This window comes from Neopsephotus bourkii, unplaced genomic scaffold, assembly GCF_033783945.1.
Source record: "Neopsephotus bourkii isolate Nb327-2 ecotype Australia unplaced genomic scaffold, CSIRO-AGI_Nbou_v1 NB_1820, whole genome shotgun sequence".
Classification (NCBI taxonomy): Eukaryota; Metazoa; Chordata; class Aves; order Psittaciformes; family Psittacidae; genus Neopsephotus; species Neopsephotus bourkii.
Window position 1 is genome coordinate 7,955,836 of NW_026902293.1, and position 288,358 is coordinate 8,244,193.

General features: G+C 39.2%; 1 protein-coding gene across 1 annotated transcript; it reads right to left on the reverse strand.

The window, feature by feature from the left end:
* Positions 1-39,558: 39,558 nt before the first annotated feature.
* EYA1 (EYA transcriptional coactivator and phosphatase 1) lies at positions 39,559-192,376 on the reverse strand. Its single transcript, XM_061342775.1, has 19 exons — positions 192,276-192,376; positions 124,002-124,051; positions 122,490-122,617; positions 120,507-120,569; positions 110,485-110,565; positions 108,504-108,573; positions 107,987-108,132; positions 103,666-103,803; positions 97,161-97,243; positions 96,571-96,757; positions 85,406-85,548; positions 84,167-84,250; positions 78,040-78,129; positions 53,115-53,173; positions 52,769-52,929; positions 52,450-52,564; positions 52,009-52,130; positions 49,946-50,046; positions 39,559-41,820 (listed from the first exon to the last, which is right to left on the reverse strand). Exons 1-19 carry the CDS (start codon positions 192,306-192,308, stop codon positions 41,740-41,742), a joined length of 1,935 nt encoding a protein of 644 aa, XP_061198759.1. The 5' UTR covers positions 192,309-192,376; the 3' UTR covers positions 39,559-41,739.
* Between the last annotated feature and the right edge of the window lie 95,982 nt (positions 192,377-288,358).

The window sequence follows — 288,358 nt, forward strand, 5'->3', positions numbered from 1 at the left end:
GGTAGGATGTCAGATGAATATAGATTGTATAAATGAAATCTTATAAAGAAGAGTTGTCTCCAACAGCCGTAAAATCTGCCTTTGATGGGGATGCCCCAGGCAGAAAATTAATAGCTCTGAGCAAGATGACTTGTAGAAGCTTTTGTTTTACGTAGCCCTTTTGTTAAATTTTCAGCTGAAAAGCAACTGTCATGAAGGCAAAATTTACTCTTATGTTTCAGTTTGTGCTTTTCTTTTCCCCTCTGAGGTTTAGCAATTGAAAGCCAAATCACATATATTTAGGGGTAAACATTTTGTGAGTTTACAGTCACATTTTGGTCTGAATTCCTAAGTATGGTCTAACTTACATGAACAGAATTGTATCTCTTGCTGCAAACTCACCACCCAAAAGCACAAACTGGGCAGGATGTTTCATGACCTTGGCCTTCACCTCCAAATTCACTTTACCAGTCTGCAGAACCAAACCCCAAAATACATGCACTCAGACTCGCTTGGCCTTTATAGCTCACACCCTGTGCCCTACACAGTCCATTTTGCATCAGTCTTCTTCCTCTTGCTTAATCCAGATTATTCATGAGAGCTGTAGGAATCCACTCATCCTTAACGTAGAGGAATGTGTCAAACTATTTTGACAAAGGTGTCAGGTTTTTAAATGCAGTGGACCAAAAATCATACACGGTATTTATGACTGATGAATTGAAACAGTTCCTTTTGTAAAAATCATTTGCTTATGGGTAAAACAGCAACTTATAGAAAGACCATCCTCTGAAAAAAAAGAAACCATAAGTGAAGATGTGGTGCATTGCTTTTCACATATCATAGGTCACGTACCAGTTTTGCACAGTTATATGAATTTGTGAAGGAAAATAAATTTGGGAAGCAAACATTACGTGTAATATGATTTCTGTGTGTGCTTTCCTGGATTCTCTTCCTCTCTTCAATTACAATATCTTGGAGGGAACTGCAAGAGATTCCCAGTTCAAAAGGCAGCTACAGAAGGTACAACAATTCCCCTGGAAGCCAGATTTCCATTTTTTTTGCTGGTGTGTACATCAGGCAGAGTTTTATAATCTGGACTGCAGCTGATAAAAATAGGAATCTTCTCTTCCTTATAAAATGTGAAAGTATTTGCTAGCATTTCTTATGATTTTCCCCAAAAGATTATTCTTGTACGAACTTGCAATAAAAGGTCCCAAATCTCTAATTACATATGGGGGTATGAAGCCTGAAACTCAACAGGGTTCTGCACAAACTACAGCCCTGTATCCATCCCACAATGTCTCAGATTTCAGGATCAATGCTCTAATTATCCCAAACTTGAAAAGTATGCTAAAAAAAAAAAAAAATGGTTTTTGCCAAATAGAGGAGAAGGAAACGGAAAAGCCATTTCCAGTGTGAAAAGACATGTCTATGCCAGAAAGACAATTGGGGTTAGTTTCAACAGAGTTGTCAACTGTCACTGTCAACCCTGGGAGTGTTTAATCACTGCGGTAGTGATATATCCTTCAGTATGGGAGGTGCTATTAAGGTGTTGTATTTCCTTCTAAAAGCTTCTAACAACCTCTTTTTATGGAATGACTGCCCTGGTGGGATCCATCTGGTAGTTAGGAGCAAGCAGAGTATTTAGATTTTCAGTGGGTATTTTTTGCTACTTGAGTCATGGAAAGGTTTGACACAAGGGCTGTGTGTTCCCAGTTTTGCCCTTGCTTTTCTTCTTGACTTGCTTTCCCGGTCTCGGTTGTTTCTCCAAATTCTGCTGCCCAAATGCCAAACATTTCCACTCCATGCACATAGATGAGCTTTACAGCATGTGCACAGTAAATCTAATACTTCTATGTCACATTAGACCTATTGCACATGTGCACATATTATGTGTATGATGCTTATTTAAAGCAGTATGCTCCTTCACGAAGTACTTAACAGCCTATGCACACATATTTCTTCATGGTCAATTCTTGGCTGCAGTATGCCTTCCTCCTTCTCCTATCCTGCTATCCACAGGGAGACAATATTCAATAAAGTAGTTTCCATTCTGGATCCCCAAGGAAGAGGGTGTGTTATATACTGAGTTCATGTGGCAGCCCAACTGCAAACATGGTATGGCAGGGCTATAGGCTTTTTTGAGCTTTTGTAAAAACCTGTGTGTCTGAACATGAGTTTTCGCATCCAGCAGCAGATCCTGAAACAGCTGAAAATATGGATCAGTGTGTGTTCTTGCATCTGCTCAGCAATATGCTTTGAACAGAAAATTAACAGTATTGGAAAGAAGACTAATTTCAGGTCATGTTTCAGCTCTTCAGTAGCACCAGCCGAGCAGGCGGCTAGCATGGCCAGTGTCTCCCTCTTGGGAGAGGTGACTCCCCTCACCCCACCACACTCTGCTGCAGCTGCTGGGAGCCAGAAGAGCCCCATGGGGGCTGCGTGCCACCCGCTGTCCCAGGGCAAGTGATGCTGCATAACTGGAGATCTTCTGCTGCACCCCACCCTGCTGCTGCAAGTGACTGTTGCATGGCAGCGGCAGCTTCATGGAAAAACCTACAGTAGCACTCTACTCATCTTTTCAGGTCTGCTTATCTCTGGCGGTTTACCTGTAATGCCTCAAAACCCGATGTATTTAAATAATTTATACATATATATATATATGTATATATATATATAAAACTCAGTCTGTTCAGTAACTATGCAGAGGATGCGAGAAATGGACACCAAACTGACTAGTGCCACAAACCTTAAATCTCTGTTCAATAAAGTTGGAAAAGATTTGACTACAGGGTGATTTCAGAACTGCACTCACTGTGTTACTTTTCAGTACAAGGCACACAAAGGTTCACACTTCTGCATCAAATAACTCAGGTCTTGCAATCACGTGCTGAAAAGTGGGCCAGGATACTGACAGCGTAATTTGACTGTAGCCATAAATATTCCAACACAGTTTCTTATACGAGGCAGTTTACTATCCAGAACACATGTATAAATTACAGATATGCGTATTTTTCAATCATTCTATGAATCTAGAGTAGCCAGGATTGAGGATTGAATACTGAGTACTGATACTCAGTTACTGTAAATCATATGTACTTCTTAATCTTGTGAAAAGAGGAAGACTTCTCTCCCTCCCCAAGTTTTGGGGGGTATTTTCTAGCTAGTTACTGCTGTGGTAGTGGTAACATAAAATTCTGTCTATGTATATACTTGTATATTTGGAGAGAGAGCCTCAATTATTCAGTAGCTTTCTCATTTAGATTTGCACTGGTGAATATTCTGAATATTAACTTTTACGTGCATGTGAAGGGTGAGTACTAAGATAAGTCAAGGGACTTGGAGTTTTATATTTGAGAACTTTTAAGTGTTTCTTTATAACTTCAATAAGCTAGAAAGTTTTACAAACCTTCCATCCTCCCACTATACCCCAGATTTGACAGCATCTTGTACTATTCATTACTCATCGTAATTCACTTCCAGTGAAGAAGATGGATTTCGAACTCAGAGGAAGCCTATGTCACAGTTTTGTGATAGAATAACAGTCTTCCAGTTTTCAGAAAAACAGGGGTGAGCTCACACAAATTGGTGAGCTTTATGTCTGTAGTGGTTGTTTAATAACGCAGTGGCTCTCCAGCTCATTTTTCTTGTGGTATAACCTAGCTCCATTGAAAAAGTTTTCAATCATAGAATCATAGAATAGTTAGGGTTGGAAAGGACCTTCAGATCACCAAGTTCCAACCCCCCTGCCATGGGCAGGGACACCTCACACTAAACCATATCACCCAAGGCCTCGTCCAAACTGGCCTTGAACACGTCCAGGGATGGAGCATTCACAACTTCCCTGGGCAGCCCATTCCAGCGCCTCACCACCCTTGCAGTAAAGAACTTCCTCCTTATATCCAATCTAAACTTACCCTGTTTAAGTTTTAACCCATTACCCCTTGTCCTATCACTACAGTCCCTAATGAAGAGCCCCTCCCCAGCATCCCTATAGGCCCCCTTCAGATACTGGAAGGCTGCTATGAGGTCTCCATGCAGCCTTCTCTTCTCCAGGCTGAACAGTCCCAACTTTCTCAGCCTGTCTTCATATGGGAAGTGCTCCTGTCCCCTGATCATTCTCATGGCCCTCCTCTGGACCTGTTCTTACAGTTCCATGTCCTTTTTATGTTGAGGACACCAGAGCTGCACACAATACTCCAAGTGAGGTCTCACAAGAGCAGGGTAAAGGGGCAGGATCACCTCCTTTGACCTGCTGATCATGCTCCTTTTGATGCAGCCCAGGATACAGTTGGCTTTCTGGGCTGCAAGCGCACACTGCCAGCTCAAGTTCATTTTCTCATCGACCAGCACCCCCAAGCCCTTCTCCACAGGGCTTCTCTGAATCTCTTCTCTGCCCAGCCTGTAGCTGTGCCTGGGATTGCTCCAACTCAGGTGTAGGACCTTGCACTTGGCATGGTTAAACTTCATGAGGTTGGCATCAGCCCACCTCACAAGCGTGTCAGTATCCCTCTGGATGGCACTCCTTCCCTCCAGTGTATCAACCGAACCACACAGCTTGGTGTCATCAGCAAACTTCTGAGGGTGCACTCAATCCCACTGTCCATGTCAGTGACAAAGATGTTGAACAAGACCGGTCCCAACACTGATCCCTAAGGGACACCCCTCGTTACTGGTCTCCAGCTGGACATTGAGCCATTGACCAGAGCTCTTTGTGTGTGGCCATCCAGCCAGTTCTTTATCCATCGAGTGCTCCATCCATCAAATTGATGTCCCTCCAATTTAGAGACAAGGATGTCTTGTGGGACAGTGTCGAATGCTTTACACAAGTCCAGGTAGATGACATCAACTGCTCTACCCCTGTCCATCAGTTCTGTAGCCCCATCATAGAAGGCCACCAAATTGGTCAGGCAGGATTTCCCCTTAGTGAAGCCATGCTGGCTGTCACCAAGCACCTTGTTGTTTTTCATGTGCCTTAGCATGCCTTGCAAGAGAATCTGCTCCAAGATTTTGCCAGGCACAGAGGTGAGACTGACTGGTCTATAATTTCCCGGGTCATCCATTTTCCCCTTCTTGAAAATGGGGGTTATATTTCCCTTTTTCCAGTCATCGGGAGCTTCACCTGACTGCCATGATTTTTCAGGTATGACAGCCAGCGGCTTAGCAACTTCATTTGCCAGCTCCTTCAGGACCCGCGGATGGATTTCATCAGGACCCATGAACTGAATCAACTGAAGCTGACTTACAGACTTACAGTTATAGCAAATTTCTGATTAACAATCTGTACTATTCCCTTTTTTTTCCATCCCTCTCTTTTAATCATTCCTCAGCAACAGAAAAATGGGATATTTGTGTTTAAGCTAAATTTTCAAACCCATCATGTTTGAATTGGTTTGAATTTGGGGAAAATGAGTTGATACAGGCCAGCAAACATGACTGCCCTGCAGAAGTGCCTGAAATTACCCATGATAATTGTTTTCATATTATCCCCACTGTAACTCTACAGTGATATATTTACTGCCTCTTCAGGCAGAGATACAAGAGTGCTATGTGGGCAAGTACATGTCAGACATTCCTGTGTTTGTAATTATGGTTCCTTGCACATACCAGATGAACTGAAGCATGGCACAAGTGCCTGTGTGTTTCTTCAGTCTAAATCCATACACTTGCTCTAAGCTTTCAGCCGTCTGGCAGAGGAATCTCTTGTCTTCAGCCTTTTCTTTTCAGCATATAGAAAATTTTATTAAATGACAAGAGTGAAGAAAAGTTGAGGTCATCTTCTGCACATCTGACACAAATCTGGAGGCCAAATTTTTACTCATATGAGCAGTTCAATTAATTTCAATGAGATAATTTTTATAGGCATAATGGACAAATATTAGCAAAAATTGAGACTTGAGTTTTTATTAGATTTGTTATGAATGTATGTGACATGCTGCAAAACTGGGAAGTGAACTTAGTGAAACTGGCTAAGTACCACAAATGGTGCTACCGGGGAAATCCTGGTTCCAATGAAATTAATGGGAAACCTGGTGTATAGGACAAGCATCAGAAATATGGTGTATAACCACAAGAATTCTCAGGCATATGCTCTTAGTTAAACAGTTTAGAAATTTTACTTCTTACATAAAATCTAATACTGAGAATATTTGTGTTAGTTTAGAACTCAAACAGTTTGAAGAGATATTCATTTCAACAGATCACCTTTCACATGGTGGGTTTTCTTATTTGCAGTAGAAGACTAAAATTTGTTTCCACTGCAGAACATAATTTTGTTCTTTGTGAAGTATTGTAGGTGAATTGGGAGTATGTGATATTTTTTCTAATTAGAGCTGGGATTTTGTCTAATTACATCTGAGTAAAGGTTTGAAAACCGGTCTGACAGATTTTGTGTGTGTGATAATGTTGTTGTGGCAAATAAATTAGATTCGGTCCTATGAAGCTGCATTCATTACAAGATGGGAAAAGAGGACCAGGCCAAGACAACTTCATCCTCACAACTGCTGGAAATTCCTTATATAACTTACTCTCCGGAATATGTTGAAATAACCCCTGTGTGCCTGTGTCCAGACTGAGCTGGAAGCTGGAATGGTGGATCAGAGTTGCTCACAGATTTTCCAGCTATATCTTTTGTCTTCAACTGGGGCTTCTACAGAAAAGCCCTGGAGGTTTGGTTTACAAAAAGCGTATGATATTCATATATATTGGAGCCTGTAGAAAAGAAAAAATAAAGACTGCTATTATTTTTGTATATCAATGCAGAAAAGTATTCGAGTTCTTTAAATATCCAGCCAGAAAATATTTATAATTATTTTAAGTTCCCATAGTCTAAACAAATTTACTCATTATAAACAACTGAGTAGCAAAAACAAATATATCCAATCATGTAAACCAAATGCAAAATTCTGCTAGTCATTTGTTAAAATGGTTTTGATTTGACTATATCTAAATTGGTGGGGGTATTACTTTCCCTCAGTACCACTGATGTGTTTTTACATAAAGGACTTATTAAAATAGGTGGCATTAGTGAGATGCAAAAAAAAATATATCAGGAATGTTATTTTCAGCTAAAAATATTGAGAGGAAAAAGCAATAGGCACCATGGATTTTTTTGGAATTAAATATACTCTGTACCATCTTTTATGAGAGGAAATCCAAAACTACAGTGATAAATGCTCAGTTACTTGTAGAAATAAGTAACATAAACCGTGCTCTAATGCTCTACTTTTCCTATAGTACACATGCAGCTTGCTTGGATTCTGAGCATGCCACGACCAGAGTGTTGACAGGTGATTTTTACCTGTTTGTTACAACAGCTTAATTAGTGATATCTCATTATTTGTTGCTGGACAATAAGTACCTGAAGTGTTTAATGGTATGAAAAGTGCTGGACAATATGGTCTCCTGACTGTTTTGTCTACCTACAAGAAATCTGTAGAGAGACATTTTCCGAGGACATGAAGGAGTAAGACAAGGGGGAATGCCTTTAAGCTGACAGAGGGGACATTTATATTAGATATTAGGAAGTTCTTCACTGTGATGGTGGTGAGGCACTGGCACAGGCTGCTCAGAGAAGCTGTGGATGCCCCACCGCTGGAAGTGTTCAAGACCAGGTTGGACGAGGCTTTAAGGAGCTTGGTCTAGTAGAAGGTGTCCCTGCCCATGGCAGAGGGTCTGAACTAGATGATCTTTAAGGTCCCTTCCAACACAAGCCGGTCAATTTTCTGTGATATACAAATGTCACATCTCAAATTTATATTAAGACCACATTTTGGTTAGCATCAGTTTAAAATATTGTAATTCAAACCTTTAGTTGCAAACAGAACATATTGTCTTGAATTTGCTCTGTAAAAACACAATTTAAACATTATGGGTTTCAATATTTCCTAGTAAATTTCATTTTCCTAGTATTTTTCATTTCAGCAAAGCACTGTATTCTGTGGAGCAAATGTATTGGCTGAAAACTTTGCATTTAGCACATTTACCACAAAATGAGATGCCAATTTGGGCTTATTCTGTGCCTAGTAACTGCATTTCTATAACTGTGGCTAGCTTTCATTAATTTTCCAGCATGGTATGTTACTCAAACTAGAACAATATTTGATTAAATACATTAAGAAGCATAGTGGGACAAGCCTGCACAAGTCTGGAACAAGATTCACTGACTTCCAGGGAGTTCATACAGATTTACACTATTACTAAGAAAGAGAAACACTTGCCTGAGCTTCTTTGCATATCCCCATACATAAGTTATAAATCTCAAATCTGAACTCTTCCAGCCTCCCCACGTATTAATTTATCAGATCATGTAACATGTCTAAACCACCTCACTTACGACACAGGGAGATCTCTGCTGCCACAGGTTCAGAACCCCTTTGGGTTTTGCTTACACCTGAACCCTTCAGAGAATGGGAGGAGCATTGCTGCGGTTTTGCAGCCACAGTTCATCTGCAAAGGGCCTGAAAACCTGTATCTGTTCTGCTGTACAGTCTCTTTGTGTAACCATCTCTGTCCTTGGACAGAATCGTCACCCACCTCCTCTCCAACACCACACCACTGGGGTTATTGTGCAAGCAGCTGACATCGTGATCATTAGAGCTCTCCTGCACCTCTAAGACATGTGCAGGGCAATGGGAAGGCATTTTAGCGGGGGTCACAAGGCACTTTGTTGTCCTGATTTGTTCATTTCTCAGCCATTTTCAGTGTTAAATTATTAACTGCAGACAAGGGACCACTTCTTTTCCTCCCTGTACCTCCCTTGCACAGTGCTGGGGACCTCATAAAGGAGCTGGTGATGGTGTCACTGAAACTGGCACAACTTCACAGAGGTAGAGAACTGCCAGCTCATTCACAAACTTTTGCCTTCCCTGGGCAAACACATGTCCTCTCTTTCAGAGTAGCTTCTCTCCCAGGGACAGAAGGGAAAAGAAAGCACCAGAGCTCACTATTTGCTCTAACATCTTGATCCAAAATAAAATCACAGGTGAAGGGATAGCCTCCAACTACCCCTTTTTAGGCTAGAATGAATAGCCAGAGTTATGTTTACTGTGGTTTTTAAGAAGATTTACATATGGTTTTCTGCTATGAAAATATATGTTGGAAAATGTGTAAAATACCACAGCCTGTGGTACAAGGAAATCCTTTCTCCTTCAATGGCATCAATGAATTCCAGCCAAGTTAGTGCCCAGCTGCATATACCTGCAGTAAATCTTCACCTTCTTCAACACCTCCACGTGATTTGCTGTCTTTAGGTATACTGACACCTTTTCTCATGTGAGAACTTTATGGCTTGGTAACCATAAAGGGACAGCTGGCTCAGCAGAGTGGTTACTGCTTACTCTCACCTCCTAGTTAGCAGGAATTTAAATATATAGAAAAGCATGTACAATTTGCAATTGTAACCTGATGTATGGGAAATGTTCCTTTATGTATAAGCTTATAACTGTGGGTATACATGTCTTATACCAGCTGTGGCTTTGTAAGTACCTTTGTAATACTAAAGCTATTACCAATGGGATCAGTCTGAGCACCCCCAAACTCTGAAAGAGCCTGGATCCAGTCATCAGTCTAAGCCAATAGGTCAGGCCTATTTCCATCTTTGTCTGCCTCTGTGCATGCTGTATGGAAAAATCAAGGGCATAGGTAGGTGTTGTTTAGAAAAAAATAAACTAAATTGCCTGTGTTGAAAGAAAATGTGTTTTTCTGAATGAGGAAAAATATCAAGGCATTATAATGTTTCCCCTTATTTCTCCCTCATCCATTCTCAGTGTTGCCCTGATAATGTTTAATTTTGTAGGTGATGCTTTAAAAGCCCCATTTGCAGGAGGCTGGGATTCCCTGTTATTTCCCATTTGCAGGAGCAGCAGACTGTCCCATACTTCGCAAATCAGGGAGACCTGCAAGGACAGTGACGAATTACCTTCATTTATCATGCCTTCAGGCATCCTTTAAGGTAATCTGATTAAGTTCTCCTACTTGACAGTGCCTCAGGAGTCATCAGTTCACAGGATCACCACAGAAAATTACTGAGGTTTGGTATCCATTATTACTCTGTCTGGCAAGGCACTTAATTACTATAACACAATGAGAATAATTTGCACATGTGTCAATTGCTAATAAAACTTAAGTCTTCAACATTGCCTTCAGAAATCCTAAATTCAACAATAATTTTAGATTTGCAGTTTCTGTTCCCTCATCTCACTGGGATGGGAAAGAACAAAAAGTACAGCAGAACTGTTGTTTCTGGGTGGCCAGGAAACTAGAGATAAGTCTTGGAAGGCAGACACAGGGACTGTGAGAATGAAAACCTTAGGACCACTGTAGGAGAGGAACTGGTTTGAGACCATCTTAAGAACCCGAATGTCCACAAGTCCATGAGACCTGATGAAATCCATCCGTGGGTCCTGAAGGAGCTGGCAAATGAAGTTGCTAAGGCACTAGCCATCATATTTGAAGAAACATGGCAGTCAAGTGAAGTTCCCGATGACTGGAAAAAGGAAAATATAACCCCCATTTTCAAGAAGGGGAAAATGGATGACCCGGGAAATTATAGACCAGTCAGTCTCACTTCTGTGTCTGGCAAAATCTTGGAGCAGATTCTCTTGCAAGGCATGCTAAGGCACATGAAAAACAACAAGGTGCTTGGTGACAGCCAGCGTGGCTTCACTAAGGGGAAATCCTGCCTGACCAATTTGGTGGCCTTTTATGATGGGGCTACAGAACTGATGGACAGGGGTAGAGCAGTTGATGTCATCTACCTGGACTTGTGTAAAGCATTTGACACTGTCCCGCATGAGATCCTTGTTTAAATTGGAGAGACATCAATTTGATGGATGGAGCACTCGGTGGATAAAGACCTGGCTGGATGGCCACACGCAAAGAGTTGTGGTCAATGGCTCAATGTCCAGCTGGAGACCAGTAATGAGTGGTGTCCCTTAGGGATCAGTGTTGGGACCGGTCTTGTTCAACATCTTTGTCACTGACATGGACAGTGGGATTGAGTGTGCCCTCAGCAAGTTTGCCAATGACACCAAGCTGTGTGGTTCGGTTGATACGCTGGAGGGAAGGAATGCCATCCAGAGGGACCTTGACACGCTTGTGAGGTGGGCTGATGCCAACCTCATGAAGTTTAACCATGCCAAGTGCAGGGTCCTACACCTGAGTTGGAGCAATCCCAGGCTCAGCTACAGGTTGGGCAGAGAAGAGATTCAAAGCAGCCCTGCAGGGAAGGATTCGGGGTGTTGGTTGATGAGAAAATGAACATGAGCCAGCTCCAGTGTGCATTCGCAGCTCAGAAAACAACCGTATCCTGGGCTGCATCAAAAGGAGTGTGACCAGCAGGTCGAAGGAGGTGATCCTGCCCCTTTATTCTGCTCTCGTGAGACTTCACTTGGAGTATTGTGTGCAGTTCTGGTGTCCTCAACATGAAAAGGACATGGAACTGTTGGAAGAAGTCCAGAGGAGGGCCACAAGGATGAGCAGGGGACTGGAGCACCTCCCATATGAAGACAGGCTGAGAAAGTTGGGACTGTTCATCCTGGAGAAGAGAAGTCTGTGTGGAGACCTCATAGCAGCCTTCCAGTATCTGAAGGGGGCCTACAAGGATGCTGGGGAGGGACTCTTCGCTAGAGACTGTAGTGATAGGACAAGAGGTAATGTTAGAACTTAAACAGGATAAGTTTAGATTGGACACAAGGAGGAAGTTCTTTACTTGAAGGGTGGTGAGGCACTGGAATAGGTTGTCCAGGGAAGTTCTGAATGGTTCATTCCTGGCAGTGTTCAAGGGCAGGCTGGACAGAGCCTTGGGTGTCATGGTTTAGTGTGAGGTGTCCCTGCCTATGTCAGGGAAGTTGGAACTGGACGATCTGAAGGTCCTTTCCAACCCTAACTATTCTATGATTCTATGATTCTGACTAGACCAGTAGCAGTTTATGGTTTTGCAAGTCATATGCTGTATGGTATTTTGTTACCTTAATGATACATTTTAAATCCCATACACCCTTTTACTGAACAATAGGCAAGTGCTTTCCTTTTAGTTATGGACTCTTAAATATTTCTTTACATTTGACAGACATCTTCAAATACTTATTCTGTTTGTTAGATACATGGTTATAATTTAAAAATACATTCCAAGAATGATTCCTGAAAGCATCAGGTACTTGGAAAATACGCAGAGCAAAGCCAGTGCATACTTGTACACATTTCATGACAATTTGCCAACATATATTGTATTTTCTTTGACCCATTCCTTGCTTTTGCAGCTTAAAACAGAGCTCTCCTGAAATAAATATTTCTTTTTAGGATCACTTCATAATTTGGAATGTAATCGCTTGGACTACAGATATTGGTTATGTCTTATTCAAATTCTGCACCTACTGTCAGAACTTGAGTCCAGTCAAGTATCAGAGCTCATGACAGTTTCCCAGCCTACTTAGGTCTCATACCCTGCCTTGCCACTTTTCGATTCACTGAATATTTGTGTCAATACTGTCCTACATCCCCTAGCTATTACTGTAACGCAATACAATTTATATTAAGGCTCTAGAGTTCCTGAGCTTTTATATAGGAAAGAAAAATTACATTATTCTCACTGCTGATATACCTCAGAACTTTTCTTGAATGTCACTGGTATATCTACAGTCACTGGACTGTGTATGTATAATAGTTTGTTACCACCCCAGCCATTCCAGAAACTGCGCAACAGTTGTGTGACATCCCATGCACAGTGTTATGCCAGATGTTCAGTGGGAGCAGAGGGCTTATGCCTATGTCTCTACACCAGAAAGCTCAGCTCTGAAGGGGAAAGGAGAGATGCCTCTTTTGGCTACTCAATCATTCTTGTACATCAAAAAGTTTGTTTGAAATTTCTCAGATTTATAGGTGATAACACCTTAAACCTGAATCACTTCTTCTGCATGTGGATATGACTCTGAAAATAAATCCATTTGACCAGATTCCAGAGTCCTGTTAAACAGAAAGGGAAGACAAACTCATGGCTTTCATGTAAGTAAATGCCTGTAGTAGTACTAGTCGGGGTTTGGGTGGAGGTGAGGCAGGTGGGGCTGGGTTTTCATTTTTATTTTTGTAACAGAGGTCCAGCGTAATTCTCCTGAAGGATGCTCAGAAGGAAATGTGCGTCTATCCCAGCTAGGCTGAGCCTGGAAAGCACTGCGTTTTTGTTTTTCTGGAAAGAAGCGGTGGTGGCTCACACATCTCCTGCCCCAGAAGGCGTAAGATTTGGTAAAAAGGTAAGGTTGCGCTGTGGAAAGGTGGGAAGCAGCATGTGCTTAGGACCAGGATGCAACAACCTGGGTATCCCACCCAGGGACTGCTGACTACGCGGCAGCAAGGTCAGAGATCCTGCAGACACAGACCACCACTGACGGTTTGATTTAAATTCATCCATCGGGGCAACTTCTTAGGTAAGTAGCTGTGCCTTGTGGGTAACCCACAGATATATCCTTATGACACAACTGGCTGAGATTAAAAAGTATAAAATGACTTCTTCAGGCAGTGAATATCAGCAGAGGTTGTGTTTCAGGGCACAGATTATGTCAGTAATAATTAATGTACTACCTTTAGGTATTGCATGAAAACTTTCCACTGTAGAGAAAAATTAGCAAGGTTAGGTTTTTAGTGCTGGGAAATTATCAAGAGAAAAATAAATTGGCAAATACCTGTAAACATTCCTAGTCTGCAGGTGAGATATCCCCAAACTCACCTTTTGGTTGAATAAAAGCACAGCTATGGAGACCTTCACTCAAATTACAGTGTAAAAATTAAAGAATGAGTCTGTGTGACTCCTGTACCTCTTTAGCGTTGCCAGACAGCCTCAGAAAATTAAATCAGTTTGACCTGACTGTATCACTGTGTTATTTTTCAATCATATCTTTTTTGCTGAAAACAGTTTTTCAAGAGTTTATTCATCAAATTGCAAATTTTTTAACATTTAACACCACTAGGTTAATGACAGATTTATTACTGTGATAAGCAAGTAAATCAAGAGCATCAGCTTCCAGTGGATTCTGCTATCCCTGGAACTGGTTTGCATCCAGGATGCTCCCTTCACTACAGTGGAGTAATGCCACAACAAACCATCTCCTGTTGCTTGACCTCTGTGCCTATGTGGGTCCCTACTGATGTAGTAGGGCTCCATGGCAGTGGGTCAATCCCAGTGAGTTTCTTCTTCAGGAAGGAGACTTCCTACAAGAGCAAGCACATTCTGAGCAATTCCTTGTGAGAGATTCTTAGCATTGCTTCAGCTTCTTTCAGATTTTTTTTTTTAAAGGTTCAAAAATAGCTGAGGTTGGAAGGGTCCTCTCTGGAGATTGCCAAGTTATAGAATCATAGGATCTTTTAGGTTGGAAAAGACCTGTAAAATCATTTAGTTCAACTGTTAACCTAGCACTGCCAAGTCCACCATTAAACCATGTGCCTAAGCACCACATCTACACATCTACATGCCTCCAGAGATGGTGGCTCAACCACTTCCCTATTCCAATGCTTGACAACTCTTTTGGTGAAGAAGTTTTTCCTAATGTCCAATCTGACTCTCCCCTGCTGTAACTTGAGGCTGTTTCCTCTTGCCTTATTGCTTGTTACTTAGGAGAGGAGACTGACATCCACCTCACGACAATCTCCTTTCAGGTAGCTGTAGGGAGCAAAAGTCCAGCCTCCCCTGCAAGTCAGACTTCACTGTCCCTTTCTGTAAATATCTGCTTTGAGATGCTTTGATTCACCAGCTAAACAGCTCACTGACTGTAAACAAGTGACAATTGAGTAAACATTCTGGGAACTTGGGATGATGTGAATGACTTAACTTTTGGCTTGTGCAGGCATGAAGAACATATTTACTCAAAAGGGGGAAGACTGGCTTCTCTCATGAAGGAAGGTCATTGAGGCCTGAGGCAAAGGTGCATCAAAGCATGGGCAGGATATCAACTACCTGAGGAGAGCCATTGACTTCAGAGGTACTGCTCCCGAGCTGAGGGTGAAACCAACAGTTAAATGCTTTCCTGGATTTTGTGCATAGATTTTTAAGGCATGATTTTAAGGCAGATTTTTAAGGCAGAGATATGGTTCAACTTTTTATATACTAAGCAATACTTCATGCTATTGCAGGCTAATATAACAAGACAGGTTCACTATATACACAAAATAAAAGATAAATCTGTCCTCAGTTTTCATCTGAATTTGACATTTCCCTTGCTCTCTTTGTGTATAAATTGCAAAGTGGTAGCCTAAGGGAAGGTGTTTGAAGAATTCTGTGTTTATAAATGGTCTATATTATATTTTATATATGTAGGCAGCAGCTACAGTCTCCACTTTTAGGCCTAAGGGGAAGGCAATGGTTTCCTGCATTACAGAGCCGCAGCTCCTCTTTGTAGGCAGGTACACAAAGCTCCCTTTAACTGGCTCGAAAAGAGCGGTGAGATGAAACATGCCCACTGATAGTTAACAGATCTGTCCCTCAAGACTGCTTTTCGCTGAACATGGCATTTGTTTACACTCAGCTAAAGCTTTTAGCATTTTCGGGCCTGTAAGAGGATTTGGCTGGTAGCCCTGCTGTTGATTGTCATATTCCCTAGCTAGAAATGTCAGTTACCACTTCTCTTTCTTCTTCCGTTCATTAAACTTTTTGTATATTTTCTCTGTCATTCCCTGGAATTAGTGATGACATGTGCCATTTGCATATTACTATAGTTCTTCCAGGGGATGTGATTGCACAGAGATTACAGCTTTTAATCCACTAGGGATTCCGGGGACCAGGAGCAACATAATATCATCTGAATATTACTTGTAGCATCTTGTGTATGGAAGGACCTAGTAAGAAAATAACAGCTGGTCAGCTGAAGATGAATATGCACACATACTGCTTTTCTTTCATGACCTACCACTGAGCATTTTCTCTACAGATGACAGGAAGATATTTCTGGAAATCTGTCACCACACAACTAGCTGGAATTTAAAATTGTTTAGCCCACCCTTTTGTTACCGTGTTGTGCAGAGTCATCAGTATGGCCACACAACTGATTTCTCAGATTTGCCATTGAAGAACCCTTGTGGGGTCATTGTTTCCTGCTGCCAGCCTGAGAAGCTATCACCAGTTTTCTCTACTTCTCTTGTGCACTAGCATGCAGGAGAGAAATGTCCTCCCCCTTTCCTTAGAAAAGAAGACCCCCACAATATACAAAATACTACTTGGCCATGCAGGGCTGAGGCTCAAGCCCACAGAATTAAAGCTTCAGTAACGGACAGATGATGTAGCCCAGCTGCTGCTGATTCGCATTGTGTGGTTTGCGCTCCAGGTCACTCTGTTCAGCCAGTTTTACCCCTGGTTCTTTCACGAACCCTAGGTTCACTGACAGCTAGTAACAGTAGAACTGGGGAGGCAATAGCATCAGGGAGGAGGGTAAGAGCAAGCAGCTGGGCATCAGTAGTAGTTGACTTAATTTGCCTACCACAACTGGCTTTAGCTTGTTGCAACAATGAACTGGAGGTGTTTAATTACGCTGGAATGAGTTCACATACATCTACCCAGCTAAATGTTATGAGGTTTTCCTAGCTCATGAGCTAAGGTCCCTTTGGTGTATAGAAAAGCAACAAGCACCTCGAGAAAGAAGTTCTCTTAGGTACTTTCAGAGCTGCTCATCTGAATCTGTCTCTCTGGATGATGGTGAAAACACAGATTAGGGCAACCAGGCTATAGGGGTTGGTCTGGGATATCCAGGGATCCGAGAAAGCTTTTATCTTGCCCAGAATCTGGTAACACTAGTGAATACCCTGCAAGGGATTCACATGGGATATGTCTTCCTCCTTGGTATGAATCTTAGACCCCCTTATTAATTTCAAACTTGCAGCAGGACAGGAGACTTTCTGCCCACCATGATCCCTGCCATATTTGCCATTAAGCCTCTGTTTAGAGTCAAGCTGCCCTACCCCAGATGGCTAGATTAAACGATCTGACATCAGATGGTTAAAATCTAAGGAAAGTAATCGGGTTTTTAAGGAAAATCTAGTACAAAAATGGCTACACTGGCTTTTAAAAAGGAAATGTGGCATAAACATGGCCACATTGTCTTTAAACTAGTGAGAGAACATCAGCAAGTAGCTACAGCAGAAGGGAGCTCAGCTGAAGCTGAAAAACCTGTCTTAGTAAAGAAAAAGTAACAAATTCTCAAGCCAGCACTCCATTCAAATAGGGCTGCACCCACAGCAGTATCCAGTAGCTGCTCAAAACCTAAGGCTGTAACACACAAGTTACCTATGTAGTAATGAAATGTGCATGATCTTTCTCCCTGTCAGCCCCAAATGAGACTCCAGATAGCCTTTGACAAAGACTTTGCCCTAGAAAGGCTGTAGTTTATTAAAAGACCCTCAGTAATCCCAGCTCAATTTGTGGCCAGCGCTTGGCTTTTATGTATGATGAATTAGAAAGTGGAATGGTTGCTCTTTACACTACAGGTTTCATTTTACTTTTCTTTGTGAAAAATTCCTCCTTTTCAACCCACAGACCTGGAAACCATTTCAAAGTCTATCCTGTTCACGTGATAGTTTGGTAACTCTCAAGAACTGGTCAGTTTTGAAAGTCACACTGTTCCCCACTTTTAGTTCCTGAAGTATACCTCAGATTGTTTTCACCACTTCTGGAATTCCAAAGATAACTTATTTGGTCTTAGCTGGTAAAATAATGTAACTACATTTCTCATAATTCAACCATACCAGCTGAACATCATCTGTGTCAGCATGAATACTGAGAGGGGAAACCCTTCTGAAAAGATCTTTATTGAAAATGCCCTACCAAAACTTGCACAGATTGCAAGTAGATGCTTACTTTTTTCAAACAAACCTTGTCACCTTGTTTTTTTTGGTTTGTTTGTTTGTTGCTTTGGGTTTGTTTGTTGTTTTTTTTTTTTTCTATTTTTGTTTTCAGTGGAGTAGTCCCTTTAAGAAAAGTTCTGTAACTGCTTTTTAATGACAAACTGTAATGTGCATGCCAGGGTGTACATCCTATTATGTTCTGGACAGTCCAGTGAAATCTCTGCTAGACACCGTATGCAACGCAGCACAGCTGCTGTTGGATTAGGTTTCATTAGCCACTTCCTGCAGCTTTCTGCTGTTGCTGGGACTCCCAGCTATCCTCCTTCCCTTCTTTACTCCCCCTTCATTTATTCTCAATAGAGTCATATACTGTAAGGTACATCAGCTCCGGTGTCTTTTCTGAGCAGTTTTCAAAAGAACTGGTACTCTTAGAGCATGCACAGATGAATGTATCGAGTTTCACAAAAGTATACATAAATTGATTGAAAAGAGCAAAGACTCAGGCAACGGCCTCAGGGCCAGCAGGTAGCAGGGCTGCATTTGTAGCTTTCACATCGGCAAATTATTTATACTGCCTGAAAGTGTAATGAGAGAATTGATGGAGAAGGGAAGCCATAATTTTAGAACAAGGACACTGTTTCTGTGAAAATTTGAAAATGAGGCCATATGCTGAAACTGGTCATATTCTGCTCCCTGAGGTGCTCTGCAAAGAGGAAGTTGTACAGGTTTCAGAGCACGCAGTTTGGCTCGTTGTGTATCCTACAGTAAGTTGTTTGCACGGATTTGCTACCTTTGAAGAAAGATGATTCACTTGATCTGTTTAGAATGGAGGGTCTTCATTGCAGATGGGCTTTCTTCATGATTTCACAGTTGTAACCCTACGAAGTGGGTGTCTTGTCAATGCTATATGATAAGAACAGTAATGCTAGCCTGATTTAACAGGCCCTCACAGCTGCCTAGGAATTTTCTCCTTTTTCTTTTCACCTTCCAAGCTGGATTAGACTCCTGAAGGGCTGCTTTGCTTTGGTTTTTTTGTTTTTTTTGTTTTTTTTTGTTTTTTTTTCCCCAGCCATTAATTTATCCTTTTTCTGTTATTTTACCAAACATCCTTTATTAATTTTTAAGTGCACAATTTTTTATTTTATAAGAAATGTTAACCCTTTTTTTTGTTTGGTTTTTTTTTTTGCTGCAGTATCTGTAGCTTCTAAGTACTTTGGGGGCAAAGATTTAAATTTGGCACACAGATAGTTCCATGGTCTGAAATCTTTCAATATTTCAACAGCCTGGCAAAAGTCTATTTTCTTTTGTCCAAATTATCACAGTTAAGTATATGTGGCTTTTGTAGAAAGCACAATTGTTTTCCTAACTATCTGCCTCTCAATTTTCTTCTGCCTCTGTGCATGCTTGTGTAAGTAACCTGAGAAGAGTGTTCAGCCTCTGAGGCTACAACTATTCTAGTAAATTAAAAAAGTGGCAAGGAATGTTCCCAGGCACAGGGCTTCAATTGCCTGTACTCCTAAATTTTTAAGAGGATCCCAGGGATGATTTTGGCTCATGTCAGATAACAGTCTCCTGAACAATAGACAGGCATGGTCTGAGTGTGAGCAGGGGACAGAAAGTCTTCCCAGTGGTCAAGCTGAATGCACGGACCCTGCTTAGGAGGCCAAAAGTGTGACAATGTGAACCCATGTGCCAGTTGTGTTCACTGCCAGAGAGTGGTTCCAAGCATGTTTAGTTTATTAGTTCAGACACAATTTGAGTGGTATTGGGGGACCTCTATGTCTTTGATATTTGAAGGACCTATAAAATACCCCTCTCATTTCAAGGGAACTGTTAATGGACCTACAGACACTTTGATGTATCAGGACACTTAATCAAGTAAGTAGTTCTGTGACAGTCAGCAGTGTAACTCATACGCTTGAGGTCAGCTCCATCTTTGTCACATCTCTGGGTTGGAGCCTAAAGTGTGTAAGCTTTGAACTGTCTGGCCTTACTGACTTTGGTTCTTCACAGGATGGTCTCTTGTTACATCGTGAAAAGTATCTGAGGAAAACCAAGATAAATTTAACCCAAATTCAGAAATGAGGCCTTTTGTAGTACAACTGCTCTCTCTATAGTGAAAAATTTGGTTTCTGGCCACTTGTACTGTTACTCTAGATCTAACTTGCACAGTGTGGATGCAAAAGAAGGCATCAGGAGGTGCCTTGCTATCACCTGTCCCAGCAGACTGATGAGAGCACCCATGATGTCATCCAAATTAGCATCTTCAAAACTGCACAGTTTAGGGACAGGGCCCATATAGATGAAGACTAACATGGCTGACTCGAAACTGACAGTTGTTATTTCCCTCTTAAATGGTAAACCAGAAGAGTTAGTACATTTGCACTGATAAAAAGAGAGAAAATTTGTTTCACTTCATTTTAACCATCTGAAAAATTGATCTCTAATCTAACCTAGCTTAGGTTTCATTTGAGAAACAAAGTACACTTAAGGGAAGCCTTAATAACTCAAAAAGTGGTCTTAAAATGAAAAGCTACTGAGTATACCTTGAGGTTGTTGTACAATACGGATCTGACTTTTACATAGATAGAAGTGAATTCTACTTTAAATCCTTATGTGAGGGTTTGAATATCTTTCTGAAAACAGTTGCTGTTTCACTTAGATATAATGAGTCTGGAGATATTCAGTGAAACTGTGTGGTTCATAGTAGTGGAACTTAACAGTACCTCTGGATTTCTAAGCTACTGGTCAATGAAATTTTGCAGAGATGACATGAACTGAATGAAACAAGAAAGACACGTAAGCAGGCATACTATACACACATATTTGCATGTTTGTTTCTACCAGAATCCAAAGTTACATATTCAGCATCAGTATATGACATGGTATCATTTGGTATTAAACAGCATTTGTGCCAAACATCTTAAACAACAATATTGTTTTCAGTGTGGGTCTTGGTTCCCTTTGTCACTGCTTGCAACAAGTGTTAGCAGAAACTTTGCCATAACACAAAGGGATTTCCAGGTATATAACAGAGCTTTGATGATTAGTTATTGACATGAAACTCTGGATGTGGTGACAATTCTAGCAGACTTGGGGTAAACAAGCACTAACTGAAATAACTATGTAATACAGCTCTGACCAAGAAAGAGGCATTTTCTGCTAGGATGGATTAGAAGGCATTTGAGAAAGCTGACAGGACATTAAGAAAAGATAAACACTTTCTTACCACCTTTGCCACCATTTATCAACAATGACAAACCTCCAACAAGTGAACCGTAAATCTTGAGTCCTAAAAGTGGAGAAACAAAATCCAGGGAAATAAGTTCTGTATAACCTCTAGGGAAATCTGTTGGTCAGATCCAGAGGCAAAAGGCTGCTAGGAAGGGAGAACAGACAGTAAACCAATGCCAAGAAAAAGACACTGAGAAAATGAGAGTCTGGCTATTTATTCAGATCAGAGTAAACCCAGCATCCTGTGTGGCATCCTTGTGAGGACCAGGCTGGTGGCTAGACTCAGTAACATGCAGCTTGTCTGGGTGGGTTCTTCCATGGTGTGTGCCTGTAACAGTTCCCATAACACCAGTTACAACAGGGACAGATTGGGTAGGATGCACAGATTGCTGGGACTACCTATCAGAGAAACAGGATAATCAGTCCAGCCTGATATAGTAACAAATAGACGGCAAAGAGTCTGGGTGTGAAAGAACAACCCTGCCAGTGCTGTATAGCTTGATTATAAATAGCTGGGAATGTGGACTTCTAGCGCATGTTAAAGATATTTTACCTCTCCTGCAGTCCTGGATTAAAACTGGCAACTTTTTAGAAGAAAGACCAGCAACTCAGTCAGATGAGGATTTTCTAAGACCAGAGAGCACAACAGCCTCAAAGTGGGAAACACAAAAAGTTAATTGCTGCTTCTCTTCTCCTACCCCTTCCCCTTGAACAATTTTTCATATCTGATTGAGCCTGGCTGATTTTATAGTGCAGATGACAGGACTAAGCAGGCAGTGCTGCTTGTACAGTAGGACTAGGAGGGAAACCCATGCAAATCTGTGCCAGCTCATGAAGTTAAAACAATTTTGCATGTAAAAAGGAAACCATAACTAATTAACACGAGGCAGGTGGCCTAGCTGGAAAACTAAAATCCAAACTAGGTCACAAGGGAATATGGGACTTGGCAGATGAAACTGTAACTGAAATCATCTCCCAGGACCAGCCAAGTGAGAGCAGAGCCAACTACCCTTATGAAAAAATGTGACTGTGCCAGCCATTTCTGGGAAAAACAAGCCAAGGACAAATGACTGCAGCTCTCAGAATGAGCATGATTGCATTTAGTCTTGAGGGTTTAGTTTCTAAAAGAGTTTTTTATTAAATGCTAATCTTATTTGGTCAGATCCACAGCAAGATCAAAATCAGCCTTCATGGTTCTTTAAGAAAATCAGCAGGGAAGACCATTTTGAGGAGTATCAAATACTAAAACAAAGAAGAGGTGTGAAAATTCATGTTAAGTTTAGGTTGAGCTAAGAGGATCCAGTAGACCCTGCTGAGTTACAAAAGCAAAAGCAGATACCAGCTAAATGCAGAGCTGGCTATCGATCAGCTTCAGTATTGGGGTTTGCTACTGGAATGGGGGGAGGAGGTTTTGTTTGGAGGAGAGAAACAGAGAAAGTGAGACTTGTGAGGTGAAAGGCTCTGCTCTTATATTGAAAATAAGGACTGATCAAGTACAAGTACAGTGTCTTAAAAATTACCATGAGTAGCGTATGAGCTTTCAGAACCTGAACACCCAGATCACATTTTCAATTGGTGTCCCTTAGGGATACAGAAATTATTCCCTCCCCTCAAACTCCTGAAATGTAATCCTATGACATACCTAAATGAGAAAGCAGAGTGACAGGGACTTATCCACAAGCTAAATAGTTGATAGATTTGGACTTTTAAAAGCACATGCATGCTCATAAATGTGTAATATAACAGTATGTACAAAACCTCAACTATTTCTGCTGTTGTAGGTAGATTATTCCACTCATGTCACTATACTTGTGGTCAGAGTATGTGTAGTTCTCCATGTGAAAAATTCAGCTGTACATTCAAAGCATACTAAAAATACAGCCTGTAAGGTCAATTGACTGTAGTTTAATGGAGTCCTTTGGCAAGCAAGTCAGCGAAGAGCTAATTGTAATCAGCAAGCAGGAAAAGTAGCTCTTTAGCTTTAATCAGCCTCATGGTACCATTTATACCTACTACTATAAACACTATTATGGTAATTCTATAACAATCCATGTTCATATTTTACTAAGGTTATGATTGCTCCCCTTTACACTGCAGTGTTCACATGTAGTCAGTAACATATGTATAGCATCACACACGTCTAAATTACAAAAGGCCAAGCTCTTACTTGGTTAATACTGGTGTAACTGATGCCACGTGGAGCTCATGTACTTACATGAGATCCCTGCCTTGCAGTTATTTTAGGCCACACTTAAATATATACAAGATGAGGCATAAAATACTAAGGGATCAAGGTTTGCTTGTAAAGTTAAGTTTGGGGCATGGAACAGTGTCTTCTGCCAGATCAAACCAGAGCACCCAAAGACCTAACCATCCTCATTTCTCCATTGCCAGATCACTGGGCTTTCTCCTAGCCTTCATCTCCATGTTATCCAGGTTGCTCAGGGCACATGTGGCCAGATAAACTTCAAAACTCATTAGTATAGTTTGAGCTAATCCACTAACCCTGTGTTGAAATAGACCAGAAAACATGTGCCATGATTACTGCTAAGGCTGTGTTGGCATGGAAAACATCTGTCATGGTGAATAACATCTTCTGGCACCACAAGGTTTGCAAGGTAAATGCGTCGTACATAAGAGAAATGGACCCCACCATAACAAGTAGTTCTTCCCTTAGGGATACAGAAAGGAGAAGTGATTTTGACACAAAAGGCATAAGAACTATTTAATCTAGAAAATAGCAGCATGGAGGCGAAAGAAAGCTAAGATTGGGAGGACATTAAAAAGGTAAAGTTAATGCCAGAAATTGGAGGGGCAGCATGAGAAGAGCTGTCAAGCTTCTGCAGTAGGCTGGGAATAGACCATGCAGGAGCTAGCATCTATTCCATCAAGAAAAAGAGAGAGTTCAATCCCCCTTTCGTGTTATGTTCTCACTAACTAACTGGTCCCAAGGCATTGCCCTAAGCTAACTTCTTTTCTGGTGTCCCTCCAAATATCCTCAGTTTGTAAAAATTAGCCTATTTAAAAAGAAAAAAACAAGAAAAGCAATCAGACAGCTGTGCAGCTGGCATCTCTTTTCTTTCCGTGTTCTACTTTAAGCAACATATTGCCCTTCCAAGAGGCAAAAATCCTCTCTGAATGGGAGCTAAACCAGATGAGTACCATTGTTTTACAGCTCCATGTCATTACTGACCTGCTGCAGTAAACTGTCCATTCAAATGATTTGGGAGCCTTAGTTTGTGCTCAGAAGAATGATGGACTAATTTATACTGTAATCGTAATCTCTATAGAAACACTTCTCATGTCTTAAGGGAAGCATCTGAATCTCTGAGAAACTTTATTGCTTATATTAAAATTATTCTCTTGGACAATTATATACCTGTTGATTTGGGCATTCAATTGAAACCTAGCTATTAAAAAAACATCCAGAGGTGATCTTTGTAAAACTTTTAATTATTGAGTTAAATAAAACATCAGTTGTTTTAATGAAGTAAGTTGCTGCATTCAGCCTTTCCTTTGGGTTTACCAGGTGTGTTCAAATAAACACTTAGAGAAAGCTCTGTTAATATCATTGTTACATTTATAGTGCCAGATAAGTGTCTGTTGTATTCTAAAGAGAGACAGATAGTTGTCTGTGTATGCTTGGACTATTTAGCAACATAAACGAAAATCACAGCAAGAAGGGATCTAGCAGAATGAAATAGAAGAAGGTCAGAGTTTAGCTCCCATACAGAAAAGCTGATAGTCTTTATTGCAACTAACACTGCATGGCTACTGAAAAAGTCAGGCACTTTAACAAGAATGTTAATTAATGTGTTCAGTAAGGGTGACCTAGCCAAATCTTATTCTCTGACCAATTTCATGAAGGTGCCAGACCTGAAATACTCCCAAAGTACAGAAAAGCAATGCCCAGGGCTATACTACTCCTTTGCCAGGATACAGGCGCTGTTCATATGGCACTGAGCCCAGGCACACTGAGAATCCCATTATGGCTTTGTTGTGCATGAAGTCCAAGGGAAAAGAGTGTCCAAAATGGTCTGGGAATCACATCATGGAACTTCATGAGGTTTGCCCGGAGGCCTTAGATGCTCCCATCCCTGTTGAGGCACATGCTGTCTGTGTACGTTCATGCCCCTGACCTGGATACAGCCCCTGCTTTGCAAAGCAGGAGTGGTCCTTGACAGGATAAAGCGCTTCACTGATATAAAGCATCTTCTCTAACCAGCAGCATAGTGACAGGGTAACATTTTTGTTATCAGAGTGCTGCTGTTTCGTAACCACGTAAACTTTAAATAATGGTTACCCTGCAAGGGAAGCAATATACACTTAGGCAATACATATACTACTGCTGGACTCGACCCAAAGCACATTTTGGGTGAAATCAGACTCATCCCATTGACCTCCCTAGGATTTGAATGATGCCAGTTTGGCTCCCTGACCACCAGGCACAGTTTGTATTGTTCATGCAGATTATATTGTTACCCTTTTCAACTTGATTAGCTATGCCAAAAAAAACCTGGAGACTTGAAGGTTATTCTCCTTAAGAAGAGACATTTATGGGGGAGTCTTGTATATAGTTCTCTCTGGCTACAAGACCTGTGTTCTTGAACTCAGGTAATATTAAGCAATGGGCAAATCTGGTTTAAGCAGCAAAATTTTTAGGGCAGCTTCTCCACAGAAGCTCTTTTTCCTCTTGATAACTCTACTGGATCACGCCATTCTTCCTTTTGGCTTTTGACCTTACTGCCTAGGCACAGCCCTTTTTACAAGGAGCACACACACACAAGTCCATGTGTGTGTCCAATGACACCCCGCTTAATGCTGGGCCAAAGTCTTTCTGTCCAAACGGTTTACACTTTTTGAGCAGGACTTTACATCTCTTTGACTGAAGGCACAGGCTTGTGTTGCGGTTTAGGAGGCTGTTATCGTTTCAGCTACATTCTTCCACAGAGGAACTTAATAGTTTTTTCAGCCTTTTTAAATGAAGGGTGGCAGCTTAGTCCACTTCCTTCAGTGAATTCATGCTCAGCCTGTTTCAGACTGCCCGTTTCACTGTATCCATTCCTTAGGCTGCATGATTCCCTCTATGCATAGCTCTTTCATTTCATATCGGATTTTCTGCACATTTTGTGTATTTTATGCACTATGAAAATCAATAAAACAGATTGAACAATGAAATGTTAATGAATAACAACTGAGAGACTGCAGCTGTTTCATTTTAAGATGCTTTTAATCTCCATTACCATAGCCAACAGCATGCTCTTGAGCAACAATAGTTACCAAGACAGACATACTGTCCTCATCACCAAGGATAAATTGCTGAAAAACCTATTCAGCTGCAATGTTGCCATGAGCCTTGCGAGTCTGTCCAGTGAAGCTACTCCACCAAAATCAAGGAGTCTCCATGCAGGATTGCTTTCAAACACACAGATCCATGCAATCATTCCATGAAGTGACTGAACCAGCACAGCCCAGGCTCTTTCCATGTCTGCTTATCTGGCTAAGAACACAGGGGAAAGTTAAAGCAAGCTGGGAAGTCACTGCACATAAATTACAGCATGCTAATCCCTTCCACAGATGCTCTCATTTAGGTGTAAAATGGTTTAAGGTTATTGAAGTTCCATGCCACCCTTGGCAGGATTTATTTACATTTCCTGTAGGAGGCTGTGGTTTGAAGTTGCAAAATGGTCAACAGTGATGCCAGCTTTATAGAATTTTCCCCAGCTAAACGAAAGAATACACAAAATGGCAAAAAATATTTTTTTTGTATCTTATTTTGCACTCAAATGGGTAAACCAATCTTATCCACAATGAAATCACACAAGTAACATGTTAGAAAGTCTCGTTTTTTTCAGATAAGGTTTGTTCTGGATACGCTGACGCATTATGTCCAGCAGTTAAGGCTAGTTCCATTGTAATCAATCTTCCTGAATTCTGCCCTACTTACAAGCATAGCTGTTGCAAAAAAGAATCGCAAATGAATGTCCTAATTAGCTAAATATGTACATGCATAGTTAAGGCAAAAACAAAAGGTGTCCATTCACCAGTTTTCCTCATCAACCCATTCTTGAAATCCTTTTAAGTACTTGCACAGTTGCAGCGAACCTCAATGCAGAATCAAAGAATAATGTGAAGGTGGCACAGTCTCCCTGGTTAGTAAAGTATAGTTCAAGAAGTATAAAGCTCACCTAAGATTGGCACGTTTGGTCAGTAGGTACCTTAGACTTTTAACACCTCAGAAAACACCTGGGATGGCAAGTTTCTGTAACTGGTGTTCTAGCTCAGAGATCCGTATGGAGGTAAGAAAGTTAGGGACAGGAAGACAAAAGTTGGAACCAGAGTGTGTGTACAAAGTGGAAGGAAAGTGTGTGAGAGACCACTCTGGGTTGGTAGCACTTTAAAACCCTTTGTGAGCTCCATGAAATGGGCCAGGGTTTGGTACATCTCAGGAATTAAACCTGGAGGTGATCTTTGACATGGGGATGCACTGGAGCTTCTTCCTGTAGTAGGGAAGACCTTATTAACCTTTTAACAGCACAGCAGGAACTACTGAGGTCGTGCTGCCTGACCAAAGAAGACAGAATGACCTTTGTTTTGCATTTTGCTGTGGTTGGACAAGCTGGATAAATACTGGGAGATCTGCTGTTCAGGTATGTATTCAGGAGTATTAATCTCCATTGCTAAAGAATGAGTTGACATGATTCCAGTACATTTGAAAATGTTTGAAACTATTTAAAAGTTTCCTTTCACTAAACCTATTATCTGTTAAGGATTATTTCAACATTAGTCAGTAACATTCTTTGAATAATAGACTAGTGTCCAGCTCCCTGGCAAAACTCACTTTGATCTGTATTATCATTTAGACTCCACCTGAAAACATCATTAATTTAAATAAGCAGTAGAGACTGAAATAAAATTCCATTCATGCTCAACTCTCCAATGTGGTTTTGAAAAACCTTTCTTCTTTAGCCAGTCTTATGTTACATGCTGGATGGTCTTTGCTTTGACCACCTCATAAAAAAAGGCTCATAAATATTTTTCATGTGTTATTTAAACTAGCGGTACTCCCTGAGGTACCATGCTTTTATTTTTAAAAATCCTTTGTGTATTCCTAAAGCATTTCTAAACCAGTAGCAGAGGTAAATGTGTATTTTAACCCAGGAAAGCCATGTTCTGTCAACATCAGGCCACAAATTTTCTTACTTCATGCTGATAAGAATAAAACATTTCTAGCAACTTCCACCTGATTTATGTGTTTTCCTTCTAAAAATCATCAATTTCTGAGTATAAATTAAAATAGCTGACATGATTTAGCTTGACTAGATGCTTTCCAAAACCAGGAATGCATTCCTAGTACCCTACCATAGGTGCAAACAACAGACCAAGAGCTTCTCCCCTTGCTGCTGCTTGGGAATGCTCTGAAAGAAGGAGGGATGCACCAAAGCAGCACCTGGGGTGGGCAAGAGCTTGCCTAGAGAAAAGTGGGACTAGTACAGGTATGATGGGCAGTGACTGCAGGCATCTAGAGCAGGTGAGTAGATGGGAGTGCAAAATTTCACCAAGTATAGGAGGTGTTTCTTTTTCCCCAGCTGAAAAGTGTAGATACCAGTAGAATTAAGTTCTACAGCAAGCAGAAGAACTTGGACTCCTGAAGTGTAAGAAGCAAAATAGTGTAGGAATAGCATAGCAATATTACATTTAACAAAATCTAATTAAATGTGTGATTTAAATTGAAATTATTAGAAATTACATAGGCAGAATAGGCATTAGACAATTGGATAAACATAGATATTCCAGAAAAATTAGAGTGGTTCTTCCATGTTCCAGTTCTGCTTCCCATTTATACATCAGCAGGGAAAGAAATCCCCAGTAAAAATCATTGTTTGCTTTTGTGTTTTTTGATTTTTTTATTTTTTTTTTGGCGCACATCCTGAGCATATTCTTCTTGGCAATTTATAACAGGTGAGCTTTTTTGTCTGGTCATGAATCAGGGCAGAAATGACATCATCCTTAGTGAGAGAGGTATTGTCATCCCAGCCTCCTTGAAAGACCCAGGTTGTGGTGCACACACAAATATGCTGACGATGAAACCAAGAGAGAGAAGGATTTCTAAACTAAATCTTTTCATTAGACACTGCTGCTCTGGCAGCTTATCCTTCAACACATGGAGGTCAGCTGGTGGAAGGGATAACGTCTTCCCTTTTGCTCATGGTGTTTGTAATCTCTGCTGGCTCCTGACCAGTCTTTAAAGGTTTACATTTATTTAATGAATAAATCCCTTTTAAGCAATTTTGCATCATTCAGAAGAACCTCCAAAACACTAGCTTTTGCTGATATACATCACTAAGACTCACAGCTTTGGAAGTAGATGACTTGTTAGATACTATATTTTAGAGCAAATATTACGGAAAACTGTTTACATATTATTTCTAACAATTGTTTCATCAAATGCTCATATTGTCAAGGCTTCCTTCCCACTTAACCTCATGGTTTGTAAAATAGCAAATACTGTGTGTGTGTGTGTGTGTGTGTGTGTGTGTGTGTGAATCAGCTCCACCACTCCTTGTCCAGCAATCCTAATTACTGGGTAGCCAATCAGGCATGAAAAATATGAGGAAGAAAAAGACATTTATGTAGAGTTAAGGAATATATTTAGTAAGGGAGAGAGAAAAGTGGCATCAGGACTGGTCTAATGATAGTGGAATTGAAGCAGCTTTCTGTATAACTATTTTTTAATTTGTCCCTCACACTCAGGTCATTTTCTTCAGACAAAAGCAAACCTTTCACAACACCCTTACATTTAGCTGGCACAGTAACTCTAGGATTCAATTCCACTTCAAATTTCATAAAATGTGAAAAGCCACTGGGCTGTAATTATCTGGCACACACACCTTGACTAGCCAACATGGGAACCACAGCCAGGGGCAGAGGTGGAATTACGAGCTTTGTCTGTAGGAGGATTTTTCCTGTGATTATCTTACCAAATTCAACGAGAGATGAAGTTCCTCCCTGCAGAGCCACTACCCTTGAATTTAGACAGGTGGGTGAGCAGGAAATCTCATGTCCATGTTGTATTTTTCCTGTGTGGTCACCAAGGGTGACCATTTTCACTACCTATTACTGCACCCTAAACACAACACGGCAAGACAGATCCAGGCCACAATGGCACATGCTCAAGGAACTCAAAAATTCAGCAGGAGGAGGAAGAGAAGGAAGTGGACTGTCTCATAAACTTTAAGACATCTGATTGATCCAGTGGGATCTGTGGGTAGTAAAGAAAACAAAACAATCGAAATAGAAAAAAACACTACCATTAAAATGGAAATGTACATACAATAAAATACTGACATCACTAAAAACATTTGGCTTTTTTTGTATGTCAGAGAAGGACACAAGGCTTCACAATTGTGCCAGCGTTCCCGCAATTATTTTGTGTATGGTATTTTCTTTACTAAGAGGTAAGAAATGTTAGTGTTAGTAAGTCACTTAGTATGACATGGGGAATCAGAGGATATAACCCAGCCATCCTGGATACTGGATCTGCATCAGTCCTTGTTCTCCTTCCAATAAACTCCTGTTGGCTCATGAAAGATGTCAACCTGGAAAATGTAGTTCCATTATGTGCATTGGTTGGAAGACAACAGTTGACAAGGATAGGGCCTTTTTGCTGCTGGGCATATTCATGCTTTGCTTTCCTATGGGATGTAAGGCAGTGTCTGGAGGATGCACATGCTGTAGAACCCTTCACAGTGCTCAGTATCATAGCTGTAGCTCTGAAGGGGCTCAGCTGTCCCTACAAGTGCGACAAAGGCACAAGTGAAGATCTGTGATCAGGAGAGGGTCATATGTGGCTCAGCTGCTCCCACTGTGGAGCACTTCCTGCTCTCCTTCCCACTCTGGAAAGAGGTGGGTTAAGCCCCAGCCAAACTATTAAAAGATATTTCAGCTAACATGAACTCTAAAATTAACCACAGGTGCTGGCATGTCATGCAGCATGCTCTCCAAGCCAAATAATTTCTCCTAGCCTGGCTTATCATTTCTCCCAAATTGCTGCCTGTCTTTTAGTTTCTGGGAGAGAAATAATTACTGGTTTTCCATCAGTTGTGTTATTCAATCAAAACTATTTATTTATTTTTCGGTTTTAATCCTATTCTAACCTTTTATTTTTAAAGATCCAGAATGGTTGTTATCTATCAAGCTTCCTCATCAGCTCTTAAATGAAGGAATAGTACAGTATTTGCAGGAATAGCAGATAATTTGCAGACTGATGCAGTCAGCATCTGGTAAGCTGAAATGCTGTGGAAAAGTTGCAGAGACCACAAGCTAGGTTTGTGGGCAGAGGCTTTTACCATTATCCTATTTGGTTTTTTTTGGTCTTTGGTCTTTTCAGCAGCTGTGCCAATTAGTGCTACTAAAACATGGTTCTTTAGGATTTACAAGTGAGGATTTTGGGAGTTCTGGCACAACACAACATAAGTGCTGATGGATAAATAAAATGATACAGTTGCATAGGCTCAACTTTTGACTGAGTAATTTCAAATCATAGCAGTGCTTTTTGGTTTATATTTGTTTGTCTTCCTCTTTGCAGCAAAGAAAACTATAAACCACTGTAGGTTTACAAGAATATGTAAGGATGACAGACTTGGCTATAGTCTGACCACTACGGCTCCATAGTTTATTTTTTCATGGGCTATATCACAGCATGTGTAATCTATGTTTTGGAAAACCAGTGATCAATTTTATTTATGCAATTAATGCAGTAGTTTCCTCCTGGCATTTTTTAGATAGGCTTACATTTTGCTCACGGATGTTAAGGAGTGTTGTGATGAGTTTGAAACAAAGCCTTTCTTCTAGCTACAGAGATAAACACCTGGTATTTTGTTTATTTTAAACAGGCCTTCTTTGGAAAACCCTAAACTTAAAGATGAAACAGAAAATTCTCTTTCAAGTGAAGGTATGAGTGAGACACGAGGACCTGACATGTGACTCAGTGACTTGACTTGAATATAATAAACAGGAATCCAACCTGTACAGAAGAGCCAATATTCCATGACAACAAGTCACAGCTCTCCCATTTCACAACTCACATTCTTGCAGCATTACCATACTAAATGGGAACACAGGAAATTACTACTATGTAATACTAAAAGACCAAGGCCAAAGCAGCTAAAGAATGTATACTGTAGATACATGAAATGGGGTTGTATATGGAATAGCTTGAACCTAGCCATGGCAGACCAGTCCTTGCATATCCAGTATCAAGGCTGTTAAAGTGTAAGATGGGCATAGACCCATAAGCTGCTGCCTCTGCTTTCTGATTCGTGGTGTCACACAAATGGTAGAAGAAGGTGTTTGGTGGCTAAAATACTGGTTTCTGCGTAAATGCAGATTAACAGCAGTCTTTCTGAAGATGCATGGGAAGGACACATGGTGGCCCTGGATCCACTTGGGAACTCTGCATACCCACACTAACTCTGTAATTGATGCTGGACGTGAAATCTAAGTGACTGGGAATGGAAACACATGGATTAGAGATCTAGGGCATACTCGTTGCATGTGTTTAAGCATGTTCATGAACCAGTTCAGCCACAGTCATACTGCATCTTAGTTAGCTTTTCTCACTTACCTTGTTATAAATTAAAAGCAATGTCATTTGGCTATTGAGGTGAATTGTAAATCAAAGGGATGAAATCCAAATCTCAATCTCTACTGAATTGCAGGAATAATTTGATTTAACCTCAGACTGCAGTTGTCCCTCATTTTTGATTCAAAGTATGATTGAAGGGGATCTACTTTCCATTTCCAGTTAGACAGGAGTGGATTAAATTATTTTTTTTCCATATATGAGAGCCAAAATCTCGCTATATTTTATGCCTTTGAATGAACAGCATCCCCTGAATCTCACCTACAAGTTTAATAAAGTGCAATTAACAGATTGATTTGAAAGCAGCATTCATAACTCATCTTTAGATTTATGTTACACAATGAAGCATTTACAATGGTCTATTCTTTTCAATAACAATTAGGTCATAATTTTAAATACGATTTTTATTTCTACAAAATTACTGTCAATTAGTTTGTCATCTGGATAGTAAAACCATCTGTCCAGAACTATTCCCACCAGGAAACTGAGGGTTTAGAAATCCCATGTACTTCCACACTTTAGAATGATGCCACAAATATTCAGCAGAAAGCCACTGTCTAAGAATTAAACCAGTGTCTTGTGGAACAGACTCCTTTTGCCAGCATGTTTTCAGAATTACTAGAATGGTTTTAGAAACCTGACCAGAGACAACATAAGCGTTCAAAGTCCTGCCAGAGCTCTACACAAGGTTTGAGCATCAGTCTATATTTGATACAGATGAAAGAGTAATTAGAAGCCTGTGGAAAATATTAGCATCTGAACTGTAACTTTTCTGCACATTTCAGGTATGGTATCCTCCATCTCGGAACAGAAGGAAATGTATTACATACGATTATGGAAGCATTAAATAGCTTCTGTCTCAGATGTCAATGTTTAAAACATTGGGTTATCATACTATATGGAGGAGGATATTGCACCCAGTAAGAAGAAGTTAAAATGGCAAGAACAGGATCATAGAAGATCAGTTCTTTACAGACAAATGTGGGAGAAAAGATGGCTCATAACAAAAATAAATAAATAAAAAGGAGCATGAGGTCAGCGGCTTCTCTCATCACCCAGCAGCCCAGCTCAGGATTTGGACTGCTCAGCAGGAAGGAGGAAATAACATCAAACCACATTCCCAAGGAAAACAAGGTTCAAGAACCAAATAAAAGTCTTCAGAAAAATCTCTGGCTCGGGGTTGCCACAGCAATCATCAGGTTTGTCTCGTTTCTATTCCTAGTGGAAAAAAGAGCAAATATTAAGCAAAAATACCAATAAGCTTCCAGGGTCTGCTGCAGTTACAGATCTGTACAGATGCCCATAACTTTTATAGAAACCAATGGGTGACCCAATGTCTGGGATTTGTAATAGTCAGTTATGTTCAGGTTTTGATGGAAATTCAGTCTTTGACTTCAATGGAAGTAAATTTATAGGCATTATATATGAATTCCAATTCTGCTTATCTGTAAGAAACAAATCACAAAAAACTGTTCGGAAGCTGAACTACTCAGATGGTATCTAATGTGCAAATATATTAGCTTGTTGCCTATGGTAAGCAAGAACGGCCAATGGTAATAAGATCACCTTCCCTCCCAAGAAGACATTACCATTGACTCTATTACCTGCTGTGCATGCATCTCCTGGTTTTGGTCTTCTGCAGGGAAATGCCCAAAGACACTCAGCAAAATCCTCTGGTTCACACAGCAACTGAAGCAATAGGGAGAGAATTCAAGTGGCACAAGAGCAAGTGTTTGAGAATGATGGACCAGAAGTTTACAGAAAGGTGGATTTCAACTGGACTGTAGGAACACAAAAAAGAATTGCTAACAACCACATAATTATTTTTTTCTATGCATTTGCCATTTAAAAGGGATATTGCACTCTTGGTTACTTCTGGTTTCCTTTTATTTTCCTTGTCTTTTGGAGAACTAACTGTACAGTTTAGGTTTTATTTTCAACTCCTATTCAAATACTTTCTGTCTTAAAACAAAAATGCTTCAGGAAGGCTGTTACAGAGGATAAATCTGTGCCTGTTTAATTGAACTTCAAACTCTCATTTTATAAGAAAACATCAGGAGCAGTCCTAGAGTGTGTCTCGGTGTAGCGTAGTGGAGTGCTGTGTAGCTGAGATATTACTGGACTAACCTCCTGTGACCCCAAATTAATGACAGGCACCAAGTGACATGTAAGTAGACCTCTCATATTTTTGACAGATGCTCTACTGAATGTTTAGTGAGTCACATATAAATAATGACTGCATAGATAGACTTAGGAGCTGGAACATAAATTTAATGCAAAATTAATAATCCCTTCTGGAATGACAGCATTTACTGAGGTAAAAGGGAATGTCATGATTTTGTTTCTATTCAGTTGCTCATCTTTGTAATGAGAACTGCATTTGTTTACTCTGGAGAGGTGGTGTGCAGGTTTTGGCTGGGGTAGAGTTCATTTTATTCATAGTAGCTGGTGTGGGGCTAGGTTTTGGATGTGTGCTGAAAACAGTATTGATAACACAGGGAGGTGTTCGGTACTGCTGAGCAGTGCTTACACAGAGTCAAAGCTTTTTCTGCCCCCCAAACCACCTCAATAGCAAGTAGGCTGGAGGTGTACAAGGAGTTGGGAGGGAACACAGCTGGGACAGCTGACCAAACTGACCACTGTATTCTATACCTGCGGTGGTGGGAAGTGGTGGATGAATTAATTTTCTTTGCTTGCATGTGGGGCTTTTGCTTTATCAGTTTAACTGTCTTTATCTCAACCCTTGAGTTTTCTCACTTTTACCTTTCCAGTTCTCTCCTTGTCCTGACACAGGGGAAGTAAGGAAGTGGCTGTGTGATGCATAGTTGCCAGCTGGCGCTAAACCACAACAGGAGGGAAAATAGGTATCGTTTCTCTCTCCTGCTGAATCTGTTTCAGTCCACTCAGCAGATTTTGCTGAGCTAAGTAAAGTGTACCACTGTAATTCAGCAGTGTGAGTGATGCCTCAGGGTCAGGAGCCCAGATTTCAGTGCCAGCTCCCAGAACCTTCTCTATTTTGCATTTAGCAGCTATACAGAGGCAAAATATTCTTGCTCTGCAAACACAATCCCTCTCTACCATCTTCTGCTCCCACAAAATTTCTCTGACCCTCTGAGAGTATTAACAGGCAGATTCCCAAGAGTGGAACGTATACATCTGGATAAGGTTGAAAACCAACTTGGCTTAATGTCACCTGTATCCTGTGCGAGTGGTCACTAATCAGAGTGAGTGAGCAGCGGGGGCCGAGCAGGACATGGGGCACCTCCCGCCATGTGTCTTAGCACAGGCAGCCTCTGCTCCCGCATGTGAAAGCACTCACAGTTGTCAGCCAAAGGGTGAGAGGTGGTACCCAGGCTCTTGGTGAGGGCAGGATATCATGCACAGCTCTGGTGTTGGCAGCTGGCTCAGCAGCTACTCTCTTAGGCTCCCAGCTCTCTTCATTGAGAGCACACATGAGCAGCTGAATCTCTGGATGGTGGCCAGCCACTGGGACACAGCTTTGCTGAGCCCAAGCCTTTTGCTGGATGTGGCCCTAGCAATGTACCTGGGTCATTCTGTGGCAGAGCCAAGAAGTGAAATTTGGTTTCCTAAACATAAAGCCAATTCCCTCTATGCCGGACAACTCATCATTCTTCCTTACTCCTCACTTTGTATTATTTTACCCCAGATTTTTTTATCCCATATTTTTCAAACCAAATTATATTTTTTCTTTCTCTTTCTAACCACTCTCTACCTCCTCTGCATTATCTTTCCTGTCTCTGCACTCCCAGCTACTCAGTTTAATGCAATCTTTAAATCTCACCTCACTTCCATGTCAATTCTGACATGTGCTGGCAATGAAGAAAATGAAGCAGGCTGGGGCTTCCTTTGCAAATGGTTCAATTCCCACTCTGGAAAATAATGCTGCATCTACACATGAGACTGGAAATAGCACAGTGTCAAAGGCCAGCCCTTCAGGGAGCAGTAGACAGCAGTCCATGCAAAATATTTCAAGGAGTGGGTGAGAAACAAAGCCACAAACGCTTCTTCCCAGCAAAAAACCTGCCAGTGGCGGTGAAGCAATGGAAAGGGCAGATCACTAATAACATACATACTTGTGCCTTGGGCTGACTTCCACAAGGTGTTAGCTGGCAGTATCGTGTGGCTTCCACAGGAGCTGGCAGAGCTGTATTTTCCTTTGGATAAATCCAAATCTTTTGTTTTCCTTCTGCTGTTATTCTAACACCATTAGTAGGAACTAATAGCCACTTAAAATCCAGAAATGGCAATGTAAAATATTAGTAAAATATTGAAAATATGGTTTTCTCTAATATACCAGAACGTGAAAGTTTATTTGCACTGACACACAAAAAAAATGCTGCCAAACAGTTATAGAGACGGATGATTTGAGTAGTCAAATGTCAAAGTTTTATGTATCCCTGCTCTGCTGGAGAATGAGAGTAAGGGGCATTTTCTATTGCAAACCATTTGCTTTAGTCAGGCAACAGGCTCAGTAACACACCATTTAAATTCTGGTGTCATAACCAAGCTTGGCAACGTATATATATGTGTGTGTGTATAGATATGTATTACAGGGAGGTTCACACAGTTAACAGGCTGTGGAGGGACTCCAGGAGAAGTACCCCACAGATTTCCATTTTCTACTGTGGTGTTCCTGGCACACAGAGAAGCTGCACCCCAACTGTGCAGAGGTAATGGGGACAGCCCAAGATTTTCAGAGGGAGTCAGGAAAGGGATTGTGACCAGCCCCTTCTTGATTTATACCATCCTCACCTGAGGCCCACACTGTTACAGCACACTGTTGTCCTCCTTGCTGTGGCCGTGCTGGCCATCCACACTATGGAGATGGTGGGATGGAGTAGCCAAGAGACTGGGGGGTCTCTCACCAGTCCCTTGCCCCATCACATGCCTGGGCAGAGCACTAGGTAGATGCTGGGAGGTCATCTGGGAGTGCTGGATGATCTGCCGTGCCTCTCCCTCATTACCTACAGATCCTCTTTGGAGAGTTGCAACCCTCACACTTCTCCCCTTTTTTTTTCAGCCTGGGACCTTACTGTTTTCCTCTTCATTTTCCCTTTTTCTTCTGGCCCTTTTTCTACAGAGAAGAACTGGATGGTTTTGTTAGAGCCAGTCCCTGGCTAAGAGGAGAACAACAAAAGTGACAGCTGTGCATCCTTGCCATTGTCAAAGAACAGAGGAAGACTGGTGCAGGACTGTGCCTCTCCCTTGACATATGACACAAAGCAACATGCCTCTTGGCACCCATCCTCTATTCATGTTGCAGGGAAGAATTCAAGAATCACAACACTGAGAAAAGCAAAAATTTGAAGGAAAAGGCAAAGGACAATTTCTAACAATATTTTATTGGCTTGCATTGCAAGCATTTTTGAGGCAAAATACCACTCACTGAGAGTGTTTTCCAGTCATGAAAGACATGAATAATAATTATTAATTTCACTTTCTTGTCACTACCTCAAAGTTACATAGGTCTAATGATTTTGATGCATTATATTCTTAGAACTAAAGCTATTACAGCTGAACATTACTATAAGTGAGCATCTAAGAAATGGAGACTTCAAGGAGTACTGATACGTTCCAAAAAGCAGACCCCAAGCTTATGAGGTATATACATCATAACATGATGCCCTTCATTCTGCAGGGATCCCTGTTTTCTTAAAAGATTTCAATTTAAGTAGGGTCTTCATATGAAGTTCCTTAAAAAATAACTAGTTTTCTGAGCCTTGAGAGGTTTCAGAAGGGATTTAAGTGACTACTTCACTGGATTAATTCCCAGCATCATTGGTGCTGTACTAAAAACTTATAGACATAATTTTAACTCTGAGCATCCAACTTCAATGGTGGTGTTACATACATAAAACCAGTTTCTTGGTCTTGTTTGCATCCATTTGTTAGGTGGTCAGCTTTAAAAGAAAGGGATGGAAATACAAACAGAAAGCTCAATTTCATCTTCACAGTATAAGCAAAAGTTTGTAAAGCTGTAATTGTGATTTGCCACTGTAAACTCAATGCTCTAATGGATTACAGCAGAATAATATAGAGCATCTGGCTTCTTTTACCTCAAAAACATCCACAGTACTGTACATATAATCATTTTAAGATGCAAAAGTTTAAAATAAACGAGGGACTGGAGGCAACTTTTTTTAAAACAGGTTCACGTATCAAAGTAGCTGATTTACAGTGCAGCATATTTAGGCTACATGCCTAATATAAGCATAAGATAATGTTTAGCTACAGGCCTGCCAGTGTTCTGGAAGCAAATGTTTGGAGCTAAGAAAAGCTTGCACTTTCTTGTTCTTGGTTTGAGACTGCTCTGAGATCAGAAGCAATGATGAAAGAGGATGTCTCTAAATCCTGGTCATCATCCACCAAAACCTCCAAAATTATTTCAATAGAAGAATCAGTGTTTCTTTATGGGCAGCCCAGGAACATACCTCAGCACTGCAGTCAGTGCATCAGTACCCAGAGGTGTGCAAGCCTGTTGGTCCTCAGAGGATGAGAGAATTCATATAGCCCAGAGAATGATGGACTCATCCATTCAGCACATGGATTGGCTTGCACGACATTCAGAGGGACCTAACTTTCAGGCATTTACTTCTGAGTCACTTAGGCACACGTTTGTAGGACACTATGCACCCAGTCCTTATTCTGCACTGATCTCACCCAGCTCCTGCTGATAAGCAAAACAACTGCTGCCCATCGAACTGGGCCTTCTGTAATCTAGACACAAACTAGATATACTTTTTATCCTATTGAATGTCTCAGCTGAGCACAAGCAGGTGAACAACTGCCTCGGAACAGCACAGAGATGAGAGATGTCTCCTTGTTCCTGACCTAGAGAGCAGAAATATCACAGACTTGCATACAAGACAAGATTTAATATGTTCACAAATCAGTTTTATTAATTTAAAACAAAATTACTGAAGAATTCTGTACACAACTGTGGACACAACACACTTTTGTACAATAAGGCCCAGATAAACTGTTTTATTTTTCAGTCCGCAAGTGACTAAAAATTGAAAAGAGCCAAAAAAAAAAAAAAGACAAAAAAAAAAAAAAGACAACCAACCCCCCATCACTGTCTACTTCATTTGAGGAAACAAAGGCTAATCTTACTCTCACTTCTAAAAACTACCCACAATGTGCTTTATGCACGTATGTGAGTACTGCGTGAACTCCAGCACTCATACAGGGTAAAGTAAAGCACATGTGCAAGTCTTGGTAGGGCAGAAACCTCTCTGTTGGTAATAAAGCAAATCCACAAACATTGAATTCTAGCAGCAATATCATTCCTCCAATAGAGAGGGGTGTTGTTTTGTAGCTACATTGGTGCTTTGTAGCTTTGCAGGTAGCTGTTTCAAGGCTGGTGTTCTTAGCAAAAGAAAGCAAGAAGAAAAGCTGGAGAATGATTCAACAAAGCTGAGGCTTCTTTATAAGGAAGAGATTTAAATCAGGCAAAGGGAATTGGTACAATTCAAACAAAAAAGTCAGACTAACAGTTTATCTGACCAAGTAGCTCATGGCCTTGAAGACTAGAAAAGTCACAAGACACAGACAGACAGAGTCTAGGTTTGTCCTGTAAATAGGTATAAACAAAAGCAAATTTTAACTCCTTGGAGATAAGTATTTCAGTATTTCCATTGCCGGCAATGGATGTTATATCTTAGGAAAATCTGACTCCTGGTGGAAGAGGATTAAAAAACTTAAATTTATGTAAGTATTTTTGTTCAATTTCTTCAAAACATGTTCACTTTTAATTTCTAAAAATAATGATGATGATAGTTCTCTTCATTTTTGATGAGACAAAAACTAATCAGTACCAAGATTCCAGTTTAAGTCACATTTTAAAATATATCTGTGCTCTTTCTCTTTTTCTTTATGGACTGAATATTCTAATTCACTTTTCAATACTCTAAAAAAGGGTTAATATGTTAACTTTAAAAGAGGAAACAGAAGACAGCAAGGGACTTCTCTTCAGCTGTGTTTTATCTGTCTTTCCTTTGTGCTGCGGGGGGGGTAAGGTTAAGGGGGGAGAAATCAATCTTTTAATAATCAGAGTAGGTGAGAAAAAGGTAGAGAAACAGCTGAAAGAACAAAACCCAATTCCGATTGACACTTGACATCCATGCTTTTGGTCTTGACAAATTTATCTAAAAAAATCCATTATCTACATATTTATATCCAACACATTGATAAGGCACCGCACAACAGTTTGCGCACATGTGGCCTCATTCTTCACCAACAAGGCATTACTATCTTTCAATAGCATTTACCTTAACAACATGTAAAAGAATCATTCATTATTACAAATTTACACAAAAAATTCTTCCTGTACATGATTGTCTCAGTGATGTACCTATTAGTTTAAATTAGACATATTTTAAACTACTCTGTAATGTGCTAAAATCAAAAGTAGTTGTTGTACCATAAGGCAAAGGCTTATAATAGCCTTCAATCCTATTATACATATCCTCAGTTATATGATGTCAAAATATAGTCTGTTCATAAATAAGTAAAGATGTACAGAGTACCCTGGGTATGAGAAACCATAAAGTAAACCTTCTTTACAAGAAAACTACTCCACTGGTATTTCTGAGAAATCTCAGTCTTCATTGTGCAATCAAGTTTGCTGTGTTGAAGAATCGGTGTGTGTCACATTGGAGAATCTAAAAGTTAGAAGGTATTTGCAGATCTTTTTTTTTTTTTTTCTTCACAGGTATGAACCTTTTATTTCCTTTCTTTTTTTTCTTTTTTTTTTTTTCTTTCCTTCTCTATTTCTTTTTGGTAGCAAATACGATAAAGATGAGTTGTTCAAACACTCGCATGGCTTATTTTCGTTGGACTCACAGTACCAGAGTCAACAGCTGGTCTGAAGAACAAGACATGCTCCTCCATTTACTGAAAGGGCAAGGGTTAAGACCAATTGCAGCTGTACGTCAACATGTTGAAATCACAAAGTTCTGCAGTCCAATGCTGACACAAGACACAGGCATCCCATCCATGGGCAGAAGGAGGCTCTGAGGTTTGAAAGTGCTGCTGAGCTGCTACAAGTACTCCAGTTCCAAGGCATGGTGAAGGGCCATAAGGTCAGAGTGGCTCGAGATCCTCCAAAATGGCATAGCATGCTGCGAACAGCACAGACAACATGTAAAAATAACCCCAAGCATTCTGGTATTTAGACCCACCCATTGTCTTTCACAAGTATAAGGGAATGCTGCAAGGAGAGAAAAAGAGCTCTTAAAACCCTCAAGCCCTTAACATTTATCTCTGATTACTCTGACCCACCCCCTCAGCATAAATTCTCAGTAACAGCAAATCTATTTACCAACAGGAACAATGGCAAACATGAAGAAATCATAAGGAAGGGAGGGGGTTCTCATCTCTTTATAGGAAAAACAGATTTTAGCATATTGCAGAAGAAAATACTGTTTCTAGAAAAAAAAAAAAAAAGAAAAACAACCTATACATGAAGCATGTGGGTAGTTTGAGGAAGGGAACAAAACCTGATAAAAAAAAACAGAGGAAGTGAAAGTTTTATTTACTATCAAAATGTGTTTGTTCCTTGTGGAACTATCCCTGGCAGGTGAGTCAGGAACATAGCCACGGTGATTCAGAATAGCTCATGTGTTGCTCACATCACTTTGAAAGGAATTTTACCCAAATGGTTTGTATAACATTGCTCATTGTTAGCACTGATCTTAAAATATATTTTCCATATGGGACAATTTTAAAATAAATGCATTTTTTACCCTAATAGCTGTAATAAAATATATCTGGAGTACAAAGATGTTTGTAAAGAACCTGAATAAACCAAAAACACAAATACTGGGAAAGAGCACAAATCACCTCATCCATGAAGGGTAAAAGTCTGATTAAGAACCTTTTTTATATTCTAAACCAGGAATTATAGTGTCAGCAAGAACTTCTGCATAAATAATAATAATAAAAAAGATAACCATCAACTTCCATCAGTAAAATATTCTATAAATCCCATGGGAAAACAGTTTCAATTCAACAATGTTCTGAAGGATAGCACTATCATGTTAATCTTTTCATTGGGTCAGCTTGTGTCCTGGCATCTTCAGGAGGCAAACCACAAGCAGTATTACCACAGTAGCTTCTGAGTTCCCCAGACATTTTATCTACAACTTCTCAGTGAGGCTTTCTTCATCCTGCTTCAGTACCTCCTGGGTAAATTCCTAATTCTATTAAAACTGGTGGCAAAACTCCATCTCTTCCAATTATCACTTCAACATTGACCTCCTTTTTTCATTCATGTCTTCTCAAATTTTGAGTTAGAGAACAAATCTGAAAACAATGTGAAACTCCCTCTTTCCAGCTGCATTATTTACTGTAAGCCCTGTAATATGACCTTATATTTACTACAGAAGGCAGACACCTTAGCACAGAGCCTATCATAAATTTGTCTTTAGAAGCTCAGGTAAACAACTGTCTGTCAGTTTATAAAGAACTATTATTTTAGAAGAATGCTGCTTCCATCCAATAATGGTGTAATGATGAATTTGATTTAATTTATAGAATAAAGAAGAGATTTTTAAAAGAAATGCAACCATTTAGTAATTGCCACGTCTCTCTGAAGTCAAATGGCAACTGTGCAACAATCAACCATTGCTCTTGTGAGAGTCAGAGCAGATATTACTGAATTGATTATTAATAAGCAAGACAAAAGAGTCACACATGATCAGCAAATGAGCACTGTAAGGAATCTGGAAAATGTGCACCCAGTGAAGGACAAGTGTTAGCAAGTAGAGTTGCACAATTAGAAGGATGGCAGAGTGAAGGAAGTGGCTTTCACTTCAGTATATCTCTAGTCTGCCAACATAGAAAAAAGTTTGCATTAGCAGCTGGAGAGCATCTGATGAGCACCTGGACAGTATGCTGTTCTTTAGTTCTATCCAAAAGAAATCTGTGTTTTCGTTTGTTTTTCCCCTAAAACCAGTTCAGGATGTTAATCAAAGGATAATGAGGGGGAATGACTAGAAGGTCCACTTTGATATGACACTCCTGATCTAAATTACAATGCAACACTGATGCATCAACAGATGCCCACATTCAGAGTACGCCAAGCTTTCAGACCAAAGAAATTTCTTTAGGAATAAAATAAAATGACCACAAGGAAGCATCTCTGGAAGAGTTTCTGTGCTGCTTCACTTGACTCTGGATTGTTACAAAGCCTTAAGAAACAGATGACTAAATCTCAGCTTGACGATAAATGTATGAGCAATAGCTGCTTATGGAGAGAACAAAACGAATTCGGAGGCAATTCAGATGTTGTTGGAAAAAAACGTTTACATTTCCAAAACACTTTTACAGATTAATCTTTTCCTTAAGAAGGAAGTGTTACAACACTGACTATGACACCAACAATTTCTACAGACTTCCATTGTACTGTCTCTATACTTCACCAGCAAAAGAAACTAGATGCAATTACCTCATTCACAACTCTATGTCCCAGTGTCTCTTCCCTGCTACATTATAGATAGTCTATCCTCTGTGCTCTGTCAGGTCAGGAACTGCTGCTTTCCAACTCAAATCTTTCTTAAGATTAATTTCTCTCACCATGATCAGGAAATGAAACAGCAAGAGCAAAACAAAATAAAAATACCTCACGTTCTCTGGACTTTCCAAAAGCTTTTACGCACCTATCTCTTATTTAGGCTGTGAGAGCTCTCTGGCATAATTTATAGCACCTGATAGGGGTATTACATCAAGGACAAACAGGCACAGGTTTGTGCTTGCAGCAGGCCCGTGCAGTGTTTGTCAGCCAACTGCACTTGGCCAGCAGTGCTTGGCACTGCTGCCTCCCTTCCTTGCACACTGCAGTTTCCTTCTCTCACAAGCACCCAGCCAGGTAGGACCTAGCTGTTCTTCCTTGCCAGCCAACCATAGCTCCCTGCTTCTCCTAGTCAGCTTGGCACCAGCTCTGCCACAACCACTGGGTTAGAGAGGTGTATTCAGCCTAAGACATGGTGTGGTCAAGAGGTTGGTGGACACCTGCCATTGCATAATGTGTCTGCAGAAGCCAGGAGCCAATGACATGGATGCCCTCCAAGGTCAAACGGCAAACTAATGAATAGGGAGAATTGTAGTAATAAATTCTTGGCTTCCGGTTCCCACTTCATGCAGCTCCAGCATTATTATACTGCTTCCCTAGTAACAACCTCAGCATCACAGAGCATACACACACCAGGCAGCTACGACAGTTAAAGACCCTGATTGATTTAACAGAAGGTTTAGCTTCTGCTAAATCAAACTACAGTGACTCTTGCTAGATGCCCATATGCAATATCGAGTTTTGGATTACCTTCAGCTGTTTATGGTCAGATTTTAAACCAAAACTTTAAGTGATCATTATTTTGGCTGTATCTTTCTATCCCAAATTCACTTAAGTGACCTCTGCTTTACTTATGCCCATCTGTGAAAGGAGCATACTTCCATTTACTCCATATAGTTACAGGGGTGAGGTATGGAATGATTCTGGAGAGTTCCATGAAAACAAAGAGGTTGTGTAAAACTCAGGATCGTAATTATTTTCAGTTCTCCTGCATATAGGTCAAAAGACAAGCAGCTCACTCCCGAGAAATAAAGCACGGCAGGAACGCGGCGGCTGCACAGGGCTGGAATCTGCACTGGTGCTCTGTGCATGGCTGAACACAGCCAATTCAGATCTCTATCAGTCTGACCCTATAGCACAGTCTTCATATCTGAAAGGAACTTCAGAGCTAAAAACCTTGTACAGATCTATATATATATCTTTATGTATATGTTTGTGTATGTGTGTGCAGTCTCACACACCCATATGTCCACATACATGCATATATGTTCACAGGGCATATAAGGTAATTTTCACCTTATCTAAATGATTGTACAAAACTAAAACATTTAAAGTAACAAAGCTATCATACTAAACCTTACACATTACTCTTGTATTAACACACTCCATGTATCCACAAGTATTCAGCCCTCTCAAAAGTGGCAATACACCCATGAGACAGAAGGACAGAAGTACATTTTTTCTTACAGAGTGACTGGGCAAGAGTTCCTTTGTATATATATTTAATATTGCCTTTAGAAAGCCATGCCTGCCAGCACTTAGCACGCATGTCATGTACAACGTGTGTCTTCTGAGCACACTGAAAAATGCTAATATCATCTCAGTTGCTGCTGTGGGAGAATGGATGACAAATGCTAACCACTAATAAATAGGTGGTGTAACTGGATGCTATGCTATCTAATGAAACTGTAAGAAAGCTTTTTTTATTGCATATTGGAATATGTATCTAGACTGGTATTGTGCACTATTTCAATATCTTCCAAGTAAATATGAAGCTTTTGTCTTTAAAAAAAGATTAATTGCTTTGTAGATGATACTTGGTAATAAATATATTTATGAAATTTTTAATGATTTAATTGTGATGGCATTTTGAAATGAAATATAGTGGCAAAAGACTGAATTTGGGTTTGGTGTAAAAGACATGAAGACTGAAATTGTTAATTTTGTAAATCTAATAATTGCAATATTATTAAGTAACTCAGAAAATAAGCTATTTTATTTCTGACATAGAAGCAATATTATTTTTCAGTGTGTATTTACTAAAAGAACCAAACTTCAACTATTTTCCTCAACAAAATAAAGTGTTCCTATAATTACACATGCAAAATAATGCCATTTTTTGACAGCAACTTCAGAAAGTGCAGACCATACTCCTTCCCTTAAATGAATACATATTTGTACAAAAATTCTACTCCTGAGATTTGGGATGGATTTGAATAGAAAACTCATCATTTTCTGTCATCTTTCACAGTATTTTTGTTGTTTTCCTGCCAGATTTGCTGAGCGGTCGTCTTTACTTCCTACCCTAAACCTGACCAGCACAGTATGACTGTGAGCTTAAAAGCAGTGGCATATTGGATACCCATTTATATTCTATTTATTGCTCCACAAAGATTTATGATTTTTCCTTCCAATTTCCCTCCGAGGCAGCGGGACCATTTTGGAGACAAAGGGAGAAGCCGATTTGCCCAGGCTGTCCTGAATCACCTGATGTAAAATCCAGCTTCTCAGTGCAAAGAGCCTCCTTCTTTGTCTCCTCTTGCAAATTAGAAATCCTTTGGAGTATTCTCTTAAGTAGAAAAACTCAGGAGTTGAGGTTCTTTTTTCTGCCTTATGAGTATTTCCCTACTGTGTCTCCGAAGGCAAAGGCAAAAGATGAGCTCAAACAAAGCAAAGCAAAATAAAACAAAACAAAACACAACTAAACAAAACAAAACACAACTAAACAAAACAAAAAAATCACAAAACACAAACCAAAGCAAGGCAAAACAAAATGCCAAGACAATGGAGTCTCTGACAGAAAACCCCAGAAACTTATTCTGCTAATAGCTGTGTGTCACCACAGTGGCACTCAGACGTAGTGGCTCTGACCCACACAGCACCCACAGGGATGTCGGCAGCCATCCCAAGCACCCCTTGGCTCCCACACCAGTTTCTCTCCCCTCCTCTCCCTCTTTTCCCAGGGAAGCTCATTGAAAGGTAGCAACCTCCGTGTGAACCCTGGCATTACAGCCAAGCTGGCTGGTTGCTGAACGGATCCAGATTGTTCCTCAGTCTGCAGCGCAAACGTCCTGACAATTTTAATTGTCTTATAAAATATTTTGCTGGAGGTGAACAGCTAAAACAAAGGTGTTGATACCATGGCCTGTCCCATGGTATGTGAAATGTAAGAGCATGTGGTTTCCTCAGTGGATTGTACTTGTTTTTGTCAATCAAAAGGGGCATTCTGTGACAAAACCCCAGTCTATCATGAAAATGTTTCTCAAAACATCAATGAGATATTAAACGCTATTAAAAAGTTTCTACTATTGATTTTTACAATAATGCCAATAAAAAAGGAGATTTTAAACGTGTTCTTTATTTTTCCTACTGTTGCATTGATCAGGACTTTCTCTGAATGAAGGACATAAATGAAAATCTTTTTATGATGAAGCAATTGATAAATAATTGGTAAATATCAAACCTTAACTTTCTTACCTCCTAAACTGGAAGTTCAGCTCATTTTATTACACAAACACAGAATTAAAAAATATCTCAAATTAAATACACTTGAATTTACATGCTCAATTAAAAATAGTCATTATAGTTTACATGTTATCAATGAAATGCTATTTAAAGAAGGGTGTATTGTTTACTAAGTAGTACAAAGAAACGTACATATACTTAGAGCTTTACCTCAGGCCAAATCCTTTCAGCAAAGTGCTTATCAGGAGATAAGCAATGCAATGGATATGTACATCATGCCACTTTGGATGGCTGGGGTTTGCGTGTTTTTTGGGAGGGAAATTTCCTGTTTTGTTTGCACACTCTCCACAGAAGGTCTAGGTTTTTACTGTTTTCTAATACACCGATACAATTTATTCCTAAAACAGGGCATACATCTTTAAACTGAAGCACAGCCTACACTAAGGAGCATTCCCATGCTGACTCCTCCTAATAACTCTAAAAATAACCTGAGGGGGTGACAACCAAAAAGGCATCATCTGAGTTGGGAGCAGTTCCTAGCAATGCAGGGCACCGTGTGGCTCTTGCTCTTGCCCAAATTTAAGATGCAAATACTACTTTCGCAGTGTGATAGGGTGGCTTCTTTTTCAGTGGAGTAATGAGCAGGACAAGAATCAAATAAGCATTTTCCTTAATCAAATTAATAGTTTCTGCAGGAAGGCAGGGCTGCTGGTCTACTTATTGACTTCTCTGGCATTGCTGCGGCAGATAATTTAATCCAGAGCATCTAACATGCTTTGAATCTGAAAATTCCTTCCACTAAGTAAGAATACACAGAACTAATGGCACAAAGGAACTTTCTATACTGCTACTTGTCTTAGCAACTGGAAAGGCTTTTCTGAATCACGTTTCCTGTTGAAAAAGAGCACTGAATTAGATAATGTTACTGAAAGGACTACTCCTGCCGTTATCATATACAACACTATTTCACCGACCACCAGAAAAGGAACAAAGAGAAAAATTTTCCCCCCTCCCTGATCTTAAATGCAGCTTTTAAAATGCAATCATTTACAGCGGGAAAACATTTCTCCGCAAAGATGAAAGGCATTTCTGAAGGGGAAAGAAGCAAACTGTTCCCCTCAATCTGCCAAAGGGACATATGAAACTGAGACTCTACGGAGTGCTGGGACGAGCCGGGAACCTAATCACAATGCTTCGGAGGCACAAACCCCAGATTTCATGAAGCAAAACCAGTCAATGGTTGTTAAAACACCACGCAGACTAATTAGTTTCACTTCTCCAATTTAGGAAGTTATAGTGGAAACAGATATAGAAGCACCGCAGAGAGTTTCATTGTAAAAAAAGCAGCTGTGTGAAAGCAATACCTGTAAAAGGAAGCAAGAACAGAAATGCCCATTTTCTTTCTCTTACTGTTCACATAGCCAGTATTATGCCTCATTCTTCCAAGCAGAGTCTGTATCTGCTGTACTTGGGTAGAAAAGCAAGACCAGGAATACTGCCTATTTGTAAGTGGAAAGTACTGGAGTTTACTGGAGCTTTTTATGAAGCTTACACCATACTGGGAGAAAAAAGTGAACTTTTTCCTTCTTACAGGAGGAAAGCAAAAAATAAAGAAGACATAGTCAAAGAGTATCCTCTGCTCAGTTAAATGAGGTTATGAACAGGACAAACCACAAGTAGTTACCTCAATGCAGAATCCAAATTATTGACCCACTTGGGGGCTGGAACTAGATGATCCAAAGGTCTTTTCCAACCCTAACTACTCTTTCATTCTAAGAAAACTGAAATTTAGGTATACCTACTCCAGGCCTACATATCTTTTCAAGGTGTGACATATAAGTATTTCATAATAGTCAATTTGCACACTGCCTTTGACCAGTAAGAACTGCAATTTTTTGCTTATACTCATCCTATATGGTACTTGGGATGCCAATGAAAACAGAATTACTAGTTCTTGGCACAAAAGCTGGGGTCCATTTTCTGGCTCCTTTTCGAAACGTATCAAACATATATAGCTAGCTTAATGTGTCTTTCAGAGAACAGCAGGGCACATCATCATCTACAGTTTTATGCTGCTTTCTACCAGTCAAAACATATTTCATAAAGCAAAGATACAAAACCCAAATCAATGAATACTGTCCCATATCAAACAAAAGACAATTTTGCTTTCAGACTCTTCATATCAACCCACACTGAAAAAGGGCTGTTACCTTTTTTGCGCCTTGTTCTTCTTCGACACCATCCCCTATAACAACATACACTACTTTTCTTCCAAATCTTTGAATTATTCGCTCAAAACAACTTTCCTTTCCTGAAAGAAAAAGATCAGGTTATTTAGGGTAGGTGGTGATGGGAGGACATCAAATAAATCACTTTTTAGTATGATCTCCCCAGCACTTTGAATATACAAGCAGAGCTACTGGGAGAGAAGAGCCTCTCCCATGGGATGGTGTATCAAGGCTGATTGAAGCTTTCCTGCTGCCACAGCAACTGATAAGCATCCTTAAAAACTTCTCCGTGAGGCCCTTTAGTACACACGCCATGGTAGACATAGCATACTAGAGGTCTACAGTATCACCTTTCTTGTCTCCTTCCCTAATCTGAGACAGGTTTCTGGAATTTCCATACCCGGAGAATTCTGTACTGGCTGTTTACGGCCAGTATCCCAAACTGAGCAATTTGATTGAATCTGAGTTGAAATTCTAGCTTTTTCTCCACAGCCTGTGACAAGATTAATCACAGCTCCTGAAACAGTAGTATCCTGACTTAGAATGTCACCCCAAAAATTTAGATTTAAATGCCTGTAATCCAATACGTGGGCACTGCACTGGGATCCATTAATGCGGTTTGTTGCTTCACTGCACAGACCTAGTGAAATGATCCCAGTCCTCCAGTTCTACACACAGGTACTGATACTGGTAAGCTTCAGGTATTGGTAAGCCAGAAGGAAAGTAAGTGCTTACAGTTGAATTTTCTCTAATGTCCTCATTCTGAAAGATCACTTCAGTGTAGTCACGGTACAGGCTTACCTGTGTGCCTACAGCAACCGATGGGAAAAACTGCATTTTTCAAAATAGTTATTTCAGCTACAGAACAACACCAGTGTAAGGGCAAATAGGCTGGAAATTAAAGGTTTTGATCCAGCAGAGAAGCCAAACTACTAAATGACAACCTTTAATAACAGTGCCAGCCATAAGAAACCTCAAACACTAAGTAGGTTGAAAAGGTGCTTGACAATTATGAATCATGTCATGTTACAAAATTCTCATGATTTCCTGGAAGGTTAGTGATTGAATGCATTTTTTTTTTTTTTTTAAACAAACCTGCCATCCTGTCACAAGTGAATATTTATTAAAATACATTTTAATTAAAATGTGTATTTAGAGTGTTATAATTCAAAGTTTTAATTTACTTTAAAGTTTTGACAGACAGTACCATAATATTTCTATCCAGGGTACAGTTTTAAATCTTTTATACTATTGCTTTCAAATTTCTACATAAAACTCTCAACCAAGTTTTGTTGGCATTTTTTTCAAACAAAACCAAACAAAATAACCAACCATTTTTTCTCAGCCATTTAAGCTTCCTGTATGTGGACACTTAAGAACACATGAAAAATGTTTTCATGCAGCCCACAATTTTGAGGGAATCTGAGAGCAGATTTGTCATAATCACGTTAAAAACTACAAGCACCATTGCCATCTGGTCCTATGTACTTGTACATACTCAGAATAACATCTTTTATATTGAACCAGAAAACAGAAATAAACATTTGCCTGGCTGAAGCCTGTTAGAGCCAGTATGAATGAACTTAATCACATTCTGCAGCAAAACATTCTTGCTTCTGGTAAATTGTTTACTAAAATTTGTACCAGAGCCCATGACAACAAATGGAGTAAGGGCTTACCTTTATAGAATTTCTTCTGCTAATACAGGCAGACTTTAGTGTTCTGTACTTACAGCCTACTAAAAAGCCTTCTCAACTGCTACATAGCCTCCCAGTTTTGAGAGATGATGACACAAATCAATTATACTTCCTCTTAACACATGTTGCATCGGTGTTAATAGAGCTACAGAAGCTTTCTGTGCTGGATCATGACAGACATTTGAAAAGCACTTTTAGGATGCTTCAGCATGAAAAGTGTTTCTTAAGATCAGGTATTACTAATGTCAGTAACTCTTAATGAATGAACGTAATAAATAAACATACACTACAATATATTTTTATTTAGAATTATAGCTTCAAGTGTATCACATTATAAAAATAGCTCACCTATTTTAGTTGCACTGTAAATATTCTCTATGGGAAATACAACCCCTAGTCCATATAACAAGACTTTTGCCAGAGCTGGAATTAGCTGAGTAGTTGTCACAAGAATGTTCACACAGTTTGTCCTATGGAAGAGAAAATGCGAACATCCTTTTTTAACAAAGCAACACAGAAAAAAACCCAAACCAAGCCAAACCAAAAACAGAAAAAGGAAAACCTTATGCCTCCCATCAGAAATCCTCACTATTATTACTTCCATTTTCAAAGAAGGTTATTTTTCTTTTTCTATCTTACAGGAAAGCAAGGTAGCAGCATGATCACACTAGAACAAGGAGTTAGGAGGTCCTTCAGGTTCAGCATTTTGTCCACCTGGCCAGGCACTTTTGCTAGTTCATCAGCAGACATCCTACAGTTTCCTAACTACCCCGTACACTTTGTACTCACCTAGAATGAATAAGAGTGAGTGCTTTCAATGCAAGTGTTAACCAAGAATCCGTCAAAGCTTCAATTTCTGCTCTTAGTTGTAACCAAGCCTCTCTTTTTGCTGGACCAAGAAGACCTGTAGAGTAGATAAGGGCATGTCTGCGCTGAAATTAAGTAACATTCTGTCATTTTCCTTTGCTTTCATTAGCTCATACACAGTTTTCCATACACTGCAAACTAAACAGCTTGCTGAATACTACCATGTTAAAAAAGGAACAGGAAGCAGAAGTTCTTCCCTTTTACTACTTCTATATTTGTTAGATACTCCAGAGTCACTTGCCTCCAACATTATTTTTGTAGGTATTATATATTTCTTTTACTCGTCTGTAGCGGAAAGCCAGTTTTCGCATCCAGTCCACTCCTCCGCGCACCCCTGTTGCAAGGCACAAATTTGCACTTGTGGCAGCTGCGGGAAAGCCATCTGTTCCAAAGTTGTAGGTGCTAGTCAGAGATAAGAAAACCCCCAGATTAACAAAAGGCAACAGGCTACATGCAACCACCACTTTGCTGGGTTGCAAAGGCTAGGACAGCTAAAAGGAGAGAGGGCTACTGTGTTACAGCAGTTCATCACTTTCCCAGGAAAGAGCTTGCAAAGCAATGTTTTATCTTGTTCAGTTCTCTTGTACCTTAAATCTTGACCGTTGTCATCTGAAGACACGTCATCAATGTGAACCTGGTCACATTCCTAAGGCAAAAGAAAGACTTTATAATTTTCTTGATCTTGCAAATCACAAAAGTAAAGCTATAAAACACTGTGAACAATCTACTCATCAGGAATATTTTTAATTGTGGAAATCAGTAGATGGCAGTCTTGCTAAAACAACTATTTTACCTGTTCCTTGTGCTCACTTCTTGGAATAAATGCACACCATCATTAGCTACTACTGTTAAATGCCTTTCCAAAAACACATTTTTGTGTTTAGAAAGGAAAGTGGTTAAAAACAATTAGCATATGTGTTCCATAAACGTTCTTGTAGCCTTTCAGGTACCTTAAAACATCACGCTGCTCAAAGCTGATTCAGTCAGTGCATAAGTGTAACTGAAACCAGACATTTTGGTAAATGTAACATATTAGAAAAATTAAACCTGATGCTAACCGCCAATGAAATTATGACCTCTGATTGCTGTTGAGCCACACACCAACACAGCCTGAGGCCAGTGTTTCAGAGGAGCACAGATGAAAAATCTGTTCCTAGTTTGCCATTCATTTGAGAGTTGTGAGTTTCCTTCTCTCTCTTTGGTCTTAGTGCATGAAAGCAGCATGCCAAGATGAAGAAAATCTGAACAGAAATAGCCAAATCAAACCCTCTTCCTTCAGTGACTATATGCAGTCTAACACAGCACACTCATAATTAGCTTTGTCCGTCATTAAATTAAAAATTGTAATGCACAGTTTATCCACGAAAAAAGAAAAATCCCATTAGAACATTACTATTAACAATTTAACTTTTGGCAGGAAAACAAATAAACCTCTGGCACTCCAGATCAATCTCAATTCAGTCCTTGAAACAATAATGGATTTCAATTATTTTAATAATTTCCTCTTCTCTCTTTTAACGTGAAGTCCTATAACAAACATGATGTATTTTAAACATGAAAATACTGCAATCCTTTATTTTTGTGTTACTGCTTTCCTCTGAACAAATTTTTCTCTCTCCATGGATTTGTGAGGAAGGGAGGGAAGACAGAAGTGGAAAGAAACTCAAACCAGCTGTTCCCAAACAGAATTAAAATCATGACCCTCAACCCTTTTTCTAAAACATCTATTTTCCAGCCAACCCTCTCCCAGCAAGCAGCAAGCTCCAAGGAGGAAAAGACTTTGACCCTGTAACCTTCTCCTCCTCTCCTGAGGTCAACAACCTCAGATAAGAAAAAAGCTGAAGAAGTCTCTTTGGCCTCACATGATGGCTGTGGATTCTAGCTTTTTAAAAGCATAGGTCTATAAAAACCACCTCAGAAACTTTTCTAGTACTTTAAGTAATTATGTATGGTCTTTTGCACATATAGTTCTTCTTACTGTAATATGTACTCTTTTCTGTTTTATGCATAGGAAGCTTATGCTGGAAAGAGATGTAACAGTGACAACCAGCACAGGAAAGACAATACTACATTTGCTCATATTTAACTACCATATAGTGAATTTCCTCCACAGGCAGACAAAATGTATTAGATGTACAGACACAGCTGAAACTACAAGTGTGAACACATGTTGCCAGGCTTTGAAAATCAACTTACCTAAAAAAAAAGAAAGAAGGAATTAAAAAAAAAGAAAAAAAGACAGAAGCTTCTTCAGTAAGTTATCAAATTCACAGAAACTTTTTCTTTTTGTTTAAAACTGAAAGCAACTGTCCACCTAAATGCCTACAAAATTAACAATTCAAATATGAACTGAGTGTAAGCTAATGAAGGTACACCCTCCTGAACCCATGAGTTTCCCACTTTAGTTATTTTTTCCACTGCTCAGTGACTTCTGAAATTCTTCATGGATAGAAAACTTAAGCTAGAGTTGTCAATATAGCAGTGAAAATTATCAAGTCAATAGACTTCTCCCCAGCTTGGAAACTAGGAATGACAACTGGAAAAAATGTTTCAGAAGAGGATTCAAAATAGAAATCTGGGAAAAAGAAACGATTTGTTTTGTAACCACAAAACTAGAGGAAGAAATAGAAGCTGATCTTCCCAAAGAGCAGAAGCTCACCTTCTGAACAAACTTCCAAATTTAACTCTTTCAGGCAAAAGACAGAGGCAGGGAGGATGAGACCACTACATTTTAGATCCCACAGTTCAAGACAACCTGAGGGCTTAGAACTTTAATTTACAGTGTAAGGTCTTAGGACTGTCACAAGCCCTGGGACATCACAGACGTCCTCCCCGTCTGTCTAACCATCTGCTTGGTGGGTAGAAAGCCAGAACTGAAATGATACACTAGAAATAGAAATCATGGTAGTGAAAGAAAGAGGGATTTTGGAGACAAAAACCCAGAAATCAGAGACTAAATACTGGTGGGTAAAGGTATAGAAACAGAGTAAAGGAAGCAAGCAAAGTGAAGAAAAGGTCACGAACATCACAAATCTCAGGTGAAATACTGAATATAATGGAAAGAGATAGTATCCCCTTTTGTCAGGAATAAAAGAACTAAAAATCAAGTGAAGAGGGGAATGAAGTAAAATTAAAGTATAAGAGATACATGTTATAATTCGGAAAGGATTAAAGACCAATGTGATTGACACTATGTTACAACTAAAGGAAGGTCACAAACAGTGCAGGACTGTTTTGTGCTTCTTGAGTGGCAGGACACAGCTTTCAGGCTAAATATGAGCTTTGAGCGCCAGGTATTTTTCACACTGTCTAGCTGACTCAGACTTTGGGCTAATGAGTGACGGGTGCATTTTTCAATCCTGAACACAGGAAAGAAAACCACTCATTTAGCAATTGCTCTTTTAGCAGTAAAGTCATTAAGAAATAACTCTTCAAAGAAGCCAGTTACCTGTCCACCACTAATTGATGTGGTCCAATGTTCCTTCAGAACACCTTATATTTGTTTTTACCTGCTTGCTTTTTGTGTAGCGTTTTGTTCATGAGCAGACTACCTGAGACACTGTTCAGCCCCCTGATTAGCTATAAGCAAGCACCCAATGTGTTCAACATTTCAAAATTGCAGTTAACTCAATATGCACCATAATGAGGGATATTCTAAAATGAAATCTGACCAACAAATAAAGTATGCAATTCCAACAAGTACATTTTTGAAAAGATGTATTTTAATAAAATATAAAGACTCATAAAGTCTTCAAGTACTTCCCTAAAAAGCTGTGACAAGAGCCAATTTAGAGCTAAACAGCAGGTTTACCAGATATATTTGACATTTTTGTAAAATTTTCATAGGAAATGCAGTACTGGTATCTTCCCCCTAATTTCTTTGATAAAGCAATTCCTGAAATTAATACTGAAAATCCATGTAGAAGCACTATAAATAAATGTTATTTATGCTTGTGTATTTTGTTATGATAGAATTGTTCAACACTCAGCTCCAAAGAACATTAGAATTGCTGGATTCTTTTTTAAAATAGGCTGAACTGGCAAGTAAGAAGCAAAATATCCTGTAGTTTATGTATAAAGATTATGCAGCTAGCTGTGTTTTGCTCTTAAAGGTGTTGACTTTGCAGCTTTGGTATATCCAGTTTGAAATCTTCATGAGGGGCTACAAGTGATGACATGTTTCTACTGAAGGTTTGGATTTCAGTCAGACAGGCTAAGATGCAGCTCTGCACTTTGGGATCAATCCCTGGAAAGCAAAATGCACTTGATAGCTCAGAAACAGTACTTTCAGAAGGGCAAAGCATCTTAGATGTCTAAATTCTGTTCTCATACAGGTCTACCTAATTTGCACTGATTTTAACGAAACCATTGCCAGAGTGATTAATTTTAATTTGAAAATGAGAGTTAGGCTACTAAAACATACAGAAGTTTTAAAAGGCCTTACCCATGGTGTCATGTGCACGTTCTGTATATGGGGCCACACATAGGATAGGGCAAGTATTCACAAAGGGCAATTTAGTGTGGGGAAGTGGCGCTGCTCTGTTTCAGATCTCTGCTGCAGATCTCTTGCATCCATGGTCAGATACCATGGGGCACGTTGGTCAGAAACCTGAATCAATTGGGTTTTCCTACAATCAGCACACTAGCTTGATGGGTGCTATGGAAAATGGCAGGAGAATGCAGCTGGGAAGTGGGAGTGGGACTGGTTCTCCTGGCAGTAGCCTGGCAGCTGCCCAAGGCAACACCCCTAAAGCTATGTCAAATAAGTGGTGTCTGGAAGCTGGGGAGGTTCGTTCAAAAGTTTTCATGAGGATTTACATTTTAAGAAAGAATTCGAGGCAGAGAGAAAATTCATGTTCTGCAAAGGGAGAGAGCGAGTCTTGGAACAGCAGCATGGAAAAGAGCAATCTGTGAAATGCAGGAGGATTTAAAAGCTGGGAGACCCCAGCAAAAACTACTGTCAAGGGAGAGAAAGGTGACATTTCCTATATAATTTTAAATGACAAGTTTGGATGAGGCAGGACACTACATAGGTGATATAAATTACTAGTAATATGCCCAAAGCATACTTAGAGCAACATTATTAATGGTGATATTGGAGGGTTGTCTGTGGAGTTACCAATTTGCCTCAGGGAAAATGAGAGCGTCGGCACGTACAACTCAGCAAGCCTACCTACAATAGTTTAAGAAGTTACTGTCCATGCTGTTCTTTGCAGATCTGTCACATCTGGCTTTCATGGATCCATGTGTTTGTGTCCCTCAGACCTTCCAGTGCCACAATTGGTAGCTTAGCTTGAAACAAATCTCCTGCAGCAGCTCAATTAAACCAACAGACATTGCATGGATTAACTGAGACTTGTTGCTCTGTTCCCTCCCATCAGCTCTGCTCTGGGGCCTTGAGGAAGCACAAGATACATGCTTGCAGGAGCTCCTTAAAACTTAAAAATTAAGCAAAAATATGTCTCCAGTGAAATGCAGTAAGCCAAAGAAAAACAGCAATCAAAAATGAATGACTAGATGAGTCTAGCTTAAGACTTGTAGACGGAAAGCTTGTGTCTTCTCCCTTCTCCATTCCCAAAGCATCTGCTAGCTCCTTCCTGCTAACTTTTCCTCCTTCTCATTTCTGTTTTTGTGTAATGAGCCAAAAACTCCCAGAGATGCTACACAGTCATCATCCACAGCTCCTAAAATGGCTGGACCTATGTAGTCTTCTGGAATAATTCTTTTAAACTAACTTAAGATCTCTATAAAGACTCATATGCAAAGCATTAAGTTATGGAAGAAAAGTTCTACAAATATTTATATTACTTTGCTCCTTCACTACCACCCGTCAAGTTGTGCACTTCTGCCATAATTATGTAAAATATGCCTCACTACTCAATTTACTGTAGGAAAATTAATAATAATAAAAAAAGATATTAAGGCTGCTACAAGAGTTCCTCTTATCTGTGCCAATACTACGTGCCAAGTGGAGTGACGCAATGGCTAGCGTGCTGATCCTCTACATTTCATGTTACAAACCCAACAAAAATAAATCTAATAATTCTGCCGTCTTTGAATAATCACTGACTGTAAGATAACTCTGGACAAGTTTGCACATTATGAAAAGGAATAACGTGAATAATATTATGATCATAACCTCAGAGGATGCCAAAGGAATACAGTCCCAAATCTGCTGACTACAGCTAAAATACATTTCCACATTTGGTTAATCATCCTAATTTACCGTGAGAAAACTAACACTACACTGTCAACTAATTGTTTCAATACCTTAGTCTGCAAAGCCAAATGGGAGTGAAACCCACCCCCAACCAACAACCACCCTTTAGAAGAAGTTAATTTCATTTTGCCTTTACATCAGCATGCCCATTGAGACAGCCTGGAAGCTGGCCAACTCACAGGAAATGGTTGCTGGGATTCTCTGTTCCTCTCATATCTGTCATTATGCAATTATATCCACTGCTTCATTTTCCCTACTGAACAGTAGAGAAATTTGGTCATGTACATGTGAGAACAGATCTGGCATAACAAGTCAAAGCTGCAGTCCTTTATAAATGTGATGTATCTGAAAAAAAAAAACATAACTAAAAAAATATATAAATATCCTGAAGTGTACACTGCTGTGCTTTTAATGCAGTTTTATGACAGCAGTACCTCTGTTTATGTCTTTTCCAGAAATAAGATATACACCCTTTAAGATAAATACTCCACAAATACTCATCACTTCTATAAGCCACCGCAGAGTGCTTTTTCAGAAGGCATGTGCTTACAGATTGTCAGAGATTGGTTTTCCAAGCAAAAATTGTATATTCCAAAGCTGGAATGACCATTTATGAATGACTGTTTTTGATTATAAATCTGTTGGTTTCTACATATTTTTACTTACAGTTGGGATTATCTTCCTGCAAAATAAAAAGCAGACTGCTCCAGCTATTCACTATTCTAATTGCAGAAAAATAACATACAAGGATCCCAACATTATTTAACAGTAGTCATTAAGCTTGACAAATAAATCTCTGTTTTTCACTTGACTAGAAGGATATCAAAATCTGTGGTATGTGTACAGGTTAGAAAATTGAACTACACAGAACAACAGCCCATCTATATCCTGTGTATGTATATAGACATACATGTATGGCCTGTGCCAAATGCTCTTCTACTGTACTTCTGTACTTGCTAAAAATACAAAACCCACTGCACTTCCTTTCAAGCCAAGAAAACAAAGGCTGAAGTGATGAACTTCCTAGCCCATCATCACACAGTGCCTGTTAACATACAACACAAATCCATGTGAAAGAGCAGAGACCACGGTTCGCAGGTTCTCAGCACTGGCACTCAATTGGCAGGACCTGTCATCTCTGTCTAGCCTGCACTTTGTGACCCTAACATTTTCTCTTCTTTCCCACCACAATTATTCAGCACTGAAGAAAAAAGGTGCAGATTACCTGTGGGTCAGGCACAGGATATGAAGAACAAAGAGTTCTTGAAATCCACTTCATTCTGTCTGACAATTTGTGGATGAACAGTCAAGGAATTAAATCGGGCTGTGAAGGCTTTCAAAACACTCCCTTTTTAAACTTAAGACTATAAAGCGAAGCTTATAGTCTAAAAAAAATTCCACCCCCCACAAAACAAGAAAAAACCACCCCCAAAATCAAACCCCACCTTTTACTGTTAAAATAGCACATCAAAACTAAAAAAGCAATTTAAAGCTATTAGCTATATATACTATTAGCTATTATAAACACTGAGAACTAAGAACTGAATTTATTTAACAAACTCATTTTCATAGCAAATGACTCTGGAGTGCTCTCTTGCACTGAACACATAACTCTTAGAATGCTCAGTGGATGCCACTCTTTTCTCATAGAAAAAGTGATTAAAATCCTATTTTGCTTGGTCACACGAACAAGTGCATTTGGATTAAACATGATACTACTAAAGTAAACAGTGTTTGTTCCAAAATAAACACAGCTCTTATTCTGCAACTTCTGTTTATTGAAGTAGCTGCACCAAAATCAAGGTTTACATTTTCATTTCAGTTGCACCTTGTAAGAATCCAATTTAAAACATGACTTAAAAAAGTACCTATATAGCAAATGTAACATGCCAGTTACATTCCCACAGCAAAAGAAAACTCTCTTTTGCTACTTTTCGTCGGGTCATGAAGCAGATATTTCAAGGACCGATAGTGTCTCCGTATATTTTACTCGACACATCCAAATCTTTCTATTGAAAAGGAAGAGGAAAATGTAAAACTCTGCCGCTAGAAAAGTGTCAGAAAAGCTCAGGATAATCACAGTTAAGTGCAGTGCTCCAAACCTCAGAGCCTTCTTGCTTGATTTAGGATGTAAATTAGTTATTCAGGTTCCAGTTCAGAGATACTCACTGTGGTTCTGAATACACTCATTACATTCCAGTTGTTCAGAAAAGATAAAAAATGGAACTATTCTATTTCAGTAAGGTATAAGCTTACTCAGGGAAGTGTTAGAGAGTGCCCCTCTAACAAACAATTCTTGCTATAACTCTGACAGAATAATTTGTTGCTCTATTTCTGTATAGTTTCCAGAAAAAGAGAATGGAAGAGGAGGGTGTCAGAGAAAGAATTTTGCCCATAGGTAGAAATGGCTAAATAAGACTCAAATTTATCTGTTTAAAGAGTCTGTGTCACTCCTGGAAAGGACAGTGTTAAGTTCAAAATGTCAAATTCACTTTAGTTTAAAAGTTCAGCACTTCACATTGTAAATACCTTCTTTACAACATGATTCATGTTACCTGTGGATATATACTTTTGTAAAAAGAAAAAAATTCTATGAGTAATGAAAGCCAGTGAAAATAAAATATGAATGTGTTTAAAGAAGTAACAAAAGCCATGAACCTGGTCAGCATGTAATTAATTATTCCCAAATGTATTAACTTGAAAGTATACTTTTAGAACATACACATTTTATTAAAACTATATACCAAAGGTTGTTCAAATACATTTAAATATTAAACAATTTCAAAATTAAACTTATAAAAAGAATGATTTTTCCATAAAAGCCTGAAAACAACATCTCACATCTCAGGAAATGAGAAGTTCACATGGAAATTTTCACAAGAAGATGTGAACTCTGTATTTCAGTCCTGTGCAACCAATTAATTAAAACTTGCTTTGTCTTGGTGCTGTTGATGATTTCCTAAATGTATGTGTTTAAATGAAAACTACAATGCTTTGGGCTAGCAAGTCTCCCATCCTTGTAATTATTTGCTAATGGGGTGCAGACAAGGATTAAAATTCTCTCTGCTAACCTCAGCAATGCAGGCATCTAAAATGTTTGCTTCTATGGGTAGCCTGAAGACCTTTGCACAACTCTGCATTTTTCTCCTTCCTTTCCTTTCCCCCCTCAGTGTTGTGGGGTGGTTGTTGACCCCTTTTCCACTTCACAGTAGCAGAAGTAGGGAGTGAGCTGAGGCACCACTGCCCTGCGCAGATGGAGCAGAGAATGACTGCCTGCTTTGCCGGAGCTCTGGGAACTGAAACCAGGACAGAGTGCCAGCTGGATAGGCAAGAGTTTTTGTGCCTTACAGCCTGACATTTAGAGAAAGAGAGGAGCAACAGGAAGGTAAATAAAGTGTGAGCTTGGTAGGCTCCCATGTGCTTCATCTGAGCTGCACGTGTACAAAGAACTACTCCATCTGATTTTGTTGAGAAAGGAAATCACACAGGATCTATTTTCAGAAGCACCTAGTTTGAAGGTACTCATGACTGACAACGTGAAAGAAGTTCAATGGCTAATAAGTTGCATAAGCCTATAGAATTATAGAATCATAGAATCATAGAATAGCTAGGGTTGGAAAGGACTTTAAGATCATCAAGTTCCAACCCCCCTGCCATGGGTAGGGACACCTTGCTCTAAACCATATCACCCAAGGCCTCGTCCAACCTGGCCTTGAACACTGCCAGGGATGGAGCATCCACAACCTCCCTGGGCAACCCATTCCAGTGCCTCACCACCCTAACAGGAAAGAATTTCCTCCTTATATCCAATCTAAACTTCCCCTGTTTAAGTTTTAACCCATTACCCCTTATCCTATCACTACAGTCCCTAATGAAGAGTCCCTCCCCAGCATGATCTCAAATAAACTAAGGAGGTATTTGTTATTTTTTGTATCTCTAAGACTTATGGAACCACAGTAGCACATTCCGCAACAGTCAGGCATCATGCATTTTGGATGGGTCAAAGCTTTTAGCTGGGTTTTGTGCAGACCAGCAAAGCCACGGTTCTGCCTATGAATGAAGACTTTGTTTTGCATTTCTGTTCATATACCTACAACTTATATGTACCGCAATTTAGTCTCACATTCATGAAGTGGAACTGCATGGGCTTTCTGCAAGTCACCCATGGTTGTAGTATCATGTAGATGAGAAACTATTTCCAGTCATTCCATCATGTACATATAGGGGAAAATTCCTTACCATGATTTGTATTTCCTTTCCTTTCTTTCCTTTCTTCCTGCAGTGAACTGAGCTGTTCCTGGATTGCTACTGTGGAAAATGAAATGTAAATAGATGGGCTTTGTGTCTCAGTCTGAATGTGCTAAGATGATTGCTGCAATGCCTGGTGGGAGTCCACATTTGTTGATGGGTCATTATAAACTGAACTCTTCATAGGATTTAAAGTACCTTAAAAGTTAGGTATACATCTACAAATAAATGAGTGCTGTAGAAAAAAGGCTCTACTGATGCTTTTGGAATAATCATGTTCAGCTTTCCAAGAACTCTCTGTTGCTGAAGGTGAACTATCAGAAGTTGAACCACAGGCTCTTCCTAAAGCACACTTAGCCACAGTCTGGTCAGGAGGTTCTCATTACAGACATTACAAACATCAATAGCAGGGGACCTCTTATTTTAGCCAAATGAGAAAAGGCATTTTTTAATAGATGTTGGGCCGCGGACGACTCTAGTCTGGGTGACCGGGGATTAGCTGAGCTGCCATACTTACGATATTTGGAAGTGGGTTGGAGATACTTATTCAACAAGCTTATTCAGCAGTGTTTCACGTAATTGTTTTTTTGGGTTGTTTTGTTTTGTTTTTCAGTTTGACTGCCCATAAATCTACTTTCAGCATGTTCGACAGCCCTTTCTACGTGTTTTTGCAGTAACTGACTACAGTTATTTCTCATTTGATGTCGAGCTAACCAAATAGGATGCAGAGGGCCAAAGGTTCACTAAGACCTTCCAGGATCCATCCTCCAAACACAGCCAAATCTTATACTCTTATATTTTATATATTCTAATTTTTTATACTACCAGCAATAAACATTCACATGGCTAAAATGAATGATTACATTCAACAGTTACTGAGAATTGATTCTGCTTTAGTTGCACCTTTAAGTATCACGCTCTTCTGAAAATTATTTTCAAACAAACCCCATTTATTTAATATATTGTTCTTTAAATATTTCTAGCAAAGAAATATCATTTAGAATATCAAAGAATGCACATGGTATGTTTCTGGTTTGAGAGAATATAAAATGTAGTGTTCTTAAGAATTTTGTTTTCTTTGGCATCATCTTAGTCAATATTTATTTTGGGGTCAGTAAAGCTACCACTTTACCTCAAGAGAGCTTAATCACCTATCAACAACACTGTTGCTATGATCTGGACAAACAGCGTTTTTTTCCTGACATTGACACAGCTAGGTTGATTTTCTTCCTTGCTGGTACATCAGTGGTGATCCCACCACAACAAAGGAAATTGATGCCACAAGGCTACACCGAGGTCTTTGCAGTGCTATGAGACAAGTTTGCAAATGCAGTGTTTTAAATAGAGCTGGGTTAATTGTGCATGAGGAAAACAAAGAGCAGGAAGCACTCAAACCTTCTGTGTTTACCGCTTAAATAGCCACTAGGTATTGCTTAAAAAAGAAATCCCAACCAAAATCCTAAGAAACCTCTTCCTCCTCCAACAACTTTCTTTATGAAAGATCAAACAGTTAAACACCTTAAAGCTGCTGTATGGTTTGGGGATAATCATTAAATTCTATGCAATTTTTCTCCTCATCTTGAGTGGAAGATAATACCATCTCTAATGGCAGTGCTACAGATTTAATCAATAGTTTAATCTTTAAAGCATTCTGACAGCTTATCACAAACCAAACCTAAATGGAATAACTGTTAATAACAACTAATTTCATTGATATCTTAATGCTTTCTCCTCCACATTTTCCTTCTAAAAATATTACTTCAAAAAACATAAAGTAAAAAATAGACAAGTGATACTAAGAAATAAAAATTTTATAAAGATTGCAATTACAACTAGTATATATGTTATTTAAATAATATTTAAATCTAATAAAAGGACAAATTTTTTCTCCTGAATTATTTTCATTCATACCTATCAGTGTTTTATGTTCTCTCAAGGACAATGGCATACCTTTGCAGCAATTATACTGATTTCTGAAGCATTATTTCACACCCCTGCAACTGAAAGCCTAGAAGTATCACTTGCTTTATGGACAAGAGAAATGGAAGCTATTAAATGATACACACAATCACAAGTAACTTGTTTTGGAACATCAGTACTTGGAGGAGCAAGACTCTGATTTACTGTTGCCTGATTTCTTCTTTTTCAATGGGTTATCCCATCATTTTGTAAACATAATTTGTCACCAACACCAGCCAGAGTTCCCTGTAACTACTTTTTCCCTTTCTTTCAGATCTGTTATCCCTGCTGAGAGAATCTACTAAAGAAGAATTTTTCATACTGACACCAACTGTAGTCTTGCTGTGAATAACCACATTCCCATAAAAATCATTCCATTTATTGCAAAGTTGTTGGCAGACTATAGGAATAATAGTCAACTCAGGAAACCTTTTATCCTGAAATCATGTAGCTTAACCCTTTGCATGACCATATGAAGTTTATACATAAAACTTGCATTACCACACAGATGATTTAATGCTTTAGCAAAAGCATTTTTGTTATTGGTAAGTTTTTAGATTTATTTCTTCACAGTACTTCTTTAAACTAAAAAGAAAAGAAAAAAGACTGAATTGGAATCAATCAAGCAATATGTGGTTGTTTGGGTTTTTTTTCCTACAATTTTTTTCCTTATAATTTAGAATGCTCTATTTAAAATTACAGACTCTTTCCAATATATACAATAATACATTAGTACAGATGGTTGAGTGTGGCTTTCATTATAAACTAAAAATTAAAAGTCATATGAAAGATTTTTCCTCTCTATTTTTCCTACCTTCCTAAGATAAAGAAAGGTGTATAAATTTATAATGTAAAAGAACAATTAGAAAAATCCTTTTTGCTTTATGATGCTTTGTGGAAGATACTTCTGTTAGTCATTATATTTGCTTTGTTAAAGACCAAACTAGTGGAGATTAGATTCAGGAAAGAGACATTAGTTTTGTTAGTCAGGCCTCTTGACAGTTAGGGAGTCAGAGGTTGCTTGAATTCAAATTTCTGTCTGAATTTATTAAAGTGATGAAACAAAAAAGTCAGGGTACGTTTTCTCTGCCATTTTTGTTCTGCTCATCAACTTTTACTTGTGGGCAATTATGGCTTGATTTATGCCTTATTCATTTGACCAAGGCCATAATGGAAGTTTTGGACTTGTAAACACACCTTTTAAGAAAATAAATTAGTTGTATTTGACTTGTATTTTTAAACTTTTCTGTCAAAGAAAATTCTTAGCCTCTTACTTGAGTCATAACTGCTGCTACAATTGGTTCTCCCTCTGCCTACTAATGTTAGGGAAGGCGTTATTCCCCTGGGTATCCATGCTTCACATTTGCAATGTGAGTTATACAAATATGCAGAAGAAAAAGAGGAGCTCTTTCAACTGATTGAAATTATTTTCTACAGTTCAGAAAAGATCACTTGCTCAGTTATTGCTCATCTTTCCTGTGACAATATTTCAGCTGAGCTCAGCACTCATGTCAGCAGCCTATACTTTGCTGTCACTGAACGTGTAGGAACTATCATCTTTTGACTATACAGTACTGCAGGTAACATTCAGGAAGTGCCTGTACTGCTGTATTCTGACAGAACAAGAATACTGGGGAGGGAGGGAAAATAAATAAATTAAAACAAATACTCCATTCCTTCAACATTTCCTTTTTTTTTTTTTTTGTTACATTTTTAATTTACTTTAAAAAAAAACCTCATTAAAACCTCATGTTTTAACAGCACACATTAAGATCACTTTAGTCCTCTATAGAAACACGCAGATTCTTGACTGTATCTAAAGTAAAATTTAAAAAATACAACTAACAGCAGTCAAATTTTACTTTAAACCACACAAAAATAAAAGTGATGCGGCAATGAATAAAAGGCATTATCCCCTCCCCCTTTCTTTACAGTTTCATTAGACCATTGAACTGGATGAAATTCAGATAGAGGCCTTATTGTAACCAGACTGAAACAGTAGAAATCTCCCGAGACCGTGAAACTCAAACATTTTGGGAACCAACTTCAAGCACTCCTTCCGTGCTTTTAAAAGAAAATGAATGAAAGACACTTCTTAATTTTTCTCCCTGTAGCAACATTTTAATATAATTCCTACAAAAATAAAAAAAAAAACCCAAACCAAACCAACTAAACAACCCAGCTTAAACATATTTGTTTAAAATACATGCATATGCATATTTTCTTAAAATTTAAGCTACAATCATAGCACTCAACCACAACAGCACAAGCTGCATGGTGGCTCTGAAGATAGCAGACAACTTGTAAATACTAACATTGTAAATTCATGCTAAAATGTAACCTAGGTTGAAGTGGCTGACAGAAATTACCTACCATGCATATTGCTAAGATACTGTGGTTTAAAATCTTCGTACTTGCCCAAGGACTAGCTAATGTGCTCCCATCCTACAAAATGGCATGTAAGGATGACACTTAGTTTCACTTGCTTTTCTAAAATAGAAGTATATTATTTTCAGACACTAATCCACTTAAAACACCAACCTGAATAATGCAAATCTGAGTTTAAGGTGGTACCCAAACCAACAAGGAGAGTACTGTTTAAAAGTGACTATTATGTTCTCTTCAGTTTTCATCGTAAGAGTCCACTGAGAAAAAATATTGTTTTACTCGAAGCAGTGGAATTAGCACAAAATAACTGCATTGTGTGAACAGAAAGGATGGGTTGGGAAAGATATTTGAGTGTAAATTAATGTTGATCTTAGCTGGAATAACTTACACTCTTCCCCACTTGGAGCTGCACCACAGACTTGACTGGCTGTATGAGAATTTAGACATCTCTCAGCTTAACCAGAGACTAAAACTCAAAAGCTACAGCTCGGGAATGCTGTTTGAATTTGTGAAACTTTTCAGATTTTTAGGTTATAAACTAATAATGGGCTGCTTAGGAAGCTTATGAACGTGTTAGGAACAAGTCATAACTACACTATTGACATCTGTAGCAGTAAATAGGCTTTTGTTCAGTGGCAATCATAATATTTAAAGAAAATATAAAAAAATATTTCTTCACATCAGTTCTGTGAAATATCAAAAGTCAAAGAGAAGCCTCTATATGCAAGAATAAATGGAAAGCAGTATATTAATTAACAGCAATATTAATGGCTTTTACCATTACTATTTATTCAATTATTTGGCATCACTGTTCTATTATTTAAGACTTCTTGGATGATTTAAATAATAAAAAAGGCCTATTCATATCTGAAATGACAATTCTGGCACTAAGAGGCCTTCAAGATGAATCACATCATTACCTAGTTTTGGACCTTACACACTAAACTATCAAGCAGTGTATCGCACCTGTGCTTAGGACATGACCCGCATGGGTGAAAGAGCTCTGTAGTACATATATGAACTTTGCAAACCCTCATAAGTAAAAATTCATTAAGGGCAGGTGTTTATCAGCAATATAATGCAAGTCAGGATTTTAAAATCTGTTAATGGATTGACAGGAAAAGCATGAAAATAGACTGCAAACTTTTCAGTCTATTTCTTACAGTTTTGCAACTCTTAATTTCCATCAAGCCTTAGACAATATTTTTAGAACTGTATTGGTTCATTATTGTTTATAAAAGAATTTTCAAAGTGCTGTCTCATGTCATTCATTGTATAACAGTCTTTATGGTACCCTTCAGAGGCTGCCATTGCATCACAACACTGAGGCTTCTGTTGCAATTAAAGCTGCCATACCTGGGGTAGATCTGTGATTCCAGTAACAGACCCTGTCTATACACTGCTTTAGTGCAGATATTACATTGGCTTCCAGGTACAAGCTGCCCTTCAATACACTATCTTCTGTACTGGCCAATCCTTAAATCTGTTTTTTCAGGATCTGCAGAACCTAGGGGTAACGGGCAGGTACAATTGTTACAGTGAAAAGTATGTAAGCATTTGGCATTTTATCTCCTGGGAAGGAGACAAGAACTTTAATTCTGTCACTGGAAGGAATACCTTTGAATGTGCAATTTGAGAGAGTATGTAGACAAAATATGTTTGTAACTGATAGAAATTACTTTTAGGGCACCATCTTTGAGATGGGTTTAATACCACTAACAGCTTGCTTTCTATGACAAACCTTTTTTGGCTAGCATGCATGCCCCTGACAAATGGGATACCATCCAGAGGGACCTTGACAGGCTTGAGGAGTAGCCAGTGGGAACCTCATAAAGTTCAATAAAGCCAAGTGCAAGGTTCTGCACCTGGGTTTGGACAATCACCCTTATCAGTACAGGCTGGGTGGTGAATTGATTGCAAGCAGCCCTGCCAAGAAGGACTTGGGGGTACTGGTGGATAAATAATTGGACATGAGCCAGCAATGCACTCTTCCAGCCCAAAATGCCAACCGCATCCTGGGCTGCGTCAAAAGAAGCGTGACCAGCAGGTTGAAGGAAGTGATCCCACCCCTCTACTCTGCTCCCTTGAGACCCGACCTCGAGTTCTGCATCTAGCATTGGGGTCACCGGAACAAGAAAGGTTTGTATCTGCCAGAGCAGCTCCAGAGGGCCACAGAAATTCTCAGAGAGTTGGAAAATTCCTGTGAGGAAAGGCTGAGAGAGTTGAGGTTGCTCAGCCTGAAGAAGAGAAGACTCTGGGAAGACCTTATTGTGACTTTTCAATATATAAAGAGGGTTTAGAAGAAAGATGGGGACAGACTTTTTACTAAGGCCTGTATAGGTAGGACAACTGGTAATGGTTCTGAACTAAAAGATTTACATTAGATAAGAGGAAGAAATTCTTTATTGTGAGGTTGGTGAGACACTAAACAGGTTGCCCAGGAAACCTGTGGATGCTCCATCCCTGGCAATGTTCAAGGCCAGGTTGGATGAAGCTTTGAGCAACCTGGTCTGGTGGAAGGATTCCCTGCCCATGGCAGGGGGGGTGGAACTGGATGATGTTTTAGGTCCCTTCCAAGCCAAACCACTCTATGATTCTATGAAGTGCTCTTTACTACACTGGGCAGCTTGTGTGTCATAGAATCATAGAACCATAGAATAGTTAGGGTTGGAAAGGACCTTAAGATCATCAAGTTCCAACACCCCTGTCAATGTATTTCTTCATAAATCATTCCAGCCTACTCTTTAGCCCACCTGTACTAAAGCAAAATACAGACATCCCAAACAGAAGCCCTGGTACCAAACAGCAAAATAGTGTGTGGAGTTCATGCTGGTTATTAGTTCACAAGCACAGACACTGCCATGATTTGTGACGACTGATAATGTCCTTGTGCTCTAAATGCTAGGTTGTTTTTTTACCCTGTGGTTTTAAAAAATTGACTTGACTTGAAATGTATGAGTAACTCAAACTGGAATAATTACAACTTACTTACAAAAATAATAGAAAACAAAAACCAATAGAAAACAAAGTAACAAATACAATGGAAAACTGGAAAGTATTCTTGGATGACTGTTTGCAATGGTTTTCATGTCCTATTTTTTTTTTTAAAGTTGTCTGAATACACACATTTTCTAATTGTATCATCAGGGAGAACATTCATGCCAGGGTGTTCCTGAGCACTAGGACATTCAAGAGACCAAGCTGAAGCATTGTTAAAAAGCCAACTACAGCTGTACACAATAACAACTACTACAGTCACAGGACTTGGCTGTCTCTTTTCCCTCTTGAGTACTTTATGATAGAATTATCAGCCTTGTATCTGTAGATACCATCCTTATCTGTAGATAAGGGGACTAAGGCAAGTGATCAGGAATTACAAAGTAGCATCAATCACAAAAATGGGCCATTACATCATTTTGTCAACATAAATATGTATGTAAAATACATGCATTAGAAAAGTGATTCATACATAATGCCAGCAAAGGCTTACCCTGTAAATGTTCAAAGTTTGAAGCAGGGTTCAGACACAAAATAATCCGATTTTTAGTATGCAGAGAAGTTGAGCAAGCTTTTCTCTCTGGTGATTTTATTTTCACAGTTTTCCTCCTCTGCCTCCTTGGTCTGCCTGGCTGTGCCTCTGCAGCTCCCCCAACATCCATCACTGACTGGACCTTCATGCAACTTAACTAAGTTTAAATCTAGGCAACATCATACCTGTCACACCTGCCTAAAGCTGGCTCCACGACATTTCCACAAGGTATGAGAATAAATGGTGGACTTCCACATTGCTAAGAGTGGGCAACCTGCTCTCCCAGCTTGCTCTGGAGCTTGCTTGAAGCCTGCACTTAAGGGCTGGCTTGCATCCAAACACTTCATTTGTTAGATTACTTGACTCTAGGACCAGATGTGCTGTAGTGCTTTCAGAAAGAGAAGCATTTTACCCTACAGTGGTCATGGTTCTTTGAGATGTGCAGTAACCTGCACACAATAAGTCTGCTGAATGTTATTATTCAATAATGTGTATTATCATAATGCCCATGATCCCAAATCATGCTTCAGAGTGCTACTGTGCTAAAAGTTACAAGCCTGAGTCTGTGGCATATTAAAGTACTAAGGTCTGAAGGGAAATAGTTTCCCTTTCTCCTTCAGATTAAAGAAACAGAACATATGGCTGTATTGCTTCAAAGGCATTCCTAAAGGGCACTGCATGGTTCGCTGGGGCCATAGCTGTGTGCACGGTCACTGAAGGACCTGGGAGGAAAGTCACTTAGTCTCCTGTGGTGTTACTGATACCTACAAAGAAGAAAATTTTCAGGCTGATGAAAAGAAGAATATATGTGTCCCTGTCATGAAGAAAAGCACTCCTTGAGGCCTAGAAGTGATTTATATGGTGCATTTGCTTCCAGCAGCAGGGAGGCAGCCTAGTTTCACCTGTAAGAACTGAAGGCAAAGGCCAAAAAGGGACTAATGTTAAGGAAGTGTTGCTCTGCGATCAGGCTTCACAGTTGCTGTGCTGGACTTTAGTTGCTCCTTTTCTTAGGCCTGAGCTTTCACTATGAAGGAGCACCTCTTCTTGGAGCATTCCCTTTAGTGCCTGGTGTTAGTACAGAAGGTATAAGTAAATGCCTTAGTGCCATGAGGCTGCACTGCAATGTGGATCTTAGAGGTCCTTTATATTTCCTCAGAGAGCAGAAAGGTTCTGCACACTGCTGGATGTCAGACATCCTGGTCACATTTCAAGAAGAAAAGCTGCCCTCAACACAGCCCTGAGCTTGCAAGGGAATACGAGGGAGACATAGTGTTGATAAATACTGATGGTCCAGTGACTGGGAGATACAAACCAGGAGAGCAGGCACACCCACATAGTAAATGATGCAGGAAACAACCCACAAAACTCAGTTTTCATAAAAAATACCCGGCAGTTAATTCCTCCCTATCAACTTCTAGATCTGAGTATATCCAAGCAAGCAGTTACAGAAGTTACAGACTTGTAGGAATCCTGGAAAGATTTATTGCCGTATGGGTGAAGGAAGGAGGTTTACAGGGCAAACATGGAGTGTGAGAGTGCAAGGATGTAAAGGCTGTTTATTCTTTGGTTTAAACTGTGAACAGATGCATACAGGTAAGTCAGTATCTTCATGCCTCATGAGAGCCAGGTATGCTCCTATATGTGTAAAGTGTGGGATTTGTAAAATGTTTTCTATTCTAACTTAACGGAGTAAAGAGGCAGGAGAATTTGAGCAACACAGACAGCTGCTCTTGTGCTGCTCCTCAGCATGGGAGGCCTGATCCCAATACCAGCCCCTGAGGAACACCACTCGTCACTGGTCTCCTCTTGGACATTGAGCTGTTGGCTGCAGTTCTTGAAGTGTGACCACCCAGTCAATTCTTTATCCACCAGGTGGTCTGTGTCAAATCTATACTCCTCCAAATTAGAGACAAAGATGTGCAAAGCATTTAACACTGTCCTACATGACAAGTCCAGGTAGATGATGTCAGTCGCTCTTCCCTTTCCACCAATGCTGTAACTCCATCATAGAAGGACACCAAGTTTGTCAGGCATGAATTGCTCTTAGTGAAGTCATACTGGCTGTCACCAATAACTTCCTTTTTCCTCACGTGCCTCAGCACAGTTTCCAGGAAGATCTGCTCCATGATCTTGCCAGGCAGAGAGGTGAGACTGACTGGCCTGTAGTTCCTCAGGTCTTCCTTTTTTTCCTTTTTAAAAATGGGTATTATGTTTCCCTTTTTGCAGTTAATGGGAACTTTAATGGACTGTCATGACTTCTCAAATATGATGGATGGTGGCTTAGCCACTCCATCCACCCCCAGGCAGAGCTCCATGCACTCCAGATGGTCACTGACACAGAGGGCAACACCTCCTCCTCAACTCTCCTGCCTCTCCTAAAGAGCCTGTATCCTTCCATTCCAAAGCTCCGCTCATAGGAGGCGTTCCACCAGTCTCCCTGATGTCAGTTGGATCATAGCCCTGCAGACATGTACAAACTAACTCCTCTTGTTTATCCCCATGCTATGTTTGTTTCCATAGAGGCATTTAAGTTGGGCCCCTGATGAAGCCTGGAATTAATTTGTGCTGCTCCTCAGATGCTCTCCTCCTGACCTGCAATCCCTCTCCAGGCTCTGGGCAACTCTTGCTGGTACTGGCATAAAACTGGTAGGAGCTGGATGGATTGAGGTTCCCTTCCCCCTGCAACTTTAGTTTAAAGCTCTCTTCACCACCGTGGCTGCTTGAGGTCTGGACTGCAGCCTCTCCGTTCAGCACCTCTGTCTGAGCAGAAGCATTAGCCACTGCTGGGGTAGATGGTGCAGACTCCCCAGCTGGAGCTGCAGCCTTTGCTCTCAGACGAGTGTCCAACATTCAGACTTAGGGTCAGGTAGGACGAGTGCCCTTGACCTATGGAGATGGTTACAGAATGGTGCCCAGTTGCTAGGTTACTGGACTTCCAGTCTCTCCACTTGCCTGGTGGAACCCCCCCCTTTGAAGAGGTGCCCTCCTGCGCTGACTGCTGTGCCATGCCACGTTTGTCCATCCTGGTCACAATGCTCCTAGTCGCGAGTCCCTAGGGCTGCCTTTGTGGCTACCGTTACTCATGGCCTTGCTCATCCTCTCATGAGAACTGCTGGCTCCTGGTGGGTCCCAGTGCTCCCCTGGGGTTTCCCTGGTTCACGAATGACCCGCATACACTGCAATCCGCCGCTGTGCTCTGGAATGCACCTGCACTGGAGCTGATTGCCTTGGCAAGTGATGAGATAGGTAAATGTCATGTTTCAGTCACATCATCAAGTTGCTAATTTTCCTAAAACACTGGGGCATACATCCTAAAATACCTAATACATGTAATTGCTCCATATATACCATTAAAATATTATACCTTATTATCCCTATCACAACATAATCAGCATGCAAAATCACACATTCTTTTCTGATGAGATAACTCTGTCTCTCTTGAGAGCGTTACATCAGCGTAGTTATTCCCTCCTGCATGCAATTAAATTTCTACCATAGAACACAGTATGAGATATTTAAAGGAAGATTTTCAATACTGAAAACCTATACTTCCTAATTTGAAGTTAGATTTTGGAATCTAAATTTTGAGATCACTGCACTATTTTCTATTGTTTGTCTTAGTGTACTTCTATAATTTCATTATGAAATTACTAACACAAAATATTCTTTATGATGGCACTTAGATAAAATTATACGTTAGTAAACATTAATATTTTCTTTTCAGGATTTTAAAAAACCTGCCAAACTTTAACATGATGTTTAAGAAGTGCTCCTTCAAGATCTGATATTTGCTATTACATTAGTTTGGAATTAATTACTTCAAATAAATCTGTGTAAAGTGAAGGAAATGAGGCATCTCTTCTAGTTTTTCTCAAAACAATAAACTAAAAATTAGTACAAACTGAGGGTGCAGTAACTAATTGTAAATATAAGTGGAGTTCACACATTCAGAGCTAGACAGTAAGACCTGACTGATTTTTTTTCATTGAATTTGAACAATGTCTATTACAAATAGCACTACTATTATTAATAGTAATAGTAGTATTAATACATAAAGAGCAACAAATAGAAAATTAGATGATTCATTTACCTGGCTGTGTCCCCAACTAAATTAGCACGGTTAAACTAGTTTGCAACTGATATGCATTGGCATCGATTCACTTTCTACAGACTAAAAAATGACTGCTGAAATTTAGAATTTAACCTAATAGCATTCAACTCTAGGTTGAGCTCAAGCAGTGCTTCAGTGATCACTGTTGCAGCTCTGCCCTTTGCATTCAAAATGTTAAACCAGTCTTCAGCAGTTTAAAAGAGGACAAAATACTTTCTCCCTAACTTGGGTAGCACGAGCGCTGTTCTGATTAGAGCTTTCTGGAACACATCTGATGAAAAGATTTTTCTTAAAAATCATTAACTTGAGGTATCTCGAAAAATGTGCATCATAAGCCAAAGTTACATCAGACGACTGCCTGCCCATAAATCCAGCCTCTTTCTATGCCAGGAAGGGTTCCCCCTGAGCCGGGGTGAGCCAGAGAGCATCAGCTTTCAGTTTCCCGCTTTAAATTGTGCCTAGACCCAAAGACATGTCTATACTGCAGGTATAGAGCTCCAAGTCCAGCTTTGCCCGTCTTCATGCTATTTCTGGGCAAGAATGCCCAAGCTCTGTGGCTCACTGGAAATGTTGCACACAAACTTTATGATTCCTTACAGCTCAGATGTTTGTGCACATGAACTGGAAAGATGAGTGAGCAGGGTCACCACTAGATCTTCCAGACTCAGTCCTTCTTCGGCAAGAACAGATGCTTTAAGCCTCAGTTATAGCCAAGCCAAATTGCCCACAGTTTTCATGGAAGTCTGTCAAGCTGCAGGGCAGCCTGATCTTCCAAACCACCAAGCAAGAACTTTAGGTTTCTGAGATGGATGCAAGGAGTCTGCCCTGAGGTTGCAGCCTTGGGAACCAGGCAGGCCCTGCTAATAATGGTGATGCTCACAAGAAAAACTGCATGTCCAGGATGGCATATTCTTTCAAAAACAGTATGTGTCTGTGACATGTTTCAAAACCCCTGACATTTCTGGTGAACTGAAAGATCAGCCTGTGGCCAAGTCAAGTCCCTGCATGCTTCTTCCCACAGGTACAGGCTCTCTTATGCCCCTTTCCTGTGTACTTCTCTGAAGATTTCACTGGCAATCCACAAGCACAAACCTACTCCTTGGCACACTGAACATGCTCTTCACTCCCTTGGACAGGGCAAGATCTTTCAGATTTGAGCTTGGGTTCCTCAGAAATAAGGACTCAAAGCTCATGCAAAACATGAACACAACTGCTCACTTCTAAATGCCTGTGTATGAAGACTACAACTAGGGTACAGACACATACCATGACACTTGAGTTTGAAGACACAAGACAAACCGGCTTGTTATGGGGGAATGCAAAGAACCAGGCTAATCCAGTGAGCTACTGTGATTCATAAACCATGTGAATCAGTATTTCTTTCATACACAGCATCAAAGTTCTTCAGTGAATAAACTGCTATGCTGTATTGTTAAGGCTGTAACATGACAATTAGCAGAAGATAATCTACTACCCCTAAAATGCGGTCAATTGTTTAACTTCCATTAAAGTCAGTGACGCTTACAAACGTACAAAGAAGTAGCAACAAGTCTACTGGCTACACACAGCAAATGAAGCACTCTGTTGAATATGCTGGTAAGATACAGTAGTACTTTCTCTTTCTGCTTGGGAGAAAATGAAATAAAACCAGAAATCAGAAACAGATTTGGAAAATAACTAGCATTGCTGTACTTTTCTAAAATCTGAAAAATCAGTTATATACATGAAACTCACTAATGGTGCTTCTTACATCCCAAACAATGATATCTTTACATATAGCTACCTTAATAAAAGAAACTGCTGCTTTAAAATGTAAAGAAATATTCTGTTTGATTTTAAGCATAAAAAATAAATACTCCACTAAGGAATGGAAGAAAAAAATAAAGCACATTAAATAATTTCATTACATTCTAAGATGCCAAATCATCTGTGAGTGGTTTCTTTTTAGATGAAAAGAAATCAAAATATAGGACAGATGTTGGACAAACCACATTTGAGGTCTATCACACACTGGCATTTTTCAAATGATTTTGGCTCATCTATTAAATAAGGTGTATTTTGCTTGATTTTGAAAAGGGAAACATCAGGAAATATTTAAAGGCCAATTGCTGCCAATTAACTTTGATCAGCAAAAGTTGTATTTGAATCTTTTAGATTCTTTTGCCTGTCTGGAATAACACACTATTCTAAAATCCAGCAAAACAACAACTTGATGATTAATGTGTGTTGGCAGCCCCACCACAAGCTTGCTTAACAGCTGGATTTTAAATAAACAGCTGTCTTCACTATGATGGGAAAGAAATCTGACTGTTTTCATGTTTTTGCGCTGTTAAAATATGATCAGAAAATGCTTTTTTCCCTTTTAAGATGAAACAGCCAGGCATTATGGTGACAGTCTCTTTCAGCAGTTTGGATAGTTTTGGAACTATCTCACAAGCATTACCAAACTAGAGCCTGCATAGGCTGAAAAAATCTTTGGCATGACGACACCAGCTCCTTGCCACATGCCGCAGGGTTGAGGCACGCACAGCAGAGAAACCCTAGCACATAACAAATAGTACGTGCCCCCAAGAAAGGCAGAGGACCCCCAGTAAATAGCCCATGGAGACAGACAGCATATACGATACTAATGATTTCCCTCAGGGTTAAGGTAATACTTGCCCACAGCGTGATGTGGGTGAGAAATCTGTACCCAGACATTAACTGTTTATAGAAGCTGAGGATTAATATTTAATGGCCTGTGCAGACTATTGAATTCTAAAGTTTACAGATGCATTTGGTGCATCCACTTCTCAAACTTGTGTACTGTGGTCATGAAAACTAAGACCTGTGAGGACAAAACTCCACCATTTAAACTACTGTAACCTTTGAATGCCAGTGCGGCCATTTATTGTAAATATTATTATATATCCTAATGACAAAACAACACAGATATTTTTCTAAATGTTTTCGTATTAAAACTGTGAAACCAAAAATAACTGCCAAGCCATCTAACAACACATAAAAAGAGACAAACATTAAATCACCTTTATATGTTTCAAAAGAATGAACACTTACTTCTAAATCATTAAAGAATAGATGAGTGTCTGCCAAATTGAAAATCATCTCTTCCATTCGGAGTCCAAGAGACACAGAAGTGGGTGGGTCCTTAAAAAAGAAATTAAGTGAGTACACCATCAATACCATGCCTAACATACATACCAGAATATAAACTGAAGGAACTATTTTTCAAGGTAGATTACATGACGTATTAAATGCAACATCCACCTCTTCAGTTTAACATCAGTAACTCTCTAATCCTGTACTATAACACTTACCAGTAACACTCAAAACTACGAATTTAACTTGAGTGATACCATGATTCTGCAGTAGGACCTCTGTGGTCACACTTGTGCACCCCTGGCATGGGCTCTCTGCCCTCTGTGCAGAAAGGTCAAATCAATTTCACTTAAAATTTCTGCAGATTTTACACTGTTTACAAATTTTACGATCAACCAAGGGCATGATAATGCTATTGTTACTCAAACTCTCCCTTGTCACAAGTGAAAGGATTCAGTCCTGGGAATACCTAGTGACTTGAAAGCAAATCACCGTTAATGTTTTCTTTGCAAATGGCAATTATATTAAAAACCACTCCTTGATTCTCCACAAAAAGATGTTTTAATTATGCTTTCAGCTTGGCCCACCCATGCAGAGTGAACAAATCTATTGTTTGTTATTAATACATAACACACTTTAACTTCTCTACAGAAATTACTATAACAACTTATTCCTTACTGAGCTAATAAACTCAAAAAGCATGTTCGGCATTGTGGTTATGAAATGCATTGCAGATGTTTGCCTTGTTGTGAGTTTTTTGTGTTTTATATATTTTCAATCTGAAAAATTGAAATGAAAGCCTGATATATACACTTGATATAGAGTTTCTCCTTTATAATGCCAAGTATATGCAAGTGCACAGAAACATCAGTTTGAAAGAACATGTTACATCATCTCATGACACCCTCTATTAACAATGTTAACTTGTTAGGAATTATATTTTAAATAGAACTGCAGAAGTGACAATTCATATTTTACCTAAAATAAGTTAATATTCTAAACCTGATGACAACTCAAAGTTTAAAAACAAGAGATTTAGTCCCTAGTTTCTTTTTCCACCTCTCAATCAAATTAATAGGTGTTTCAACATGATCTCTGAACTCTGAAACATTTTTTTTCTGTAACTACTAGCTAAAAACCAAAATGTGTCAGTAGCAAAGAGCTCAAAAAGAATGGTGATTTGGCAGCCTGTTTGCTTTCTGGAAATGCAAAAAACCAAGTAAAACTAACCAGAAAAAGTATTTTGGAAAGAAGCATTTAGAAACAAAGCTACATAGAACGGACAAAACATCTTTTCTTGCACTCACATACATTTAAAAGCAAATAAGTAATGAAGTATATAAAAGAGAAAAAAAAAAAGCCTTAATAAATGGGAAAAAAAAATTGCATCATACTATTTTGATAAACTTTGCCCTCAAAAATAAGCTTTCTATTTAAACTGGCATTGCCAAAAAAAGAATAGTTGGCTTCCTAATTCAAATGGAAAGACTTCAAAATATGAACAGAAGTATTCTGTCCGTTTTAATATTAGTCTATTTGTAGACTTATGTCTTCCCTTCTTTTACTTTAGCAGGCATGTGAGGTGGAAAGCAGGTGATTTTCTCTCCAGCTAGACCTGAGGCTACTTTTCCCTCTGACATTCCTGTTGATCTTTGTTCCCAGTTTCCACCCCACCATCCTTCATAGCTCATTGGTCTTTTTGTTTTAAACCAGACAATGGTTTCTCTTGTGCCTGAGCCCTAACAGGAGTCACCCCACAAAAGTCTCTGCTTTAGTTATTAAAAGGAGTTAGACAGACTAAGGGTCTAAGATGTAAATGAAGATCACTAGCTACATCTTGACTATCAACTGCTAATGTAACAGCAGAACTAATCCCATTCTGAGTTTCCACCCATAAATAGGAACATCATTTTCAAAAGCAGAATAAATGGACAGATGGAGCATGATATTGGTTATGACTCAAATGGTTACTTTTAAAGAGATGGCTGTGAATATATATTTTAAGTTTCAAAGTACACACAACTTAAATATCTTTATTAAACTTTTAATCACATTTCTGAGTCTGAAAAAATGTTTTGTTTTTTTTTGTAGAGCTTGCTGTGAACCATCTCACTCCAAGGTATTTTTTTAAATGGCAGACAAAACTGAATGGGTATTTCTCTGAAGTAATGCTAAAATAATGCCATTTATTAGCTTAATTTAATTGGGAGAAAAACAAATAAGAAAATCATTGGCACCTACTGCAAATGTCAGATTAAATGCCACAGGAGCTAAGAGAAGAAACAAAACAGGTAGCTTTTTAATTCCTTGACTTAACTGACTTGACTTAAACCAACCTTTTTCTATAGAAAGTTCCACATAGCACAGAAACCATGTTAAGCCACAGTTCTGGATACCCACATGTTTAACAGAGGCAAAAGTCTTATCTGCATTACTGTTATAAATAGCTGCATAGTCACAAACTTGCAACTGCCTTAGTAAAAAGCACAAGAGCTTGGGTTTAAGGCACTGCAGCAGATGAAACCCTGATGTCAGACATTACAAGGGGGTTGAAAACTTTAAAAAAAAGACAAGGCTAGAATAAGGTTTTTTTTTAAAATAATCCCATCGTGAACCTTCTTTTGCAATTTTAAGCCACTAATTGCTAACTAATTATTGTGAGGTGTCACACAATGAGGCGGAAAGCTAACAATCTCTCCTTGTTGAATGGGATTTGCAGGTTCAGTTGGAGTGTCTTTTCAGGTATGGTCAAAATTAGGTACAAATCTCTGAGGGAGGTACAGTTTAGCTAAAGAAAAGAAATACCAATGTCAAACTGCTTAAGCGGGCCTTTGTTTTGAATACTGGTACTGGAGCCAAAACATTGTCTGTATGTCATTTCCAAATTCTAGCCACTTGATTTCTTTGTTTTGTGGAGAAACAAGAAGCTGAAAAACAGGAAAGTTCACTTTGGGTACAAGGCTTATTTTCCACTTAAGCCTACAGGTCACAAATGAAGGGTTAAGTGAAACCAGGCTTTGTTTTTCTCAATCTCTAAAATATATTAAACCACATTAAAATAGCTTATAATTTAAAGGAAAATTCCTTTAAAGCCTCTGAATATAAATGCTTTCGTGGAGAATGGAAATGTACATAAGGACCACAGTATTCTAGTGCCAATATTGAGACATATTTCCACCTGCTCTAAGAGACTAAAGAAGGGCTCCAACTTTTTCCAAATTCCAAAGCTTAATCATTTGTTATCTGTCTCAAAACATAATTTTTGAGGTCTTAGAAGCCTTAATGCCAATTAAAGTAACAGATAACTTTATATTTGATCAATTGATCTCTCACTGTATGTAAATAATAAAAAAATCCAAATGCAAATGGAAATATTTAGTTTTGTTTCTTGTTTTTTTCTCTTCTGGAAAGACATATCATATTCCTATACTAGTTGCATACATTTCCTATTCACAAAAATGAAATCACCCTTAAATAAAAATGTAGCGGTTTATACCATGACTGTGCAAAAGGAAAAGCAGAGGCACGATTTTGTTCCAACAATGCTGAGTGACAAAAGCAGGGAGAAAGCAGAGCACAATAACAGCAAAAGGAGAGCAGGTGATAAAAACAGATGAGAAAGTAAGAATATACAGAAAAGGGTGACACAAGCAAGAAATTATGAGGAGAAAGACAGAGAATAAGGAAAAGAAAATCTCTTCAGCAGGAGGACTGCTCATCATTCATAGTCATTCACCATGAAACTCACTCAAGCATTATGAAAAGAGATGAATACCAAGTTGCCAAATCCTCTATTATTTAATGAGGATATTTTTGCTTGTTTGAAGATTCAACTTTTGTATTTTAATAATTATGTGAGGAACTTAGATGTAATTTTTTAAAAGGGCATTTCTAGCCCTCATCACAGTGCAGAAACGTATGAGAAGGTGGTGTCAGATTGCTCAGAAAGCAGAATACAGGTGAAATGAACAGAAATTCCCCACAACTATTTTTTATTTTTTTTACAGATTAGCTTATGATCTAGATTTCTGATTTTAAAGGCAAGAAATCATTAAAAAACATTCCTTTGAAAAATGTCACCTCCCATTGCTGCAAATAAACCCTAAAATTATCATATGTCAGATGCAGGTTTTAGCATGTTTGCTTTGAACATTTGACACTATCTTTCTCTAATGTCTCTGAAAATTGCTAACTGTTGTCTGAGGCTACCAATAAACCAAGAGAAATTGTGATATGAATGAATTTTTAAGAAAATAAAGCAAAAATGGCACATTACCATGACTTTCAGAGCCAAAGACATGCGCATTGCTACCCCTCACCAAAAAGATCTAATATTTATCCAGAGAATAAGCAGTAATGCCGTCATTCCTCTTAAGAGCAACGGCTGATTGTCATTTAGCAATGAAGAAGTATCCTGCCACATGCCATGCAAGGAAAGCCAGCTGGGTGAAAGATACATCTCAAGTAAACAGTGTCTGCAGTGATGGAGCTGCCATCAGGAGTCACCCACCTCCTGGCAGCATACATATTTATATCTCCGTGCAGCTCAGTAGTAGCCACTTGCCTCAAGCATCCAGCAAGAAAGGTGTTTATATTCAGGCCTCAATTAATGAAACCATTTTAGGGAACTAGTAACAAATGGAAAAAAATATGCTCACACAAGTACTTCTACAGCAATGACTAATTAGGTTTTTCCAGCGGGGTTCTGCTGCCCAAAAGCAAGTGGTGAGATTTGTCAACACTGAGTTCTTTTTGTCAGCACTGGGATTTGTTCTCATTCTGAACTGAACCATCATAGATTTGGTCATTTTGGGGTGCCATGCAAAAGCAGGTTTTGGCCCAAAAAATGGGAAATAACTTTCAGTGAATGTTTAATACTCTATAAAGCTGTCATCTATATTATCCATAGAATAATTGTTGGAGCATTTAAAGTTCTAATATCTTTTTACATGGTATATATAAACTAATAACACCAAGGAAACCAAGGTTGCTGAATTAACTTGCTTTTCTATCACATAATGAAGAAAAGCTAATTATAGTCCTCAAACAGGTAACCTGCTATTACAGCAAACACTTCTGAAAACAAACTGCACCTAAACAAGCATGAAATATTGCAAGCAGTACTGCTTTAGACTTTCACAATGCATAAAGCTGTTACGAGGAATTCAGAACCTGACTCAGGCATGGACTGAATCAGTAGCAGCTTTGCTCTTCACTTAACTGGGCATGGGATAAAAGCTTTTAGTGATAAATATAAGCTTTACAAGAAAACAGAGTGATTACATAAAGCCAGACAAAACTACCTGGTTAATCTTTATATGTAGACTTTTTTTAAGGTTACCAAAACCTCACATTCTAGTTATGCCTCACATGAGGTGAACATGAAACGGCATGACAGATTTTAGCACAAGCCGAGACATTAGCTTTCAAATACAATCCTGGAAAAACAAAGTTTGATCTCACAAGGGCATTCCATTCATAAACTATTCTTATTCACCTAAGTCTGTGTTTTTCTTCTGAGAGTTACTGAGGAAACCCACAGCCTGTAGATACATTCATTAGTTCAGTTATGATTTACAGACTGTGCATAATATTTGACTCACAGACAGACTTTCAAAAACTTCAGTCAATATGTAGATTTAAAAAAAGTTAAGATAAAAGAATTTAGACTAATCTGTCTGTGTCCAAAAAGTATGCTTCCTCTTGCCTTCTCAATACAGAGCACAGCTCATTGCTGATCGCTCAGAACTAAAATGTTATTTTAGCAATCACTCCTGGAAGTTCTTCACTCTCTGAGGGGACGTAAACCTTTGCAGAGTTTGATGATATCAACAGGTTTCAGACACTCTGTACCTACAAACCAAACCTCAAGTGGTCAACGTATTTAATTTAATTATTTACTGAATATAGGAGCTGAGTAAGCGCAAAGAATGGACACGTGAAACAGCTTTACTCCTTGACTTTTTGTCTTGAAACACCAGTACCAGTTTGCCTCTACAAAATCAACTAATGTTCTGTTTCTTTGTGCATCAACTGAAAACCAGCAAATATTATTGAGAAATTCCATCATTTTCTTGACACTTACCCTTCCATATCTGTTAGCATAGGACCCTGTAAGCAAGGAATGGAAAATGATGATTGTCTCATCCAAATCCCAAATGAATACTCTCTGTAAAAAGAGAATCAAATCAATGTGTTCTTCTGTGAAGCCAATACTTGAATGGAAAGTTAAAATTTGAATCGGTAAGTGCACAAATGAGAAAATTGTATTGAAATGGTTATGTATTAAAACCTTTGTTTCCTCGTTATTTTTTTTTTTTAGAACTAACAAGTTTTTTCCAGAATAAGGTAATACAATCTGTTAGGCTTGTACTACAGCTGCTATTATATCAAATTATTTTTTTAGAATAGAATTATAGCTATTTTAAATACACACAGAAAATGAGATTGTACAATGCATTATTTTAATGCCAGATGTGAGATAGAAACAGAAATAAAAGAGAGGCCTCTGAAAATTAAATCTTTGGAGTTTGAATTCTATATTTCTGCAAGTCTTATAAAACATAGTTTATATAACTGCTCTTGGAAATTACCTCTAAAACCAAAATAAACCAAATTGCTGCTAAGCACTTAAATCCCCTTAATCTATCTATGTTCATTTTTAATGGATTTTTAGGCACCTGAAGAATGAAAATTACAAACTTAGATGCTGCATGTGTAAGAATTTATGGCATCAGTAAATAATTCTTTCACTTACAACCAGTGAAAAATATGTGTTTTATATTTGTCCTCTGACCACACACAAAATGATATTTTACTGAAAAACAAAGTGTTCAAATAGAAGTATTTTAATTTCTGGTGAGATTATATTTCCCATGATGACAAATGGGCTAAGACACTGGAAAGGAAAAGTAATGAAGTGTGGACACTCATGGGTGTGCTGTGTCACTGAAGATGCGCTCTCAACATAAAGCATAGGCCACTGGGAGGAATGTGAACATAGCTTGAGAGAACAAAACCCACTATTGTGCTAGAAGTGTCTCCTGTTCAAACGCAAACTGTCCTTTGACATGGGAAAAGCTTGCCTTTTCATACCTTTTTTGACTAAAAAAGGGAAAGAACCTCCCAGTATTTTTCAGACAAAGTATGTGCTCTTCATGAAGAAGATTCTTTAGAAGAAAAACTCTATCTTCTACAAAAATGCTGTTAGAAAATAAAACAGAGTTCCAATGCTACTTTATTTTTTATGTGTAAATATTATTTCTCTGTGCAAAAAAAAAAAAATACAGTCTGTAACAGGTCAAAGACATCTAATATAATATACCTCTAGATCAGAGTCAGGTGGTGGTGAAGGATTGTTGTTTCTTCTGCCACGGCCACGTGATTTCCCGTCTGAACTACGACGCAGTCTATCTGAATCTGAATCCTTAATGGGTGTTGATGGACTGTGGATTGTACTGTATTCTGCTGTGGTAAAGAAACGACATCTTTAACTTCCAGCTTACACTTACAAATGTTCAACTTACTTGCTTTTTATGTGAAATGTGACACTAAACCCAGGATGTTCACTAAAGAGTCCTAACTAAAATAATTAAATCTACATGATAACTTGAAATACTGATACAGAAATTAATTCAATCAAGATATATGCAAAAACAGAGATATAAACTATTTCAGTAAACAAATAAAAAGAAGTAAAAAAAAACCTTTCATTCTTTCAAATCATAGTGTATCACTCTACATGTATTCCTTCATATCATACAGTGTATCACTTCATAGAGAAACAAACTCTAAATGAATAATTTTAAGGTATACCAGCTCTTTTTTAAAGAACATTGGTCTAATTCTAAGTTTTTGAGCATGATTTAAGATAACCACTGTGGTGGCTGGTAAGAAAAAAACATCCAAGTGTGAAAAAAACCCCAAACACACAGAAACTGTAAACTTTTCTAAATTGCCTCGTTTCAGGCAGTTTCCCTAGATCTCTACATTTAAGCCAGATTAACAGAAGTTCTAAATATGGCATAAAATAGAGTCCTTATTTTCCCAGGGTAAGTTCAATTAATAAGTTTTAAATATGCATTAACTATGAAGAATAAATATATAGTATCCTTCAAAGACCTACTCAACACTGAATTCTTCCAATGTACAACTTCCAGACAAGATACGATTCTTCATAAAAAACACTGCAGGCTAATTATTAGGCTTCAGTAAAATTTATTTACAAAGATATTTACAGTTGAATAGGTAAAAAAGAACAATGATTTATGTATGCAGGAACAACAAAGTTTTCCCAAAAACATGATAGTTGGAAGATGTTTTGCTATTCTTAACATTCATAGGCCTAGTTAACAGTTAAGTGCGTGAACATTAACAAAGCAGACACTGAGCAGAGAATATCCTCCCTAACTCATTTAACTAGAAGTACCATACTCCTCAGAAATGCAACACATTTTATAATCTCTTTTCAAGATTTCCTTTCACAATCTGAAGTTCACAGAGAAAAGACTTTTATTTTGATGGCTACTGTTGATTTTTTTCTTTAAAAAAACCCAACCAACCCTTATTTTTGTGAAGGCCACCAAAATTTTCAGGATACAATGTATTTATCAATTTCGCTTCTCAGTTAACATTAGAATCATAGAATTCTAACTGGGCCTTAGCTTTCCTAACCTGGTCCCTAGCTTCACGGACAACATCCCTGTATTCTTCCCAGGCCGCCTGTCCTTGCTTCCATCAAAATTAACTGCTGTTTAGAGTTCAGTAGATGTGGATATTTGTTATCAATATTAATTTTCTTTTTAATCAGCCTAGACTGTGGCATTCCAGTTTCAACAGACAGGTATAGTTCTCACACAAGTGATTCTTTCTCCTAAAAATAACATCCTGTAGAGGTCAAAGGTTAGATTAAGAAGGAGACTCTGGACATCTGTGTAACACCATATATGCACAATTACTCAAAATAATAAGGTTGTTTGTGCTGAATGAAAGAAAAATGCCGTAAAATTCTCATGTTCAGCATCTAAATCTACACTTCATGGAAATCAGTATTTATTATATATTTCACATTATATTTTTACCTAAGTGTCTCAGGCTACATTAAGCAAAGCAGAATAACAAGTAAAATAAAGGTAAAATAAAGAATCTTCAAAAGAGACTCAACTGATACACAAAAGAGTGATTCTGTGTATGTGCCAAACAACAAAAACCACTCAGCCACATCAATCTACATAGCTAAAGAGAGAATTTTAAATGTTGATGATCATGTACATTCCAATAATATGTATTTTTCCTATGAAAATGTATTCTTCAGAATATGTATCTAAACTATTTAAACTTTGAATGCATATTGCTCTTTCACCTACTGTACTTAAACATAGATAAGAAATCATAACTCAACTAGTACTAATTTCCTAATCTTTTAAATGAGTTTATCTGCTATACATTATTTAATTATTAAAGCCATTAAAAAACCCCCAACTAACCAAACAAAGAAAAAAAAAACAACAAAAAAGGAACATGAAAAGAAAGCAAAACACACAAAAGCGTTGAAATAAATTATAACTCGGAAAATAAACAGACCAGAATTTCTTCAACTGGTATACTGCCCAATGATGTTTCAAGTATGTGCTCTAAAATTCAGATGTAATGAAAAATTGCATTTCCTATCAACTAGTTTAAATTAGGGTTATTCTTGATGCCTGACAAGATTTTACAAGTTTAGTTTCAGATACCAGTTTTTAAAATTCTTCCCACAGAAATGATATGCCTAAAAAGTTTAAGTATTAAACTTGAGACAGTAATAATAATGCTGAGTGAAATAGGGAACAGAGAGCATGGAAAAAGTATAAAGAAAACTTAATGATGAATAAAACCAGGTAAACGTAAAAGAGTGAGCACACAGGGCAGATCATGGTGAGAGCAGGGAAGAAAGTCTGTTTGTAAGAGCCATCCAGCTTTCCATTTTTGGAAGCACCTTCATTAAGCATCCTGCATTTGAAATTTCAAACACAGGGCTGCAAGTTTGAGTGGAGGCTAATTTCCGTCTCTCCTTCAAGTGTGCAAACCATCTACTTGGATAGGCCAGACCCTCACCTGACAGAAAGACTCCCAACCCCACTTTGGGACCCCAAGGTTGGCTGGGCAACACCTTAGCCCACCCTTTTTGGGACCACTGCACCTGCATCATTCCCAGATTTGTCTGTAGTGCTTTTCAGGAAATCTACTCTGCTGTTTTAACAGCCATGACATTAGAAACAGAACATACAACTTCAGCATTCATTACAGCAATATAACTTAAATCTGTGAAAGTGAAGGACAAAAATATTCCCTTCATTGTATCTGCATGCATTAGAAGACTGTTCTTAGATACTCTTTGTTGCTAGGTTAACCCTCCCTGTTAATCTTGCTTTCTAGGTTATGGTTAACTACGCTCTGTAGTCTCTCTGAACTGTACACAGTAATACAAAGCAAAGTTGAGCAAAGCTTTAATTCCCACGCCCCACAGCCTACTCTCCCCTGGCTACCACTTGGCAGAAGACAATCTCCATTTTCACAATCCTTTCAGTAAATGTTAGTTTCAGAATCCCTAGGCCATCTTCTGAGGAGGAAACAACACCTAAGTGGTAATTTCTCAAAGACCTGGACAAATATTGCACATGGATATACAACATTGCTAACACCTGGAGCTTCTGAGCCTACCTGGAGCTTCAGAGTCTCCTCAGGAGAGCAGTCAGTTATGAACAGTGTGACAGATGGCAACAACCAATGGGGAAAAACATGACATCGTGTGCAAGAAACTCACTCCATGTATGTAAAGGGAAACCATAGCATGTACTCTTTGGATTAAGGCTCTGTGTGCACAGCTGGGCTACCAGCTCCCTGCCCAATGGTCGCTCTCAGGTCCTCATAAGGAAACCTAACTAAAGAATCCAGTATCCAGCTGAGCCCTGCGCCTCGACAAGCCCAAGCCCTGACAAATTCTGAAGCAAGATAAACAACAGCGGCTGAGGGTACTCAGTGTGCCACTAATATCTGTAGTACTCAGAGCAGTTTGCAGGGAAAGGTAAAGCCTGGAAGGAGCTGCCAACATTCCCCATCCCACATTTGTGCAGTTCATCATTCCTGCCTAAATCTATACCTCACACCTGCTCCTATTCAGATCACATCTCCATTTTTTGAGTTCTCATCCTGTCTCCAAAGAACTCACAGCCCCTCTTAGCATGGTGTCATCTACATATTTAATAGGCAAACACATTCTGTTCCGTCATCTAAATGATTAATGAAAATGCAGTCTGGTGCTAGGCCCAAGACAGACACTGAGGAATGTTTCTGTAGCCATCCTTCTATTTTAACAGTGAGCTCTCACTAACTTCTCTCTGGGCATGGTTTCCTAAACACTTTTATATCATTCTGCTGTAGTTTCTGCTAGGCTGCTTTAGCCTAGTTTGTTTATCAGTTGTTAAGTGAAAAGGTTTCACTTTCAGGGCAGCAAAAGCCTTGCCGAAGTCAAGCTATATATCCACAAAACATACTATTGCTCTACCCATTATTCTACATTCATTGATAGGAGGAGGTCAATTTGTTCAACCTCAGCTGGCTTCATAGTACCAGATATATTGTAGTATTAGGCAAGGGAAATTATTGTTTCTAAATCACTGAATTTATTTTCATCCTGTTCTTGAGCATCACAAACACAGGAAAGCACAGGAGAAACCCCAGCCCTCCACAAAACTGTAAGTGGAAAAGGGGGTGAGGATAAGCTCCCCACTGCTTGTCCCAGTATTACAGCAAGATCACCAAAGGAAATCTGGCAGTAGCCAGAGTAAACATACGAAGGAAGAGTTAGATAAAACCTAGAAGAATTGTGGCACATTTTGCCAGAAAATGCCAGGCTTTCAAAGGATTACAAAGGTTCAAGAAGATCCTGAAGACATTGCTGGAAGAGAAGCATCAGGAGTGCTACAGCCCTGCCACGTTGGCAAGTTGGTTCTGTGGGAATGAACAAGTGGTAGCAACGACCCCAGACTTCTCTGCCTGTTTCTGGGAGGTCATTTCAGTGCAGGTCCAGCCTGATCTAGTCTCTTGATCTTCCCTAATGGGGGCTGGAACAACTAGGAGCTATCCTGGAGGACAGTTTTGACTGGAAGGATTCCAGCCAGGTGCTCTTGGACCACTCTGCTGAGCCAAAGCTTCCTGAAGACTCCTGCTCCAAATTAAAATGTTAATGCAACATACAAACATACAAACAACATCAGCTTTGGAAATCACCTGAGATGAAAATATCTGAAAACTGGAAAAGTGCTTAGGGCAAGTCTTATCCAAACTTAGCCTGCTCCTGAGGTGTCTGCTGATAGCCACTGTGGAGGCAGGATACAAGGCCAGTTGATCCATCAACTGCATATGCCTTCATAAAATTAAATTAATGTAGCAACAGTTATTTTTTGACATTCGTTAAAAAACAGAATTTTTGATCTCTCTGCTATGACACCTTTCTGCACTCTGCCCCAGGCAAACAATAAATGGCACTGCTTGCTTCTGCTTCACACACTCTGAGCAACTTCTTCAAACCTTGACCAAGCATAAGAGACTCAATCATCAGAAAAACATTTTGAATCCAGATTCTATAATTTTATGCCTCCTTCATCAGGTGTGACTGGTACCTCCTGCTCCTGACCCCTGGTAGTATCCCTGTAGTGTATGGTAACACCAAGACAGACAAAAATTACACAAAACTGCGAGGAATAAAATATGTTTACATTCTGGTTTACCTAAAATACATGAACCATACTGTAGCAGACCTTCCCCCTGTGCTTCAAGGCACTGTATTACTGGAACTTGACACAATTTTGTGAGCATATGCTTCCCTCTTACATTATTGTGGGCAGTTCCCATGCTTTTGTCACAGTGGACAATTTTTAATCATCTCATAAAAAAAAATACTTTGATTACTTATGAATAGACAACAAAGCTACAGATATATCATTTGCAACACTATATTCTGTAATTATTTTTGGTTTGTTATGGAATTCCTCCCTAAGTAGTTACTGAATTTTCTTACTATAGATTTCAATGTACTATACAGCAGCAGTATCAAATGACAAATCTGGGGAAAACTAGCTACTCCAGAAATCCCCAGATCACGTCTGTTTCCAGGTAAATCCAACTGGTAAGTGGAGGGTAAACCTCTTGCTGTTGACAAAGGCATTGCAAATTTCAACAGACTTTTTCCATACTACGCTGAAGGAGTATGCAAAAAAGAGTAAACACATATGAGCAAAGTAATCATATCTCATGTCACAATGTAAATCACATGGATGAGATGGGCTGAGGATGAACAGTGTAGTCAAATGTCTGTTCAAGTAGGTATGTAGAAATATTTTCCATTTAGCTTGTGCCAAGAGCAATGGTTTCCCCTCAAATCTTATACTTAAGTTTGAATAAAGACCTTAAATCCTCAGGCCAGTGTTATTTCAACTCGTGTATACTAAAATAAAAATATAAGATACAAGTAGTTTGAATATGTCAGTCTCATGCTATAATTTTCTTACTTTTGCATAAAGTTTACTTTTGCATAAATAAAGCTAAACACAAAATTCCATGAGCAATATGCAAACATCCCTTTAGTGCTTACATAAAACTGGCCCATGATTAAACAATGCAGTAGAATAACTTAGGTATTTGAAGATTTATTTTTTTCTTTACGTTCCCATAAAAATAGTATGACTACACCATTAGTAGTAAGTAAAAGTGCTAAATAAATATTTCAAGAAGTACAACAATGCCAGCTGACAGGATCATAGATGGATGTCTTTAGTGCTGTTTTGACAAAATGTCAAAATCTTCACAGGAAAAATGAAGCCAGTGTTTGTCTATACAGGACCACAACCATATTATTATAAGCAGAAACCCTCAACAGTCTGTTAAAAATATTGGCAAAAATACCTATTTATTTCAAGGCTTAGGTGACTTTTTGATTCAGGACTGTATACTCAAAATAATGACAAAATGTCATACTAACAGTATATCTTACATATAACAGTATACATTAACTATGTATGGCAACAACTATATTAATAAGCCCTGCAGTGGTTGATTTTTTTTTCTCCAGCTTTCAATGTGGTCTGATTTATTGTTATGAAATATGATAAGGAGTAACTGTGAAAGTGGCTTTGCCTTTTGCAATACTACATGTGATACAGTGTTCAAGGAAAAAGAAGTTTAGTCTTTAAGACCAAATGGTGACCCATGGCTGAGAACAATTTTTTTTTGGCTAGCATGGTCCTTGTGGGGTTTTTAATCTGCATTGTGAAGTATATGAGTAATATAAAAAAATCTCTTCCAGTAATATTTTAAACATACTTATTGCAGAAACCAAGAAAACTGAAAGAGATCAAATCTCAAGAACAATGCAAGTCTCTCTTGTGAGAAACACTGCTTAATAAATTATAAATACAGCATCTTATGAAATAGAAGGATAAATTCAACTCTGCTGACTGAATTTCTAAACAAAAGTCTGCACAAATCAAGACTTTATTTTCAGCTGTGATGATGGAATTGGTATATTGCAAGAGAAAATTAATAAAGTTTTAGAAAAAGCAGTCCTTTTCTACATTAACTCCAAGAAATACATTATGACTGTTCCTTTAATTATTTTAGAACAACAGAGTAGGCCTAATGAACTGGGGCAAAACTCCTTCTGTCCAGGATAAATTTCAGTACTGGCCAACAGCAGGTGACTAGCTGAGAGAGTGTAAAAAGGACACCTACGCACAGTGCTAAGTCATCCACTGTCTCCAGTGATTTTTTTAATGTCAAGAATTTCTTGAGCTGACATTGGTGTCTGTGTAAATCCACTCTTTGAGATTGTCTAGGCAGTGCGTGAACTGGCATAAACTTTTCGCATCCACAACATCCTGAAGCAAGGAGCTGCACGGCTTACCTAGAGGCAACATGAAGTATTTCCTTTTGTTCACTCTGAACCTGCTTCAATGAATTGGAATATTGGAGGTTAGAATAAGTTTTTGCTCACTAGTCAACTTTTTTATTTTTTATAATTTTAATTATTATTTCTTCTCTTACACAATACAGCTCACAAAAATCAGCTACTAGCTGTTCATACCCGGAATACCTACTCATGTATGGGCTGAAAACTCATCTCAGAAGGAACCTAATATTCTACTGTTATTTTGATGAAAAACATTGTCTTCTGTAAAGTAAATGTTAGAATCCTACAAGTGGGGAAAAAAAACAAACAAAACCAAACTTCAAAAATTCTTACTTTTGAATTGAAACAAAATTTCCAATGAAATCTGAAGCAAAGCACATTAAAAATTAAAATATCATACTGACTTTTTTTGTTTAATAATTTTCTCATTATGTCACTAGGAAAAGTACAGCCTTCTATTAATGAGAAAATAACATTGATTTGTAGGTCTGTTTTATGGAAACTGGGACTATCAACCTCTGTCCAATCAAAAGGTTTTGTCAGACTGTTACAAGAAATTTTTCAGATCCATGAAAGGAAGAGAAAGAAGAAACACTGAGCATGGAAATTCTTAGCTTCTTCTGCAAGAATCCCTGGATGTCCTGGATTGCATGACAAAAACTTGCCTATGTAACTAGGAACTGCGGGAAACCATAAGAGGGTTATGTTATATTTAGACAAGAATTAAACATTTTTAAAGTGGAATTATTTGAGCTTTTTAAGTCTGCAAAACTCTACTAAAAATGTTACAAGAGCACTTTTTTTTCACACGTTTCTTACCAGACTCTTCTGCTTCACTTACTGGTCCAAATTCTTAGGAACCACCTATAGCTTTCAAATTATTCTGGTGCCTCTGTAAAGTCTGAATGTTCTTCTGTGCTTGTCCTGGCATAGTTCAGAACCACATGGATTACAAGAGGTTTTTAAATATAGAAGATATGCAGGGATATGAACATCCAAGTAAGAACAGCTGCAATTCAGCAGCTGGAGCCCATCCTGCTAAAGGGGTACAGTAGCCTAATACGATGGCTCTGCACTGCTCCTGACCATCCCTCATATGCAAAGTTCCTCTTGTGGTAGAGAATCAGCAGCCTAATTTGCCCAGATGTGGCAAAACACCTACAGAAATTTGACTACTCGCAATTAAAATTTGGTTAATTTGCACCTTTGTTCCATGTTTTTGACACAGCTATGAATTTCCTTCTCTCTAATATGCCTTTCATTTGTCCACACTCCACCAGAATTCCCTTCTTCCATGCTGATCCCTCTTTGCTTTGACCCCAACCTTGCTTTGTCTTCCAAGCATACTGTGTATGAGCTCAACTGAGGCTCTGCAATAACCCTCAGCAAGAAGAAAGTAAAAAAAAATTTACACTGTCCAAGGGGAAATGGCAAGCAGGATTAAGGCTGTAGTTAAACTGAACACTAAATAGAGGTACTCATCCTTCTCCACTCAATATAGGGGGAGTCTAAATGGGCTTGATCCTAACTTCAATGCATAAAGACAAATGCATAAAGATAAATGGAGAAATCTAGGTCTAGCCCTATACCTTCTGCCAACTGCAACCTTGCTGGTGAAAGGGAACAGAAAGATGGCTTCCTTCTAATAAAGAGTGGCCCACAGTAGGTACTTTCCCAAAAGTGTCCCTGCCTGCAGTACAAGCAGCCAGCCTAAGATAACCCCACAGCCACACTGAATTCTTATTCGCAAACCATTTGAATTAACTTTTTCAAAACTGTTAAATCAGTAACATAAAAATCTAATGGAAAGAGCCAACTATCCCAGCAATGCCAGAGGAGGACATGTCAAAGGAATGGCTAAGAAAGAGAACCATGTATGTATAGCTTTCAATACATAAAAGCATAAACTAGAAGAGGGCTTAGTGCAGGACAAATTCTTAGGTGCCTACTTAACTCTTTCAAATGTTTAGACAAAACTTTGTAAATAAGAGTGTGGAAGATTTGAAGGAAAAAAAAAAAAAAAAGAGTTCTTTAAAAGGAACTGATAGAAACGTTTTGTCCAGGCTTATAGAGCACAGAAAACTAAATAGGAAAGCAGTCTTTAAGCCGTTCAGTTTGAGCTTGGGAAAAATATACCTTCTCTTCTTTGTATGTGTGTTTACTATTGCTGTTAGAAAGTACCAACTACTTTTAAAAAATACACACAGAGATTTTGCAAAAGATCAAGACCCAGATGATACAACAATTCAACTTCCATATCTTCATAAAAGCTAACACTTGATCACATTTAGTTTTGGGGGTAAGAGGAACTTAGTGTTTCCAACTTAAAAAGAAAAGCAAACAAGCCCACAAGAAAACAAACAAAAGAAGAATTAACAACAAAGTGAAAAGCAGAGTGATTATGTAGACTCCAATATGCATCCATATATTCTAAAAGCTGCACACCAATATTCATTTACATATTTAGAAAGATTCATTTCTCAAATACATTGCACACACATGTGATCTTCTGCATATAAACACACACACCAACTGTATTTTTTTCCCTACTTACTTTCAGCGAATGTATCAAAAGAGATAACATTTTCTTTAGGTATAAACATGCAGAAAAACAAGAATCCTAGCACATTTAAACTCACATTGCACATGCAAGACTGGTCCCATCAAGTACATTAAGAAAACTGAAAACGACCTTCCCCAACAAAACTTCGAAACAAAACCTCCTGATAACATTGCCAAGCCATAGCTGTTTTTTACTGCATTACTGAAAAACATATCTGCAACATTGGATTTTCTGTCTGACAGATTTCAAACTTCTGCCATCTACTAACTACTGACATGCTTGAACTGTTAAAAAATGTTTTGTTTTTTTTTTAATAATAGGAAAAGTATTTTTCATCCCTCATTTCCAAAACCAGCTGGAGCAGTTTGGCATAAATGTTCAAAAAATATCTCAACTTGTAAAGGACTGCCAAATTCCAGCAAGAAAGGTAAAATTAAAGGTAAAATTAAGGGTAAAAAAAAAAAAAACGGGAAAAAGGACAAGCCACTGAAAATCTTTCCTCAAAATGGAAACACTTGTGCCATTTCAGCTCCCTATTACAAGCATTATTATGTCCCCTGAAAGTGAAAAGCACCGAAGTTCTCTTTCAAGTGGACAGTTGCGCTCTGGTCTGAAGGCTGCCTGATTTTAGCCTTACTTCGGAAGTTTATCTTAATAATGACAGAGCTTAAAAGCACCAGGTTTTCAGTTTAGTGTAAAGACTTTCCCATATCTTGCAATTTTTAACCCAAGCATTTTACAACAAAATACAAACAATATGTATTTCACACAAGCTTTAAAACTGGGACTGATCCTGGTTTTTCTTTAGTCTATTTTCTGTTAGAATCTGTGCAAGATGTGCCACAGGCTCAGGATTAAGAAATAATAATTAAAAAAAAAATAATCAATGACTACACCAAAAAAAAAGAAAAATCCAATTCAATCCCCTTTTAACTTACAAAAACGTGCCTCACAGGGACCATAAAATCTATGTAATTACCTGCTGCAGGATCTGTAACCGCTTGACTGGTGATGCCAGATGGTGGTTCTTGAAGCTGGTATGTTGCATTTGTGGAGGGTGTCGTTGGGCTGGTGTTGCTGTTTGTCATGTAATGTGAAGGATATGGTGAGCTATTATAATACTGTGCATATTGGCCCTGGCCAAAACTGGGATAAGAGGGATATTCCTGCAAGAATGAAAAAAAAAAAAGGCAAAAAAACCAACTGAATAGTCCATCAAAGATTTGCTACTTTTTAGTACAAATTCCAAAATATAACTACAAACACATGTCAGACTTTCAGCACGTATGCTTCCTGGACTAGATGCTGTAGGCCCTAAAACTGTGAGGCACAAAAATGAAATCTAAATTACATGTAATCTTCTCATGCAAATAGTTTATTAGATACATTGCGGAAGGTACATAAATAAGAACATCAACCCCAGACAATTAGTTCTTCTACTGGAAGATGACAAATTGAAGAAAAACATTTATAAACATTAGTTAAACTTTTCAAAAAGCTATTTAAGGGCTTAATTTTTTTCAGTGTTTGAGAATTTTAAGTTTCCTCAACTCATATTTACAAATTTACCTGCTGTGAACTATTAAATCCAGTAGAATTTGTGAGTGAATTATTTCCTGCATATATTCCTGATGATGTTGTAAAACTGCTGCCTGAAATGAAATGAAAAATTATGTGAATTGCTAAAACACAGTATCAGAAAATAACTTCCATCATGTGATTATATCATAAGGATATGGCATATTTGTAATTTTTCCCATATGTTGACCGATTTGGTTGTCAACATCTCTGTAACATGTTAATATACAGAAAGTGGTAATTCATCGCTGCTATACCCTGTGCTTCATTATTGCAATAAAAAGAGAAACTTGAAATTTAGACAGGAATTTGGAGCCAACTCAGATCTGATTATTAGGCTATCCCAACCCTCAAAATAATACCCATCACTGGAATTAATGAGTGTTTCTTTACTTTCTGCTTCTGTTGAACAGTAACTGTGAGCTTTGTCTTGAGAATGCCATCTCCCCTCACTGAAGCCCACTGGATCCATTTCTCCTACCACCTTTGAGAATTGGGTCCTCTCCTCTCCCCGAGCCTGCTCCTCACAGGAACAGCAAAAGCCACAGCTCCCTGCTCCGAAGCTCGGCAAGACTGCCAAGCTATTAGGATTCACTAATCGATCATAGACAGCCTTGAGCTGCAAACCTTTTTCTTTTTTGATAGAGTCTACCAGTCATGACACAAGGGAAAAAAGTACCTCTCTGAGAAGGGAGACCCAAGATAGATTGAATTTAGCCCAGGGACTGAATTACCACCTTCACCTCCCTCCCTCCTCCCTTCATGAGCCACCAAAAATAGATAGATGGGGCTCTTGTTTAATACCTAACCTGAGAAGCTGTTCCACTAAAAGGGCAGCAACCCCCTTTCAGCTGTTTTTCCCTTGCTGCTTATAACCCAGGAGTGACACAGCCACCAGCTGAGACATATGGATGCACCAGGGTGAAGCTACATAAGCCACCAGAAAGTCTGTAATGAGGCAACCTATTGAACTCATCCAGCGGGAGAGCACCAGCGCGCAGGTTGTTTACAGCCTCCCTCATCACTGAAACCTGCGTCGGTGCAAAGACAGACCCAGACCTTGGGAGCAGAAGCTTGCAGGTGAGCAGAGGAGGCAAGAAGGGATGGAAATCAACAGGGAGCTCGGTGCAGATGCACTGATCCTCTGATATCCCCAACATGACCCAATTAACAACCAAATCCTATGCAGTGGCTACTCTTTGTAAAAAGTGACTTTTCTTGCAGCTCCAAACAGTGAGGAATGCAGGCAGGGCTGCATGCTTAGTACAACCCCTCAAGGGCATTTGTGAGCTATTTACATCTTTAAACAAAAAACCCCAAACCAAGTTATCCTAGCCATAAGAAGTCAGAAGGAAAAATATTTAAATGCTTTGATTGCAAAAGATACTAAAACCACATAGAAGTTAAGCCTAAAAGTAGGAGATGTAAAGTCCAACAGCAGTGGGAGCAAAAAGATGAAGCTTAAACTTAACGTGTGATAATGACTGTAAACATTTCCCTTGTATTTGCTATTAGTGCAAAAGCACTGTGATTGTTGATAGATGCCACTAATCCTGCGAACTAAAATAAGATTACTTCAGCAGAAGAGTTGACATCCAAGTTTAGCAGATAGTACAGATAAACAGTACTAATGAGAAAAGCATGTTGTTTTAAGTTTAATTTAAAATTGGAAAACAGATGTTATTTTTTATTATAAGAAACCCCAGAGCCAAAATACAGCTGAAAAATATTTTAAATTGCAAAACTTTGAAATACTATTTTATTTCTAATAGTGCTTTGGCTGGAAGAATGCAAGTCGCTGTGTCTATTTCTATAGTTATTTCTGACTGATGCACTAATGCATTCAAACACAGGTTTTATAGGTGCACGGTTTGAGCCATTCTAAAGAGATATAAAAGGCCTCTTGTAAGAAGAAATAAAAAACTAACAAAAAAAACCCAACTTTTTTTTTTTGAGGAATACATTATCTTTCCACAGAAAGTTTGGCAAACAATTTGCAAGAGCAAATGAGAAAAGTAATTACATGCCAGCCAGCATCTCTCCCTCTCAGACAAAGACACACACATACTAACATGCAGATCTCTCTCTTTCATCTCATGGTCAGCACTGGCTCCTATGGAGGAGGGGTAGGGGTCTCCTAGACCGTAACAAACATGAAGCACGTTTCTCAGGAACAGCTCTGTGGGCCACCCAGAACTACTGGCCTAAAGCTGTTTTTAAAATACTCCTATTTTGCCATTTGTTTTTTAAATACTCATCCGCAGCACAGCATAGGGCTGCTGTTCTGCCTTAGCTGAGTGAACACAAAAATAAGAACCTCTACAAAATGCACGAGATTTATTGCCCCAAGTTGGCCAGCTACGTAGCTTTAAAATGTGATAAAAGCTGTAAATTGCAGGTCAAAGGTCTATTTTGCAAAGAGTGCAGACTCACATTAAAGCTGGGAATCCCAGTCAGTGTCGGAAGATGGCCGGACCCTGCTGGGACCAGGGCGCAGGGCTTGCCCCCTTGCTGCTGCAAGGAGCGGGATGCGGTCCTCCCCTGAGTATTTGCCACAAGAGTCCATTTGCTTTTCTAGCTCAGACTCCTTGCCATGGGCTATGTCTATCATCAGGGTACAATGTATGTGGCAGAAGTTTAGTGCAGCTCTCCTGGGAAAGCCTAAGATGGCCAGATGGGCTATTTAAGCTCAAGGTTTCTTCCGTTTACTTACAGTGTTTAAAAATCCTTGGCAAACTCCCCCTTGTTGTCCTAGTAACTGCTTAGCCATCCAGCACAATGTTTTTATACTGTATAATAATAACCAAATACCTTAACATTTACTTTTTAATGGTAGAATTCCCAAACGAATTGGTTAGTATATTCTCAAACATCAGAGTCGTGGTAACCAAAACAATGCTGGTGCTCATCACAGGTCTAGCACCTTTCCAGTGGTGGGTGCAGGGTAAAAGCCACACTTCCATCACAATCAAAGGATACCCAAGAAGAGAGTTGCAAACGGAGATCATCTATTGGCATTTCCCCAAGCCCTTCTCCACTTCATTTATCCTCCCTGAGCAATCCTTACATCTCTGCCAATATAGGAACAACGGCCCATTCCCACAGCCGTTAGTCATGTAAGTGGTCTTTCAACATCTATGAGGCAACTTATATGAAAAACAGCTTAAGGAACATATTACAGTAAGGGGGGAGGGAGTATGAAGATGGGGTGGCAGAACCACCTAGGTCCTCTTCCCACCCTCTCCCCTCAACACCCCCTGTTATAGGAATTATAAATTTGTAACAAACAAAAATCCAATTACCAGAATAACCTTAGCAAGGAGTCACAGGCAGCAATTTTCCTCATCAGTTTCAGAAGTTGGCAGTTTCTTCCTCCGCTATTGTTTCGTGACTAATCACACTGTAATTTTAGCAGGGTCAGAAAAAGCACTGGGTTTAATTGGCTGCACACGCACTGCAAGGCAGCGCCTTTACATTGCAGAGAGACATTCACCCCAGGGAGAGGAACCTGAAGAACTAGGCTTTGGAGCACAAGGTAACCCCACTCAGGAAGTACAGCCATGGCAACTGCAAGGCTGCTAGGAAATCCCCTTTACTGCAGGCAGGAACACCAGCAGGGCCCCAAGCACACTGTCATGTAACACTTGGTTGTGAAGGAGGTTGTGGGATCCATTATCCCCATTTAGCAGCTCAGCAGCCGCACGTGGGAGATGAAGAACGGCTATTGCAGGCTGTGACAAGGCTGAGGCTGCAGCCTGCCCATCTAGTGCTAGAGGGGAAAGGGAGAGTAAACTCATTTCCCTCTGGAGGTTTCTGCACAAACAACTGAACAGCGAACAGCAGCAGCACTACCTCCGTCTTCTGTCAAGAGAATCAATTTCATCCTTAAATAATAGTTGAAACTATTAATAGGTTCTCCTTCCAAAACTGAATGAGGAAAGGGAAACAAATGTTCCTGTTTACTTTTAACAGCTGTTCAATCCAATGGAAGAATTAAGTTAATTTAAAGTTGTTTCAAATTCAAAATTTAGCCCAATGAACACATTAAAAACATATATATTCTCATGTACAGTATAGATATATACTGTTAACATTCGACTGCAAGAAGTTCAGCAATGTGATTATTTTCTACTTAGCTTCTAACAACTTTGCCAAGTTTTGAATTTGAAATATTCTCCTTATTTCCATACTTATGGCCTCTAAGGTTTCTGTAGGAGACCAATCCTTCCCTCATCCACACGACATACTGTTTCTGAGCACAACAAAAATGACATAGCCACCACAGAGACTCCCAAACTCTATGCCTCTTCTGCCCAAGCACAGCTCTTCTGCTGCCTTCCATGGGAGGGCTTCTGCCTAAGCACAGCACAGCTGGAGCAGAACGCAGGCTCAGAACCCCCCCTCTCTCAACCCTGTAGACAATACTGTTGTGAAATCAATGCCTCTGACCCTTCTCTCATTAGAGCTTCACAACTGGGTCATCTTTAACACATTTCTTTCGCAGAATATTTTTAGATCTTTGCCTTTCAGTGTGCAGCTGAGATGCTTTCCAAGATCTTACTGTTCCATTTCTTGACAACTGCCACCCTTTCATGACCTTGACAATTCCAGTCTTATACACATTTTGCATATTGCAGAAAAAAAGCAACAACCTTTATGACAGACCTCTGTGTAGTCCATTGACCAAGCCCTAGTTTTGCTCTACTAATACCAGAATTCACTTAAATTTTCTAACAAGCACTCTTTCACATTACCCCATGCTGCCTGCCCTTTCCTCCTTCCATTAAATGAGTTTCCCATAGACAAATGCAAAACTACTTCATTGTCCTCCCTAAAATCACTTTTTATTGATATCTCTCTGCTCCATATCTTACAAAACCCCCACCTTTGGAGCTGCTAGATAACCAGTATGGGGTGACGACTGTTTATTATGCCTACAGTGTCAGCTTTATTGTTACATTAGGCTTTCTTAGCCCATGTGTTTTATTTTAGCCTCCAACTTCTGTGGGAACTGTATTTTCATTTGGCTGTATAAATTGGCACAACAAGATCCTGATACATGACTGTGGCATGAAGGCACTACTGCAGTAGAAATTATAGGCAACATAGATACGATTTTTTTAATAACCCTATTTCCTAGCAACCATGAATTATCTGTTCCTGAAAAGCTGGAATGTTGATTCAGGAGCTACTCATAGCTGCTGCTCCTGGCAAGCATTCTGAGCTCTGTCCTACAGACAGGTAGTGTTTTACAGGGGGATATGTGTGTTTAGTTTTTCTTAGTGTGGCTATCTGCAGAAAGCAAAACCAATAACCTGATTATGGATATATTTACTCTGATGAGTAGATCACCGCTACTCAGCATGTAGATGAAAGTTTGCATACTACTAATTCTATCTTCCTCTCACTTGTCAGAACACACTACAAGTAAGCAATACTTCAGGTGTCAGACGGTAGCTTCTGCCCTGCGGAACTACTCAACACATAGTTCAAAAAGGGATTAAAACAATCCCCAAACAAACCCAAGCAAAAATATCTGAGCAAAGAACTGGATCAATATTACCTCTAAAGCCACGTAACAAAAGCAAAACCTCATTCATTTGGTCTCTGAAAGCACTTCTGCCTCAAGACATACCATGGAGCATTTACATGACGGTGCACAGTTTAAATGGAACATGGTAATAATAAAGAGAAGCACCAAACTTTTAAAAAAATGTGGTCTGATTCTGTGAGTGATCATGTATTTCAATAGTCCTAAAATCTGAAATACACCCGATTTCAACTGCCAAATTCAGGGGTGAAAGTCCTGCAGCAGACACCCAAAATTAGCTATTTGTAGTAAACAAAGATTTTTTTAAAATATCCCTTAAAGTGGTGGAAAGCCAGAACCAGGTACACCCAGTGACTTCCCGATACAGAAGGGGAAAAAGGAATTGGGAGAACAAGGTGAAAAGATATTAAGTGAACTAAACAGGCAAGTAAGGCTACAAAATATAATTGATAATAATAGCCCGCACATACAGAGGCTTACAGCTTTTAAATAGACTTCAAAGAGACAGACTTCAATCATTACTTAGCTACCTCCACAGCTGCAGTAAGTATTTTTATCTTCCTCTCCCTCCCCAAACACACTCAGGTGTCAAATTATATTTGGCACTTCCTCAATTCATAATCCTGACACGTTTTCCAGGACTTGCTTTGTCACATTCATTTGTTGAACTATTATTATTCGGAGATACATTTTTACTGTAATAACACTACAACACTTCACTATTTAAAAACTAATGAAGTGAGTGATCTTTGAAATTACTGAGAGCTGGCCCGTTGCTGCTCTCAGTAAAGGTAATAATCATTGCAACTCCACCTGCAATAACATCCAAGGTAAGAGCTCAAGCAAACGTTCACTTTTATCCTAGGAATGTAAAGAAATAAGGGAAAAAAACCCAAACATCACATTAACTACATCTAATTAATGGTAATATCTTTTTATACAGACCTTGCATCTGGTAGCTATAGGGAGCCTGTCCAGGTTGAGGTGTGCTAAAGCTGGCACCATAGCTTAGAAATCCTGTCTGTCCAGGTGACTGTGATTGTGCCAATCCACCTTCTGTCTTGATGCCTGCCCACAATGCACCTAAATCAGTTAGTGACAGCAAATCTATTTGTTCATATTCAAACAGGGATGGAAAATAAAATCACTTAACAGCATTTTTAACATGTAAGTATTATTGCATGCATGAGAGAACAAATATTGAGAACATATACAAAAGAACAGCGTAAGGGCAGTCTAAAAGCACACATAAAACTGAAGTTCACCAGGGAGAGGTTAAATTCAAAACTGTGTTTCCAATAACTGCAAAAGAAATTTATACATGAACAGGAAGTTGCATTATTCCTTTTTTCCTTTCCTGCCAGAGGCTAACTTTTCCATATATTCATGACATTTCACAGAGGCAGATCAGCAACTTTATAAGATTTTAATGAAGCATAGCATAGCCAAGCCCTCCTGCCATCTACCCATTACTGATATAACTGAGATTTGCATTGTGTAATATTCCTACATGAAAATTACATGGCTGTGAGCGCAAAAGCTTTCTAAGGAATTGGAAGTGGATAAAGAGAACTAGCAGTCTTAAGTACAACAATGATTTTCAAAGCTAATTGAACACTATAGGAGACATTCAGTCTTTTAACAAATAAACACCTAATAGAGAGGAACTATTCCTGAAGCGATCTCCTGAACTGGGAAAAACATAGCAGAGAGTCATTAATCTGCACTGACAGGGAAATCCATTACACATCACATTACCCTCTCATTTCCAAATTTTGTAATAAAAGAATCCAAAGTCCGACTAAATGAATGACTTGCCTCCCAACTTCGGTGATTCTTCCCCCAGTTTGTAAGGCAACAAGCAAGTAAACATCAGCAAGCGAAACACTGAGGAAACGCATACAATTCAGCCTCTGTCTCTTAGTTTTAATTATAAGGTTGTCCCAACATGAACCACCGTTTAAAAATAATTACAGCCAAAGCAATGGAAAAGTAATACAATACTCTTAGGTTTCACTGTGGCGTTCAGTGATATCTCATTGTTCAGAAACCACTGCTATTTGAACTGAATTAACTAAGTGTGAATTAGTAACATTCCTTTGAAAATTACTGTTAACCTAAGTCCGTTTCCTGGCTGTTTTTTTTTTTTTTTTAAACAATATTCAATCCTTGAAGGTAGGAGAGGTCTGAGAAGTCGCTGTGTTTGCAGAGCTTCAATATCTCCCTATATACAATTGGCAGCATGTTTTCTTCTGCCATTTAAATCATTATTTTTCAACCGCTGTCATTAATTACCCTTAATTCCTTCTGCCAGACCTGCTAACTGCCAGACTGACCCTGCTTGCTTGCTTCTTCTGTTTCATGTTACAATTAAACAATCCCAGTGACGAATCTGACACCTCGTTTCCAAGGGGAAACTCCTGGTATGGATGTTTTGGTATCAATGTTCTGTTTGTCCTGTTTAAGGACTTCTGAAATGCTGATTAAATATTGCTTAGAGAACGTTTAACTAAATCAAGCATTAAATTTCTAGTCCAGTTTTAACAGCCTGATTCAACTCTCCATCTCAGACAAAGTGGGAAGAGGCAATCAAAGGCAGCAGCAGGAGGATGCCACTTGCGTGAAGACAACTTGGCACCAACATGCCCGTTTGCAAACCTCCATGCTATGAAGAGCCTTTTATCTCCTGGGACTTACTCCTCCCACCTGCTCTCATCCAGAAGCCCTTCACTCATCATACCCTGATGCTCCCTTCTTCTTCTCCCAAGTCTAATTTATGCAAGGATGTGGAAAGGGACAGTGAGAAAACATAAGGGGACTGCCAAAATCTGGGAACTAAAAAGTTGGTAAGCGAAGTTTTTGCTAGATGCTGGTACCGGAGCAGGCAGGAAGAAAGAGCTTCAGGAAATTCTCCAGCCTCCTCAGGGGCTTTGCAGATGAACCAGAGCCAGGAGCCCCTGGGAGGCAGCTGTCAGTGGCATTCCCTTCCACCCCCCTTCCTGCCTGCACGGCTGCACCACAGTGGAGCTGGGGAAGTGGAAAAACGAAAAGGCTAGAGGAGCATTCGAGACAGCATCCTTCCAAACTCTGCCCTAGAGAGAAAACTTGAGGAAGGTTGATACAGGAATTCATGAATATTTTCTCTTCCAGTGAGCTCCAGAGTAAAGAAACAAAAAGAAAGAAGTTCCCTACTCCACCTCATTTTTTCCTTTCACATATGTCACAAGCCTCCTCTCATTATACCTGCTGGAAGCTTTCTGCCTAGATGAGAGAAAGGAGAGGCAGATGGAACATGGGGTCTAAGATTCAGACTAGAGATGAGAATTTTGGCTCTAAACAGGCTTGACTGTGGCAAATGAGCATCCCAGTGTTCCCCATGTAATTTATTATGGGAGCACAGATTGTATTATGTACCTTAACTATATAAAAATATATATGGTGTTAGGTCCCAAAACTTTTTAATAGCTATTTACTTTTAAATATGACTCCTATAAAGTACATCAGCAAGGAGCACCCTAGCCCCAGTCATCAAGCACTGCCTGAAAAGAACAAAACTTGTTAAAATCCACTTAGCTTAGGAGCTAGGGGTTTCAGTGGTCAAAATCAGCTCAAAATCAGTAAAAAGTTAGGCAAAAATTACCTGAGGTCCTAGGCACAGGGATGGACTGGGCAAGAAAACAAAACAAAACAAAAGAGGAGGCAGGCATGTTAACCCCCAGTGAGCAGTTGCCAAGTAAAACAACTCTCAATTATAGCTCAGACAGTGAGACAGCTGAACTCAAGTACTGAAATCTTGAAATCAAGGCCTTGCTGAAGTCAGTGGGAATTTTATAGTTGACTTCACTGAGGTCAGGATTTCATCCAGAGGAACCAAGCAAAAAACAAAAAGTCACTGTTTGGGCTGCCCAAGCCACCACAGCCAGCCAAGTATGAGCATGAGGTGTCCACAGGAGAAATAGGTCAAGAAAACCGTGGTGGGGAAAGGAGTTGTCTGTTATCACACCAACTGATCCAGCAGGAAAGAGCAGAGAAGCTCTCATCAGCAGCATGAGCTTGTGGGGGAGGGTGTGGGCAAGAATCTCCATTTTGTAGCATTGAAAATGTAGTTTGAATATCCTTAAAGTATTTTCTACGTCTAAAATATGTGGATTTGAAGTGAAACTGAAACATGCAATTCATGTTTATAAGCATAGTTTTGGCAGTAAACAATCAAGGCTGTAGCCACAGAAAGAATGTTTCCTTGGATTGTAATTATTGATGATATACTAATGAAACACTTTTTTTAAAGTAAGGGGTAATAATAACCTATTTCTTGTACCTACTGCTCACAATAGCCTGCTGTAGGATATACTTGAGACCCATTGGTTTCAACTGCAGATTTCATGATGAAAGATTCACCAGTTTTGCACTTGGAAAGTCTTAATGATTTTTAGGGGTATAGCTTGTACCGTAAGTTCTGTTCTTTTGGTATAAAACTTACATTACCTGAATGTAGCTTTACAAAATATACTGCTAAAAGCATGTGGATTGTATATTTTTAATATGTTCCACTAGAGGAATATAAGACCTATTTTCTAATAATGCATCCTTGCTGCCGAACTGCTCTGTGGTCTGCCAGCAGACAGTCTGGCAGCAAAATGGTCTCACCCACAGCCACTTGGTTTTAAATTAAATTTTTTTTTAAATCTTTCTACTTAGTGCTATCTCCTTCATCAGGCAGACTGGGCTTTAGTGGCGATTTACCTCAATTTTCACCTCCAGGGAGTTTCAAAACACTGGAAGTCAGATTTATTTTCTCTTGTGAGGGGGTCTTTTTGAATCAGTTTTTCACCTGCTGAAAATCAGCACAGCTTCACTGGTTCATTTGGGTTTCAGTAATCTGGATCAGCTGACATTCAGTGCTTTATGTATCAATGTACCCTACTGCGTTGCTGGAGAGCAGAGCTCCTCAGCAAGTCACCAGGAGCTGTGCCTGTGTAAAGGAAGTCCCTAGACCTCTTTTCCCATTATGTTTTTTAAACATCATCATTAAAATCCTAATGAATCTCTCCCCTTGATCCCAAAACAGAGTCATCCTCCTGAGTAGCTTCTTAGCTCTTTAATACATGAAATAAGCATTACTCTCTCTAATGGGGAAATTACCAGTCTTCCACAAGAAACACTAGAGAGCACAGCTGTCCCACTAAGCAGTAATGCAACGATCACATAATCTTAATCTAAAAAACATTTAACTCAGGAATAAAATAACACGGATGTGATTTCTTACCATATGAAGGGATTCCATAGGGTTGGCCTGGCTGGGGGTAAGTGGCATAAGCCGTAGCTTGTTGCATCCCTGTTGTAAACTGTGTCTGCCCATACGCAGCCATCGTTTGTGAAGAAGGGGTAGGAAGAATATGTGGGTATGGTCTGCTATTGATTACAAGTGACAGAAAATAAGACAGACACTGCATTAGACAGACATTTGTTTACTTATTTTTAGCCTTATTATAATCCCGCTACTTCATTAACACTTAATTATAGCCTGTGCTAAACAACAGAACCTCTCAAAGACAAACCAACAAGAAATCAATAATAAAAGAATAAGTAAAATAAGAACTTTCCAAATATTTTTCAAATACATTCTTAGCGTTAAAGAAAAAATATTTTTTCCCCAGAAGCTGCTGCAGTTTAAATTATGACTTAACAGATGGACCCAATTATTGTTTTAAATGAGGTTAAAATCCGCTTATTTCTGTTATTATTATTATTACTACTAGTATTATTTTTAAAAGATATCATACTTGGAAGGGTAAATCTGTGGTGGGGAGAACTGGTGTGTTTGTCTTGGGCTGAAACCACTGCTTCCAATTGCTGCACCAAGGAGAAAAGAAAGCACACAGAAGTGTAAATACACACACCAAAGATAAATATTATTTTTCCTAATAGAATTCCAGAGTATTAACAAGATTTTAATTAAATTTAAATATCATTGATACCTTAGATAGAAAATAATATTTTATCAGGAACTATGCAAGAATGCTTAACGTTAAAATCTTGATTACAAATCTCAATACTAAATTGCCCCTTTGTACAGCTCCTGAGCAATAGTTTATTCTTTGCTCAAACACAGACAACATTTTCAATGCAAACAACCTATTTCCGAATGGAAACATTTCCCTTCATATTTTCAAAGGATTGTTGATATCTCAAATGCAACATTTTATTAACTTTTAGAATTTTTAAGACCTACATTTTATGAAGGAGCTTCATGCATGCCTCAATTGAAAACATATGGCCAGCTTCAGAGCACATGCTCCCTTTTTTTTAATAATCCATAATACAGATGATGTATTACCATATTACACTTCCTTCTCTTTTGCCCCACCTTATCTGCTTTCTAAAATGCTTTCAGACCATCAAAACAGTCAGTATTGCATAAAGATGTCCAACGTGCAAACGTTCTTAGTGAAACAACGAAGCCTAGGAGGCTAAATAGTGAGCTTCTCCCCTGCAGCCCAGCCACTGTTAACACAGAGCTTTAAGCCAATCCATACCAATTTCTTTCAGTATTTTTGGGTGCTGCTGAGAGCGTGGCAGATGTGCTGGCATGCTCTGCTCTAGGGGTTATGTTCGGGAGCTCTTCCCTCTCTGGTTACCGTTTGGGTGCCACTTCTTCTCTACGTCCCAAGGTGGGTTTTGAAGCCTCTGCCAGGAAGGGGTCAGCAGCAGGTTATGAGACTACTGTAAAATCAGACAGCCAGAGAAACAACAGGCCCTATTGCTAAGTACTTGGAAATAAACAAGGCACGGATAATTACCCTTCGCCAGCTACCCTTTTCCTGGCCAACTACAGGGAAAATCCATCATCTTTACACTCCAGGAGCACTTGTGAAGCGTGGAAGAAAGCCGGGAATCTCTTTCCATGCCTTCCACACCTGATAAATTTTTCTTTCCTGTGGCCCGTGAGGCTGCAGATATATCAAATACTACAGTCTGACTTTTAGTTAGACCACAACAGACATACGAAGCTCCTATTAAACACACTACCTTTTCTTCTTTCAGAGATCTAAAATATTCTAGAAACTCTTTGGCTTTCAAGTTTGATACTTTCATACCCAACAGCATGTGCAGAAAACGGAGGATGTGACAAGACCAGAAAAGGGTCACCTACTTGGAGCCTGACTGGTTGCGAGATGTCGAATTTTGCTACTCTGAAAATATAATCCCACGACATGGCATAGATCCTTTTTTATTTGATTTGCGCCATAAAAACCATGTGCTGGAAATACCACAGTTAACCCATAGGTATGCAAAACTGTGCAGACATACTAGGATTTTTTTCAGTGTTTGTCTCCTGTATGTTAAAAGCTGTGTTTGGCTTCCAGAAAGAAAAAAAAAAAGAAAGCTGACAAAAGAATGCATACCTTGATAATAATAAATTATAATAAATGAGGAAGACCTACCCCTCAATTGCAACACTAATCACAGAGGCAGGTATGTTTACTCACAGAAAACAAAACAGTAATTACTCTGGGCCCGAATACTCCCCAGTGAGACTCCCACTGAAGACATCAATGGCCATTAATAAGCCTGATGCTGTAATTCTCCCTACTTGGGGAAAATGCCTATTGACTTACACTGTCTGCATCAGATGAACAGAAAGAGGCATAAACTGCGAAGTGCACAAGGCTTTTTTACAGCTGTGCACAGGTTTAGACCACGTGGGATAAGAAAATAGCAAATGAAAAAATGCTGAGCTTTAAATCATTGTTTTTTCCTTACCTGATCCTGAGAAATTGTCTAAAGACCCGTCTGTGGTAGTAGTAGTAGCAATCTCACTGCTGTTCATTGGTTCTGTCTTAACTACAGAAATATAAACAAAATATAGTCTATATGCACCTAATATTCTGGCACACACATGCACACACTCACTACAGCCACAAAGTCAATAAAACAAAAGTCTTCCAAAAATGTTTTAAATCATGGCTATCAACATTTTGCATTTATGTATTTTTGTATACAAACAATGCAAAGTACTGGCAGCTATGATTTACACATACATATGAAATGATGGGGAGGGTTATTTCTGTCCCCAGGGAATAAGAGCCACTGTAACAAACCAGAAGTCCCCATGCAACTTGCTGCACCTGTCCTGATTCCTCTTAATCCTGCAGACCCAACAATAAGGGTCCACATTTAGATTAGGTCATGCAGACATTTAAAGGCTTGAAAGACAGCAATTTGAGTAAGACAAAAAAGGAAATTTTCAAATGGGTTTCTCTGAGTGCTGTTAGATATTTTTTTTATTATCCAAATAATTTTTCAGAGGAAAAATGAGAATTTGTGATGAAGTAAAACACCTTCCTTGTGGTGAATTTCTCCTCTCAAAATGGAAACCAACTTCATACTCAGCAACCCTGAATAAACAAAGGGGAAACAGCCCGAACCAGATCCATCAGAGAAGGTTTTTACATTTTATTTCCTCTGCAACCCAACAAGGCTGTCAGAGAGTGAAAAAGAATGAGAGATTCTCTCTTGGCTCATACTGCTTCATAATCGATTATTAATTAATGACTTTTAATAAAGCCTGAAGTAAATAAACAGATTTCCCTTTCTTACTCCAGCACAATGTCAGTAACATCAGTATTCCAATCCACGGCATAAGGATGGGACTGACCTGGTATGGACGCAAACAAGCACAATACCTACTCCCAGGGAGTTATCAGATCAGCACAGCAATTTCTCAAATCCGTTTTTACACCCCTAGCTTTTGGAGTCACAGCACACCAAAAGCAATGGAGGATGATGTTTCAGAAAACAGTGGAGCTGATCTTACTTCACTTCTGTTGACATACACAGCCCATGCACCAGCACTAGTGCATACCTGACCTTTCAGCAAGGCAATTCAGCAACACTGCAGAACATGAGTCGGAGATAACTGAGGTAAACCATACCTCATTTGACATGTAAAGCCTTAGTGTCATCTTGACATAGGTGTACATAAATGTATGCATGTTCGACTATACTTGTGTGTTCAGGAACTGCAAGCATCACTAGCAGAAACGCTTCTGGTACCAGGCTTGGAAAGGGCAAGGGAGAGAAAGGACTTTTCCTTTCCTTGTCAATCCAAATTCTTATTTCTGCATGCCTAAGTATTTCCTTCACACAACATCATCCATAGGATTTATATGCAATCTCTCAAGATTTTCCTAATCACCCACTATTTTCTTTTGATTCTCGTGCAGGATATTCTGTCTGCACACACTTACAAAGATCCATGCTAGCTCCAAACAAAACTCTGCTACATCTGTATTAGCAAATAGTGCAGCACAGTACGAAGTTTCATGAAATGAAATGGTTGGTGCAGAGGGTCCACTGTCCACAGTTTAGGCATTTTCTGAGGGGTTACACATGCTACATTCAGACTTGCCCGAGGAGTGAGCACCCATCAGCAGCTGGGGAACATTAGCTGCACTTTTGCAGAGCACCTTTTCTGAAAGAAGTGAAGTCCGAGAGACTCCATCGTGGAGGAACCACTCCAAGGTGAATTTATTCAAGGTGAATTTATGTGTGGTAAGAAAGGGTGGCCAGGAAGTTCCCTTCAAAAGTGCACTCATGATCTGAACTTCAATTCTAATACAAATGTATTTCTTAAAATCACAGCATATAATATATCCAACATCCATTTTATAACTAAATACTGAATGTCTAACACACAGATACAACAAAATAGTTGCTGCACTGTCTATCTCAAGTAATTCCAGAAATGACTAGATTTTTACATCAAATTCTAGTTTGTTAATCTAGATACAAATAATTATAGCATCTATGTTATCTTCTCCTTTTTCTTAGATGTTTATCACAGCTACATTTTACACTCAGACTAATATTTCCCTCGTAGATTACTCCAGCTTCCCCCAAAATATGCAAGTCTTCTGAACCTAATTTCCATAATGCAATTATACTTTTGGAAAGACCAAGAAAACATGCTTTTTTCTATAGCTGACAGCTGTTGGGGAGGGAAAGAGAGGAAGATGAGACAGACCAAACTAACTTGGGGTACAGGGTGCTTTCTGCAAATATTTACCCACTTTTCCAGAGAAACAATTTATCTATAATACTTAAAAAAAAAGAAAATATCATTATTTGGGTCATAGCAAAGTAGCAGTCCAAGGACAATGCTGAGCCACCTCACACAATATAAAGACCTACAGCATGATTTGCTACAGGGAAAGATTTTAATGGACCTTGACACCACAGCTAGTTGGGAATGTACTAAAGATGGACAGGAACTGAAAAGCCATCCATTACCCACGCATTTGAATTAAAATGCAGAAAATGACAGCATATTTTCTTGTATCTGAGCCTAAACATATTTTAAGAGGATGAAAGCTTGCTATACAAAGAAATAAACTGAGAACAGCCATGGTTTTACCCACTGAAAATATTTACCACGTGTATTCTCACCACAAAGGAATGTCTTTAATTTTCCCAAGGCAAAAACTGACCCGCGGTGGAGCATATTTCACCTCAGAATCACAGGAAAGAGAGCTGTGAAGGGATTGCTTGAGGTTAAAAGTCTGCCAGTCTATCACAGTAGCACATCAGCAATCCATGTCTATGATGAGAGGCATATGGAGCTGTCCAAGGAAGCAAGGCTTTGGACAGTCACGGATCTGACCCTGCCATGTGCTCCTTCAGCATACTCAGGATTTCAGCTCTCCACATTTTCCATGACAATTAACATTTCTGCAACATGTCCTAAGCTTTCACAGGATGACACTGGGCAATGAGTGGGAATATTGGCACATCTACACGTTGCAAGCTTGTCTGTAACTACCAACAGCATGCCCAGTCGTGGCAGAGACTGAAGAAAGTGAAACAGGAGAGTTCCCATTTCTGCTGTTCCTTTATCAAAACAGACTTTTACTGAGGTGCAGAATTATCAGACTTACATTATAGAGACTGACTGATTCAGTAATATGCTGCTAAGTTTTAGTGCCAGCAAAATCACTCATGCAATAAAACAGATTACCAGTAAGAAGTTCAAGAAGAAATCTAACATATTCCTAACATGCTGCAAAAATTCAACATTTAGAATTACTGATATAGATTTGGTTTATATACCTAGGAGCTTAAGAAGCTATGTCAACAGAGAGACATTTTTCCTCCCTCTTTTTCTTATCTAGTCATTTATGAGATTCTAAAAACAAGATTTAAAAAGAAACTGTGCAAAAAAAACCCACAACAGAATAATAGAAAAAAAATAATTATCAGATAACACACATGATAGCACTGAGAAAAAAAAGGCACAAAATTCTGAGATAGCATAATTGCTGATCTAATCTTACACCAGTTGTCAAGATGTCTTCTTAAGACACCCAGAGATTGCAAGTGCAATGTGCCTTGTTTTGTCAGCCATATAACAAAAGATGGTTAAAAATGGCTTAAATGGCAGTTTTTGAACTCCACCGAGAGAAAGAACTTCAGACCAGAACCTACAAGCTCATGTGGTTCATTGGCCAAGTAACAACTTCCTGAGTTCACAGCTTGTCATGCAGTCTCTGGTGTATACAGCAGTAAAGGGTGCTATGAGGAATGAGATGCTGGTTATCTTAAATATGGATTTAGAGACCTAATATTTGGCCATTGTTAACATAGAAGTCATATGAAAACCTCTTAGAGACTGCAATTGCAAGCATGCAAAAGAGTTTTTAAAATACATTTTTAAAATTACTTTGATTATCTACAATAGATATAAGACTTGATCTACTGAACAGTCTTTGTTAACAGCTACGCCAGAGACATTAAATCAGAATAAAAATATTGTAAGCATGGATGACTTACAACATATTTTTTAATTTTGCGGTTTTAAGACTGAATAACACTGTAATATTATATTCTTTGTATTATATGACTAAGTGGGCAAAATGAAACCATTCGTGGCTGGCAGCTCTCAGTGTCCATGGGGCACAAAGAGTGAACAAAGTAAGCAAGGCTGTTAGGTTATAGACATACATAAATACAATCTCTAGCCCTATTTTGGTTTGTCTCAAGGTGATGTCTTAAAATAATGTTAGGAGCTAAACACCAGGTAGATATCTTGATTACGTACCTATTACTATTCATACACTGTTGCTCTTTCTCTGCCCACTAGAAACACAGAGCTCACCCTGAAAGTTCAAAGACAATTGTCATTAACAATAGGACAAAAATTCTACCTTGAATCTCTAAGCGGATGGTGTTTTCCGTATCTCCTCTGTACTGAAGAATCTTGCAAATATAAGCAGGTAATAAAGGTTGCAAGCTACTTACAAAACAGGTTACTCAATTACACTAATTTCTATTCAGAACATTCTCTTTTTTTATCAGGCTATCAAATCATTAGCTCCTGAGCATGAAGTCTGACAAAATTACTTGCTCCTGCTTCTCAAAGCAGAGGACACTTTCTGAATCTCATTGTCTGGAAATTACCAAATGGTAATTACTACAAGGTAATTTCCAGCCTAAATTTATGTTTTGTTTTGAAAGAAAGTCCCTGCTCAAAGCAGCACATTCTAGTTCAAGCCCAGACTGTTTCCTGCTGTCCCCTCCACTGATTTGAGGAGGCTTCAAAACTTCTGAGTACTGGGGCTGTGACTAACACCTAACTTTCACTGCATGCACGGTTACCCCACGACCCTCATCCTCCTCTTCTGTTAAGCATTACAACTGAAAAAGCTTTTAACGTTCTTGAACCTGCTCATCCACCAGTAAAAAACTTAAATTTACAAAGAAATGGCAGTTCAAAAATCAGAGCAAAATCAGGAAGAAAATTCAAAACCAGTTGGGTGGAGTCAAGCTTTGATTGTATCTGTAGCTGGTAATCAAGATTTAACCTGGATATTCATATGAAAAGTACAGTCATGGGTTAAAATAGTTTCATTCATTGAAGTTGAAGCTGAGAATATCTGCGTCAAACTAATGTTGTTACCCTTTCACACTCACTTGTCAATTTACACCTGATGATTGTATCTCTTCTATCACAAAAGAGGCAGCATAAATCCAGAAACACTCCTTTTTAAGATGTTATGGCCTATTTCCTTTATTTTTTCTTATTTAATGTTTTTTTTTCTTCTTAAATCCTTGATTGGGAATCTGACCATGGTAACTCCGCAGTACATGTATAATAGTTTGCAAGGCATCCGTGTGAAATACCTGTACTCTTTAAAGCCAGACAGGATGACCACATAGTGTCACAGCCCCAGATACCAACGCAAAAAAGGTTGCCTTCAGCTAATTTCTGGGAACCTGGAGGGCTTCAAGTGAACAGACAGCATCATGGAGAAGTCAAGCCCACTCAGTCAGTAAGGTGTACAAGACACAAGACTAAGATATGAAGACAGAAGCAGAATGATAAAGTGGATGGGACCTTCCACTCAAGCCCACTCAGTCAGTAAGGTGTACAAGACACAAGACTAAGATATGAAGACAGAAGCAGAATGATAAAGTGGGTGGGACCTTCCACAAGTGGGAAATAATATCCTTTACTTTTGGCCAGGGTCTGAACTCCAGGACCATCAGACTTAAAGTCAAATTCACCTGGACAAAGTGGGATAAGCAGCAGCTTGTGCTCCCCTCCACCCAGCAGCAGCAAACTCCTCGTCTTGTCTCACCAAACCAGGTGGCACAGGTACTTCCTTCAGTGACCAGGGAGACACTGCTAACCCTGAAGTGTAACCAAGTTTTATGTTTTTTTATCTACCTGTGATAAGCGAAACCCCTCTGAAGATTACAAGATGCAAATGCAAGTGCTAAAACATCAACTTGCAAGTCTCTGAAGATGCAAAGGCTCTTCAAATACCACCCCAATGTTTATTTATGTGTGATCTTAGATTAAGATGTTCTGCTCCCATTCCCTGGAGTTTCTGCTGGTGTACATGGACAGCAGGGGCTGGATTTCCTTTTCATTTGTATTACTGGCTAGGTGCATGATATTTTTATCTTATGCAGTGCAGTCACACGACCACATACATGCAGATCATGCGTAACAGGTTGGTCCCACTGAAGAGACACTGCACCTAGCATGAAGTGTTGCAGTTACAGTTTTCAGTAAAGTAGTGTATATCTTTACAGGTCCTTGACATCCCGCTGCCTGTGCAAAGCCACTGTGCCAGCAGGGCTCTGGGACCCTCAGACACACTCAGAGAGTACTTCCACAACAACACGCTCTACATCCAGGGTCTGGAACAGCATGTGCTGTGAAAAGGGTTATGAGAAGCTGCAAAAATAAGTGATATTAAAATAAATGGTGCTTCCAAGATGTTCCTTTTTTTTTAAGTCATTCATCATTTATGGTATTTTGTTTCCCTTGAATGTTTGTGGGAACTAGTATTGCTATTAACTTTTTCCTTTAATGAGGCCCGTCCTTTCAGGAAAATGTTATGGGAGAAAACAAAATGGTGAAGCTTTCACAAACAGATGCACAAACACACAGAAAAGACAATAAATACAGAAATGTTTATTAGCCAGTCTCCTCCTCAAGACCTTGCAACATGAGTTGCTGAACTGAGCCAACAGAGGAGTAGACAAGTAGTTATTTCAGTGGCCAGAAACCTATGAAAGAGGAATAATAGAGCATTATGCTACATGTGCTCAGAACAGACAGAAGGACTCTTGGGGAAGCAGGAGAATAAAAGCACAGATAAGACAAAGAGTCTGGAAGGAAGCCAATGTAATACAGCAAGAAGAAAAAGGTAAGGAGCAGAGAAGAAAAAATAGTCCAAGTCAGCCCCTTGCCTTCACGTAAATGGGCAGTGATTTGTATCTGATTTTTATCCTCCAGAAGTGGCAGCAGGTTGAAGATTATTACTAGGACCTACAGAGCCCCAGGTTACTTTTACCAGTCTGGGGCCTGGGACCAATGCAGTCTTTGCCTCTGGCCACACAACTGTCCTTTTGTGCTCTTCTGGGGCTGAGTAAAGAAGTTAGCATCAATAGTTATTGATACACCCTTCTGAAATGCAAATACTAGATTCAACTTTACTGCACTATCTTTTCAGGATGTCTAAATATGGAGTCATCCCTGCCTCAGTTACATTCATGCCATCAAGCTTTTCATCACAAACACAAGTGTAGAAACTTCAGCACACATAATTGGCAGAAACTCCAGAAATGAGCAATTAATGGTAGCAGAACCCTAACATCTCCCAAAGGAGAATCATTCTGATTGCCATCACCTACTGCAACTTCTTATGCCAAAGTACACAAAATTATGAGTAACTATTAAAAACTACAAATAACTTATACAAAATTAAAAATCATCCATTGCCCATGTGCAGGCTTGATTGCAATACTGAAAGAGTGCTACGAAGAATTGTTAGAATTACAATGAGTTCTTCACATATCATTTACTTACAGAAACCTAAATAATGTGCCATAACAATGAATAGCTCATACCTTCTCTATGGGTTTCAACATCTTACTCCATCATTATTTCAGAAAATACTGAAACCAACTTTTTCTTCATTCTATAATATTGCAACTTGACAGCAAACACACTACACAGCACTGCCTTTTGAAACCCTGAAGATGGATTTATGTTGACTAGACTTTAAACAGCCTTTCTAATGGCCACCCATCAGATAGTCACGTAGTGGGGAGTTATGACTGCCTTTGTGTGGGATCTCATTCTCATGTTGCAGCATGTACTTAAAGAGCAAGAACTTTTTTTTCCAAAGGAATTTTGATGTCCAACTCCCTTTGAAGCCTCCCTTCCTACGTATCTTTGAAAATCTGATCTTCAATTTGTTATCCATTTTTCCTTACTGCTTGGTAAGAAAATGCCTTCTCTTCTTCCTTCTGAACACACTCAAAAATGAGGGCAGAAGTAGCTCCATACTCCTAACATGAATGAAGAGTAGTTGCTTGGAAAACCACAGCTCCTTCTCTCCCCATCTTCATCTATTCTTTTCCATTCCAGATGCATAAAACATCACCATGATGGGCCACAGGCATCTGTTTCTCACTCTGTGTTATCCATCAGAACTGATTTACATTATTTAGATAAAAGGCAAGATCACTGTAGGCAGAAACTGGATGCAGTTGTCCACTATGGAAAACACCTTTGCTACTCCTTTCAAATTTATTAATTACTCTCAGCCTTTCACCTCTGAAGTGTATCTAGGAAAGTGGGCATTGTTATTGGAATAGCCACTAGCTGTCTCACAAAACTTAATGAATGACAATTTTATTAGCTTCTGTTGTTATTGTTTCTTTAACTCCTTCATTATCAAGCCACCACAGCAATTCTCTGACAAAGGAAGATTAGAGATAAGGTACGACTATGAATATTTTGGTCCCTACTTCAATTATATATATATATTTTTTTTTTTTCACTTTAACATATTTTCTCAGGCAAGTCGTACAGGACCAATATTTTAAAAGTGTCCAGTGTCTGCTGCTCCCTACAAAGGAGGGGATTTTGTGGAAAAACACTTAAAAAGGACATAGAAAACTCAAATACTGCAGTATCTGTATCATCAGCACCACCTTGGCATGCCAGGACTGATTTTTCTGAGTGCCTTTAGCCAGACATTTTAGTGTTACTCCTCTGCATTTGATCCTGGGAAACTTCCGACTGGTCAAGGTCTATAATTTCCTTGTTACTTCCCCATCACTGGTTTGAAGACCATGCTGCCTGGCCCGGAGAAGAGGAATGTTGCTTACCAAAGTGAAATTAAGCACACAAAGAGTTATTATATAAAAGCTGCATGCAGAGATTAAACTCAGACTCAATCACACAACTAAATCCCTATTCAGTGCTTTGAAAATTTACCACTAAGTGTGAAGCTAAAAATATTAGCTAATAACAGTGAGCTATCTTCCAACCACATCCTCTCACAGAACATCAATAAGAGACAAGTCTGAAAATGTGCCTTAGAGGAATTAATGAACATTTGTTTGAAACAGGGCCATTTCACTTTGGGACAGGGTTTTGGTTTTTTTCTTCCTTGTTTTTTTTTTCCTCCCCCTCATCTAGTGAACATATCCTGCACTTCAGGGTATGGAAACCTGCCGAAATCACACCCATAGTCAAATCAAATTTAACATATCTTTACAAGATATTTATAACATGCAAATACTTAGAGGCCCTATTTCTTGTTCACATGAAGGTCTCTTATGCCAGAAAAGGAGGGCTCTTTCAAGTTAGGGAGCATGAGTGTGTACTAGACTAGAAGCCAGTTTCACATACTATATTTAACATGTGAATGTTCAGCAACCCACATCTCCATTCCACATGCAAAAAGCAAGCAAACCACACTGCAGCATTTTAAGAAAGGTGCTTGGCAAGTCCTTACAACCGCATCCTTACAACCTGCCACTTGTGCCTCAGCAGGATTCTGCTTCAAGTATCTCAGAAAAAATAATTTTACTTCACCCTTCATTAAAAAAAATATATGAAACCCTCACTTCATTCACTCCATTTTTTCTTAAGCCTGTTTGGCAGCTCAAAGAACCCAAACCAAGCATTTTCTCAAAACAGATTAACAGTAAAAAGTTCCATCTTCAGATTCTTAGGCATCTGCTTCACTCACAAATTTTGTCTCTTGGCACACATCTAATTCAGAAATAAATTATTCTGTTTCTTTCACAGATTTTTCCTTATTTGTCACTTAAGAGCAATCAGAGACAGGAATTTCCAATTTAGAAAGTTTAGACCAGAATCGCCAAGCACAAGCTATTTCTCAGGACGCTATCTGGACAACATCTGAAACCGCATGCTGAATGCCCACGTCTCCTGAGCCCACCACAGCCCCCCAAACCTGCAGGGCTCTGTGTGTTAGGGCTTAGCAACCAGTCTGCAGTGCTCAGGAGGGTCATGTCACCTGAGGGAAAATTGCAAACAAAAGAAAACCATTTGGCTTCCACTCAGAAGGTAAACACAGATTGCAAGTTACAGTTTTCTGGGTAGAATTCACCCCAAATTAATAAACATGAACTTTAAGATTCTCGTATCAGATAAATTAGTTACCATGGCTTGATTTACTTTCTTCAATAGGCTCTGATACCCACCTAGAAGTTGGGATATTACTTCCAAAATTATTTGCTACCTGAGGTCAGTGAATAGATACAACGTACAGCTTGCTTCCTGACAAACTTATTAAGCACCCATTTTTCAGCGTGTATGCTTACACACAACAACTACTTAGAACAAAAAGTCAAGCCAGCTGATGAGTGTATATCAGTGTTTCAAGGAACATTCCTTATTTCTATGCTAATAAAGAACCTTCAAGTAACACAGAAGGTACGAAAGATGGTCAAGTTTACAGCAAAGGCTTTTGTGACCTAGAGGAATTTTAATTTCATAGAATCATAGAATAGTTAGGGTTGGAAACCCTTAAGAACATCAAGTTCCAGCCCCCCGCCATGGGCAGGGACACCTCACACTATCAAGCAATTTTATCCTATACCAAAAGTAGTATACACCTATAATTTAATATTAAAATATGATAATATACCTGGGTATTTAAAAGGAAGAAGACTCATCTAAGGACATGAAATATTGTTTTGCTTGAACTACTTAACACATTAAACACTTCCTTTATTCCTTAAAAAGCAAGTTCTGGGGGTTGCTGTTTTGTTGGGTGGTTGTTTTTTTTTTTTTTTTCAAAATGACTTAAAATTTGCTTGCAGCAATACTTTTACAGCAATAACAAAAAGTAAATTATACACAACTCTGGCACAAATGCCTGTTAATCTGATAACCCATAAACCCTCCCCACTACAGAGGACTCCAATTAGAATGAATAACAGAGATGTTTGGGGAATTGAGGGGGGATGACATCTGTTTGATTGACATGTGCCTTTCCTGGAAGAATGCAACGCATGTCCATAATCCTAAACAGTCTGACAGCACTAATATGATCCAGTTCTTAGGAAAAAAGTCCTATCTTTGCTACAGCAGTTGTTTAACTATACATTTATACTGAACAGTAATATCGAAGCTGTGTGACTTTTCTCATAATGCATTAAAATCTCTATTGACATAGCTATCTAAATGTCATGTACAATCTTTGCTACTACAACCATAGAAATGTTATGGGAAAGAGTATTTTTTGCTGCTTATTATATAAACCCTTCTGTGTTTCATTATAAGTATTATTGTATGTATTATATATCTCTTGTATTACTGGCCAAGCTGTTAGGTTGTTCTGCTGTTGTATTCTATTGAGAACAAACATAACTTATAAACTGCCTGACTGCTTCTTGAAGAATAGGTATCAGTTTACCCCATTGAATTACTACACCTGTTTGAATTTTGGCCACTCCATCAGAGCCAGTAAGCTAGCCCGAGGAAATTTCAACACTTAGTTTTATTAGCCTACTTGAGAAAACTTCATAGCCTTAGGAGCTTGAAAAAAGGGAGAACATCAAGAAATACCCGCATAGTGAAAAACACTGAAAGACTGAGTTTTGTAGTACAACTGTAAACGCTCTTTTTCCTCATGACTAAACTACCCTGTCAGGTTTTTTTGGAGGTTTTTTTCAAGCTCCGCACATACTACCTGCTCAGTCCATTCAAACTCCATGAAAGTATCATAAACCCGGAATGAAAGCTATTGCTGAAACTCGATAAGAGTAACTCCTGATAAACATTGATCATCAGCTTTCCACATAATATTACACAAGCACAGAACACCTAAAATAGTAAAACATTTTCTCTATGTAGCTTACTTACTGCAAGAACATCAATGCAACAAGAAGAAAAAATAAATTATGAAAGACTAAAAATAATGGTGGCTCACCTTCTGTGCCATTGGGTGTCATGGAATTATTATTTATATGGGAGTTATCAAGTTTTGGACCACTGGGGGATTCACTACTACCACTTAGTCGTCTATGTGGGCTGGCTAGATCCTGCATTTCCATAGACCTGAAAATAATATGCAGCTAGTTTTAGTGACATATTCAATATGAATTACCTATATGAGATGCAGCTTGCTATTAATCAACATCCTGAAAAGAGCAAAAAATGAACAGTTTCTCTTAACTTGGTCATTTCTAGTGCAAAACTCATTTGTAGCCCTCCAAAATGTGACTGACCAGTTACCATAATTATTTTTGCAGCTTCAAACAGAATAAATCTTACGCATGAAGTACTGTACTTTAAACAGTTGTGTCACCTTGTATTTTTAAGATACGTAAAAAGACAGAATCACCAATATATGATGACATACATTCTCTTAAAAACAAATTAACACTGCTTTTTCAAGATTAACCGCTCAGTGGCTATATAATGGGCCTCCAAACCAAATAAAACACTTGAAGCAATTGTGGAAACCTATCATCTACTGACAGGGAATGAGATATTCCTGATGTATGTGTTTACTCTGGCAAACTACTTAATTGTTCCTCTGTTTCCGTTGAAACAAATGCAGCATTAAAACATTATTATGTCTGCTCACTTGTTTGCTTTGTGGATTACATAAAGCGTGCCCAATTGAAAAGGGATATGACCAACATACAGTGGATCCATATAGGCGTTAGTATGCCTTAGCACTCTGCTGTATCTCTACAGCTGTCGCTTAGTCAAAGTAAGAAGAGAGCAATTCCAATTCAAAGTGAAAATTACACATTTATAAAGCACACAAGCAGCTGAATATTTCCTTTTTGTGTTTTCAACAGCCTTATATAAAAAAGCCCAGAGCCGTGGCCACCATGACATATGTTGGGGAAGCTTATGACTGAAGTGCCCAAACCTTTCATTTCTTTATACCTAAAACTTTTGCTAATGTTATTTGATGTACTCAGTCTAAGTAATTGCTCCCTGTAGAAGTTTCACAGGTTATTCTGCCTCCAAGGCATTTGAATCGGTAATTTTTCATTTTAAAATAAATGCTTAGGCTCTTTTAAAGACTATAAAATTATATAAAAAAATTCCTTCCACCGTAATGTATAAATATTCTTAAGCGTAAGTGCTATTTCAGCTTTCACATTTTAAGTGAGATTTTATCACAAGGTCTAAACACATACCCTTCATTTTACATTTAATTGCCTAAACCAACCTAAATATAAAGAAGGATGATCTCACAATGACTTTGAAAAGCCAGTACCTAACATAAAAATCAAACAATTTAGTAAAGAAGTGGACGTGCTCCTGGTTTACAGACTTGGTTTCATGCACCTAAAAGCAATGCTCAAGCACTTACTCATCTGCTTAACATGAAAAACATGGATAAATATTTACTTGTCACCTGAAGCTAAAAGGGGGAATAAAAGGCTTGCAGAAAAATAGCAAATTTCAATCAAATGCTTACCTGCAGCTTGACGAAACAGCAACATCTGAACTGGTTTGGGACTTCTGCACCTGTAAACCAGGGAAGGAAACAGAAGCCTCTATTACTCCACTTTACTATGAGGCCTTAATTTAAAGAAAGGATATTACTGTGGATGACAACTCTGTCCTTTAAAGCCAAAAGGAGAGGAGGAGGGCGCAGTGCCCGTGAAAGGCATATTGTCTTTAAATTGAAGGCTCAACTGTTGTTTCCCCGGCAGGTCTCTCTCCCTCCTCCCCGTGCCGGGGGACGGCGGCCAAGTGACGGGATAGTGATTCATCAGGGGCCCGTGACAGCTGCAGAGGCGCTCACTCCTCCCATGGCACAGAACGGCACGGCACGGCACGGCTCTGCCACGCACACCCACAAAGGTAACCCCACCATGCCACTCCAGCCCTGAGCCCCCCACCATCCTCCACCCCTCTTGCCTTTTGCTATTGCTAGCTGAGTTATCTTTTCCTCCCATCCCCTTAACTCTTGACGGCTTCTTGCCCTCATAACATTGGCTTTCCTCTTCCTACGCTCTTTGCCATCCTTCCTCTGCACCTGGGCAATGGGGAACCCACAAGTCAGTTCACCCCAAAGGTGAGGGGTGAAGAAAGCCAGAGCAGCTGACATTAATTTTTTGGGGGGGACAACAAGGGGCAGATCTACCTATGGTAAAGATCGTCAATCTGTGACAAACAGTATTACACAATTATCTCCAAAATGAGCCCATCTCCAGCTGGGGTGAATTAAAATAAAAACCCCACACAGTATTGCACAAAGTTGTACTTGTAAAAATTCCAGTCGCTAATGAGATTTCTGATAAAATGACTTGAAAGAACATTTCTGGCTAAATAAATAGGAGGAAGCTGTAGCATTTACCTCTGAGGTCACTCATCAAGGAGAGGAATCTGGTTCCATTGGGAAGCCCAGCAATAATTTTCCAGTTTAATAAAATGACTCCTTTTATAAATCAGGTGAGTAATAGATTTTCATATCTTATTAGAAAAACACCATTGCTTTGCTAACAGACTCTTGTCTGTACCCAGTAATGATTGTCAGCAGATGATAAAATTCAGGTAAAGGTCCACTGCTAAACGCTGTTAACTTAAAAGCACACAAAAGTTTCTCCAAGCAAGGTATATATCCTCTTAATGTCTGCACTGAGAATCCTTCATGTGCGTTTGCATTCGACCTGAACTGACATCTCTTAAATGATCACAGAGCAAAGACAAGAGAGATGAGGCATTTTAAGTGCCATAAAAATCATCCAAGCAAATCCTACTTATGTGTCTGTGGGGTTTTTTTGGTGGGTTTTTTTTTTTTTTTGTGTTATTTTTAATCACAGACAGAATTACTACTAGCAAGAGTAAACAACTCCTAGGGGCAGCCAGGCAATGCAGAACATTACAAATGATGTCAAGAAGCATACAATAATGCACACTGAAAAACATCAATCTTTTTATAACTGGGTACTTAAAGTACTGCATAACATGCTTTTCAATACATCCTTGCACGCCAAATCAAACTAGATGAACAGATACATTCAAAACTGTGCATTTTGTTCTAAAGACTTTTTTTCCCCCCCAGTTCTTTACCCCAGAAACTGCAGCACAGTGCCTTAGGATATATTTCTGCTGCTACTTCTAAACACCTGGAAAAAATTATAGGTGAGAACTAAGTTTGCTTACAGAGCTATCTTCACTCCCTTTTGCACAGGAGCCTTAAAAACATATCTTTTATAATAGTAAAAAATCTTCCTTTTTCAAACAGAAGCTTTAATTCACTGATATTTTTTCCAAAGTACCCTATAGTTTTATTTATTCTTCACTAACCCCTAAAATACATTTAATCCTCACTTTTTTATTTACCCAAATTAAAACCAACAATAACTTCTGTACTCTTACAAATATATAAACACACATGTGCATGTGTGTGTATAATGAGAGAGATTTCATTTACAGATTCAGGGGGAAGGGCAAAAAAATAATACAGCTCATTCAGAGTGAATTAAATATATACCTTATATGTCCTCTAACACTCCATGATTTGTGAAAGTTCATATCCACAATCTTCATTTTCATTAGACATACTTCAGATATATTCCTTTGTGTCTCAAGGATTATTTAAACCATGTGTTGCACGTTACCATATTTAAAAATGACTCTTTAATCAAAATAACTTTAAAACAACTAATCCTCACTTAGGCTGGTCAGCTGAATCCACAGAGTGGTCCAGGAAAAATAAATCTACTCTCAAGAATGCGAATGCAGACAACAATTAGACACAGATGTGAGTGAAATTAGTTACAGTTTACAAAATGCTACACTTCACATGCTTTCAGTTTTTTATGTGTAGTGCAAAATTACAGCGTAGTAAGGAACCACACTTATGACGAGCAGTTCATAGAATAAAAACATTTCTGGGTGACGTGTGCATGCTCTCATATATTCTCCCACTTTGCCAACAGATTTTCGGATAACTGCAACATAACTCACATATCAAAAAAAAAGTGAAAGAAAAAGATAAAATTAAATGGCCTTACCCAGCCAGCCAAAGGGGCACATTAAATAAATAAATAAATATAATCAAGAGGAGAAAAAAGGAGCTGTCACTCACCCTTCATACTCTGCACTCTGCTTAAAGTAAGAAATGCTTTATACGCTAAATGACACACACATTCTCCTTGATACCTCAAAAACATTACTGTGCATAATTTGATTGTTGTAAGTAACATTCCCATCATTCTCTTAATACATATTGCAAATCTGGGCACTACATAGTACATGGCGAGAAAAAAAGGACAATGATAGCACAGCTACTTAAAATTCATCCAGTTAAGAATCGTAAATCAGTAACATCAAATTCTGATTAGTTAATGAGGTCTTTTAAGTTTGCCTTTTTCCTAATTAAATTTATAATTCTTCACAGATGTAGGTTTTGTTGATGTTCAATTTGTCTCTCTCATTTTGTTAAACCTCACATAGTACTCCACCAATCCATTGAATAGCCACATTAAATCTGTTAATACCATGCTCTTCAACCCCAGAAATTATTTCCAGAAGGCAAACTTGCTTTGAGAGATCATCAAACAAGACTTAAGGTACACATTTTATCACATTTTCCCTACCACAGAGCTCAGGATGCGGAGGAAAATTCATGACTTTTGCACTGTTTATTATACTTTGCTAAATTACAAATCAAAAGCATCTGACAGAAGATCATGTATGAAGCCAAAAAGTTAATAATGTTCTGTGAAAAGTAAACTGTAAATGGGAAAGGATTCTAAATTTCAGCAGCACAAGGCAAATAAGATGTAGGTACTTGCCTAAATTACAGGTTTTCCACAGCATTTTTGCTTGCTACGAGCAATATTAATTTTTTTTTTAATGGCTATAATTTAAAACATTTTTCCAGCTGAAATTTTCTAAGTGAAAATAAGAAGTTAACCCAGAAAACTACAGCCAGCACACACGCTTCTTCTTAAAGTATGGTTCTACTTTAAAGGAGCACATTTCAAAGACAATAGCAGTTTTCAAATCAGTGTTTCTCCTTAGAATAAGATATATATATATATATATATATGTCATTTTTAGCAAGGGGTGAAGGGAATGAGAGAAGAGGAATTTCTCCTAGAGCAGCACTCTTTCCCTCCTTAAAAGCCCTACACCATCAGTATGTACAGACATAATGGCTTCAACAGCCAAAATGTTACAAAACTAAAATGCAAATTGGCTACAAAAAGGCACCTTGCTGGCAACACATAAAACTTGGTAATACTTTCACTCTTCCAATAACCCTGCTGCTGGGCTCTAAGTGAAGAGGTAGGGCTTTTTCACTAAATACATCAAAGACAAATTGCACTTATTAAAGCAGAAGCAGGTAATTACAGTTATTTCATTTTTAATTACTAGTTTAAATTCTTTTAAAAGTGCTATCCTGCATGCTCATTTCATACACTTATGAATGAAACATTCCGAAACCCCAACACTTTCTTCCCTTTAAGAAGTACTACAATGTGACAATGCTCCTATTATGACCAGCCATTTAAGAATGTCTTTCTCCCTTTCCAAGACTCTTTTGGCTCCCAAGAAATATTTAATACTTACTGCAATTCGAACAAAATGATTACTCATTCTTTTTTCTCTCTGCTCTCCAAAGGCAAAGCATGACTCCAGCTGCCTGTCACTGCACGGAATTGCTGAGAGAGTATGGCTGCTCATTTCCAGACCCTACCAGGCCTTGGGAAAACTCACGACGGCAGCGAGGTACTTGGCTAAAGACTGCATGCTTTGGGTTCGTGAGCAACATGTAAAATGCTGTGTGCATGTCTGTTTATATACACAAAAGCATATAATGCCTATAAGCACACATATACATATTTACAGATATATCTATGCATTATGAATCTCTTCTACACTCCAACCCAGCAGTCAATGTTCCGGCAGATGCTTTGCAAACCATCAGTACAGGATGGAAAAGATTCCTTATACGTGGTATCTAATGTTAAAGTCTTCCAGCAGTACACTGCACAGCATTTCTTATCCCAAATTTCTTTCTGTGGTCATTTATAAATTGAAACAAACTACATTAAATACGCTATCTTTTTTTTTCCTTTTCCCCCAAAAAACTTTTATTTCTTGTGCTTGCCTTGTTATTGTGTTTATTAAAAACAAACTAACAATCCTAACCACCTTCTAAGAAACACTTTTAAATGCGCTAACACCTTTACTTCTCCAGAACAAACCTTTCGGTGCAAGGCACAGTTCTCCCTCTTGCTGGTGTTTGTCAGAAACACCGAGAGAAATACACACGTAGGGATGTTTTGTGGGGTTTGGTTGCTCAAACGCAAGAGGTAAATGTAATGAGACTTCAAAAGGTCTTTAACTTCCTCGTTCTAAGACCGTCGTTCTATCTCAGCCACCTAAAATGTCAATAAACGTCAAATATTTCAGTCGTATAGATGTTTATTCTGTCATCTTGAAGAGTTCTCCTGTGGGGATCTGTGTGTTTTCCTTGGTGTTTGGGAAATTTAAACACATTAAGCGAAAGGATTTCCTGATTCAGAAAGCGCTGTCAAAATCTCTGTCGGGCATTCTTCCTCCCAATTTTTTCTTTCTTTTTCTCACGCTCTCCTGTCCCTTTCAGAAAGGTTTCCGATTCTAGGTGCCTATTCCCCCCCCCCCCCCCGGTTCCCCATTTAACATCTCACCGTCACGTCGTTCCTATCTGCCGAACCATTAGCACTCTAGGAAATCAAACCGGAGGAATCCCCAAACCTGGCTGATCACAGTAAGCAGAAACGCCTAATACCTGCTTGGTGGGAAGCCTGCAAACCCCAGCCTGAAACACAGCCAAAATTAACTCCTGCACCCACTGATTTATACTGGGACGGCAGAAAGTTCCTGCGGCTGCGGAACCCGCTCGGGGCTGTTCTGCCACCGGGCTTTTCCTTCTCGTTTTCTCCCCCTGTCCGCCTCTGCCCCGCGCCGCCCGCCTGTACTCACGGTGCCGGGGCGCGCCGTCTCCGCGCCGCGCAGTCTCCGCGCTCGCGGGCTCACTGGGCGGCGGCGGCGGCGCCTCCCATGGCGCGGCGGGGCAGGCGCGCCCCGGGGCGAGGGCCGGGGCCGGGGCCGGAGCCGGAGAGGAGCGGGGCGGGCGAGCAGACAAAGCCGCGGCGGAGGAGGCTGCCCCAACCCTGCCGCCTGTTCGCTCAGCCTCGTGGGTCTGACCAGGAGCGCCTGGGGGCACACAGCCGCTCCGCGCCTCTGCTCCTCACTCCCCTTCTTCGCTTGGGTTTTTTTTTTCCTCCTTTCCTTCGCCCCCCCCCCTTCTCTGGGTTTTGTTTTTGTTTTTGTAATGCAAACCGCAGCTATTCTCTTGTCCCAACCTTATTGGCTTAAAAGCAACAACTGCAATGAGGCTTGCGCGGTCTGAAGTCAACCTTCCTGCTTGCGCTAAACGCTGCCGCGCTCCGCCGGCGGCTCGGAACCAGCGCGGGAGCTGAGCGCCTCTGGCCGCCGGTTGCCCCCAGCCCGCACGGCAAACCCCCTGTTTTTCTGCGTCTTCTTCAGCCTCACCCCAGAACAATTAATGAATCCCTCGGGTCCTCCCTCATTTAAAAAGCTTAATTGTGCGTAGATGCGTCCCCTCTAGTAAACTGGGTTTACACAAAAGCCGTACTAATAGAATAACTGGAATTAAACCAACATTCTGTCAATGAGAGAAGCTAAATAAGGATACTCACAGAGGCTTTTAAGCATACAATCAGCATGCACGTCCGGACATGCAGTTTTGATTGGATATGTAACAGTTTTGTTCTCAAATATCTGAGATTCTTGCAACTTTGTAAAGAAAGGGTCTGCTAAAACTATTTAAGCCAGCCTTCTCCGATTTAAATGTATTTATTAAATAAAGTATCTGGAACTTTTTAAACGGTTTAAACTATGCAGATATGTTAAGTATCTGTGCCCCTAAAACCAACTGTAAAGATAGTAAAATTTGTATTTTGAATTATTACTACTCACCCACTGAAGTTTTAAAATTTATAAGTGTGGAAAGGCCCTTTTCACAGACCTTACAAACACTCCCAAAGAAGAGAGCAGCAGTTGCATTAACTAGCAGTAACTCTTCAAAGCTTAGCTTTTAACAATCAATAAGTAATTAAGTAATTTAATTAGTAAACCATTAAACTGAAATGGGTTTATGATACATTTCTATTACAGCACTTTCAGTTGCTCATAATTCAAAAAACCTCTTTTAAAGATACATACATTATGCTACAAAACATCCTAACATACACAATAACTAAATTTGACCAGGGTTCTCTGGAGCAGTTCCACTCTCTAGGCAGTATCTTTCAATTCATGTAACACTGATTTTTCTACACTTTTTCAGTACACGTAATCCAAATATGATGAGGAAAACAGCATCATGGTTTGCAGTACCAAAAAAAAGAAGTCTTAATACTATGCCAGGTCTACAGCACTAAATGAAAAAAAAAAACAACCCTGTATAAATAGATCGAAACAGTACTTTTATTCTTTGCAAAAACCTGTGGTTATTCACTACTAGTATATCCTTACCTTCAATTAACTAATCTGTGAATGAAAGCAATACTTCTAGAGGAGAAATGTCTTCTGGCTACTACATCCCAGTAAGCGAGACATTATTTTGTAGCAAGTACATGGGGAATACTTCAGGAAAGCAGATCGGTTTGCAAATCTACAAATGAACCTCGAGCTAAAAAGACACCTAGGATTTCATTTTGTTTAGTAGAGAAAAGGGATCTCGGGACAGCCACACACCATATATGGGAGACCAGGTCAAAATAAGCAGCTTTCCATTGGGCCCGTCCTTGTCGCCGGCACAAACACAATCCCTTCGCTTCTCTGTAGTCACAGATTGTGTCTTGTGCCAAGAAAACTATTTATGATGTTCTACATTAAACTGTGAACAAAATGTAAATTACTCATTACAGAGACATGCAGTTTTGTCAAGTAAAATTCACTGAAATCCTGAAATAAAAGGTGATGCAATCATTCTGAACTATGTGCTTTTTGGAGCAGCCGTGATCCTCTGGAAAATGCTTACCACTGAAGTCTTTACCTGTGTTAATAAGATCATTTTAAAACCCCTACTGAATCCTAGATAGAGTTAAAGACACGTATCTTGCTTCACTGTCTTTAGGAGCCCCATCTATTACACGGAAAAGATCAGGCACATACTTTCAGGAAGCAGAAGTTCTATTTTTTTTCATAAAAGAAATAAAATAGAAAAGTATATTGTTGTACATGTAACTCCAAACACTTTCTCAAAAAGAGTGACATGTAAATGATGCTATGGAAATCAAAGAATGATTTTTTTTTAAATATGACTGCAACTTCCAGTGATGCATGTGCATTCCTGCAGGAACCTTTTTAATTCCATAAACCCAAACTAAAACAACCCAAAAATAGCACAAAAAGATGAATAAATTTTCTTGTTTTAAATGTAAAGCTTACTGAAACAGGTTTACTGTTGGTCAGATGTTTTAGTCCCTAATGGCAGTTTTGTCTGAGTAATAACTTCAGGAGTGTGCCCAGTCTGTATTTAATTAAACTAAAACAGATCCCCACACACACATACAGAGCTTGATGATGTGATGATAAACACAGGATAAATTACACAGAGGCTAAGATGATCAGGAAAAGGGTGTTGACGATGCATTGCAAGAAAAGAATCAGCTTTGAATTTTTAATTTCTTCTGTAATATGGCATGTAGGCAGTATGGGAACTGAAGCCATATAAATGATCCAGATAGGGGATATAAGATAAAGTGGGGTCCTCTGTGTTTATACAGCCATCAAACAGTGTCTTAAAGTTCTTTATCTGATGTCTGAAGATTGGACTTCAGATTAGTGTATATCATTACCCCATGGTAAAGTCTAACCTATGAACTTATCCTACAGCTGATACCATGGACCAGATCCTCATTTGGTTTAAGTGAATACAGTTTTTTTTTTTTATTTCAATAGCTAATCTAATAATGCCAGCTGAACACTGCACCTATTTGAAACCTGTTTGAAAGAGCTTTGTTTACTTAGCTTGTTGGTTTTGTTCTTCCAACAAACTGCATACCAAATCAGTGAAGGCTTCATTGTTGATCACTGGCACCCAACATCAATTTTAAACCACAACTGCCCTAACACTGGGTTTGGAACAGAGATTTCAGTGGGATTTGTATATGTTAGTGTCATGCCTGAATCTGTCCTGATTCTGCATTCCTGCTGATGCTGCTGGCATCTCAAGAGTCATAAGAAGAAAAGGACAGGACTAATATGTAATACCAAATGCACAAGCAGCTATGGGGTATATTTTTACAACTATTACTCATGCAACATGTTTTTTAACTCTATGTGCAGTGTCATACACGTGCCGTAGAACAAGACAAGTGTGTCTATCTTGAACACAGTATTTACTGGCTGCTTAGATGCAACTATTATCAGTTGTGCTAACAATTAAGAAAAAATAGATACAAGATGGATATGGAACAGTGGGCTCTTTGCACATTTGTCTCCAAACAGTAAATGCTACTGAAATATTCAACGTTAGAAATAGGTCCTGAAGACCACACTTCACTAAAGCAGAAGATGCACCCCATAGCTCCTGAAAGCTACCCCCTGGCTCTTCCTGTAACAACTGCAATGCAACGCCAGAACTCTCTGAAGCCGGCAATATCCCTCCTATGTCTCCACACAAGTTTTATCTTACACATAGCAGCTGTTGCCTAGAGACGTCCCTGGCTGGAGCAGAAGTTTGCAGCATTTGACAGGAGCCCTTATTGTCTCATGCTGCTCACGTGAGCAAAAGTAGAAAAACCTTGGTGAATATAAACAAAAAAAGTGACAGAAATCCACCATTTTAACTGTTTTGTTTAAAAACTATTAGCGTGATTGAGAAGGCAAATTTCATTCTGTTCTTTCAAGATACACTGGATAAAATGAATTAAGGTCTATGTGTAATATGTTATAAGAAAAGGTGCATGCTGTTAACCATCATCCTTAGTCAAAATGTGTATAAACTGCTGGCCTCAATGACTTCCTTGCCAGTTTATATGCAATTGCACTTGTTTTTAATCAGCAACTTCAGTATGAACTACAGGATCATTTTGTATAATTCAAAATAGTAGTCTTTATTAATCATCAGTAGATAACTGCTTTAGCTTTTTGAAAGAACACATAACTTCGTATGTTCTGAAATAGCCCTTGACAACTATGATATAAATGAATGTATATATATAGTGATCAAAGTCTAGTTTGTTAGCAAATACCTTAGAGTTTCTCAGTTTTTCACCAAATCATGTTGTTTTCAGTACATTCATTGCATCTTAAGCGCATTATGTAACAGGGGAAATTATATTTCATATATACATATGTTTATAGACACAGTGTGAAATATAAATACGTTCAATACTCAAACTGCAAAATAAATATGTAGTTTGGCACTTATGGAGCCAAACTGGGTGAGGTGAAGGTAAAGGGAAGATTTCCAACATGAAGATAAGTTTTAAATGCATCTAATACTGTCACCTCTCTTTTGGCACTTTGTAACACCCAACTGAAAACCTCCTACATCACTTTTCTCTTCTAAAAATCTCATTAAGTTAATTATGCTTGTGATCACCACACAAGAATACTGATATATTTTGGAGTCCAGACCTTCTGGAGTAGATGCTCTACCCAAAAGTGATGACATTCCTCTTCCCTAAAGACTGAGCCACCAGGTCTGTGACACTCTGAGGACAGAGCTGTAAGATCTCTTGATGTAAGGTAGTGTCGTAGCTTTTCTAACTACAGTAGCTTTCATTGAAGCAATGCCTTAACTATTAAAATTAAAATGACTTTAAATTACTTTCCATTTTCTAAGAAGGTTCAACTGTTTTACAAGGGTTTTTTTTAATACCAGCTATGGTACCTAAGAACCAGCAAGAATGCCCCTTTTTTTTTCCATAAAAACCTCAGTTCAGAAGATTCATAAACATGTTAGTAACTGTTCATAAAAGTAGTCCTGCTGAAGGCAATGTAATTATCTTCGAACAAAGTTATTTGGAGAATTAGCTGTTTGCAATATAGGGGGGGAAATGAAAGGACTAAATTGCAACCTGTGAGCATCTTTGAGAAAGAGCTAATTTTTCTAATTTACATTCAAGCTTTTACTCCAGCTCAGCATGGAAACGTAACTGCCTAAAAACTGAAAATAATCATCCTTCACTGTGATGTGTGTATAATAATTTGCCTACAGAAAATGAAAAAGTCAAATCAAAGGCACAAGGGATGATGATGAGCAGCTTGCTAGCACTCTTAGCAGGCAATAAAAGCTATACTTGGTAGTTCCTTAGAAGATGAAGTTGCACAAAGAACACAGTACAAATGAGAAATTACCAGGGAGCTGACAAAACAATCAAGTCCTGTTGTTTTTTAAAGACTATAAAACACAGCAATTCACACACATGCCATCTTTCTGTAATTTGTCCTCTCATGACTACTTAAGCTTTCCTCATCTTTCATTTAGTGCTACTAGAAAAAAGTTAGAATTTACAAACCATTGCAAATTTTTTTCACAGCAATAACCTACATTTTGCCAGTGATATAAACACAGCACACTGTATAACATGAGTCAGCTCAGTAATGCTAGACTGTCTTTTCTCCAAGTATTTTCCATTAACACAAACAAAACCAGTTTTGTCAGCACCTCCAATAAGGTGAAAAGGGAGTTCCTCTTTGCTTTTCAGTTCTGAATTAAAGTTGTACTCAGAATTCTTAATTCCGCAAGAAAAATATGTTTGTTTGCTAACCACAGAAACAATAGGTTTATTTATTGCAAACTCCATTTTGTTATTATTTCCTAAATGTGTTCCGTGTTTTTTTCCTGGAGCATTATTCATGTTACTGTTCAACAGTAGATGGAGCAGTGGAACATTACTGTATTTTAGTTATTTGTGTCAATTATAGCATAATTTTTCAGCTGCTGACTTGTAGGACTGCACAGGCAAATAAAAAAAAAATATATATATAACTGTTAGTTAAAGCATTTAGAATTATGAATTATTTTGACAAATAACGCAAGCCTGCAATTATGACTAATATATGTGATTCATAAATACACATTCAGATCACAAACCTTGCGTTAGTTGAATACAGTAAATATGTACGTCCTTAACCTTCAAACATTGTCACACTTATTTTTCTTACGATGATCAGGAAGGGTGAAGTATCTTCTAAAAGTGAACTTCATAAACATTCCACATTTTGGGCCTTGTAATGAAAAGGAAAAAGTGGAAGTCTAAGTTAAAATGATCATTACAAGGGCAATTTATTTTATATTCACATCAATTGCTTTTCCTGTAAACCATTTTTTCTTAATTTACTACAATAAATTCTTTTGAACCTTACACTAATTATACCATGGCTCTCATTTGTTCAGCAGAGGTTAGATTCTCACCTAACTGTAACCATTCAAAATTAAGCATTTAGCTTAAAATGATCATCCCAACCCTCATCTTCAGTTGAGGGAGAGAAACCTCCAGTCAATGTGTCTCGAGGGGGGCTCAAGATAGCTCCCAGCTTTTGATGGCTATAGCTTCCCCAGAAATCCAAACTTTGCTGAACCCAACAATATAATTCCCCTTAAAATCAATTAGGACTCGATAGCAATTGTATTAACAGAAATTTCAACTGCCACATGCTCTATTGTGAAACTTCGCATAATTACTCAGAGAGTCAGACTGCCGATATTTGTTGTTACAAATCAAGGCCAGAGGAAGACTTCTCAGATGGCTTCAAAGTCCCAGTTCTCATCTCCAAGCCTGGCTCCCTCCCCCGCTTCCTTCCAGCAGCATTAACTTTTTCTCTGCAATCTCACAAATCGGAAAAAGAGTAACCTCTAAAGCTGTTTTAGACTGAAGGTCAGAATTCAAAGGATTGGTAACTTTATCCACAGAGCCTTGCAATCACATTGCTATTGGAAACACACCCAGAAGCACCAGCACTCTAGATGTTTTTATTAGGCAATGTCAATAAGTACAAAATTTGAAGGTTGTTTGGCTTTTTTTTCCCGATACTGTAAGGTTTATCAGGACTCATATTTGCAAGAGATCAAATTGCTTTCTGCCACTGAATTTTAGGTTAATGTTCTCCAAGGGGACTGGGCTCTGTGTTACATGCTAATGAAAGCAGCAGCTTTGGTTTGTTTATCTAAATACTTAAAGAGAGGCACCTCTTGCAGCCAAAATGTAAACAAAGCTTAAACTCCTTTTGCTGCTTGGATACTTCCAGGCTACTAATACAGAGGGTTTTTTAATTAAGTGCATTATACAGATTTTCTACATCTATTTCCGGCTTAACAATCTACCTTCCCAAAGAAATGTTTAATTCCTAAACCAATTATTCATAATTACACCTACCTTTTCAACCCACATACATAAGATGACAGATTCCTTTAAAACCTAGGATCAAGGTGAAAAAAATCACAGAGGGCAGTCAAACCTGTCATTAATTTAGGGGGAAATAGGTTAAAATAAGGATTTCAAGAGGGTCTCACAAGAATTAGGAACAAGCAGAAGTTTTATTTCAGTATCTAAAAACCCAAAGCATATACTTTACCCTTCTGTCTTGTACCACATTTGCATGCACCTAAAGACTGGAGCATTCATATCCACCTGAGTGATTCACCCAATGAAGTTCTGAAAATGTGTCTTTAAAGATGCCTTGCCTTTTATAATCCAGGAATCCCTATACACAGCAACCTCCATTAAATAATGCTGCTAAACTAGACACAGACAAATGAAAACACACCTTGCACTGGTTGCCAAATTATGTGCTGAAAGACACAGCACAGGTAATGCACAGTGAGCAGAGGCAGAATGCTTTTCACATAGTGATACTGGGAGAATGCAGTAACATAAGGAGGACAGAAAAATGCAGACAACAGAAGACAACAGTATGAAGATCTCAAAACAGAGGTGGGTGAGCAGAGACTCATTAAGAGTTTTTAACGTTCATGATTTGATTTTCTTTAAAATTGTGATTTGGCAGCTATCAGTATAAGGAATGTGTAAAGAAATGCTTATTTATCTTGGGTGCATATGGTGCCGCTTCCCTTATATTCATAAGCAGGGTGCCTTTGTGTATCTAGGCTGATTTTTAATAGGTCTTCTGGAAAGCAGCAATCAGAGGCACCTAGGAAAACTTCGTAGCTTTTGCTTGAAACATTCTCCACCAATGTACTCCATCACAGATGACTACTTATTGAAATAAAGTCAAAATCATACTGCTGGAGACTGAGTGTTTCAGGTGATGCCTTATGGTGTTTGAGACACAAACAAGGGCTCCATTGCCCTGGCTGAGGACACCAGTGGTGCTGCTGCCTGATCTACCAAGCCGCAGCAAGCTGTGGCCATACAGGAAAGCATCCCCAGCTCCTACAGCTACTGATTAATTTCTTCTCCACTCATTGCAAAGGAAAACAAGCATCCAGAATAAAAGCTTCCCCTCCTGAACCTTAATTCATGTCTAGAAAGGGATTTGGATTCAGAAAGAGTCTTAGGAACTGCATGGTGCCTACAGTTGAAAAGGGGGAAACCCAAGGGATGGAGATTGGCTGCCCCTCAGTTGGGTACAGTTTGGGCACTATAAAGCTTTCATTCCTTTGTAAGTCCTCAGAAAACTGCCACAATAATATCCCTGTAGTGCATTTCTCTTCCCTTTCCTTCTGTCTACCCTCTCATAAAATCCCCATTATTTTTAGTTCTAAGCCTTTTTTTAGATAAGAAAATATTACTAATATTTTAAGCTCCAAAATACTATAAAATATTGTGTCTACATCTCTAAAGCTTGAATTAAATAGGATTAACTTCATGTTAAGTTTGTTTTTATGGAACTGGCCTCAGACATATGTGGTATACCAAGCACAGCAGGAGCTTTAGACAAATCTTTCTCTATTAGTTGATAAATTTGGCTCTTGTTTTTCTGGTCAGTAAGTAAATAATAGTAAATAGTTATGCAGTATGCATCTTAAAGTAACAACTGGTAGGTCAACTATTTTTTACATCAAACTAACACAGGGCAGCATACAATTCTTTTTGCCATATGATGAACATGCAGGATGAAATACGTTTCATCAGGTCCTATGTTATGAGGTTCCTGTCAGGCAGTGCTGGGGTGTGCTTCAGCCCAGACCACCGTCCTGCAGTCTGGTCCAAAGGAGGACTGTGGTACACACTAATAGTCCTTCTGACCTGGAAAGGACTGTGTACCAATGTTGGAGTCTTCCCAGTCCTCCCAGCCCAGGTTGCAGGATCCAGATCCAGTTATATTCATGTTTGGATGCACTGAAGTCTGCCATGAAACCAGAGTCTCAAAACTTGAATGAGTACCATAAATGACTTGAAGTGAATGGCAATGAAAAATAGCTGAAAGTTAATATGCAGTAAAAATGTTTCCTACTAATCTAGTGATAAAAGTGGACTTTAGAGACCCTGAATAAGAGATTTGAAGATTGCTGTTTACATTTGATTTAGAAATTCATGACTATGAATAAAAAAAAAATAAATCACAGTGATTTAAGAGATTGGTTTGAGACAGTGATTTGATAAATCTTCACACTCCTTTAAGTTTGTTTATAACTTTGCAAGACATAAGTGTCTTTGTTTTATTAAAACTGCACAGCAGAGCTTAAAGATACTTGCCAAATTTCCAATGTTAGCACCGTTTAAACAAAGATATGGCTTTTCTCTTGCTGGAAGGAACCGTGAATAATACCAATAAATCTTCCTTCAAACAGCTGAGAACTAACGGTGGTGAGAACTATTGGCAATCAGAAAGCAGTGTTGTCATTTAACAGTCAACAGACATGAAAGTACATGTGCAGACATCAGTAGCAATGTGACAACCTAATAAATAATAAAAATATTGACATCCAGACTTTATAAGATTTCCACATATCAACATGCCACAAGAACATAGGCGTCATTTGCTCAAGAGAATGACTAACTCATTTAACATCTCCTTTAGCATATGAAAATGTGTTTCTTTCATCCCACCCTAGAAGAACTAATAAGCCACAGCATCCTTCTCTGCTTAACATCAAATGCAATGATGTCCAAACTAACATCTCTGTAGGGTGAATTCTACTGAAATAAGAAGTAAATCCAGTAAATTTTGTTCACTTGAATGGATCTTGGATTAGCTCCATGATTTGAAAATCCCCCAAATTTACTCCTTATTCTGCCTACTTTCTGAAATGTACAAATGAACTCCCAAAATAGAATTAAAAAAATAATGACTTTTGAAAATCCTTTTATGAAAGCTTGACAGAAACAAGTATGCTTTGAAATGTTCAAACTGATGTTTAGCCTTTAAAACTGGTTTATAATACCTAAACTCTGCTGTTCCAGTCACAGCTGGAATATCAAGTAAAGGTTATTAACGACTGTTGATTGTTACAATGAAAAATAAAATTTATGACAAGGTATTAATATTATAAGTAAATATCCTGGGTAATTATGACCCGTATCAACAAAGTGAAAGGAATATTTTTTTCTAGTTTACTAGAAAAAGTTTACTAGAAAAAAAAAAACACCAATATTCCCAGACTCCTTCCACCTCCATGAACTGGCCTTAGCTTGCAACCTAGCTTGCAACACTACCCAAATACTGTGCTGGACATCATCTAAGACAAATGAAGTGATTAATGATGTCAGATAAGAACTGGTGCTTAAATTGTCCTACTGAGTGTCATTTCTCCCCTTGAAGAGCTGAGCACTGCACCAAGGTTACCATTCTCTGCTGCCTAAAGCCTGCCAAGATTCAGAAGACATCACAACACCCACACCCTCACGCAAATGAGATCTGTCAGGGCCAGACACCTCATCTCTTGCAGCACAGCAGAACAGCTTGGCTTGATGGTGAAAATAAAACTTTTTTTTTTTTAGGGAACCCTCTCCCCCCAGAAAAAAAAATAGCTATTCCTAAAAAGAGCATTTTCAAAATTTCCCAATTTTTTTTCAAACATTTGAGCTGAAACAAATGAAACTCCAACTTCCTGCAAGTCTAGAAAACATAAATAGTGATCTACCATTTACAAATCGGCTTCCTCCCCTGCCTGCAATTGCAACTATGACTTCATTAGCTGAAATCTCCTAAATGCAACGCAATCATCTTTTCATAACTGCACCCTGAGAGAGTGCTTCATTTCTTCAGTCTTGATCACCTTACCTGATTATTTTTCCATTTACATAATTCCTTGTTAGCTCTGGAAATTACTTTTCAGAAAATGTTTGTCAGAGAAGCCAATGTGTTGCCCAACATGCCAGTCTCACCCCTAACCACATTATAAATACTTTCTGAGGAGTCCATTCTCCCACACAAGGATGACTGCCTTACCGTGTGTCAGAAGCTTATTTCCCTTTTCTTGACTTTGAAGATGAGAGAAAGGAGTGCATGTATTTACTGTATCTCTGTGTTCACCCTATAAGCTCTCTTGATCTGAACCACTGAAATAGGAATCACAGATATTCTGAACCAGATTGGCAGCAGGGACAGTCCTGTGGTAACATTTGGCTGGCATTTTTTCATAGCAGGTTCTGCTATCCAGCTGTTCTTGAGCTGCTGTCAACAGCTGAGGATGCCCACATTCACTTAGAATGATTTTCCAGCCCTCCTTAATTTACCCTTTGGTTTACACAATTTGTCTTTCTTTACACAAGCCAGTTGAACTCTCCTCTTCTGGAAGAACCACATGTATTTACCATGGGAATCTATCTCGTAGATGTTCCATAAGATAGAGAGGGTGCTTATATTTTTTTTGTGACACATAAGGGATCACTGATACAGGTAATTTTATTATATATTTCTACCCTTTAACTCTTCGTACACTATGTCTCACTGGGAGCAGCTCAGTCCTACCAGAGATGAGACTGTTTCCTTTTTCAGACTGGGGTCCTGGGTTGGAATTTCGCTGCTTCACAACTCCAGGGGAGGAGGATGCTTGGATTAAGGCAGTGTTATACAGACAGAAATTATAACATTTCTTTTCTCTTGATCTTTGTTTGCTATCCAGTATTCATTCCATAGGGCAGAGAAATTAAGATAAACTGAAAAAACCTATGACAGACTAATTGGTGATGGAATGATTTGGCAGAAGATTGCTGCTTGGCTTGACAAGACTTCAAAATGTAGAAACCACTTGGCAGACAGTGAAGCACAGAGAAAGCTGTAGAATATCTACTTTTCCTGACAGGTTTTTTAAAGGTTCTATTGATTCAGAATTATTCTTATCTTTCAGGTGTTGCTATTCTTTTATCTGTTTCATCTGTCTTGGAGAAGCAACAGTAGTACAATAACATTAAGAGCTGAAATTGGTTCTGAGGGTCTTGAGTTTTGGATGGGATGCAGGCATCATACAATATTTTTTTTTCAGACCTAACTGCTTTGCTTTCATTCTTTGCCTGAACTGGTGATCAGGAACCATGAACCTTGCTTTGGATTTATGCTGGTAACTAAAAGATCAGTGGATGGTAAAATTTACACTCTTCATGAGTTAATTAAAGATAAGCACCATGTGTCTTTTAGTAAGCCAATAGTAATTGATCAGAGGGCACTGTACATAGGTGGGTTCTTAAGCAAATGCATACCCCCTTCCTTTTACCTCCTACACCTTTCCCATATTTTTCAGTGCAGGTACAGTCTTCAGAATAAAAAGAAGTAGTTTAACCCAATGGTGAGATCAAATTAAGACTTGGTACACTACTAGAAGGTTGGTTGATACCTGGTGATCTGATTGACATAAACATCTCCTCTTGAGTGATGCAATCATCTTTTTTTAAACTTCTCTGTTAAAAGTGAAAACAGGTTTAGTGACTTCTTTAGAAACTAAATCAGAGAAGTATTTTCTTTCTAAATAATTGCTGAAACTGTTTTCTTTGGTGTTTAACTACTTTCTTCATTCCTATGCATTTTTTATTACTGGACAAATTTAGAGTTTATGTCAGTAATTAAAACCATGTAAATTAATGTGATCACTTTGTATTTATACTGGCTTTTGCTTCATTGCCTGCATATTATTTCTGATTGCATAAATATTCATAGAGAAACACCCAGGGAAATTTTCAAAGTGGGACATAGAGACCATGATATGCAGTTGCTATTAATTTTAATAAGAGTCACATGGTTACATTCTCACACTAATTTGAAAATTTCCCTCCTGCTTTCCACCATCTGACATAACTAATTCCAAGTATGCACCGTCTGCATCTCCCACTCTACAATCTATAAATACACAAGGGACATGCAGTCTTTTCACATAGATACTTCAGGATGCTTTGGTGGCATGTTATACCCAAAGGAAAAAGTCTCCAGCCTAATCAGAGTTACTAAACTCCTCTTGCTGCTCCCAATCCTCATCTCTAAAGATGCTTCCATTAATTCCTTTAATGCCTATTTAGATACACAGAAAATTAATATCCTGGGAACCTCTGACATAATTAAAAGCACGATTACCAAAAAACATAGGATCAAAAGAACCACTAAAACCAGAATAAGACATAATCAACCTGGTAACCCATCAAATAGTCCCAGAAACTGCGCTTTGACACTCCTCCCTCAGAAGCTAATGGCAGCAAGTTATAAATGAGAGATTTTTGTCATTTGGCTAGATTTGAACTTTCCCCACAGTGTGCCAAGAAGGTCGGCCAGGGTATTTTCAAGCAAGGCTGCGAGTAGAGAGAATTACAGGTTTAGAGTTACTTACACTGTCTTGCCAGAGATTCCCTCTGTTTTATAGCTCATATGCTTCACTTTTCACAGTTGCTGCTGCTAACCAGCTTTTTTTATATCTCCTGGAAGCCAAGAGTGGGGGAAGTCTTTTTTTCCCTACACAGATAACCTCAAAAGATTCAGCAGCCATGGAAGTGGGGGCAATGAACATGGGTAGCCAGTAGGAGCACAAATGGCTCAAAGCAGCACCTTAAAACAGCCTGAAATCCAGTGGTGAAGCAGATACAATGGGTTGGAGGGCTCCATGCTGGAAAACATGAAAAGAAGATCAAGGTGTGGCTTAAGTGAAAGGAATCAGGAGACAGGGAAGAAGGGGAGGTTTGCTGATGAGATTGCTGTAGCTCCTAAGAGGAACAGGTCTGGCTTTTGGGGTGCAAGTTGCTTAAATATGCAGTCTCTGGGTTTGGGAGCACTGAGGATGAGTGTATGGCTTAGGGATGGCACAGACCAAGCATGCACCTCTTACCAAAACCCCACCGTGGGCAGAAGGACACAACGAGCTGTGCCCACCAACAGCCCCCCTAGGGCCAAAAGGCAGCTAGCCTGTACTGAAGACCCACACCCCTCCAACCTTGGCATCATCAGTACCTGGCAGTCCTACCTTACAGATTTGCCTATTGAAAGATAGATTTGTCTGTAGCCTTTCATCAGCCAAGGACATCTACACACATTCCCCACAGTCCACTTGCCTGTTTTCATAAAACATGAAGGAGTGTGATATTTTTGACTTGATTGAGATTTCCCAGCAAATTGAAAAGTTATTATTAGGAGGCATACAGCTAGACAGACATGTACAAAGAATGTGGTTGCAAAAATATTTTTTGTTTAGGAAACCAGGTTATAACAAGAAACTGCTCAAACTCCATTTACAGTTCTGTTCAGTTATTTTAATGAACTTTTTTATTTTGCTGACAAAGCAACTTCATTTTACATAGAAACACAGTTCCCCAGAGGGTGAGATCTGTCAGTTGTCACAGGAAATCCTTTCAGTCCCTATCTATACAAGCAAAGCTGTACCTCAAGAAATCAAGTTTACCTTATAGAGCTGCTGAAGGAAAGAAAATACTACAGGCACAAAATCCTTCCCTAGTTCGGTTGTGCATTGCCTGCTATCAAAGCCCAGCTACAGCTGCGATCAAGAAGTCACTTCTTCCATATTATGGATCACCTGAACTTTTTTTTTATCTCAGACCTGATGCTCCACACAGCTGAACTTCCCCTCTTCATACATAGGCCAGCTTGACTTTGTCTTCTTCACCATGCAGCAGCAGGCCATGAGTAAGAGTGATATCAGTGAAAAAGATCTTCCTTTGCCATACATTTGTTTGGTCTGCTTTGATGAGTACCAGGAAATAAAATCAAAAGCAGCATAGCAGTGTAGTGAGGGATGAGACCACTAGAAGTAAAACCCACAAGAATGGACACCATGTATGAGCTCATGGTGAGCCTGATTTTACATCAAGTAGGTCTTGAAAGGGCTTTGTTACAACAGCATGCTGGAAAGCCTTAGGATGTCAGCTTGTTTTGAGGGAAAAAGGAAACATGTGGGCAAGCTGAGGGCCTCACATGATGGGAAAAAAGCTTTGCATTAGGGATAGGGAAATAAGTCTTTCTCTCTGGCTTAATGACCTGATAGCTTGATGATTTCCAGCCTTAGTTATCTGTTTTTAGAAAATTATCAATGTTCTGTTGAAAAGGAATCTTTTCCTGAAACAAGCCAATCTCAAATCAGAGGCCTTTTCACCGAAACTAAATGAAGTCTCACTTGCCTGAAAATATTTTTAAAACTGTAAGAATAAAAAAAAACAAAACACCCTTTGCATTTAAAATGTCCTCAAAATTTTACTGCATCCTGCAATTTTCTGGAAACCCACACTTCCCTCTGTTTTTAACAATTTTTTCCTGTTTAACATTATTTCCCTGATACAACATTATTTTCACTCCTATTTTTATTCTTCCATAGAAACCTGATTCTAGTTAAGCAGTTTTGGAAGGGGAAAGCAATAAACATGCAAAAAGGTGGAAACCCTACGCCTCTCTATGATATTATTACTAAACTCAATATTTTTCTTTGAAAACATTCTTAAATCCTATTAACTCAGAACCATACAAAGTTCATGGTGTTCTTTGTTAATGAAGGTGCGAGACCAAAGATTATAGCAAGTTAGACTGGATCACGTGTTTTCACCATCAGTATTAAAAATAAAGCTCAAAAGATACACAGCTGAAATTAGTAGCTTTTTAACATACCAATACCTATGCAGTATCCTATTAATTGTTGTTTTTATTAAATTAGAAAGCAAAAGGATGCTAATGAAAGTTAACAAGCTGTAAATGAAAAGCCTGCCCTCAAGTTTTGACACCAGTGATGAGATCACCACTGCCATTCTGGTTTTCCTCATAGATCATGTATTTGCCCAGATGAAACTGTCAAAATTTCTATCCAAAGTATTGAAAAGCTGTATCAAAAACCCCTTGTCTAACCTAGAATATAAGCTGGCAATAGAGTTTCTTCAATGTTTCTGCATCTGAAGCTCTTAGAAGGCTCACCTTTCTTGTACCACTTTGAAAAAAAGATATTATCACAAGCAAAAAGAAGAGAGGAGGTTATGGAGATTTGCTACCACAGCCAATTTGCAAACACTGAAACCTTCATGTAATGTAGGTGCAAAAATTTTGTACACCTACCAGCGCATCTAGCCTGACTGGATAGCTATCACGTAAGCAGGTGGCTGACAGGTGTCATGTCTCAAGCATACTTTTTCATGTTCATTTTTATTTTAATCTCCTTTTCATGTCTCAAGTATGCATTTAAATTATTTGCTAACATATTATAGAATCATAGAACAGTTAGGGTTGGAAAGGACCTTAAGACCATCAAGTTCCAACCCCCTGCCATGGGCAGGGACACCTCACTCTAAACCGTATCACCCAAGGTCTCGTCCAGCCTGGCCCTGAACACTGCCAGGGATGGAGCATTCACAACCTCCCTGGGCAACCCATTCCAGTGCCTCACCACCCTAACAGGAAAGAATTTCCTCCTTATATCCAATCTAAACTTCCCATGTTTAAGTTTTAACCCATTACCCCTTGTCCTACCACTACAGTCCCTAATGAAGAGTCCATCCCCAGCATCCCTATATGCTCCCCTATATGATCCTTAAAGGAGATTTCAAAGTAGAGGTCAAAGCTCCCAACTAGTTATACAATGGGAAAAATTAGAATAACCCTTGCCAATTTACCAAATTAAGATGGACTGTTCCACAGCTAACTGCAGCACTGAGGTTACAGAATGAAAAATACAGCATCATCACATCTTTGCCAAAATTAAAATGAAGTTTTTGCTGTAGCTTACTGAAAAATACATTAAATTGCTGGGTTTAGGCTGAGAAGATGTCGAATGTAACTCACCCTTTCACCATTCAAGAGTTTGCAGATGGTAATCTCATTGCAGTATGATGTTGCAAAGGTTTTGGTCTAGATACTATTCTTTAGCTTCACTCAGAGGTTTGATTCTGCAGAGGAAGTGTCAGAGACCAAAATTACTAGTTAGAATACCACCACTCACTTCGTATCTGATCATGGAACTTCCAACAGAAGAAACATACTTGTGTGTGACCATGTATAAATCTTACATATGGGGATTACATATATCTACCCAAATGAAAGATCAGTGGGTATTCTGGAAAATGAGAGCTAGATTCTTGGCTGGCAGAAGCAGCATACCAAAAAGTAAACTTCCATTCTGAATATAGTCTGGAGAGCTGTCCGAGTGCATGTAATCTCCCTTATAGGAATAAAACCATCCTACCAAGCCCACTAGGGTACACTGAGATTTAATTAAGAGTCTAACTTTCAAAAAGAAAGTACCAAATAAAACATCAAGTGACATCGATAAAGCCATAAGTACAATATATGACTGATTTGCCAAGAACAAGCAGTACTCCTTTGTTTGTATTAACAGATGCATCATGTCTCATTCCTTCAAGTTGAGGATTGAAATAATCTATAGTAATTTGTGTGAACTTCAGGGCACATTTACTTAAATCCTCTAAAATATGCAGTCTATTTGGCCAGTGAATTTCAAAGTTAATGAAGCAAACATCCTCTTACATGCATAAGTGAGGAATAAAGGGACATAAATCTTCCAGTTTGACCCCCATTCACATCTGAACATGAAACATGATCACATTTAAAGCAAGGGAGAATTTTTGTAATGTATTAAAAGCATCTGCTAAAGCCTACTGCTTCTAAAAAGCCTACTGCTCCTCACTTTATCTCTGCACTGCATATGCCCCCTTGCAGGTGTCTATGAGCTTTTCTTCACATAGTATTTCTAAATTTGAAAAAAAGGAAAGGAAAAAAGTAAAAGCGATCTTATGATGACTTTGCAATTTATAAAAGAAAGATCTTTGAAATGCTGCCCTGAGCCACACAGATCTCCAGTTGAATAATTAATTACATATTGACAAGGTCTTATAAAAGAATAGCTCAGAGCTGTATTGACATTTATATCTTCTTCTTAACATTCATCAGAAAATGCAATTCTGCTTAAACAATTATTGGTAGTTTATATGTTTTTGTCTTCAAAACAAAACTCTTATCAAGAAGATGTATGACTGGCATTTTATGGTTATATGCATTAACAATTTACCTAAATTAATCTTTCTGATCCACTAATTTATATTAACAGAATATTAGTCTATTCTATAAATTATATTAAATTCTTGTATGTACATAGCTAAAAGTGTGTTACAAATATTTCTTTGAATTGTTCTAATTAGGAACCATTAACACACAAAATACACCCAAAACCTATGAATTAAAGTGGCTGGTCATGAGCTTTACTAGGTAGGATGTAAAAGGGAGACACACCAAATAATTGCAAAATGTGCAATTCTGTCAGTGTGCTGCATTTCAAAAGGAGAGAGAATAAATTTTCATATTTCTGTTTTCCTATTACATTTGCAATTAATTGAACTAGGACGGCATGCCCATTTCTGCTGGAGCTCTTCTGTTACAGTACTTCAGTTGCACTTAATAAATTGCACCTTCCATGAAAAGAAAAGGTGATGGATTGAAAAATGTTTAGCACAACCATGCATAATTGATAGGTTCCCTAGTGCAAATAAGTGTCTAATAAATAATTAAATTTAATCTCATTATAAGAGTTTTCATAATGGGATAATTTAATTAAATGAAAGCCAAAGGGTTTCTAGGGGTTGAAAGATGCTGCTGTTGCTATATTTGGCTAATGGTCTGGGGATAGTATAGTGAAGAAGGGTAATTCACATGGGTGCATGCATTATTTAATGAATCCCTGTGAGATGGAGGAAAGGACAGATCAATGATAACTTGTCATTTTATCATTGCTTACAATGCACATTTAAACAACCTGGGAAATGTTAAAAACAGAGAGAGAATCTTGCAACCCTTTGCAATGCATCAGGCCTCCCTCTGCCAGACACATAGTGAGGATTCTATTTTGCACTACACTGTTTCACTCTCATCTAATGTTATTAATTTTTTTTCTCCTTTCAGACCAAAAAATAAGAGCAAAGCCTTACAAGCTCCCGTACAGTTAAGGCAAGCCTCCCCCTAAGTGAAAGTTATAATGGATACAGCATGTATATCTGATACTAAAAAATTGATAGCTGTGTCATGTGGGACCTATTAACAAGCTTTTTGAGTGGGCTGAGTTTTGAGCTTTAAGTCTCCAGAAGCACTTAGCTAGGCTCGGATACTAAAACCATACAAGTCTAAGTAGTTAGCTCATTTGCAGGTGATCAGTCATGAATTAATATGAATAGTAAAGGTTTCATCTTTTCAGATAAGACAAAAGCGTCATCTTGCACACAGTAAATGTGCAAGAACCAAAAGCTAAATGGAGTGGGTTTGTAGTCTGAACTGCTTTCTAATGACCTGTACACGCACACGCATTTTCTCATTTAGAAACTTTTCTCTTTACTGGTGAACTCTGAAGACAATGACTGCTGTACTGCTGCAGCCTTGTGGTGTGTCCCTTCCAGAGGGTCTCACCCATCTGATGGTACCAGACATTTTCATCAGAGATGTTGATTGCTCTTCTAGAACAACAAAGGGATACAGTTGCCCATGGTTTTGCCTTCTGAAGCATACGGATTATGTAGCATTAAAAATATTAATCTTTTTATCATTGCTCTTGTTATCTGTATTAATATTCTTTTAAATCTTTCTGAACTTAAAAAGTAATTGTTCTTCTAGGGACAGCACAGGCTTACTACTTGCACAAAGAAAAGATTTTCTAGTATGAATGAATCCATTTTAATTTTTGATTGATGTCATGCTCTGAGCAGAAGTGGCAATGAGCTACACAAAAGGATGCTTGAATCTTTCTAGGGGATTGGCTACAGCAGCTCACACAGTCTTTCCAAACAGATTGCAACATATTTGCCAGTTATATCAGGTCCCACAGGAGTTCTTCAGCCTTTTTCAGTCTTCTTCACTTAAATTATCTTGTCTTAAATCTGCTACCTCTCAACCGATCCTATTTTTAGGTGTATTTATAAAAATACTTGTAAGTATAGCTGCTGAAGTTTTTGCATGATGAATATCAACCCCTTATTTCTATATGCTCTTTATTATACCAGCTACTTTTCAATCCACACAGAAATTTTGCAGTAATGTCTTCCCTGAATTGCTTCTTGTGAGAATCAAAATTTTTTTTGACAACCCAAATAAATCGTATCTGTCTGCTCTTTTTCACTGTCTCAGTGACCCACATGAAGAACATGGAAGCCTCATTGTGTCTCATACATGTTCTCCACGGGACTTACACCTCCACACTCACCAGTTACCTCATGCAAAAATACGTCTCAACGCTTTCCAGTATTGCTACGCATTTTTTTAACCAAACCTTTTTTAAGCTGAACAAATACAATGCCATTTGGCTTTCTTGATGCTGTTCTGTTATTTGGTTTAGCACCTCCTCAGCACTGTAAACACAAACAGTGCCTCAACCTTGTATGAAAAGTAAGTTTTTAATTTTACGCTAACATAAATTAATCCTTCATGAGTCATTGCAGAGATAGAATAGAATCGTAGAATAGTTAGGATTGGAAAAGACCTTAAGATCATCTAGTTCCAACCCCCCCCTGCCATGGGCAGGGACACCCCACACTAAACCATCTCACCCAAGGCTTTGTCCAACCTGGCCTTGAGCACTACCAGGGATGGAGCATTCACAACCTCCCTGGGCAACCCACTCCAGTGCCTCACCACCCTAACAGGAAAGAATTTCCTCCTTATATCCAATCTAAACTTCCCCTGTTTAAGTTTTAACTCATTACCCCTTGTCTTGTCACTACAGCAATGTAGTGCTTCTTCCCTTCTCCACTATCATATTTAGCTTCTTACAGTTTAATAGGCTGACTGATTAATGCTTTGGTTTTAACAAAAGGAATAATTGGATGGTTTTTTATTCTAGTGGGGATTACCATAAGGATCCTAAGAAAAATTATTACAAAGGGTTGGGTTTTTTTATATTTATGAGAGAACCTCTTCCTACAAGTCTTGAGAAAATACAAGGAGCTGTATTTTCTGACTTGGGTGCCCAGAATTCAATAGCCTGATTTCTATGAGAGTTAAATACTCTCAGTGCCTATGAAATGAGATTCAGGGACAGTGGCCTGAAATTAAGATATTCTTTTCTATAATTCAACTTCCTCAGGCACAGTCATCTACTTAAATCTCTTTGAGGATTTGTGTACATTTTATTACAGCTTATTTAATTCAAACAGCTGGGAAGTAAGATCTCTCCTGATTATTCAATAATCTTTTCTGTTCTTCAGGAACTAATGAAGTTCTCCATCCACATCTCTGCTTCTCTAAGGAGACCTCCGCTAAATGAAACTAAATATACATGAGGCATTATAAAACAAAAACCTTCCCTGCTTCATGTAAAATACAGGACAAATATATAAGACTCTTATTTCTACCTTTTTCATGTTGCATTTCCACTATGGCTTGTAGGAGTAAAGCTTTAATTCTGAATTACATTGAATGGTGTCCAAGCTTTAAGAGGTTAGGGGCAGAAGGATTTTGTTTGCTCAAGAGTGGGGCCTTCTATTTATTTTTCCTGTTAAGTTACTAAATCTATATTTCCCCTGTCCCCCAGGAACTAGTATTATTATACCAAAACCTCAGCACATAGCTATATCCAACACTGCAATAGAGACCATACCATAGATTTAAATTATAATCTGTGATTTCTATTCCCTCTTATAAGGCCTTCCCAGACTATAAGAGAAAATTCCAATAAGTCATAAGAAAGGAAAAAAGTCTCAAATGAGAAAATAACATGGAGATATTTTGGTGGGAATCAAAAGTATATCTAGCAAGTAGAATTCCCTCTTTCACAGTTTCTCTTCTTCATGAAAATTCCCATCAACCACCTGAAATTCCGAACTTTGGCAGTCAAGAGTTTTCATGCAATAGCCGTGCTATGCAAAATTTAACATTGCCATGTGGCTGAATAGTGTCTCCATGTATACTAAAATACTAAAATCATCACAGTATAGTATGGAAATATTGTAACTTGAGCTTGAAAATCCATTTTTTCCTAACTAGTAAAATGTAGAAAACATGCTTTTAACATGTCAACATCTAGCAAAAAGTCAGTATCTGGCACTGAGTATACCAGTTAATGCTTTCATAAAGCTCTGCTTTTTGCATGCATTACTGACTCTCAATGCACAGGAACCAGAAGGAAGGAGAAGAAATACATGTAATATTTTTCCCATTAAATGCATCCTGAAACTCATTTTTAAAACGAATTTGTACCTAAATTATTGTGCATTTGCCCATTATTTGGTTTCTCTGGTATTTCTTTTGAAATCTTCTTCTGTAAACAAAGCCTTGTTGTACTACTATCACTTAAAGCAGGAGTGAATCTATTTTATGATGATATCAGGATAAACTTGGCAAGACCTATGCACAATATACAAATTAAACCTGAAAATTACTTCACAAATAAGTATATATTTTAGCATTTTCGCAAATCACATGAACCGGCATCCAAGCCTGGCTTTTACACAAAACAACAAGCAACAGCACCTGAATTTATACTTCCAGTTGCTAAAGATCAAAATACAGGAAGGACCCCAAATTTTTCTCTGCAGGGTACCAATTCATATCTCAGAAGTTTGCTCACTTAAACATAAATTTAATAGGCCTCAATAACCAAATTAAAAACCACAGTTTTACTGCCATTTCTGGACTCCTTCCTGCTGCTGTGAAGTCCTTCCCCCGATGATTTCCATGACCTCAGTTCTCCATGAGACATCCTAGTTGGCATAATGAACAACAAAACTTCAGTTACACTGAAGAAAAAGTCTACTTAAAATAGAAATAAATAAAAACACTAAGATTTTTTCCTGCTTGCAGCATAGGAAGGATGCTCTGATAGAATCGGTCAAAATCTGTAGAGCTTGGACTGGGTACATGTTGCTAAGTAAAGCCTTCCTAAGGCACTGCAGGGGATGCTATCAAAGAGAAGTCAAAAAGTCTGCTCAAAGAGCAAACTGTGCATCTATCTATATATAGATACTGTTCATCAGTAGCTATCACCAAATCTAAATTATCACAATTTCGGATATTCAGAATATTGGTGACCTGCTCCCCTCCTTTCTCATGCTTTTCTATCCATCCATCTCATACATATCTCCAGTCTCATGTGGCACTAAATCTCCTATAAGTCTTCCGAATATGAGTACAAAGCACTAACCTGCCAATCATTTCCATGAAAGCAGAAATCAAAAAGAAAAGCTTTCTACCTCTACATCTAGCCACAGTAAACTAAGACTTTACATTAGAAATACAACATATTGAGGAAAAAAAAATCTACAAAAAACCCCTATCAGAGAATCTCAAGGAATTTCTCATATTTCCTGCAACAGTTTGTGCTCAGAACCTGGTGGATATACTTCACTAAGGCTTTATGAAAACTTCAGATTCACGCAACCCAGCTACAAGTCTGAAGCCATCCTGGAAGGAAACTTTGGAGCCAAGCAGAAGGTTGTGACAGATGAGCAAGGCTCCTAAAATATCTATGAATCTGGTCTTTCCAGCATCTTACATGCAGTAATTTCTGGTATGCTGTAACTGATGTATGCAAACTTGTTAATACAGCTGTACAAGTCAGTTCTGTACTCTTAAACTGCTGGCCAGTAACAGACTTTCACTTTTATCTCTAGGCATATGCAGGATTTCTTCTTTCACATGGAAAATGTGAAAAATAGGATTGATATAGACAGTGCTTACTTTTGGTCAATTTTGGCATTTTTCTTTGAAACAAATGTAAGACACACCCTTGAATTCCCTTTGAGGACATATGGGAACGTCCCCACCTACTCCCTCCCATCCAGTCTCAATCCATCCACAGGAACAAAACAATTTTGAATGCAAAGTAATGAAGACAGCTAATGGCAACTTTGAAACACATTCTCAGAAGCTGAGATTCATTCATTTGTAAAAGAAAAGCTGTTTATAAAAACATACTAACAACTTTTCATAGTATGAACATTTCCAAACACCCTGTGTTGAAAATTAAATGTGCTAAAAAACTGCAGAGCAAAGCAGATAATAGAGGAAAAGGAGTGGATGTCCTAAGAGTTTTATGAAATACTGAGTAGTAAAATGATCGTATAATTTGGTCTAGGTGAGCTAAACAGAAGTTCTCTGAAGATGAGCTGCTGTTCCCAGTAGCTTTGTGGACCTGACTTTCATTTAGTTTAAAATCTCTGCAGAAGGGCAGAAAGCAAGAAGAATGCAAAGAGGGTATGTCCTTCTGAATAGATTAAGTAGAAACAACACAAGAGGGGAGAGATCCACTGACTTTTGGAGGAACCTTGAGAGGCTAATGTAAATAGCACATTACTCCTATTATGCGAAGAGGCATGAAACCAAAACTTGTCTGCAGCCAAAAAAGAATACTGAGCATCCATGCACTAAACATTCCCCCCAACATCTTACTTCTCCCCACACTGAAACTCTGGGCACAACATTCACAGCTGCTCACTGATGTCAGACCAACAATCATACAGAGCAGATAATAAATAAAGGCGAGGGCAAAAAGTCTGAAGGACCTAAAGATGTGCCAACAGTGAGCTGTTGGGAGTTGTTTAAAGGTTAAAACCAGCCTTTTTTCCTCAAAGTAATATGTGGCTCGGCCAGTGGATTAAATCAGGCAAACTACCAAGTTTAGTAGGTTTAAGGGGAACCTAATAGCAGCCTTCCAGTACCTGCAAAGAGGTCATTGAGACAAGAGCCAGGCTCTTTACAGTGGTGCATGGTGGGGGAATGAGGGACAATGGGCATAAGTTGAAGCACAAGAGTTTCACAGTGCACAACAGGAAAACCTTTTTCACCCTGAAGTGAAAAACTTGCAAGGTTTTCAAGACTGGACAAGGCAATTCTCTGAGCAACCTGGTCTGACCTTTTAGGTGATCCTGTTTTGAGCAGGAGGTTAGATGAGGGACCTCTTGGGTTGCTTCCAAAATGAATTTTCCTATAATCCTAATTTATTTACTATCTAAAGAGATAAATGGCTGAATATTTAAATATTAATTACAAAAGAGTTAATGCATAAAGAACTCGTAGCCCTAGTGTATTGCTTAGCATTTAGCCAGTGTATGCTACTCTTTCAGATCTCCTCCATCACTTATTATAGAGCAAGTGCCTTGATATACCATTATGCAACATATATTAAAAGCTCGATAAAAAATGGTCACAAATTTTAGTCAATAAGCCATAAATTAAATTGTCTCCAAGTAGATCTTGGCATGATACATTACATTTCCATTCAGTAGACCCTGACTTGGCCAATTGTAATGATTCATGTTACATTAGTAATTCATGAAATAATACTATATACATAATCCTAAAACTATGTTCAGACATAGTGGAGAGGGACAGCTACAGGAAGGTGGCTATTCCTGTTCATTCATTACCTCCAGCAAAAAAAAAAAAAACAGGAACCCACCTGTACTTCTATTAACAGTCTAATAAGTGATGAAGCACAGAGCAGCTAGCTACACCATGACCTGTCTGCCTCCAGTTCCATTTCTCCCAGCAGGAAAGGGGACAGATGGCAAATTACCTGTATTCTTTCCAGGGCAGAGACAGAATTCACAGTTGTCCTGGGTTCAGCAGTAGCAGTCATTTTTTTTCTCCTTCTTAGTAGCTGGTGCAGTGCTGTGTTTTTGACTTCCAGCGTGGGAACAGCACTGGTAACACCAATGTTTTTAGTTGTTGCTCAAATGTTTAGTCTGACCAAGGACTTTCTGAGTCTCATGCTCTGCCAGGGAGGAGGGGAAGCCAGGAGGAAGCAGAGACAGGACACCTGACCCAAACTAACCAAAGAGGTCATGCCCAGGATGTAACTGAGAGTTACCCAGAAGGGCTGGTTCACTGCTCGGTTGGGCTGGGTATTGACTGGTGGTATTGTATTCTCTTCCTCTGTTATTTCCCTTATCATTATTATTACTGGTGGCAGCAGCAGTGATTTGTGCTATACCTTAGTTACTGGGCTATTCATATCTCAACCCGTGAGAGTTACATTCTTTATCATCTCCTCCCCGTCCCTGTAAGGGGAGGGAAGGGGGGGAGGGGGAAGAAAGAGAGGGAATGACTGAGAGGGCTGCATGGCTGACTTACGGCCTGGGCTTAAAACATGACAGTTCTTTTTGGCACCCAGCATGGGGCACAGAGGGTTGAGATCGTGACAGAACTGACTGGAGTGTGTCTAATTGTATTTGTGATAAGCATTCATTGTTTTGGATTAATAGCTGCTTGTCACAGTGCTGATTTATTGGCTCTCAAAGTTGTTGCTCCTGATCTCACACTTTCAGTATGTCGTACCTTACTTACAAGCCGGTATTTGCTGTGTTAGTGTTTATCAGGTGGGTGGCTTGGGCTAAGGTTCTTGTCTCGTTGTACTTTATGGTAATGACTTGTAATACAATAGAATCACTGATCATGAAACTGATCTGGCTTATGTTCCCAGTGTGGTCACCACCTTTATACCCTGGGAGGTATATAATAGAAGTGCTTAGCAATTACACATCCTTTTTCTCCTTCTCAGGTGGTCAACCTGTGAAGGAGACATTCTCTTACCCTCCCAGCCCCCCCCCTCCCCCCCCCGACCGTTCACAGCATCACTTGAGAGTTTTGAAGGTTCTGAATGGTCTTTAAATACCCTTGAGACCTGTTTGCTGATTGTGAGGGGGATCATCAGGTTGGCACGCATACAGAGTGTGTTTTGCCCACGACCATTTCATCTGGTCTGGAGAATTAAGCAGAGTTGGGTTTGGGCCTTGTCTGTGGTTAGACAATGGTATAGGAGGACCAAGAGATTTCCCCCGAGGCTGGACAGCCATGGGTGGCAGGGTGTGTGGGATAGTATGGGCAAGTATCTAGGCCAGTGGGACCTTCAGTGCTTTGGAACTTCACCACTGAACAACTGCAAAATCCAGAAGAATTAGTAAAACACTTAAATGAGGTCTGTGGTCATTCTGGCCATACCAGAGAGGGACAAATCATGGCAACGTGCTGGGACTTGGCCTATGCTTACAGAGCCTTGTTCAACGCTTTCCAACACCTTCAAAAGGAAAAAAATGTCCCTAGATCTGAGGGCAAAGCAACAGTCTTCGCAGCTACTCCAGCTCCAAGCACAGCAGCTACACCACCCCCAGCGACAAGTACAGCTGCTACTCAAATCACAGTGATAATCACTGCAGCTAAACCAGAGGACCAACTCATACCAATATTGGTTGCCCTGTGCACAAGAGGAAAAGCAAAAAAGAGGCAAGAAAGATGAAGCAAGATGAAGAAACAATGTACTCACCACCTGCTGACCGATACCTAAGGATACCTAAATACTAAGGATTCAGCTGGCTATAAACCATGGGCTGCAGAACAACCTGATGACCTGGAGAAATCAGTGCTAAACCTATAAAAAGTTATAGGTTTCCAGAATTAGTCCTGAACATCTCTGATTAATCCCTTTCCTTAAATTCTGAATAGACAAAGTACCATTGTTACACACCAGCAGTGACCATGAAATTGTACTCGCAGTAGAACTGCCAGGTCTACAGGGGAAAATGGAGCACAGTACATTAGCTCCTGTAGGTGTTCTACAAGCCAACATGTTTTTAGGGTCTAGAGTTTATATACAATGCTATATATCTTTGGAATGTCTAGGTATGTATCGATATAAATACACACATGCACATAAATTCTGTGACTAATTCTCCCAGGAATTTTTAGTTTCCTGTCAGCGGTTGATTTGCCAGACCTAGGCAGTCCCACTAGAACTCAGAGAATGGATAGCTAAAATATGGTATTTATGATCTATTAAATTAAAACTGTGCTGAAAATCTATTTACGGCATCACTTTATTTGCAGTATTCCTTCTGGTGCAGTGAAATGGTAACAAAATAGTTCTTACTTATAGTTTTCAGTAGTTACTTTGTAGAAATATTTTCCATTTGCTAAGCAAATTGTGTTATAGAGCTTCTTAAAGAAAGAACTGTACTGTTCAAATCCTAAAGTTATGGCGCCATGGGTTGTTATTTGTATCAGTGATGTCAAAAATGCTATAAAGGTTTACAAAGGTAAAGAAATATACCTCTGCAGTATTATCTATTAAACACACAAAAAATATGCTGGAAAGAGCTCTCTGTCCTTGTTCTCTGTCCTTGATGAAGGTACAGTTTCCTCAATCAGAACAGAAGGCTTACTGCTAAAGTTAACAAAGAACATCTGGTTTTCATTTGAGGTACATTCAAGTGTTCATTAAAGTGTCCTTGCTGGTCATTTCCAGCCTTTTTTCCCCAGCTTCACAATATTTTGTGTCCTAACACTGTGGCAATTATGGCGTGTTACTAAAAATGGTCATTGTCATTGTACCATTTCCTTTGAAAAATCTCAAGAGAAACATGAAAGAGAACCAAATGTGGATCTCATCTGAATTCAGTGTAAGAGCAGCTTCTACAGCTCACCTTATTCATACTTCCTAGGGGTGTTTATTTTCTGCAATTATTCATCTAGGCTTCACTGAACTTGAATACTAATAAATTTTAAGAAGTGAAACAAGAAGCCCTCATACTGTCTGCAGGGAGGTCTCTGCACTAGGTCATGAGTTATTAGTATTAGCACCTTTGGCGCTAATACTTTGTTACTTGACGCGGAAACCCAGGTCAGGTAAAAAACATCTGAAAAAGAAAAAAACTTTGTACATTTTCTCTGAATACATGATAATCCTTACATGATCGATTTAAAATGGAAGGGTTTGTTATAATCTGTAGATATTTTCTTTAGATTTGTACTGTGGTGCTCTATAAAGTTATTAGAAGCATCTCATAGAACTCTGAACTTAACTTTAGTAGTTCATAACTAGATTTGGGGGAATTATTAATTATTTCATTACACAAAAGTGTGTGAGTTATTTATAGTCACAATTTAAGGAAGCTACTTATGGGCTTTAAGTTAAGCTTCTGTCTCAATGCTTGAGGTCAAGAAAATTCAGCAGTGTACTGTAATTGCATCCTAAGTAAAATAACATCAGTGAGGATAACAAAACTATAAGAACTCATGACACTTGACAGGCAAGTGTACAGACAAGACTGCCCTGATATCAAGCTGATTGATACAAAATGTTCATCAAAATTGTTCAGATGTTTCTGAGAATGATAAAGAAGAAACCAATTCCACCTGCATTTAAAAATAACTGACTTTGGAAAACTGCAGCTCATGGCAAGAGACCATGAGATATTTTAGCAGGTGAATGCTATGGACCAATCTGTCCACAGTTAGCATGCTTTGGGGAGTTCTGAGTGAAAGTATTTTTTATTTCCCTTTTTTTAATGATATTTTCCTTCTCTTTATTTGCTGTATTGTATCCACAGGAAAAAAAAGAAGTTGATTCAAATGCAGGGAAGGAGCAGATGAGAGAAAAGAAGCTCTGGGGCTGAGAAAAACATGTAGAATAGGCAGAGAGGGGAGCAAAGGGAGGAAGAAGAAAGCTAGGACTGGTGAGACAGGATGTAAGGGATGGAGGGATGTAAGGAGCAATGCAGGACCAGGGGAGGGTTTGGAGGATGGAAAGAAGTGAGAACACCACAGGAACAATCACTAGAATCGCCCATGAGAAAGAAAAGTGACCAGAAGTACCCACCACATCAGTATTGGCAGGCAGACAGACAGTGCTGAGACTTGTTGCTGGAGTATGAAACATACTCCAGGAGAAAAAATACTCCAGGAGAACAGGATGGGGGTTAACCACAAAGAGAAGATGCCAGCAGATGGCCTATATGCAGTCACGTACAAGTGCTTCCCTCGCCAGCCTGATGATACAGCTATATACACTAAGGACAGGCAGGGAGCAACTCTGATAAGCTTTGATTAAAGCAGATAAACATAGCCCAACAATCAAAAAAGACAGAAAATGGAACAAACAAATGCATAAGGAAGGGATAGGAAATCATATAAGCATGCTTCTAAAGGAAGAAAGAATAATGATCAGAAGCCCTATTTAAAGATTCTGCATGTCATTCAAGTCCGAATAATAGGTAATTATTTAAAATGGCACCACTTCCTAGAGAAAAAAAGAAAGGGTTTCTGTATAAAAACAAGACAATTTTACCAATAATTCTGCTACATACAGAAGGTGGTTCCTTCTAAGCAAATTTTTTCCTAATAGTTCACGTTCATGCCACCTCCAGTCTTCTTTTTGCCTTCTTACTTTTTACTCAAATTAATATCATCCTTAATATCAAAAAAACATTACTCAACAGGGACCATCCAGAAATCTCCGTTCCTCTCAAGTCTTTGTCAGCCATTACAATAATAGCCCTTACAATTGCATCCCTCTGGTTTTTTAACATATCACTTAGGGTCTCTTTATGCAGCAAAGATTAGAATATGGAAATTTAGGATTATTCACTGTGATTAACTAAGTCAAATACCCAAGAAAATGACATTATTAAAGTAGATCCCAAACAAGTGAAGTTTTCCGTTCCCCTAATAAAGCAAGCCGCAGTAGCTGTGGACACTAAGCACATCACAGGACCAAGCTTGTGATTAAACAAACATCTGTAAATACCATCAAACACATTTTTATGTGATTTTTTTAAATAAACCAAACTTAGCTATCTTTTTAAACTATCATTCAGTTCTTCCAAGTTCTACATAATCCAAATATTTAATTCCTGTCTTATATGTGATCCATGCAATATGCCATGGTACTATCTGCTTAAACACTCCCATTTACTACAAACAGAAGAATAATTTGTTTAGCTATATAATCAGCAGAGAGGCAGCACACAATAAAAGAAAGCATTCTAGCTTTAAACTGAATAAAAATTGATTGTGTCCCTATAAAAACTAAATTGGCAGAGTGTTAATTGCATTTCACATAAACATCTGTAGCAGTCAGTGACTCGTTACTGTGCTGTAATGCAATACAGGACACTTAGGAATAAATGCATCCTCTAGATGAGTTCATAGAGATTTTCTAAAAGCGCCTGATGAGATTGTAAAAATCTGATTAGTCAGAACTGCTAATGACACTTAAAACAAAGGGAAATCTTTAAATAAAATTATTTTGCTTTTCTTTTCTCTTGATAAATTATATGCAAATTACTGTTGATTGAAAAATGCCTGCCTTGAAGGGAAATTCATACTAATGACGGAAAGGTCATCAGGCAACAAAAGTATTTGCTAAAGAAATCTGCAGGCATTTGAAAAATTAGAAGAACCTAGTTTTCTTTGTGTATAGGAGTATGCTGGAATAAGAAAATACACCTATTCTCATATTATTTGCTGTTATTATAATTCATGAGACACTCTCCAGGAAGGAAAGCAGACTAAGTTGCTTCCCTGAAGACCTCAAAGTAAAGACTCAGTACTCAAAAGATGTAAACACATGTGTAAGTACATTCCCTGCAAGCAGTTCCCTCAACTTAAGCCACATTAGTTAAATGCAAATGCACTTCTGCAAGGACATGGTCTACGAAAGCAGCACTATGGGACATGATCAAAGCCAGCGGTTTATGTCTGAGCACTTGACAAAAAAATAAAGTTACTTTTCAGAAGTTACCAATAAAGACAAATGACCTTCCAAGACTTGCACTAAAAATTCAAGAAAAACAGAACTGATAATATTATAGCTAAAAGACCCTGGCAATTAAAAAAACTATGAGTTTTAACCATCTGAAATACAGACTGAGTTTTCACTCTACCTGTGGTATAGTTCTAATTTAATATGTACTGAAGATTAACTTCAAGATCAGTGAGGCTAAAATATAAAAATCAGTGAAATAAAATCAAAAGTTGGAATTAAAAATGCTCACTGAAAGTATCTAGATTTGTCTTCCCTGTCAGATAGACAAGAAAATACAAGCCTATATTTTTAGTTTCTTTTAATTATAACGAACTAAAATGATACTCAATATGTAAAACAACTGCAGCATCTAAACAGGCAGCTGAACAGATAGGAGAAAAAACCTATTGGATAAATAGCAGTTCTGGAGAAATGGCTTTGAAGCAGATCACAAAATGAGTCTAAGCAAACTATGTAAAAAACCAAACCAAACCAACCCAAAACTGTTCGTCCTATTGTAACAGATCAACTGCAATGTCAAAGGCAAGACATGCAAAGTAATCCTCCCACATGTCTCTACTCCAATACAGACTCAGCTTTTTAGGTAACACCACAGTGAAAATGTTGAACCTCAAGGAGCAACAGAGATGTTCAAATTAAGGAAACATAAGAACTGAGCTTAGTGGATCTTTTGTTGGTGGATCTAGAAAGGAGAAAGTTGAGAAGAGGTATGATAAGTCATTATCGATTCCTAGAAGTCGCTCACAAACAGGGCAGGGAATTACCCTCTGTAAAACTGGAATGAAGCAAACTCCACCATTATGTTAAATAAGCATTCACTGGTACAGTAGTAATTAAGGTGTTTGATCCTGCTTCAGAGATGGTGACAGATGAAACAATCTGATGAAGTAGGTTCTCTCTCCTTTATGCTTCGACTACATTGTTCAATTTACAGTCAATATATGTAAAATATTATGGTGATATGCAATGAGTAAAGATGCCAGCAGGAAAGAAAAAATCCCTTAAAAGTTTAAAACAGCTGATTTTATTCTTATTCATAGATCAATGAAAATTAGTCTCAAAGGGGCCTCAAATACATATATGTAAAAGAGATGCTCTTTATACATAAATGGTAAAGCAACTATTCATAACAAGAGTAGAAGTTTCTTGTATCATTTTTAGTATTACCACTTAGACAAATGTATCGTTATGGACTTTATCCTCCTTGGATTTCTACAAAACAAAGTAGTCCCATTCCCAATAAGTGTCTCTGAAAAACATTCTTCTAGAACTCTAGAAATAGTAACTCCCAGCTTCAAGCACTGGTTTTCATAGAATAAACTCCCAGAAATTTAGCAGAAGAAATAAGCTGGGGTCCCTGAATGGACTGTACAGGAATTTCAAATGAAATTAACATATTTTCACTTCACTGCTAGACGGACTGTATATTTTCAAATCAACAAGGCTTGTGTCTAACCTCACTACATGCTGTATACTCCTTTCTCAGATTATAATAATGTGCTGTAAAACAGCTTGGTCTGAGTTGTGGCTGGTGCAGTATCTTTAATAAATGAAAAATGAGTGGACATATGGAACCACTAGAATCCACTCTATTCATCTACTAATGGAGGGTCCTAAATCATGAACCATAAGTTTAACTTGGTAGCTGCACTGATTATAATGAGACCAGTTACTCTTGAGGTTAATACTTAAACTGATTCAGATTCTTAAAGCAATCAGATAAGGCTGGCCAAAATGTGGTGCTAGGCAGAAGTGGATGTTCAAAGGGATTTCCTTACAGTGATGCTAAATAGAAAGGCCAGCAGCAAGGTTTTAGTCAGCCTGCCAGGGAATCCATACAGCCAGGAAGGTTCAGATTGCTAAAGATGACATCCCTCAGATGCTTTGGGACTCAGAAGCAAGGCAGGTCACCCTATGTAGAAGAGGGACTCTTCTGTCACTTTTTATTGGGAAATCAAACTCTTCTATCCTTGATTTTCCTAAGCATGCAATGGACCCCATGTAGCTTCTTATCCATAGGGATTTTAGGATGGGGCTCCTACAGTGAAGAGGTATGTCCACCAATGGTTTAAAATTTGCAGACCTCTTGAACGAAATGAACTTATGTATTCACAGTTGACCCTTCCAAGTCTTCACCAGCCTAAGTAGAAGGGATTCAAATCAGTTGCTTCTTCAAAGACAACAGGAAGCACACTGAACTTGTGCTGTCTTCTTTCACTGAAATTGCCCAAGCTTCTGTGGCATACAGCTGAGAAAAGACTAAAGCATTCTCACATAGTAAAATTCTTCCCTGAAATTTCAGCACAATCGCTCTGATTTTATTTAAAGCACTGATTAGAAAATATGCCAGGAAATACAGTGGCATCCTTTCAAATAATATTACTGCTTTCTGTGAATTTCTCTTAAATAAATAAATTTAGCTAAAATATTTTTTGTAGCAAAAGTTTTATACATTAGAAAGTTACCAGTTGTTGCTTCTTCAAGAGGGAATTCACTCTTTTTCCAGGATGAAGGAGTGGACAATCCCTAAACTGTTAAGTTCTAGGTGCAAAAACGAAATACTAATGCTTTTAGGATATGAGTATAGGGGGTTAGCTATAAGTATATGCTTCTTTCTCTGACAAAGTAAAACCTGATGATTTCATAGCAGCTACAAAAGGAAGATCACTAGAAGGCAGCTCTGGCAAGTAGCCTTTTTGAAAAAGCAATGGAAGAAGGGAAAAGAGCTCATTCTCCATATACTAACTGCAGGATTTTGGTCTGATACATAGCAAAGTATTCTTTAAACTTAGTTCTTTAAAAGCCAATAAAGGCACCCTTCTGACAGATCAGAAATGTTCCTATATTTACTGAAAAGATAATTTTTGTTCTCTAAAATCTATTATAGAGACAACCTGTAAAATACCCTGCTGAGATTGTGTTTTATAGCAGTCTGGTATGACTACTTACTGAAATATTTTCAGTGCATCATAAAATTAAATTATGTGTTCCAGCTCATTGGCTCCTAATTTAGATAAAATGGTAAGATCTGAATTCATAAGGCTGGTTGGTCTGTAAGGGGCCCCCTGTAAGGGACTGTATATTAGGCTATTAAGACTTTAATTTTAGCCAGGCTATAGTTATGTCATGTACTTCAAGTGAAAACATGATTAAACATCTTGAGAAAAAAATGGTCAATGGAGTGCTTATATGAGCATTTATGGGAAAAGCATTTAGGCCTGGTGTTTATGCAGACTGTAAACAATTTCTAATTACATCCATGATGTCTTCTCTATGAATAGATTAGGTCTTCTTCCTTTTATAGATGAGCATTTAGATAAGAGGGCCAGAATTGGTTTGGGGTTAAACATCATTTCAAATAAGCATCAGATTTAAACTGAAAGATATAGTTAATAGCTTCTCCCTTGTATGTAACTGAATCATCATCTTCTCCTCTGGAAGGAACAGATCTGAACATCTCTCTTCCATGGCAGCAATTTTCCATTTTGTAGGACCATTCACTCCTCTCTGTTACATTTTAAATAAGTTCAGTGAGTGAAGAGTCCACCACAGAGAGTTCATTTTTACAGAGTGTTAGTTCAGCTGCAACTTCTCCTGAATGATTTAATACATATAGCTATTATGTAACTCAGATTGTCTTCCCATGTTTTAATTTATTCAGTCATTTCCTTTTTCAAACATGTGCTGTAGGGTACAGTGTACCTCCTGGTTGTGATTTTGAAAGCTTTCAATTTATTAGTTACATTCTTGACACTAAAATATTTAGTTATAAAAATGTAAAGATTTAGAACAGTTGGAGACTGCTGTTTTCATATTTTACCCCTGTCCCACATTAAGGGCTTTCGTCCCAAGGTGAATATGGTAACGAAGCAGATGTGATTTGGATAATCCCTAGATACAGTATTTTTTTTTTCCAGAAACACAGAGTAAGAAGTTTGTCGGGAGAAAAAATTATGAGAATAAGAGTGACCCACCAAGGATTAAAGGAAGGAAACTTGGAGCTACCTCTCTTCTGGTGCTCAATTATGAAGTTGTCCAACTCATTAGTTATCTTATTCAACCTTGACATTCATTTATATGGAGGACAAGGCTACAAATGACTTTAGCAGACATGCAGTCTCTTCCTGAAAGGAATATAGTTAAGAAGAAAACATCGTAGTCATTTTACAGTAACTTGCAGGAGGAATATGGGCTCTGTTAGGAGCTTATCACAAGTCGCTAATGATTTGTTTCCCCTAATAAACATTGTATTACACTGGCTACTATTTTTAGGCTTAAGATTGACAAGGAGGTCTTGCATAGCAAAAATTTAGCTACTGTCTCATGGTGCTGCAGACCAAATGCTGAAAAATCTTGTCTCACACAGAGTTGTTTTAATATTTGTGTAGCAGCCAGGCAGGCGAGTTTCCTGTATAAAAAGAACACCTGAACTTTAGGCCTCAACACTAGAAGAATTCGTGTTCTTTAATTAGGTCACTGATCCTTCTAAATTTCTGTCTTGACTAGACAGAAACTTTTTCTAGTCCTCAAAGACAGTCAGCCTGTCCCCTCTGGTTCATTCATCGAAGTCCCTCTGACTTTGCATTGTCATTTACATACAAAGAGAGTGTTTATAAAGGAACATAAACTATTATAAAACAGATCAATCCTATTGTATACTCCCTTTCAGGAATGTATGTGATGAAACACAGCACTTCACAGGTGAGAATATGGCCCACAAATATCTGGATAAGGTGTGATCAGTTTTAATTATCTGAGAGTTATAGATACTTGCAGATGAATTTTAAAACTGTGTTGGTCTATTAGCACTCTTTAGTATAACAAAAAAGGGAAGTAAATATTAAAAGGCATATAAAAAGTTTTATGGTTCTGTACAATTTCTGTGTTGGCCAGGACCTATTCTTTTTATTTTTTATTTTTTATTTTTTATTTTTTATTTTTTTAATTAACAGTAATCCTGCTCTTAGTCATTTTTCAGCCAGTAACATGAAATTTCATCTAGTATCTAGCTATTACATAGGTAATTCACTTCCAGCGGATGATGTGGCGCCCATAAGTGAACTACATGAGTTTGTACTAAAACATGTAGGACATAGGAGTCAAAAGCAGAAGCTACACTTTTCTTCTCCGCAGTGCCCATCTCACTTCTTTCAGGATCTGAAATAACTTACAATTGCTTTCCCAAGATGTGCTATCTAAGTTATCAGTTTTATAACAAGACTGTGCAAAAGATTTGAAACTTTAACATGTGAGCTGACTTTAAAAAGTTCCTGCAGAATGCTACTTGGCATCTAATTTAATTTACTAGGGAGCATTTTTAACACAGAATGATGTTGAAGAGTTTACCTTGCACAATGACATAACTAATATTTATATTTTATATTTAGATAAGCAAAAGGTGAAGATATGCTTTAAAATTCCTTTTTTTTAAATTTTGGTTTGTTTTTTTTTCCCCCACAGCAAATAAAAATCCATTTTCACATCAAAATAAAAAATGCTAAGTATTTACTGTTGTGCAGGCCATGTGTCTCTCACTCTCTTCTGGATAGTATTTGAACCCAGCAGACAGTGGGCAGCTCCTACAGTGCTAAGAGACAGAGAAGCCTAAATAGAAGAGAGATCCTGATTAGCTTTTCCCAATGAAGGGAAAGACTGCCTCATAACCTCAGCCAGATTTTAGATAATACAAAATCCACACAGGAGACAGCTACTGAAAACTGAGCTTCATAAATTTCACCAAAGGTCTACTTTTAATCTGATATAATTCAAAATAATAGTCTTTAAAATGCACCAAAGACTAATAGGCTAATCCACTACAGACTAATTATCAACTGGTAGAAACTGGCATTATACAAAGGGAGGAATTTGGTCCATGGAATTTTCTCAAGTAAGAAAAAATTACACTTGCAAAAAGCACGGGAGGCTAGTCCCCCTGAAAACACTGGTAATCCTCTTGCTGACTTCAACATGGTAATAGGTTCTCTCATGATTTTTGCATTATGTCCAATCATTAAAAATAATTATGTATTTCATCATTCACCTAGGAATACATAGTCTGTGATTAGGCTCCTAGACACTATACTGAACTATTTGTGTTTTGTGTGTATTATGACAAGCTAATAATAGTTCATAAATATAGAAACAGAAGGTCTGTAAAAGCATTCTTTGTTGGTAGGACTAATTATAGTAGCACCAAAATGTTCCACTTACTTACACTTGGTTCATACTGAAGATCTTCCTTGTGAACTGGAAAGCTCACAATCAAAAATCAACCAACAATGGAAAACCAAACAGCATGACAAATGACCCACCTAATCATCACCTTGGCCAGGGTTCAGCAATGTCAGTTACCTTAAAAATGAGCCTTGGTACTAGCAGAGTTTTCTCAATAATTTTCTTTCAATCAGATACCTAGAAAAGTTACGCATAAAAATCCTTCTTCAGGTCCCCTTCTGGGAGAAGTGATCTATTAAGTCAAGACTTTTAGATTTTTTCTGATTGTAGTATTTTGCTTCTGTAGAGATTAAAAGAAAATACAGAAGGAATTAAATATAAATATTTAAAAAATCCAATTAGCATTTAGAACAAAATGTACTTTAATGGATCATTTATCATGTATGTAAACCTGAAATCCATTCACAACTGGTGATAGTTATACTTACAATACTCCAGAAAAGCTTTCTATACATCTTCCTAGTTCAGTTAACACATATAACATACTTACATGTATTTATACCACATCATTATATACATAAAAACATCAGGCCTATTATCTTTATTATTATTGTTGTTGTTATTATTATCTGCACATTTTAGAAAATAAGGAAAAGCTATTTTGATACTTAACATCTAGGTTGAACAAATTTGGGACCTTAAGGGATGTATCTATGATGGTCTCCATTTAGTCTTGAGACAACACAAGCTACATTATAAAACTAAGATTTCATATCTTAGTACAAATAGCATTCTTTGTTAAGGATATCCCCAGGCTTAAGGTCAGCAGGGCAGCAGTTTACTTGCCGGAAACCTGACTGCAAGTCAGAAGGGACTACAGAATTTGAAGTAGTTGCTGGTAATTGTTCTTGAAGTCTCTAGCAATTTCAGAATTAACTGTGTTGCCTTCAGCATTCAGTAGCATAAACTGTATAAGGTGGAAAAGGGAGAGGAACTGCTAACATTTTAACTTCTGTATCTATATAACCCAAGCTCTTTGACACTCAATCTTTTCAAGTTTCAATCATAAACTCAATGTTGCTCATTATAACTCATCTCACAATGTGTAAGTCCACTGACAGTTACTGAAGAGTAACTGCTTTTTGTCAACTTGCCAGTAAATTTACTCATTTAGTGATTATTTTCCTTCTCTGCAGACAAGGGCAACAAATGGGATACTTTAAAAAAAAAAAAATCTTCAAAATAAAAGGCAGAGAACTGTAAGCCTCCCAGGAAGTAGGGAAAAGCGTTGTTGTAATGTTGTGGGTATTGAATTTGTTTTGTACGTTACATAATGGGAAAATATTTGGGCCCCGGCATTTAGCTGCATTAAATAGTTTTTGTGGTTATCAAATTTTGTAGCCTAGCTTCAGCTTTTAAAAGTTGCCACAAAAGCGGTTTTCTGTTTTGTACACTCTACAGGCATAAACATTATCAATTAGATAAACTGACATAAAATTGCTGGTCATTCAAAAGCGAGAACTTCCCATGGGAACTGATAAAATTCTATCAGGCTCTCAGAAGTCAAGGGCTGTGTTTATGCCTTCAGCATTACACGGAAACAATAGTCATTCAAAATATAATAATTACTTCGCATTCTTCTGTAAGAGAAATTTAAAAAAGCACATGTAAATCAATTTCCTCTTTCAACCTAACCAGCCACGGTTTACATACGCAATCCACACTCATGTTTTATTATTTGATTTCTTTTCTATGTAAATGGGCACTCGCACAGCTTTAAATATTGTCAATTTCTAGGCAAATGCCCACTTATTTAAACCTATCTCCTTGGAAGCTTACAGATAAAAATGGCCTTGAAAATATGTTCTCATCTTGAGAGAAAGGAGTATGTCTTCCAACTTGTTAGCAGCGTAGGGAGTGTCCCTCTGATTTGAATGCAGTGCAGCCTTGATAGAGTCTCTTGACAGATACAGGTATCATACAGTTATGGACAAGATCAAAAATATGGCAAAGCCACATCACAGCTACCATGGCTATTCAGGTGAGCTACACCTCACTGCTCTGGTTCCAACTTCTCACAGACACCTGACCCCTCCAGTTCGTAGTGCTCTTCCCAGTTGTACTTCTGTACCTGTAGAGTAGCCTGCTCTCTGGAGTAGCTCCCATCTGTTTTGGCACCTCAAACAGTTCCCAATTACTGCATTTTCTAACAAGATCTTTTGGATTCCAATAAATCTGGATTTATCCTAACACTGAGAAAGTTTGATTGCTTATTATAAATATTCCTCGTATACAGCCTTTTTCTTCCTCAGCTTGTGATACAATAGCTTCAGGCTACTAACCGAAGAGCTGCTTAAATAGCTGAACATTCAGAACAGCTGCCAGAATCAAGCTTTACGCATGTGGTAAAACAGGAAATTAGGGAGTGTGTAAAAACTGAATATGAAGATTTTTCACAATGCATACTATTATAGCCAAAACATAAATAGTGCTTGTAAATGCTTCTTTGCTTTTCTTCCTGACATAATAATTCAACAGCAGTAACTAAAACACAAACTCCAGTTTCTTCTGTTATTGTCTTCTAGACTCTAATGCAATGTTTTCGTAGCCAGTTTTCACTCGAATAAACAGAGAAACAAATCCATTACTTCCTAAAGCTTAGAGTGTCTCCTGATTTAAGCACTAAATTAAAAATAATGTGAGGTCCCGTTTCGTTGGAAGACCCAGAGCTTTCCACCCTATGTTGCTCTATGGAAAACAGGAAAACATGCATTTGGATTCAGCATCACATTAAAGTGAGGAAAAACCATATACATATTGTTCCAAAACCACTGATAGAATAAGCATCAGAGTATCTACACACTCTTCTGTTGTTTTTTGATTGTTTTTAAGAGGTGTTGTAATGTGAATGAAGAATTGATAGAATAGAAATATTAATTGATGTTGGGGTCTAGTATGCCATCATTGTGTAAGGAAATTAACAGCGGTAACATAGGCTACTGCTTTATAAAATGCAATTACCTCTTAGTTATATAGAATTTAATAACAACCCAATACATTCTTGTCTTTGTGGTGTATTAAAAAATAAATTATTCTGAAGAAAAGAGACAAGAGGAGGGGGCATTTTAGCAGATCTTTCATCATTACCTTTTTCAGATTTGATCTATGAGCCTGTGGATTCCAGTGCTAAAGGACTTTTCAAAAACATTACAAATCCCATATGCTCTTCGTAGCAACCCTCTTCTCTGTGTTTGATTGTCCAAATCTCAGCTCTAAAATTCATTTTGCTAACACTGTTAGCTAATATCATCATCAGCTGTTATCATCAGTAGTCATCCTCAATGAAAATCGTGTACCTCCATTTCTTCCTCTCCACATTCCCTCACAGTTACTGCCAGGTTGGAGACCAGATCTACAATCTTCTCCCTTCTCTTCTGACCTATCCCACACAAAGAAGCCAACATGAAGTTACCATGAACACTTTCATCCTACAGACTATGACTGAGCCCTGCTCTGTCATCTATACAAATCTTATAATTCAGAACAGTAGATGGAACCTGCTCGGCATGATTCAACAGGGTAGAAGGGTCCAAAAAAGCTGGTTGACCCTCAGTGGCAACATCCCCAGAGCACTGTCCTTTCCAACATGTAGAAAGCTGAGCAGGAAGGGCAGAAGGACAGCGTGGATGAAAAAGACACTCCTCATTAAGCTTAACCACAGAAATGAAGCACATAGAGGGTGAAGGCAGTGACAGGCTACTCACGAGGAGTAATGCAAGCATGGCCTAAGTTGGCAGAAGAGTTAGAAAAGCAGCACCACGGACCATTTTTGAGAAGTCATAGTGATCAGAAGAGATTCCTGAAGACTGGAAAAGGGCAAATGTCACACCGTCTTCAAGAACAAGGGGACTGTTGGAAAATACAGGCCAGTCAGCCTAACCTCAGTCTCCAGAAAGATTATGGAACAAATCTCAGAAGCCATTTCCAGGCACACAATGGACAAGAAGATAATTAGGAACAGTCAGCACTGTTTTAGCAAGGGCAATTTGTGCTTAACTGGCATGACTGCCTTCATGATGAAATGACTGGCTCTGTGGACAAGAGTCCACAAGTCTCCCACTATATCCTTTCAGACAAATAAGTAGAAGATAAAGCAGGTGGAAAATTGGCTGAACCTTTGGGCTTAAAGTTTGTGATCAACCATATAAAGGCCAGCTGGCAGCTAGTTGCCAATGTCATCTGTCAGGGATTGATAATACAGCCAATACTGTTCATTAACTTTACTAAGCAGGGAGATGGATGGTATTGCACCATAGGCAAGTTTATAGATTGCAAAGTTCACAGGTTTGCAACCCCCTCAAATTGGTAGGACAGGGCTGCTATTCATCAGAGGGACCCTGACAGGCTGGAGATATGGGCCTACGGGAACCTTGTGAACAAAAGGAAAAGCCAAGTCCCATGGCTGGACAGAGTAACTCCATGTGACAGCACAGCTTGGGGGCTGACTGGGAGAACAGCAGATTTGCATAAAAAGATGGGGGCAGTGGGTGGAGCATTTGAACACAAACCAGCAAAAGTAAAGAAGACCAAAGCATATCGGGCTGTATCAGCAAAAGTGCAAGCAGCTGAGCAGAGAAAGTTATTTTTCCCCTCAATTTGGCATTTGGGAGAATGCATCTTAAGTACTGTGCCTAGTTTTGGACGTCCCAGTATAAAAGAGACATTGCTATACTGGAATAAGCTCAACAGGAAGGCTATCAAGACAATTAGAGGTACATGCTGTATGAGGAGAGGCTGGTAGAACTGGGTTTCATCAGTCTGGAGAAGGCTAAAAGGAAATCGTTGCTCTTTTCATCTTCCTAGTGGGAAGATAAGATGAAGCCTGATTCACCTTGGAGGTGTGCAGTGACAGAATAAGAGACAGCAAACACCAAGTTCAGCATAGAAAATTACACACAAGAGAAAAAATATTTCCCCATGAGAGTAGTGCAGCACCAGTTTTCAGTATGCTAATCACAACAGAGAATGAAGAAACCAACCTCATAAAACCAGAGGTTTAAGCTGTTAATATAAATTGTAATTTATGGTTAGATGAAAGCTCTGAAAAGCTTGAAAGCATGTTAGGACATGGAAGAACTTACTGAAATTCAGAGTATAAGTGTAAGATATTTTTACTGACCACCACTTTATTCTTCTGACAAAATGAAGACAATCTATCAGGGATACAAATGAATTTCTCAATACTAATTTTTTTTTCTTTGTGGCAAATTTGCAATCTGTTATTGTTCCACATTGGAATTCTGTGTGACTGAATGGCAACTGCTCTCAGAGGCACCTGACATGATATACAGCAAGACTGGCATAGCAAACATTGGTCTCATCCTATAAACGTTTTTTATGTGCATGAAGATCACTGTTCCAACAAAATGTCTCTTTCCTCACAGCTTAATTACTGAACATAAATTATACAGTAAAAGAAATAACTTTCAATAGGAACATCAAAATGTGACAACTGGCTACACAACCAGACATGTTTCTATTTAACACATCTGATGTAAGGAAGCTATTAATTTTCTGAATGCATGGCCAAACTTCTTCGTAACACCTGACACAGCATTTTGCTAGGGTAATAAAAGAAACCCTGACAGCTGCAATTTTATAGAAATATGGATTAAGCCTTTCACTATGCTCTTGGGAAGGTCTTCTCTTCCATAAGCTTCTATAATTTGTTTTCAAATGGCTTGCTTCTAATCATTCAGACCCAGAGTTCTGCATCCGCTCCAGATACAGCTTATTTTTTGGCATGCACATATCAAAAGCATTGAAAAACAAAAATACATTCTTCTACATATTCTTTCTGGCACTGCTTTTAAATTATTTATTTTTAAACATTTCTTTCAGGTGCTCATAACACAAGATTACAGCAAAAACAACACTGACAGACTTGTTGCTTCCTCTAAGAAAACCCCAAATTATATTAACTGAAGGGGAATATTGCAGTGAAAGTAGCTGGCTTCCCCCTCTGAGAGCGAGACGCACTGGTGCCTTGTGCTGTCTGGTGACAGGAACTAAATATATTATCCACATTCTCCATGACATTCCACTTTGAACTTAACATGCCAGTAGTCATGGTACGGGTGAATGGACAGCTGTCATGAGAAAGGCATTTAATGTTTGAAACAAAGATTAATAGAGGAACCCCAGCTAAATATAAAATAAATATAAGAAATACATGTGGCAACTACCTTTCTATTTACCACTTTAAAATGTTTGATCTAAAATTTGCATTGTTTAAAAAAACATCAAGTTACACGATAAAAGATTCTTGCTACTATTAAAATTGTATCACATAACTCTCTGTTCATACAGTATCATCTGTGCACAGCAGCAAGAGCAGATTTCTAAAATTAAGTCTCCTAACTTTGTTCTATGTTAGAAAGAGTTAAAGAACAAGTTCAAAATTTGCTTTATTTATCCTGGCATTTCCTTCATTTGCCTCTCAGTACCACATCACATTAATTAATTGAACTACTCAACAGACTAAAAATCACTAAACATATTCTACAGTTTGGGTTATCACAAAATATTACCACACTATATTCTGACCAGATGAGAGCAAAGAAATGTGAAAGCATTGAACAGTGTCATTTAAATAGTGCTTAGTATTTAAAAATGTTGAAGTCTGCTGTAGAAAATTATTGCTCTAGAATTGAAATACTTCAAAAGCATACATTTTTTGTAGACTGTATGTAACATTCTTATAATAAAATGGGTGTGTACTCACAGAGGTAGAAAGCATACAGAAAAATGTGATTTTACTGCATTTACAGAGTGTAGGAGAAAATTCTGGATCAAATTCACAGCTTTAGCTGTGCACACATAACTCCCACTCCCCTCAAAGGGACAGATTATATAGTGTTCAAATCTGGACTTCAGATCTTTATCACTACAAACGCATAGGGGTCAGTCCCTTTGTGTTTTGGGTTTGTCCACTGGAATATAGTTACTATAAGCATTTACACAGAGATTTCAATAGGAATATTTTTAGCTTCATCATTTTTGTTACTGAAAGCAAAAGCTTCATCTTTCATGTCTGGCACTCTCTCAACTGACTTTCAAAAGGAAACACAAATCCAATACTCAGGACCGCAAGACAATATTCAGCGCAACTTCTATACCTAACACAAGTTCTCTACAACTAGCTCTAATTAATTAGACAAATATGATGAGAGGGAAAGCATTACTGTTCAGATTTTCAGATAAAGAATAGACAGAGACAGACTACATGGCATCATTGCAGTCATGCAAGCAGCTTGCAGGACAACCATTGAGAGAATTCATACATCCCAATGTCAGGTCAGTGTCTTACTGACAAAACTCTCCTTGCCACCTAAACATTGTATCCAAATAAACAACGACAAGTAAAAAAAAAAAAGGGGGGGAGAATTTTAATTTGCTCCTCACTGAAGTCTTAGATCTTTAAGAAGTGCCAGCAGAGGGATCATGAAACCTCGAGTGACAGTTTGGGCATACTGGGATAACAAAGATTTGGGATTAAACACATCGGATGTTACAGCCAGTTAATTAGTGCTTCAGTTTCAACAGATTCGGGACTCTTAAAATAACAATGTTTTAAACTCATTTATAATCATTAAAATTAAAGGCTGCGCTGAATTAAGATAATATCTGGTTCAGAAGCCCAGCCCCTGCACTCCCCATGGTCAGCCTGTTTGTGATCCCAGCAGTACTTGTTCAGCGTCCCCCCAAGAGCCTCAACTGCTCTGCTAACACCACCATCATACACTTCATCACAGACATGTTTATTTTTCTTGGCAGACTAACACAGGTCCTGTGTAAGACGTCCTAGCACTTAATTCACTCAAATGTTGCTTTTATACCTACAAATGACTTGCAGAAAACAAATGTTAAAGTACAAAATACATTGGATTTGTCAGCACCCCTTGTATCTGACAGTTCCTTTTGATTTATAAATTTAACTGTCACAGTTACTCAGCCTGGTGCAAGAACTGCAGGCAGAATATTAACACCTCTAAATTAATATCATGCAAGGATCTGGGATTAAAGATACTTAAGAGTGAAACATTTGCCAAGTAAAACCCCATAAAAAGAAAAAATACTAAGACAAGAACACTCTGACAGTAAATGTCATCTGTAATAAAAAACATAGCAAAAGTTTGCAATCCTCTCTGGGTAACAGCAGTAACAACTACATAAAATCTCCCACCACATTTGTTTGACATAGAACTATCTACAACTGCTCAGCAAAACCAAGAAGGACACAACTTCTATTTCTAGCAGCTGTCCCTAATGCTGAACACCATGCGCACACTTTGGAGGGAATAACATTTTCATACTTAGCCACTGACAATGAGGGACAAGAGTGGCACAAAACATCAGCAGTTGAATAAAATGAGTGCAGAAAGAAAAAAAAAAAAAAGCAAAAGAGCACTGGTCTTTTGACAAAAACAGCTGAGATCCACAGATTATTATTAGCACAAGCTGACAGTGAATGGGAAGAAAGCCAAAGGTGTACCAGTGCTTAAGGAAAGGATTTAGGATGACCTAAAAAGCGTCAGTGTAAATTTGGCATTAGTGTGAAGAAAGCAAGTAGATATAAGACTCATCAGCAGGAGGTGGGTATATAACTGATATCTCTCAAAGTCATTCTGGGAAAATGCTTAACATGCATTTTTAATTTTATGGTGATTTGTGTAAGAGTTGGGAGCTCAGAGGCATAAATAACTTTCCAGGCACTGGCTGGTGTATTCCTTGGTCATATGTTGACCTCAACTGAAAAAAAAAAAAGACTGTTCTGTGCTAGTAAATGTGAAAATGTAGATGACAAAGGCTAGGAAAGGCAGGTGTGTAGAGAAGCACTTTCATCTAGAGGTAAAAGGCGGGAGCAAATGACTTGTCCTACTTTCTTCCAAACTTACTTGCCTCTCTGACAGTTTGGAGTCATCTTCCACAGCATTTTACTACCCACTCAAGCACTGCACCACACAGTGCAGTTCCCACCTTCCTCCTCCCCCTTAACTTGCTCACCATACCCTCATCCTGCACAACACTTCAAATGTCATAACATGCAGATAACAGCTGTAAAACGCAGTAGACCCAGGGAGTCAAAGGTGTTAGTGTGACCCTTCTCACTACACAGTGACAAGCAGTCAATACATCTTGGCATTGCAAGCACAGAGAAGCCGTCACACACCCCCGCCCCAACATCAATCCCCACACAGACTGTCTAAACCTTTAAGAGAAGTTAACACTTACAAATATTAAGATAATACATACTGCTTTCGTTTTGCTAACACTTCTTACTCTCTTCCCACTTATATGCCAAAACATTTCATCAGGGAGGTCAAGAGGGGTAGGTACAAAAAATCTTTTTGTGGTGTCATTATAATCCGACTGTCATGGGATTAACTCTTCTCTGTAAGAAGCCTAGGAAGGGGCAGAAAAAGGATTTGGAGCTGCTGTGTTGCTGGTGTCTAGTCTCCCATTCTTCAAGCTAAAATTAAGAAAATACAAAAGGAGAAGGAACCACAGTTAAAATAAAAACATCTTCTGTGTCTGCTGCACACTTTTAATTGTAATTTGCTGACCAAGCTGATTTTACAATCTGCCACTGTCAGATCTACCAAACTATGCTACCAAAGACTTAGTTTTTAGCAGCTTTGCCAGTTGAGGGTTCATATATGACTTGCTAAAGGAATCATGCTTGTTATTTAGGACACAGGTTTTTTTTAACAGAAGTCAACAGAGATGGGAAAGACAAGGAATAAAGTGGACAAGGTAAGAGTAGAACCCCATATCTTGCACTCTAAGTGATTTTCTTGGGACTTAGCCACAGAGGGTAGGAATGGTGATGCAGACTCTGTTTTTTGTCCCAGGCCCTAGGATTTATCCAGCAACGTTGCAGCAGGCACTGGCTCCAAGAGCGCACTGAAGCCAGGGTGGCTGAACTACCTGAGGTCTTACTGGTTAATGATCTTTAAATGAATAAAGCCCTGTATTAGAGCAAATCTTCAGTTAGCGCATCTGTTCAACTAAAAGAAAAGAAAGAAATAGTCACTCGTTTACTTATTAAAGGGTATTAATTATATTTATTTTTCATAAAAAATTAATAAAATAAAAAAAAAAATTGTCATTCAGCTCTCAGAAGCTGCTTTTAGAACAGATGGACTTACAAGTCTAATATTCACTCTTCCAGCATATCTTGCTATAAATTAAACTTGCAAGTTCTTTACGTGGCAACATGCTTTTCTCTTTCTCTCTGTGCCCCTTAGAATGGGTCTTTGACCATTCCCTATATATAAAGGATAATAATAAATATTTTCATTTAAATCTCAAAATTACTGACTTTAAAATAATATTACATAAATAATGGTATGTCTCCAAACATCGACTTTTATTTCCCAGTGAGATATAGGTTCCAAGAAGAATGTGAAATGAACAGCTCAGACTCAGAATAGGGTTTTACTGGAAGGCTATGTCCTTACTCTCCCAAAACCTATCTGTCAAACCCTTCTGAGTCATTCCAAAAATCAGAACTTTCCAGAATTTTTCAGTAGCCAGGGGAGAATAAAATTTTGAAGAAAGAGCTTTTAACAAAAAGATTAGATCATAAAAGAAGGGTGAACAGGTAGCTAGAGCACATGTTTCTTACATCCTTGACTATCCTATGACCCAGAGGATCATAGAATAATAGAATGGCTTGGGTTGGAGTGGACTTTAAAAACCCGTCTAGTCCCAAACCCCTGCCATGGGCAGGGGATGCCTCCACAAGACCAGGCTGTTCAAAGCCCCATTCAACATGGCCTTAAACACTTCTGGGGATAGGGCAGCCACAGCTTCTCTGGGCAACCTGTGTCAGTGCCTCACCACCCAACAGTGAAGCATTTTTTCCTAATACCTAATCTAAATCTACCTTCTTTCAGCTTAAAACCTTAGTCTTTAAAGCATAAAGTGAAAGGCAAAATAAGACTCAAACCCCACTTCTGCCTGATTAGAGCTAGAACTCCTCCACGAAAGCATCTTCCCTCTTGTTTTGCTGGAACAAGTTGCTCTCAAACCTCTTCCTTGGAATACCTGCAGTCAAGTGGGTAGGACACTCACTTGCAAGGGTAAGGTGTTCGTTCTCCTCTCTGCTCCAACACATACTCTAAGTCATTACCACATCCCAAAGCACTGTTACCAGAGAACGGAGTGAAGAGGGGATGGAATCACATCTTCCCAAGCAGCAACTGATGACAGCACTCCCAGTTTCTGGGTTTTTTTGGTCAAAACTATTGACCCAAATTCAACACAAATTCACAGAGTTTCAGTTTCAAAGCGATTTCTTTTTAGTGAATACATTCAGTGAGAAAAGTTCTGACTGTTTTTTCACCTAAAATTGATTTTGATTTTCCAACTTCTTATTCATCATTTTTATCTTATAAAGGTTACTGCAAATCTTACCTCATTAACCTCTTTTAGTTCACCACAGCTATATCAACACTTCCACTACTCACTGTAACGAGCTCTGCTACTCAGCTCATGCATCAAATGTGTTGCACACTGTGTGAAAAGCGAACTTTTGTCACCTCAGCTCTCACCTGGAGAAGGGAGCTCTTTTTGGTGACAGTCTGTTTGGGTTAACTGTTCAAACAACCCTAACAACAACAAAAAGCTTTACTCAGATCTCACCTAGTGTGGTACTGTCACGTCTGCACAGGTTATAAAATCTCCCACTGAAAAAATTACCACAGGGTAGTAAATTCTGTTCTCACAAAATGTCATACAGGTTCTCACTCGTACATCATACAAAAGCTTTTCACATCACCACAGGATGCTCTGGCCCCATGTGGAACACTTCTGAGAAAACAAAATCAAACCAAACCAGCAACAACAAAGAAAAAGACCCCAACAAACTGGGAAACAGGTAAGGGAGATTCATAAAGAGAACTTGTAGCTTCAAATCGTAACAAAAAGTGTACTCTGCTTGTTTTGCAGCTTCACTTCTGTAGTTATTTATGCTGTAAGGAAATAACCTCAAAAAGTCTGTCTACACACATGGATACACAAAGTCACATAGATACAAAATAGCAAAGAACACTTGTAAGAGCTTGAATTCATTCTGTACTCTGCAAAGACAACAAGACTACAAAAGGACAAACTTACTAAATATTATTTTACAAGACTAATAAAATAAAAAGATACTGGAAACAATTCTGGTGCTCAGACAAAGCCTCCAGTGCTATTTTAGATGTCTAGACACCTGCACAGGACTAGTTGACCTGTGCAGAGCTGCAGAAGACTCAGGCTTTGCTGGAGCATATGCTGAGGGTCCAAAGACATTATACAGGCCAAGTACCATACATTACAGCTAAATACCTGAAACTGGAAAAGGCTTATGTTCTGTAAATTCAAATGCTAACCTACGAGAATGCAGGATGGGACAAAAACAAAACAGAACAAAAAAGAAACTACAATCAAGCCAACCAAAAAAACCAACTGACCAACCAACCAAAAAAACAAAAAACCCTGAAGAACCATTTGCTGTTAGCTCAGATTAATGTAAAAACTTCATGGAAAACATGCAAAAAGCCAACATTTGTCTGTGGCAGTAAAGGAATGCTCAGTAAAGACAGGACCATTGAAGAATGAATTAATTATTTGCACGATACTTACTATGCAAGAAGAGAAGACCTTGACAACTTTAAATGAAAGTATTAACACGGGAAGCTTTGGGGAAGATTAACAAAATGAAGAGGCACAAAACATTCAGACCAAAGAGTCCACTCGAGAGCTCTAAAACAACGGAAGCATGATCAAATCAGCTGCTATAATAAACAAGAGAATTGGTAGGCACACAGGAATATATGCTAGAGGGAAGGAATGCCATCCAGAGGGACCTTGACAGGCTTGTGAGGTGGGCTGATGCCAACCTCATGAAGCTTAACCATGCCAAGTGCATGGTCCTACACCTGGGTCGGAGCAATCCCAGACACAGCTACAGGTTGGGCAGAGAAGAGATTCAAAGCAGCCCTGTGGAGAAGGACTTGGGGGTGTTGGTCAATGAGAAAATGAACATGAGCTGGCAGTGTGCGCTTGCAGCCCAGAAAGCCAACCATATCCTGGGCTGCATCAAAAGGAGCGTGACCAGCAGGTTGAAGGAGGTGATCCTGCCCCTCTACTCTGTTCTCGTGAGACCTCACTTGGAGTATTGTGTGCAGTTCTGGTGTCCTCAACATAAAAAGGACATGGAACTGTTGGAACAAGTCCAGAGGAGGGCCACGAGAATGATCAGGGGACTGGAGCACCTCCCATACGGAGATAGGCTGAGAAAGTTGGGGCTGTTCAGCCTGGAGAAGAGAAGGCTGCGTGGAGACCTCATAGCAGCCTTCCAGTATCTGAAGGGGGCCTATAGGGATGCTGGGGAGGGACTGTTCATTAGGGACTGTAGTGAGAGGACAAGGGGTAGTGGGTTAAAACTTAAACAGGTGAAGTTTAGATTGGATATAAGGAGGAAATTCTTTCCTGTGAGGGTGGTTAGGCACTGGAATAGGTTGCCCAGGGATTGGGTGATATGGTTTAGAGCAAGGTGTCCCTGCCCATGGCAGGGGGGTTGGAACTTGATGATCTTAAGGTCCTTTCCAATCCTAACTATTTTATGATTCTATGAATATGATGTAATGGAGAAGAGAAAGCATGGCTTTGTAAAGAGGAGTCATAACTTCAAGATTACTAGTGTTTCTCTAAAGAGTTAATGATTATTTGGACAAGGATGATTTGGTTAATGTAGTATATTTAGATTTCTGAAAAGCTCTCACAAGCCAAAAGCTCTTAAACAATTTGTCACTAGGTAAAATAAAAGGTCTGTCATGAATTACTATTTAAAGGATGGAACAGAGTAAGTGGGCAGTTTTCACAGTGTTACCAGTGGAATTCCGAAATGACCTGCTCTATTAAACATAAATGCTCTGGAAAAGATGGCAAACAGCAAGCTTATAAATTTCCTAAGCTACTTGGGTGAGCTCAAAGTAAACCTGCCTACAGAGAACTGATATTATGGTGACTACACATTAGAAGTGCAAGAAAATTACAAGAAATTCTCTGTTAATAAATGCAAAGTAAAAGACAACTCCAATTGAGGATGTGCACAGATAAGTGCTAAATTAAATGCTGTTCCCAAGGAAGAAGATCTCAGAATTGTTGCCAGTAATTATCTAAAAACAACAGCTTAGTGGCCAATGACAGTCGGAAGGGTGCATATAGTGTTAAGCATTTTTAGGAAGGAAAGACAGAGTAAAACAGAAAACACCCTAAAGCCAGACTGTTCACATCTTGAATCTCTCACACAAAGCTCACCAGCAGCCTCAGGAAAAAAAAAAAAGACTCTTCAGCTTGGAAGAGACACCTTGGTGTCATGAGAACAACAGAAGTCTACAGAATCAGGAAAGAGACTGCAGGAAGCAAACAGAGATTGACAATTCATTATTTCTCATGTCAGGTAAACTTAACAAACCCATGTTTTCACTGCAGGCAGCAAGTGTAAAACAACAACAAAAAGACTTCCTTAAAAAACACATAATTAGCTTGTGGAACTCATCAACACCAAGGTTCAAAGGATAAATATGTCCAAATAAAAGCAAGTCCATGAAGGACAGCACTAAACAAAATGGTTTGTCTATATTTTCCATCTAATCAAAAGCAGGATTTGCTTTATTTCCCTACTCTCTTTAAATGTCTGCTCCTGGTCCCTGTTAGATGCAGAACAGCAAGCTATGCTGTCTAACTCAATTTACGCACATTCACATACCTCTTGCTCTTCTTTGTCAGTCCAAATCTGAGTGTTCTCCACGCTTTTATAGAAGGCTCCTGTCTCCTTGTCCAGCCCCAGAACCACAGAATTGTTTGCTTCTGAGTAGCTATTGTCCTTAACTCTCCAAAGTCAGACCAAAATACTGTCTAATTACTTTATTTAAAAGTACAGATGGAGAAGAAATTGAGAAGATAGAGAGTCCACGTACCAAGAAGTGCAAGATACTCTTTGCTCCTGACGACCAAAAGCAGATGCAATACTGGCAAACGAGAGCCTTTGAGCAACAATAAACAAGACAAGCTAAGAACAGAAAGAGCTGGTGTCCAGTGCTGCAAGGATTTGGCAGTGTGCTTGTCTTCTGTTTATAGAAAGCATAATGGCAGCGTACAGCCCTTCCAGGGACTGAGCAGAGGATTTATGCAGTGTCTGCACTATATAAACCTGCTTGATGTGCCACTTAGCTTTTACAGTGACTTACTAAAACCAGAGAAAAATAAAACATAGATCTTACACCTTTTCCTTTTCAGAAATATTGGTACAAATGACACATCTGATGTACCCATCAGTCTACCACTAAATATACCTTGTTCTCAAAAAACACTTCAAGGGTAGAAAAATAGAAATGAAACAGGTCATCCCTAAATTTAGATTATTTTTTCATGTACAAATAAATGAAGGTGAAAGCAAGGCATACAAGCATTTAACTCGTTGATTCTGAATACAGAGATACTTTTAGATCTTTTAAATTATTTACAGGCCTAAAAGGGTGGTCAAACATGAAAAATATGTCCAATTATTAAGAATAAAAATAAAATAAAAAATAGATCATGCTTACTTTCCTAAAAATATCTACAGGACAAAACACACATTCAGCAAGAGCAATACCTGAATCTACAAGCATCCTAAAAGTGGTTGTCTACTCTAAAAGCTCTCTCTCTTTTAATCCCCGTTCATTCTGATCAAATATAACACTTACATTATTAAATTACTCCACTGCGTAAGGAGTGTGCAAGTGTCCCTGAAATTGCTTATTCTCCTACTTCCTCATTTTAAAACAGATTGAGAAAAAAATTACCTATTTTTTATCTTCAAGCAATTTCATTCATTGACTTATGACCATTAACAACATTTATAGCTCTGTAAATTATAATCAGGATAATCAGATCATGTGCTTCAGGGTATGAGCTGATCACCATAGGAGCTGGGAAGAAATTTTCTCCCATCTGCTGCACTGCACAGTTGTCTAGGTGCATTGTTGGTATAACAGAAAGTTCACCCTATGTGAATGCTGGTGGCAGAATATAAGGCTTTGAATGCCAAAAATGTCAGAATGACAAATTCTATATGATTGATGAGAAATGCCTACGAAGCCTCCTCACTCACTGCCAGACTCTGATGCTGTGCCACGCACATAGATTGCAGAACCAGCGAGTCTATGACTTCTAGGACAGTCTAGACAACGCAGCTAAAGCGAGGCAGACAGAAATAGAGAAGCATCTCTTTCCTACAAACTCTGAATTTTAATTTCTCCTTTGTAACTAGGTCCTTGACTGACTAATCTTACCCCCAGCAAATATAATTTGATATTATTGTAGCCATATATGTAAACATGAGAAAATCGTGGCATTAACATTATTAACTACTAACAAAATTATATTCCTCAAGTAAAAGCTGGAACATAACTTAATTTAATCTAATACATTCCATGCACACAGACACACACAGAGACACATATATACACTCACACCAAAATAACATTAATTTAAACATCGTGTTTCTGAAATCCACTAATCTGAGGTCAGCATATATAAGATTGAAAACTGCACTGAACAGGATTTCTCTGTCATCCTATCATATTTGTCTATTGCCATAGGACAATACTAAGCACAAATACTTCAGACAAACCTGAAATTGGGAGAAACTTATATTTCAGTATCCCACGTAAAATGACAAACTAAATCCAGGAGTTTACTGTGTCTGTAGGAGCAGTACCATCAGCAGCTATAGCCTAACTAAATACCACAGAGCTTTAAGCGCCAACTTTAAACTGCCAGCTTAAAATTTCTATCCATAAAGTTGACAAGACACACACATAATCCCCACAGATCTCTAGACCCCTAAACATGTAACCACACTGTAAGTGCACACGAGATGGCATTTACTCTCCCCCTTAACTGCGAGCTTTATGTCTTTACAGCTCCCAAGAATCACCAAGGATGTCAAATGGAAAAGGGTGAGCTGGTGACCAAAATCCTTGTCAAAATACTGCATTAAGGAAACATACTTCTATTAAGCATGGGTAGGGAAGCTTCACTACTGGCTTACTGATTCCTCCTTACAGACAACACTCTTTCTGCTAGAAAGCTCCAACTTATCTGTGAGTCAACATCATGGGGAAAAAGCAAAGAGATGAAGGTGGTCTGTGTCAGTGGTGTTGCTAAACTGGATTGGACCCATCACATAAATCTGCTTGGTAATTTTGAGACAAAATATACAAAAGCATGTCTCTAAGGGAGTTGCTGAAATACATGAGATGATTGCTCCATACTGTCTTTAAGACACATATCAAGCAGCTGCAGCTGAATATGAAGAACCCGATCTGTAATGTTTTAATTTTGTTCCTAATTATTTATATTCTCTCTCTCCTTATAAGTGTTCATAGAAAATTGTGGGTTTCTGTATGCATCAAAATACATACCCTTTGTGTCTGCAAGACCACTTTAGACTGGAAAACTCAAGAATTATATTAATTTCTACATTTACTCAAATGGCACCTGGACAGGGGGTGTAAGAAAACTGGTATGGCATGTAAGTCTTGGCACCTGAGTGAGTATCCCAGCTTTTGAAGCAGCAACAGAAGCACATCCTACTAATTAAAAGTGATTGTTTCAAGAAAAACAGTATGAACTTAAGAACAGTGTTTCAGGTAGTTCACTTAATATTGCATGGATATACACTGTACTCAAGCTTCGTTATCAAAGTGAAATTCAAAAAACAGTTTAGGTATGTGCATGTATAAGTAAAGCAGTGTGTGTATGTGTGGGTGTGTAAATACTATATACCCAGATGCAAACCCTCAATGTATTGAGTAAACTTCAGCTTTATACCTTAGTACTCAATTCTGAGTCTGGTTACCTTCCGGATTGCTAAGTCTTTCTAAATTAGAACAAGCAATTTCTCTTTGTTTTACCTAATATTTGAAAATGCCAAAAAAGTCCCATGGGTCACTGAAAATTATCCCTTCATTCCTGCCGCCTGTTTCAAGTCAGTCAAAACATTCCAGACTTCAAAAGCAGGCTTTGCCTGCTTAGGCCATTTTGGTGTCCTTCTATGGTTGGCCTATGAGGGATTGGTTATTTGGATAAATTAGTTTGTGGAGCCTGCTGGCCTTCTAGAAGACCTCAGTGTCTGACTGCAAATTAGTTCTACCGAACATGTAGAAATCCCTGGGCAGACAAGAAGAAATAAATGGTGATAAAATCTAATACTACAATGTTTGTAATGCGATTTTATTCTGCTCTGTAGCTTGTAAGCAAAGCTAATGTTGAATTAAAAATTTTAAAATATAAAAATGGCAATGAAAGCACAAAATCAGATCAGTATCCGAGTCACAGCAGAGAAGGCTGGATGCCAACTTTAAAGTTAAGCTTCCAGCAGGAATCTTTTACAAGAACAAACAAAAAAACTCCTGGTTTTCCACAAAATCAAGTAGGCATTTACATTACAGATGCACCCCCTCTTAAGCCAGGAAGTCACACAGTTGAATTCTGCTGGAGCTTGGGCTGTGAATAAACTGCTATGCAGCCTTTTAGTGCATAGTTGTACAACTGCCTAAGGAGAGTTTATCCTCAAGGAAGAAAAGTCAGAGAGCCAAAACTAACAAACATGGCTCCTTGAGCGGAACAATGGTCTAGAAAACCTAGAAAAAAGAAAATAAACTTCACTGGCAGTTTGCTTTTTACTGTTTAAGGGCTAAGCTACAACTTCATCAGGGCTTTCAAGATGAGACTTCATGCAGAAGTGTATATAGCGGCTGGAAAGAGTCAGATGGATTGTGTATTTTTTTATACACCTAATTTTACAAGGTGATCTAAAAATGTCTCACACCATAATAAAGACAAAGGTTCACCTCAAAGGGAATTTGTAGCTATAAGGTTATTGGTGGTATCTGTTGGACCCCAACAAAATCCCTGCAAGGTCTCTGCCCTAAACCTAAAGCCAGGACCATAAGGCCAGTGCAGATGTGTGTGTGCAGAAAATGCACTAACAGTTATGCTGGTGGCAGGATTAGTTGTTAGAATCATTGGCAGATAATTACAAACACTCATTAAAAATTAGAGCTATGGTGCCTAAAGGCTCTGGTTCTGCAAAGATGAATGTGCCTAACACTATATGCTGTGGATAGATATACTTCTGTCAGTGCTGCAAGCATCATTGCCTACAGCACTGCAGTTTCTGCCACCCATTAGGAAAAGCACACTCCAAGTATCAAGAATTCCTCTGTAGCATTATTGCAAGCCCAGCTGAATGAATAGCTTGTAGTAATAACAAACTGTCCACAAACAGCTTACAATTTTCCAGAGTATTTTCACTAAAATGTCTTTAAAGAAAAAAAGCTAGTAATAGTTACTGATTAAGCAGTTATAGACTGCCTAGCAACAGCTCATTTCAATGTGAGGATTTTAAATATACCAGGTAGTTCACTCTTATTGACACCAAGTGTTGTAAGAAGGTTTTGTGGCTTATGTTTCCAACATACTACCAATTGCAGATAGAGAGGGGAAGGGGAGTGGGAAGGGTGCGGCAAATCCATTTTACAGGCTCAGTTACAGATTGCAGTTGCATGGTGCTTGTTGGTTATTGTCTTGCAGAGCTTTCTAAAAAGGAAGCACATTATACATTTCTTTAGAATAGCAAGGGGACGCAGGAGGGAGTACACTGCTGTGCCAGCCTTTGAGAGAAACTGAGGTAGCACCAATATAGATGATTTTCACAGGTGATGATGCTATGAGTTTTCAGCCAAAGGTAAAATACTTGCTTTTTCACCCATTTCCCTCATAGACTCAGTCCCCTAATGTGAAACAGGTAATGTGACAGCGTGACAAACATGCCATTGATGTCATTGTTCAAAGCAGGAGGTCATGCCTGGTTGTCACCAGCCATGCCCATGGGCATAGCCATGATGGCCTCTAAAACCGCTCCTGGGCTGGAGAGCCACATCACTGAATCCCAGCTCATCTCAAAACAGAATGGACTTTCTACCGTTTCTGGTAGTGAAGATAACCTTGAAAATGCAAAGAGAGTGTAACCTGATGCCTCAGTAAGACTGCAAGGAGCTCGAAACAAAGACGGAGAGATGTGAACTGCCCCAGCCATCTCTCTCTGGGCCCCATGGACTCAGCATTTCTGTGGTCGTGGAGTCTGGCGTTTTTCCAAGATTCCACACAATCTCGGATGTTTGCTGCAAAATTCATTATTTTGCTGCAGCCAGGTGCTGGATGTTTTCTGGTTTGGTTCCCCCCCTCTCCTCCCCACCTCCCCCCTGCTTTTCTTGCTGAAACCAGCTACTCACTCTGCATCTTTCCATTAGATATGAGGTGACTTTTCAGTGCAAGCGCTGCTCTCCAATACATGGCATGGGGCAAGCAGGAGAGCTGTGACCCATGGGAAGCTGGGAGGAGCTAGAAGTTGGAAGCATGCAGCCAGGCTGCCCAGAGAGGCGACCGAAGGCTGAGGTTTGGGGGCTGCAGGGGGAATCGGAGAAGATTAACTGCTGGAGCAGACTAGGAGCACATTGTTTCTTGGCTCATTGGGTACACGCTGTTTGGATCTAACTTGACTGCTGAGGGCCTCAAAGTCTTTGCTCTGTTTTTCCAGATGGGCAAAGTCCATCATCAGAAATACTCGGTGATGAAAAATACTTCTTGGTGTACAATTCTGCAATGAGAATTTTCAACTAGAAGCCTGGACAGGGTAGGAATGAAACATATTTTATGCTATATAATAACCCAACATCACTACCAAAACAGAGACTAATGGAGAAGGAATACTCTCCAAAATATTCCCAGAAGGTGTAGCAATTGCTGAAAGCATCCTAGTATTTACTTATGAAAAATTCCTTGTGCTGAATCTTGCAAATAAATAAAAATCCATGCATTTTTTTTAGAAATCAACAGGCAAATCAAACTAAATAAAATACATGCTTACCTCTAAAATGTCCTTTTGGAGGTTTGTAAAAAGTTGTCATCAGGGTACCCCTAACCCAGATGTATTATCTACATCAAGCATATCACACCAGAATATTCTGATTATCAGTGTTTCTCATGTTTGTAGATGCAGAAACCTTCTAGAGGGTTTCTAGGACAATGCAGTCATGCCAATGCCAAATTTGGGGCTGGTACAGATTAAGCCTACCACAAACGTAAACCACAATAATTTCGCCAAGTTTTTAAAACCAATTTGATATAAGATGTAGTGCTACCCATTCTCACTTTCCTTATAATCAGCATTTCTGTAACATCCAAACTGGCAGTTTCATCTCAAAAATATTTTTTAAAAGATGTGTTTTTTTCTTTTCAGGTATGTGTGACAGGTGGGACTCATTGCAAATGAGTGAATAAGGAAGAGAAGTCTCCTCGGGATGGTGAAGAACAGAGTTTACAAACTCAGAGATCAAACCTAACCTGAGCTATGCAACCCTATGCATAGCATTTCAAAGTGAAAACATGCTGGCTATGTATCAGACATGCAGATTTCAGCAGCAAGCCAAATCATACTATTTCATTGGTTTTTTGCTCAGAAGTCAAATGAAGAAGTACCTCCAGAGAACGGTCAGTGAGGCGAACAGCACGGCATTTTGATAGTCTTTCAGATGGGACAGCTCAGGCACTGAGACAGTCCAGTTGTAGGAATTTATAACTTCTTTGTTATCATTGAGATCCCTGTTTCACTGACAAATTGGGTTGAAATCAACAACCAATTTATTAATAGAGAAATACAAGTTCAAAATAACCCACCACTTGGTTTAGCTTGACAAAACACAAGTGGACCATCTTTAATAGGTGCACATATTATTAGAAAACAAGCTTAAAAGCTTTTTTTTTTGGACTTGGAAAGAAAGCAACTTAACATCGGTGACTTTTTCAGGCAGGATAATACACTGATATCCTCTGTCTAGCCAGCCTCAGATTTGTGTTATGCAAGGTGAGGGCAGATGTAGTGTTCAAGCAGAAGTTTACAAGTCAGTTCATAAAGAATGTGAACCAAACACATGACAGCACCATTAGGACCATTTCTCCAGGTGATGAAACTGTTTCTTGGATGCTAAAATCCCCTCTCAGCTGTATGAATGTAACAGAGCACAGACATTTACCTGCTGGGCTTATTATGGTATCCTTTGTACGTGTTAACTCTGATGGGCTGTCAGTGCACAATAAATCCATACTAAACACTAACAGGCATTCCCATGTGAAACATCATCCTCCTTCTCAACAGAGAAGTCTTGGCCAAAGACCATGGCAATGTACATACTCATCTACTCTCTCATAGTGTTATCTGATAAACTTTTTTATTTCCCTTCCTCCTTCTCTTGGTACTTGCTCTGTTGTCCATCTAGCTCTGTTTTCCTAAAACATTATACACCTTCAACTCTCAGCTGCTGAATAAAGCTCCTCCCTTACTCACATGTACTTGAAACTGCTTTCACAGCATAGTTTGCATTGTCCATTTCCAAAATAAAAGTACCTTGTAGCTGGCACTTAAAGTTTTTCTCTTGTCCTAACCTCCGGGTTTTAGGAGTTGCTAAATCCCAAACAGGTTTTGGGTTTTGTGTTGTAATTGAAGAGTGTTAATCTATCACTCACCCTCTCTTTCTTTCTTTCTTGTATGCACACAGGGAGCAGAACAAACAAAAACAGTGTTCATGCCATCTTCTTTATTTTCACTGAGACTATTTTGCCTTCTGACTACTGCTTTTAAGAAATCCCCATGTTGGTAAATTCACTGTTGCAAACACAGCAACTGGTCCAGTTATGAATGATGCTTAATTGCAGGATTTGATTCACAAGTTTAATAGCTCAATTTTAAACCTATCCAATGACACAGCAATCAAAACAGACATATCCCACAGCAGTACTTCTGCCCTGTGTCATATACCTTTCGGCTGTTCAGTCCTTGCCTGAATTGAAGCCTGAGTGCTTGTCAATGCAGCAGTTACTGATTTAAATTTTTACAATCCTGATAGAATCCACAACTACCACCCACTTGGGTAATGTGAAGGGAAATTCTGAGCAGATGAAGTGTTTTACAGGCTCTCTGGACTAAGTGGTGAAAAGAAGGAATGGAATGAATAACCCCAACAGGAGTGCTGGTGGTGCCAAACCATGAACAAATATTTCCCTTAATACTCCCGTTATGTTAAGTGACAGTTATATTTGTCATTACATACAGCTCCAGCACACAATTACCAGACCCAAACCCACTGCAGCACATGAAGCCCAGGCTATGCTGAGTGTACAGAGAGGCAGTATGGCAGTGGAAGCCACAGAAAATCCCAACAGCTTTGTGGAAAGGCGTTTCATGCAGAGGAAAGCCTGATCCTGAATAGAACAAGGACTGAGCTTGGGTGGTGCTGAAAGCTCTGGGACTGCAACTGCAAACAGGACCATCCCTGTTTAGCACCAGTCAGTAACCATGGCCACCCCTTTCTCTAGGAGTGAATCGGTCCTTTCCACAAAGTGCTGTAGCAGCAATGGATAAATACCCAAATGTACACATAGAGACAGAGTGTGGAACAAATGAACATTGGAAAATAATCAAAGCCATATTGCTTCACACAGTTAAAAAAGACACTGGACCAAAAGTGTAACAAAAACATGCAACACAACAGGCTTATTAGGTGGCTTGGTTCTTTCTACTCTGTTCCTATGTGAAAAACTAACACAAGCATTGGGGAAACTGGATATACAAGGGGAAGACTGAAAGCTGATGCAGAATACTGTCAGATGTAGAAAATAAACAAGAAAGAAAAAAAAACGCAGGAAATATATCTAACCAAATTTACTGAATAGTAGTTTTTGGAGTTATTTTATAACTGGTAGAAAAGAAGGCAATTTCATTGTGCACTGTTTCTGTTGAAACAATCCAGAATAAAAACATATATGTAGCATTTTGACGTTCACCAAGTGCCAAAAATGATACCACAAACAAAACTAAAAAATCCATAGCACACACACTAATCATTTGACCAAGCATGAAGTATTATTTTAAAACATTATTAACCATGTGTGATAGTTTTCAAAATTTCTTACTATTTTGGCTTTATAAACAGGCATTTACAAGAAACAACAATGCTGGAAACATATCTTTTTTTTAAGGAACACAAATTTAGCCACTGTTCATGAGACCTGGCAGCTAGGAGTTGTACCCCCTTCTCCTAGAAGCAATATTTGCATATATTCACACAGGCAAAGAGAAATAACTTCAAATAATGAGACGAAAACTTTCTAACAGATCAAAATGTTAACAGTACAAATGCAGCAAGCCAAATGTATCTTGGAGAAAGTAACACCCAGCTTTTCGCAATACGAATTGATGAAGACAAGTATTTTTAAATCTATACGTATTTTCTGCAGCTTTAGTACCTCCACCTCTCAATGAATTTCATCATTCACTGCTTCAAATCACTAAAAGCACATGTAGCTGTCTAAGATTTTCCAGCCGCTTGGTCTCGACAAAAATCATTACCACTTTAAAAACCATGACTTTTTTTCCTCAGGACTGACACGTTGTTTACTTACAGACTTCTGATTTATTCCCTGGGGGTCTTCCATTGAAGATTTCTTCTTCCAAATTATATATGGGGTACTACTTACAGGGAGGTTCAGACAGTCCTAGCACACACACACACCTGTGGAAAAGACAGTACCACATCACCGTATTAATTTGTTGGCACGAAATGAAGAGCTGATCTTTACATCTGTGACTTTCCATTAACTAACAAGTATACACAAGTCGGGAGCAGTTATCTTCACTGAATTGAATCAATCTTGAAAATAAATATATAGTTGAGCTGTTTATTGCAAATCCACACAAGCCAAAAGGAGGCAGCGAGAGCCTCGTTGTGCTTGCTGTCAGCAGACGAATAAAAGGCAGCCAGGAACTCTTCTACCACTGCTTTCTGTGCCAACAACACATCTTTACTTTTTTTTTTCCTTTTTTTTTTTTTTTTTGGCAGGGGGGGCCAAGTTCAGCCTCTCCCTGATATCTATCAACGTCAATTGTGCTTTAATGCGAAGAGGAAATAACAACAAAGAAATTTGACTGTAGATTGAGCCAGGATAAAAAAGAAAATCCACAAAGTTTTCGAAACGTTGCCCTCAAGCTAAAGATATTTTTATATTAAATCTCTTCAAGTTTACATTAGGTCACAGTCCTAGTTCCTATAAATTATAAATATGGGATGCTTTGTGTTCTCTCACCTTCCAAAATGGTGTTCTTTGATGTTAAAAATAACAGTGAAGCCCCGAGATGAATTAACAAAGGCTTACCCCCAAACAGACATCAGTTCAAAATATGGTTTCCTCACATAGCCAACTTTCTTTAGAATAAAAGGTTGTGATGTTCTTAAAGTTCAGAATTAATCATTCAAATAAGTCAAACAAGCCCAACTGAAATTCTCATTAGAAAAGCTGTAAGGCTGCTAAAGAATACTAAAAATGTAAACCTGATTTTAGGGGGGAGAGTGTGTACATGTACACACATCTCCCTTAAAAATGTGAACAGCATTTTGCTTATCTATGACAAGCGGAGATCTAATGGCCTGAAGATAATTTGTTCTAAAACCACTGTGTATATGAAACACATATATTTTAGGATCGAGATCCTGAAATCTTATTCTATATCTTTCTACCTGAATGGGATTGTTGCAAGAAATAAAAAAATTAAAATCCCTTCAAGCCTCGTTGCTCTGTGCACAACAAATCCATACTGGACACTACTCATTGCACACATTCAGCTACTTCTATAAAATCTAACCATTAAGAAAGTGTTAACAGGTCCACTCCACACCCTGAGGAAGATGCTAATATGAACCATGCTTCTGTAATGCATCCACTCCCTTCTTTCTGGTTTACAATTGAGAGATCAAATCCAGTCCCACTCCTGCTGAGAACAATGGCCAATCTGAACTGTTTCTATGAAATCTCTGGGTTTGGTGCTCATATTTGTGCTTACACCAGATTATATGTTTGAAAATTATTTAAGGCTTTAAAAAGTGACAATTAAAGTTAGGGAGGGGAAGGACAAGAATTTCTCCTAACTCTAAAAGTAAAATAATAATAGCAAAAAGCAGAAGAAAACAGTTCTCTAACAATGCCCCACTCCTAAGCAATGACTGACATCTGTTTCAAAAACTCTTTTATTGCAAAATTCAATAAATGGAAAAACCGCACAAGCTGAAAGTCTGCCACTTCAGCAAGGGAATAAAATGGAGCCTTTTCTAATGGAAAAATATTCAAAAGTCAATTGATGTAATGCTGGTATGTGAATGACCTGACAGCTTTTCAGATCAGCAGTGCTCTCGTTACTAATGGAAAGAAAACTTTACCAAGACTGGTAATTGTCTACATTTAAAAAGCATTTTCTACTAAAGCCCCTAAGGAAAAAGCATATATATTTTAGCGTATAACATAGTTCAACCGTAATTAGGCATCCTATCTTGCAAAAGCTGCTGTAGCGAACATTTTCTCTCTCTGGGAGAGATTCCTATAACACACCAGCATCAAAAGAGCCCTCTATTGCATATTATGCTCTGACATAATCCACCCTCCAAGTTACTGCAAAAAAGATTTAAGAAGGGCCCTATATATACCCACACACACTGTTAGGGGCAGAGACTTGTCTTCCTCAGCAGACATCAGAGACCTCGGGCAGCAGAATCAAGCTAGCATTAACATGAGGGCTTAGATGCTAATACAGAACAGCTGATTTACAATGTAGTTAAGTAATTTTAATTTTGAAAAATTCAATTTTTAAACAAGAGCAACTTAGTTATCCTTATTATAATTGTCATCTTAGGTTATTTTTAACTTTTAGTAAAGCTTTACAAAAACTAATTGAACTCCCTTGAGTTGTTAATATATCAAAAATTACATCTACATTATGTAGAGTATTACAGAGAAGTTGTTACATACAAAATATGCCATTGAATATGAGGGAAAAAAACCTCAAATGATTGAAAAAGACAAGATCTAAATTGAAGGGAAGTCATGAAAGTACATATCCCCTTTTATTTTCCTCTACTACTTTGGAAGTCATTTGCTTGGTTAAATATTATTATTATTAAATACATGATGGTAGCGCTTAGAGTCCCACCAGCTAAAGAAGTGCTGCTGTGTCAGGCATGATAACCTGCAGTCTCTTTTCTAAACAGCTATTACCATTTTAAAGAGAATTAAAATAATAATAATAAAATAATGAAACACAAAGACCAAAGAAGTCCAGAAAGTGGTTTACAGGGGATTTTATTCCCTTCTCTCTGAAACATTATCCAACACCATACAATTTTCCTTGCACACATGGATCTGAACATGAGCCTTTGCAGCCAGGTGCAAGGCGGTTGCCAGCCACTCCCTGGCTGCTCTGTGGAGGTGGCTAGGACTTCAATAAGCTCCTTTTCTGTAAGGGCTGTCCCCATCTGAGTGCTCACCTCAAAACCTGACAAAAGTGAGTGGCTGACTAAATGGGAAGTGGATGTTAAATGCAGTCAGAGACATTGTGAAATAATCTATCAGGGCTGGAGGGTAACAGCGAATGGTGGTCTCTTTCATACAGTACTGAACCCAAGGGTGACCAAGTAACCAGCCATAGCTGGCTCCCTCCACCTACACCCTATGCTTAAGGACAAGGAACCAGATTTCTTTCACTTGCCAAGCTGTTATCCATAAAAACTTCACATTTCCCATGCAAGCTCTACTCTATCACTAACACCCACTTCTTTGAGCCAACCCAGGGCTGCTGCAGTGCACACTCAGTTGCAGTGAGCCCCTGCCAAAGCTCACTGTGATCAGAAACAGCAGGAACACAACAATATCTTCCACTACTTTATGCTTTCCATCACCAAGAAGAAAGGATTAAACTTTTTTCCTGTTCCTGTGCCACCAGCAAAACTGTTTTTGTCTTAGAACCTCACGGCAGACGATGCCATTGCAAAATCTCCAAGACAAGGGATATGGCTTTGCTCTTATTTTCTTTTTCTTTCTTTCTTCTTTCTTTTTTTCCTTTTTTTTTTTTTTTTTTAAGTTTGTCAGACTGATCACACTTTCTCAGGAACTGGCAGGATTTTCTAATAACACCTTGACAAAACTGTATCTCCCCAAACCATGCACGTTCATTAGAAGAAAAAAAAATAATATAAAATCCACACGTTCTTTATCATTTGGTGGAGAAAGAAAGAAAGAGACCCTCTGCGAAAGAGTCTCTTTTTACCATGTAGATTATAGCATGTGGCATTTTACAGTTGAAGTTAGGGAACTCAATGGTTTTAGTTTTAGGTGCTATATTTGGGAAGTTTGCTTTTTAGCACTTGCTAAAAGCTCCCTACATTTGCTCCATTCCCAGGTAGGCCTCTTGTTCCCCCACCCCTGCTCCTTCTTAAGGTGTTAAATTTGGCAGATAACCTGGATAGCATTTAGAAAACAATTATTTCCAAATGCTAGGAAAGAAACTTGCCAAGTGTAACAGCTAAAAACCAAAATGGGGAAAGTAAGGAAAAAAAAAGAAAAAGAAAAAAAAGAGGAAGGAAATAAAACGGAAGAGGGTTGTGGGATTTTTATTTTTTTTTTTTAATTAAATTTAGAAGGGACTTTTCAGCAGCTTTATAAGCAATTAACTCCAGCACTGCAACTGAAGACCACCTCTGATTCAGCCTGGAATGCCTGCAAAAGCTGTACAGCATCCTGCCTTCGAGCAAGCCTCAGGGACTCCAGAAAACAGCTAGGTGCCCAGATGTGCAGGACCTAACATGCACATCTGCTGGAAGATGTCCCAGACCAACTGCAGTGCTGACACTGACCTAAACACAGACTCTGTGCCAGCCCCAGACCCTGCTGCGCATACACAGCCTTCAGGTAATCACTCTGCACAACCGGTCAACACTTCTGCATCCCCATAAACATCCATATCCATCTCAACAGACCATTTTTTTTTCAATAGGACTGAGCAGAAATGCATGGAGTCTCAGAACTGGTGGCTGGAATAAACATGAGGGAGAGAGGGCTGAGAAACTTTAAGTTTGTTGGTTTATTGGTAAGCTTTCCTTTATATAAATACAGAACAAGGACTCCAGTGTCTTCAACAGACATATGTAAAACCCATGGCACCTACACTCACCAAAGTCAGAAACAAAGTAATCTCATTATTTTGAAGTCAGTAATATAAACTAAATATCTGGATATTTTTTTTGCTATGTGATCACTTTAAACTTTAAAATAAAGATTAAAAAAAAAAAAAAGTCAATTTAAACCTAAAAATAAAGCATTCCTTAATGTTTTTAATTTAACTGAAAACTAGTATTTCTGGTAAGGAAACATGAGGTCCATCTACTTACCCAGAGATCTTAACTAGGTGCTGGACAAGATCAACAAAGGAGACTCGAGCACAAGGAAGAAGAAAGAATGATGGAAGGAAGCACTTTAAAAGCAAAGAACACAGGCAAATAATATTGGTGACAGCCTGGGAAACATATCTGTTCTACTTTTTGAATCTCAATTATATCTACAAAATTGCTACAACACTGTAAGCCTAAGTATGTCTTGAAGAAACCACGTGACAATAGAGTTTGTGCTACATCTCCCATATACAATTAAATCTAACAAGAAAAAAGGGATTCTGAGAACATAAGGACCACAATACTGATTCAGACCAACAAGCCTCCTGGTGCTGCCTCCAATGACCGCCATAACTGGACACAGAAGAGCAAGAACAGAGCAAGCATATGCCATATCCCCCGTATCTTTTCAGTTTCCTGCTATTTCAGTTCAGAGGATTTCCTCAGACTTACGGAGTCCATCTGCCTAGGAACCCTCAGTACAGCTCTCTCAAGTACTTGTCCATCCTCCTTATGAATCCACGCAAACTTTTGGTATTCCTAAGAGTTCTGAACATCCATTTTGGGGGGCTTTAATGAGCACTTAACAAATTTTCTTGGAATTTTCTTTGATGCCAAGATTTCATTTCTAAATGGTGAGCGCCATCTCAGTGCCCATCATTTCCCATGTACAGATACAACTATTTGCTTAAGGTTTAACAGTTTATATTTATCTCTGCAGAATTTCATGTCATTTTCTTGTCTAGTGACTTGTCTCCTAAGGCCCTTGTACAGTTCTTCATGGTGTGCTCTCACTACTCTTCACATCATTCTCCAAGTTGTTTATGGACAATTTGCTAATTTAAATTGCTAACCTGGAATATCTTCCATTCAAGTGGAAGCAACCTTGAAAAACAATTGTGCCTGATTAGCACAATTATTCAGACTAAACCACTTCAAGAAAGTGGAATGAGAATAACAGAAAATTCCAACCTGCAGAAATAGACAAAGGCAAAAAGATGTTGCTATGTTTATCAAAGCGTGGGGATCTGACAGCTGATAATCTCAGCAAGCTCAGAAGAACTGTCTGACCTCCCAGTTTTGGAACTTGTCCAAACTCAAAGACAGAAACCTCTCCTTAGGTGGAAAAAGGAACCTGACAACATAATGACCAAAATTCCCAAAGCATCTGAGAAGGTCTAAGTTCTCATACTGGAGAACTGCAAAAACTAAGCTAATAATTTATCACTGTTTTTGCAAGTTCTAAAACTGAAATGTAACTGGTTCAGAAACAGTATTGGTAAAGTCTTTGTGTTGCTTCCTTGACCTACCATGGTCACAAATGGTTTAAGATGTGAACAGGAATGAGGTCCTGGCAAGTATGTGCATCACGTATGAAATCTGCCGCCAGCAATGGGCAGACTGCCGAGTTCATCTCCCTTACAAAGCAACCCAGTCGGATGCCTCTGTCAGAAAACTCCACAAAGGGCCAAACTGAAAGACACACACTCATAGTGAGGCACTGGAATAGGCTGCTCAAAGACGTGGTGAATGCTCCATAGCTAGCAGCGTTCAAGGACAGGTTGGACAGAGCCTTGGGTGACATGGTCTAGTGGGAGCTGTCCCTGCCCATGGGAGGGTGTTGGAACTAGATGGTCTTTAGGTCTTTTCCAACCCTAACTATTCTATGATTCTGTATATAATTTTAAAGCACTAATGTTATTCTAAAAGCAAAGCTCTCCAAACATAGCAGAAGATCATATTTTTCATTGAATATTAAATACACATGGAAGTCAAACTGTAGAACAACGTTAAAATTATACTGGCAACTTGCTTGCCAACATTTTTTTTTTTTTTAATGACTTACAAAATTAGAATAGTTTAAACTACCCAGTGTGATCAACTTTATTTGTATCTAAAATAGGTTGAAACTGTTGAGCAAAGAAAGGACAGAAAATAAAGAATATTTTTAAGGTGAAAACATAAGGGAAAATTATGCTTTCAAAAATTAATAAAATGATCATTTACAGTGTGAATTCTTGTGCCTCAACTAAGGATTATACAGCTTTGCTCTTAGCATTCCATGGGATTTTTATTTTTGAAAGTTACATGAATCCCCAATTTCCCTCGGTTATTCATGTAGCATGAATAAAGAGCAGAAAACCAGAATGCAACAGCCATTTTTTTTATTATTCTTTAGTTTTCATGCATCAAACACACCACAAAAGATGTGGGATCCACAAGTTAACACTGTTAGAGTAAGTGTCATGGTTAATAAAGAATACGAACTGCATCAAAGAAAAATGTTGAGCTACAAAATATAACATGCAACTGTAATACTTACTTAGCTTAGGAAAGAAGTGTAAGATGCCTTACAAAGAGCTTACTTTCAAGCCGTGTGATTCCATACAACATTTATAATGAGTAATAATTATATATGTGCTCTAGGAAGCCTTTCTCACCTATTATAAATTTAGATTAAAGGTAAGGTATTACTTATTATTTTACATGAGCTTTTAAAGTAGTTTGTAAAATACATGCAGTCTATAAAAGTTTGTGGCCTAACAACAAACAACTGTACTGCTTCTGCACAATTCAGTGCAAACAAGTCAAAGTTTGCTAGGTAGAATTAATACAAGTCACATGTAAAGGTTTTAAAATTTACACAGAGCAATTATAAGTAATTTTCTTCTAGGTGAAACTATGTTTTATTTCAATCGGGGGGGTTTGTAACTTTCATTAATTAAAACATAGATATGTTTGAGTCTGAAATTATAATAACCTTCATTAATGCCTAGGCTTCCCCCAAGCTAGTAAAAGTATTCAAGTAAGAAGCTCTACCAGCAGCATTTTCAGCAGGGGAAGCCACAGTATCCCAGAGAGGAGAAAAATACACCCAAATAGGATGAATTACAAAATGCATGGTTCCAAGTGAGTTATCCTTGCTATTGAAAGCTAACGCTCAGCTGGGAAACTTACAGGCCGAAGTCAGCATCTCCCAGTGCAGGGGAACCCGACCACTGGGTTTGGGTCAGCTGAGGTCCCACGCTTGAAGAGAAACACCAAATTGCCTCTGGCCTCACCCTGCCCTTGGTGCTGTGGCAGTGTGCCTGCAGTCATGTGGCACACAGCCAGAGCTCTGGTGTGTCTGCATAATTGGTGCTTCCATGATTCACAATGGATCAACCACCAGCTGAATATGTGTACAGGTGACCTTCCTCACCTCCTCAACAACAAGGCTAAGTGTGCTGCTTGCTTATTTACCTATCATACAATGAAAACTTCACTGTCTCTTAAGGTCAACCAAAATTTTCTTTGATGAATCACAACATTCACATGGTACAAGGAGCATCTTATTTTCAATCCTTACAGCAGATCAAATTCCAGAATTCGTATTTTCTATCTATAGATACTTCTGTTCCTCATCATATGCAAAGGTACCTACTTGCATAGGTGTGAGAGTTTCACTAGTAGATGCAAGTAGTCTATTTCCTTCATTTGGACTCGTCTATAAGAATCAGTTATCTTCCAAACTCTGTTAAAGTCCAAATGAAAGAATGGTCCTAAGCTTGACAAAAACAGAAGGCTGTATCACTGAACTGTCAATCAATGTGAGGTACAATGAGATACTTAAAGGCACCACAACAGGTTAAACATCTATAGCCATTTACACGTATTTGTTTATTTGTTTTTGTTTGTTTATACTGCAAGCACCCTTACAAATGACAGCAAGCACCCAGGTGCACCTTTAGTCACCTAAATACCTTTGGAAGCCTGACCCATGATGACCAGAAATAACAATTCACTAACTGAAAGATAATTTTAAATCATGAGTGATACTATATTTACTTAACAATGATGCTAGCTTTCCTTCATGTTCCTGTGCTACATCCTCACACTCTTGCCTCTCAGGGTATAATCCCAGGGACTGTGGTGCCTGGCTCCCTGTGACACTGTCCATACTCCATGATGGTCAAGGGAGGAGACACTGGCAAGGACCTCTTTTCTCTAGCCAGCAGTCGCTTCTTATGAAATTAAAACCCACCAACAAATCTTTGACAAATTTGGACAATTGGTGTGAATATTATAGAGGAGGAGAGGGAAATGATTGTAAGTGCATTTGTAAGACTCTTGTTCCTTGGAAAACAATGCTAAAAAACATTTTTAAATGCTGGTTTGTGAGCTCTCTTGCTTGACAGATGACATTCTTTTCCTCTGATTTCTGCCAGACTCTGTTTTCATGAAAATGAATTCAGCAACTCAACATTTTTCACATATTAAAACCAGAAAACTTCAGGATTGGGAACCTTGATAAATAGGTTCTGCTTGCACAACTACACAAAGATGCATTATGTGTTCTTTGTCAGCAAAATATGCACCAAGTTTAGTCAAACAGCAGTATTTAGTTTCAGTTCTCCATGTCTCCAAACCATATCCACCAATGAGAATGACTTTTATATACATTTATGACAAAAACAAAACCCACAAGAGCAAAACACAGTTGAAGTCACAAAATCAACCTGTCTTCTAGCAACAGCCATGTTTCTTATGAGTTTGCTTATCCTAATACTCTTGTAATCTTTTTTCACCATCACAACTCAACATAAAACTGTAATTACATGAAACTGTAGGGACTGTAGTGACAGGACAAGGGGTAATGGGTTGAAACCTAAACAGGGGAAGTTTAGATTGGATATAAGGAGGAAGTTCTTTACTGTTGGGGTGGTGAGGCACTGGAATGGGTTGCCCAGGGAGGTTGTGAATGCTCCATCCCTGATGGTGTTCAAGGCCAGGTTGGACAGAGCCTTGGGTGACATGGTTTAGTGTGGGGTGTCCCTGCCCATGGTGGGGGGTTGGAACTAGATGATCTTAAGGTCCTTTCCAACCCTAACTATTCTATGATTCTATGATTATTGTTATATATTACTGGCTATAGTAAAATATTAAGTGTGAAAAATCTAGCAGACAACAGCTGTTATCCATATAACATTATTTTTTCATTTTTTACAAAAGATGAATTATTGCTTCAGTTGTCAAAGTTATAACTAAGTTATAATGAATAATATTTCATCATAAAGAAGAAAGAGTGAACTCCACTAATATTCTGAACATAATGTTTCACTTTCCTTTGAGAATAATATAACCTAAAAGCCAAAAAAGAAAATTTTATTCACACAGAACTATAGGATCCCCTTCAATATTCAGATGATAAAGAGCTCAAGCTATTGAACTGAGAAATTTAAATTCAGAAAAGTCAGGAATTAGGCCAGTTGTAGATGTGACTCGCTATGGAAACAGCACAGGAAAGACAGCTGTGGCCTCCTTGATTTTAAGGACTTTACACGCAATTTCCGTTCTTATAAATAAAAAGAGCTTTCTCCTAGCTCATTTCATTATAGGCAGAGGTGCAAAAATGCAGACCCACCTCACAGGGGTGGGAGTTCACCTCCCTGATTTTGCAGGACAGCCCACCACAGTGGTGGCCCTGGGCAGGCTGCGGCAGGGGCACTGGTTGCCTGTACTGCCTGCACCGCCCATGCACCCACCCGAGTCTTGCCTTGGGTATGGGCAGCACCTGCACCCCTGGCTTCCCTAAGAATTGTTCCTGTGGGTGCCTCTCCCAGGAAGCCACTGTGCATTGTCACACCATGAAACCTGGGCAAATCTTCCCTGGTCCAGCCACTAAAGCCTTTCCATTGTAATGTGGCCTGGATCATAGAACTGAATAGTAAATTCCCATTTTACTTCCTATGGCCATGCAGTAGGATTAGCACTCCAAGACAGAGTGAGATAAGATGCTGTATCACAAAGAGGTTAAAAAAAGAGAGTGAAAGAGCATTAAAAGTGTCCAGACATTTCAGAAATCATTATCTTATCATGGTCAATGTATCAGATTAAATGATAAAAGGAGTAAAAATTAAAGGAAGGAAAAAAAACCTCAAGCCTCTTAATTTAATTTAATCTCTTAATTTTGTATCGCTCTTCCTTTCTTTCTCTAAATCTAGAAGGAAAGGTTACTTTGAGCAATAGTATTTTTGGATTGCGTAATTAAGTAACTGAATTAAAGAAACAAAGAACATAGCCTCAAATCTCTAAAAACACAGGATGTAAGAGGCCCCCAGTTTCCAACTGACTTGGAGAAACTGTTCAAATGACCTTTGAAGATTTTCAAATTCTCCTGCCAGGGTCTATCCCTCACCTTGTCCACAGCTACAGGATTTGCAGAGCAAGCAGGACACAAACAGGGAAAAGAGCAGCTTGCTTCCTCCTTCTTCTTCCTACCCTTTTAATGATTAAATTCACATGGGAAGATGTAGGTAGAGAAGAAAATTAGGAATGAAACATCAGGACTGGAAGGAATAACACAGCTGTGAGGAACCAGTGACTTAGTTTCTACTTAGATGGGTTGGAAGCATTTCTATTGATGCTATTACAAATTCTACCATTCTCAAGATTGCCAAACCATTCAGAAAGACTAACCCATACATTTTAAATATTTGTTCAAGGATGCAGATACTTGCACTTTACCTTACACAGAAATCTATGCTAGAATAAGATGCTTGCAAGCTAAGACAAAGGTCTGGGGGGAACCTCATCCAGACCAGTCTTTAGAAGATATGCCAGCTACCTCCATGAGCTGCAGTCCTCAATTAAGGACATTTCCATACACGTTGCTCTTCTCTCTATTTTCTGATGCAGCCAGGCTACCTGCTCAGTGACTACTCTGTAATCCTACAACTACCCTCATTATGGTTCATGCTTACACAGCTCTTGGCAGAGAATGAACAGCTCTGATCTGGAAATTGTTTCATAGGGACTTTCCACACACCACAGTCTCTTTTTTAAGAACTTCTCACAGCACTGAATGACTGATTTATCCTCATAAAATTATATTTTTATTTTAAAATACTATGGAAAGTGTGAGCCTTCAAATGTAGCAACTGTCTAGTGCTGCTGTTCATACTGCATTTTGTTAAAGCATATGTCACCATGAAAGTGCTCTGCTACTAAGACTCAGTGCGAATTCCTCTGGAATTTAAATGCAACACTATATTCCTTAGAGCCCAAAAGAAAGAAAGGGGAGAAGGGAAGTCTAACATTATATTTTAATAATTGAACAAAACTCTGGTATTTGACTTTGTGATAGAAAAACTGACTACTTAATTATAGTTTTAAAGAACAGAGTATTTCCAGTAGAAAAGTTTTGCCTCTAAGACCAACACAGACAAAAATCATCTCATAATTCGCCATAAAAATAATCCTTGTGAAGGGCTTGGGTGGCAGCGGGCAAAGTGGAAACCCCAGAGCTGGGCTGAGGAGAGGGACACCTGTGCGTGTGCCCCTTACTTCCCTGCCGCCGATGCTCGGCGCCCTCCTTGTCCCGAGCAAGGTGCTGGAATGTGCGAAGAAGAGCGCATCCCTCCATCCCTCCCGCCTACCCTAGACACCCTGAAGGCAGCAGCCAGCGGGCTCCCTCCGGGGAGACGGCTGCCCCCGGGGGTCGTGCCCGGCGCACCGGAGTGCTGTGCTGGCAGTGGGATTGGGATGGCTATCGGTGCCCCGGCATCGGCCGCCTTTTTCCGTCAGAAGAGGAGCTGCCCGCTCCTCACCGGGGACCCTGGACACCTTCCCGATCACTTGCCGCACGCAGCGTTCGCACTTTCATACCCTCTGCCACAAAGCACCCGATACACCGAGGCCCCCGAGGACGAGAAGTGGCGCCCGGCGTTCCCCGGCCAGCACAGGGGAGCCCCGCCGCACCGGGCGAGCAGAGCTCTGCTGCCCATTCCCTACCCCCGGAGCTCCCGCAGCCTCGTCCCTCCCTCCCTCTACCTCAAGCCCAGCGCCGTTGCGCAACCCCCGGGGCTGAACCGCGCGTCCCCGCCGCACCCACGTGTCCGGCACCGGCTCGGCACTGCGCGCACTTACTCCGCGGGGCCTCCGGCGCGGCGGCGCGGGCCCGGAGGCTCCCCAGGAGCGGCGCCCGGCGGTAAATTGCGAGGGGCGCGGAGCCGCGCTGGGCGGGGAGGGGTTTCGGGGAGGCGGCGGCGAGGAAACTTCCCCGGAGCGGCTCGACCGCCCTCCCGCCTGCTCCGCCTCGCCTCCTCCCGCCGCCGCCTCGCCCGGAGGCAACACCGCGCCTGCCCGGCCGCACCGCCCGCGGCCCGGCTCGCCGAGGCCCACGGAGAGCGCGGCCGACCTCTTCCGCCAGCTTCCCTCCCTCCTTTACTTAGATTATCTGTTTTTAAGAGGGACAGCACTGCTGGAGAGGGGAAGGATGGTCCCTGAGGAATCCCGGCTTCCCGCAGTGCTGTGGGGATGCGTGGCGTGTCTGCGGGTTTAAGACCCGGGCTGGAGCGCCGCCGGTTCCTCGGCAGCGTGGGGCTGCAGGGCGGGCAGCCGGGGGGTACCTGCAGCAGTCCCGGCCGCAGGGCGTTATCTGACACCGCTGCTCACCGCGCTGGGGAGTCATCCAGCGCTGTCCTTGATGGAGAGGGCAAAGAATGAGTCAAGACGTCAAGGACAGCATGGGAATGCTGCTCTGGGAGACGCTGTGTTAGGCGAATGGCACCTGACCCCACGGAGCTCGGATCATCACTAAAATCAGAGCGTGTGCACATCATCCCCTCCTCATTACCTAAAAGAGAGAAAGCATGGGTATGATTCCATGTGTGTTATACTTCAGGTACAGAGCAAAACAGTGATAGAACATTTTTTTCTTGCCCACCCTGGAGGTCTGAACTTAGACCCTGCATGAAGTGTGAAGCATGGGCGCCTGAGTGTAACACAAATGAATGCCCTGCTCAATTTGTCAAGCAGCACAATCACTGATTTTTTACCTGTATGGTAAAGATGAACATTGTAGTACAGGCCTCCTCCTCCCCTTCTTCTTTCTTAAACCAGAAGGCAAAATAAAAAAGTTGCCATTGCCTCAAGCTCTTCCATTTGTTTCGGACACTTGTCTTCAGAATGTACTTTTCTGCTATTTTCCCTTTCCAGGTCTTCACAGTCTGACTATATGCTGGTTTCAGAAAGTAAAAAACGTACCTGCCTTTAGAGAAATGGCAGTTATGTTCCCACAAGCACTTATGATCTTCCTTAACCACAGATACACCAATGATGCCACAGACATCCTGTACTTCAGCCCACTTGAATCACTAGAATATCTAGATGTTTGTCGTGAAGGATCCCAGTCACTTGGAATCCATTCTTGCTTTTTCACAGTTTTAAGGGCTCCCCCCCCCCCCCTTGTTTCTTCTCTGGTGTAACAGTCCTGTAAATTAGAGGGTGAGAGTTAATTAAACTGTCAAGCACGAGGCCACATACAAACTGGCAAACTGAAATGAACTCCACATCCTTTTGAAGATAAATTGATCCTTTAGGCTGTATTTTGATTTACGGAATATTTATATGCATGTCTGCATGTATTTCATTTTCATTAGACCATTTCTAGTTCAACACAATTTTAGGATATTAAGCAGAGCTTACTCTAATTCCCATTAAATTCAGTAACCAAACTCACCTCGACCCATGACATTGGGAAATAACAGATTGTACTACCACAGCTGAGCATTTTTATAGTGCAAGGAAGCGTATTAAATTGTCCTAACATACTTGAGGGGAGAATGGGATCCATGGGTTATAAAAATTGTGGTCCACAGATTATAAGAAAGACTCAAGAGAGGTCCACTTGCTCCCTTCTAGTGCAATATGAAAGGGAGAAGAGCACATGTGGATCCATAAAAATATCTGGAAACAAACAAGAAAACAGGGTCTCTGCAACAGACTTTCCCTTGGATTCACGGAATAGATATGTGCAGCCTAAATTCTACATTGTACAAGAGCAGTTGCCTCAGAATTCATGGTCTTTGACTGGGCAGGTGGCTCACTATCCACTCTGATGAAGCCTTTGCTTTGAAGCCAAGTGAGGTGTAGGGCTAAGCCTATCTCCAAATTCTGTCCCTTTTCACCTAGAAATCTTCCCTGGTAAAAAATTGAAAGATTTATACTTCCTAGGTATTTACTGGTTTTGAGCAAGTGGTATTCAGAAACCATACTGGTGTATGTGGCTGATACCTCAGAATAAAATATAAATTCTGCTCCAGAAAGTAAATGTTGCACAGGCATGTGAGAATGCTGGCAACAAAATCTCAAGGAGGACTGTGCTCTCCTGAGATCCCTGAGCCTAGCTGTGGAAGTAAAAGAGCAGACCTTATAGGAAGCTCTGGACTTCATAGTGATGAGTGATTTGGGTTGTCTTAGATTTGCAGTGTTTGTGTTGGCTTTCCCCTTCTGCAGGGTTTTGTGTTGTTGATGTGAGAAGAATCAAGTAAAGCCTATATAATATTCAGGCACTGAGTAAAACATTAACATAATTACCATATTAATCAAAAGGAGTGACTAATAAACATGGCTTGTAGAACAAAATGTTTAAAACAGCACTCAGACTGCCTACCTCTTTGAGTCTAGGCTCATGAGTTGTCAAGCATCAGCTGTTGGCACTGGAGTAAAAGCAAGTTGTGAAATCTCCCTCCCACCCCAAGAGCTGTCAGATCACCTGCTGCCATTATCTCCTTATCTGCAGCAGATTTTAAGTGGTTTACATGACCTTTAGTGATATCTAAACCCAATTTGGGTCTTCCTTGCATAGCTAACGCATTTCAGTAGGAGTCATAAGAAAACATACTAGGACTAACAGCTCAGAGCCCTGAAATTTGGAATACCAGTGCCTTTGAGAACTGACAATAGCTCCAAGGTAAGCAGTTTCTTTTCTGTTATTCTTTCACTCCTCAAAACAAGCACCTTTCCAGATCTGAGAGCCCCTGGCAAGTATGATGAATGGCAAATCCTTATGAAGGCTATGGTCTAGCCAGAAGTGTTAGGACTTAGCACACTATACAAATTCTCATCTGAAATAGAAGTCTCAGGAGCCAATTTCTGGAACATAATTTATTCCAGATGCTAGCTGGAATAAACAGCATTCTGTAGCCTCCTCAGATACTTTGCCAGTAGGGAGCTGTCTTTATGCTTCTTTCAATGGAGTTAGTGATCCAAATACAAAATTCATCACTCTAGAATACAATGTGGTTTTACAGACTCGAGGATCTGAGCTCATTAGGAGACATTGTTGTGCCCTATCTGCATGTCTTTTTCCTTCTGTGTCAGGTCTTACTGTAGCATGCTGCTTTCTTTGCCCTGATGAGTCAGTCTATACTGTGGTTTAACTGTCTGGAAGTGATGCAAGCATACATTCAGTCTCTAAAATATTCATTGTGTTACTTAAGTGAAGTTTCATCCTGGAAAGGGAGTATAAAATGGGACCTCCTTAGTAAACATGCTCTATTCTGCTTTGGAGTCTTTTTGGATTCATTCTGTTCCAGATGGGCATTTTTAGTATTGTGGCCCCTAATCACCTGCACAATGTACACAGCTGTGCTAGACAAGCTAGATGTTGCTCTGGCACAGCATTGTGAACAAAAGCACTGCCAGGAGTCTAAACCTGACTTACCCATACAAAGAAGGACAAATAAAACTGAGCTTTACTCTTCCAGAGCTACATCTCTGCTACAACGAGATGTCATTAAAAGTAAAATTTGTATTGCTAGATAAAAATACCACATTCAAATAAAGTGTTTTCAGTAATGGTTTCTAATAGGACGTGGAAACATTTCTGAGACAGATGCTATTGGGATCCAGTACAAGCTGGCACCTGTAACAAATGTTGGGGAGCCACTGTAAAAAAAAAAGACCTTCTCTTACCCCTTTAGAAGATCCCATGAGTGGACAAGTAACAAATAGTCCGAACGTGAATCTGTTTAATCTTCTAACTCTTGGTTATGCTTTTTTTGACTCCCCAAAATAAACTGTTTTCATCTGTAGTACTTATATTTTCAATACCTCCAGTGTTTGTTGTTGTCTCGCAAATGATATGCTAACACAGAAAATAAAACTTTAAATATTTCTCCCTCTCCTATGCTGCTCATTGGTACCTCCCTGGTACTCCACTAGATTGTCAATATCTTTTTGGTAGGGAGTTGTCTAAAACTGATAAAGATGGAGGGATGTGGGAAAAGCAGCCACTTAACATGGTGCGGGTCAGATAGAAAGATCATCTTCCAGCTTCATCACCTGGTAATTGTGTAGCTGCAGACAGAAACTTTCCCCCTGCTCCCCAAGTCAGAATTAGAAGTCTCTCTGACTTCCAAAGAGTTTTAAGCACTTTTTTTCAGTATCTGGAAATTCACCTCTAATGCTTTCTAAGATGTAACAGCAATGTAAGCACTCCTGTTTGTAACTTTAAAGCTACTTGCAGAGATAACTATGAATACATAGATTTACAGAAGTTTCCTCCATGAAATAACTGACTAAAACCAGATTATAAAGTAAATTATCAATGAAATCCTATTTATATTTTGAACCCACTGATAATTTGTGTTGTGCCTTTGTTCATTAAGACCTCCAAACTGAATAATTCCATGTGAAATGGAATATTATCCTTAGCTTTGGTCTTTCTACAACTGTAACCAAGGTGCTTCAACGGCAAAGGCCTGGAATCAGAAGCCAGTGTACATAACACAGCTGTTAGTGGGAGGCTCAGCCATTCAGGGGGACAATCCATTTGTTTAAGGTCATATACTGCAAACATGAACTTGTGCATTGGTTTTGCGTTAGGCCATTTGTAGAATAGTGAAGTGGAGAGTCACTGTTGCAAATTTGGAACTGCAGTTTATCAGATAGAAGAGTTTAATCAAAACTATCTTATTTGGGGATCTCAGAAAACTTGTATATATTTGATGTTCCTCGTTCTCTGTAATACACTGTGGCTAGATTTAACTCTTAGCAGTCCAAGAGCCTGGTTCCTCTAATTTAATCATTTTGTTGACAGTTTAAGTCTTGCTTCTCTGCCATTGTTATATCCTCATGAAGATCAGTAGAAAAAAATTACTTGGTATATTGGAAGGAATTGTGTTTATAACAGGATGTTCGAATGCCTTCAATGAAATCATTGAAGTGTGGTGGGAAACACTGTAAGGATGAGAAAATAAAAGAATAGTATTCCTTTAATGAACAAAAGGATATGAAGGCATTGCAACACGTTTTGGGCAGGTTAATAGGGAAAAAACCTCAAACCCATTCTTGTATATCTGGGGGAAAACGTTTGAATCTAAGATTACCTTCGCCGAATTTGTTCAGGCCTCTTCTGAGCACACGTTTGGAAATATTCCATAAAGTGAATTTATTATCGAGAAACTTAATGAAACGGCGAATTTTAAGTAAATATTACCCGGCGATCAAATCTGACCGCGCAAACGTGCTGGGGACAAGCCAGGGAGGAGGGAGAAATGGTGCCCACCACCCACCCCACCCCGCTCCGCAGACGCGCAGCCGCTTTCGCGGGCCTGGGGCTGCGTCCAGCACAGCCCGCTCGTCTCTGTTTAGAACTCTCCCCTCCCCGGGTGCTTTGACAGGACGTCCGCGGCTTGAGGTCCCCCTGGGGACATGGTCCCGGAGTGATGCTCCGAGGGACGTGGCAGGGACCTACCGCGGGGTTCTGCGCCCCATCCCCCAGCAACGGGGGTATGGGGAATCAGCTGGTGGGCAGAAACTGGGGGGCAGTCGTGTGTGAAAACACCCCCTTCCACCCACCTTTGCTGATCCCATGGTTTCGCAGAGGGGACCTTTTGTAGCACATTTGGGGCGCTCTTTCGACACTACATTCAGTCACTCCAGCTGTTTCCTACGGCCAAGAGAGGGAACTGGGAGATCAAATGCGGGGGGACCCCCAAACCTCTTCTGCTGAAGACTGCATTAAAGTGGGAGCAACTGCTCCCGCTTTAATAACGTCCTAAACACGAGTAGCTAACGTCTCTCTGATCCCCTTTGGCTGTTCCCAGCGCTTTATCGCAGCCATTGGCAATAGTCGCGTAAGGACTTTGAAGTTATGGAAATTGTCTTCGCAGGCATTAGTCAGTATTTTAATAGGTCTCATTCTGGCTCGCTTGCTGAAAGATGTAAGCAAGCCAAAAATTCAAGCCTCTTCTGGGACATCTAAAACGTTAGGTCCTTCCTCCGAGGGGGATTTCGATGTGAGGCCAAGCGCGAAGAGACGAATGAGTGCATATGTTCAATATTATGTTTTCGACAGAAATTCAGATCTACCGGGTCGTGTTTAAACGCGAAGTGGGACAGAAGGGGGGGGAGGGGACTCAGTATGCAGGAAACATCACTGGGAAACCTGAAATGTAACAGCCAGGATCAAAAGTTAATGGTCTATTTGATGTGAAAAGTGAGCCGGGGATCCCGGAGAGAGAGAGTGAAAAGAGCCGGCGAGACGCACGCAGCGCACCGCGCCGCGCCGCCGCACCTCCTCGGCCCCGCGCAAATAGCTAAACCCAAAGCGCAGCACAGGTAGGAGCGCTTCTCTCTCGGGTTAGCCTTTAATCTGGCTGATTAACCTTCCGAGCAGGGCAGCTGAGCCGGCTTCGCGGAGATACTCTTCACTCCTCTGCGCACCTCTCCGCGCCTCCCATCGGCTGCGCCCTGCGAACCCGCGTACAGGCCCGCCGCCGTCCGCCTTGCAAAGCCTGCAGACTGGCCGCGGGTTTCCCCCCCCCCCCCCCCCCGCGCGAGCGTGAGCGCAGGGCTCCGCAGGTCCCCCGGGGTTTGCAAGCAGAGTACCGCGCGGATGCTGCGCGGGGTGCCCCAGGGCGCGCAAGAGTTGACGCTGCCAGTGCTGGGGAAAACGGGTTATGTCTGCTCTTAACTTGAATTTAGAGGAAAACGGCCAGGGGAGACCGTGTGCTCCTCCGTATCGGCAGGCCACGAACGGAGCTCGCTAAAATCACAGACCGGCCTCATGCCCTGCACCGGGCCACCTCGTTGCCAATAAAGCTAAGAAAAAAAATACTTAACCTCCAGTGCAATCAAAATATTTCAGCCACGTTTAATAATATTTTTCTAAAAATAACGCTCTCCCTTATACCGCTCAATTTCTCCGGCTTTCGCATACGCTTTGAATTAAAACTGTTGACAAGATTGTAACGAAAATACTGATTGATGTAAACATGGCCTGAAACAAATCCACACCTGATTCTAGTTCTCTGACAATGCTGATTAAAGCCAATCCCCGCCTTTCCCTGAGCCCGGTCGCGGTCTCCAGCTTCCAGGGAATCTGTCAGGGCAGAACGGTGACCGAGAGCTAGGGTCCGGGGACATGCACAGAAATAGGGGGCTGTAGGGTTTGGGGCTCCCAGAGTGGGTTGGAAGAAGCACCGAGACAATTACATTGAGTGCAGCCCTTTTTCTCCCTCATTGGTCTTATCCCAACCCCCTGATATATTCAACTGTTGAGAGAAGTCTGAAGTCAGCCCGTTGCCAGCGCTAGAATAAAAAGGCTAAAGGAAGCCAAAAATGCCTGTGGTCTCCGTAAACTACATTAAATCACGGGGTTGTTATATTTCGGTGGATAATGAAGCGCGTAAAACGGTAGATAAAAATCAGTTGGTATGGACTGTCTAGGATTTCGTGTGTTTTTAATTTTCACAGGAGAACTGAAGATTTAGGGGATCTCCCCCATACAAGCGGAGCCCACTCTCTGAAATGAGCGCCCATCCCCAGCGGCAGCCCGGCCCGGCCTGGTGGGAAGTACCAGAGGAGACGTTCACAGCTTCACCGCGGCCGCAGCCGCTCTGCACCGCACCGCGCCCTACCTGGGGCCAGACCAACCCTGCTCTGGCCCCGCCGCTCTGCGTAAGCGGCTTGTGATAGGAACGGAGACCAGAGGAGCCTGAGCGCGGCTTGGGAGCTCATCATCGCCCCTGCCTTGGCTGCAGGTCACCTTTGCAGGGGAACCAAGGAGGTTTCTGCCTCAGGGGGTTTCAGGCTGCAGAAGCGCAAGGCGGAGGGAGGGTGCTGCTGCCTCCGCGGAGCAGCGCTGTCCCGCGGTGCCTGGCTGGGGAGGACAAGCACAGCTCGGCTCCTGACTACAGCAGCTGCAATTGCAGCTTTCCAGTCTTCTGGTTCACCGCCACCATTTTTCCCTGTCCCCACCCCACCCGTCTCCTTTCCCCTCCCAAGCGCGCCATCACCAGCGAGGGCCACCGGGGCCGGGTAAACAGGAAAGTTCTTGCTGGATCCACAGGCAGATTTCCCCGGCACGGGGAGAGGAGGAGCAGCCGAGGCGGGAGAAGAACACGGAGCGAGGGGGTGGCCGCTCTCCTCCTGCCCACCGCCCTGCGGCGGGGGCCCTCCCGTATCTCCGAGGGGAAAGGGGGACCCCGTAGCATGCGGGCTTCCCTCTGGGGGTTGTGTTCTATCTCTCTAGTAGCGATATTTTGCCTGTTTAAAAACTTTATTTATTTAGGTACGTTTCCCTGAGTCACCAACCAAAACTTGAAATTGCTCAGAGACAGCATCACTAACATCAGCATACCCTCCGGCATCCCCGTCCCCTCCCCGGCCTACCGCAGGGATCTCCCTCGGCTCGCCAGTGCCGCAGGGGCACAGACAGCCTGTGTGCAGCACCGGGCTCCACAGCGAGAGGGGCTACGTGGAGCCGCGCGGGACCGGCTGCGGAGTGGGCTTGCAGCGGAGGGAGCAGGTGCCGCAGTGACTCTGCGGGCTTCACCGACCGTGATTGTTTTATTTTTTATTATTAATTTTGTTTGTGATTTTGATTTTTTCTTTTATTTATTCCCCTCCCTCCGTTTTCAGCTGCTTTGACAGATTAACATGCCGCGCAGATAGCGATGCTGCGCCTCACTCTTTTGCCCAAGCCCCAGACTTCAGCTATTGCCCGTCGCAGCCTGAACTCCTCTGCGCTAATTTCTGTGCCGATTATTCCTCATGTTCCATATTTTTGTCCCACGGGACTATACACATAGATGTACAGGGTTATTTCCGGGTGGCCAATGACTAGGACTTCAAGAGGGTTAACCCCCTTTGTTTAGCGCAACGGCATCACCAGCTCCCTATTAGCTGGGTTAGCGTCACGGCGCACGTCATCAGCCAAAATCACAGCACTCTCAGTGACGCCGTGCAGCTCCGAGCGGGCTCCAAGGGCCAGGGAGAGAGGCGACAGCACACCCAAGGGATCCGTACCGCACAGGTATTCGGTGTCGTATCGCTGGCTGGTGCTGCGCATACTTGCCAGGTTAATAAATGGAAGTTTGGATCCAAACTCACTCTCCTAAACTGACACGTCACAAACAGCCCGGGGCTGCCGTTCTTTCACCGCTCTGTAGCAACTAACAGTGGTACGGATTCTAAGAGCAGCCCTCGTTCCTCCGGGCTTACTTTGTCTTCTCTTGCACTCTGCTCCGTGCAGAGGAGGAATAGAAGAGACGCTTTCTATAGCAGGGTATAAGAACGGTATCAAGTTATCATTTAGGTCAGGGACAAAGTCTGGGTGCAAGGATGGGAGTTTTGTTTGCCAAGCACTCGGAAGTGTGCAAAAATCCCCAAACCCAAACAGTAAACCCCAGATGTCAATAAACCTAAAAACAGGCAAAAAAGGCAATACTATTTAGGGTCCATCCCACACAACTACCTGCACACCGAAAGCAGAACTATCCTTGTTCCCGCGCCACCGACCAAGTTTTTCTTTGGATAAGAGCGGGAGAGAGAACCGTGCCTAAAATGTACTCGTGTGATAACGCCTCGGGTCCCGGCTGCTCGGGGTGAGAAATATCCGCCTCAAAGTGTCCAAACGACACTCTTAAAGATCCCAGCCATGCAGGCAAAAGTGCAGAGCATTTCATCGCCGTAGTTTATTCCTAGGTTAGAACCACTGAAGGGGATAAAGGGATTCCCTCATAGCCCGGAGCCGCAAAACAGCAGATTTCTCCAGTCCGACTCCGGTCCGACATCCACGAGTGACTTGAATGTGTGCACCCCAGCATCCTACAGCGTGGAAAATGCATTATTTCCTGAAATAATAAACAATCAGCTTGTCCAAATAACCCGTCTTTTGCTATGTTTTGTGTGTGGAGGCGTGCTCACCTCCAGTCTGCTCAGGTTTCCCCAACATAAAAAGCCTGTAAACACTGCAAATCATCTAGAAGTGTTTGGTTTATTTCTGCGGATCTAGAAACGGGCATGTATTGCGTTTTTAAAGAAAATAAAAAGAAAAAGAAAAGGGGAAGGAAAAGAAAATGAAAGGAAAAAGAAAGGAAAAGGGAAGGAAAATTGAAGGAAAAGGAAATGGAAAGAAAATGAAAGGGAAAGGAAAGGTTAGCAAGATACATTGTTAAAGGAAAAATATAGCGAGGAGGAAATTAAGGAAGAGAAACTGAAATAGTGTTGGGAAAGTCTTGGCTCTGGTAAGCAAGGAAACACTGTCTTCTTCCAGTGTCACTTGATAAAACCGTACAGAGACACATATTGTGCATTTTCTGCAATGTCCCCCCACATATAACACCAGCAAGTTTCACCGCTATTGCCAGGGCTCGAGTTGGTTTCCCTCAAGTGGAGAAATGCATCTTCAGTGGGAAATCTGCCCTCGGCTAACCACAAGCAGGGATGTCTGCTGGGGTAAACAGCGGCGGTAATTCCTTCAAGCTCCATCTGTGGAAATGATAAAGTGCAGCCATTATGGAAGACTGCAAGGTTAAATTAATTATGTTCCTCCATTATGTTGCAGTCTTCTGAAGATGATTTCTATTTCCCTCCTAAATGCCATTATTCCTAGGTCTATCTGGCAGCTGATACAATTAAAGGGACCATAATGTAAATTTAACAACACAAATAACACTTTCCTCCACGTATGTGTGAATGGGGCATGCCAGGGCTGTGTCGCAAGCTTCCACCTTCCCCCGTAAACGTGTGCTATAACCTAAAGAAAAAACAACCCTAAATTCAAACAAACCAGTGTGTATTTGGATACTTTTCTTCGGCGAATTCTTGGATCAATACTTTTGTTTCATGTTTTCAAGTTCTCAGTAATGTTAAAGGATCCAGTTACAAACTCTTGCCAGTAAGAAAGAAAATATGCCCCGCTGTGCACCCTCCTAAACAGTGCTAAGAAATCCTGTTTTCTTTTCATTTGGAATGACAATTTTGTTTGTCTGCTCTGCCCCGGCAAACGAGACTATAGATTATTAGTAGACACATTTAATTCCCGATGCAAAACGAGGGCAGCTTCCCCCGGGACCGACACACGGTGTGGCCTTGCCAGGCGGGGGCCAGGAGCATCCGGGAGGGCACCGGCACTGCGGTGCAGCCTCCTTCCTTCTTTCTCTCTCCCCTTCTTTATCCCTCTCTGCCTCCTCTGGGAGCCCCGGAAGCGCCGCCCGCCCGGCTGCGCTCCACCTTTTGCTTTTCTTTCTTTCTTTTTTTTTTTTTTAATCTATTCTATTCTATTGAAATATTTTATATTATTTTACTTAAATTTATTATTTGTCTGCTTTGTTTTCATTGTTATGTTGAAATTTAATTTTTTTCTTTCATTTTATTAGTTACTCTATTTTATTAATTTATCTTGATTTCTTTTCTGTTTTTATTATGTTTCAATTTTTATTATTTTATTGTTTATTGGTTTATTTTTATTTTCTTTGAGGAAGAAGCGTGTTTTCCTTATAAGTCCTTTCAGTCGTTCATGGGTCATTATGGCTTAATGCAATTAACGTAACCTTTTGTAACCCAATATCAAGTACTTCCAGGACAAATCTTTAAACAGATCACTAATCGTAAAACAAGTTATGGTGTCTGGGAGTAAAAACCAAGGTATTTGCTACTCCTGCTCATACTTCTCTTCCGCCCTTCCCTCTTTCCCATCTCCCTGGTACTTGCTTCTCGGCTTTACGGGGTTTGTCGAAGCGCTGCTTCACGGTACTCCTATCATCCCTCCTCGCCCCTGTATATGTGTATATATATATATATACATATGGGGGGGGGGGAATTATATATATTCCATAATATTATATAATTTCCCCTCCCCCCCAATTTTATTTTAGCCACTAGAAACCCACCAGCGGGGTTTTACAGTTTCTGTGGCGAAGGACGATGGGAATACGTTGAAGGAGGAAAAAACCCGAGGAGGCGGGAGGCTTCGTGCCAAGGTGAGCATCCCCGAGGGGGGGACCGCCCGTTCCCCGCCGAGCCGCCGCTCCGGGGGCGAGGTGCGCCAGGGCCAAAGGGGCAGAAGAGCCCTGGGCTGGGGGAGATAAAAGAGAAACCGTAAAAAGTGTCTCTACATCCACAAACATATATGTTCCCCCCTCCCCCTTGTAAAGCTTTCTGCAGCAGCACAATGAAACAGGTTTGGCTGAGAAGTTTATGTTCTATTTAACGAGGAAAGACACTTTCTGGCCTGCTCTTTGGTTCCTGCTGTGCAGTTTGGGAGTAAATCCAGGTGGGATATTTAAATTTGGTTCAGATGTCACATGGATCGTTTATAGGTGGTTCTACCTTGAATCACTTGAGCCACTTACCCCTAATTGTTGTGTGCCTGTGCATATATTTCTGTAGGTGGCTGCTATATAGATCATGTCCATGCAACACACACCAGCAGGGGCCTGGGTCAGTGATGTAGTTCCCAATACAAAAAATGGATGAAAAAAGCTGGAAGTAAATCATACAGGGATTCTGGTTCAGGGGAGTTACATCCTGGTACTTAAACTATTAAATTCTGTTTTGATAGATCATTTAAACTACCACGCACCATCTCTATACTTTAATTTTCCCAATCATGTGTGCAAAATTGGCGTTGTCCTGATTTCAGTTTTACAGCTGAGTTGTTTGTATTCCTACTTCATCCTGAAGAAAGAGAATCCCTTCAGGGAGCTGACAGTGTAGCAAAATAATTTGCAACGTCACAGGGTACTTGTGCGTTATGCTATGGTTTAGGAAGAAATCCTTTAAATGTGTCATCTCTTACTGTTTTGTATTGGGCTTTTGTATGTGAGGAATGGAAATTAACTCTACACATTTTCCTTCACCATGTGGGTGGTGAAGAGCTGGCACAGGTTGCCCAGAGAAGTTGTGGCTGTCCCATCCCTTGAATGTTCAAGTCCAGGGTTGTATGGAGCTTTGAGCAACCTGGTCTAGTGGAAGGTGTCCCTACCCATGGCAGGGGGTTTGGAACTAAGTGATGTTTATGGTCCCTTCCAAAAACCATTCTGTAATTCTGTGATTTATTATAATGATGTATTTTCCAAAAAAGATGTAACAAGGATAATATTTAAAAAGTCCCAGAGGTACATTTTTGAGGGGAAAAAAATACAGAATCACTGTAGCTTGTCTGGAGAGACTGACAGGTTTTCAAAGAAATCCTACAGAATGCACAAAGCATTCACCTTGTCTAGTTTAATAGAGGCAGAAAATGATTAGAGTGTGTTTTAATACTTGCTGTACATGTGACGTAGGAAGCCAAGCCTCAGAGCAGTTTAAATGTTGATATACCCAGCTTGAAAAAGCTTGTCAAATAAATCAAACCGTTCTGGGGGCAAACCCATGTTGTTTTTAAACCACAGAGTGGGGCAGTGGGCGTGGTTACTCCCATGGTTGAATGGTGAATGTATAGATTTAAAATACATTTTGCCACACTGGTTTCCAGAGGATTGTTTTGGCCTTGTATTCCAATACCATGAGCCAAAACTCTGGTCAATGTTTTGACAACAGAGCCAGGAAAAACAAAAAAGGCTTAGCCTGTGAAAAAGAAATGAAGATGTAGTGAAGGGAAACAGTAGTCTCTCTGCCACTGCCTTACTCAATCCATATGTGGACTTAAACACAGGAAATACCCACCATTCACCGCAATCAAGCCAGGGGCTTGTGCATCAGAAAGTGCCTTGTGGAACTAATTGGACTTTATTAAGATTGTCATTGACATAGGAAAGCGTTTTGAAATTTGAAATCGGAACATTTAAAGAATACAGAAAAGAGGCAATATGTGCAGGAGTGTTAATTTTTAATGTTTCTTTTTAAGCTTTTCCCAACACTACAATCTTGGGATGTGCATTTATTATGGCTTTTTGCATAAATTAATTGTAATTTTGTGATGTTTCTGTTATTGAACTCGGTAAGCTTACTTTTCATCTAAAGTCTTTCTGATGCAGAATATGCTCCAGGATCAGAGTGGAAGACAATCTAAACTTCATAAATTTAAAGTGTTAATAAACAATATGCATGGTACCATTCATACAGGCAGAATTTACAGAGGCAAGAGCTACAAATAATAGGTCCTAGAGTGATTTTTTTTTTCTTCATTTTATAAACTTGAACGAAAACTTGTTGTCTTTGCCAACAAGTATTTGGCAAAGTGCTTATTTTAGCGCTTCCATGGCAGATATCTGCTTGTGAGGTTTTGGTGATGCTTTTCCTGACCGCATCTTTTTTTTTTTTTTTTTTTGCTGTACTGTTGCATTTAGATTTTTAGCATGGTGAGTCGCTATTAGACTTGACAAAACAGCATTGTGATTGCCAGTTATATTCAGCCTCTGGGTAATTTTCACTGAATTCACACTTCTGTGAACCCTTGTGATCTTTGCCTGTTTGATTTTACTTCCTAGTTCTTTAAGTCAAATCAGGGGGACCATTTGTGTTTCAAATGGCATAGGCTCTTTGGTACACTGCTGGACTGTGAGTCAAGTCACTTGGCCTTACAGATAGACTGGGAAGTGTTTGAGGGGGTGATGTTTTCCACAGTTTTCAAGTCATTAAATAGGGCTACCGTAGAGCTGTCTAATAAAAATATAAATTTCTCCACATCAGCCACAGAAGTACTGTGTCAGGACTAGGGACAGGCAATTTAAGTGCTTTGGATGCTGTCTGTACCTGAAGTAATTTTGTTTTCATTGTTTGCCTCTTTATCCCTTTTTTCATTCAAATGGTATTTCATCAGAATTTCATGAAAAATTCTTGTTCAAAAATTCCTATCTTTGAAAGACATACAAGCAAGAGCAAACCTGTTCACACAAATCAGCAGTTGCAGTCATAATTTCCATGTGTTGAAATCCAGCTGACATATTTGGAATACAGGTAGCTTCAGCTCCTACACGTTCAAGCATTACATTTGTCTGCAGTGATTTTAAGCCACTAAGAAAAACATAAAAGCAGTGGGAGCTTGCTCTCTTCTGTAATTTCTTAAGAACTCATTTTTCTGTGCAGGGTTCACAGCCTGGAAGGAGACATGGGGTGCCTGAGGGTCACTGCTCAATTTTCTCTCCTGTTTCTAGCGCTAAAATGCAGTTAAAGAGTACCCCAGCTTTTCCCCTAGAGTCAGATCGCAGATGACCACCTCCTAATCCCAACTACCAGCATTCTTTCAGCTTAAGGAGCAGCCTTACCCTGATGTTTTGCATCTTTTGCAGATTTTACTTCAGAATTTATGAGCCATTCCTTGCATTTTATGTGGTCTTTTGGAGAAAGAGCAGGAAGAAAGTCTGTGTGTAAATACATCAAATGGGATGACTTTACAGACATGAGTCAAGTCTGATTGTAGTGTAAACACAACTGATTATTGTGTTGGTAGATGTCTGCAAAGTGTATTTGGAGTACAATAGCCCATATGATATATTCAGAAAGCGACTGAATGTGTAATAAATTAAGAACAGACAAAACAGTTTTTTCCCTATATTCATTCTTCATTCTCCATACCTATGATTCTTCTTTTTCAATATGAAATAGTATTTATGTAAAAAGCTGATCTGAACAAAACTCTCAGCCCCCTCCATGCATCCACCAACATTCCTGTGGGAACAAAAAAGAAAAAAGAAAAGAAAATTTTGGCATTTTGAGATGTGGATTATGGGCAGATGAGCTGTCATTAATTTTTTTAAATGAGAACAAGGAACTATGAGCATTAAGATTGTATTCTGAGAGTGTGAAATGCTGGCTTTGGAGTGACAGCAACTAAAAAACACCCCTGAAGGTCAATATAATTAGATTTCTAAGTTATACATGTTTTTTCCTGATGGAATTAACATTAAGCTGATGTGCATTGGAAGCAGTGAAATTCAAAAGTTTTGGGGTTTTTTGCTGACTTTGGAGTGAATTTCCTTGGCCATTTGCCCATTACAGGTCTCTGCAAAACCAGTATTTACAGTGATCCATTTTCTTTTGCTTTTTTCACTGTAGACAACTAAATATATAAAATGGTGCCACTCTGTAAAGAATCGAGAGCAACAGAACAGTAGAGATACACTGAGACAGAAAAAAAAAAAGAAAAGAAAGAAAGGTGGAGGGCCAAGGGGGAAGTCAGAGATAAATGTATACATGCGTAACCCTATTTCCTTTGAGTGACACTTGATGAAAACTATAAATTACAACCTACACAACAGCAAGGCCTTTACTAGAAGCATCTGCATCTGCATTTCATTCACCACATGCTGCTCTGGTGTCTTGCACCTCTCTGGCATTTATTCAAATGCCATGGAGATAGGCAAGGAGATAGACATGGAAAAGAGAACAGAACTGTAATTAAGATGCAGTAAGCCAAATCAAAACTAGTGTGAAAGTATGAATTTGAGGGAGGATAATATTCTCAGAAATAACAACTGATGCTTAGCCATGGCATCAGAATGCCAAAAGCAGTGGGGGATGTCCTGAATCTTAGTTTTGGCATTAGTATGTAAGGACTTGAATATCCTTCCAACTTCTGGCACTGCCAGTTATGCCTGTGGACCAGCCTTTGAGCCTGTTTACTTTAGAGAAAGGGTCTTAATTCCTTCAAAATTAAAATGTCACTGGTGAGTAGTGTGAACAGGGTGGCACAGAGTATTAAAACCAGCCTCTTTAGTTTGTTAATACATACTATCAGTAATAGTTGTGGGACCTACAGTAAATATTAGGCAAAACTACTGAAGACAGTTAAGATTTCTTTTATGGGTCCTTGCAGAGTTCTTAAAATAACCATGTAATCAAGTATTAAGTCCAAATCAGTTAAGCTATCTTGGGATGCACACTGCTACAGATAAGTGATAGATCCTCAGCTGATGTAAACAGATGTGGTTCTATCGATGTGCTCCTCACACAGCTGTGGGCTTATCTTCATAATAATCCACACACTAGAAAATGTTTTTCTCCCCACTGGCCAAATGACTCCCTAGTGTGTTGTACATCCTTCTGGGAGATGAAAAATAAAGAGCTCAAAGTGTATGTAGTCTGAATTGAAGAAAATGCAGCTGTCAATGTGTATGAAAGTGTATTGCCGGATCAAAATAAAAATAATCAATTTATGTCTGCTACTCTGCGTCTTTAATGGAGAAAAAAAAAAAGTATTATTTTACACATTACATTTTCTAATGTTCCAGGATAAATGGCCTGGAAAAATCCAAACATTGTTATTTTTAGCCCTGTTTTCTTTCTTACTCTCTATTTCTTCCCCCCCTCCTTGCTCCTGTCCCCACAAAAATTCAGGCCAATTTCAACCACATTTGACAGAGGAGGAGAACTCCCAACATTGCTAAGTTCCAGTAACTGCCATGAAAATTTGTGGTTGGATGGAAGAAAAAAACCACGTTTGTTCTTTCAGGTAGCATTGCCCCTGTTTGGCAAAGCCAGCTTTGCTTCTGCCTGGCAATGGCCCGAAGCAGGACATATGCTCTTGGCCACGTATGGGCGTGCTCACCAGTAAACCCATAGTTTCAGGCTGTGCTCTCCCTCTTGCCAAAAGGGATTATCAAGTAGAGACATGAGAGATGAATAGGGCTAATACAGCAGTAACATATAAACGATATAAGACACAACCATACAGGGGATCAGGCTCTGTTACTCACAGAGCAGCTTGTTTTTAAAATATACCTAAGGTAGTTATCACATTTTTTTCCTAGACAATGAATACATTTTTTCCTAGACATTGAGTCTTATGTTTATGAACTATAATCCTTGGATAATTTATCACTTTCAATAAATAGTAGCATTCGATCTTGATGCTATGGATCTTTCAATGAAGTCATTCAACTGAAACAGGATCTATGGTATTTCCACACCAGTGCATACAATATTAACTTCTTTCAAAGGACAACATGTTAAACTTCTGTTCATATTCTTCACTGCTGAATGCATGTGTTAGCTTTACAATTCTTCCTATTATCTTGCATGTGTATTTCAAGCATTTTCAAATTTGCAGGTGATTGAAGTACACACCATTTTTAATTCAAATGAAAAGTGCTTAGGAAGCGAGTCATTCAAAAAAGTAAAAAGGGAAAAAAAGGAACCCTGATAGACATGTGAAGTTAAGCTCTAACCTTCTCTTTACCTATAGGCTTTGATTTCAGTGTAAGAGATCTGGAGCTGGCTTGGGAGTCTTGGTGGTGGAGCACTGCCCCCCTTGGGGTTGGACTTCTTAGGTCCCCTAAACAGGCCAGAGAGAAAAATAAGTGGCTTTCTGAGGCAAGTCAAGACAAGAAGCTTGTGCTAGAAGCCCTGAATTGCTGCCTGGAGCAACCTCTCTTGTTCTACTGACCGTCTGGGAGCTGGAGAGACCTGAATCCCAGCTAAGGCACTACCTTCAAATGCCTTCAGATGAATAGTGCTAACAGCCTAAGTGGAGGAGAAGCTTGTTCAGGCGCTGCTTTCAGCATGCGATCAACAGCCACAATAATATAAACAAAGGTTTCTTTCGCTTTCAGGATGTGCCTAAAGAAATATAATTTCTTTGTGGAAGAGGGTGATTAGGACCTCAGCTATATGAACAACCATGCAGTCTGCCATCACCTCTCCATTCAGTCAGTGACAGAGGAGCAGAGGTGGGAATGACCATGTGCAGAGCAGAGAGGCTCCCACACGGGCTCTGCCTTTTCCATCTCCCTTTCACTCCCTGACTCAGGGACTGCCCCTTCATACGCTTCCAACTGCATCATCTTTCCTGCAGTGCTTTCACCAAGACGACTGCCACCTTCTCCAAAGGAATTTCTCTCTCTGCTTCTCCATCATTGGTCTTCTGCGATCACTCGCTCCATTGGACAGCTGAATTGCTTCCACCTCTGATTTCCTAATGCTTTTGGAGCTGCTCAGTACTTCCTTTCCTCTGCTCCTTTCACTGTCTCTTCTTTTCCTCTCAGTGTCTTCTTAAGGTTTTCTTCTGTCATTGCTCACTTTCTCCTTTTCTAATTCATCCTTTGGCAACCTAAATAATTGAAGTGGCCTTTTTTGCCATCTGTAGGAGGGTGGCTACCAAGTCTGTTTGTGTTTCTGACAACATCCTTATTTTTTGTTTCTGGCATTCTAAGATTTCACCCCTCAAGTTTATCCAATGTGCAAATGCCAACATTCTCTGGCTAGCTTGCATGGCAATTTTCTCACTATTAAAATGAATAAAAACCCCAAAACAACCCCACCTCAAAAAACAAAAGAAAAAGAAAGAAAAGCAAACCTTGGGTCTCCTTCCTCAAGAATAAAAGGGGTTGTTTCTAGTCTTGGTAGTGTACCAGGTAACAAAGACAAACCTTGCTTTATTCTGGTCAGACTAGACTGTATATATTTATATGTAGCTGCTATGGTGACATTTATAACAAATCATTGTAATTCATGTGGAATAATCTGTCAAATATGTAGGGATTTAAACATCTTACCACTAAAAATTGCCTATGCTTTTCTTAGTTTTATGTTGAAAATTCCACATAGCTCTTAAAACAACACTTTCTCCTCCAATATATATTTTCCAAAGTTGTATAATTGTAAATTGCTATAAATGATCGTCATTTGTGTGGGAGAGAAAGATGGCAATAGGAATGCTCATTCCTCCTGAGCAGCCTTTGTTTGAACTGGCAGAAGACAACTGATATCCTTCTGCTGTGTGCATCGCATAGAAGGCTAGAGAAATGACAGAGGGATCTCTTTGTCCAGTGGTGATTTGGCTTTAAGTAAAGAGTCTCGCAAGACTGAAACGAGGAAGGTGACTCCTCTGCAGAGAATAACTGAAAATAGTTCCACCCAGTTTCACAGGTAGTGATGAGCCATGGGTAGGACAGTAGATCAGCAATAGGAAAGAGGAGAGACACATACTGGGGACAAGCAGATAGATGAATCCAACAGTTGTCATTTTGCTACTGATGATGGGAACAGTCCACTGGCTCCAAAATGAAACAGCTGCATTTACTTCTATGGTATGCTGGACACAGAACTAGATAATGGAAGCCGTCCCTCTAACATGAAAGAGTATGAGTTTCTACACAAAGATCACACTAATTTACAGGTCTCATGACCTTTTGCTACAGTGTCAATTCCTGGATACGTACAGCCACGTAAGAGAGTGAAGAGATGTCACGTGCCATGTCCTCTTGTGGTGCAAAGAAGATCAGCAAAGAGGCAAAAGATGACAAATCTATCCAGAAATAAAGATGAACAGGACAAATTTAGAGCATACACACTTCATTGGCATTAAGGTACAGGCAGAAGTATATTACTTTTTATATTGTACTTAATCCTTTGGACGAGTACCAGAAACAACAAGTCTTTTGTCTGAATGGAAAGCTTATTTACAGCTGCCAAAAATCCTAGATTTTCTTTCAAAAAAATCCCAGCAACCCAAAAGCAATAAACATTCTGTTTCCTCAGATCCAGTGGTGGAGAGCTGACAATGCTAAAGTCATCCGTCTGTTCCATAAAGATTTCTGCAATGTTTGTCTTTGCATTTGGGAGGTCAGTAGAAATAAATGCATATTGCTACATACACTTCACACATCTGTTTCAAAGGTGAATTTAAGACATATTTAATATCTTCTGGTAAACCTTGGAAATACGATGGGCTAAATTCTGGCCATGTATACAAAGTCTGTACTTAATCTAACAATGCAAAAATTAAATTTTGTAGCTGTTTCATACAGCCAAAAGGTTACCTTTCCTGCATACCCTCCATAAAGCAGGACCAAGGATGACTGGAACAGAGGGTGGACAGACTGTGCTTTTGTAATTTGTATACATTGCCACTACATTTAGCCAGGGCTGCTGAACACAATGACTTCATCCATCCTGGCATGCCCGAAGCGTGACCTCAGCTCACTTTGGCTTCAGCTTGTCTTGAAGGTTCTTAGCAGGTGCTGGCAGCTCCATGGATGTGACACAACATATATAGCTCTGTCTTCATCCAAGAGCTGGTATCAGTTTCATGCTGACCCTGCAAATTACATTTGCACTATGCAGAGTTTGTCCTGTTGTTGTTGTAGCTTGGGTGATCTAAGTTTACAGCCGACTCAAGGCTTGTAAGGAGAGCTGGTATCTTTTACTAGTCTAACTGGAGCAACAAAGCAAAAAAGCAACCCATGAGCTTCCAGAAGCAAATGACTGTCTTGCCCCTCTCTAATGGTGAACCAGAAATGCTGAGGGCCTGTGTCACTATCCAGAAATGTGCCATTGCCTGCTACTTTATTGCTATACATGTCATTTTTTCCTCACTGCTCTTTCCGTGCAGTTTTAAGAGATATTTCACTGTGATGGATGTTCACAGGGTACTGATTTGAGACAGAGTCTTTTCTTTTGTTCAGTCACACTCGCAAATGTCTGTTGTAACGAGAAGAGACAGATTTGATGGGATGTAGCAGCGTGCAGCAAACAATCCTGTGTGGAAGCTTCAGGGCTTTCCCTGTATGTCTACCAAGATGCTTCGGTTCAGCTAAAGCCCTGCTTCTCAGCAAACCACCCGTTCAGCCTGCAACACCTCTATTTGCGCCAGGAGATCTTAATCTACTCTGAAATCCACTGCTGTGTTTTTGCTCACATAAACTTCCTTCCATATGGCAAAATTAGTGCTGGTCACAGAAGCTATGCATACAGTAGCAGGTAATACAGGCTGGTATGAGCAGATTAGTGAAGCAAATCCATTGCTGCCGAGGAGCAGGCATGTCCCAGAGGGGGTTTGCTTTGGGCTAGTTTGTGCCTGGGTCTGAGAACTGTTAGCTACCTGTTAGCTGTTGGAATGGATTAGGTGCAGTCCTGGAGCACATCTGGCTTAGTTTCATCTCCAAAAATGCTTATCGAATATGGTCTTAGAACTCTCTGTGCTGTGAACAGTGACTTGCATAGCAAATGGGAGCAACCAGGAGATTTGTTCAGAAATGCACTTCTGGTCTTATCTGAAACACTGCTGTAGATTTCTCTGGAGTGCACCATGCTATAGTATGGCTCATCAGAAAGGCTACAACCTTCATGGTGCAACAGCACTTCTTTGGTTTAGCATTGTATTTCCTTTTCTCAAGGAGGGACATGTTCCTCCAGGAGACCTGAGATGCACATAGACACTTTTGCTTCTGACATAAAAACAAAAATAATAAAACCAAATGTTATTTGTACAACTCATCTTATAATGAAAGTATTCTAGCATTACCAGGCAAATTTTGTGCCTGAGGCTGGGTTACAATGCCATGGGTCATCTACGAGTGTGCATGCAGAAACTTGACTAACCCAGAAGGTCCTTTTTGGGGAGAAGCTGTAGTCAGACATAATATCTAGTACCTATATAAAAGGAAATACCCTATTTTTACTGTCTGATGAGTTAACAATAAGATTGCAATAACAAACAAATGGGTGTGATGCATTTGCTAACATAACCCCCCCCCCAATGAACAAACAAACCAATTCTAAAGATATATCTCCCACCCTTTCCTCCCCCCCCAAAAAAAATGAAGGAGACTTTTAGAAACCTATACTATTATATTCAGAAAAAGTGGTATGAAGCATAAGGCCCACCATACTTACCCTAATGAGAGATGTTTTAATTTCTGTAGTGGAGGCAACTTGCTTTAAAGGGCACATTGAAATGTTTAATCACCTCACCTTTGCCAGAATGTCTTAATCACCACCCTGAATTTTAATATTTTTTTAAGTACTGCAAATGCAGTTGCTCAGGAAGTGTGAAGAAAAAACCTAGGTGCCAAGAAATACATTAAGAAACCATTTTTTGTCTCTACTGCTACAGTTAAGAGTACAGCCGTTGCCCTTGTTTTGCTAAGGGCTTTCCTCTGAAAGTAGTCCCGCTAACTAACAAATGACATTAGAAAGCTTTTGTCTTTTTCTGTGAGGAATCGTATTTGATTCTGCTTGCTGATTCTACCTTACGGGTTTTATGGACGCTACAAGCCTGAAGAAGAAATTTTGCAAAGATCATGCTGATTTCACACCAATTCCAAGCAAGTTCTGAAGATCTTCCCCGCACTTCTCAGTTTCAGCTGTGTCCTGACTATGCTGAATTTCAGGATTTGGCTTTAAGTGCAGTGTGAACTATAGGAAGGTTTGGAGCAGACAGAAAGAAGTACAATGTGTGCCTGAACACATTGTAAAATAAGTAATGTAAACTATGGCTATGGAAGAAGAAAACAGAAAGTAGATTTCCAATGTCTTCATAAACCATAAAATATGTCCTACAAGTAAAATAAAATCCTTTGTCTATGCCAAGCATTACTCCATGGTAATTTTTCATTACACTGTATCCATTTGCATGAGCCACTAACTCCCATTCGCAGCCGTCCACTGGTCTAGACAGGCAAATCTTTAGAGATCTATTCTTTTTGATGGATTTATCAGATTTCCATCCCCATTTCCCTCCTCCTAGTTTCTGTTCCTTCCCCAGTGTTGTACTGGCTGCAGTGGGTAGATGAGGTAGGTCCATGCAACTAATCCAGTGGCATCAGAGCAGGGAGCTTGCTTACTTGCCTTCCCTTTCTTTTAGTCTTGTTTGAAGGGAGCCCCTACCTCGTACTTATTATGCTATGGAAACTGGATGCCTCTGCAGTAGATTCAAAATCTGTATGGTACACACAATATCCTTACTGCTGTCAAACCCCCCTGCTCCAGATCCTTTAATACAACGCACATTCTTGCTGCACATGCCTTTGTACAGCATGTATGTTGTGTGTCCAGCAAGCTTAATACTGCACTCTATGAAAAACCTTTTTGCTTTAAGATTGCTAAAAAGGGCTTTAATAAAGCTGTTTTCTAACACGGTATTTTTTGTTTATTTTCAGAGTTCAAGAACACAGTGCTTTGGTAGTTCTGCAGTCCCGGATGTGTAAGGTATTTAAAAATCAATTCCAGAAACCAAAGCAGTTCTATCCAAGGCACATCAAGGGCTAGATTCCAGCCACACATTCAGGATAAATAAAGTAAAGCCATCAGTCACATTTTATAGTAAGCAAAGTAAAATTGAAGAAGTAAAGACAAGCTAATAAAATAATTAATATTAGTGAAAAATAACAGGTATACAGTAACAAATACGCTTCTGTAGACATACCACTTAACTCTAAAAAAATATATACATACATATATGATGGCTACAAATGAGCTTGTGATTTTCTTCCAAAAGTATTTGAGCAGGAAGTAAAACATTTTCCCAGTGGATGAAATAACATTCATTTTTGCCAATCTAAGCAAGGCAGATTTAAATTCTATGTGTGTCCAACTGCTTGTTCCCCCTCAGCTAATAACCTGCCTGCTGGAAACATTTCAAATGAAAAGGAGTTCACAGTTCCTAAGCCCAGCTCTGAATATATCTGCCATGCATGTAAACAAGTAAACCATTATGTTTCTTGTTGAGATAAAGAATACCAAGATAAGTGGGGACTTTTACAAAACAAAGGGCTTCCTATTGCGAGTGTGGATAATCTTCCAGAAAACCCTGTGTTTTGGCAAATCACACCAGATTAATCTATTAGGCATCTCCTTTCATCATCAAATTTCCGCTGCCTATCACAGTGGCTGCCTTATCAAGCACCCTTTTCTCAATAGCAGGCCCATTCCTAGGATTTCAGGTGCTGGCCTTCCACGCTCGGAAAACAGGTGTCCCCACTGTTTTCAGGCAGGAAAGGTCCCTGCACAGAAGCCTGGGAAAGGGCAGGGGTATCAGCCGCTGTTCTACCTGAAGGAACAGGTAACAGGAAACTGTTGATTCAATGGGCTGAACTTAATTGGCAAGCATTAGTCAGCACACAGTTTTTTCTGTGAATTAAAAATCCTCATAATTCTTCCAGACAAAAGTTTTGGATGGGGGAAGATACATGCCCAGAGACGCCCTCCCAGGAGCAGCCAGTTCTTGTAACTCAATTTCAAGTGCCACATTCTCTTGGTGTATTCTGGAAAATATGAGCTAGGAGTTGAGAGCAGAGTGTCAAGCTCTACGTGGTTATGTATAGTATCTGAGATGTTAGGCAAATTGCCTATATTCAGGAGGAAATGGATTTCAAATCTCAACTAAAGGCTAATATTCCAAACCAATTAGTATGATGGATCGGGTTTTCAAGCTCTCAGTGCCTCGCCTGGCCAGGCTTTTTTTTTACTTCAAGTTAATGAAACCGGGCATATAGTTTCTGACCAGACTATTCATCTGTGAAACAGGGCCATCCACTTGGTCACCCAGAAATGCCACAGTATGGACCAGAGGCAGAGACAGGGGTATGAAGAATGACATTTTAAAGTTAATAGAGGAAAGCGTTTTACAGAAGCTAGTATGTCCTCTCTCCTCTTATTTAAGTTTCAGTGCTTATCTTTTCTGGCCAAGACAGCATCAAGCAGCTCTTGTCCTGGTGGGTGTCTCAGTGCCTGCGTGCCTTCTTGCGCAAAAAGAGCTTCATTCTCTGCTCCAAACCCTATTCCTGAAAAACTGCCTTGCACAGACTTTACTGTGATAAAATCAAGGCAAGTAGGAAGGCTGGTGTAGTGACAACAGGAAGAGCTCGTCTGCTCTCAGCTCCTTGCTTTGACAGCAGGGCTGCTCAGAGGCATTGGGATGAGCTCCCAGCTCTGCTCAGTGGGTAGGAAGTGTTTGATAAGCGCATGCCTGCCCTTCCGGGACTCCACAGCACAAGCTTTGTTTCATCTGCGGATGATTAAATGGTCTATGGGGCAATTACGAACTGAAGGAAGGAATAGCCAGCTCTCTCCAGGTTTCCTCAATCTGCACTATTGAATTTCTCAAAGGAAGGCAGCAGTAGCAACAGCAGGCTCAATGACTTTTCCTGAAAAATGTTCTCCAGTTTAGGATTGAGCTTTCATTTAACTACTTGCTGTTTCATTTTATTAAGTGCAAATTGTGGCTTAATAGATTTACAGTTGCCATAAACTTCGGCATCATGAAAGCTGTCAGAGTGGCCAGTTGCACAGCATATTACTTGTATGATGCTAGGAAGGGTGAACTGGACAAGCTAGGCACCAAGAAAGGCTGCAGAGCATTTTATTGGGTCTGCATACGGTCTTCTGAGAGGCAGATGGAGCTGAAACACAAGCAGTCACTCAGTAGTTTCCTTTTGTTCCCCTCTTTCTTAGGAATTAGAGTGGAGAGGAAAGGTTTCAGAAGTTTTTCTGCAAATGAAAAATAGCACAGTTTGCCTTTTCAAGCACAAACTTCACAAATTAACTCTGCTAGACAGTGGTTACCCAAGCCCAAATACACAGGTTTCTTTTCTGTGTGCCCATTACACTGTAGCTCTGTTCTGCGCTCATTACACTGTGCTTAGTTCCAGATACATACCAGCAAAAAATGTAGGCATACTGGAGAGCGTTCAGAGGGAAACCTCAAGGCTGATTAAATGGCAGAAGGGACAGACTCCCCTGAGAAGATTAAAAAAATGAAATAGGAATGGTTTTTTTAGGCAATGATGGGGATGTGGGCATTAGAGCCACCTAAAATGTGGGCATTTTCCCTAGGACAAAGGCAACAGGCTGTGTAATTTTTACCTGTGTATTTTCATGTAACCTCCCTCCTGGTCAGGAGACTGATTTACCATGGGTGAAAGGGAAAGCCACTTACCTTCCTCAAACTAACTAAGCGAGAAGGACTAAAAAGGGGAAAAGAAGATATATTTTCATTTTGTGTGGGGGGGCATTTTTTCCCTTCTTAATAAACTCTCCTTTGGGAGGCTATTAATTTCAGAAGTAGGCAGCTTTTCCCACCAACCATAGTTTTTCTGGCAAATAGCTCGAACCCCTCTGTGTGTTGCTAAAGAGTTGGCTCTTTTACTTCAGACAGCATAGTATGGATCTGGGTTGCCCCCCACTCAGATATGTACAAAAAGATCTTGGAGGTCTTTGGGGAAGTCTGATGTCAGAATAAAGCAAGACTGCTACAGCTGTACTTTGTTGCATCCCCTGAGCAAAAAACTCTCCCAAGTAAGAGTATCAATGAGGGGAAAAAAAGAGTGTCCTATGCAGGACATTTTCCCTCTGTGTACACACAGGGGTGTTTCACATCCTTGGTTTACATCAGCAAAAGTCTCTGTCTCCAAAGATGCACCCAAGGCATAAAGTGGTAGTCAGGAAAGATGTAAGTTAAGGGAGTCATCTCCTTTTGCAGTCCTGAAAAGTGTTTGCTTTCGAGGCCAAGTATTCTGAGAAGCCCTGAGATGTATCTATGAACTTTGCTGAGAGACAACTGTACCAGAGGACCATATACCAGAGGACCTAATAATGATGTAGATAGTTTCTTGGTGTAATGATCCTGTGTGAAACAAGACAATTTATTTAAAAACAAATTTAATGGAAAAATAATTGTACAGTAACTAAAGTGGGAGAGTTAAATCACCCACCTAATGTGTATTCAGAGCATTCTATAATGACTTGCAAACAGGCATGGATTTGCCAACAGGGACTGAGGAGACTTTTGCCCTTTCATTCCACTAGCACAGCTAACAAGCTTACAGCTTACAAGGCCGTGGTAACCTTACAGACTATTCCCACTTTTTTCCTGTCAACAGCCCTGCCCCATCCCATAATGTGGCACGTAGATCACATCAGAGGGACTGGAACAGGATTATAATGTGCTGGGTTATGTTCAGAGGTGCACAAATCATTACCAATAAAACCCGAACCGCCTCTTAAAAACAAATAAAGGAATTTTATTTTCTAGACCTTCCTGTGGTCTAGCTGTTAAACTGTACTTTAAGGGAACCAAATAATGCTTCTAATGCAATTTGTAGTTAACTGTGGTACTGTCAGTATCTGAAATGCAACCTATTTCTTCTAAACAAAGCTAAACTCTGTGCTTCCCTTGTCTTTGAACTAGAAAACACAGCTTAATAGACACAACCAACAAGACTTGTTTTCCCCCCACTGTTACTTCATGTGTAAATTCCATTAATTTATTTCTGTAAATGGGATCTTACTGTACGAATAGAAAATAAGGGATTTAAGGGTCTCAGTCCACTCAGCTAATTGCAGCATAAACCACTCTGCATGTTTGTTGAAAAAGACCATTTTGCAATGGCTCAAATATCTCAGAAAATTGCCTAAATCGTCTTCACTTCATTAACAAATGTCATATGTACAGATTGCCAGAGGACTTAATGGTGGCCATGCCAGTAGACGACTGCCAGCACACTGTGGTGAGTGAGGCCATTTGTAATTCTCATTAACAGTTCTACCATTTTTGGTAGTATGGAAAGTGATAACACACTGATCTAACAGTCATTAAGAACTTTTTCTTACTCCTTTAGGATTAATTTGCACTGACCCAGAATTCTCTATTTGCTTAACACAAGCAGTGGGCCACTTTGATGTTATCTGCTTCTATAAACAATAGCGTACAGTTCTCTCCTGGGCTAAAACAGCTCTTATTCTACTGAGAATTAGCTGTATTAATCATTCTGAAGTCCAAGAGTGCATGATCATAAATTGTGTGCAGGGACCTCACTTAGCAACTCCCAAGACTCTCATTTATCAACCTTTTTTCCCCCTTCCTGGATATTTAGTATGTAGGGAGTAATTTATTTCTGAGCCGGTGCTTTGTGATGTCTTTCATGTTGAAGTAAAGTTGGAAAACTTTCTGCAACAAATATAATTTTTCTTACTTCCTTAGTGCAAAAACAAGAATTATGGACCACAGCTACAGACTGATTCCCTCAAGTGGCCAGAACAGAAAACACAGGCAAAGCTTCCAGTCACTGAGCTCTGAATAGAATGAACCAGACAAGGGTAACTACAAATGAGGTGAGTTACACACTAAATATGCCTCTTCTTAGTTATTCTGTCAGAGTTAAAAAAAAGTGGGGCATCTTTAAAGCTGATACCTGACTAACTTTTTTAACTTTCTCAAGGTATAATTAAAGCAAGATGAAATCTTCAGAGAACACTAGCTTAGTTTTTGTTTTTCCAGAAAAGATCTGGCTACCAATGAATGATGTTTTTGTCTTTACCGTTCATCAGTCATTTTCCCACCATGAAAACACAATACAAATCTGCCAAAAATGTAAGGAGGAAAAATGTTGTTCCATATCAGCTTAGACTTGATATGATATCATGTATTTCACATTTTTAATGCAGCTGGTAACAGACATTTATTGAAAGTCTCCCTTCACTTACAAAACTCCCTTGCAATATACTACAAAGTCAGAATGTACAGAAATCACAAACAGGGGCAGTGAACACATTTTGAGTGAAAGGATGAAAACCTTGGGTCTTAGGTGGCTGTATTTTATCCATAGGGCTCAATTTCTTCAGCATTTGGGATTTTCCATTACCTAAACCAAGGGTGGGAACAGAGGCTCAGATTCTGCTTTTCTTGAGAGAAGGGTACATGAAGTATCTTCACTGACTTACTGGGGAAAGTCCAGATTTAAGTCATTTTTGATGAGAAAAGATTTTTGGCCCTACTCGGGCAGAATCACACTCATGAGCACAGAAACATCTCTAACTTTTTTCCTAGTTTTACCCTGAGGTTAACTTTGATTTCAAAGCTCTCACTCTTTTATTGTAAACATGTGGTTTTTAAAGTACTGTGCTGCTCCAAAGTTATCTGCATGTGAGTTTATTTTGTATTAAGTACTTCAAAAAATGTCTGAACATAAAATGCCAACAGAAACAGAAAAAATATAAATAAATCACTACATTCAGCAGAAATGTTTTAATTCAGAATGTAATAAAGAGAGTCAAAGTTTAAAAAGTTTGTGCCAGAGTGCAAACTGTAGAATAGTAATTTATTTTTTCCTGTAGACAGTTTTGCTGCTGCACCCAGAAGATTTTCAAAGGTTGATTAAAAAAAAATAAAATTACCCCCCCCAATTGAAAAATGTTTATTTCTCCAGAAGAAATTCTTGCTTCTGTGATTTGTTGCTCTCCTCACCCATTGAGAGCATTTGTTTTAGCAAAGGACAAGTATCACTGTTATATTCACAAAGTCTCCCTCTCTTCCCATAAACAAGCATTCAGGAGCTGTGATCTATCCTCACCTAGAGCTCTGCAGTCTCACTGATGTCCATAAAAGCTTGAGGGCAGCTGCTGTGAAAGCTGCCTTCAAGATTTTATGTTTGAGGCTGCCCCAAATTCTTCCTGGACTTCTAATTACTGAAGAGTTTGCTTCCATATTCAGGTGGCAAAACTCCGTCAGCAGTGATGTAAGGCACCTGGCTGATTTTAATCTAGTAAAAATATATCAGTAACTACCTGTGAAAGAATTTTTCTTCAGGACTACGGACATATGTTGCATATGTAGAACAGCTAATGCCTATATGATGTGATGCCAAGCCATCAATCAATCAATATGATGTGCCTGAGCCAGACCTACTTCGGTGTTACAAAATTCTGGGCATCCTAGTTCACTAGATTGGGTGATGTGTCATTTTGTGGAAGTAATGACTTTTTTTTCCCTGCCTCAAGACACACCTCAGGATACCTCACTCCACAGAGCACTGCAGGCGTGTCTACAGTACAGTTAATCTCTATCACATCGGCCCACCTTTATCTAAAGTACTTTGGATGGATGCTTGACACAATTCCAAGAGTTATTTTTGCATCACCTGTACACCGAGAACTGTACTCCTGGCTGAAACGAGGGTAAATGGGGGCTTTCAAGCACCTTTTCTTTAATGCATGGTCAGCATGCTTTTGACTGCTTATTCTCTGCTCCTTTGTATACTGCTGTTGCAGTGAGATTTGATCTGTGCTTATACCTTGAGCATTATCTACTGGATCCTGCGTCTGTAGCCTGAGAGAATGAAACTATCTGCTTAATTTAAGATCCATTTTAAGACGTTAGAGCACTTCCACTGCCCTTGTCACTCAGGCTTGCATTGGTATATCTAGCAAGAATCGCACAATTTGAGTACAGCTTTTAATTAATTGAAGGCCTGCTATAGTTATTATTAACTCTCCTGAGACATAATAACTGATATTAATTTTGCAGTTCCCATTAGCTGTCACTGTATATTCATTTCTATTTATAGGAAATCTATCTTTTGTTCTAAAAGCATATTCCCAAAATTTTCAATGCTGAAATATGTACCTAGCTATGAAAGCCCAGTGTCCACATTACGCTTTCATCTAAATGTGGAAACATAAACATAAAATTATGTTTGCTGGGGGCACTACAACTAACAGTAAATTTTAAAGTTCATGTAAATCTTTTTCTTTTATGGCTGTATTCAGTAGTTCACCTACATTAATAATTTTGTGATAGCACAGGAGACATCACTTAGACCTAAGGACCTATCATTAAGAACTCCCCTACTTCTGCTCCCTGAACATATCTATGAGGGCAGCCATGCTAACAGGTAATAGATAAGGTGTCTATAGATACCTATAGAGGTCTTTTCCATATGCATTATCTAGCTGACAAAAGAATTTGACATCTCCATCCAAGAGATCAGAAGGCTATTCCACTTTTGGAAGACCTTCTTTTAAAGAATGCCAGTTATCTGTTTATACTCTAAAATATAAGTTGTTGAAATGATACTTTCCTGCACCTTGAAGAAGGGTGACATCTGAAGAACTTACATGTTGTGGTGGTCCCTTTAAAACAAACAAGCAGAATCTTCCGAAAATCAGTTTCTGCCTATAAATTGCTTGTGCTGTAGTTTAGGGTTTGAGGGTAGGAAGGAAGCAGTCTTTGATCAAGGTTTGTCTTGAACCTATAAAAGTGAATAGACAAAACTTGATGGTCTGTGTGGAAAATTTGCTCCCCAAACATCCTCTCCTAATGGTTCCCTTCTGGTACTTTGCTTCCTGGAAGTTTTGTTCCTTTCAAAGTGGAATACGAAAGTGATAAATGAGGACTTGAGAAAGAGATCACTTGATGGGAGGATGCAGCCGGATTTTAGTATCAGAGGCAATGTCAAGTGCTTCATTTACGATCCAGTTGTATGTTGAACAGCAGGAAATGAGGAATCTGCTCCCTGTCAGCAGGTACCCTACAGACCCAAGATGAAAACTCAGATGAAACCATTTTGAGAGACATTCTATTCCTCAAGCTTTGGCTCTGCTTTTGACATGGTGTATCAGATTCTTCAGGGGGGGTGGAAAGGAGAGGATGAATGTGGGAGGCCTTTGGACACTGCTGATGACAAAGAAATGAATAGGCAGCATTTTACTTCATGTTGCTTTTTCAAAATGCCTGATGACTACTTAGAATACCGAATTGTAGAAGACCACTAAACTACACTGAGTTTAATAGAGCTCTGAAAGTGAACTGGAAAAAAAAAAACCGATTATGGGCTGTTGAGTTGGAAAGTGGCCAATATTGTTCCCAGGATTTAGGTGATCTTGGACATTAGAGCTTTTAATATTTGATTTGTGAATAATCTCCAGTTCATTTACTGTGGGAGTAAAAAAAAATAAAATAAAAAAAATCCAAAATACAGAGTTAAGGGATTTTAAAAGTAAGCAGAGGAAGGAGAAGATTATACCATGCTTAATCCTACAATTTCCTTACTGCTAATGAGTTATGGGAGGATATACAGTTTTTCTAGCTTCTGAACTGTAAAGGGCAAACAGGAATTCAGGTTCTGTTGCCCTTAAGCAAAATTTGGTAATTCTATCCTCAGAATGTTCCTTGTGAAGCCCCTTCTGACTGGGAGTTCAATAAACACCTCTTTTCCAGAGGGTGCGATGGTCTTGAAACTACTCAATATATAAAAAAGACACCAAAATGTCTGCTGGATCTGCAGTTGTTTAAGCATTGGAGGTTTTGTGTTGTTATTTACAGATAATATGTCCATTGCTATTACAGGTCAGGCAGCACAAACAGGAATTTGTGCAGCTGGTCAGGGCTCTGGCACTATTGAGAAATAAAATGCTGAGATTTTATAGCTCTTTCTGGTGGAAATGGAACTGGTCAGAAGCAGAGGTAGGTGGTGATGTGGGAGGTGGGTAGGGTGACAAGTTGAGAACACCATGGCCAGAAGCAGCAATGAGAGCTGGAGCTGCAGTTGCATAGGCATGTGGCTTGCTTAACACAGAAGAGGAGAATGCTTGAGTTGAGCTCCTCAAAAAAGTCAGTGTTGCTCACACCTGAAATTTGAGACAATGTGAAGAAATCTCTTCTAACATCAAAGGAGAAACAATTCTTATAACCAGAGGCTTATAATGAAGAAAACTTTTCCCTTACTATTCCCTTGCTTGCAAAGAGAGGAGAAAATTGCTATCAGTGTTTTGGTGTAGAAGGAAGTGATAGACAAAACTGATGGTAGAAGATGTTACGTCTTTGGCCAAGAAAATCACATGAATGTGATGCTCATGACAGAAGATGAATAAACATCTTGTTACTTTTCTGCCTTCTGCCTGCACTCAGCTTTCATTGAATGCCAGCTTTTTCTTACCCAGCAGTTCCCATGGCACTGGTTCTTGTGGATCATGATCTGTTATGCCATCATTTAGACAAGGTCTGAGTGATCCTCTTGAAACTTGCACCAATTATTGCACTTTTTAAACATAAACAATCAATTATAATTAGTCCAGTGCACATTTTTCTTTTTTTTTTTTTTTTTTTTTTTTCTTTTTTTTTTTTTTTTCTTTTGTCGGCTGCTTGGAATATGGCCCTTCTGCTTCACATCTGTTTCAAGACATGCAGTTAGCTTCTGTTTCCTTGTCATTCCATCTTCAGTTTCACAGCTGCATGTGTCCTACGTGCTGCTGTTTTGTTCACTGACGGCATTTAGATTAAGTTATTATTTCTTCCTTTAGTCACCATTCTGATAGATGTCCGTGTCTGTTCAAACTCACCTAGAGATCAGGATTGAAATTTTATCTACCTTAAAACAATCTGCTACCATAGAGGACCAGCAAACCATATTTTTTCCTTTGCATTAGTCACTAATTAAAACCAAAGTTTTATGTATTTTAAAGCTGTTTCTCAGCCCTAGGGGGTGATGGTGGTGTTCAATTTTTTTATATCAAGAGCCCAAGCGCTACTAAAAATGCTTTCAGCCTTGGTTTCAGGGAATGTGTGGCTGAAGGAATGGAGTGGCAAAGTTTTTTTCCAAGTACAGATGTTTAGACCATTTTAACAGATGTGGCAATATCTCAGCCATTATCTTTATGTCACATCACAGCACATACCCAAAGTAGGCTCCCAGAACTTGAAAAGAACCCCAACACTAGCTATCAGATCTGGCCTGTGAGAAACATTCACTCACTTAAATAAAATAAAGGAAAATCAAGAGATTTTTATTAGCATCAAACCTCAGGACACTGTTGCCATTTGAAGCTCCAGTTTAACTTGAAGCTCCTCTTTGATATTCTTACTTGATGAGAGTACATGATGGTCATAAATCCAACTTGGCAATGATTCTGAAAGGTCACCTGCCGATATTGTTTTTCATGGTGTTAAATAGACTGTAATAGTCTCATTATTCCTCCAGAAGGACAAGTGGAAGTCCCATTGGTCTTCTTGCTGTCTCATAAATAATTAACAGGCTGTTTTAACTGGGTATAACCTTTGTACAGAGTGGCTGAACTTCACCGCATAGCAGAGGCAAAAGAGATTCAGAAAAATATCATCCATCACTGATGGTACTAAAACATTCAGGTAATCAAGGAGTAAAAATAGAAGACTAATAATCATGTGGTAATCAAGCAATAAAGGCAACAAAAAAAACTGCCTTTCTGCAAACATCTCAATATTTTTAGCATGCTCCATTAGCCTTCTTCTTCCTTTTTTTTCTTTTTAAATCTTCCCACATGACCACTCAGGTAGAATCTAACATGAAAAACTGTGGAACAGGTGAGAAAAAGTTTAGAATGTTTATTTTTCTCTTCTGCCAAAGGTAAAATCTTAAAGATGAGGCCTAAATGATTTTTTTTTTCATTACCAGCATAAAACTAAAAGCTTTCAAGTGAGGATGACTAAAATAAAATCCTGCATTTGAATATTGTAATTATTTCCTGTTTAGATAAATGGACCTATTCAATCTTCTATTTTGACCATCTTTGACAGAATACCAGGGTCCAATACTTGTAGATCCAGTATCTAAAACACAATGCTGAAATCTGCCACATCTCACCTGGAAACTCCTTTTTGCTTGATAACAACTGGTGTTAGCTATAAAGAGCCAGGTCTGAGCCTGCAGAAGACATTTCATCATGACAACATGATGGGAAAGAGGGGAAAGTGTGCTTGCTATTGGAGAAAGAAAAGACTATCTGGGAAAGAAATGCTAAATTCCAGCCAAACTGCAAAAAATAAAGAGACTTAAACGAACAGAATCAAAGAGAAAGGGAAAAAGAGAGACAGAAAACATCAGTCTCTCGAATATTTCAGTTTTACAGAAAGGCAGACACAGGTATTCACAGCTCTGTCTTTCTAATGAATTTAAAATCTTCAAATCTGAATCCCCACTCTCTGGAAACACACAAACCAAACTCTGTGCCAAATTTCAGAACAATGCAATACTCTTTGGCTATGGTGAGAAGACTGAGAAATTACTGTATCCAAGGTAACTATTTCCTTTCTGGTCTGTTTTTAAACTGAAACATAAGAAAATGTATTTCATTTTTCTACTGCAAACATTCTTCTTCTCTCCTTTGTTCTCCATTTTGGGAAATGAAAATACCTTGCATACAAGTCATGGCAAGTTCATATAGGAAAAAAAAAAAAGAGTTTAACAATTCAGCTTTTGAAGTTCACTTGTGTGTAATTGTATTCCCTCTTTGGGCCTTATAGTCTTGGACTGACGAATACATGATAGTTAGAGGAAAAGGAAAGCTCTGAACACCCATCACAGGAGGAGATGTGGGAAAGACCGCTCTTGAACATGTGCCCTCTTCCAGGATGCCTGTAGCAGCTCCATAAAGCAATGAGCCTGAGGTAGGGAGAGGAGGCAGTATTTTAGAGCAGGAGTAGCAGAAAACTCTAACTGCATCTCTCAGACAATTGATGGGAATAGCAGCTCCTGTTCCAGACCATTAGCTCCTGGTGGCAGCATGTTTCTGAGGAAAACCGTAGTTGCAACTGCCAGGGGAATCCAGTCAGGCAGCTTTTCATGTGGAGGCCAGGGAAGATTTCAAGCTGCTTCGCCCTACTGATCCCTGAACTTCATGGGTGTTAGAGGACTTGCTCTCCTGCCCTTCATGCCAAGAAAACAAACCTTTCCCTTCTAAGGATATACTCATAAAACCCACAACTTAAATAAATTAAAGAAAAATAAAATCCCAACAGGGTAAGTTTCCTATGTATCTTTTTGGAAATCCTTTCCAGTACCTGGGGAGCTCCTTATAATCGGCATTTTTACAGCACCTTCTGTTTCAATTTTTAGCATTTTTTATTATTTTTCCCCCTAACTGATTTATAGGAAAACAGTAAAAACAGAAAAACAGCATTCAGGTAATTTTATTAAGCAGCTATAATGGGTGGTAGTCGCTAGCTGCATGCCACGGAACCTCAGTGGTACTTCTCAAGATGTCTATGATGTGAAGGGGGACTACTTGGAGAGATTTATTAGATTCTTAAACTCAAGTTAAAAAGGTAAGATAAATAGAAGGAAGTCTTTTCCCAGTAGACCTCAATTACTTACAAATAGTCCGAAGATGCATTGAAAACCTTATGGTTTTTATCCCAAGCTTCATTATCCTTTATGTAGCTTTTCTTAAAGCTGAACAGAAGAATTACATTCAGACTGAGGTGCGGAGCTCCCTTGCCTTGAAGGAAAATCCAAAATGAAAACAAAACCCATGAACATTTCTGCATGCTCCCCCTCTAGCCTCCTGCATGTACACACACACAGTTGTGGAGATGTCCACACACGTCAACATTTGTGTTCTGCCCTCCTGTTTCAAAGCCCATGTGCACTCAACTGGCAGATTTGAAGTTTCGTAAAAACAAAGTTCTTTTACTGATTTGAGGAAGTCACGCCTCATGTATAAGCAACTTCAGGAAAAAGAAACAAAACCCTATTAGTACTTGCTGACAAATTTTGTGCCATGAAAAAAAATATCGAATTTTCTATTAATTCCACATTAAGGTAAGAGTAAGCAAACCTAAAGGTGACAACTTGACTTTTAGCAACAGCAGTCCAAGGGTGATCATCAGGGCTTGCTGATCATGCCTTATTAACTAATGCGGTTTCTGTGCAACCTGAGGTCATAACTATGTGCTCTTTGAATATGCCAGATTTCCTCCATGGTCTCTAAATGTGTACTTAAACTCTAGAATCTGAGATGAGGATTTTCATTCCTTTTAGCTTAGAAAATATTGTGCTCTTACTGACTGTTACTATTGTCTACTGCATGCAGGCATGGAATGGAAAGCAAACAAACCCTGAAGATGCAGGTGTGTGATGCGTTGAAATCTGATACCTCTCACTGCCTGTAAGTAAAATAAACAGAATTGACTTAAATTAAGCGTTGATTGTAACCTCAAAGTATTTTTTTCCTTTTATCTCTTAAATATATATCTATTGGTGACATTTTTAAAACCCTAGGTCTTAATTAATTTTCAGGGGGAGTTCTTCCTAAACACACAGGACAGATTCTGATCTTCTTTGACATTTAGTAAGGTGTAATGAGAGAGGAACGTCATCCTGTTTTATCCCTGGCTTCAAGGGATTTTACAAAATTTCCCCATTATAACAATTACATAAAACAAGACCTGAATCTGTCTTCTAGCTGCCAGATAGCAATCATCACAGAAACTTTAAAATAAACAAAAACCCAGAGGCTACCTGTTCATTTGCACAGTGACTGCAAGCTGCCAAGGCTGGACTGAAGCCAGCCTTCAGGTCAGGTTTACATTATCGCTAGCAAAGAAGAAAAATCAGGTCCTGAAGAAAAAAAAAGGCACCGTAGTTAATAAGGAATTGAAAAAATCTGATTAGCACATCTGCGATTAATCAAAGTTGTCACAAATAATTCAATAAAACGTAACTCTTCTCTGAAATCTATTTTGACTCAGTTTACAACAGCCTGAACAATTGTGCTCCCCTTCAGAAAAACAAACAAACAATTTCCCTGGCAAACAAGGCAGTATAACTTTAACCCTACAAGGGATGACAGTTTTTGTGTACATATTACTACGAGACACAATACCTAGCACATAGGACATGTTTCCATACTACTTACAGAGTAGATTTATATATTTCTTAAGGGCTTGTATCCTTAACATGATGGAATGAGAGCCTATGAGACTGAATGAAAGAAAGGTGTGTTTGGTTTGGTAAGCACCTGAATGAAAGGCTGCCAAGTGAAGTTTGGGGCCTGCTGGAAATGTTGTACATAATACAATACACTTTCTCAAGGCTCTGTGTTTGATCAAAGCTCCTGTGTGGTTTTGAGAGAAGCTGTGTCCATAAGGAAATCCCTTTTTCATTTCTTTTTTTTTTTTCCTTAAATTATTTCATTTGAACATAAACTCAAAGTCCTGAAAGCTTATTTTAAACCTTAAAGATCCCTTGCAGCTTTTCATAAGAAAATATAACATCAGTAATGATATTCTGGCTTCCTGAATTTCCCTTGCATTTTTCTTGGATTCATTATTTTTCCCGCTCAAGGAGGCGAAAAGTTAGCTCTGTGGTACAGAGCAAATGCCCCTGGGGTTTTGGTGGGGAGCGAGCCATCCTCAGGGACTCAGAGAGGCCATGATCCCATGCAGCATTGAGAAGCTCTTGGAGAAGAGGGAAATTGATAGATCCAGAGATTTAATAGCAGCACTGTGACCCTCATCTGTCTAGCCACAGCATCAGCTAGAGTAGCAGGAGGTCCAGCTCCTCCAGCTCCTGCTACAAAAGGAGAGTCTTAATGCAACCAAAATGGCTACACAGAGCTTTGTTGCCGCATCTTTCATTGCTCCTACCCCATCCTATATTTGATATCTGCCCCTTCACCTCTCTAGTTCCATGCCAGGTCTGCAACACAACTGTCTCCACCTGTAAGGTTCTCTGTGAAAAGACTCCATTATAAGGACCAAAAGAATAGGGATTGTATGAAGAGAAAGCACCGTCTACGTGATAGAGGGATCATGTTTGCACACATATAAAGCAGTGAAATACTAATGGGTTCCAATCAAACATCCAGCCCCATTGCCTCTTCTTTTTAATATCTATCCATGACAGAAATAGTATTTTCAATACATGCACATTGATGTGTGACAACACCCACTCTAGAAGTCTAAAGGTGCAAATACAACTCTCTTAGCGTACGCTGCTCTGCCTTGGCTCTGCACAATCGCTTCCTTTTTTCTTTTTCTATTTTGTTATGTCACATCTTAATTCAATGTTTAGTCCTGCAAACTAATGAAAACCAAAATGTATGAAGGGCACAGTGTGTAGAATAGTACCTCAAAAGTACAAGTTCTTATGAGAAAAGACTATGCTTGTCACATCTAGAAAGCATCTAAACCACTAGTATCTTTATGCAAAGATAGGAAGGCTAATAATAAATAGAGCACTGAAGATGAAGTGGATATATTTTATAGTGATAATTTCACAGGACGCAATGGAATACCCTTAGGATGGCTTTTATGCATCATTGTAGCACATTTACGTCATAACAAAAGTGTAAACAAAGAAGACAAAATACAACATTGCTCTCAGTATGTTGTTAACTTCATTTAACAGAGTGCAGCAAAATTGGATATAGTGTTGTTACACTTCTCTACAACCACAACTTTGGATGTTGTACAAGTCCTGGAAATAGCACTGTTTTGTGGATAATAATATGAACAATGACTATTAGATCCAAACTTTGATGGATATTATTATTAGATGTGAATATTCCCAGGAAGGCAGCTTTTATTATTGCTCATGGATACATTCTGTAACTCTTTTATATATTGCTGGCAGAATGTCTAGGGTGGAAAATTGTGGACAATTCACATCAGGCAAAATGTGCAGGCCAGGAGTTTTGCATTAACATATCCGCTAGCCTACACTGAATTTATAACCCCTTAAAGCAGTACAAAGTGTTTTAGTACTGGATATAAATTATGTATAAAACATGCAGCGTGAACTGTTGTCCCTGTATTAAGGTAGGTACACCAGGCATAAAAAATAAATGACACAATGTACATTAATGTTAAGAGGTCAACTTTAAACTGACAAAATCAAGGAAATGCAGAATTACTGCTGAATCCCTCTGTCACTCATTTTACCCCCTACTCGGTTCACACTGGGTCATCCCACTTCTTTCTGAGCTAGAGTAAAATCTCTGCTGACAAATAAGGAGCAAGTGGGAGTCACCAGCTTGAGTACACATGGGGCAGGTGATGACTGAGGACTGTTTCTACTGACCTGCTCATCATTCTCAAGAAAAACCCCATCCATTCATGCAACAGATACAGATTTCTAGATAAATATACAATTTTCCATGTAGGAACATTCTCCTGAGTGTTGCTCCCTCCCCTCTTACTGTATCTGTGTGTGTTACACTCACTCAATATTACCTTTCTTAAAAAAAAACCAAACCAAACAACTATTCTTGTAAAATGGAACCCCAACATATTTTTGTCTTAAGAAAATTACAAAGCTATAAGTAGTAGCATCTCCAAGCTGTAACATAATATTTCAAGTCATTCAGAGAGGTTGGCTTTCTGGGATAAGTGCTTCTTTCTTCAAAACACAGGGAAATATGTACAAAGGGAATAAACAGATATTGCCAGAAGAAGAAATATATGATACTCAGTATCAAACCAAAGCATTCCTTCAAGGTATATCACATTAATTTCCTAAGAGCAAAATAATAACAGCGAAATCAGCATCAGAGATGTGAAGTGTGAACCATGAAGCAAGGTTAGCAAGGAAATTAATTATAGATTGTACCCCAGTTAGACACTTGGATCATCACAGCTGAGCCACCACTGAGCACTAACATATCAATGTTCGTATTCTGGAACAGAGATAAAAACATCAGAGCTGAAAAGCAATGTTACTTGTAATGCTGTATCATACTCCTCTCTAAATATGAGCATATTAAACGTATCCATGCAAACACACATATAGTGAACATAAGCTATATTTTAAAAGACTCAGGGGGTAAACTTGGGTTTGGATTGGTAAATGGGAATATAGAATGCAGCCATAAATTTCACATTCAAGAGGGACTAATGTGTAACTCAGCCTAATTCCAGGGAGGTTGTGAATGCTCCATCCCTGGCCGTGTTCAAGGCTAGGTTGGATGAGGCCTTGGGTGAGATGGTTTAGTGTGAGGTGTCCCTGCTCATGGCAGGGGGGTTGGAACTGGATGATCTTAAGGTTCTTTCCAACACTAACTATTCTATGATTCTAAGATTCTAATTGGCAGCTCCCTCCAGATCACAGGTTTTCATTCTTTTCTGTTAAAGAATTGCTCTCCTTTGCATCACCCTTATTTACAGTGATTAGATCAGGACCCAAATTAGTGAACATTATCACACTCAGTAACTTGTGACTGAAGAAGAAAGATGTTCAGCTAAAAGGCTTCAAGTGACAAAGATCGTAAGAAATTATTTTGCTTCAGGGAGCAACTACAGACTTAAAACACAATTTTAGTCCCACCTATAGCCACTGGATAGCATTATGGTCTAGTTTTGGAGACGAAAGTGGCTCCTATGGCTATATGTAAATAATTACATATTGTGATCTAGTTGTTTTATGAGCCTAATAATCCATAACCACCTAAATGCCAGTTACACATAGAAGTTTTCAGTTGTCTCCTCCTGTACCTAAGTAAAAAATTGTCAAACCAATTGACAAACCACTGTGCTGAGGCACAGTGCAGACTCACTTAGGTTTTCTGGAAGGTTTCCACTTTTGTCTGCTACAAAAGAATTTGTAAGGAAAAAACCCTACCTTCAGGTCTTACTTTCAGTGACTAAGATCCTTACAGGTGAAAAAAAAATGCTGACACTTGTGTAGGGGTAGTTGCTGCTGGAGTTACTGTGAGACTATGAGCACATTATTTTAGATGTGGCTGTGTGAAGATGCTGTGTCCAGCTGCTGCTTTTGGAAAGCTTTCTCTAGTTAAATCCAAATGTTTCTTTCTGCTATATTTCTACAGGGACAAATACATGCCTGGCACATATACTACATTGCGAAACGATCAATATTCATAACATGAAGCTCGCTGAAGTGTTGATAAATGTAATTTAAACCACCTAGAACAAAAAACTGTCAAGTTCAATTTTCAACACATTTGTGGCACTGAAGTGACAAAGTTTGTGTGGGCCTAATCAGTGTGCTTCCACCTATGTTTTAGGTTTGAGGGTGTTTTTTCCAGTGTGGGTTATTCATACTTGGGGTTTTCAGGTCTTCTGTACTTATATTGCTATTTGAAAGGTGGGTCCTCCTTGTACACAAGAGAACAGGATCTAAGTGTCCTGTAAGTAGCAGCATGGAGGCTTAGCAGAGCTGTTCCAGCATGTCCTTTCTACAGTCATTACAAGGTAGATCCCTCTCACCGTGCCATGTATAAGTAAAGGAAGCATTTTCTGCTTTTAGAGCAGTCAGGTCATGAGGAATGCTGAACCAAAGACTAGTTAATTGTGATGTCATGCAATCAGTACAATTTCTCCTGATTTATTAGTGAAACTCCACGACAGCAAAATCTGCCCTATTACATCCTGGAGGCAATGTTACTGGAAATAAAATGCTGAAATTAGAATGGTACAGAGGGCTTGGTAACAGCTTATGATATTGAATATCTACCCTGATTGGTTTTGGTGGTTTTGTTTTGTATGTTTTTTTGTGTTTTTTTTTTTTTTTTTTAACAGGAAAAAAAATCCAAAAGGCTATTTTCAGACTGTTCGTTATGCCATATAATTTGGGCAGAAATTTTGGTGTTTCCTGAGAACACCTGTTCCTTTCCAAGGCTCCTGAGGGGAAGAGTAGCTTGGACTGAAGAGCCCCTTGAAAAAAAGATTAATCAATAACCCAATGAGGTAAGCTTGTTTAGGCCAGTGATTTATGAGAGGGTGTTAGTTGGATGTACTCTATTACGATTTAGGAGAAATTAAGCTGTGATTTCTATTTGAAGGAATAGTAAAGGTACAACATGATGTTTGAAATTGTTTGAGAAGGCAGCTAATTAAAATTAACCCTTCCTCCCAAGCCTAGAGATCATGGATGAATTAGAAAAAGGGTTCCCTAAACCCCTGGCTATATGGCAATAACGAAAAAGCATTGTGCCAGGAGAGGAACGGTACGTGCAGTGAATTTGCTCATGACAAGTGATACAAGTAGCCAATATGGAAACATGCACAAAATAATCACTATAGGAGCAACCTTTAAGTTCTGAGTAAGTGTAAAGATTCAGCCACATTTTTGACTTTTCTTATTTGAAGTATTATAGCGCTTTAAATGCCAAAATGTAAAATCTGTTTTACAAATGTCCATTTTGTTACAGTCTTTCATGAGGGCATTAAGGCTTTCAGGTGCAATAAACTACCCCTCTTTGTAACAACACCCCTTTATAAACACAAAGCAAATCATTATGTGGAAAGGGGAGAAGTTAAAAGCCCTAAATCTTCCATTCCCAAGGATACTGTTACCTTCAGATAGAATGTATTTTTTATGTATGTATTTACTGCTTAAATGTAGTATATTTCCATTGGGTTTAACTGACAAGATTTTAGGGAGTTCTTTATTACTGATTTATGTATATACATATAGACACATATATGTTCAACAACCCATACACTTTTTTGCTTCTGTTTCCTAGCATAAAATTATTACCTTCCTTGGAACAATGAAAATGCGACTGCTTTCTAGACCACTGACTATTCTTTCTTTGAAGAGGCTCATAATAGGATGCATGAAACATCTGGAAGAATTAAATCAAAGGGTGATGGAATTCCCACTGGAGAACACATGTCAAACAAGAAAAAGAGTCTTGTGGAACAAATGAGATTTTACCCTGAGAATTAGCAAGTACAACAGCTAGGCTTAAAGTTGGATTGAGACAAAAACTCCTAAGAGCCCTATTGATCCAGTTTTAAAAAATCCACTGTGCTTTAAAAAGGAGGAGAATTTGTGTAAAGTAGCCTACAAGCAAAAAGTCTGTTTTTCTCATTCACAGACACTATTCAGAGCAGTTCCTGAGATTCACAATAATCCACATGTAGAGAAAGCAGTCTGGGAGATGGATTGCATCTGATAAGCACACTGTTCACTTACAAAAATACTCAACTACAACCCTAAAGCTGAAGTGGGGAACAGACCACCAGATTCATTAGATGTGTAGGGGTCCACAAAGAGAACAACAGAAATTCATGTTACTAGTAAGGAGAGAGTAGGATTTGTTATTCCTTTTTAATTGTGTTGCTTGCTCATCCATCTTGGTATGGATTCAGAGACAGCTAGAATGGAATAAAGATCAACAACTCAAGCTGCTTATACGTTTACTGAGGAAAGAAAATTCTCCTCCATCTGTATTCTAATAGGTAGCTCCATTCAATCTTGTTCTATTTCTGTCTTTATATTCCTATAAACTAAAAAACTCATGGAAGCCGAGTTGCAAAGAATGAAGAAGACTATGATTGGCCATATGTGACTTTGGATGAAGCAAAGTAGGTTTTCAAACCCCTTATTCCTTACTGGGCCAAAGGCAACTCAAGAGAGCAGTGATACATTTTTCCCTTATGTTTCTGAAGTTGTCTTCACCCTCACTTGATGGAAGAGAGAACAAGGAGAGCTGTGAATGTGAAAAGCCTGAATGATCTTGGATTGGAGATACATTTGGTGGCTGGATTAATTGATAGAGTTCTAAAATACTTTAGGTCTTTTGGATTTATTGAAAACAAAACTCAAAAAAACTTGTTGCTTTTTTGAAGTGTGTTGTTTTTACAGTATAGCTGGACTAATTTGAGAGGAAGGTGGTGTGAGAGCGGATGTTCTGCTCTGGGTAATGCAGAATGTATTTGCAGTCTGAAAAATGCAAAGTGAAGCACACCCTTTATACTTCTGTATCTCATGAAGTGGTCTGCTTGCCTCTCCAAAGAGCCATGAGATTTATAATTACAGAGGTTCTGATGCTTTTCCATCACCTGACTGTATGGGGAGGGGATCACCAGCGGTTGTATTCACGGAAAACTTGGTCTGTTGGACCTTCATTCAAACTGCTGGATTGCTGATAAATGAGAAGAAAGGTATACAGTAGGAAACATTTTAAGGATAAAACTGACTTTTGGAATCTTTGTGGAAAATGAGCTTCCTCTGCAGACATAACAAAAAAAGTTATTTTCACCATGGTTAAATATTGAAACAATATGAACAGATATCTGAACCATATTACTGTTAAAGTGAATAGTGCAGTTCAGATACTTCACCCTAGTGCAAAAATCCCACTGACTATAGGTTAGCACACTGGACCCTTATGCCTTTCTAGCACACCAGTTTCCTAGACTACCATTCGTATGATGGTTTTATTTTTTCCTTGGAAATCTTTCTTTACAGCTATTCTTCATGCAAGTTAAGGATTATTTCCACTTTGTAGATCTTCAGAAGCATGTTGCTACATTTGCAATAGTAAGTTTCCTGACATGCTGGTTCTCTGCCTTCCTGTTAGCAAGTGCAAATTGTGCCAGGAAGGCATGCTGCTTTTCTGTGATCACAAAATTAATTGGATTTGTCAGCAGTAGTCTGATTTATGTCTCCTGTTCAAGTCACAAACGTGTAATCAGTGCTAAAAGTGGTGGTTGATAGGTCAGCGTGAGGAAATCTTTTGCTAATGCTTCACATTTAGAGAAGCTTCATGCATTCAAATAATCTAATTTTCTTGACTGCTTCATGTTTCTCTAACAATCTCTTTTCTTAAGATGAATTGATGATTTGTTCTTCTATCAGCTGTCTACTATCCTAAAATTCAGTGCTAGAAAACTGGGTTTTTTTCCGCCTTTGGAAATGATGTATTTATTTTTGCAAATATACCTAATAAAGGTGCTCATAATGTTAAGTCTGAAAATATTTTTTACTTCCAGTTTTGCAAATCACTTGGAACATAACAAACACACTGTGCTTTTTTGTTCTTATACACTAGGAATTCTATAAATCGTTATGAGTCAAAAATGACACATTCATAATAATAAATATTTGCCTTTAGTGTCAGCAGACACTGTGTTTAAAATGCACAGGCAAGGAGTAGAGGCAACTCACAGGTGGAGTGTTTACAGAATCAGCGCCTTAATTACCAGGTAGCAATACAAAGTACAATATAAAGTAAAACAGAGAGAAACATTTGAGAAGTTTGCAGTAGTGCAACAAGTAGAACTAATTTTGCAATTTAATAAAATGAAATATTACATTTGCTTCTTTGTAAAGACCAGTAACATTCATAATGTCAGCTGCCAACAAATGAAAGATCTTAATGTATTCCAGTGAAGTTTCTTTCAACAGAATTTCTGCTTCATAAGTTTTCTAAACAAGAAAGCAACTGAGCTCCTCCAGCATAGAGCTTTTAAAGGCTATCAAATGGCATTTGAAACACACACACACACTCTACACACCAAACTCTGCCTCTCAGTCCCCCCCTGTGTTAATGGTATGGAGCGGCTCACAGTAATTAAACTAAACCCTGAAATCTTGACCATTGTGGTTGCTAAAGATCCCATGCACTTTTCAGGAGAGGAGGGGCACTAACCACAGTTTCCACCACAAATTCCCAGCCAGGTAATTGCACCCAGCCTGCCTAGAAATCACCCATCCAGCTTCCACTGAGTAAGCTATTTTCACTCACCCTCTTACTGAAACTGCTAGAGGGCATCGCATGTGCAGGCTGACAGCTGTGTTCTGTCTTAATGCTCTCTCGCTTTGCTGAATATGAAAACACTGCTACCATAACACAATAAAATGAACAAAGCGACAGAAATATTTTTGCCATAAACTTTAGGAATAGCAAATAATCTGATAAAAGCATTTGTAAACCAGGCCATTAATCTTTACAAAAGATTCTGCTGTGTAGTAGGTTATCCTCTGTACCAGATAACACAGAAGTAAGGTGAAAAGTTGATGATTCCCCAGTTCACACATTTAAGCGTGCACATTTCATCTGTATTAATTGGGGCAAGAAAAAGAACAGCCTGTACTAATTTCAAAAGTCACCTATGCAATAAGACAAAGAATTTGCAAGGAAACTCTGCCATTCACCCAGATATGTTTTCAAGCATGCTTAAGAAAGCCTCTTTTGCGTTCTGCCTTCTTGTGACTTGATGGGAGCCTACAGGAGACTAAGATGTTCAGACAGAAATTCGATGATGGAGCTCAGGGTAAAGCAACACAGCTTCCCAGATACACTCCAGAGATATTTAATAGGTTCGGTCATAATCCATATGTTTTCTTCAAAAAATAGGAATAAAAACCAGCTGCCTTACAATAAATTCTAGCTGCAGTATAAGTTAATTTTAAACTGATGTAACATTCAGTCAGTTTTCATTTAAAATGACAGCGGATATCTTTGCCAGAGTAAGTGCGGATTTGTAAAAACAGATGACAAATGGTAAAATTTTTTTCACCAAGACAAATACTTCTTTTTAATATAGAGCTTTTAGATAATAGATTAAGTGTTTGTCCTGGGTTCAGCAGTAGCAGTCATTTTTCTCCTTCTTAGTAGCTGGTGCAGTGCTGTGTTTTTGACTTTCAGCCAGGGGACAGCGCTGATAACACCGATGTTTTTAGCTGGTGCTCAGTAATGTTTACTCTGACCAAGGACTTTCTGAGTCTCATGCTCTGCCAGGGAGGAGGGGAAGCTGGGAGGAAGCAGAGACAGGACCCCTGACCCAAACTAACCAAAGAGGTATTCCATACCACAGCACGCATACCCACTGTATAAACTGGGGGCAGTTACCCGGAAGGGTTAGATCACTGCTGGGTCAGGCTGGGTATTGGTCAGCAGGTGATGAGCAGTTGTATTCTCTTCCCTTGTTATTCCCCTTATCATTATTATCATTGGTGGAAGCAGTAGTGGTTTGTGTTATACCTTAGTTACTGGACTGTTCTTATCTCAACCCGTGGGAGTTCCATTCTTTCAATTCTCCTCCCCAACCCTCCAGGAACCGGGGATTAAGGTGGGGAGTGAGAGAGCGACTACGTGATTCTGAATTACTGACTGGATTTTAAACCACGACAGTTTTTAAGAAAAAAAGTCTTTACATTCATCACCATGGCAATGTATTACTAAAGTACTGTATTTTTTGGACTCCATCAGGAACCACTCAGGGACACGGGATAGCAGGGACTGTAAGTGGTGCCTGATGCCAGTTCTGCTGGCACAGGCCCTGAAGCAACATGCTGATTCTGGTGGCAGTGGGGTGGCCAGCATGGACAGGCACTTGGTGCAGTACGTGCTGACTCCAACTGTAGGTGTTAAAGAAGGGATGGAAGAAGCAGACTAGATTCTGTTTATTCGTTTATTCCTACTCTTCTAGCCTGAAAGAGGCCTCTGTGATGTTCCAAGCAATTCAGACATTTTTCAGACACCTTCTATAAACAGCAGGCCCCCTTCAAAATCCAGATCAAAGCAACCAAGATCCACATTAAAAAATGCAGCAGGCAACCCACTAATACTCCTTATTCCTACCATCCAAACCATTCTCGGCTTCCCAGAAAGCCACAGCTGACTAAGAAAGAAAGTAGGTTTGTAGTTCGTCCCAAAGATCAACGGACTTTGACTATGCAAACCCAGTGTTGCAGTAAAACAGTCTCCATAGGATGGCATGTCAGAGTGACTGGGACAGAGAGGTCATTTAGACCCATTTTGATATCTTAAAATGTCTTCAAAATGCTATTTCATCGTAAGTCTCAGAAATACTAGATCAGACAGGTAACTATCATGTATCCCCTCCTCTTGAATCAGATTTTTCCTTCTTTTCCTGAGTTGTGAGCCTAGTTCCTACAGTGGTAAGGCCTCAATCCTTAATCACGGTCTTACACCTGGTAACAAGGGTCTTAAAACCAACATTGTAAAGGCCGTCTGTACCCAAACAGATAACCTGAATGGTGCGTACAAAAGCTCTAAACTAGGTTTGACCAGTCAAGAGAGAAAGTTGGGAGTCATCATTTCCTAGCTGAATAGACCAGCTTAGTGCCCAGGACTGGTTTTAATGCCATACAACAATTGTGGAGAAAGAATTAGGAACAGAAAACACAATTATGCCAAATCTTGATGCTCCCATCTTTTGAATACTCCGCATCATGGCACCCCACTGAACTAGACAAGGGTGGCTTAGAGACATACACCAGCTGCCATGTAGTGACAGGTAAAGTAGGGTAGGATTCTTCTGGGAAGAGTTGTCTGAATTCCCATAAAATACAATATGAGAGTCTGACAGAGGTCTGTAAGATCAACAAATATTGTTTAGAAAGTAAACAGAGGATGATTATTTTCTATAATAACAATGCACTCAATGAAATTATTAGACGTTGCATTTAAAGAAAATCTAAGGAGGAATGTTTTGACCCAGTACATAGTTAAATTATAAATCATTGGGATGGGATGTTGAGAAGGCCAGAGACCTGAATAGGCTCACAAAGGGACCAGACAAGTTCCTACATGATAGACCCATCAGTAGAATTGCTCATATTTAGCCACAGACTTGGAAACCCCTAAACTCTCAATTGCTGTAAACTATGAAAATGTACTAAGGGATGGATTGCTTCCTGTAACCTGTATTTTGTACTCTTCCCTATTGCAACTGACACCATTAGGACTATACTGGGCTAAGTGGACTTTTGGTACAAAAAAAATAAACTTGTTTTTCTGAGTGCAAGAATGAACTGGCCGAATAGGTCATGAACAGAAAATGAAAAAACAACTGCAATTTTAAACAAGCAGTTTCTGTGAATAAGCAAAAATTGGACATGCTGTCATGGAGAACTCTGCTATTTCCAACATAACATGCAAAACTGGTTTTCCCTTCTGATAGGCAAACTTAACCTTGAATGGGTGACCTATCTTAACTCTAAAATAACTGTTTTGCCTCTATAAGCTTCTGACTATGCAAACGCTATACACATGCTTACCTTTAAGTGTCTGAGTGCCCCCTTGAGAGCCGTGTATCTTTCTCCTGTGCTGTGTTGACATGATGTCCACTGGTTTCCCTTTCCAAGTTGAGTAAAGTGGGTGCATCCCACATGTAGATGGCCACTATGCAGCACTCTTTCAGTGGGTAAGACATTTATTACATATTTCTGTTAAAAATCTCAAATGTATTTCTTATTAGTAGCTCCAGGATAGTTAATACTGAAGCAGCAGTACTGTACCATGCCAGCCAAGGGTGAACTCATATAGTGTTATTTGCTTGATTGATAAAACAAGAAGGGTTGAGATTTTGAGGGACACAAATGCAAGCTTTGTTTAACTATTGAGCTGGTTGGCAATGCAAAAGGATTTTCTTTATTTCCCATTTCTCTTTGCCTGTCTCTTCTGTCTTTCTGTCTTTTCTTTCACAGATAGACAAATCCATGCAGTTTCAGACCCCTGGATTAGGCAGGACCCTGGGAGACAAGATTCTGCTGACCCTTTACTAAGACTGACTACCTTACATTGCAGTAATATGCAAGTGACAAGAAAGGGTCATTATTTAAATGAAAGTACATTATCTCTTTCTGAAGTTTCAGATCTCCAACTGGAAGCCTGTTGAATGAAGCTGTTCATGCTAAAAGACACACCATCTGAAAATGAGTGCCCTGTGACTCTCTGGTATCTGCTTTCTGGAGTCTGAAATGCGATTTTCAAGTGTGCAAAAGTTCTGTGATAGGAGAAGTACTGCAGTAACTTGAAATAAAGAGAAAGAAAGGTTCCACCTGCACGGGATGGGCACATATGAGGGTCACAGCAGTGAGGAGCAGGATAGAGCTCAGGTCTTCTGGCTCCTGTGTCAGGCATGAGACTCTTGCTCCTCTTCATCTACTGTAGGTATTACATTTTATTCTTTACTGAGTGCTAGTCGTGCAAACAGAATTTCTTCTACTGCCACTTAACTCCAGTTATTAGGTCAGGGGAGGCCAGTAGTCCACATCACACACTACTGGACAGTAGCCAGTAGCCCCAGGAAGTCAGATGACAGAAGCACAGTGATTCCTTCTACCTTGAAAACTGCAAATATTTGAGACTTATAAAGGAACCCCTCTTAACAGTATTAGGAGTCTTAACCAGTGTAAAGAGCTCTGAATGCACAATACTGTGAAGGTCAGAGCTATCTTGAGTTTTGAACACTGCCATTTCTAGGCCATGACAGCTATCTCCCACGAACAAATATAGAAAGTGAATTTGTGATGCTTGTGTCACTGTTCTCCAGATGATATTTGTATCTTTGCCTCTGAGTGGCAATAGTTATCTATTACCTTCCTGGATAGCAGCAGCATCTACTCTTCCCATTTATGTAAAATATGTCATTGGTGGAGACCTAGCCGATATCTAAATGTGATGACAGAGACTTAGGCTTTTTGAGCTTTCCGTGATGGCCTATGTCCATACTGATGCTTGACTTGACAAAAGAAGCTTTCAACTTTGGTTAAGAAAAGCCCCAGAAAGAAATGTCAAATGGTATGTGGAGCCTGGCCCATGTCTGTTATGAGAATGGACTCCTGTCCTTGAAAATGAAAATAAAAATGTTTATGAGGAAGTTGGTAAGGTAGAATAAATCCCTCTAATTGAGTAATCTAATCTTTCAAACAATCTTTCTCAATGCAGTGCTATTTACTTTGGATTCAGAGTAAAAAGGGAGTTAAAGGACCTATGGGGCTTTAGGTTTCCCAGTAAAGTGGTAGCATTGTAGGAAAGGGGCAGAGTCTGAGATGGTATTTATGGAATATAAATATCTGTTAACAAAGCATGAAAAGACAGCTATGCAGCAATGTTCGCTCTCTCACTGTGGGAATTCCTGTGGAAGCATAGTTCACATCACTTTTCGCTCCTCTGTTTAAAGCAAGATGAGACTAAACATGGTTGGAAAACTCTTCAAATATAAAGGTTCTCAGTGGAGGCTGTAGGAATATAGAAGAGGCATCAATTGGTTTGCAGCTGCCCCTACAGAAGGAAGATCTGCAGAGCCCCAAAGGATATCTTGTGAAAGTGCCTCCCTGAACTACTGAGTTCAAATGATTGCCAGAATTCCTTACTTTTAAATTCCTACACTGTGAGAAATTCTTTGAGTGTCCAGAGGCTGAAAACTCCAGTATCCAGCCGCAGGACATAGCCTCAGTGTCCCCCATCCTCTCCTGGAGCCCTGTGTCCCAGCAGCACCCTTCATCTTGACTTTCCACACACTTGGCAAGTGTAGGATTAGACAGAGAGGAAGAACACAAATCCCCACATCCAAACAGTGCATTTCTTCTTCCTGAACGCTTACTTCATCCCTTTCCTATCTCTGCCACATCAGAGGTGATCACCTCTGCTGCATCTTCTCCTCCATTTATTTTATTCCACTTTGCATTGCTTAATAAAGTTATTCTCACTGTCTGCAACCCCCTGAAGCCACAGAGGAGGGGGCTATGAAGGGAGACTTGACAGCTTAAATTTTCATTTGTTTTAAGAGCAGAGAAGGCATCAGTTTGGAATGCTTTGTGGTAAGGAGAAGGTATGTAACAGATCTTCATTTACTTATGGTAAGACCAGGACTGCATTCATTTTCTCTTCCTAGTGGTGTAAGTTTGAGCCATGCATTTAAACCAGTGGAGCTATTAGAAATTTACGTTACTGGGAGGGTATCTTGACTTTGCATGTTTATTCGTGATTGTTAGGCACAGTTTAGTTTTAAATGCATTAATATCACCAACCCTTTTGTTTGACCACCCACTGTTCACAGAAGAATTGAACTGGCGGCATATTTCCTAGCCCTAAAATTGACACAGATACTTACGTAGATATGTACTGCATATACCCTTCAGTTCGTGTTTCAATGCTACTTGGATATTAAAAGCAATGATATCAAACCAGGTATAAACAATATGAACTACAGTGGTCCCTACTTTACAATAAATATCTGCCATGCAGTTATAAGGATTAATTGGCAACCTAGTATTTGTTTAAATTGCCTGCCAACTGTGTTTTGTTCTTCTTTGAGGGATCCAATATGTGTATAATGCCTTCTGTTAAGTCTGGATGACTCTCTTAAATGGAAAATGCACCCTACTGACCTCATTTGAAATAGCTGTTTGGACTAATATAAATTTACTGCAGAGTAATTTACATTTCCTAGCCGTTCTTTTGATGCTATGTTTACTGAATGTGACAAGTTTAAGTAGATCTGAAGTGGATAATATTTTTCACCATGTTGTTGCTTTAATTGTTACTATTCAAACTGCTGCTTAGCTTCCAAAATGAGCAGGAATGCAATGTAAAATATAACTTACTGACTCAAACTACTGTCAGGCAGCAGTCTTCTGCCTAAACAATAAGGAACTATTTGGTTACAGTATTCAGTATTTGCATTCACAGAATGCTTTGCCCTGTAAATTTGAAAGACCCAAATGTACGTGACAGACACCCCTGTCCACAAGAGATGCAAGTGTGAGAAGGAGGCTAAGTCAGTTTGCTTAGCTTGTACGAATACCAGTCACAGTTACTTTCCTGAGTGTGTTGCATTGCAAGTCCCTAGAGGATGTAGGGAGCAGGTGACGTTAGCTCTGAGCAAAGTTGGAAAGAATAGTAGGTTTGAAGGTCTTCAGGGTTACAGTCAGGATTATAACTTGGAGACTTACTTGTGGCTTTTACTTCATCTTCATTGAAAAATCAGAGCTTGCAGCTTGGAATTTCAGCTTAGATGGGGATTTGAGCAAACTGGTCTAGCAGAAGGTGTCCCTGTCCGTAGCAGGGTGTTGGAACTACATGATCCTTAAGCTCCCAACACAAACTAGTCTATGATTCTATTATATGATTCTATGATTTTTCCCCCCCTTAATTTCTTCCGCAAGTGAGATAGTGGAGAATCACTGTTTCCAGTTATTCTTACATGCAGAAACTGTGAGGATCTGTGGGTCTGGTGGGAGGGACAGGTAAGGGGAGTGACGGCTCTCTCTCCAAGAGAGATGGGGGACTTTAGCACCACCTTTATTTGCAGTGTCCACCACAGGGTAAGATCTTACTGGGATAGGTCTGAGCTCTCCTATGAGATGAGAAAGGTTGGATGAGCACTCAGAGAAGAGAAAGGGAGCACTACCAGCTCGCTGAAAGTTGATATTGTACTACTTCATTGTGGTTTTTTTCCCCAGCAGGTTATATGAACATTAAGGTCCCATCAGAAACATCACGTTTCAAGAGTATCAATAAAAAAACCTTAGATTTTTGTTTTAATGTAAAGTGACAGCTTCACTGATGCAGAAAGAACATTACATTGCATCTACACTGTACGAAGATATGCAAGGTAAACTTAAAATGGAATAATCTAGTATTTCAATGTAGAAACTTTTCACATTCTTTTATAAAACTTATTATGGAAATGTCTATATTAGGAATGGAAAACTGGTAATACAGATTGAATGTCAGCATCCAAAACTACTAAAACTGCTATGGCTTTAGTTTTAGCACTCGTATTCTTCAGTGTATATTTTCCATCTGAGCTCTCCAGAAACGTTTGAGGCATCATATATGGCATCCATTCTATCTGAATGAAAAAAGTTTTTATTTCAATTGCTATCTCTTCTGTTTTCCTTTAAAGTATGAAATGACTGCTCCAGTTAAGGTGGAGCCATTTATGAAAGTTTCAAACATTTAAGATTAAAAGATGCAAATGAGACAGATTTTCCATAACTTGTTGCACAGCCTGAGCATAAAGCCATTGTATCAACACATTTGACTTTCTAAAGCCCAGTGGATCAAACGATTTTGTTGTGTGACCAGAACAGCAAGAGACTTACAGTGTGGTGACTAAAGATAAATGCGACAACTGGAAAAGCCTTACTGAAAACTCCTTGTCTTTAATCTATTAGATAAATTACACAGCTGAAACTCCTTACTGCTATTGCAGCTGTTATTAGGAATAATTATTTGTGTTACCAAAACAATTAGGAACAATGACTAACTGTGACTGCAGTATGTGAGGAGTCCTTCATCTTCTTCCCTGACCCTGAAGTACAGCCTGTGCCCCAAAGAACTCACAGTCCAACTACAAGAAAGCAATAAATAAGTGAGGTCCAGCCACAGGGCTCACTCCTGGAGCCATCCCAGCTTTGAGGAAAGACGGTGATATACCTTCATGGGGAGCAGAAGAGAAAATTTTGCTGTTCCTTTAAGAAGCATAGAATTATTAATTTCAAAATGTCCCCAGCAGATGAGATTGCAACTGCATACTGCTCAGGAACTCAATCTAGTGGTAAGGGAGAGGTATAAGTAGGCTGGAAATAGCGTATGATGGCCTTGAAAGTGAAGGTAAGTATTTTTTTATTCAATATATAAAATAGAAGTGAGGGACTCCATAGAGCAGTTTATGAAATAAGTGGATTATGAAATCTAAGCAGATTATCACATCAAGGTATTGCCAAAAGTTATGATGCTACTATGGGTTATTTGTCAAGGCTAGAAAGAGGATAATTGTAGCAACCAAAAAGAGAGCTTGAATGACTCTTTAGCTGCCTGGCTAAATTTGAAAGGCCATTAGAACCTCCATACAAATAAAGCAGTAAAGTCACAGATGAGCTTGAGTGAGAGTTTCCATTAGAAAGTGCAACTTAGATCAAGGAGCAGTAGCGTCTACAGCAATCAAAGGGTACTGTACTATTTCCCTTAACTTTATTGAATCTGACTGGCAGATAAAACGAAGCATGTGGTTCCTTTTAAAAGTCCTGGAAAAAGCTAACTTTCTAAGGTACATAGAGGTGATGTAGACCACCAAAAATGAATTCTGATGCCTGGGAAGCAACTGTTTAAACCCCTTCTAACCTAAGAAGTAGCTCCAAGGTGGGAAGTGGGCTTTCAGAGCAGGATAGGTGTGCTACGCTGCTCAGTGAGAAGAGGAACAAGATTTTCTTTGATTGCCTACTAACTGGGTATTATTGCTTTGCTATTTTGGCTTACTAGCAAATAAGATATTTCACAATCTGAGATTTGAACTATTGTGGTAGCCTTGGAACTTCTCCATATAACTGGCCTAGAGCTAGTTATGTAGGTGTTAGCAAATGGCAGAATAACTACAGCTTCAATTTAGGCTAAAGGTGTAGGGTATGTGACTTCTCAGCATGGAGATGGCTGGTGACTTTACACATTAGGTTTCTGAACCCCTAATGTTAATTGGCCACCAAGACTGCAGTGAGTGTAGCAGGTTAATCTCAAACTATAGTTTTACACTGAAATATAACTAATGTAAAAAAGAATCATTTGCAACATGTCAATAAGAAAAAACTGCAAGAGGACTTTTTGAATTGCTGTTTGAGCTACTGAGAGCAACCTCAGCAAGCGAAGGAGCTCCATCAGCTGCAGTTTAGCTGGGAACTATACACAGACCTGGATGCGTTCATGATTTCACTGGGAGGGAAGAGGTGACCTGCACACCAGCACAACCTTGTCACACAACACATGTATGATGGGGAACTGATAGGCTATAATCAGGCTCTGCTATCCCTTTTCTAATTCACTTCTGAAGTTACTTACTTGTACTGGCTCTGGTCTCACTCACAAGGGTATAAAACAGAAATAAACCCAAACACAGTACACGGTTCTACAGGGATAAGAGCAAGGTTACTTTTCCTCAGACAAGCATGCAAATTGACATTCTTATCTCTGCAGTTCAAACATGACTGAAAATTAACTACCATGTTTTATTTCTTATTTCAGTACAGTTTTGCCAGTGGAAACCCAGCCTCAGGTGTGCATTGCACAGAGGTATGGAAATTATAGAGGCTGACATATATCATGCTATTATGAAATATATTTTTCTAAGAACTGGGACAGGAAGAAATATCTTCAATATGAAGACATTATGATTGCTCTGTTCTTAAAAGATTATCTGAGGAAAAAAATACCCCAAATTGTGGCATTGGTATAAGTGATTTATATTAATTTCCTACTCCAAAGAATGAGCAAACATTATATTAAGGAAACTGGAAACTAGAAAATTTAAAGTACTCACTAAAAAGAACAAACTCACATTTATTGAATAGACCTATTGTTTAAAATGAGAGCAAAAAGTAACTATCATAGCTATTCACTGCTCTCTATAAAAGTAAAATATTTTTTCCATTATAAAGAAAATCACTGCAAGGATTTAACTTGAAGTATTTTAATTGACAAAACTAGACCATTTTCCTGCCTCTTGAAATAAAAAAGCTCAAGAATTATATAGGAGCTTAATTTGTTATATGAAAAGACTTAACCTTTTCATCTCTAGAGAATTCTCATTTCTCAAGCTATTGATGATTTATTTCATATACTCCAAAAGAGTGGGTATGTACAAGCAGGCTTATTAGCTTTTTATTATACATTATTTGGGGACAGAATTCAGGCATGTGATGGCTACATCTTAAAGCAAAGCTCTCAGGAGTGGCAAAGATGATTTTGTCATATTTTCAGCTCAATAGCTAGGGTTTGCTTTATTACTTTAGGGCTGGATTGTAGGAATCTTTTATGTGGATGAACAAAGGCAGGGAGGAACAAGGACAGTCCTCTTTGTGTGGCCTGTACAATTGCACTTACTTAGTTTAAGGAAGGAAGTGAGGTCTCTGACCCTGCCTTGCTCCGCACTGTGGAGGGTACGCCATCCTAAAAGCAAACATTAATTGGAAGCCTGTTTTAGTTAGAAAAGGAAAGACACAAAAATTGGGTGTATGTGAATGAAGCAGAAAGAAAAGTGAAAGGGAAAGCCAGTAGGGCTAGGCAGGTTAGTGAGAAGCTCTGAGTGTATTGTCCGTGCTGTTCAGGGCTGTGGTGAGGACGGACTTAGAACATGATGAGCCAGGACGACACATTTAACAACATTTAAACAAATTTTTGAAGGGTCAACAGTGTAAAATGTTTGGGTGCAGAACAATTCTGGATAGATTTGAAGAGAAAAGAAGGACAGAGAATGGGCTTATGTTCCTCATGAGTCAGGTCACACAAGCTCCCACTCTCTATTGTGTTTTTAGATAAAACACCTTTGAAATGGGTACCTGATAGACCTTCCCTGATCCCTTTTCTCTGTCTACTGACCACCATCCCAGCACCATTCTCCAGTTGCCCGTTTGCTCTGGATGCAGCTGTTTTTACTTAATTCACCATTATCATCCTTCTCTTACCAGTGCTGGAAATACTCATAAACTCCCTCCAAGAGTCTGTCTTTTCTTCTTTTTCTCTCTGGTTCAGGTTTTGCTGCTGTTTTCCCTCCATTCACTCTAGAAAAGGTTTTCCAAACCAAGTGTCCTTCTAGAAATATGATCTCTCAACTGTAATATCATCTGAAGAACACAGCTGGTTTATCATCCTTACCTCATATAAATGCCCCCAAGAACACTTGCAAATCTGTTGCCTATTTACGTTTTAAGGGTTCCTCCCCCTGGCCCGAGGTGGCTGAATTTTGGGATTTTCCGCAGGTGATAAGTTCACACACCAGAGAGGCACAATGAAGTGTGAACAGTTCAATTGCCAGCAGGGAAGAAAAATTATTATAACCTGCATGGTTTATAAAGTTTTATATTTGGAAATCATATACTCTAACCCCAGCCTTCCAGGTAATTAATTGGCAGTATAGAGCCAGTGGAGGAAGTGAATGGTTTTTGGTACTCATACACTGTATTTTACTTCCCACAGGTCTACATCATAACCAAAAGAATCTGAACATAAAAGATTCTGCAGCATCTTCAGACACACCAGCAAGCCTCAGTAAAACAGCTGAACCTTGACTCGGCCCCTTAGGAGTTGTTATAAAACCATTTTTGCAAAATAAAGTAGAAGGATGGGTGGGAAAAAGAAAAACAGATTTTGTCACTCGCGAAATATGCTCAGATTCAACCTTCACTAATCCCATTGTGTAAAACATACTGAAAATTATTAAGAGAAAGCTTGCAAGTGTAAATACACTTATTCTCAATGAAATCAACACCATCAAACTGATTTGTAACTATTCCCTTAATACTGCTATAAACTTTACTGCAGTGAAAACACTGACTATACAGATTGCTTTCCTCTTCCTCAGGATGTGTTTCACCTTTGTGGCATTGCCACTATAAATCTCATGGTCCAACAACCCCTTGTCTGCAAGTGATTTCAAGCACTATCATAAAAACGAAACAGACAGACTTAATTTGAGTTCCAGACTTAAGGAAACTCAAGTAAAATATTAGCATAATTTCACTGAAGACGGAGGAAATTGTTAAAATATGTGTATTAAGAGTGTCTGCAATTCAATACATCTCTTAGCTGGCTCTTGGGTGCCACCCAGTGATTGATTTAACAGCAGGTTTGTAATAGCGTCTGTGGTGTGCCACAGGCCATGTTAATAAGCAGCACTGATCACAGGAGATCAGAAACAAAAATGTTAGGAAGTATAAGGAGATTCATGACATGTTAAATATGAACCTGTGAATAATAAGCTCTGTCTGATGAATTTAGTGCTTGGAGAATTTCTACGTGGAACAATACTCCTATTTGTTTCACAGAAGGGCTGACTGATTAGGCAAATGCTGTGTGTGGTACTTCCTGAAAGAAATTACGGAAGCTTGTAGTCCTTTAATTTGTTGCATTTTTTTCCTTCTGAAAATGTGTAGTTATTATTTTAAGTTCATAGCACTGCTCTTCTTTCCACCAAAATAAAAACATTTTCATGCAGAAAGAGTACATGCTTTTCTAATGAGTGTTTCTTAAATACATTAAAACCACTGAAAAAAAAATATGTTAGTTAAATACTATAAGGGATGTAATAGTAATCTGCTAGAATAGCTGGTCCTAGAGTTGAAAAGTCCATTCCAGTTGAGTGTGACATTCAGCCTTTGTCCCAAGAGAAAGGGATGTTGCATTGACCGCTCTACTGGTTCACTGCTATACTGATTCACAGGTTCTCACACACAGTGCTTGGCAACACATACTGATGTGGAAAACGTATCTCCTACAGATAGCTATTGAATCTCACGGAAAAGGCCCAACGATTTCTAATAGTTGAGTCAAAAGATGTAGCTTATTTTTCAAAGTGGAGGAATTAAAACAATCTCTCTCAAAGCACAGCTGATTCATCAGTACTGGAGTTTTAATTGAGGGGTAAATTGTCTTTCAGAAAGTGAGGTTGTAACTAAAACTAGAAGGATGGTTTTAGTGAGAAAAAAAAAAAAAGTGAAAGAGTAGAATTGAAATTCATAAATGGGCCCTTCTTGTCTCAAAATGTGTTGCTTTTTAGAGGGGGACAAAACATTAGGCAGGGACAATGAAAAAGAGAGAGTTTTACCCTGTGTGTCAGCACAATACGTGGCTGCTGTGCCACCTACCAGCATCTCTTTAACTCCCTTCCCTAAAGCAGTTTGCAGAAGCTTAAAATGTTACATTCTGCTTCTGGTGGTTCCTTTGAAAGGTAGGTATTCTCTCTCCAATCTTAAAGTGAAAATCTTTTATTCTTATGTTCATGTTAGCTGGGGTAGGTAGAAACTACCAAACTAGTAAGTTAATTAAGCATACATGAATGCTGGAAAATCAAAGATTATGACCCTAATTTCATATGACATACAACAGCATGTTCTTTGTGGTTTCTTAGAGGGCTTAGCAGAGTTTATTAGGTAAGGAGACAACTTTATCTAGAGATTTAGCATTAGATATCATGTTTTGTACAGTACTTTTCATTACAGAAGTCAGCTTGATAAAGTAAAATAGAAGTATGTTTTGGATAGGCTGGTAAGTGGCCAGCAGGTCCAGTATTAGCACCTTCCACATCCAAGCAAGGAAGGAGGTTTTGAATTGAATACCTCTGGGCTGCAAGGAGAGAACAGGATTTTGTCAGCCTAATCTCATTATGCTTGTAGCCATTACAGTCAAAATGAGTTTCCTCTGCCTTAGTTTGCGTTGGAGTCAAAGCCAGTTCTCAGAGGAAAAGGGTCATTACATTAAGGTAGTAAGTTACTAAATTGAGCTTCCTATTATATTGGGGTATGTACATTCATGTTTTCTTTAACCATAGCGAGATGAAATGAATAATCCAGGTACTGTTTAGTGATTGGAGCCCAACATTTTGGTCTGATGAATGAAATACGAATAGACAATCAAATGAAATACATAAAAGGTTAATTGTGTGAGAAATGGACTGGGACCAAGATCTTGCTCAGAACACCCCCACACTTCAAGAAGACGCAACGTTAGGCCAGCACTTTGTGGCTCAGGCTCATCTGAAATGAAGTGAAATGAATAAATATATGTCATAGTAATCAATATTCTTTTGGCCACAATCCTACAAACATATGTGAATAATTTTGTGCATATGAGTTCAATTACATTATTCATATGCACAGTGTTAAGTCAGATATGCAAGTGTTTGCATTATTGGAATCCCAGTTTATGGATTTTCGTGAATAGCCAAAATCTACAAGGAAAAGCTCAAATACCACAAATGTTTATGCAAGTGAGTATTTACTCAGAGGAATACAGCCCATGCATAAAGTTGCTTACATGCTTATGCACATGACTCTGTAAATCAAGGAAAGATAAGTCTCACATGTTGCAATATTTTACATTATTAACATATTTAATTTGATCAAGTGTAGTTAAATATTAATTAATGCAATAACTAATGTAGAAGACTCCTATTAAATAAAGGATTTGATATATCATTCCCAAGTTTTGGACAATTCACATGAATTCAAAATGCCTTTTTATTCTATTCCTTTTGCGTCAGGCTGTAAGAATTTTTGAGCTGTTCCAGTCTAGATTCAGTATACAGAAGTGCTGGTTAATAAATTTCTAATTTAGATTAATACAGTCTTACCTATTAGTGCCTGAATACTGCAGCCGCCCTTTCCATACTTCTTTACAAATGTGCAAAGAATTGTAATATAATGATTAAAACACATTTTTATATTGATGAATTACACTGAATTCTAAGTAAAAACCAAAGAGGATATAGGCAGCATGTGTGTATATTAGTTTGGTAGCATTCTGTGTATGAAAGAGAAGAGAAACTTGTAAGGCCAGGAGAGAAAACTGGATCAAGCCTTGCAAACGAGTGACTGAGGAAAAGTTTGAAGAGGGAGTTTTTCAGTTAGGTGATGGTTCAAAGAGTAGAGTAAAAAAAACCAACTTTTCTCTTTGGCTCTTGCCTGCAAGGTTAAGGGATTTTACTTACTCTTTGGAAGTGAATAGAAATCACTGGACCCTATTATCACATCCTCCCAAGTGAAAAAAAAAAAAAAAGGCAACTAAATCTATGGTAGCCACATTAGATGAAGGTTATGTACCAGGTTTAAGAGGATGTAAGGGCTCAGATACTACAGGGCTGTGCTTCTGTAGTATCTAGCTATGTGACCACCTCCAGCTCAAGACAGGTTTAGCAGCTATGCTCCTGCATTAGCCATTCATCCACTCAGTCACTGTTGAGAGCTTTCAAACTTTGTCTCCATGAAGAGCCAGGGTAAAGCTGTAGAAAACTGAATGCAGGTCTGCAGTGAGGTTCCTCCTGCCCAGGGTAGTCACAAATGCTTGTTGGTCAGTGTCTCACCTCAGATACTCTGAATGCCTCAGCAGAACATACTTTAGGTCAAATTGTTATTAAATCATTGCTTATCCTTGAAAAACACTTTGTTAGCAAGAAGCTTGCCCCCTATCTCTCCATCATCTGCTAATTGTAACTGCGGAAGTCTTTTTTTCCTTTCCCAGTCTTTCAAACTAATATTGATTTTGCTTCAGTTAAAAATAGTTCAGTGGGAAAATGTCATTCAGAGGTGCCAGCTGAGTAAAGAAGAAAAAGGATAACATCTCATAAAACACAGAGTAGAACTGAAAATTAAATTTTTATACTATTCTGCTGCTCCTGGTGGATCATGTTAAATTTTACATGCAAGGAAGTATGTGCGAGAAAAAGTTGTTATGATTCCTTTTAATGCTCCAGCAGAGCAAAATTTTGTTGGACAGGCTGTTTTTAAAACTGGAAAAACATAGCAGATTTATTTTAGTTTTGTCTACCAAGGTCCATTCTTTTCATGGTGACTTTACAGGAAGGCACATTGAAAAGGCACCAAATTCAATGCAGTCTGACCCTCACTCTCGTAGTCTTTGGGTTAGATGTATATTTAAAGCAATACTCTTTTGAGTAGAACACTGCATTGTATCCGCTTCTGCCACATGAGATCACGATCCTTATGACATAAACGCTGTAAGTACTGTCTATTAATCTCCCCCCTTTTAGGAATGAGGCTTCCTCACTTTAGCAGATGGACCAATGGATTGTATCTTTCTTGGAGACAGGACAACAAACCTTGCTCAGACCAGGGTTTGCAACAAAGTTCACTGATCAAGTCATTCCAGCAGTAAACAAAATGGTTCCCAGCAGTGTGCTGTATGCCCTGACTGACTTTAGTTACGTTTGCTTTGCCTTCTCAGCTTTTTCCCAAGAAAATAAGTTTGGGCACAGAGGATTTTTGGGGGTATAGTTTTATCTGTTTCAATGTGTACAAGACTATCAGTCTGATGTTAGTGGTGGCAAGGTTGAAGGAACTTGCATTGCAGGTAAGGAGAGCAGTACAGGACCTTAGTTTGTAGTCTTGGAGGGAATTTTTTTCTCCCTGCAGACAAGTTTTACACCTATGTAGGAAATTATGTAGTTCTGAGGTGTAGCTGTATGGGTAACTATCTTTGGTAAAGCAGTGCTTGAGATACGGGGAAACAAGCCTGCTCAAAACCTTAAAGATATGTGCTGAACATTTGAACCAATTAGCACCTGTGTTTTCCTGTTGTCTGTAGGAACTTAATGTCTGTACTGGGTCACACCAAAGATATGTCAAATTTACTAGTGGCTGCGGCTGCTGGGTCCTCTAGCTTTCCAGAAAATATCCAGAGCTGAATGCTTAGGAATGGCACAGGTATAGAGTGCTACTTCAGAAGTATCATGCCGTCTCTTATGGCTCCTGGCAATTTACTACTTGGGAACTTCCTGAGCTGAAAGCTGAATCTGCATTGCTGTGCTTAGTAACTGTTGGCAGACTTCTGTTATGTACATTTGTTCTGTCTTCTTATTAAGCAATACATATTTTTGATACTTATTATGTTCTGAGGTAATTGAGTACAAAAAGTTACTTTTGAAATTGCTTCTTTTAAAACTTCTGACTGGTTATTTTTCTTGATGTGTCCTATTTTTTGCATATGGAAGGCACTCTGGAAAGTATTAAACAAACCTGATGTGCTTATAGCAGCCATTGTTGGTTGAAAGCTGTATTCTAGAGTTCTGCATTTGGTTTTAATTAGCGCATGATTCCCATAGCCCTAGCACGCACCTATAAATTAGCAGAGAAGGGGGTATAACTATATGCAAATGAAAGAAGTTTATGTTGCTCAGTCCTCAAAGAGTAGCACAGAGAGCTGCTTTAAACAAACTCTCTAATCCTTTGTGATCACAGATGGATTAAATGATCCATCCTTGAACTCACAAGATCATAAACCATGATTGAAAGCTCTTGCAGCAGTGAATTTATTCTAGATCATCTGGAAGGCAGAGCATCCTCCTAATGACAAATAGATATCAGAGAGAAAGAAATTAAGACCTCTCCCCAGGTTTCTTGGTTGAAAAGTGAATGGGGAATAAGACAACCCCTTCCCACTTTCCAAGGCTGAACCACCCCTGAAGGCAAGCAATGCTTTTGTGACAGTTCAGGTTTGTGGAACCTGAAGTTTTTGGTTCTGCTTGTGTTGTTCTATGTGGGTTTTTTTTGCAGAACGAAAATATGGTTGAACAAGATTTTGCTTTGCTTGTGCCATTTTGCTGGTAAACATCACTGCATCAAATCTCTCTTTTTGATCTCCTTAGGAAAAAACCTCTACTGCTGCTACAACTTTAAACACTGGTTTGTCGACCATGTCCCTCACAATAAGGAATGTAAGAGTATATGTAATCTCTGTCTGCAGGTACTGTTTTAGAAATTCTACTAGAAATGAGTTGGAATAAAACCTTTCATTTATGATCATCCTCTGTAATCTGGCACTGGTAAATGATTAGCTAGAACTGAGACAAGATCATCCACTAATTCCACACAGGCTACCGAGTGACTGCCAAACAGAGACATGCAAGTAAGAAGCCTCGTTTCTCTCTGCAGGTATGCAAAGCATTTTTTACTAATGCTTTCAGCTGTATTGGCAGTGCTGAGTGTAAGGATTTTCTCCTTCAACAGGTATATATGTTTTGTTGTTTCTGAACTTGAAGGCAATAAGCATTTAAGGAAAGTCATGTAAGTGGAATACAGTAAGATAGTGTGACTCCTCACCATGGCATCAATGTATTGGCACCTGTATTGGAGGAGCAAATTAAGTTATAGAAAAATCAATATTATCTCCAATAAAGTTTCCTGCTAAAATAAACAGGTCTTTTTTTTTTTTTCCCTGTTTGTGTTAATCTTTGGCAGCCAGATAAAATAGTCTTTTTTATTTATCTCCTGCTCCAACCAAAGTTACTACAACTTTATCCTAAAGTAAGGTGTAGTTTACCAAATCAATATAACCAATTATACCAAAGTAGAGTGTGCAAGAATACAAAATAAAAGATACTGTTTGAAGTTGAAAGGTAATATATGTATGAATAAAAATGTGAGGTAAATGCTCATAAAGTTTCTGTTCATTGAAACGGTATTGAAATGGATGAGACAAGTTGAATGTTTGCCTTATCAATTATCCAGGAAACTTGCCCCTTTGAATGCTTCAGCTGTGAATTCTGCTGTTGGGATTTCTAAGTCCATTTAGGTTTGTTCTTCATGAGGCTCTACAACCTACTGTGTAAGTCAGTGTCACACAGCTTGAAAATTCCTTTAAAAAGGAAAGCTCAGGCAAGTACACTTTAAAGCCTAACTTCATTTGTATAACTTTATACACACAATGTCTATTTACTCTTAACACGTTTAAAAGTACATTTCTTAGTATGAACAACCAAACAGTGTTTTGGAGGATTTCTGTTCACATTTATGTCTTTCACAGGAACAGGAAAATGTCAGAACGTTATGTTTTTCTGTATTCCAGTCCATTGAGCACACTTGAAGAGAATGCAGAATTAACATAAATCTTTATACTGTAGAATAGGTACAAATAGCTGTACAAATTGATGCACATAACTTTTAGGTTTATTGAAACAGCATTAAACTGGATGAAAACAGACAAATGTTTATCTGCTGAGTGATATTGAAAACTTGCACCTTTGAATGTTTTGGCTGTGAAGGCTGACAGTGATAAATCACTCTCCAACAGCTGTGGACAGCTGTTTAAGTCTGGGGTCTAGAGAGCTTAATTGGGGAAGTGTGTTATAAAATTAAAGTGCCAATGGCTCATTAAGTTATGTGGCCAATAATACCACATTCCAGGCTTTGGGAAAGGACATGCCTAGCTCTCTGTTAATTAAGGGCTTGTCCAAGAATGCAGGTTTGCCAAACTGCAGTGTTTTCGTAGGAGAGCATCTGTGAAAGAAGACTCAGAGGGAGAAACTATTTACAAGTAAGAGTTTATTGTAGCTAGAGCAGATTTCCATCTCTTCATATACTGATGCTCTGGGCACATTTACCTTGTTTATAAACTACTGGGATATCTTAGATGCAGAGAGAGGACTTCACACCTGCTTTGATGAATGACCATTTCTTTGGAGAGACTGAATTCTTCCCACAGCAGACACGTTTATGAAAAAACCCCACACAACCCCTTAATGCACCCCAACAGCACAGAGAAAAAGGTATTCCAGAGTGACCAAAGGACTGAAAAATAGAGACATGAGGGAAGCAAAGTGGGTGGAAGAGGGGAAGCATGTTACAGCTGTAAGGATTATTTGCAGGAATAGGTTGTCCTCTTTCAAATACTTTGTTTACATTGATTTTTTCTATAATAGGAATTATATTTGGTTATTTTAATCTCTAGTGGGCTACAGAACAAGGGTAAATCGCTCTTGTTAGTAGAGTTATGGACTGTAGGATGGGAATAGGGGGATTGTGAACTCCAACTGCCTTATTTTGCATGCTCATTGCAAACATGCTGGCTACAGCCTGTGCCGAGTGCAGCCAGCTTCACAATCCCTCTTCTTTGCAGGGGTTAGAAGGCTACCAAATCTGTGTCAGAAGATTTTTCCCGGCAGCAAAGGGCTAAGGCCACAACTCCCCATAGCAATTCAGCTTAGAGACAGGTTGTGACATGCCCTCTGTCAGAATTGCCCTGCATGAACTGCCTAAAATAACTACAAGTACAGAAGGACTAAAACATAATCAGTGTCATCAGAGAGATGATCACACCAAATTATTAAGCAGTCTTTCAACTGACAATGCAGAAATTTGAAACCCATTCTCACCAGTTCCTTCATTTCTCCTCTCAAACATTTTCTTTTGCATGTTAATTAAGGATTTATGTCAAATTGTAGAACATAAAACTCATTCACACCTCTGTCTTGTTCTTAAATTGCTTACTTGTATTGCTTAGGATTTTCCCTATTCCCCATTATTTCTTTGATGACAATTAGCTAGGTGCTTTATTAAAGTGGGAGGTTTGGTAGCTGTTTCTCTCTTTGCCTCAATCCAAGCATCTCTTACTAATAAGACCAACTGTCAAAGACATCTTGCCTCAAGTTATTAGACACTTTATATTAAAGATATTCGCACTCACCTAAACACAAATCTGAATTAATCCACTGATTTCAGAGCAGTTATTCAGGATATACAGCAATAGAACATAGTTTTTGTGAATATGCTGAGTATGCAGCAACAAGCAAGATATCTTCAGGTGTTTAAATGAAGGTGATTTAATGGTTTGGAGCATAGCTGTCATTCTGTAAAATTGTAACATGATGGGAAAAGGATGGATTATTCTGCATATGGCAACAGAATATTCTCTGCCAATTTATTATTGACCTCCTTGCTAGTAGGCTGTATTTCAATTTTATTGTTAAGTGCAAGACTGATTCTACTAATGAATTTGAAGCGTTATGCTCCTGGTTAGAAAATCCCCAGTTGCCTCTGCTGAAAAAAAGAAACTTGGAGTACCTAGGGACTGTTTCTAATTTACTGTAGTCTTTCCTGTATATCTAACTCAGAGAAGTCTATTTCTGTATGAGTCTAAAGACCAGTCGATGTGTTTGTTCACATGTTGCTGTTCTGTGAGCTATTTATTGCTGCTTGTAAAGATTGAATGGATATACTGTAAATATTTTCACAAAAGGTAAAATAGTCCCTTTTGTCATCTAATTAAAACAAATCTGTGTTCTAGTCATACTTTAGAAAGATATTGCACAGAATGAATCTCAATGCTGAAGTAGGTATATATATGTGTATGTATAAAGTTATTTTCTCACTGATGGGAATATAGTTTACTCTGTTTTTCAGTTCTAACATTTCTGTATTGTGACAATCATCCTTGTGGTTGCTAAGCGCTGGTTGAGCTCCCTCCCTCGAGAATTTGTTGATGCGTTTCATTAATCAACTGGCAACAACGCTTTTGAACAATGCAAGCTAGGAAATATCTGTACCTCTAGCGAACAGCTGGCAGAATGATGATTTCCCATGCATTAGTTACAATGCTTGGTGCTGGAGTACATGGCAATTCTCCCTCCCAGTCTTTCTGTTGTGTATTTTTAAGACAGAGGATGCAACAGAGATCATATCTTCACTGTTATTTAGACTTTGGACTACTACCAAGGCCTGACTTGCCAATGTCCGTTTGTATTTGTATTTGAAACTCTCTCAGGGGACACCCCTGGTCCCACAAAGAATAATTTGAGCACTGTCATTTCTCACAATAGCTACTGTCACCTCCCATAAAACCAAGATTTCAAGGATCAAGATTTCAGTACTAAAGGTGTTTCAGATTATAGAATCATAGAATCAGCTAGGCTGGAAAACACCTTTAAGATCAAGTTCAACTCTTACCCAGGGACTGCCAAGTTCTCCACAAAACCATGTCACTGATGAAGGCTTTTACATTCTTTATTTGCTAATTAACACTCTTCCAACAAAGACAAAGTACAACTGGCTCTGTTTCAGTGGAAATGATATCAGTCAGCTCAAATCTCTTTCAGCAGTGAATTAATGTAATCTTTTTTACTCTGTGCTGACATAGACAAAGAGCTGTCATGGGGACATGCAATTCATCTCACGTGAAGGATTATAATGAACTGAAGAAAGGCAGCAACCTCTTAAAAGGCTACTGCTCTTCTGCAAGTGAGTGTCTGAATACAGGCTGAGTTTCTGCATGGCTTACTCCATTATTTTTCATCCACATAGTCTTTAGGGAGGGAACACACATCCCCTCTGTGGGTTAGACAGGTTTGTACAGGCATGTGATTTTTGCTTGCAGATGGTCCTGACCTAGGCCAAAGTGTATAACAGAAAACAGAGTCGATGTATAGCCAAGCATATTCTGTAGGCATGTTCTACACATAAATTTTGGCTGACCTCTGCAAAATATGGATGCTACAGTCTAAAGCTCAGGTCAACAAAAGCATCAAAGTACTGGACATGCGTCAGTGTAAAAAGATTAGGAATTGTTCTTATTTATATTTGGTTTTACTAAAGAATATGTTGCATACTACATAAGTCATGGTTTCAGTGTTCTGTGTTTTCCATCTAACTGTAAGTTATTAAAAGGACCTTGATGTTCATTTTGAGAAATACTAAGAAGAAATATACTTTCCAGGTTTTGTAATAAAATGTAAAAAAAGGCCTCAGAATTCTCTGGGATTACAGCAAAGGAATTTGCAGGTGTTTGGGCAGCTTGAGTATACCCAAGAAAATAATAAATTGGATAATCAACTAAACATGTCTGGTGTTATGGATTAAAAATATATGTATTTTAAAGAAAAATAAAATGATAAAATGCAAGTTAAGTACAGCACAAACAAAAAACATATTAACAGAAAAAACTGTTGCAATAATAAAAGGAACAAATACATTTTTCAGCTTTGCCAAGTGAATGATAAATTGGAAAGTGGGGAAAAGTGAAAGAGTTACTTAAAGGTCAAGTTCAGCTTTGGAGCTGTAACCATACTCACCATTGCTTAAGTTTGCTCTTGAAATTGGGAACTTCAAAAGAGCGGATTGGTGATTGACATTAGGCAGACAGAGGGACATTAAGGCTTCTTAAGCTGATTTTGATGATATTCAGCTATTTGACAACATTCTCCTGTCTACATGTTTGGCAATCAGAACAAAACCAAAGTGGGTTTTTTTTGCAGCATGGCTTCCTGGGCTGGTATTGATGTTTTCAGTCTAATATAATATCCTGAGAAGTAATCATTTTCACATTTAATTCTCTCCTTTCAATCAAGACTTGGAGCTTATGCAAAGGAATTTTCATGGTCTTTCTGAGAGGATACTATTGCTATGTATCCCTAAACAGAGAGGAAACATCAATAGAGCTAAGTTAAATATATTGGTTATTTGCTTGAGCTAGAGCCTTATGCAGGTAAAGCCCTTACCATACTCACATCTCTATGCAGTAAGACACATGTGCCTAACATGACGTCCCTGCTAAAATGCTTTGCTGTGTTGACAGCAATGGAACAGGAGGGATTTTGCTGTGTTGATACACTGTTCTGACCATAAACATCACATTTTCCCCTGTAGTCCTGTAATTTTCTACTAGAAGTGTTCCTTTTGTAATGCAATGATTAAACAGCACTAAAGTAATCAAGACAGTCTAAATCATGCATATATTTAAAAGGAAAAAAATGAACTGACAAAAAGATACATGTGCTGAAACAGTAGTTTCATACATACCTTAAATTAACAGATTTATAGAAGGCATTGACTTTCAGATGTTGTTACTTTTAGCAACCTGTTCTTTTTCACATGTAAGTTACAGTTCTGTAAGCTCAGAAATTTTCTATTAAACCAGTATTTGAGCACTACAGAGCTTTGAAGAACTCTCCTGCAAACTGAACTAAATCCCTTTTTCATAGTTTTACTACTGCTTCTCCAGCACAACGTCAATCATTCTTCTCTCAGCCATCACTAGCCAGGTTATTTGTGTGTTTCCACACTGCTGCATCACAAAACATCATGCCCACTTGCCTCAAAAAGATAATATCTAACACATATGGAGACTGCCTTTGATCTCCACAGTCTATCTGGAGGTCACAGACCTGTCTTCTCCTCTCCCTCACTTCAAATAGCCCCTTTCATTTACTGTGAAACTAAACATTGGAAAGATAAAGGCAGTAAAATAAAGGCCTTGATTTAATAGCGCTTATGTGTTTAGCTGTTTCAAGGTAGATTTTACTCTCTCAGGTCACGTTATTAATTGCCCTGCTTCTCTGCATCATGGCATACTGTATTTGCTTTCATGCATGCAGCCTTCAAAATTCAAGCTGCTGTTTAAATCAATGCATGTTTTGTTCATAACTTAATAGCCATTAAGAGTCTACTAATCAATTTGCAATAGTCAACACTGAATCCACTGTGAATTCACACTGAATTCTGTGTGAATTGCATGGGAAAGTTTGGTAATTTTGCTCACTTTTTGGAAAACAGATTTGTATTTATTAATGTAAAGCTGTTAATGCAGGAGAAGTACATCAGTTGATCTTGTAAATTGTGTTGAAGGTAAATCTGGATGGGAGACCATAAAGACTCATCACAACTCTGCAGGCACCTCAGGTTCCTCATGTTCTCAATCTAATGCTCAAAACCTCCTCAGTTATCACCACATCAGTTACTTACTGACACTTAGTAGGTATTTATACACAAGGAGCTTATCTGCTTAACTCCCTTCAAGAAGACCAGCCAGTAAGGGTTTTCTAAGCATATTTAATAAATGAAAGTTTTGCAGGAATTATCTTAGCAGTTACTGGTTTGGTTTTTTGTTTTTGTTTGCTTTTTTGTTTTTTAACAGAGGTTAACGGAAAAGGAATCAATTTTCCTCTATACCATTTTTGGGCTTAAACAACTAAAGTCCAGACCAGTCACGCAAATTCTGTTATCTTCAATAATGTAAGAATCCAATCTTCCACAGAAGGAACCTTAGAAATGAGGTCACTGCATATCGTAGGGATACATAAGTGGGCATAAATGCTATTCCTTGTCCATAAAAATTGTACAGAGACAAGGAGATCTGCCTTGGAGCAGAGAGATCTCTGTGACCTCACAGCTTAGAGGTTAGGTCACTCAGAATGTGCATAGTAGAGAAGTTCTGGGTCCATTTGTCCTACAACTATTTGGGGATTATTTCTGACTTCAGGCTAAATCTCTATTGGAAATAAAACAACCTTATGAAAGGTCTGGCATTCTGATGCTTTCCACTTTTCTTAGCAGATCACCTACTCTTTCTCTTACAAGTTTGTTCTGGACCCTTCAGTATTTTCTATGCACTGGGCAGAAGAAACAGGAGAGATGAGCTCCAGAATACCCTCTGGGTCCAGGAACCTTTTCAGAGAGGTGAGAGAGAGCAAGCTGAGCAGGGTGGATCTGGGCATCTGGACCACTCACACCATGCATGATGTCTTCATAGATAGAATATTAGCTGTGAGCTGTGCCCATCTCTTTTCTTCCACCTGATCAGTTTTCAGAGTAACTATTACATTGTTCCATTTGACTTTAAGGCAAGTAAGAAGTCACCTTTGGGAGAAGATTTTGCACCAGGATCCCATGTAGAGGGCAAATTATGTTGGAAGAGGATGAGATTTAAAATGCTCCTCAAAGCTTTCTCTAATTTAGTGCCTGCTCATAACAACGACAGGTGTCTCCTCTGAAAATTCATCACCTGGAACAAACAGCTGGAACACATCTGGGAGCAGGTGCCCTGGAGCAAGCACAAGGCATTCAGTGTTGCATCACCTACGTGAGATTCTGCATCCACTTCTAAAGGACGGAAAGAAAGATGCACTTATGTAACACTGACAAAAGACAACTGTGTTTGTGCGTACTCTCTGCAGGAAACTGCTTTACACCAAACAAATGAATGAGTCTCCTCAGTCAGCAGTGTGTAAAGATAGAGTTCTAGGACAGGAAAAATAAAAGTTACTTTGTGTACATGTAGATATTTGCATATCACACACACACTATCCTTTACTCAGATTTTGCCTGCAGAACATTAACTTCCTATGCTCCTGTATTACATGCAGCTGGATACAGCTTTAATCCTTTTGGCCAACAAACCAACCAGTTAGTTCTGCTTGTGACCCAATAACCTGCTGAGAAATTTTGTTGAATGCAATTATAAAACTAGATAGAACTGGAGGTATTTCCATCTTGCTTTTGTGGCTACAATAATTTTTTGATGCATTTGTTTTTCATGATAGAGCTAATTGTTCTTTTTTTGTTTTATAAATCAGATATCTCTTGTTAATACATTTCTGAGCCCATCACTTCTGTACTAAGTCAGGGAAGAGGTGTCAGCAGATACTAATGATCTTTCTACACACTGAAAAGCTTTGCTGATGAAAGCAAAATCTAAAGTAACATTAATACGTTAAGTGGTATAGATTGTTCTATGTGATATTTAAATGCATTAAGGGAATGGCTGAAGAAAAGGTTGATGAGTTTCAATGTGAGAAAATGTTAAATGATGTATTAATGAGCTAAAAATAGCAGTGCTGCCTGTACATTGCTGAGTAAGAGTGGAATGCAGATATAAAGAAGGGAACAGGGTGGGTTGGAGGAGTAGATATATGAGTACGTAGTATGTTGCTCAGCTGTAGAAAAAAAGGTCAATATGAAAAAAAGAAAAGCTCTGCTTGGAGAATCTTCCTCTGAAGTTTGTGCATCCAGATTTAGGCTATTGAAGTGTGAGAAAACATCTACAGAAGGACTGGAAACTTAGTAGAGGTTAGTGAGGCAATGGCTGATTTTTCAGAGTATAAGCCTAATATGCAGATTATATCCAAAGGAAAAATAACAAAAATAATTAAAGTCATGGGAACCAGAGAGACCTCAATATGAGGAAAGTTTAAATATGCTATGACTATTTTGTTTGGAAAGTAAAAGGAACTAGGACATCAGAATTAAAAATAACAATAGCCAGAAAGCAATGTAGTCTTTCCAAAATTTAAAGAATGAAAAATAATTAAAAGGCAGCAGATAAAGAATAGTGAGCTTAATATACTATTCATGCAAATAACAAAACCATCTCCCTGTTTATAATGTTATTTTTAAAAGTGGCTTAGTAAAATTAGAAAGAAAAATAGACATACATAGAGAACATACAGATTTCCTGCTTCTGAAACCACAAGGACAAAACTAGAAAGGATGAGAAAAGGCAGTCTGGTCCATGCAAGAAAAGTGTCATTTAAAGGTAGTTTTCAGCATGAGATGATATTTTTTAAGACAACAGAGCTTCCAGAAGTAAGGCCAACGTTTACACAGTGACATTTAACTTTCTCATAGCCTAGAAAATGCATCCTTTCATGCTGTGGGTCATTCAACATAAATTAAAACTATTTTGTACTTTTATTTAGTTAAACCAGACATTATTTTGACACAAATATTTGCAGCCATATCTGAAAGAGAGTGACAGTAGGGAGGAGGAATCAAAATGGTATCTGTTGACCCTGCACATTTTTTCTGATCTTTCTGAAAAAAAAAAAAGTTCAATAATAAAAAATAAAATAATATCCCGTGACTAATGAAAAAGGCAAAAGAAGTTGATATTCCATGCTAGAAGTGCAAACCTAAAACCTAAAATGATATCAAGTATGTTCAATATCAGAACACAAAGTGCTTCAGGATTATATAAATTGAAAGTTACTAACAGGACTTTATCAGGGGTGGTAAATTCCAGCTCAGTCGTGAAGACTTACAGAAAATCCCCTTCTGAACTTGGAGGTTTTTAGTTTTCCACAACTCACAGCAGTTACTGTGACCAAATGCCAGTGCAGAGGTGAGATCACTGCATAGTGAGATCCCTTCATCTCTTCACTGCGCACGGGGTATGTTCTCTGTCCCCAGGGTGTGCCGAATAGATAGGGCAGGACTTTCTGCTGGAGACAATCACACCACATAACACCTGTCAGAAACTAAGCAGGCAACATTTTTTACAATCCTACACAATTTCAGCCAAAATGTATCAAAGACCAATTTGTGCCAATTCTTGTGGCAACACTGTTCTTTGTTCTAATTCCTTTATGATTATATTTATACCCTGCAGGGGATTATGATTCAGAGATGCAAAGCATCTCTTTGATAGGTGAGGCCTCCATTTTTGATTTTTGATGGATGGCTTGTTAAAATCAGCTTTTATATATGGAGCTAAATCTTTACATGGGCAAAAATTTTTACTGAGTAGCTGCACAGTGTTTCCCTTGCTGTGACCATCATTATTAAGATCTGTTTAAATTCCCACAAATGGTGGACTGCAGAGGGGACACTGGGAGGCTGAACATGATAGTCCTTTTTCCCAGCACACTACTGTCATTAAAGCAATATTCAGGCAGCCTCAGTGGCTGACCTGACATGCATCTTCACTACAAACAAGTGCCCTGAGAGGTACCTGTCAGGTGAGGGAAGTGCCTCCATTTCAGCCATGGAGTGGGTGCACTCCTGGTCATGACAGGAGTGGCCACTAGCTTCTTTGGAGAGGAGTAACAGTGAGCAGGCTATGGGGCAGCCTAAAGATCAGCAAGTTGTATTAACCCACTAACACTGAGATTCATTTCTCTTGCAGTCTCCTGCTTTATTTACAATAACACACAAAGAAAAGCAGAAAAATGCCTCATATTGTGACACATAATCCCCGTTTTCATAGATACCTGAAAAGTTCTTAATGGCTCCTTCTTCACTATTTCAATGAGAAGGGAGAAGGTCAGTATACCTCTCCCTTTTTATGTTCCTCCTCAAATGCTAAGTATTGTTCCTCTTCCTGTCCCAAATTTTAAAATAATATACTTGTTAGCTAAGAAATTCTTGCTGGTCACAGGCTTATTATTCAATAAATGAAGTCTTTTTGTCTTAATTCTTAACATTGGCCTATCTAACAGAGCATTGTCATCAAAACAAGCAAAGAGAACAAGGCTGCAGAGCAATAGCTATTTTCAGCATTCAAACCAAATTAATCATTTCAAAGGCTGACCGAAGTGAAGAGGAATTCTCTTTATAACTCAATGAATGGAAAACTGGTTCTGAAATAGATGAGAACATTTTACTGAACTACTCACCATAAACAGCTTCCCCCCACCAGAAGAAAGTAGCCACTGATAAATAATTTTCCCATAGCTACAAAACTGGTTTGTAGAAGTTAACTTGTTCAAGGCTAATCAGGCTAATCTGAGGGAGAGGAAGTTTACCCTCCATTTCCCAACAGATTCTCTCTAATTTTGCAGTCACATTGACAGGTGGCCTCATCACTCAGGCATTACAGACCACCTTGAAGATATCAGCACGGTTGGCCTTTGAAGTCAGAATAATCAACAAGCTACTTGATACTCTATCAGATGAAATGGCCCTGTCAGAAAAGGCTGGCTCTCAGGTGTGCTGATTGTCTATCGAAAAGAAATAACTTGATACAGTTTATTATGGTACAGATTCATAGACCTTGTGGGATACTATAACAGATGTCTTTTTAGATGCACTTCTTCACAATGTTTCTTAAAAGAAATATTTTCAAGCCATATTTAACAGAAATTATAATATTCCAATTTCCTGTCTACAATATTCCTGTGGAAGACAGGCAAATTCATTAGGTATGGTTAGGGTCACAGGTGAACAGATTCATGTGACATATCCATGTACAAACCCTGTCAAAGCCTTAATTCAGATGTAGGAGAGTAAACATTATAAAGAAAATCTCAATTGTTTTACAGTGGTTAACATTCTGGAAGCTGCTGAAATCTGGAACAGATTTTCAGAAAATGATTTCTTTTTTTACATTTAGGATTATCCAGGATAGTAGGAGATTTTTTTTCTCAGATTTACTTTGACCTCTCAGTATATAATATGACTTGCATGCAACAAATATATCTTAACGAAGCTGAGCAGAAACCAAACTCAAAAATCTTTGCCTTAAATTCCATTTTCACATTTTCATATAAACATTTACTTTCAAAGTTAAATATTGGCTGGAAAGACTGAAGTGCTTTGCAAACCTGTAGGACTCAGTGAGACTGAAAAGTAAAAAAAATTGATTTTTTTTCCAGGTTTACCAAAATTTCAGCTATTGAAGTATAACGATGAACTTCCTTCCTACTGAACTAATATTTTGTAATGGCTCCAAAATGGTGGGAATAGTTCTTAAAAAAGTTAGCGATCATTCATTTATGCTTAGGGCAAGTTAGAGTTGAAAGCAAGAAAAAGAAAAAAATATATATAAAAAAATATTTAACATCTCCTTGTTTAATTGAGCTTTTGACTAATCCATAAGATTTCTTGGGCAGAAGCAAATAAAAATATTTTTTTCAACAAGTTTCAAGTCTAGCAGTAGTATACATCCGGGGCTGAGAAAGTTATGCTATGGCTCTATTTATATGACAGGCAGGAAACTCTCTTTTCCATGAAAGACCCGGGCTTGTTCTAATAGTAATTATTCATCAGGAACAATCACAGAATGTTCATTCAGTAGTAAACGGTCTATTTGATATCATTAGAGCAGCCCAAGGACTTAAAACCAGCCCTTTCTTAGTGTGCAGGTGTGCTAGGTCTTGCAGTCTGCATGCAGAATCACACTGGAGTCCCTGACAGAGGACAGCTGCTCTGATTTATTAGACATTTAGAAACAGTATTGCTCCTGTTATCTACACATAATCCCTTAAATTTGTTTGACAGCTAAAGCCTGAAGCAACACCACTGGACAAATCTTCAAGTATCAACTTTGGTGCTGACAGTGAATACAGAAAAGAAAGGAAAAAAGGAAAACTGGAAGGGGAAAAGAAAAAATGAACTTACTTAAATATAGATCACTTTTCTCAGGGGAAGATGAATAACCATTTTCATTGAGCAGCATTAATGATTTTTAAGCAACTTGCTCCTGTAAGTAATTATTCTTCATAATCTCACCTCTTGTAACAGCCATTTTCATGGTAAATGATGTATTGGAGATTTTCTGTGCATGGTGAAAATAAATCAAGGAAACATACACAGACAAACGTTCTGCAAAGATGGAGTACCTGGAGCAATTCTGTGGATTGACTACAGCTGAGGCTTGTCACAGGGGCCTTGAGTGATGTAGCTGCTGACTGCAATGAAGATTTATCAGAGGTGAATTTGATGCAAAATGTGCAATGCAACATGCCTGACAGGCAGGACACAAGCCCTGTGCTTACAGCCTACTGTCCAAATGATGTGCATGACAGATAAGTAGGGATAAAAATCAGGAATGTGTTCTGAATTTATTTTAGACAAACATCTGTTGACAGTCTAGATTGGGATTTTTGGTTAACAAAACAGAGAAAATGTGCATAAAAATATAATGAAGAATGCTGTGTCTCAGTCCTAGAGAAGGCCAAAACCTACAGGCTAATTGAGAAAGACAGGCAAAGGTGACAAGAAGGGGCATTTGCTGTCTATGCAAAGAATTGGCTTGGTCTCAAGCTGCATCAGGGGAGGTTTAGATTGGATATTAGGAAAAAATTCTTCACAGAGGGGGTGATCAGGGAACAGGGTGCCCAGGAAGTGGTGGAATCACTGTCCCTGGAAGTGTTCAAAAACAGTGTGGATATGGTTTAGTGGTGGACTAGGCAGTCCTGGGGTAATGGTTGGACTTGATGATCTTAAAGGTCTTTTCCAACCTCGTTGATTCTGTGATTCTATGAATACACAGATCTCTGTCCTATGGTTGAAAACAGGTTGTGAGGCTGTAGGGTAGGGGCCCAGAAAAGGTGCAGACAAGTCTCATGGTCACAGGCCCTGACTCTGAATACCTGCAACCATTTAGTGCAAATGCTGGACTCGGTACGGTTTTTTTATGGACCTCCTAGTTGTGATCAAAGTAGAACTAGTTGGAAATGTGATAGTTGCAGCACTAACAAGGAGATGGTAAAGTTTAAGATTCAGAGGGAACTGAGCAAGACAATTAGCTGAAAACAGCCCTGGATTTCAGGAGACTAGATTTTGGGTTGTTCATGGAACTGGTAGGCAGAATCCTGCAGGAGTCAAAGGAGTCATGAAAAGCTGTCCAGTCTTGAAGGACATCATCCTCAGAGAATGAGGATGAATCAAACAAGATTCCATCCAACAAAAATCATCCACCCTGACCTGAGCAGGCAACACTATGGGCATGCATGGCAGGAGGAGGGCTGGCTGAGCAACCTGAATGAGTTCAACTGCTGAAAAGAAGCATACAGGAGACAGAGGTAGAAATAGGCAATCAAGGAGGAATAGAGAAGCATCACAAAAGCAAGCAGAGATGGAACTGGGATGGCTAAAAATTGGTTGGGGTTAAAACTGGTGAGAGATGTGAAGCAAGAACAAGAGTTTCTGCAGACATATTGATAGCAAAAGTAAGAAAACGTGACTCACTTCTTAATGCAACAGGTGACCTTGTGCTGAAGGACATGGGAAAGACTTGGGTATCAATACCTTCCTCACATTAGTCTTCACTGTTCACAGACCTCCCTGGTCTCTAAGCATTAGAGAAGATTTCAAGGGAGACATACATTACCCAAAGCAGGGAAGATAAAGTTAGGGACTACTTTATTAAGCTGGACATGTACAAGTCCATCAGACATATCAGGAGGTATTCAAGGATGTCAAAGGAACTGGCTTAAGTCATTGAAAGGCATTTGATATGCTTCTAACAATTGTGGTAATCTCCTGCTTACTAGAAAAATGTTAAATTCAACACTTCTATCAAGAGGCAGTGAGGAGGATGATGTTCATCCTAAATTCAGTGTCTGGGAAGACTGTGGAGTACATCCTTCTGGAAGTCATTTCTAGACATGTGAAAGACCAGATTACTGGGAATAGCAAGTAAGGATTTATTAAAGAAAACTGATGTCGCCTAGACTTCAGCAAGACCTTAAACACTGTTTCCGACAGCGTCCTTGTACCTGAACTGAGGAGAGATGGATTGAGTGTGTGAACTATAATGTGGCTGAAAAACTGGCAAGACATTTGGGCAAAGACAGCGGTTGTCAGTGGTTACAAGCCCATTTGATATCTGGTGGTGAATGCCATCCTTCAGGGACTGATATGGCACTATTTATCCTCATATTCTGTTCATATTCATCATGCTCTCAGATATCATTATGAATGACCAGAACAGTCATACAAAGGAACTTCAGGAAGTTCAACAAAGGGAAATGCCAAATCCTGTACCCAGCATGGTCTAACACCATGCATTAGTGCAGGTTGGAGCCAACTAGGTCAAATGCAGATTTGCAGAAACAGGATCCTGGAGGGTGTCAGTTTGAACGTGAGTCAGCAGTGCGATTTTGCAGCAATGAAGGCTGCCTGCATACTGAACTACATCAGAAAGAGCATAGCCTGCAGTATTTGTGAAGTCATCTTTTTCACCCTGTCTGATGTATTTGTATGAATACTCTCTCAGAGTCTCTTCGCAAACTGACTGATTGCTGCAAATCCACTTAGTCAGACCTGAAAATACATACCCATAATTCTGGCAAAAGTCATCTTCCAGAGGCATATCTATAGCAACTGAGTGAGCAACCAAAGTAGGATCATTCTTGAGGAAGCTGTATCCCTTATCCACCTGAACTTTCTGAATGCACTCATCATCATCCATTTTGATGTCTACAAAGTTTTGGTGGGCAAATTTGTAATATTACATGCGATTTCTAAATTTTATATTTTCTGTTCTGTTTTTTTAGGCTAATTCTGAGTCTACATCAGCACAATTCTGAATTCTGCATGAGTTCAGAATACGTAGTTGATTGTAAGTTTCAGTCAAATGCCAGCTGTCATCTCTAATAACTTATCAAGCACAACAGGCAAATAGAGAAGTTTTAATAACAAGCGAAAACACTGTCGAACTGAATTTATGTCCAGATGTGGAGAGGAAGGCTTTCACTTCTTCCTCCGACAGGACTGGTGCTCTAATGCCTTTCAACATGATTTTTAAGGCATTCATTTGTTATGTAACATCCATCAATTATAAAATATATTTATGAGGTCTTGCTAGCAGTTGTTAACAGCAGTATTGTAGGATCACATTTACAAGGCCTAATGAAATGGGAGAGCAAGAGCAATTGGAGTGAAATTGGTAAATGAAAACTCATTCCAGGAGCAAAAATGGTGTAAAATTGATGAGGTCTGACGTGTCATCAAATGGTGAGGATTAAATTAAGATCCAGTGGAGACATATACAGTGCTAATTGTGAGTGTTTAATTGCAAGAATAACAAACGTCTCACAGAAATGCACAGTTAAGAATTACTTCTCTTTCTACTACTGAATGAATTCATGTGGATAAATCTTTTCCTACCCTCAAACTTAGTATTTGTCCCTCATTTTTATGTGGGTATTTTCTCTCTATTTGTAAAATACAAAATATAAAGTAAAATGTGTTTCTCAAAGAGAAAGTTAATTTGGTGGGTTTAAATCAGATGGTTGGAAAAACTTTATCTGTATTCTTAGGAGAAAAAACTAATGCATTCCAGCTCATTCTCAAATAAAAAGGCAAGTATTGGAAAAGTTAGAATTAGGAGAAGTTTGAGGTTTCCACATGTTGAAGAAAAAGCAGTTGTTATTAATAAAATTATTAATGAGCGAGCTGAATTTTAAGGTTTTCAGTTAGCACCAATTTCCTCTGGCAGGAATAAAAAATTATTCCAGTGACATAAATTGCACCAAAATCTTAGGGTGTCTTTGGAAGAGCCTGAGTGGACTCAACAATGATTTTTTGGAGTAATTATCTCTAGTGTCAGCAGGTTTCTTTCCCATACTAATCTAAACTCATGAATCTATGCATCAGAAATTGAAGGTTTTTTAATCAATTGACTTCACTGGTAAAATCAAATAACGGTAAATTGACGAACTGTGATGTAATCTCAACTTCACACAAGGCTAAGATGCTCTGTTTTCAGGGTTGCTAGGCCTCCCACCTATTTATTCCAGTCACACAGATTACTTATCTGAAATCCTTGTCTGCGCTATAGAGCAGTAATTAAAATAACTAGAAACTAATGTTCAGTTCATCTTAAGTGAAGGTGTCGGAAGTATTCCACAAATGCCTGATCAACAACCTCAGTACTTTGTCTGTCCATAGTCCTGAAGTGACTGTTATAAAACTAGGACAAAATAAAGCCCAAGCAGCTACAGCAAGAAGTACAGCTTGCATGATAGCAGCTATGAATGGTGCAGAAGAGTAGTAGATACAGGTAGTATCTGTAGGTGATGCAAAAGAGAAAATTATGGTTTATCTAGCAAACTGACTGCAGTTTTCCCAGAAACAGGCAACAGACCAAAATGTTGTATGGATGGTATATTCTGACTGTTGAACAGAATAACAACAGAACAAACAGCAGAAATAGATTTATTTTTGCTGCCTGGAGCAGGTTTTTATGAAAGATGTCTTGCCTATCAGGACAGTTCACTTTAGAATAGGAAGCCACAAGTGTGATGAGCACAGTAGGAAATGAAAGAGTTTTCTCCAGCTACCTGCAATGAACTGTGTCTTCTGCAGCATCTTGACAAACACCCCAAGCTTGCTGCATAAGCCATCATACCAGGATGCACAAAAGTGCAGCTGTGGACCTCTGTGGATGCTTGTGCCTTCCAGTGCATAGTAGGTCAGCTACAGGAACTTTCTATAGCATATTGATAATAGTCATAAAAAGGACTCCTGTAATCATGTCACTCGTGAGAAATCACTAGTCTGAACTGCTGTCCATCAAAAGTCAGAAAAATTTTGCTAATTAGCTCCACATTGAGGGTAATTATTTTTCTCTTCAACATAACAGTGCTCTGTAGATTGGTGGTTTAAACAGAGCACTTAGTTTGGAAAGACAGCCAATCTTGATTTAAAGATGCCAAGTGACAAATTTACAACTTTCTTTGGAAATCTGTTCCAATGGTCAATTACCACTCCAAAAGTTGTACCTTATTTCCAAATTTAAGTTCAGCTTCAAGCTGATTGTATCATGTAATAGATTTGCCTCCCATAATGAGGTTTTTGCAGTACCGAAAATGTTGTCTCTGTATAGGAATTTTCACTTCTACCGTGCTGATGTTGCTGTGAAAGAGAGGAAAAAGAATATAGAAAAGAGATTGGTGATTTTCTCAATCTGTAACACTAACTATATTTCTGAAACACCGTAACAGCGTAATATTTAATCTCTCTGGTC

Bases quoted from the DNA above. Each gene is read 5' to 3' on its own strand.
- EYA1 (XM_061342775.1), bottom strand. From the start codon at position 192,308: ATGGAAGACCCCCAGGGAATAAATCAGAAGTCT. The intron at 52,565-52,768 runs GCAAGTGACTCT...TCTACTCTACAG, and splicing joins CTACAAAAATAATGTTGGAG to GTCTTCTTGGTCCAGCAAAA. The intron at 52,131-52,449 runs GTGAGTACAAAG...TCTCTTCCATAG, and splicing joins CTCACTCTTATTCATTCTAG to GACAAACTGTGTGAACATTC.